This window comes from Canis lupus, chromosome 16, assembly GCF_003254725.2.
Source record: "Canis lupus dingo isolate Sandy chromosome 16, ASM325472v2, whole genome shotgun sequence".
NCBI classification, from domain to species: Eukaryota; Metazoa; Chordata; class Mammalia; order Carnivora; family Canidae; genus Canis; species Canis lupus.
This window is the reverse complement of record NC_064258.1, coordinates 60,420,886-60,672,154: the sequence shown is the minus strand read 5'-3', so window position 1 is coordinate 60,672,154 and position 251,269 is coordinate 60,420,886. Positions and strand designations below refer to the sequence as shown.

Here is a 251,269-nt window from a genome sequence, read left to right as displayed (position 1 = left end):
CACAGTCACCAGTTCCAGGTGAGGTCCAGGTGGGGACCAGAGTCACCAGGTCCCGGTGAGGCCAAGGTGGGGACCAGAGTCACCAGGTTCAGGTGAGGCCAAGGTGGGGACCAGACTCGCAGATCCACATGAGGCCCAGGTGGGGACCAGAGTCACCAGGCCCAGGTGAGGCCCTGTTGGGGACCAGAGTCACCAGGCCCGGGTGAGGCCCAGTTGGGGACTAGAGTCACCAGGTCTGGGTGAGGCCCAGGTGGGGACCACCGTCACCAGGTCCAGGTGAGGTCCAGGTGGGGACCAGTGTCACCGGTTCAAGGTGAGGCCCATGTGGGGACCACCGTCACCGGGTCCGGTTGAGGGCCAGGTAGGGATCAGAGTCACCAGGTCAGGTGAGACCCAGGTAGGGATCAGAGACACCAGGTCTGGGTGAGGCCCAGGTGGGGACCACAGTCACCAGGTCTGGGGGAGGCCCAGGTGGGGACCACAGTCACCAGGTCTGGGTGAGGCCCAGGTGGGGACCACAGTCACCAGGTCAGGTCAGGCCCAGGTGGGGATCGTCACTGATAGATAGAAGCAGGTGAGGCTGTCAGGCTGTGCCCACCGGGCAGACAGGCCCTTCCTCTGGTGCCCGGCCAATCTCAGAGGGTCGGCGCTCCCTCAGGATTCAGGGGAGGGAGGAGCCCTTCTGCTCCCTCCTGTCTGTCCCCATTTCCCTGCTCTGATCGGTCCCCACCACGGAGCCCCCTCTGTTGCAGGCGCACCAAGCAGGGTCTCCGCAGGACCTGTCACTGTGCAAGATCACCCATCACCAGGGCTTTCTGCAGTGAGTACCCTGGACACCCCTCATCCATCTCGGGGGGGGGTGGCATTTGCAGGAGCACCTCTCTGGAGGCTGACCGCCCCCCCCCCAGGTCGGGACCTCGTCCCCTGGAGCCCTCTGAGGGCCATGTCTGCGCTGGGCTGCAGCTGAGACACCCTGGAGGACGACCCGGGACGTGGGCAGGAAGGGAGCTGAGCCGGGGGGGGCCCCCTGGACACTCAGAGGAGGGGCCCCCATGCCTGCTTCGGGCAGGCCCAGGTGTCTGCCTCCTGCATCCGGGGGGGAGGTGTCCAGTCCCGTCAGCAGGGGATCCCGCCTGTGAGGGGCTCTGGGGCCGGGGCGTGCTCTCTGTAGGGGGATGGCCTGGTCTGGGGCGAGTCTGCAGGGGTGCTCTCACCCACACCCCTCAGCCAGGGCCCTCACAGTCCCGAAGGCTTCTGCGGGGCTGCAGGTAGATGCCGGGGACCAGGCCAGGGCAGGGAGTCAGGGGCCGCAGAGGGAGGGCCCGACCAGGCAGGAGGAGGGAAGAGGAGGATGGAGCTACCCTGGGCGGGAACAAGGGAGGGGACAGCCCAGTGGCCTAGGTCGCAGGGGACGAGGCTGATGGGTCAGCAGCCCCACGAAAACCTGACGGACGCTGGAGACCCCAGGTGGGGCCCCCTCAGCCCTGCTCACGGCCCAGTGGCTGCTGGGATGGCTCAGGGGTGGTCATGCTTGGGGGCTCCGACAGGACAGGAGGTGAAATGGGCCAGGGTGGCAGAGGGGACAGCAGGGGGACGGCCAGGGGGCAGGGGGAGGCCGGCTGGACGCTGGGCAGTCAGGCCCTGGGGAGGCGGGGGGACCTCAGCGGGAAGGTCACGGGGCACCCGGGCCATGCTGATAGCTCTCGGGCTGGTCCATCGAGGAGGGGGGCAGGTCACCCCCTGGGGGCACCGAGGGGTCCCCGCCCAGCCCACCACCAGCAAACACCCTTTTCAGACCCCCCAGACGCCGTCCCCGCCCGCCCTCAGGCCGCTGGCAGCCCCTGCCCTCCCTGGAGGAGCCCTGCCCTCCCCAGGCCCCTGGGTGCAGACGGGGTGGGGGATGTGTGGGTGGGGCCGGGGCCTCAGGGCTCTGTGTCTCTTGCCTTCCAGGGCAAGGAGCTGCCCGGCCCCAGCCCCCGCGAGGCCAAGGTGAGAGCCCATCCTGGGCCCCGGGCAGGACGTCGGTGGGGGCTGGGGCCAGCTGTCTGCACCCCGTCCCCCAGGACATCCCCGGGCGTCTCCCCAGTCCCCCATCCTAGCGCTGCACGGGCTGCCGGGAACGCACCCCAGACCCGGAGATGCGGTCCGCGGGGGGCCCTGTGCCTTCCTGGCTCCTCCGGGTCCTGCGGGGGACTGGACGCGGCCCGAGCGCCCACCTCCCGCGGCTGGAGCCTCACCTGCGGCCCCCGCTTGTCCTCTTCCAGAAACTCCGCCAGGAGACCCGGCGCACGGACAAATGGATAAAAATGCTCAAGCGATGGGACCGCTACCTCCCCAGCGAGAAGGTGGGGCGCTGGGTGCCCCTGAGGGCTCTCCGTTCTGACGGGGCTGGGGGGCCGCCCTCAGTGTCCTCCTGCCCCATCCTCGGGGGAGCCCCCTGCCTGGGGAGAGTCTGCTGGGAGCCCGAGCCTCCCCAGGCCCCGGGACGGCGGTGGGGGAGCGTCAGGTCGGGGCCACGGTCCCTGCTCCTTGTGGGGGACGGGGCCCAGCTCCAGGGAGACCCAGCCTCTCCGCAGACACCCTGGAGCCAAAGCCAGAACCTTCTAGATGCCTCGCGCCCCCTGGGCTCCAAGGGGCCGCCCTGGGCCCCTCTCACCAGCACTGCCTTCCTCCCCGCAGCTGTGAGGCCGGGTCTACAAGGGGGTCCCGCCCCAGGTGCGGGGACAGGTGTGGCTGCGATTGCTGAACGTCGACCAGGTTAAGGCCAGGAATGCCGGGAAATACCAGGTGGGACCCGTCCACTCCCCTTGGACCCTCGGTCCCCTCCCTGCCCAGGGCTGACCCTCCATGTCCTCTCCCCACCCGGGCTGAACCCCCGTGTCCCCTCCCCACCCGGGCTGACCCCCCATGTCTCCTCCCCACCCGGGTTGATCCTCCATGTCCCCTCCCTGTCCAGGGCTGACCCTCAGTCCCCTCCCCGCCCACAACAGCTGGGCACAGGCCCTCACGCAGGCCCCACGGGCACGGTGGACACTCCCGCCATCCCTGGCCTCCCAGGGGAAGGGTGGAGGTTCCTGCAGGACACACTCCCATGGTGGCCCCAGGGCTCCCTGCCCAGGACGGCAGCTGCTGACAGGTCGGGGTCTGTGTCCCTGACGCCGGCTCCTCCTCCTGGGGTCTCCCCGCAGGAAATGAAGGAGGCGGTCCTGGTCTCCTCCCGGGACATCATGCAGATCGACCTGGACGTCAACCGCATGTTCCGCAGTCACACCATGTTCTGGGACTGCTACGGGGTCGGGTGAGGCTGCTGGGCCAGCAGGGTTCGGGGGCCCAGGAGAGGCCCGGGGGCTTCTGTGCAGGGGACACGGGGTCTCCGAGGCCGGGGGGAGTGACGGCAGCAAACAACACACTGCCACATGGTAGGGTGCTGGGGATGACCCCCGTGCCCCCACCCCCAGGGTCTTGGGGATGGGGAGGCCCCAGGACGGGGCCTCCAGGGGTCACCATCTGAGCTGAACCCCAAGGGGGTGAGGGGCGGCCCCGTGAAGAGCAGGGGGCTGGGGTAGGGGCGTGGAGGGCAGTAAGGGGACCTGGGGGCCAGGGTGCATGGCCGTGGCTGGACCGGGACACATGGACCCGACGAGGGTCGGACAGGTCAGGGTGACACCCACCCTCGGTGCTTTATGTACTTCTGAATTCTGGGCATTTTATCTTAGACAATTTGCAGTTGGTGAGCACACATAGCATGACGACCCCCAGATGCCGCCCCGGTCCAGGCAGGCCCTGCGCTGAGCACACGGGGCCCCAGGGGCAGGGGCAGGGGTCACAGCAAACCCCAGACTGGGGTCGCCTTTATCTGTAGATGTCTCCGTGTGCACCTTAGCAAAGGGGGTGCCCTGTGTCCGCAGCCCCCCACCCCATCCCCTCAACCACGGCCCACACGCCATCCCCCTACATCACCCCCCACACCATCCCCCACACCCCCAGACCCCCACCCCTACACTATCGGTCCCGCCCCCCCCAACAAAAAGGACGCGGTGCAGCTGCCCCCTGTGGGACATGCTCAGCCTCCCCGGCCACCTTGGGGTTCTCTGGATGGCCTGCTCCCGTCAGAAGCCCGGGTGTCCCGTAGAGTCCCCAGGGGCTGCAGGGAGGTGGGGAAGGCAAGGAGACCCCGACAGGGGGTGCAGGTGGGTGGAGCAGAGGGTGCAACTACCTCTGCGTGCAGCCGGCGGGGTGTGTGGGAGCCCGGGACCCCAAGGGTGACCTGTAGGGGCGCCAGGGGCGGGGCTGGAGAGCCACCAGGCAAGGGTGGCTGGGCTTCCCGGGGGGCCGCTCGGACTGTCTCCCCACGAGAACTAGGTGCTCCTCCCTGCAGGGAACCTGCTGCCCCCTGGGGCCCCCACGGCCCTCAGAGCGCGGCCGGGTCAGGCTGACCTGTGACCCCCGCCCAGGGGGAGCAGGCCTCCAGCAGCCCGGCCCGGGGGCCGCAGAGCCAGGGTGCAGACTCAGGCCGCTGTGCGGGAGGGCAGCGGGCGGCTCCTGGCAGTGCTGAGGGGGCCACACCCCGTACCCCCCCGTGCTCAGATAGTGATCCCAGGGGTTCGCAGCCTGTATCGGGGTCACACCTGCACGACGTTCCCTGCTCTCCTCACGGCAGCTCAGACCTGGAGCCCCGAGATGCCCTGGGATGGGCGGGCCCGGGGTCCCCCCGACAGAGTCCAGCCCAGGGACACCTGGGAAGGCGTGAGGGTGCGCTTAGGGCCACGGACGCCCCGGCTGCATGGGCTCGGGGCAGGGGCCACGTGGGGCTGGTGGTGTTCCCGGGACACGGGGCCAGGCCAGGCCAGGGCAGGGGAGGAGAGGGGTCAGGGGCTGCGGGGACCGGGGCAGGGGGAGCGCTGGCTCCCAGGGGGCGTGCAGGGGGTGGGCCTTGGGCGCTGGCGGCACTGGGGCAGCCCGGAGCTGCACACCCCACGGCGGGAGCCGCTCGGAGGCGTCGGACACCCCAGGGTGCACTTAACCCCCGGCCGCTGCACGTGTGAGGTCGCTGCCTGTCCCCGTGTGCAGACCTGACCCCAGAGATCGGCCCCCGCGGAGGGGCCCTGCGGGCCGCGGGGCCTGCGGGGCGGGTGTCGGCACCTCGGCGGCCTCGCTGGGTGGGGGCTGACTGAGCAGAGCCCCCTGCTGTCCCCCCTCCTAGGCAGCGAGCCCTGTTCCACGTGCTGGCGGCCTGCTTGGTGTACGACACCGTGAGTGTCCCTGCCCCCGCCTCCTGCCCCGCGGGCGGCCTTGTCCTGAGGGCTGGTGACCAGCGGGACTCACAGTCAGGGAGGGCCCCAGCTCCACGGCCCCGAGATGCCGGGGAGGGTCTCTCTCCTCCGGGACGGGCAGGGGGCGGGGTGCAGACCTCCCAGGAGAGGCAGGGCCGGCCTGCCCGAGGGCCGGGGCTGCCCGGGGCCCCCGCATGCACCGCGGCCGTCCTAGAGCTCGGGTCTGGACCCTGACAGACAGCACTACTGACAAGAACCCGGGCAGGGAAGGCTCCCACTCCCCTGAAGGGCACAAGGCCGAGGTGCCCAGGAGGCCGCCCCCTTCCACGGCGCATTCCAGAAGGGTCCCCGAGGACCCCAGCTCACACGCTCCCCGGCCCCACGGGGTGTCCTGGCCCAGCTCCCCTCGTGGGACCTGCCAGGGGCCACAGTCAGGACCCCGACCTGCCCTCCGGGGGGTCTCCAGACCTGGCGGGTCCCCTGCAGCCTGGCACAGCTCACGGAGGCCCTTCCTGCTGGTCTGAGGTTGGGGGCCCTGGCACGGCGGCTGCAGGGCTCGGTAGTGGGGCCTGGGGTGCTGGCACCCGAGCTTGTCCGGGTGGCCCTCACCTGCCCCCCCCCGCCCTCTGGGAGCCCCCTCCGGGTGCCCGGGCTGTGAGGGAGCCGGGGGAGCCTGACGCCCGCGGGGAGGGCTCAGAGGGGGCCTCGGGGCACACGCCCTCCGTGGGGTTCTGGCTCTTGCAGGAGGTGGGCTACTGCCAGGGCATGAGCGAGATCGCGGCCATCCTCCTCATGTTCCTGCCCGAGGAGGGCGCCTTCTGGGCGCTGGCCCAGCTGATGACCGACGACAGGCACACCATGCACGGTAGGGGCCCGCCGGGCCGCCGGGCGGGAGGGGAGCTCAGGAGGGCCTCCCTGCAGACTGCTGCACCGGGGGGCAGGCGGGGACCCCCCAGCCCGCCCCCCCCACGGGCAAGGGCCCCGCCTCCCCGGTGGCCTCGGGGTCCCAGAGCCACGGCCACCCGCCCCACCATCTGCAGGCCGGGCTTGCACTCCCACTGCTCCCCCAGCCTCCCGCCCAGCTGCCTGCTTGCACCCCAGGCCCCCCTGCCAGCCCACGGCCACACAGGGCCCAGGGGGCAGCGTCTCCCCCTCCCGGGAGCCCCCAGCCTCACCCCCAAGCCCCACAGAGGGCCGTGCACGCCCATCACCCTCCCCGTGGCCTGCACCCACTGCTCCTCGGGGCTGGGGACCCTCCTGTCCCCGCGGCAGCCCCTACAGGAGAGAGGGTGCTGGGTCAGCCGGGCCTCAGCCCCCAGCCCACGCCCCGCGGGGTCTCTGTGAGGACGGGGGTCCCTGGGCCCTGCGCCCCCAGCCTGGGAGGCAGCCCTGCCCTCTGGGAAGAGCGGGTCCAGTCAGGGCTCCAAGGGCGGTGGGCACACGGGGGTCAGGGCGTGGGGGGAGGCCCCTGCCCAGACACCCCCCACCCCGCCTGGTGCAGGAGGAGGCCCTGACCGTGGGGGCCTGGGGCCTTCTCAGGTTTCTTCGTCCCGGGCTTCCCGAAGCTCCTCAGGTTCCAGGCTCATCACGAGCGCGTCCTCCAAAGAGCTCTCCCCGACCTGAGGAAGCACATGGTGAGTGGGAGCTCCTGAGGCTCTGTCCCTGGGACCTGGGGCAGGGGGTGGGGGGCAAGGCCCTCCCACCGAGCTGCCCAGAGTTGGGGTCACGTTCCTCCCCCTGGGGCCCAGGGGCGCCCTCGAGGCTGGGCTGGGCCGTGGGGAGCGTGTCCACCCGGCTCCAGGGGCCGCGGCGTGGGGCCTGAGCACCTCCTGCCCTCCCGCCAGGACGAGGAGCAGATGTCCACCAGCATCTACACCCCAAAATGGTTCCTGCAGTGCTTCCTCGGCCAGGTAAGGCCCCCCTGGGACCCCCACTCCCGGACCTGCCCCCTGCCCCCGGGAAGGGCCCAGCTCAGCCCCACCCTGGAGAAGCCCAGAGGGTCCCTGGACGAGGTTCCGGGGGGCGGGCTGTCTCTGCCTCAGCTCCCCCGGGGGAGGCCGGGTCAGCCTGGGGTGTGGACGGGCCCTTGGCCCGTCGGGCGGCCAGCCTGCGGTCCTCTCGAGGCGTGGTGTCGTCAAGTGTGGGCAGAGTCTGTGCCCCCAGGGGTGCGGGAGATGCTGGCCGGGGTGGGAGCCCGGAGCGGCTGGGAGTCCTGATCTCCCTGGGAGGAGGGCACGCACAGGGGGGCTGTGGGGCCCCGTCGGAGGCAGCCGGGGGGCAGATGGCAGGCCTAGCCTAGCCCCAGCCGAGCCCCCCAGGGGCCCTGCTCAGGCCGCTCCTCCCACCCCGCTGTCCCCTAGACCCCCTTCCCGCTCACCCTGAAGCTGTGGGATGCCTACGTACTCGATGGGGAGAGGGTGCTCACGGCCATGGCCTACACCATCCTCAAGGTACACAGGAGTAAGTGAGCCCCTGGGAGCCCAGGTGTGCCGGGGGTGGGGGGCAGGGGCGGTGACCCTGTGCTCTAAGCAGCACCCAGACCTGGGGCGGGGGGACGGCGGGGCAGGCGGGTGCAGCAGGGCTCCCTGAGAGGAGCAGCGGGCAGGGGCCACCCCGGCCAGCGCACTACCCACGGCGCTCCTGGGCACAGCAGGACCCCAGCCACTGACTCTCGCCGACCGCCCAGAGCGCCTCCTGAAGCTGCCCCTGGAAGGGCTCCGGGAGTTCCTCCAGGACTCTCTGGCCCAGCCCTGGGCCCTGGAGGACGAGTCGGTGCTCAGACACCTTCGGGCCTCCATGACCCAGCTCCGGAGGATGCGGTGCGACCTGCCCCCCCCCAGGTGGGCTCAGGGCCCCGGCCCCTCCCAACTCGGCCTGCTGGGGCCGCCCACAGGGGACAGAGCCCCCAGGGCCCCCGTCCTCATCTCTGGGGCTCTCCTCTTCTGCTCCAGCCTCAGGGAACCCAGGCCAGGGCTGGGCGGGCGGGCACCCACTGCAGCCTGCAGGGTCAGGCTGGGGGGCCACGCAGGAGCCATGAGGACCCCCAGGACCCCCAGCGGGGGACACACAGCCTGCTGGAGACGCTGACCCCGTTGGCCTCTTTCCAGCGGGACCTGAGGAGTTCCCCACGAGGCCCCTGGGCCTGGAGCGAGTGTCCCCGGTGCCCGGGCCTCTCCTCCCTTCTCCGGCCTCTGAGACACCGACCAGGGTGGAGGAGCAGGCCTCCCCGGGCCCAGCCACCCAGCCTGAGCCGCCCGGACCCCGTCCCGGCCAGGCCATGGTCCAACTTTCCCCCCAGCGCTGGAGCTCCCTCCCCACCCTCCCAGTGCAACAAGACGGTGCAGGCAGGCAGCCCCCGGACATTGTGGGCTTCAAGACAAAAAACGGGGTCCCCTTCCCTTCGGCACCTGCCTGGGCCACCCCAGAGGCCCCGCGACGGACCAGGCCCTGGAGCACCCCTGGGACTCCCATCACGGGGTTCCCCCAGACCCCTAGGGACGACACTGTCGGGCCCAGGACACCCTTCCTGCCCCGCGGCCACTGCAGCTCGTGCCCCTCGCTAGGCAGTGACGGGCACAGCCAGGGCAGAGCCAGGGAGGCGCTGAGCCCACTGCCCTGCACAGGCCCGGGACCCTCTGCCCTCCGCGTCCACGGGGCAGCTCGATGCTCGTGGGCCTCGGGGGCAGAGCGTGGCGGTGAGGGCGGGGGCCCGGAGGCCCGGAGGCTCTGGCCCGCCGTCACCGTGCCCTGCCTCATTTTGCTGTCCCTCCTGGAGGGCGGCTCCCCCCGCACAGGGCACCAGCCCCTGACCCAGAGGGACCTGGGCTGGCCTGGCCCCGGGCTCTGTGGAGGCAGGGGCGACTCGAGCCCCCCCGTAGGCCCAGCACTAATGGGATCCAGCGCCCTGGGGCCCTGGCCAGGCCTGCGTTCTGGCCCCAGGCTGAGCGAGCCCTCTCACAGCCGGATGTGGCCGGTCCTGGGCCCTGGGCGTGCCCCACAGATCCAGGTCGCTGACCTAGGGCAGCCCTGGGGATCCTGGGACACCCCAGGGCAGGGCAGCAGGGGCAGGCCCGTGGGCCCCACCCGCACCCACACCAGGAGGCAGGCTCCTCCACGTGCTGGGGCTCCAGCAGTCAGTCACCCGGCCCCAGGGGGCTCGAGGCCGGGGTCCAGCTGCCCTGCGGGGACCCAGCACAGGAGCCCATGGGCCGCAGGTCCACGTCAGCCCTGCTGTCCCCAGAATCGCCTCTCAATGTCCCAACCTCAGGACACGCGCCCCCACCTGGAGTCGAGTCCACACAGGCTCCCAGGTGGGGGACTCCAGCACCTGCACCCCTGTGGGATTCCCGCTTTCCTCTAAGGACAGGAAGGTCTCCCAGGGGAAGGCGCGCACCCTCGGCTCTGAGCCCCTGTTTGCTGTTGCAAGTTCAATAAAGTGTTGTTGTGTGAAAATGCACGGCCGGCTCGTTTCTGCGTCTCCCGGAGCTCTGTGCATAGGGTGCGGAGACACCCCCAGAGAGGAGGAGGGGCACCGCCCAGGCCCCGACCAGCCCCTGCAGGGGCGCCGCCAGGCACACACAGCTGACATCCCCACGTGCCTTCCAGGGGCAGCCAGATGCCAGGGTCAGGACCCCACAGACTCTACTGCAACTCAGCCTGTGCCCGCGGCCAGGACGGGCCTGGGACAGAGTGACAGCCGGAGAGCCTCAGGTCACCAGGGTCTGTGCTAAGCGCCCTGGGAGGTCTGTGCTCCCTCTGTCCAGGGGGCCTGGGCTGCCCGGGCTCTGGGGCGCTTCCTCCCCTCCCTGGGGCACAGAGGGCCCACGGGGCGGTCAGCGTGGCCCCGGAGGGGATGTCAGGACAGCAGGCCCTTGCAGCTCTCACACCTGGGCCACCCTCACCGGGCGGGCTCAGCGTGCACACCTGGTGCTGCTGGATCTCTCGCGCCAGAGTGTGGAGGGCACCCTGCACGCCCTAGAGAGTAGGGGCTGGGTGAGCGTGGGGCTCGGCCTGGGGGCAGGCAGCGCAGGGGACCGAGGGACCCCAACCCCATCCCCACCCTGACTCCCACACACAGGCAGCCCCAGGGCTCCCCCCATGGGCAGCCGGCTCCTCAGGAGCTCCCCCCAGGGCGGCCCCGAGGTCTGGATCCCCGCTGGAGAGGCATCAGGGAGAAGAGAAGCAGCCGGCGCTCGGCAGGGACCCACTGCCACCCACGGGAATGTGGCCGAGCCGGACCTTCCAGCTCAGCTGACCCTCCGGCAGGACAGCACGGCACGAGGGAGCCCGGGTCGGCCAGGAGAACCCAGCTAGCCGCCCAGCGCCAGCACCAGAAATGATGGTGTTTCAACCGTTTCGGCGTCAGGACGACACGGCCCGAGGATCAGATCGCGGCACGGCGACAGACACACACACACCCCAAACCCAACAAACGTCGGAATCCCCCGATTGTTGTCAGACAGCAGCCAGACGGTTACAGACACGACGCTGGGGTCCCTGGTAGGACACAGGGAGGACGCTCCAGACCACGGCTGCAGAGGCGCTGGAGGCCCGGGGATGTGCCTGTGGGTGCCGACGGGGAGTGCGGGGCGGCGGGAAGCACCCTACAGAGGGGGGCCCCTCCTGGGAAAGGACGCCGGGTCCCCGCGAAGTCTCCGGATGCTGACATCTGTCCTCCTCTCCTTTCAGCTTCTGGTTTCTCCACTATTTTGTTCTTCCTGATTCTCCTTCGGCCTCCACCCTGCATCCAAGCCACTGACCACATGGGCTTCTTTACGACGTCGGGTCCCAAAAGGAGGCCGAGCTCTGGTTCCCGGGATCGGGAAGGACCATTGCCAAGGTTTATGCTGATCCCCCGAGCTCGTGCCTTCCCGGCTCTTCTCTCCTGCAGAACGAGGGGAGGCACGGGCCTTACAGGGAAGGAAGCCCACTCCCACTCAGGCGGGACCGTCCCTCGTGGAGGACGTCATCTGGGCCAAGGAGTGCAAGCGGGGCGATCAAGGACAGGTCGCAGGTTAGACATAGTCCGCTTTGAGGTTTGTCCTGAAGTGAGCACTCACCTTCAATGTCATGCTTTGTTAGTTCATCCATTTATTATTTGTTAAAGATTTTATTTTTATGTCCTCTCTACACCCAACATGGAGTTCAAACTCACAGTCCTGAGATCAAGGTCCCCCGACCAGGCCGGCAGGCACCCCAGGGCCATGTTTCTCATCTCTTTGCTGGCTCGCCTATCTCTGCACCCAACTGGGACATCAAGTCCATGACGGGGGAGCTTTAGCTACCTCCGAACCCGGAACATTCTCGCTGTATCCCCATCCTAGAACGACCTTCGCCATTGAATAGCAATTTAAATAAATCGGCAGGCAAATGACTCCTGGTCAAGGAAATGGCCAACTTGTCACGTGTGTGGGCCCCACTCCCTGGGCTCCCGGGGAGGCTCTGCTTTCTTTAACATCGATCAAGGTCCCAATGACTCCACCGCACCTCGACGCGGGGGCTCAGTTTCTGCCCTGACACTGGCAGCACGTCGGCTTCAATTACTACCTATCAATCAATCAAAGGGAGCCTGGCCACTCGCTGTGGTTCGTAAGAACACGCAACTCTTGTTCTTGGGGTGGAGTTCAAGCCCCATGTGGGTGTAGAGATGACAGAAAAATAAAATCTTAAAAAGAAAATCAATCGGTCGGTCTGGGGGAGACACAGCCCCGGATCCCACAGGGGCAGGGAGCCAGCTGACGGGTCTACGCACAGTATTAGAAGCAGCAGAGCACAAAGTCAGAGCTTCCAGAAGTCTGCTACAGTGGGGGACACGCCGGCCTTGACGGTGCTCAGGAGGCGAAGTGGGGGGCGGCCCCTGGAGCGACAGGGTGGGCTCAGGGTCCCCGGGGTCCCAAGGACGGTGGCACCAACGGTTCCCAGGCCCAGGAGTGGGGACCCCGGCCGAGAGCCGCGGGACTAGGGCCAGCTGTCTGCCCTGTGTGACCACAAACTGCAAACCCCTGTGCAGTCACGGGGCCGTGTCCCTGGGCCGGGCCAGCAAAGGCCAGAAGTGGGAGGAGACCCTCTCGGGCGGGAGGAGCACGGGTCTCCCCCAGGGCAGTCCCTAAAACTTGGAGGTTTGAAACTCAGTCACTTGTTCGAGATCAAAAAACAAAGAAGCTGGACCGCAGGCAGGGTGAACGCAGGGTCTGTAGAAGCGGCGGAGGCCCGGGGCCGGGGCCCGGGGGCTCCTCTGCGGAGGCCCCTCCAGACCGGGGGGCGGGATGCTCAGCTCCCGGCCCAGGGGACCCGGCGCCCCCGCCCGCATCCGCATCCCGCCCTCAGCGCCGAGGCTCGAGGCTCGGGGGCAGCACAGCGCCGCCTGCAGGATGCCAGACCCCGCCTCTGACCCGCAGATGCATCTCCTCCGAAACCAACAAAGACTAGAAAGACTAGAAAGACTAGAAAGGACCAGAGAACATCGCCAGAAACACCAACTCTACCGGTAACACAAAGGTACTAAATTCATCTCTTTCGATAATCACTCTGAATGCAGATGGAACAAATGCTCCAAACAAAAGATATAGGACATCAGAGTGGATTAAAAAAACAAGATCCGGATTCCTGGGTGGCTCAGGGTGTGATCCTGGAGTCAGGGATCAAGTCCCACATCGGGCTCCTGGTGGGGAGCCTGCTTTTCTCTCTGCCTAGGTTTCTGCCTCTCTCTCTCTCTCTTTCATGAATAAATACAATCTTTAAAAAAAAAAAAACAAGATCCATGTATATGCTGCCTACAGACGCTCACCTTAGACCTATAGACACCAGCAGATTGAAAGTCAGGGGATGGAAAATCATCTATCACGCTAATGGACATAAAAAGAAAGCTGGAGGACCCATACTTCTATCAGACAAACTAGATTTGAAACCAAACACTGGGGACACCTAGTGGCTCAGTGGTTGAGCATCTGCCTTCAGCTCAGGGTGTGATTCCCGGGTCCCAGGATAGAGTCCCACATTGGCCTTCCCTTGGGGAGCCCGCCTCTCCCTCTGCCTATGTTTCTGCCTCTGCTTCTCTCTGTATATCTCTCATGAATAAATAAATAAAATCTTTAAGTTAAAAAAAGAAAGAACAAATACTGTAAGAAGAGATGAAGAAGGGCATTATTTCATAATTAAGAAGACTATCAATCTCTATCTGATTATCAGATCAAACAACTGTAAATATTTATGCCACCGACATGGGAGTACCTAAATATAGAAACCAATTAACAACAAACATACAGAAACTCACTGATAATAATACAATGACAGGGGATTTTAACACCCACTTACGATCATCCACGCAAAAATCAACAGAGGAACAATGGCCTTGACTCTCTGGGCCAGAGGGACTCAACAGATAGAGTCAGAACATTTCATCCTAAAGCAGCAGAATACACATTCGTTTCAAGTGCACATGGGACACTCTCCAGAACAGAGAGTTCTGATGTTCTCCAGAACATCATGGGCCACAAATCAGCCCTCAACAGGTACAAGAAGATTGAGATCATACCATGCACATTTTCAGACCACAACACTATGAAACTCAAATTCAAGAGCAAGAAAAAGTTTGGACAGACCAAAAATACGTGGAGATTATGAACATCCTACTAGAGAACGAATGGAGCAACCAGGAAATTAAAGAGGAAATTTAGAAAATATATAGAAACAAATGAAAATGAAAACATATTTCTCCAAACCTCTGGGATGCAGCAAAGGCAGTCCTAAGAGGGAAGTACATAGCGATACAGGCCTACCTCAAGAAACAAGAAGTCTCCAATACGCGACCTAACCCTACACCTAAGGGAGCTGGAAAAGGACAGCAACAAAGCCTAAAGCCTGCAGCAGAAGGGAAATAATAAAGATGAGAGCAGAAATAGACAATACAGAAACAACAAAACAGTAGAATGGAATAGCGAAACTAAGAGCCGGCTCTTCAAAATACGTAATAAAATGGATCAAGCCCTAGGCAGCCTCATCAACAAGTAAAGAGAAGGGACCTTCTCTAAATTAAATCACAAATGAGAGAGGAGAGATCACAATCAACACCAGAAAAATAAGACAATTATAAGGGAATACTATGAAAGATTATACGCTAACAAACTGGGAGACCTGGAAGAAATGGACAAATCCCTAGAAATGTGCAAACGAGCAAAACTGAAATAGAAAGAAATAGAAAATGTGAACAGACCCATAACTAGCAAAGGAATTGAATCAGCAAGGCCCCTGGGTGCCTCGGTGCACACCTCGCCCGCCTTCCTCACGGGACTTGGTCAAGAAGGTGAGGATTTTCGCTGGTCACTGGGTTGCCATAACCCACCCGGGGGGGGGCGGGGGGGGCGGCCTCCCTGAGGGCATCGTCCCCCTCGTGCCCCTCGGCCTCCCTGGCCCTGCCGGCGCCTCAGGGGCCATCCCTCCCCGGTGCTGAGCGCTCTCCGCCCGGCCTGGGGCCTTGCTCCCTGTGCTGCGGCCCGGCCCGGGGACCTCCCTGCGCACCTCCCTGACCCCCGCCGCCCCCGCATTCCCTCCCGTCTCCGTCCTCAGGCTTCACGGCCCGCCCGGTAGACAGACTCTGGGCTCCGGGAGGCAAAGAAGCTTCCCCGGGGCAACTCAGGAAAGGGACGGACGGGTAAGTCGAGGCCCGCGGAAGGTGCGGAGGAGCTGGGTGGGGTGCGGGGGCGGGAGAGCAGCCTCGGGGAGGCGGCCGGGGAGGGGAGCAGGGTGGTCGGCAGCTCCCGGTCCCCCGGATCGGCGCCTTGGGCCACGGGGTGCACGGCGGGCGCTGCACCTGCGGTGGGGCCACGGGGCTCCAGGTGGTGCCGGGGCGGTCACCCAGCCGCACACCTGGGCAGCGCCCCCGCGCCCCCGCCCCCCGACCCCTCCCCCTCCCCCTCCCCGCCCCCGCCCCGCGACCCCTCCCCCTCCCCGCGACCCCCCGCCCCGCGCGGCTCCCCGCCCCTCCCCCCGCCCTGGGGCCGCCTCCTCAGACCCGGTCCCGGAGGACGCAGTCCCTGATTGGCAGCAGCCAGAGCGCGCCTGGCCCGGATTGGGCGCGCCGGCCCGGGGGGCGGGCCTCGGAAGGCGGAACCGGAAGTGCCGCCGCGGGCCGCGGGGGCGTCGGGGGTCGTGGCCGGGGCCGGGTCGCGCTCTCCTCCGCCGGGAGGACTCGGGAGCCGCGACCGCCGCCCGCGGGCTTCAGCTGGGGGCGCTGCTCGTCGCTCGCCCCGCCCCTGGGAGGGAGGGGGGACGGGGGACGGGGACGGGGGACGGGGAGGGCACCTGGGTGGGCACGAGCGGCCGCGGCGGGGCAGGCTCCTGGACGCGAGGCCCCGCCCGCTTCCCGCCCCGCGCCGCGGAGCCGAGGAGGGAGGGACGGACGCGGGACCCTGGGCCTGAGGGCGACGTCGCTTCAGATCGAGGCTGACGGGACGCCCCCGGGTGCCGCTGCGGAGGGGAGCCGCGGTCAGGGCCCCGAGGCTGTGCCCGCCGGGCGGGGGGACGCGGGAATCCATTCCCGAGAGCCCAGGGCAGGCCCCCGCCTCCGCGCCACGGAAAACTCAAGGGTCCTGGGGCCCAACACCCGGGCCACGACCTGCCACGACCTTGGCGTGCCCTCTGCTGCTGCGGCCTGCGCCCTGCGCCTGCACCTGCACCAGCTCCCACGGCCCACAGCACCCCAGTCCCGGCCCGCGGCTTCCCTGCCTTCCCCGCGCCGCCCCAGGGCCGCCCCAGGGGCCCCCAGCTCCCTAGGTCACCGGGGTCACCGCCCCAGGGGCCCCCAGCTCCCGCGGTCACCGGGGGTCACCGCCCCAGGGGCCCACCAGCTCCCCCGGTCACCGGGGTCACCGCCCCAGGGGCCCCCAGCTCCCGCAGTCACCGGGGGTCACCGCCCCAGGGGCCCCCAGCTCCCGCGGTCACCGGGGGTCACCGCCCCAGGGGCCCACCAGCTCCCCCAGTCACCGGGGTCACCGCCCCAGGGGCCCACCAGCTCCCCCGGTCACCGGGGTCACTGCCCCAGGGGCCCACCAGCTCCCTAGGTCACCGGGGTCACCGCCCCAGGGGCCCCCAGCTCCCGCGGTCACCGGGGGTCACCGCCCCAGGGGCCCACCAGCTCCCCCGGTCACCGGGGTCACCGCCCCAGGGGCCCCCAGCTCCCGCGGTCACCGGGGGTCACCGCCCCAGGGGCCCCCAGCTCCCGCGGTCACCGGGGGTCACCGCCCCAGGGGCCCACCAGCTCCCCCGGTCACCGGGGTCACCGCCCCAGGGGCCCCCAGCTCCCGCAGTCACCGGGGGTCACCGCCCCAGGGGCCCCCAGCTCCCGCGGTCACCGGGGGTCACCGCCCCAGGGGCCCACCAGCTCCCCCAGTCACCGGGGTCACCGCCCCAGGGGCCCACCAGCTCCCCCGGTCACCGGGGTCACTGCCCCAGGGGCCCACCAGCTCCCTAGGTCACCGGGGTCACCGCCCCAGGGGCCCACCAGCTCCCCCGGTCACCGGGGTCACCGCCCCAGGGGCCCACCAGCTCCCCCAGTCACCGGGGTCACCGCCCCAGGGGCCCACCAGCTCCCCCGGTCACCGGGGTCACCGCCCCAGGGGCCCACCAGCTCCCTAGGTCACCGGGGTCACCGGTCACCGGGATCACCACCAGGCACTGCTTCTGGGTCACGACCCCTGTCACTAGGAACGCACATTCCCGTGTGTCTGACCCCTTTCACTTGGCATAACGTTTGCAGATTTATCAGTGTTTTCCATTTCTATTACTGAGTAGCGGCCCGTTGTATGAATAGAACAGGATTCATGTGTCCACAGGCGGCTGTGTTGTCTCCAGCTGCGGCTCCTCCAAAGAAAGCGGCCAAGCTAATTCTCCTACAAGACTTCAGTGGACACACATTTTTATTTAGTTGGGGTGAACGCCTGGGACTGGAAACCCTGAGCCAGATGCTCAGTGTCAGCTCAAGGTACGAGACACTGCAGACTGTTCCAGATAAGACCCCCGTAGGTGCTTATCTGCTGGGGGCTCAGTAGTGAGCCTCTGCCTCCGGCTCAGGTCGTGATCCCGGATCGAGTCCCACATCAGGCTCCCTGCGGCTTCTCCCTCTGCCTGTGTCTCTGCCTCTCTCTGGGTCTCTCATGAGTAAATAAAATCTTTAAGAAAAAACCAAACTCATAGGCGCTCCCATAACCAAGGCATGAAGATTCTACTTTCTCCACAGACTTGTCAACTCCCGGTATTGCAGGCTTCAGTACATCCTCATTCTAGTGAGTAAACACCTCATCCTACGGTATTTTTTAATGATTTATTTATTTAAAGAATCTCTACACCTCATGTTTGGGGCTTGAACTCACAACCCGAGATCAACAGTTGCCTGCTTTACCGACTGAGCCGGGCAGGCGCCCCCACCTCATTTAATTAAGTTAACAGTAGGGCTGGAGGGGCCCAAACAGAAGGAAGAGAGCCATACAGGGACATACGGAGTCCTGGAAGTCGCTGGGGGAAAGGAGGGCGAGTGCTCCTTGGGTGCAGAGGTCCCTCTGGTGGACACAGAAGTCCTGGGCATCCGTAGGGCCTGCTGCGCCGCAGGTGGAGGACGGGTCCAGGAGCTGGAGCTCTCTGGAGCAGGTGGGATGAGGGGCACCAGGGGTGAGAGAACACCCTTTGGATGGCAGCTCAGGTGCAACATCTGTTGGGACTGTTTGGCCTCATCTCATCAACTGCTGGCCTTTCTGCTCTGTAATGATCCGCATCCTAGAAGGCTTCTACAGGCAAGCTCTAGGATTGCTCCATACTTAAACTGTAGTGTGATCAGCTGCCACAGCCAAGTTTGCCTTGGTCTCCACAGCCTGCAGATAAAAGCTGGAGACAGAGTAGCAGCCACAGGCTCTGCCCTGCTCCTCCCGTGACCTCGAATGCCCACGGGCAGAGCCCGGGCCTAGATTCCACGGCAGGCCGGCGGGAGACGCGCAGGGTTCTGAGGGTCGGGCCGGCCCACCCCCGCTCCACACACGGCCTCACTGCTGGCTACACCGGCCTGGAGCACACGTTTAGGAAGGAAACCGCCCCGTGAGCCAGGGGGCTGGCACTCGAGGAAGCGTCGCACGATGCAGGAGAGGGCCTGGGTAGTGGAGGGCAGATCCCAGGAAGCGTTCAGCAGAGCAGCACTCGGCCAAGGCCAAGGGGGAAGCAGTTTCAAGCAGAAAGGAGGAGACCAGTCCCACCCAGGCCCGTGGGCCAGAGCCCCGGACTCCATGGGTCCTCCGCGGGATGCTGCCTCGGAGAGACGTACCAGGAGCAAACGCTTCCTGCTCCCAGCACCTCTGACACCAACTGTGCAGATTCCCTGCACTGGCCAATCTCTGGGGGCAGCTGGGAGTCCCACTGTGTGGGGGGCAAATGCCACAGCCCCACAGGTGCCGCCCACACGCCAGCTGCACGTCCAGCCCCTGTGCTGCTGACCTGGTGGCTGTAAGTTGGGGCTCCCACTACCCCCTCCTAGGGTTCAGTGACTTGCTCTAGAGGCTCACGGGAAACCCTCACACATACCAGTTCATGCCATGATGCAGGTTATGAGACAGGATACGGATGAACAGCTGGATGAAGATGCACATGGGGTGAGGTCTGGGGGGACCCCGTGGAGTTGGGGTGCCCCCACCTGGGAGCTCCCTGAGCCCCGACTGCTGGGAACTCTATAGGGGCTTCCTCACATAGGCACGATGCATCACTAACTCCATCTCCAGCCCCTCCCGCCTCCGGAGGATGTGGGGTAGGGCTGGAGGTTCCAAGCTTCTGCTGACCACCCCGCAGCCTGAAGCAATGCCCAGTCATCTTATTCCAACCAACATGCTCTTACCACCTAGAGATTTCAAGGGATTTCGGGGTCCCGTGTTGGGAATTGGGAGCAGACGAATGAATGTTTTTTATTATATCACAAATGTGTGACAAAAACCATGCTTCAGTAGGTGGAGGAGTGGACAGGGCAGTTGGGAATTAGAAAACGTGAGCGCACAGCATTCCCTGGAAGGGTCCCCGGGACAGAGGAGAAGCCCCACCTGCCCTCTCTGTGTGAGTGTCTGCCAGTTTGATGGGGGACTGTGGGGGGTCAGCAGGATTGGCCTGTTTGATGCACCGAGATAAAGGTGTGTAAGAAGCCTGAATTCTGGGGAAGAAAGTTGCCAAGATGGGGTTGAGCAGCAGCAGGGGCGCCCTGTCCCGGATAAGAGCCGAGGACTGCTGGTCCTTCTGCTTGTGGATAGGAAGGGGCCAGGGTTAGGTCACCCCCAGCCTCAGGATTTCTAGATAAGAAATCCGTTCCTGTGTGTGGAGGTTGGAATCACCGTGGAGAGAGGGGTGGGGGGAGGTTGTGTGGTCCCTGCGGGAGCGTGCAGGCCTCCCAGGGGCCCTCAGGAGCCAGGCCCACCCCGCCCCTCCCCCTGCACTCATGCTGCCGCTGTTTGGTCGTGGAGCGGCTGGCTCCCCTGACAGCTCTCCCCCTCAGCGTCTCCTTCCACTGGACACGCAGAGAGCAAGAAAACAGCTTAGTCCTTGTTGCGAGGGCTCTGGGAACAAAAAAGCCCCTGTTGCCCGCCTGGAACAATGCTTCCTTCTCCCCAGCAGATTCTGGTGATCTGTCTGAAACAGAGGGGCAGTGTGAGCCCCTGATCGTCATCAGGCCCCCCCTCCACTGGGCTCCGGGCTTTCATCTCCCCCACCCTCGCTGCAGTGCTCATCCACTCGGCCTGCCAATCCGCCGAGGGGACGTGGGCGGGCGGGGTGGGGGGACGCAGTGACCAGGGCATGAGGGCACGTGGAGAGAGTGGCCTCTGCACTTAAGGTGCCCACGTGCTGGTTCCCCTCTCCCTGCCCTCCTGCATCGCCTCTGGGTCCAACACGCCTTTCCAGTTCAGCGGGCAGGATCCTGGGCCGGGGTTGCGCCTCCATGGACACACTGCCCTGGTCAGTTATGTCCTGTTGTCCGTCGGGGGCAGTTAGCAGGTCAGGGCCAGGGATGCTTGATGTTCTGCGGCTCATGGGGTGGCTGCACCATCCTGGAGGCCAGTTTCGTCCACACCCCACACTGCCGACCAGAGCTCTGCTGGGCTGTCATAAATTTATATCTGACTCTGAAACCCAACTCTGCCCAACATGTGGGCACTGGAGTTCCCCGGAGTACAGCCCCGAGAATCAAGGCCGGATGGGCAGCCTCCGGTGAAGCCCAGGCAGCCGCGGCGCGGGACTGTCAGGAACTCTAGCAGCATCACAGCCCAGGCCGCTCCCGCTTTCCCCAATTCATTTCTCTCCCTTTTCTTTTTCTTTTCTTTTTTTTTTTTTTTTTTTTAAGATTTTATTAATTTATTCATGAGACACACACACACACACACAGAGGCAGAGACCCAGGCAGAGGGAGAAGCAGGCTCCATGCAGGGAGCCCGATGTGGGACTCGATCCCAGGACCCCAGGGTCGCACCCTGGGCCGAAGGCAGACGCTCAACCACTGAGCTGCCCAGGCGTCCCTCCCTGAATCAGTTCTAACAGCTCTGTGGCTGTATACCTGCCCTACGACACACGGGGTGTGATCAAAGTCGTGACTCAGTGGGGTTGGACGTCTGCGCACACGTGTGAAGCCATCACCCAAGTCATCTCCACCCAGGACCCCCTGCCCAACCAGAGCCAGGCCTGATTGATTCTGGAATGGTGTCCGTGGTAACGCAGTTGCTTTTGTTTTACTGTAGAACTTTATAGAGACACAAGCTGATGAGTTGATAGGACATGAGATCACAGCAGGAAATGAACCGTGCCCCACCTCAATGCGTGTCTTTGGCTCTGCCCTCAGGGAGCGGGACACACTTCCCCAGGAGTGGCGGCCCCAAGGCCATCTGCAGCCTCTTCTTATCAGCCGGCCTGTCCCCTGGTGGCCCACGGCAACTGGCCCGTCCCCTAGTAGGTCCTCTGTACCCACCGTGTGCCAGGCACATCAGCAAGGGTCTGAGGACATGTGGGGGACTGGCACAGAAACACAGTGGGGACTGTCCCTGGATCAGGGCTTCCAGGGTCAAGGCTGGCACAGGAGGAGCCGGGGTTATGGCGAACTTGCTGGAGGAGATGGGAGGAGGTGGGGCTGTGGTTGGGGCAGAACGTGAGACAGGCCATTGTTGTGGTAGTTCCACCGCCTGAACTCGAGATGTGTGTCTGGCCCTGTATTTGGTGTTGGGAGGCCCAGATGAAGCTTGAGGACCCTTGGCTCAGAGCCTGCTATGGAAGAGCCAGGCACACAAGAGCCCCGGTGGGCCAAGACCTCAGAGCGGTCTAAGCACAGCTGGAGGCATCGGAGGGACTTTCCTTGAGCCAACAGTGTGGCGTCCACATCCGCTGTCCATCTGAGACCCTGGCACTGCCCCAGTGACCGCCCTCACTTCACTGGGATGCTTGAGATGAGAGGCACCGGCTGTGATCCTCCCTGTTTGACTCCTCTCCCATCACACCATGTACGCTGTCACTTGACCACTGACATCACCTTTAGCACACACTCAAATTTTCAGCTCTGGGCAGAGTGCCAGGCAGGTGCGTGCCCACGGCCACATTTAATCTCCTCCCCAAGGGCATTCTGAGCTGAGGGTTGTAGCTAAGCCTGTCTACATAGAAGAATAATGGGGCCTAGTAAAGGGTCATGGCGTGTCCAAGGTCACCCAGCGGGGAGGTAGCAGAGACCTGGCCCTGGGGAGTTTGGCTCAAAAGCCCGCTCTGTCCTCTTACCCAGAACAGTACTCGCCAACCTCAGTTAAGTTCCCACCCCCAGGAGCCAGTGCTCTATCCCTGTAGGCCGCTCACCTCTCTTCTAGTGACAAGTTTCTGTGAGTAGGTCTATTGGCAGGGTCAGCTGGTGAAACGGGGCCACTAGGGGAGATGTTAAGAGGCCCATTGCAGGTGGGATTTCAGGGACAGCTGGGGGTCAGAAATCCCCAGGGTGGGCTGTGAGGCAGCTGACTGGGGCTCAGGCGTGAGCTGAGCCTCTGCTTCTGCAGAGGTGTCTCTTGAGTTCTCTGTCTCCGGAGAACCTTGGCTGTACAATCGTTCCTGCTGCTCAACATCCTCATTAACGCTTCCTATGGTCAGTCTAATTTTAGCCATTCTTGTATGAGTGTGATGATATCTCCTTGTGGTTTTCATTTCAATATTCCTGAAAATTATACTGCTGAACACCATTTCCTGTACTTATTGGCCATCAGTAAATCTTTTGTGAAGTATTTTTTTAAATACACTATCTTTTCTCATTGATCTGTAGTAATTCTTTGTTAGCAAGTCCTTTGTCAGTATGTGTATTGCAGATCTTTACTCTCAGTGTGTGCCTTGCTTTTCATTTTCTTAATCATCACAAGATAAGCAGGAATGTCACATTTCATTGAAGTCCAATTCAATCCTTTTAAATTCTTAGTGCATTTTGTGTCCTACCCCAAAACTGGTATTTTCTACATTTTTTTCCAGAAACTTTATAGTTTAAGGCTATGATCTATCTCAAATTTCTAAATTCCATTTTTAATTCTAATTATTTGTAGATTATTTTCGATTTCTTATGTACACAATCCTAGTATCTGTGATTAGTCACATTTCCCCCCCTCACTCCTCATGCTTTTTGTTTTTCTTATAACATTGGTTATATTTTCTAATATAATTTGAATAGAATAGTGATGTTTGAAGATTTTTAACACAGCCCTCTCAGTATCCGTTAGAAAAAGTAGACAAAACTGGTAATAAGTACGACTGAATTGACATATATAGAACATGACATAGTAAGTGCAAATTCATTCTTTTCAAGTGCTCATAGAACATTTACCAAAATAGACTATATGTTGGGCCACGAAGCAAGTCTACAAATTTGCAAAGCCTGAAATTATATAGATTATATTCTTAGAGCAAAGGAGAATTGAGCCAGTCATAATGGAAAGAAGCCCAAAAAGTCTTTCAATGTTTAAAAATTAAACCTAACTTTTCTAAATATTTTAAGGGTCAAAGGAGGAATCACAATGGAAATTCTCAACCTTTCCCATATCAGGGCTCACAGAAAACAGCACTGTATCTGTGAAAAGCACTGTCATGAGTTGAGCCTTAAATCATATTTCCACCTGCCCTGGCTGCACGGGGCAGCCTTGGTCTGTGCCCCGCCCCCCGCCCCTCCGCCAGCTACCCTGTCTGGTGGCCTTCAGTTATGGGGGTCAACATTGCCAGATGGGAACGGAAATCTCCAATCTGTACTTCTAGTTCTGATGGTGCTCCTATATTGTCCTCATAAGTCTAAAACCACAATTTCTGAGTGAAACATGACATTATTTTTATGTCCTATTTCACTTTGTGATTGTCCTTAAGTTTTTGAAAACAAGCTTGTGAGCCATCTATTAGAAGTGTTGATTCAACCTGTGTTCACACTTCTGGGAAAACAAATAGAGCCAAATATTTATTAGGATTTACTACTGAGCACCTGCTTTTGCTGGACATCACATTGGCTCTTTGTGGAGTTCTCCGTTCTGTGATACGGATATTATTAGCCACATTTTTATATGGTTGGAGACTGTAAGTTACATGGAATTAGATCAGTGTCAGAAACCAAAGTGGGATCCCCTAATGGATTCCACATCCCTTGTTTATACACAGTACTACTCCCTTCTGAACTCTGGTCTACTTGATCTGGAAACGTAACAAGTATCAGGATTTTCTTGTTATGTTGCAAACTAAAGGATATCAGCTGGCCTTTTTACCTTTGTGCACCATGACCATTTATTATCTGGGTAGAAGACCGTTGAGGAAGGTACTCAGAACCCTAGGAATAGAGACATAATATTTTTTCTTTTTAAAAAAGATTTATTTATTTACTTATTTATTTATGAGAGACAGAGAGAGAGAGAGAGAAGAGAGAGAGGCAGAGACACAGGCAGAGGGAGAAGCTGACTCCCTACAGGGAGCCTGATGTGGGACTAGATCTCAGAACTCTGGGATCGTGCCCTGAGCCACCCAGGTGCCCCTGTTTTTCTGATATTGAAGTCACGAAAGGAAATATGCTTTGTCATTGATTCAGGCGCCAGTATCTTCACAGCCAGCAGCAACACAGGTATGATAGAGTACGCTCAGCCTGTTCCACACAATGAGCAAATGCTAAAAATAAAAATTGCTAAAATATTCCCTTCCCTACTATTACTTGCTTCCCAACCATGGTAGTGTTTGTGCGTTATGACTGTGGTTTACATCAGTCACAACTGGCAGGACTTAAATAGAGCATTGGAGCTTCAGGGACAGGTAATGTTTAATTAATTGTGACAATCAGCTACTTGGTTTTATTCTAGAAGCCGAGTGAGTGGGGCCAGAGATCTCTAAGATGTCTGGCAGCTAGTTCGACAATTCTGACTTTAAATTACTTCTGTGATTCAGAGCTTGGGCGGGAGAATGGGAGGCTGGCTCTGGGAGCACCTCTGTTCCTGTAACCAGGTAACATTCTGTAGGTGTCATTGTGGTTTCTTTGTATTCCTGTTATTAAAGCTTTTGTGCCACGTTCCTCCCTTCAGAAGTCATTATAACAAAAATCCGTCTTTTTAAATTATAAATGCTGCCTGTTAACCCCACCAACAGCACAGAGGGGCGTTGTCCCCTGGACGTGGGTGGGGATCTGAGCCTGTGCTGCGTCCTCGCCACAAACAGACCCGGAGGCCACGGTGCTTGGGAGCCCGGCGGCACCAGCCACTCGGGGTGAGCCCGCAGGTGAGGCTCTCGGCCCCAGAGCACTACTCTTTGGATCCCCAAATTGCCTGGGAAATGTGTGAAATCACTGCATCTCCTAGAGGCCAAGCCTGGGCGCGTCTGAGAGCAGCTGACCAGCGGAGCCAGGACCGCCCTGCTGGCAGGACCGGTTCACCAGGGAGGGGCGGTGCTCTGGGGGTGGCCTGCAGCCCGCGAAGTCCTGACCCCGACCCCACCCGCCAGCGTGTCGAGGGTCCTGCCCACGACCCCCCACGCGTGCACAGCCCCAAGGTCGGGAGAAGATCCCCCTGTCTGGGCGGGGGGGTGGGGTCCTGCCCACGACCCGCACGTGTGCACAGCCCCAAGGTCGCGAGAAGGTCCCCCTGTCTGGGGGCGGGGGGGGGGGGGGGGCGGTCCTGCCCACGACCCGCACGTGTGCACAGCTCCAAGGTCGCGAGAAGGTCCCCCTGTCTGGGCAGGGCGGGGGGGGGGGGTCCTGCCCACGACCCCCCACGTGTGCACAGCTCCAAGGTCGCGAGAAGGTCCCCCTGTCTGGGCGGGGGGGGTCCTGCCCACGACCCCCCACGTGTGCACAGCCCCAAGGTCGCGAGAAGGTCCCCCTGTCTGGGTGGGGCGGGGGAGGCGTCCTGCCCACGACCCCCCACGCGTGCAAGCCCGAGGGTCCGCGGGGACCGGCCTCGGGTCGGGGGGAGGGTCCTGCTCACTGCGCAGCCCACGCGGGCAAGCCCGAGGATCCGCGGGAGGCCCGCGCGTGGGGAGGACTCTGCCCCGGGCCCCCCCACGCCTGCGCAGCCAGGCGGGGCGTTGGGCTCCGGAGGGGCCGCGGGCGGCCACGTGGCCCCGCAGGAATGCGCGGGCGTGGGGGCGGAGCGCGGCCGGGGACGGGCAGGCGCGCGGTCCAATGGGCTCGTGGCGGCGTCGGGCCCGGCCAATCAGCGCGCGGGGGCGGGGCGGCCGCCGTGTGGGCGGGGCCGGGGCGCATCCCTGGACGGCGGCGGCGGCGGGGCAGGGCGCGGGGCGCTCGGAGGGACGGCGGGCGGGTCCCGGCGGGTGAGTGCGGGCTGCGGGCGGGGCGCGCAGGGGCTCCGGGGGGCTCGGGCGGGAGCCGGGAGCCGGGAGCCGGGAGCCGGGTGGGGCGGGGGCGGGGCGGGGCGGGCGTACGCGGGGCCCCCGACGAGTGCAGCTGCTCCTCCCAAAGCCCCTTCGCCGTGGCTCCCGAACTCGCCGGAGCCCAGGGACCGGTGGCTTCTGGGCTGCGCGCCCCGACGAGCGCGGGATGGGGCGCAGACCGCCCGGTGTCCCTGGTGCCCCAGGAGGAGCGCAGGGCACGGCCCCGGGCAGCGCCCCAGCGGCAGGGGGGGCCGTCCTCACCGCGGCAGACAGGGCAGGCAGCAGGCCCGAGCGGCGCCCAGGACCGTGCAGGTGAGGCCCGAGCGGCGCCCCCCCCCGGGGTGATGAGCAGGGGCTGTCGGCTGTGCGGGAGGCCCGCCAGGTCGGGGTCTGGGCGCAGCCACACGGCCGGTCGCGAGCTGAGCTGTTGATAGGAAGCCCGACTTCTCTCCTGTGAAGACAGTCTCGGGTCTGCTTTAGGAGGAAGGCAGTTACCGCTTCCAAGCAAGTGTTTGCCCTTCTCCCAGAGCATCACTGCTCCAGAAACCGAAGCGGGTGTGCAGGCCACAGGTCAGGAGGTGGGTCACTCCCACCCGAGGACGCTCCCCTCTGGACCCTAAATTCTCAACATAAACACCCGATTCCGCTCGTCACAGGGAATCAACAATCAGAAAAAACAGAGGTATTTGGCTCAGTGTGCTATTCATGTCCGTGACTCACTTTTGCTGGAGGTAAAACTTCTCATTAACCCAAAACCTCATGGGCTTTTGTCTTTTCTCTAGTTGAGCCAAAGAGTAAAAAGTAGCTGCCGGTGTTCTGGGTTTGGTGCAAGGGTTACATAGTTTCCCTGCAGGTGGAACATGGCAGGGGATAACTTTTTCACTGTTCATTTATTGCTTACAAAGTACACTTTGGACATTGTTACATAGGAAATAAGTATCAGAAAGCAAAGATGAGATTTACTGTTTCTGTTTTTAAAATCTAATTGGCAGCATTTCTTTGGCCCTCAGATAGGATTTGGTGGCCAACATCTGGGGTCAGGTGTACAGTAACTTTCTGTCATCAGATACAGACTTTGGTGATGCCGTTTGAGATGCTTTTTCCTAATTCATTGGTCTTTCCATTAAACAAGTGACAACTAGGGAAGAGGGAAAATTCAAAATTATTCAAGATGGCTTCCTACCTTTTAAAAGTTGAGCTTGGCTTTCTAGTTGGACTAAATGCATGCTCTTGATATTTTGAGGTGCCCTGTTTTCTCGGTAGTTTCTTTTGTGTTGAAGTCAGAAGGAGAGTCTTTGGGAATTCTGGATAGAGGCGTGCTGGTGGATCAAAGGGCTTGGGGTCAGGAGCCCTGGTTGAGTTCAGGAACTGCTTGCCTGACCCTGGGTGAGTCAGGGTATCCTACAGAGCTTCTGTTTACTCTTTATGAAATTGCTGGAAGGGAATGTCTGTGGAAAGGCTTTTTTTTTTTTTTTTTTTTTAAGATTTGCTGTATTTATCCTTGAGAGACACAGAGAGAGAGGCAGAGACCCAGGCAGAGGGAGAAGCAGGCTCCATGCAGGGAGCCTGACGTGGGACTCGATCCCGGGACCCTGGGGTTACACCCGGGGCGGAAAGCAGTGCTAAACCACTGAGCCACTCAGGGATCCCTTCCTGGTTGTCTTACAATCACCCAAGTGAATCGTACCTGCTGGTGGGAGGGGCTATCTCTGGGTTTTAATTTCCTATTTTAATTAAGTGATGGGAAAACGAGTTTTTGAGATATTGTAAAAATCTTTTTGAGTGTTAATATTTTTCTCTCCCAGGGACCACCTTGTGATATTAGAAATTACTTTTTAAAGTAGAATACAGCCTCCGAGCTGCCATGGGGTGCGGTGGGTGTGTGTTGGAGCTCGAGGAGTAGCGCATCGTGGTCGCCAAGGAAATCAGCCCCTTTAGCTTTCCTGAGAGGCTGCTGCCCTGCTGGCCCCTCCTAGGCTCTGGAAGCTTCACCCGGTGAGTCCCTTGCCGCTTGACTGGGCAAGTGATGAAAGGAAGAGAAGAAATGGTGAAGGGTGTCTGCGTCCCTGTACTCTGACAGCTGCACGTGGGAGGGGAACTCTGCCGCCGTGAGGCGAGTGGGGATCCCTGGGCTTTGCTTCGGGGGCTGAGGTCATGTCTTCATTCTCCGTGGCCGGAGCCCGACCCTTACCCGAGGGTGTTACTATTTTTAAGGAAGAACTAGGACACTTGCTCTGAGATGGGAATACCAAGTGGAAGGCTGCAGAGTCCGATGGAGGCATGATGATTGACCTTCGGCCTCGCTGGCGTGGCTCCTGTAGCTGCCCGCGTGGGGAGGCCCCGGAGCCAGCGTGGATCACAGCTTGCTGTGCGTAGGGAGCCTTTGCTTCTCTTCTTTCGCCCTGTTTCTCGGAAGGGGAAGTGGCGGGGTGCTGTGAGCTTGCTTTCGCGCGCGGAGAGCATGGTGGTCACGCTGACGCCAAGGTTCGTGGCAGGTGTCGGGGACCACCTGGCCCGAGGCTCTGGCACGTCAGTCCCTCGCTGCTCTGCCATCGAGCCGGGTTCTGCCTTTCTGAACAGCCGCTGGAGGGGCGAGGGGCGCGGAGGCTTAGGGCGTTGGCTGAGCCGTCGGTCCCGAAGGGGTATGTGTGGAGCCGGTGGGACGAGCCCAGGGGATTCCAAGGCTACGAGGACAGCATTTTTGAGGCCGTGAGAACATGCACGGGCGGAAAGAACTCGCTGGCTCTTTTCCCTCCCTGGGTGAGCGGGTCTGGGCCTGGCGGGGCCAGTTGATCGGAGGCCGGAGCTTGAGGGCTGTTGCTTGCTGCCTCCCACGGACGGGGACCCCCCCCCCCCTCCTCGCTGCACAAGTGATAAGAAGGTTGCTTCGTGTTTGGTTCTGGAGAGCTCGGCTCGGCAGGGTGGTGGGGAGCGGCCTCCTCCTCAGAGGCACACACGCGGTGTGCTCTGCGTGGGCCTGTGAGTTCCGCCAGCACGCTGGCCGCTGCAGTTCCCTTTGCGTGGAGCAGGCCACGTTTCCCTTGGAGCTGAAATCTCCGCTCCTGCCCGTGGGTTCTGAGGATCACACGGGGCCGGGTCTCCAGGGTCTAGTTCAGGTCTCATTCCGCGTGGGCCTGCCGTGGGAGGGTGGGTGAGCGGCCCGCTGGCACTGCTGCACGCTCCTTCCTGAATTATCTGCGGACAGAGCCTGACTTGCGATGACTTAGCGGAAAAGGGGGACAGGTGCACCTCTCCGCACGCCCCCAGGAGGATGCGGGGCAGCAATCCCCGTAGCTGGAGCCGGCGGGAGAGGAGTGCACTTCCCAGGACCTTGGCCGGACGGAGATCTGGATGCTGGGATGCCTCTCTGTTCAGCTTTCTCGGGTGTGGATGGCAGGCAAGGAGAGGAAGTGTAATCGAGGCAGGTGTCTGGTTTCATGTGTAGGTGGATTCCTTGTATGGCTCATTTTCCTGGGGGGGGTCAGGATACAGAGGGCTGACCTGCTTGGCCCTGGGCAAGCCTGCTCTCAGGCATCCTGGCTGGGGCACCTTTCCCCCAGGGCTCAAGTCCGTGCTTAAGCCATGCGTTTAGGCCTCAGTGTCTCCTCTGCCAAGATGGCATGGAGACCGATAACTGCTGTACAAATATCAAGAGACAGGGCTGCTGAAGGTGAGGGGGTTGTAGTGCTTGTTCTTCACACGGGTCAGGTAGGACTTCACTGGGAAGGTGATTCTTGAGTCGAGATCTAAAGAAGTTGAGTGATAGTGCAACAGGAGCATCCTAAACAGCAGGACAAGCATGTGCAAAGGCCCTGGGGCTGGAGCATACCAGATATGTCCAGGAGCAGCAAGAAGGAGACAGTGGTAGGACATGAGCTCAGGGAGGTGACAGAGGATGATAGCCATTGCAGGGCTGTGACCACGTGGGCCGTGTTTAACTGGGCCATCTTGGCTGTAGTGTTGAGAAGAAATGACAGAGGGTTGAGGATGGGCGAGGGGGGTTGCTAATGGAGCTTTTACAGAAACTCAGGTAAGAGATGGGATGCAGCGCGGACCAGACGGGTGGTGGTAGGGCTCACGAGAGGAGAGAGGAGGGATCGGGGCCCCCCAGCTGTGGTTGCTTTGTCCTGAGCGAGGGGAAGGGGTTTCTGGTGGCAGGAGGTAGTGAGTGTGGGACATGCCAAGTAAAGTGGCTTTCACGCTGGCTCTGCTGATGTTCTGTTTGGGAGAACATCGAACATCTGCTCCCGTAGCGGCTTTCACGTACCCGTACCCCCGCTGTCGGAAAGTCCATGGCGAGCCCCGTGGCTCCTGTGAAAGATCTACGCTGTCCCCTGGTTTCCCTAACCGGAAGGAATCCGAACAGGACTGCCCTCCTCAGAAACAGCAGCCAAGTGGAAATCGCGTCGGGGTGTTCTGCAGTGCGCCAGTCCCGGGGGGCGGGTGGCACCCTCCGACTCCTCTCTGGGAGCCACGCTCGGCCTCCGGCGCGGAGCTTTGCCGCGTGTCCCCAGCCTCCGCTGTGTTTTAGCTCCATTCGTTTCGGGCTCCTCTTAGCAAGTTGCATCCTGAGGCCTGAGGGAGGCCAAAGAGAAGTGATCTTGGGGTCGCTGATTCTCCCGCATGAATGAATGGGAATTCCTGTTCGGCTTACACCATTTCTGCTATGAAAGGTTTCCGAGGAACACGGCACTTTCGGATATTAGGGGAACCTGCTATCATCCCGCAGGGTTAGCTTGAGTCTCGTGCTGCACAGAACATTCCATGACTTGTGTCTCATACCCGTGGAATTTCCGCTCTCTCACACCCTTCCCTCCTTTGCCCGGCCGCCACCCCGGCCCCTGGCACCGCCAATCTGTTCTTTATACGTATGAGCCCGTTTTCATTCCACGTAAGATGAGATCGTATGGTACTTGCCTTTCTCTGTTTGTCGGTCACATTCAGGTCGCTGTCAGGTCTCTCCTGTTGCTGCAAATACCAGAATTGCTCTTTTTACAGCAGAATAATATTCCACTGCGCTTGTATTATACTGTATTGTCTTTTTCCATGGATCCATCAGTGGCCCCTTAGGTTGTTCGCCGCCGTTGGCTATCGTGGATAATGCTGCAGCGACCATGGGGGTGCAGATTGTCTTTTTAAGGTAGTGTTTTCATGTTTTAGGATAAATACCAAAAAGGGGGATTGTTGAATCATGGTAGTTTTGTTTTTTGTTTTTTGAGGAACCTCCGTGGTGTTTTCCCCCAGTGGCTGCAGCAGTCTGCATTCCCCCCAACAGAGCAAGAGGGGCTCCTCTTTCTCCGCATCCTTGCCGACACCTGTTACCCGTATTGTTGTGACACCCGCCATTTCAATAGGTGGGAGGTGATTTCTCACTGTGGTTTAGATTTGCCTTTCCCTGATGGCCAGTGATGCTGATCACCTTTTCATGTACCTGTTGGCCACCTGTATGTTTTCTTCAGAAAGATATCTATTCAGATCCTCTGCCCATTTTTAAATTTGTTTTTTGGTTGCTGTGGTATGAATTCTCTATGTATTTTGCATATTAACCCTTTATGAGATACATGATTTGCAAATACTTTCTTCAATTTGGTACGTTGCCTTTTTGTTGATAGTTTCTTTAGCTCTGAGGAAGCTTTTTAGTTTGAAATAGTCCTACTTGTTTTTTTTTGTTTTTGTTTTTTTTTTTTTTTGCTGTTGTTGCCTTTGCTTTTGGCGTCAGATTCAAAAAGTCATCACCAAGACTGACGTCAGGGAGCTTACTGTTTTCTTCTAGGTGTTTATAGTTTTAGAGCTTATGTTAAAGTCTTTAATCCATTTCAGGTTAATTTTTGTGTATGTTGTGATGTAATGGTTCACTTTGATTCTTCTGCACGTAACTGTTTAGTGTTCCCAGCACCATTCGTTGAGAACACTGTCCTGTCTGCATCCTTTGTTGTAAGTGAAGTGAACGTGTGTGAGTTTATTTCTGAGCTCTTCGTTCTGTCCTGTGTCTGTCTTTGTGCTACCACCAAACCATCTTACTGATTTCCATAGCTTTGCAATGTAGTTTGATGTCAGGAAGTGTGAGCCTCTAGCTTTGTTCTTCTTTCTCAAGGTTGCTTCAGCTATTTGGGGTCTTTGTGGATCTCTACAAATTTTAGGATTGTTCTATTGTGAAAACGCCATTGGAATTTTGATGGGGATTGCGTTGAATCTGTACATTGCTCTGAAGTCAGTGGACATTTTAACAATGTTCTTTCAATCCATGAACATAGAATATCTTTTTCTTTATTCATATCTTTTTCAAGTTCTTTCATCTGTATAGGTTTTTCTTTCATTGTATAGGTTTTTAGTTACATTGGTTAAATGATTCCTAGACTTTTTTTTGGATGTGGTTGTAAATGAGAATATTTTCTTAATTTTTCTGATAATTTATATAGAAATGCAACAGATTTTTGCACATTGATTTTGTGTCCTATAACTTTACTGAATTAGTTTTAACCTTTATTTATTTATTTATTTATTTTGCTGGAGTCTTTAGGGTTTTCTTTTCTTTTCTTTTTTTTTTTTTAAGATTTTATTTATTTATTCATAGAGACGCAGCTAGAGAGAGAGAGGCAGAGACACAGGCAGAGGGAGAAGCAGGCTCCATGCAGGCAGCCCGACGTGGGACTCGATCCCGGGTCTCCAGGATCACGCCCTGGGCTGCAGGCGGTGCTAAACCGCTGTGCCACCGGGGCTGCCCTCTTTAGGGTTTTCTATATATATAGTGTCATATTGTCTGCATATAATGACGGTTTTGCTTCTTTCTTACCAATTAGATGCCTTTTATATCTTTTTTTGCCTAATTGCTGAGGCTAGGGCTTCCAGTACTATGTTGAGTAGACGTGGCCAGAGGACATTTTTGTCTTGTTCCTCATCTTAGGGGAGAAGCTTTCAGCCTTTCATTGTGGACTTATCATGTAGGGCCTTTATTATGTTGAAGTAAGTTTCCTCTAGATCCACTTGTTGAGAGCTTTTTTAAAAATCATAAATGGATATTGAATTTTGTCAAATGGTTTTCCTGCATTGATCATAATCCTATGATTTTTATCCTCTTTTTTTAGTGTGGTGCATCTCATTGGCTGGTTTGCAGATGTTGAGCCATCCTTGCATCCCTGGAATAAATTTCATTTGCTCATGGTGTTTGATCCTTTTAATGTGCTCATTTTGGTTTGCTACTGTTTGGTTGAGGATTTTTAAATCTTTGATTATCAGGGCTGTTGGCCTGTGATTTTCCTTAATTGTATTGTCTTTGTCTTATTTTAGTATCAGGGTAATGCTGGTCTCCTAAAATGCATTTGGAAGTGTTTCCTGTTCTTCTGTTTTTCTTGAAGAGTTTGAGGAGAATTGGTATTCTGATTTTAGTGTTTGGTAGACCTCATCAATGAAGCCATCTGACCTTGGCTATTTGTTTGTTGGGAGATTTTTGATTATCAATTCAGTCTTCTTACTAGTAATTGGTCTGTTTAGACTTTCTGTTTCTTCATGATTCAGTCTTTGAAGGTTGTTTATAAGAATTCTCCATTTCTCCTAGTTTGTACAATTTATTGGCTTATGATTGTTCATGTTAGTTTCTTGTGATCCTTGGTATTTCTGTGGTGTCCGTTGTAATGGCTCATCTTTTACTTCTCGTTTTATTTGAGTCCTCTCTCTTTTTTTCTTAGTAGGTCTAGTGAAAGGCTTTTCAGTTTCATCTTTTCAAAAAACTGGCTCTTCATTTTATTGATGTTTTCTATTGTCTTTTTGTCTTTATTTGTCCTACCCCATCTTTGTTAATTCTGTGCTTCTGCTAACTTTGGGCTTAGTTTGTTCTTTATTTTCTAGTTCTTCAAGTATAGAGTTGGATTGTTCATTTGATATTTTTCTTGTTTCTTAACATTTTTAGCATTTATTGCTACAAATTTCCTTTTCAGAGCTGATTTGCCTGCATCCCATAGGTTTTGGAGTGTTGTGTTTCCATTTTCCTTTGTCTCAAAGTATTCTTTAAAATTTTCTTTTGATTTCTTCTTTGACTAATTGCTTAATCAGTAGGATATTGTTTAATCTCCACATATTTATGTTTTTCCTCATTTTTTGGGGGATTGATTTCTAGTTTCATACCATTGTGGTTGGAAGAGGTGCTTGACAGGATTTCAGTCTTCTTAAATTTATTGAAACTTGTTTTGTCACCTAACATGCACTCTCCTGGAGAATGTCCCATGTGTACTTGAGAAGAAGGTATATTCTGCTTTTGAAATGAATGTCCTATGTATGTTGAGCCCATCTTGTCTAATGTGCCACTTCAGGCCAATGTTTCCTTATTGATTTTCTGTCTGGACCATCTGTCACACCTACTCTACCTTAAGATTTGGTGGGGTTCAAGGAGAAGATGCCCACCACTTTGGAGGGCTGCAGGTTAAGGAGTCTTTAGTCTTCTAATCATCATCATCTTCATGGTCATGAGCCTCTGCTCTTGCCTTGTGGCCTCCCAAGTCTTGCCCTTCATCCCCTTGGCCCTCTGCCCCAGTGCCCCATGCACCCTGATTCCAGAATAACCTTTTCAAAAGGCAGCTTTGATCTCATCAGTCACCTGACTGAACCCCGCTGTGGATCCCCTCTGAGCCAAGGATGAAGCCCTGTCCTGAATGGGGGTCCTTTTTTTTTTTTTTTTTTTTTTTTTTGGGTTTCAGAAAATATTTATTGGAACTGAAAGTAAATGCTCATATACTTAAAACATCATGATGACATATCAGTAATTCCCAAGTGAAATAACTTGGATGCTTTCACTTTTCAGGATTTGACTCCATCAGGACTTAACGTGAAATTTCCTATAGCCTAGGACAGATGGACTCCAGAGGCTACATAAGGATGCCCTAATGATGTCTAATCCAGATTTCAAAGTCATTCCAGTACCCACATTTGTTTGCCAAAAAGATAAACATTAAGTTGTTAGGGTACCAATTGTGTGACTAATCCCTCACCGGTCCCATGGCAGGTGAGCTGTCTCTCCTTCTGTAATGGGGCCTTCCTCGCTTCCTGCTCCCCTGCTTTCAGTCTTCCTCTGGGAAGTACTCTCTTCTCCCCAGCTCTGGGCTCCTTCTGTCCTAGCAGAGTCTTAGCCAGCTCTATTTCTGCCTCCCTGCTACAGGACTGCTGTGTGGGCAAAGTGACAGTGCCATCTGGATACCCTCTTCTTCCTCTTCCCGGGGTCCACAGTGTGGCTTCAGCCAGTGTTGGGCAGGTGGGCAGCCCTGACATCACGGGATGGGGGGGGGGGTCGTGTCTTGGAGGGAGGGAGCAGGTGGGACTGGGCCACCCCCCAGCAGGCTCCCCTGCTGCCCTTGGTGTGTGAGGAGAGAGGCTCACTGTGCTCTGGGGTGACGGTACTTATTCTGGATCTGACTCATGTAATAACACATTTGCACGGCGCCCATTCTTCTCTTTGGGAGCCTCATCAGGACAACGCTTCCTGTGGTAACACCCTCCCTGCAGGACTGGGAGTCTGGGGCCAGCCCCTCAGTGTTAGGAGGCTCGCCCCCGAGCTCAGTGGTTGCCCTGTGGGGAGAGCGGGCACAGACTCAGGCCCCGGGGGCTTCCCAGGGGACTGCCATTGGAGGCCCGACGTCCCTGTCAGAGAGGATGATTTTTAAAGTTGGAGTTTACTTTCTGCAGGAAATCTCTAGGCATGTGGGTCTTAGTGGAGGGACTTGGGGTTTCCGTCTGGGTCACGTCCTGAGCTGACCCTTTCCTGGGATGCTCTGTAGCTGTGCTTGGAGCAGGCACACAGGGTGATGTGGGGGATCACAGGGAGCCTGACGAGCTGAGGAGGGGGATCAGCCCCAGAATTAGAGAAAGGGACGCTTGTCGGACTGTGGGGGTTGGGGGGCACAGAATGTTTTCAGTAGAAGCAGAGACAAGTGTAGCGTTTCTTTCCTTCCAGGAGTAACTTTCTGTTCTTTTGTTTTATGAACGTAATATTAATGAAAACATTTCTCAAATACATTGTCTGTTAAAGACAAAATTACTCCTCCATGCATTTGTCCAGGTGACTTTGAGGTTTAGAGAAAACTGGATTGTTCCAACTCAGATGACCCACGTTTGTGCGTTCACCGTGGGCAGGCCTCTAGGAGCTTTCCGGGGGATGTGCTCTCTGGTGGTGAAGCATTTGCCCTCTGTCAGTCTCCTCTTGGTAAATTGATCCTTGGAGGGTAGGAGGATCGCAGCCTCGCTGCTCCTGGCAGAGCCGTGTGGACCCCACGCAGGGCAGGCCCCCATCCATCCTGCATCCCAGACTCCGCCAGTCAGCAAGCAGCCCATCCAGTTCTGTGGTTTGGGTATTTAAGAGACAGAAGAAGAGGCCAGTGGGAGTGAGCGGCAGGGGGGGAGGCATTGTGCACCCTGGAGAGGTGAGGGCAGGAGGGGCAGCAGAGCAGGGTACAGGTCCTTAGTGTTCACAGTCCTGCGACCTCCCCACCTGCGTCTCTGGCTGCCCACACTGACCAGCCAGGAGCTCCTGCTGCACCCAGCTGCTGACCACTGCCACTTCCTCCCCTTCCCTCCTTCCTCCCCCCCACCCCTTCCCTGCTTCTTCCTTCCTCTCTCCTCCGTCCTCATAGTTTTGTTGAAAGTGAACTACATTCTGGGTTTTGTTCCGGTAGTAGGCCCTAAATAATAACTAGGTGTATGTTTTTCCAGCTCCACAAGTGTGCAGGGTATGACTCGGGCATTAGCTAGAGGTTACGGGCTTTCCTTCTTTAGAAGCCAGCGTGTAGCGGCTGGCAGCTTTTATAGTGAGCCCCTGTGGACAGGCTCCGTGGTGGTGTCTGTCCTGAGCCGTATTCCCCTGGGGTGGGCTCAGTGGGGGAGGGCTCCTTCACTTGCCTTTCTTTCTCTCTCTAGAAAAAAGTGATGGTGCTCTTGTCCTGACTGGGTTAGGAGGAATGTAGAGACTAGAGCAATAAACAAGAAGGTGGACATACAGAAGAATTCATCTCAGCAGATGTGGAGGGGGAGGAGGGAGGCAGGGGTGCGGAGGCCCCTGGAGGCGGGGAGAGGAGGCAGGGGTGCTGAGGCCCCTGGGGGTGGGGGGAGGAGGCAGGGGTGCAGAGGTCCTGGGGGTGGGGGGGAGGAGGCAGGGGTGCGGAGGCCCTGGGGGGTCGGGGGGAGAAGGCAGGGGTGTGACGCCCCCAGGAGCAGGGGGAGGAGGCAGGGGTGCGGAGGCCCTGCAGGGGGACATGTGTGCTGAGCTACAGGGGCCAGGCAGCGGGGCGGGAGGGCCTGGAGGATGGGCAGGGCCTGAGAGCGCAGGTGTGGGAAGCGCCTGGGCCCAGCGGTACCCGTGGCTTCCCTGTCCTGTGAGCTGGGCTCCATTTCTGAGGCTTTGAGGTAGGCCTGTCCCTGCTGGATGGCCTCTGCTCTACCCTGGCAGCCTAGGGGCCTCACCAGGTCATTGCCTGACGCCCCAGGACTCTGTTCGGCGTGGTATTTTGTTTCCTGGAGGCTGGATATCGTCATGCTCCACAGCCACTTGCTTGCTGGGAAGAGATGTGTCCTTTCCCTGTGGCTGGGAGGAAGCAGGGCACGTGGGAGAGTGGGTTTATGCAGATCTGCAGCCAGCGTGGCGATGGCAGGACCACGAGCTGGGGATAGCCCATGGGATGCCCTGTCCCAGCCTCTGGCTGGACGAGCACACCCTCTGGGTTGAGGGGCGGTGGGGGCAGGGGTGGGGGGTTCTCACATGGATTCCCTGGACCCTGGCTGTTTGGGAAAGAGCTGGTTGACAGCTGGTGGCCGGAGGTTTCCTAATGGCCCTTGACACAGAGTGAATATGCTTCTCTTTTAATTTTTTTTTTTCTTCTCGGGCCTGGGTGAAGGAGGGGAGGAGATCTGGGCATCGGCGTTGGTCTGACATGAGCACGTTGCTTATAGTCAGACGCGGACACCAGACGCCCCCGTGTAGCCCTAGTGACATGATGCCTCGCCACGGCACCGGCAGTAAAATACGGTGACCACAGGGGAGACGTCCCAGATGGCTAAGTCCCCTGCATGCATCCAGGAAGGTTCTCTTTCCTTCCTTCCTTGCTTTTGTGAGCACTGCCTAAGTCTCTGAAAATGTTCAGTGCAGGGGGTCCGCCGTGGAACTGGATTAAACTTAGACAGTGCCGTCCCAGCAAGGTGTGAGCCCTGAGGCCTGGTGTGCTTTCCCTTTTGTGGTCTCTGTGGATGGTGAGCCTTGCTGATGTGGTGTTGATCTAGAGGCTCTTGCTTTTAGGTAGGCCCAGACTCGTGCACCTGCTGTGGGTCCTCGGGAGCTCCTGGCTCACACTGACTGCTCAGCATCCAGCTCCCTGCCCCCTTGACCCCAGGCTCTGTCCTTGGCATCATCTCCCCTTAGGCATGAGGACTGGGGCCCTGAGGCTCCTTGCTCTAGCAAGTGTCTGCGCTAATGCTCCAAGCCAGCCCCTTGGTCTAGGCCACAGGGTGCCGTGTGCCTCTGACATGTCTTTGCAGGTGCTCTGGTTCTGGTGCGATCCATGGTGGTGGGCTTGGGTGGATCTGGGCCGCGCACAGGCCCAGCCACCTGCCACCCAGATTGTGGGGAGTCTGGAGGGTGGATGTTAGGGAGCCATCCGGTGCATGACATGTTGTGTGCTCTGCAGAACTGAGCCTGATGTGCGTGAGCATGTCCCCTCGGGGTGGTGGCCTGGCCTCAGGGACCTGGGGTCCTCTCCGGCCCAGCAGCCCTGCAGGAGGGTTGCCAGCTGAGGACACAGAGACACGGACTGCAGGCAGAGGTTGGGAGAACAGGGTGTCCCCAGCATCCAGGCCCCCGGCCCTTGTCAGTGGAAGGGACCTTGGTGGCGAGTGTCCTCCCTCCCTCAGAAGCCAGGACTCAGAGTGCAGCTGTGGTCCCAGAGAACGGGCTGTGAGAAGCACCAGTCCTCCTACGCCTCAGCAGCCGGCTGCACGCCTGCCCTGGATGTTCACCTTGCACATCTCCATGCGTGGTGCAAGAGGCAAGAAAAAAATGCCATGGGAGTAAAGGTCAGGTCTCTCTCTGTGGTGGTGTGAAAAGCACAAAACGTGATCTGGGGTGTTCAGTGGCTGCCCTGGCCTTGGGAACCGTCTTATACCAACCGGAGCCTCACAGCCTCCAGACGTGTCCCACGAAAGCGTCCTGCAGTCCTCAGCCTCTCGGCTGCTGCTCTGACCGTGTGCGTCATCTTTTTGTTTAAAACCACAATCTGGGTGCATAACGCAATCTTTCATTAGGATGCCTAAATTGGAAAGTGACAGCAGTGACACAGCACAGACTGGAATTATGTCATGCAGCCTTGGTCGGAGGACAGTGTTGTGTAAGCGAGTCTCGTCCTTTGTCCCCGGGTCGTTCTTGGGCAGAGTGGGCTGCAGCCGCACGGCTCCCAGAACCCTGTGCGCTGACGCAGAGGGTACCCGGGGACGGAGTCAGGCACCACCCGAAGATGGTGCAGAGCAGTGCGTTCTTGGCTGCGGGAAAGCGGGGTTTTCGAGAGGCCTGAAGGGGCCAGGGGTGCAGAACACATCTGTGGTGCCCAGCGGGCTGTTGGGGCGAGTCACGCCGGCCTCTGAAATGCAGGAGCGGAGTCGTGTGTGCGTGTCGGCTGCCCGGACAGGTCCCTTCTCAGGAGCACAGCTTCCCGCAGACGCCGATTTGGGGAGAAAAATGTTCACCGGGCACGCGGTCATCTGCTGGCCGCTCCTCAGGGATCCAGAGCACAGATGGTGGCGCCGGGGCTGGGTTCCCCGCTCGGCCACGTGGCGAAGCGGGCCCTGGCTGGCTCAGAACCGGCCTGGCACACGCACCTGCCCTGCGGGGTCGGCCAGCGGAGTCGCAAAACCCTACGTGGCTCCTTCCGTGTTGGGCCGGAGTCATCCGTGGGAAAGGGAGGCTCTGCTGGGCTGTGTTCTTATGTGTTTTAAGTCCAGACAATCAGCATTAATGAAATTTGTACCCCGTGGTCTTTAGAAAAAAGCGTTGAAGGCGAGTAAACAGTGTGAGGAGAGAGGAGAAAATCGCGTCAAGGCAGGAAGAGCTGTGTGGCGGCCGGAGTCAGGCTGGTGCGCGCCGGGCTGGTCCCGGAGGAGCCCAGGCAGAAGCGCCCCGCCTGGTCCTGACGGGAGGGACAGCGCTTCGTGGCTGTGCCCCCAGCGGGCCTCACGCCCCAGCAGAAGCCGCGCTGAGACCGTACTGAGTAGAAAGCTCTGCTCTGCTCCAGAGCTGGGGACCCCGCTGGCCCTGGGCTCTGCTCTTGGGGGTGTCATGCACGCAGCTGAGAAAATGTAGGGTGTCTGTTCCCCTGGCCCGCGGCAGGAATGTTAAGTGGCTGCAAACACTGGTCCTCACCTGTCCGATTGCTAAAAATACCAGTTTCCCTTCTTTCCTCACTTCCTCTCGTGACTGTGGTGTCCATTGTCCCGTCTTCCTGCGGATGTGTCGTGTCTTTCCTGTTCCCTGCGGTGCCTGCAGGGTCGTGACAGGCGCACCGGGAGGGGCCAGATCCGGCGTGGGGACCGGCCAGGCGTTTCCCTGTGACACTGGCATCCGAGAGCAAACCCAGCATCCTCGATGTGCTCGTGTGCGTGCGCCATGCCGTTGCCGGCCTGGCTCCGTGTCATGTCTGCAAGCTCATGGCCTAGGCGCGTTCATGTTGGAGCCTCTTGGACTCCTGCCTTGGGAGATGACTCGGTGGCAGGAGGTGTCCCCTCCACTCGCCTCTGAGGCCCCCGTGATGCCCGCGGGCCTGGCGGGCGCCCTGGCCCTGGTGTCGGGCTCTGTCCCAGAAGAGGCGGACCGTCCTGCATCCGTCCATGCGGAGCACAGTGTGTTCCTGCAGACCACACGCTCGCTGCCTCCAACACGGTGGACGTGGCTGGACGTTAGCTGAACGTGTGGAGCGGTGGGCACAGTGTCGGGTGCTGAGGTCCGTGCCCTGTGGCCCGGAGACGCCACGGCTGCGTCATTTCCTCCCACAGCTGCCGTTGTCCGTGCGTGTCCAGCTGTGTGCTTTGGGAACGGAACAGCAGTGTCTGGCCGTGCTCGCTGTTGACCCCACCGGGTACCGTCCTGTCAAGTCTGGTGAGGGCAGGGGTGGCCCTGGTAGCGCGGAGGACGGGGCGTGCGCCTGGACCAGTGCCCCCACCTTCAGGTGCGGCGCCGCTGCCGTCCCCGTGCTCCCGGTGAGGGGCTTGTGCTCGGCGGCTCCCGGCGGCCTGCGGAGGGCGGGGATCCGAGACGCAGCCCCAGCGTGGGCGCCCCTGTCTGCCCTGCGACCCTCCAGGGTGGGCTCCCGTAAGCCCTCCACACCTCGGTCTCTATGCTGTGAAGCTATAGGGGAACCCGTGTCACGGAGGCGTGAGGTGACGGAGCCGGCAGGGGGGCGGCCGGGGCAGGGCTGCAGGGCAGCGCCTGTCTCCGTAGGTGGAGAGAGCTGGCAGGGCGGGTCGGCGTGACGGGCTGCTGCCGGGGGACCTGGAGCGGCACCCCACCGGCTCCTGCCCGCCGTCCTGTGCACCGTGGGCGGGTGGGGGCCGGGGTGTCACCCCTGCCGCGCTGACCCTCATGGTGCCCTTGCTGCCTCAGAGCCTGGGCGTTTGAAGCCCGGCAGGGGGGCAGTGCTGCTGGCCTGGTGGACGGGGATCCTCCCCCTCGGAGCCGGAGACCAACGTCCTTGTGACTGGGCCGATTTCACACCCATTCGCAGACCTTTCCTCTGAAAGCACATAGGGAAACAGAAAGTGCAAAAAAGAGACGAAAAGAAAAGAAAGTCAGGGGTGCAGAGACCTGGCGTGGACCCTGCAGTTCAGCACAGGAGGCGTCCGGGCCCGGGCAGGGGGTTCTCCGGCTGAAGCTGTGGCTGAGGGACGAGGCGGGGGCCGTCCTGACAGGCGGGAGGAGTCGGCCCACGGGGACCCTGCTCCCTGTGCTCGCGGGTGTGATTTCAGGGGAGATGTAGAGGTCTTGGGGGTGGACCTCAGCCTTGCAGAGCGCCCCGTGGAGCTGAGGGCGCTGGCCTGCCCACGGTGACCGCGGTGTCTTTCCTTCCAGGGGTCCCGAGGACTGAGGCTCCCACCGCCGCGCCATGGACCAGCCAGAGCCACCTGGCCCCGCTCCCGCAGGTAACGGGCGTCCTCGGGGAGGGCCGGGAGGGTCTGGGCGGCGCACGAGGGGTGGGGTCTGGGCCCTTCGCCCGCCCGGCGCCCCCCTCGCTCTGGGGTGACCTGGCTGGGCTGCCTGCCGGCCCCGGGCGCCCTGCGAGCACTGCCCCCGCCCTCCGACCGTCGGAGGCCCGCCTGGTGACGGGCGGTGGACTTGCTCGGGACGGGCTGCGCAGGGCCCTCGGCTGCTCCCGACACCTGCGGGGGCAGGAGGCAGTTTTCAGGTCTGCCTCCCGGCACCCTGGGCTTGTGCGCGGCAAGTGTGGACCCAGCGTCTGTCTGCCCCGTCCCCTCACCAGAGCGAAGCTGCTGCTGGGGCGACTGAGGTGGGGCGTCGGGGGGCTTGGTGGGGTCACCCCCTGCTCGCAGGGCAGGGCCTTCCCAGGGCCCCAGCCCAGGCTTCCTGGACAGACCGCCTGTGCCCCGTACACCTCGAGGCATGGGGAAGCCACAGTCTGGAAGGAGCCCGTGTGGGTCAGAGACCGTCCTGTCCCTCTCTGCAGGCGCATGCCCGGGAGACGTGGCCCCTGGCTCTGCCCTGCCCGTTCCGCCCTGCGCCGGTGGTGGTGCTCGGGGCTGCAGCCTTACCTGGGGACGGAGGAGGGCAGCCTGTGGGTAGGGCTGATCTAGGGCTGATCCCAAAAGGAATCTGGGCTCGGGCCAGGGGACGCGTGTCCCGCCTGTGCTGGTTGCCAGGAGAGATGAGCTCCAGCGCAGAGCCGCGCGGTGACAGGGCTATTCCCGAAAGCCGGCGAGCTGGCTCCGTGGTCACAGGCTCCTGCGTGCCTTCCCAGACGTGGCCCGAGCTGTGAGCCCCGGGTAGGGGCGGTGTGCCGGAGGGCGGCCTGGCTTCTGCGGGCACCTTGGTGTAGGCTGGCTCCCCTGCTCGGCCATGGCCACGGCCGGGGGGCTGCTCGGGGGGCCTCGGCGGCGCCTTGCCGCTGGCTTGGTCCGCGTGTAAGCCGGCGTTTGGGCTCTTCCAGGGCAGGCCTGACTCTGATCGTGTTGATTGAGGAGGCACTGCTGTCCCTGTTGTGCCTGCGCGCCCGGCGGGTCTGGCTCCGCGGCCTTCCCGTGGGCGGAGGCCGGTGGGGTGTGGGGCTGCCGCCGTGGTGATGGCCCGGCTCCTGCCCCGGCCCCTGCTCTCTGTCCGGCCGTGCCGACGGCCTCTGTGGGGGGCGGGGCCCAGCGGTGTTCCAGGTGTGGGCGCCTGGCAGCTGTCAGAGAAAATCGGAAGCACACAGCCCCAGGGCCCTTTCTGCACCTCTGTTTGTAGGAACAAGGGTGACGCACAACCTACTCAAACCCTGCAGGCGACACCTGCTTTCTGCAGCCCAGGGAACCCAAACCTGTTCTTCCCCTGTTCCGTGGGTCCCGGCATGTGGGCAGCGGGTGTCCAGAGCTGGCTGGGGCCTGTCTGGGCATGACCCGGCCTTGACAGTGACACCCTGTGGATCTGCACGCCCGCCGGATGCACCTCTGCACTTGGTCGGGGACGGGGAGGGGCCCGGGCAAGCGGCTGGGGGTTGGGCAGGAGAGCTGGTGACCCTGGGGGAAGGCCTCGGACCCGGGAGCCACAGCCTGAAGCCCAGGGCACCAGGGGCCGCCAGCCGGCCCAGCGAGCGTCCAGTCAGGAGGCCGTCCAGACGTGGTGAGCAGGATGTGACGGGAAGGGGGTGGCTGTCCCCGTGGAGCCTGCTGCGAGGGGAGGCCGGACGTGGCCCCAGCACAGCAGTAGAAGGGGAGGGGGATGGTGCTTCGGTGCGGGCTGCTCGGCAGCTGGCCCACCGGGGGCAGCCACGTCTCAGGTCCCCCGGTGCAGTCCTCAAGGGGACACAGGACCAGGCCCGGAGCACAGAGGCCCCAGGCAGGGCCGCGGGCACAAGCATCACGCCTTCCCCGCACGCCGACGCCGTCCCCTCCGCCCGCCTGTCCCCCTTGGCGCCCCACGCGGCCCCGTTCAAAGCCGTGAGCAGGCCGACTGGCAGGCCTGGCAGTGTTGGGGCCCAGCTGTCCCCCCGGGGCGTCGTCCACGGCCGGGCCCTCGCAGCTGGGAGCTGGCTCGGGGGCAGGGGCTGGACGGACCCTCCGTGGGTTCCCGGTTCCCCTGGGGGTGCGGCCTGTGCCTGCAGTGTGGACGGGGGTCCCCATTTCCGTGGGCTGATGTGTGGTGTGGCCTGTGACCGGGTGTGGATTCAGGCCAGCGTAGAGAGGAGAGCGGCGCGGTTCTTGCTGACACGGGCACCGGGTCTAGGCAGTGTGCTCTTGGGTCGGGTTGGGCACAGCGGCGGCAGCGCTTTCGGATGAGTCTGTGGTGGGTCACCTCTAACCCCCGCGACGGAAGCGTCTGCTCCCAGATGCCCTGGGGCACAGGGGCGGCAAGAAGGACCAGGTCCGACCTTCCCGGCCCCACGGGGACGCGGATCCCGTCTCTCCTCTTGGCTTGTCTTGTCTGCGGGACCACATACCCCAGATGGACGTTCCCTGTCGGGGCAGAGGCAGGCCGGTGCCGCGGGGCGAGGGGCTGACCCGCAGGGCTTGTGCAGGTGCGCACCCCCGTCCTCGGAGCAGTTCGTGCGCAGCCTGGACCCGGCAGGTGGTGGCCGTCGCGGGCACTCGGTGGACCCGGCGAGGGGCTGACGCTCCCGGGGGGCGGAGCACGGAGCCCCCAGTCCCACGCTGTCTGCGCGGCCGCCACCCCGACGTCCAGAGCCGGGATCAGGCCGGGAAGGCCGGTGGCCGTGATGGCCCCTCGGTGCCTGCTGCTTTGCAGAGCACGTTTGTTCTTCTCTAATAATGGCACAAATTACAGCAGGAGTACTCTTGTGCTCTGACACGTGTGGTCGTAACCGCCCCACGGACGGAATTGCAGCCTCCATCTCTGAGCTTAAAAATGAGTATTCCCTGATTTCCTTTTCCTCAACGCCTTCGTTTGTCCGCGGGGTGTCTGCCAACCCGGCGGTGGGTTTTCAGCAGCCTCCCCCACCCCCGACCATGCTCCTGAGCTCCGGAGCCCCGTCCCCCGTCCCCTGAGGTGTGAGGGGCCCAGCCTGAGCCCAGGCCGTGCGGCAGTGGTGTAGACCGACGTGTGCGGGGAGGGGGGGTGGGGGGGCCTGTGGTGTCTCCCTCCCTCCTTCCCTCCCTCTGCTTTCCCAGCCGGGACCCCGTAGCCTGTACTGACCTAGGGTTTGTTGCAGTTCAGGGGAAACTCAGATCTTTTTCCCGAGATCCGTGGTGTGGATTCTCTTTCCTTGGAAGCGTGTCGGCCACACGGTGTGACGCAGCCGTGGCAGACGTGGCCCGCAGCTCTGCCTGCACCCCTGGGTTGTCGGGGGTGTAGACCACAGGGCCAGCCTGGCTCCTCTGCCTGGAGCGCCGGGGGGAGCCTGTGTGGTGCCAGGGGACGCGCCGATGCACAAGGGATGTTGTGTCCTCCCTCGTGGGAGACAGACCATGAGCAGGGCGCTCGGGGTCCCAGGGTCACCCAGGGCAGGCTCGGGGCTCCCCAGGGGAGTCGGAGGTGCGGCCCGAGGTCTGGAGGCACCTGCAAAGACTGAGAGCAGGGGTACCTGGTGTGGTGTCCGTCCGTGGACGCTGCAGGAGTCGGGGAGGGGAGGTCCCGGGTGCTTGAAGCAGAAGGACTTCACTGCGGGTTGGTTGGTGGCTCTGCAGCAGGTGGGGGCCCGGGTGATCGTTGGGTTCCTGCCGTGAGGACCTGGGCAGACCGAGTGTGCAGGGATGGGGAGGGATGGAGGCAGGGCCGAGTCGGAGGGGCCTCGTGGGAATCCACGCAGGGCTCCTCGGATGCGAGTCCAAAGCTCTGGCAGGGGGTCTGGTGTAGACGGTGGGTTTTGTGCCGATGAAGGCCCAGGCCCCGGGCAGGCCTCTCGTGTGGGGGCCGAGGCAGGGGATCCGGCAGGGGAAGAGGAGTCGGCTCGGGCAGCCAGCCCAGTGCCAGGGACGGGGCCAGGCCTGCATGTGTCGCAGCTGGAGGGCAGGGAGCGGGGGTCCGGGTGTGGGCAGTGTGGGCTCCTCAAGGCCTCCCTCCTTGCCGTGTAGACGCCGGCTGTCCCTGCACAGACAAGCCCTCCTGGGGTCGCCCCTCTGCGTGCGTGTCCTGACATCCTCTCCTCACAAGGACACCGGTCACGCTGCATTAGGAGCTGCCCTGGTGACCGCCTAACGTGGCTGCATTCTGAGGTTCTGGGGCTTCGGCCTTCAGCTAGGATTTGGGGGGCACACAGTTCTGTCCCCGAGAGGGACTAGGAGCAGCAGCCAGTGAGGTAGGAGGAAGCCAGGATCGCGCAGTGTTGTTGATGCCAAGGAAGGTCGCGCTGAACAGGGTAAACAGGGCAGTGGACGACAGCCTGGTCACTGGGGGACAGCCGGCAGTGACCCCTGGGCATTGGCTTTGGGGACGTCACCCAGCATCCCGTGAAGCCATTTGGCCGGCAGGTGGGGAGGCCCCTGCACTCCTGGGGTGCTGGGGGAGGGGCGCAAGCAGGCGGGGCTCAGAGGGTCCCCAGGGCCATGAAGCTTCTCTGCGACCCCGTCACGGTGGACACGTGTCATCGTACGTCCGTGCAAGCCCACAAAGTGCACGTACCTGTCGGCGCGGGTTGGTCAGGGGTCCAGAGCGTGAGCACCTCCTCCTGTGGGGCCCCCGTGCGTGGGTCCCGCGGGGCCGGGCGTCATCAGGCCTTTTTTAAAAGCGGCGTCTGTGCCGTCACTTCCAGGGGCATCTTCCCTAATGTCAGCATTCCGCAGCGATAACGCGTCACCTCCGGGAGAGGCCGGGGTCCCGGGTGCCCGCCGTGCCAAGGAGACGCATGCCGGCGCGGTCTCCTCTGTGCCTGAGTCCGGACGGGAGCCTCCCCCCATCGTTCTGCGTCGTGTGTCTCATTGGAGGGGGTTTCCCATTGTCCGACTCGGGCCATCAGGAACCTGAAGCGCCGGCGACAGTTGCATCTGGACAGCCGTGTGCCCGGGTTGGGTTTCCTGCCGGAGACCTTGCTGCCCTCGCCCACGTGAGCGCGTGGCTCCCGTGAGGAAGCTGCTGCCTCCACCGGTTTCCTGGCGCTCAGCGGTGAGCGGCCGCCTGGTGCCTGGGGCTGGGGTTCTGTGCGCCCCAAGCCCGGCCCGTATCTACGGGCTTGTCCCGTGAATTCTGCTCACTTGCGGGAAACGGGAGTTGCACGTGCGTCTTTATCCAACACGAACCTTGGGAGTCGTACGCCCCACAAACATGTGCCTACAGCAGAATGGCCGTGAAGCCGACAGGAGCGTCTGCAGACGGAGGACGGGCCGTCCCTCGGGGCAGCCCCGAGTGCCACGCGGCACGTCCGTCTCTGTGCGACGTTACTGCTCCGACCGTCTCTCAGTGTCCGGTTCGGCAGCGTGACGTTCGTTCACAACCTTGCTGTGCGCCCACCACACCACCCGTCTCCAGAACTTTCCATATCCCCCTGTGAGGCTCCGTCCTCCCTGAACACTCACTCCACGTGATGGGGCCACACCGGGCCTGCCCCTTGGTGCCTGGCTCGTTGCACCGGGTGCAGTGTCCTCAGGGTCGGGCCTGGCGTAGCAGGTGCCAGGGTTTGTCCTTTTCCAGACTGGATACGTCCCGTCGTCTGTACAGAACACATCTGATGTGTCCGTCGTCTCTCCGTGGACTCGTGGGCTGTGTTGTGAATAATGCTGCTTGTAGGGTTGCACACATGTCCACTCACACGCTTGTAGGGTTGCACACGTGCAGTTGCACACTGGTAGGACTTCACACGTGTCCACTTGCACACTTGTAGGGTTGCACACATGTCCACTCACATGCTTGTAGGGTTGCACATGTGCAGTTGCACACTAATGGGACTTCACACGTGTCCACTTGCACGCTTTTAGGGTTGCACACATGTGCGGCTGTACACTTGTAGGGTTGCACACGTGCGGTTGCAGACTTGTGGGGTTGCATATGTACACTTGCATACTTCTACGGTTGCACACGTGCACGGGTGTGCAGGTGTCTGCTGGAGTGCCTTGGATGGCCGGGAGCTGTCTGACATCTGGGAGCCTCCACAGCTTCCACGCTGGCTGCTCCGTGGGATGTTCCAGCAGCAGCGTGCCAGGGTTCCAGTCCCTCCCATCCTCGCCAGTATGTGTTAGTTTTTTATTTAATGAGTGTGAAAAGACCAATTAAAAACACTATTACTATGTCAGGAACCTCTTTCCAAATTATTGAATAAGCTTCAACAAAATAATGGTTTTTTTAGTATCTCATTGTATAAAACTATTATAATTTGGAAAACCTATATTCTAAAACATTTATTCTAATCTCAGATTATTTCTGTAAGATAGATAATTTATAATACAGACTCTGAGACCGAGGACTTACCAAATGATAAGGCCTTGATAAATATCGGCAGCTCACCCTCCAGAAGGTCCCCAGTGCACGCTCTTATCAGAACTAATGGTTTTAGAAATAGATCTTTCTGAAGCCTTTTCTTGATCCCGTTTCGGTATTTGGCAGTGTCCTACTGTGAGCAGACGTGAACTGGGGCAGAGCTGCCCAGAGTGCTGCTGGGGTCCCGTGGGCGCCGTGCACACGGGTGTGCCGGGGGCAGGGGTGTCCCGGCTGCCCCGGCAGGAGGCTCCAGCCTGACCTGTCACTCATCACCGCTAAGAACGTGCTTCCTTTGGAGGACCCGTTACGTATTCTAATTCCAAAGAATCAGGGAAAAAAGAAACACCTTGGTGTTTGGAACCCATTTGTGTTTTGGACCTTCAGAGGTTCGTGTGGACAGCGAGGCCCCAGCTGGACAGACGGTTTCCAGACTAACTCAGGCTGACACGTGTCTGTCCACTTCCCCCCCTAGAAGCGACCCCACCTCTAAACCCCTAACTCTGACCGTCCCGACACCCCCCCCCAGCCGCCCGCCACCACCCCGGCTCAAGAGCTGCCAGGTGCCCGCGTCCTTCGGCTGCCCTCTGCCCCAGAAGCTGGTTTGTGCTCCTTGGCTGTTGCTGACCTAACCCTTGACCCTGGATTGAGAGGCGTGGAGGGCTCTGAGCAGGGCTGGAGGGGCAGAGGTGCCCGCCTGGCCTCCCCTTGCGCCCACCCCCACCCAGGGGTAACTGCGGGCCATCCCAGGAACTCACCTGGACGCCAGCCTCCACAGCCTCAGCAGAGTGGGTGGGGAGGGCGGGGTCCCTGCTGGCTCCGTCACCCCAGGGCGGGCCTCTCGCTTGGTGGGTGCATCGGGTGGGGCCCCGGGAAGGGAGACAGCCCGGGGCTACATAGCCTGTGTCAGCACATCCCTCCCCGGCCTCCCTAGACGGCAGTGCCAGGCCTCCCCAGAGCTGATGCCCCGAGCCCGGGAAGAGCTGCCCTCCGGGGAGGGGGCACGCTGTTTGCTTGCAAAGTGAGTGATTTTGGCTCGTGGGAACCTTCTGTTCATGCCTCTCAGGAGATCATGTTCTCCCTTCCTCACTGCTCATTTTTTCATAGTGAACCACCCTGGGGCCTGGGGCCCCTGTGTCCTGACGGAGGGTCCCCTGGAGTGTGGGGCACATTCCGTTCGCCGACCAGAGCTGCTCCCTGGAAGGTGGCTGGGTTTTTGTCATTTTTCTGAGCCCTGGACACCGGCTGACCTGGTGCCACTGGACAAACGTGGGGAGAGTTCCATGTCCTGACTTGAGCCCCAGTGTTGGGCGCAGTGAGCAGAGGAGGCTCCTCCCTCTGGGCTGTCGCTGCACGTCCTACCCTGTCCCCTGCTCCACTCTGTAGCCTGGGCCTTGTGACCTGGGTGCTGTGACCTGTCACGGGATGACCGATGGCATCTGTTCTCTGCCCCCCAGCATGTGGCGTCAGGCCTCGTCCCTGTGGACAAGTCCCAGACGGCCCTGCAGGTGTCACCCCAGGGCCTCCCCGGGGGTATCCGTGAGTCCAGGCCCCCTCTGCCCCGCCCCGCCACACATCCTCGCCCAGCGACATGTGGCGGGGCGGGCCTGGAGGGTGGGCCAGGTGTGCGCAGGGGCCGCGAGGTCCTGTACCCTGGTGGTGATGTCCCTGCAGGTGACGGCGTGGGCAGAGCCCAGTGGTGACTGGGGACCCATGGGGCTTGAGCCACATCCATTCGTGCTGAGGTTGAACTTCTCTGGTTTCCAGATCTTTCCTCTCCTCTCCGCCCTGTGACTCTGGCCACCCGGACGTCCGAGGCCCTGACCGTGAGCGCCTCTGGGTGTTGGTCCCGTGGCGTAACTTACGTTTTCTTAACCTCTAGACGCGGAGGTGAAATGCGACCCCAACAACAACGAGGACGACGAGGGCGAACAGTTCGACTTTGACAGCGGAGATGAGATCCCGGAAGCGGATCGAGCTGCCACGGACGCCCCCGGGGACAGCCGGCCGGGCACAGACGCCGCCCCTGGCGCAGGTGGGTCCCCAGGCGCCCGACAGCCACAGCCACCTTGCTCTGCTGGGTGGGAGGAGTCGGCGTCCACGAGCAGGACGCTGGCAACCTCCGTGCCGGGAACCCAGGTGGCGACTTGGAGTTTGGCGGAGTTTCCTTGACTTGACCTTCCCTCCGTATCCTGGAGGGAGTGGCCATCGGCGCCTGGTGGCGTGGGTGACTTAAATCCGGGTTGGACCTTGGAGGGAGTCGTCTGCTTCCCCGACCCTGAGGACCGGTCGGGACCAACCCTCCATTTCTTCATCCCCAACGACCACCCCTCCCCATAGCTGCCGACCCCCCGCTTCTGGCAGCTTCTGTTGCTCGCCTCGGGGGGAGGCGGCCCGGGAGCTGCGCGTGTCTCGGGTGCCCGGCGTCGCGCGGGCCCTGGGGGCACCCGGTTCCCTCTTGCCTGCAGCTGGAGGGGGGCAGGTCCGTGGGTTCCCCACCCATGCCCTGCGTGTTTGCCTCTAGGGGGTGACGTCGGGATGGGGACAGCCCCGGACGCCCTGCTGGAACCCACGCCACCGCCCCCCAGAGTCAACCCCTACTCGGTCATCGACATCACGCCCTTCCAGGAGGAGCAGCCCCCGCCCGCAGACGCCGAGGCCGAGGCCGAGAGCGCGAGCCCGCCCGTGCCCAGCGGGTACTCGGTGCCTGTGCCCTGCGGCTACGCCGTGCCCTGCAACCTGCCGCTGCTCCTGCCGGCCTACAGCAACCCCGTGGTCATCCGCGCCCCGTCCCTGGACGAGGAAGGTAGGGGTCCTCCCTGCTGTGCACCCCCGGGTGGTAAGGGCCAGCAGCTCTGTGGTCCTTGCTGCTGTCAGGGCCAGAGGACAGCGACGCGGGCGCCCGGTCACCGTCCCCGGCCGAGGCCCGCGGGCACCTGCGCCCACCACTGCAGACCAGCAGCCGGGGGCCCCGAGAGCAGTGCTCTCTTCGGGGTGGGCCCTGTAAAGGCTGTCCAGCTGAGTTCTCCCCCGGAAGTCGCTCGCGTTCTGGACCCAGGACATGCCGGGGTCTGCCTCCCGGCCCCAGGCGCAGAGGTTCTGAGGGACGGAGGCCCCTGAGGACGATGCTCTTTCAGATGCAGATTTGTGATTTAGAGGAGATTTCAGTAAACAAGTTATTTCCTTCCCAGTTAACAAGTGAGGAAAAAAACCTTTAAAGAAAATCTTGAATTTATGTTTGGAAACCATATCCGGTTTTCAGGGTTGGGGTTTCCCCATTTGTTTTCTTGGAATTGGCAATAATCTTGGAAATTCACCACAATCAACAATGCAGTTCATACTGTGTCGCCTAAAGAGTAAGAATTATCTAAAAATAAGGGAGTAGATTATACAGTTAAAAGATTCAGAAACACATTCTTATATTAATTTGCTTATTTTCAGATAATTTGGTGATCTTTAATAATTGAACATTTACTTTTAGGTTCTGTAGCATACTTGCACACCATTGGCTGATTTTTGTCACCCTAGAGCCATTAATAAAACACTATGATAAACGTAAGTCCCCAAATCTGGGAACGCGTGTGGATGTTTGTCTCTTGAGTGTTTAAAGGCAAACAGGTGCACCTCCCTGTTTCCTGGGGTCACGAGGAAAGCCTGGATTTTGGTGTGAGGCCGGGCCCGGGGCCTGGACCCGCAGGGAGTGCCGGCTGCTTAACCGTTTGCAGAGTCTGGTTCTCCCGGAGTCGCGGGGTGGCCTCCTGGTCTGCGGGGCCCACGGTCAGGGTGCGGGCCCAGCACGGGCTCCCGGCTCAGAGGCCGCCCCGCCTGGAACACGACTCTCAGAAATAGGGACAGCCGGGACCCACGCGCCCTCCCACCGCCCAAAGCCAGTTCTGAGGTTCCCCTTCTGTTCATTCGTGCTCCTCCACGGGCCAGAAGCTCCTGGTGCTCTGTTTCTGGCTCAAGCTTCCAGATCTTTCCAGAACAGTAAGAGACGAGAAGATGCTCATCATCCCCTGACCTCTCCTTAGCAAAGGTCTCACGGGGGCACCTCTTTTCTTGAAACGGGGAGAGAAAGAAGTCGTTTCGGGTGGGCGGTGGAGACCGGGCCTGTGAGGCGTGCGTTCAGGGACGGGACGTGCTGCCCTTGACGCAGACGCAGGGGGCTCATCACGGTGTGAAGTGTGTTTGCCGTCAGTCAGCGTCTTTGTTCACTGACTTTGCTGAATGGCTTTGCCTTGTAAGAGGTCGTGTGGGTCGCCCTTTGGGGCCGTGTGGTGTGGCGGGAGGAGCAGTCTGGAAGGCCTGCGGTTCAGTGGCCTTGAGCACACGGTGAGCGACTGCGGCTCTGGTCCCCGGCTGACGAGTGCCCTCCACTGCGTGGGGCTGTGGTTGGTGTTTAGCGGGGTCGGGGCCGTGTTTGAGGGTACGACATTGGGCGCGGCTGAGCTGGACCAACTGTTGAGCAGCGTGAGCGTGTCAGGCTGGTTGTGTAGCACACAGTCCGTTCCTTCTGGAAGGGTTTTGTGGACAGTTTGCCAGCGTAGCAGTTACCAGCCGGTCCTTGGTTGAGCACGTGGCCTTTTGTCCTGAGCTCAACACCCTCTTGGTAAAGCAAACCCCAGAGGTGGAATAGCAGTCAGCTGGGACATGTGCGACGGACTCTGTGTGTGAGGGTGTGCATGCGTGTGTGCATATGTGTGAGCGTGTTTGTGTGCACACGTGCATGAGCAAATGAAAGTCTCGTCAAATACCATGAACGTGACTCTTTCTCCTTTGAGAGTCTTTGGAGGCTGCTGTTAAGACACATTTTCAAATAAATCACAATTGTAAATTCCCATGACAAACTTGAGAAATGAGAGAAAACAGGTTTGCTACTCTAGCTTGATTTCTTTGGCTACCATTTTAATTCTGGCTATTTCAGAGGACCTTTGGATATTGCTTTTTACTGTAATCCCATGTCAAAAACATTTTATTTAAAACTCGAAGACACTATCAGTTTACCGATGTTTATGTTAAGATAAGCTTATCATTAAAAAACTGAAATCATCTTAAAGCTAAAAATGCATCTCCTAAACGTTTTCTACTAAGCCTAAAACTGTGAATTTTTTTCTTTCCTCACAGAAACACAGGAAGTAGCACAAGACAGCCAGTTTAATTCTTTAAGTTCTGAGGATCCAGCCAACAGGTATCTTTATTAATCTTGCACACGTGCTCTGAGTTCAGGACCGTCTCCTGAGAAGTGGAGTGCAGTGCAGTGATCCGAGGTGCTGCCCTGGCGGCCCCCGGTGCTTGGGCCCTCTGCGCTCTCACCCAGGGCTCCTGACGGGGGTTCTGCAGAACACAGGGAGGCCGCAAGGTGTTCTTGCTCTGCGGACAGACGGCAGGTAGACCAGGAGCACGCGGCCCTTCTCCGTTTCTGTGTAGATGAGGCTCCCTGTGCTCCAGCCTCATACAGGATCTCAGAAACCTGTTGGGGTCCAGGCAAACTTTTCATTGTGTTCCACCCACCTTTCCTCCAGAATCCTCCAAACTGAGCTGACTGGAGTTCTTTCTTTCGTGCCACTTGCCTTCAAAAATGCTGTGTCGTCTGTTTGAGAGCCCAGGGAATTCCATCCCCCGGGCAAACTCCTTCCACCTCAGAACCCTGTGCAAATGTCTCATTTTATAAACTCCCTCTTTCATTCTTCCAGAGCTGTGTGGGCACACCTGCTTTAAAACTGAGCGCTTTGTGCCCTCGCTGTTACTTCCTGTGTCCCCTTCTGCTGCTGGTCTAAGAATTCTCTAAAGACCAGGTTTTTCCAAGGCTCAGGATGGCAGTGTGCGGGGAGCACGCTGGGTGTGCCTGTGTTTTGTTACCAGGCAGTCGTGCTGATGCATCATGCACATACCTTGCCTGTTTAGAGCGTACTGTCCTGCGGGTTTCGGCACATGCACCATCCATTTAAAAATTGTGTTAGAATCTATACAACATAAATGCTGCCATTTTAACCACTTTAAGTGTAAGATGTAGTGGCATCTCGTGCATTTACTGTGTTGTGCAACCATCACTGCCATCTCCTTTCAGAATTTTTCATCATCTCAGACAGAAACCCTCCCCGTTCCATGTAATCTATCTTTCCCTACCCCAGCCCTTGAGAACCTCTGTCCTGCGTTCCGTGTCTACGGCCTTGCCTACTCTAGGTAACTCATACAGTCGGAATCACGGTAGTTCACTTTGCGTCATGTTTGCGAGATTCCTGTGTGTTGTACGATGTATCGGGGCTGCCTTCCTTTCCGAGCCTGAACAATATTCCTTTGTGAGCACGCAGCACATTTTGTTTACCTGTTGACCTCTTGATGGACGCTTGGGTGGTTTCCTACCTCTGGCCTGTTGTGAATAGTGCTGCCGTGAGCACCCGTGAACGAGCGTCGGAGTCCTTGTGCTCGCACTCACTTGACTTTTCCTTTCGGGCAGTGGTCGGTCCTCTGAAAGTACAAAAGTACGCTCCTCCCGGAATGCCTGGGATCTCTGGAGAAAGGTACACGCTCGTGAGGCCTTTCTACCTGGTTTTCGTTACATACGTTGCCAGGTAGATTCACCCAAGACCCTTCATTGCAATCACGATCCGCGTAGAGTGGAAGATGGTGGGTAGTGCATTATCGCTGGTAACCTGCACTTCACGATGGGAAATTCATCTGCTGAAAGGATGATTTGTTAGAACAAAAAGAATGTGAAATGACATGAGAGGTAGCCTGAGACCGTTTCCCAAAGTGTGGCCTTGTTTAAACATATGGAAACACTCAGGAATAGTTAAAATATCATCTATACTTGCTTCAGATTTTCTCTTTTTTGCTTAACTTTTTTGTGATGTAATTTTAGACTTAAGTGTAAGAATATTTTTTAATGTGAGAGGTCCTTGAACTAAGTGCAGGACTGATTCTGCTTATTTCCTCACGTTCATCCACGACACGGCACGTTGCATGTCCTCAGGGAGCTGATGTGTCTGTGATCTGGGTGCTTTCAAGACCTTGACCACCTGCCCTGGCCTCTAAATCTTGCAAATATTTAACTGTGCATTACAGCTTATGGCAAACAAACAAAAATGTTAATAAAAGAGACCATCTTGCAGCGACCCGTGCCATCTGTCACTTACTGTGAAGTGTGGCATTAACTCTGTACTAATGATTCTTTTTTCCATGCATATGGTTTCCAGAGCTTCCCATGTTGGTCTCTGGGTGCTCACGTCCTCCCGGTCTCTCTCCCTTCCAGCGAGGTGCTTGGCACCGCGCTCACTTCCTTGCAGAGCGCTCCCGTAGACTGCATGCCCCTGAGATCCTAATCAGGGCTGTCCTTCTCCCTGAGGAGGCACTCCAGGTGTTGAAGGAATCTGATCTTGTTCTTCCAGATGAAGCATTCCAGTGGCTTGCCATTGCCTGCAAAATAACATCCCCGTCCCTCTGTGTGAGACCCCGTGGCTTGGCCCCCGGGACCATCGCACTGTGAGCGTACCAGCAGTTGTGTCATGAGCATTTTTAAAAAAATTTCTGGTGGTGCAATGTCCCTTTCTTCCATTAACCTGTTCCTAGAGGCCATGAAGGCCTGTTTGTCACTCCGGTGATGTGAGACACAGTAACAGACTCTCAAGAAGTTCTGGTGAAAAACCAGAGGATGATTCAGGTCTTCTGGAGCAGACACTTTACTTCCTCTTATTTCTGTGGTGCCAGATCCTGTGCATGTGGTGGGCGTTCAAGAGCACTTCTAAATAGCTAGGAATGAAAGTTTGAACTTGGGCTCTATGTTGAGAAGCTGCAGCTGGTGTATTGGATTGTGAACGGGCAGAGTCTGACCTGCTGAGTACGGGGCTCCCTCCGCATCCCAGCGATGGGTCCAGGGAAGTGAAAACCCCAGGGTCGTTTTGATGGAAGGCACAGCCTGAGTATACCCACACGAAGGAAGCATGGTCACCGGCTTATTCCTTCTGCATCCCAGGCCCAGGGTGTGTGTGTAGAGAGAAGGGGAAGGGCGTCCCCGCACCAGTAGATACACAGCAAGGTCACCAGCACCCATGACTTACTTGATGATGGGAACAGAGGTCACTGACTTTGTGAGGGCTTCACTCGAAACGTTTCTTTTATAAGTAAAAAGAGCAAAGTGGGAAGGTATGGGGCGGGGGAGGGAAGTCCTAAGCTTGAGTCCTCATATGTACGTACAGACTGTGGGTGTGAGCAGGGTTGTCATAGTGTAAATAAAATGCGCAGATACTGTACAATTCATACTGTAAAATGTAAAAGCTCAGAGCACATTATTCTCAGCACAGAACAGCTGTAATAATATCTGGGGAAACAGAACTTACACACATGTACCCTCTGCGGACATCCGGCCGTCTCTTGAAGGACTCACTGTTGTGTCTTGTGGCTCCTTCCCTCTTAGTGAGGACCGCGTGCACAAGGAGGACAGCGCGCTCGCCCGGTGGGTCGCAGACCCGGCCAACACCGCGTGGATGGAGAGTAAGTACCACTGGCCACGGGGTCCTCGCCGGGCTCACGGAGGACGCCTCCCAGGGGGATGATGGGTTTTCATCACGTTCTGCTGATCATTCTCATGTCCTGGTCAGACCCAAAACTTCAGAAACGTATTCACTTGTCTAACGTACTAACCGGGGCTGTGGCCACTGTCCCTGGCCCTCTCTGAAGCCCTTCCTTTAAACCCTATCAGAACATCTCTGCTTACCCCATCCCAGCACATATTTCCTCCTGACTGTTTCTTCCTGGGACGGTTTTTGGGTTTTGTCATGACAGTCATATACTTAGGGAACTGGTGCTTTGACCTGGGCCCACGGTCAGCAAATCCCCACTGAGACCTCAATCAGGTTATTTTTCTCGTGATTCTCACTAAGATGCTTTTTCATGCTACCATGTTGAAAAGGGGGTGGGTGGCTGGTTAAGCCAGCCCACCATCCAGATGGCACGCCAGATCTTCTGTTCCACGTGTGGCTTAGAAAGCTGAGCTATTTTTAACCAGATTTGATTTTTAATTTTCAAAGAAAAGTAAAGATGGCTTTTCTAATTATCCCTTTATTATCCACACTGGCTCGCTAATTTCTGTATAATTATGTTATATGATTAACTTCCAAGAAAAAACCATCTTAATGGTTAGCTAATTATTAAATTACCTCCTGGAATGTGTCATTCTGATTTTAATTATGACATTGTCAAACAAGGAACTTAGCATAAATAGATGATTCTGCTAGGGGGGCTGTTAAATCGAGATCATTACAGGATGGAATCGTTATCTTATTTTCTAGCAAATTCCTTTCCAAAGTAAAATTTGTCTGACTTTCTCCTATTCCTTGTTTTATTACACAAGTGGCAGTTAATTAGAGTAACACAGAAGTTAAGGGTGATGACCCCTACCACGATAAAAGATTTGGGTGTAACTTTTTTTAAGATTTATTTATTAGTGCACAAGCAGTGGGAAGGGGCAGAGGGAGAAGCAGACTCCCCACTGAGCAGGGAGCCTGATGCAGGGCTCAGTCCTGGGACCCGAGATCGTGACCTGAGCCAAAGGCAGCTGCTTCACTGATGGGGCCACCCAGCCTCCCTTGGGTATAACTTTTGACTCCCCCCAAGACGTAACTACTTAATAGCCTCCTGTTGACTGGAAGCATTACTGGTGACATATACAGTCAACTAACTCCTATTTTATGCACCTGTTATATACTGCATCCCTGTAATAAAGTAATCTAAAGAGAAGAAAATGTAATTAGAAAAATCATAAATCCATGAAAACACAGTTGTGGTATGTACTGCAGACATCAAAAACAAATCTGCATGTCAGTGGACTCAAGCAGCTCCCAGCTGTGTTTTTCAAAGGTCCACATATGAGCGTCCATCACGTTATCTAACAAGAGTAGAAGTGCTTATCGTGAATGCAGTTAATTTTCTTGCAAGGAAGCAAATGTGTCCCGTATGGGGACTTGACAGCAGCAAGAGAACGAGGAGCATTCCTGAATTTGCTTCCCCCCCCCCCCCGCCCCCACGTAACAGTAACTTGATATCAGAGGAGGAGTTCAGAGTATTTACCTCATTTTCTTGTTGTTGCTTAGTCACCAGTGACCTCTATGGCTTTCATTATGTAAGACTTTGTAGTGTGGTTGATTTCCACGTAAGGCCCAAACTCTTACAAATATTTAAATGCGTCTCTAGTTTCACTGCTGCTCTCGTACGTCACCCGCTCATACAGGATGCACTGAGTAGTTTGCCTGTGGGAGATCCCCACTTTTTCTTAGGAAAACTTGTTACAGCTTCAGAGGACACGAATATAGTTGGAGAGATTTTATCCTAACAGGTGTACCTTCTCACCCTCGCCTATGCCTACTCCCCTATCCAGTGGTTCAGAATATCACAGAATGATGGGTTTATTTTAGCAGCGTCCTGTTAATATAGCCCCAGTTGAGCTGTCTCTTTACTTCTGAAACTTTGTACTCCACCTTTGTGTTTCTTTGCATACCAGAACACGTTAACTTCATAGACTTAAAAATATTTATAAAGAGCCACATAGAGATGTATGGATGAACACAAAATAATGGACTAAGTTGGCCTAGAAGCCACAAAACTCTCTGTTGGAGAGATTTCACAGCTGGTTCAGGTAGAGTGTCATCCTTCAATCCCAAGAAAACATCCTGTCCTAAAAGTAACGCTTATGCTTCAGTAAGGTGTAATGAATTAGCCCTTACAAACTAACTTTTAGAATAATTTTAGCATCATAGGAGACTGTGGCCCTAAACAGTGTAAATTATACTTGGTTGGTCTTGGTCGGTTTTTAAACATTTCCCTCTTTTTATTCCAGATCCAGAAGAAGCCATTTATGATGATGTGCCAAGAGAAAATTCAGACTCTGAACCAGGTTTGAATTGCCTGTAATTGAGTTTTAGAGGATTCAGTTTTTCAGTGTCTCCATTTGTGTGTAAAAAAAATAGCTGGTTTGTACACAGTCCCTAGATACACAGCTTAATATGTGTTTTATGTTTTGTATGTTTATAATATCAATGATATTATGGGTTAGAATATGGGTCCGTGCACATAGGTGTGTGCGGTTATAGCACGTTACATAGAGTGATTGGTTAATGTAGAGAAGCAGAAAGAGTTAAAGATGTGAAAAATAGGAATGGGAAGGTAAGAAACATGAAAGCTGTAAGTGCCAGCATATACTTAGTAAGTTATTTAAGTGAGAAAATTGAAGAAGGAAGTACTAATACTTTTGTACAATTGAAGACTGATATAAGTTCTCAGATTGTAGAAATACAAAATCAGAGTCAAGCACGAATCCATACCTAGGCACATGCACTTAAAACTGCTGAGCACAAGTCGATGCTCTAATACCAAAGCACGAGGGTTTAAAAAGAAGGAAACAAAGGCAGTATCAGGTAAAGATTGGGGAGATTTACCACTCAGGCTCTAAAATCTATTTCACCTTGCATTTCAAGGAAAGGTGTACTGAACCCAATGAAAAAAGAATAGCATGCAAATAATGACTTTGTGAATGAATCGAAACAAGTATCGACTAAGACAGTACTAATAGTATTGTTTCATTTCACGAGTGTAGCTGCAGGGTGGGGTACAAGCCCCTAGCAGTGGTACCTGTCACCTGATGGTGGCAGATCCTCAGCATCTAATATCTGCATTTTTCACAAATTGGGTATAGATAATGCTTGTGGGTTTTTTGCTGTGATAGATTGGGTCTGCATTTAGGGGCAACTACTAAAAGAACAGAAATAGATTATTTAACTTCCAAACCAGTAGAGAAAAACCCAATCTAGTAGAAAGCAAGAAAATGTAAAATAAGGAAGAATGGCAAATAATATGAAAAAAGATGGCAAAATTAGCCCAAATATATTGCTATTTATAGTAAATATAAATGGAGTCCAGTTGCCCATAAAAAAAATTCTCAGGTTGGATAAAATAACAGAGCTAGTTATGAATTCTTAGGAGAGCTATATAAGGATACAAAACATTTGTAAGTAAGGGGATGGAAAAAGAAATATAAGTCCAATTCCAACCAAAATATAGCTAGTATTACTCTAATATATTGAATGTTAGGCTATAGAGTCCTTCACAGGAGAGAACTATAACAGTTCTGAACTTATGTGCACCTAACAAGACCTCTCCAAATTTATATAAAGCAAAATATGACTGAGATATAATCAGCAATAGTTAAGTACATAATTGGAGTGGGAGATATTTACAAAGCTCCTTCCACTGTCATGGATATTGGATGTAAGATTAGTAGATTGCAGAAGAACGCAGCATACAATCAACCTGAAGAAGCTAATAGTTTCAGAATACACATTTTTTCGCCAGACACATGGAATAATTATAAAAATTATATAGCATTTATCAAAGCAAATCTTAATAAATGCCAAGGAATTGTTACTCAGGCCTCATTCCCTGATTTTAAAAAATCAATGAAAAGAAACATTTGAATATTAAGAATAAGACTAGTTCTTAGCTCACAGAAAAGGCTGAAAACAAAGAAAATTAGAAACATTTTGACTTATATAATAGTGAAAACATTACATAAGTTCTTATGGGATGGATTTAAAATAATGAATTATAGTCACAATGGCATCTGTTAATAAAAGAAGATAGAAAAATAATGAGCTCAGCATCCATCTCAGTCATTTAAAAGAATAGCAAAGGTGAGGACAGAGAAAATAGAAGGAAATGAAAATGGTGGCAGCGAAAGTGATAAACAGAAAACAAATAATAGAAAGTATCGACAGAACCAAGGAGTAGTTCTCTAAAAATAATGCAAAAATAGATGAGCCTTGGGTAGTGTTGAGAAGAAAGGATCTGATTGGGAGGAGAGAGAAGGAAGGAAAGATGGATCAGGAGCAACAAACTACAGTAGAAACTCACACCATAAAGGGATTCTAGAAACAACTTGATAGCATTCAGTTGAAACACTCGGACTGCTTTTGAAGTAGAAAACGTTAATGTACGATGATTCACGATATAGAATTAATTGCTTAATAATCTACCAGACGGCCCACTAGGATCAGAGTCCTCATCTCAGAGTGGCTAACCCATCAGGGGACAGGCAGTTCCTCTGCTCTACACACAGTTCCAGTGGGCAGTAGAAGACAGGAGCAGGTAACTCACTCTAGGGTGTTAGTATAAGCATAAACCCCCTTCACCCAAAGGGGTGATGCTGAACATCCTAATGAAAATGTAAAGAAATAAAATCCAGCAGTATCCCAACAAGCAAAAGCCACCCTTAACCCTTTAGATTTGTCTCAGGGGCTTATGGATCCCTTAACATTAGCGGGTTCTTTACCATCTTTTCCACAGGAACAGACTAATGGACGTAAGCCTTAGGCTCATCTCAATATATGCCTAAAATGCACTTGATAAGATTCAACGGCCATTCAGTGTTGAAAACTTATAATAGAAGGAAACGTCCTCAGTCTAATAAAGGACGTGTTCCTGTGATCTACATCCAGCGCACCAAATGATGAAGAATTAGAAGCAAGTGGTAATTTATTCATTCCACATGGATTCCATTTATCCATCCAGTGCTTGTGGATGCTGTTACCTACTGAGCGCTGATCTAGGTTCAGCTCATGGAGTCCTCTCTGCTCTGGATTCCTACATTGAGGGAGACAAATTTAACATTTGGGTCCCTTTATAAATAAAACTGACGTGCTTATGAGTAAATGTTCTCCCAGGTAGTTATTCAAATACATGCTGCAAATAAAGTGGGAATTAAAGACTGTTTTCTCTAAAAGCAAGCTTGAAATTTAGTTTTGGGTAATTTACGCGCCCAGGTAGGCCTTTCCCAACACAAAAGGGGTGATCTGGGGCCTCCAACACTTAAACACCAACAGAAGCCTGCCAGTAGTCTCCCTACCAAAGGTGACAGCCGTTGTGGGTAGAGCCAGCTGTGTCCCTGTGAGGACGGTGCCCAGCAGGGCCCTGGTGTGTGTGGTGCGTGTGCTTTCACGCACACGTCAGCCAGGATGCTCCCTTGTTAGGATCACAGAAGGTCCTGGTCCCCTCTGTGGCCCTTTGCTCTTTGCTTGTTAAACACCTTGGTGGCACAGTCATTTTGAGAAAATGCCTTAGTAAGACCTAGCAAATGTGTAGATGGTGGTACAAACCAGTGGTCCCCTGGCAGGTGTGTTTCCCAGAGAAATTCATGCCCGCTTTCAAGGAGAGACGTGCAGGGATGCTTATCTGCAGCGCTATTTGTGAAGAGCAAAAGATGAGGGAAAAGGATCCACATAGGGCAGTGAATTTATACAACAGACCATTATACTGCAGTTAAAAATGAATAATGTGCACACGTGTGTGCACACACACTCAAAAGCAATGTTGAGCAAAAAGCAAGATACATAGGGGTAGGGTGCATATGGCCTTTAGATAGACACACACCTCAGGTAGATGGACAGCTACAAGCCAGGCCTGATTCTTCCCAACCTGGGGGAGAGGACAGGGCTCTGGCTGTGTGCATGTTGCTTCGTGCTGCGGCCTTTATAGGGGCAGACGTTGCATCAGTTCAAACGAACATGCCTGTTTGGTGCTTTTTGATGCATTTAAAGTATCTGATAATTAAATATGGTCAGTGAAGTAGGTGCAACTAGATTTTTGAGGTTCCTTGTGAGTCTGATTGTAGAATTCGAGCTGTCTAGGATATCAGCTGTCTGGTAAACGATGGAGACACAGACGCATCCGAGGGAGAGCAGAGGCCTGTGTGCTTTGTGCAAAATACAGTCATTTAAGGTGAAGTTCTATCACAGTACTGGGTGGATACTGAAGAATTTCTCATGAGACATGATGGTGACCATCTATGTATTTTTAAAATTGTGGTAAAGTGCACACTGCATCAAACTGATGATTTTAACCAGTTTAGAGCGCACAGTTTAGTGGGACAAAGCACACTTGCGGGGTGATGTAGCCATCGCCACAGTAGCACTTCTTAGGCGCGTCCTGGCCTGGGGCAGGTAGCACGGTTACTGCCCAGAAGAATCTCAGCCAGGTAGACCAGCTTTCCTTCGCTGGCTTGTGGGAGAAACACCTGCCCTGTGCGTGGGTTTACTTTCCAGTGTCGGAAGGCATCAATCTGTGCATCCAGGAGCTCTAGAGGGCCTCATAATTCACAAACCGTCAATCATCTGTAGTTCACGAGACACTGTAGAGAGGCCTTGAAAGTTTCAGGATGCAGGGGGGGCCCAAAGAGCCCTTTCCAGAGCACGGAGGAGCATTATTCTCCCACATTCTGACCACTGAGTGGTAATGTACCTAAGTTAAAGGTCTGTTGGGCTTGTGCTTGTGATGGCTCTTACTTCCCCAAGATGGACGAGCCATCCAGCCCACCCTAGAGCAGGGCTCACCCGAGAGCAGGACCCTCCACTGTCTCCCCGGAGCTGGGACCAGCTGGTGCACCTGCAGCTGGCTCCCGCAGTCTGGAGGTCTTGCTGTAGGCGTGAGCGACACCTGCCGTGCTGTGTGTGCAGACTGTTTCCTGCAGACACACTAGCCCGACGTCCAGAGGGTGAAGGGAGGAGGCCGTGCTAATCTGGCAGCTTCAAGGTTTATGAACCACACTGGGGGGACAGCGCACAGGCACATTTCTGCATGTTTGGGCACCTCATTGCTGACCGGTCTGTGGAAGGTCAGCGGGTGCCTCCACTCGTGGCCAAATGTCGTCGGCATGGCTCTTGGCCCTGCCTCACACGTAGCCGCTAAGCCGGAGTCCGGCCGCACCCCCACCTGCCCTGTTGCCCCAGTTGTCCAGCAGGTGGTCAGTTGTAGGTGTCCTTCAGGCACACTGAACCACACCACTGCGGCTTCTGGAAAGTGAACTCATTTTCAAATATTGGGCGGTTTTATCCAGATGACATTTACTCCATAGAGCTTTTAACCAGAAATTTGGATTTCTGTTTTATGTTGTGGAATTAATCTGAATCCAGTGGAGACGAAATGTGAGGCCAGGGCAATCTGAAATATTATAGGAATTTTCAAAGTGACAAATTCGTATCTACTTTTCATTTCCAGTGAAAACAGATGTTTTCCTTTAAATGTCCTTATATATACAAAGCTGGCTCTCGGCCCTAAAGAATCTATCCATCAGGGCTTAATTACTGAAGATTTTTAAGGCCAAGTTTTATTACAGAGGACAGTTGAGGATGCCTATGGGAAACATCTAATCAAGAAACGTGAATGTATTCTCGGGTGTGGAAATGCCGTCTTTTATCTAACTTTGTACTGTCCTGCAGTGATAATTTAAGCAGGAAGTTACTCTTAACAAGACACTTGTACCTGAGAAACTCCAGCTGAAATAACCATTTATGCTCCTGTGTTTAATAAGTAATAGAAATCAAGACACTGATACCCTAGAAGTTTGTAGACATTGTCCTTCCTGGAAAGTCGGCCACCAGCCGCACGGCACTGCAAATAGCAGATCCATCTGTATTTTTTGTTCCACTGGGTTTTTTTTTTGCATTGGTCAAGGCATATCACAGTTACTTGCTGTGGATCTGTGGCCTTTGTAACTATTAGAAAGATTAATTAATTGGTGGTGAATGTCCTTGCCGTGGGAGTGCCTGTAAGGCGGCTCGGCTCGGCGAATTCACTTTTGCAGAATACAGATTACGAAGTAAACGATGGGGGAATCAAAGCCTTTGCAACTTTTCAACCCAAGCTCCCTTGTTCTTGTATTTGGTGGCATAGACATGTGTTCTTCACTGATTCTGGAATGACTGATGTGATTACGACATTTTAAAAGCAGTAATAGGTTATAAGACTTATTAGACCATTATTAGCACAAAGGCAAAATTCAGTTGTTTCCCGTGAGCTTCACATGTGTTCATATTTGAGTATTTCTATCATTGATACGCCTGTCGCCTCCCTGTCTACTCTGCCTGTATTCCGTACATTTATCTTCTTATGGCTGATAAGTTGTTTGGCATAATTCTGGTAGATTCTTATAGACCAGCGGCCCTCAGGAGATGCCTGGGCTGGGGGCTCCCGAGCGCCCTTTCCAACCCTGCACGTCGCCGCCCCCAACCCCCAAACCGGAGATATTTCATTTTGGCATTTTTGCCCTCAGATGAAATGATTTATGACGACGTGGAGAATGGAGAGGAAGGTGGAAACAGCTCCTTGGAATACGGATGGAGCTCGAGTGAATTCGAAAGTTACGAGGAGCAGAGTGACTCGGAGTGCAAGAATGGGGTCCCCAGGTCCTTCCTGCGCAGCAACCACAAAAAGCAAGTATGTGTTCAGTGTGTGTGAGAGACAGAGCATCTCACGTTAACACGCAAACAGGACAATAAAATTTGTGTTCCGTAATATCTAAGTGTTTTTAGGATGTCGCTGTGTGGTGTGAGGAAGGCTAAGCGGTAGGGAAGGGTCCCTGATTTTACATTGTGTGTGTAATCATCGCGGGGAGTTTTTATAAACAGACCCACCGAGAAGGCCCTAAGTAGTCGTCCTCTGTGTTGTGCTGCGTACACGTCCTGCTGTCTGTGCACCGTCACGGGGTCCGTGCGCCCTGAGCGGTCGGAGTCGGGTCTCTGAGACACGGATGATGGTGAAGGACAGAGACCTGGGGGTGTGTGTGCACGCGTGTGCGGGCCTCGTGAGATGGAGGTCTAGGAGGAACTTCAGACATCAGGAGTGTGACTCCTGGAGTTGGGCGGATGCGGGCCCGGGAGCACTTGCGTTGAGGCAGATCCTCTGGCGGAGACTCGTGGTTTTCAGTGGTGAGTGGCTGTGCCCTTGCTCTCGGCTGCTGGGCTCTGGCTGTCGGTGAAAGGGGTGATCCGCACTCGCGTTCACAGACATGCTTTCTGTGTGGGGCTGAGTGGCAGGCCACAGGCAGACGGAGGCTGCTGTGTGACCCTGTGGGTGCAGACCGTGACGGCATCGATGCCCGGCCACCGTGACTGTGTGGGTGACGCCTGCGCCCAGGAGGCAGCGCGGTGGATGGGGCGGGGCCCCCGTGCACCCGGCTTGCATGTGGTTACAGGTCACCTAGTGTTCTCCTAGTCTGTGAATGGGCTTCACGAGACTCAGGAAGAACCTACGGCTTCGTGCGGGTCGCCCGAGCCCCTCACGTCATTGCACGCCCTCTGGCAGCGGGCAGCACAGCCCAGGCTCCTGAGGGAAGCCGCCCTGGGATTCACTCCCCGCCCCCTCCCGCCCCCCAGGAGAGCTGTGCACAGGCCCCTCGGAAGAGTGGGGAAAACACTCTTCAGTTTCCTTCCGGCGGTGGGTTGGGTGTTGGGTGTTGGGTGCCCCCTGACGAGCCAGTCACACGCTTACTGGACAGACACTGCCCTCCTCACCCTCCGAAGGGACCCCCTTTCCTGGACAGGCACCCCTGAAATTCCGGGTGAGAGGCCACCCCCCAGCGGGGAATGGCCCACAGGGTGGCTTGGGAGCCGGTGATCACACGGGCATCCTCGTTGCTCCCTCGCCCCGGCCCGGCCGCCCCTGGGGCAGCTGAGAGCAGGGCCAGCAAGCCGGAAGGGCCGTGGAGGGACCGGGCATGCTGGTGCAAGTCACGGTGTTGAGCCGGCCTACTGGTCGCCTGTTGACAGGTCGGAGAGTCCTTTTTTTTTAACCGAAATTTGCTTAGAGTGTCTTTGCCCAGGTTGACGTGGGAAACACACTAGAGAAGCACGAGGCCTGGGTTCTCAGGTCCGAGCCGTGTGTCACGTGGAAGGTGTTGGACCTGCATCTCTCCTCCCGTCAGTGTGGAGACTTGAGCCCCTGTTCCCATGGCTGTTCCCAGGCAGACACCCTGTCTGGAGGGCGGCCTTGACCTCGGGTGTCTCCTGCCTTGGTGCCGCCCCAAGAGGATACTTTCATACACATTTTATTTACCCGTTTGGTCCTTTTAACGTCCTCAGAACACGTGTGAATGACATCCCGGGTCGTCTCGTTTCTGCATTTGCCCGTCTGGCACGGAAAAGTCCCCCGTCTGGCTCATCCGAAGCAGCCTCCTTGCTCCACGTGTTTGACTTCCTCATTTTTATCTCTCAGGAGTTGGGCCAGAACTGGGGGCTCCCCGTGATGCGCGGGGCCCCCGCCGCTGCGCCCTCTCAACGTCAGATTGTCGCAAAGTACTGAAAGGAGCGTCTTTGTGAAAAGATTGTGTCTCTTTATGCTGTAGCTTTCCCATGACCTAACCCGTTTCAAGGAGCACTATGAGAAAAAGATGAGAGCTTTGGTGGCAGACGCGGTGGGAGCCTCAGAGACTCAGCAGCTAAAGCAGAGGCATGAACCGAAGGTAGTGTGGTCCCTTTTTTGACCAGCTGCACTGAAAACGCTCATTCAGACGTGGGCCGTGCTTTGGAGCGAAGCTCCAGGGCGACCAAGGCGGCCTTTACATCTGAACGGTGGTTCTCGGTGTGCTCTTGGGCGTCCCGGTGGCACCACGGCCCACGTCGCGGGTTCCTGTGAAATCTGAGACACTGCTTCCCTGTCTCCTCCTCTTACCCGCGGACGGGGCTGCTCCGGGGCCCGCGGCGTGTGTGACGCCACAGCCCCCGGGGCGGGATCCGCCGTGTCTCGGCCCGAAGCACGTTCCACGCGTGCACGACGGCAGCACCCCTCTTGCTGTTTGGGAAACGCAGGAACTTTCCATGAGTGCGCTACTTGGATAACGTGGAATAGCTTCGTTATTATTTTTAAATGAACATTCATAAAAGCTTGATTGCCGTTTTCAATTTTAACTCTTCATCCAGTAAATGTGGGCCAGCGAGAGCCAGATAAACGGAGCTCGTGGGGCCCTTGGTATTTTTAGGAGCGTAAAGGGCTCCCGAGACCAGCACGTTCGAGAGCCGCTAGGTGTGCAGTGGAGGCGGCCAGGCCTTGGGGGTGTGTTTTAAAAGGGCACTGTCAAGTAGTGTTCACGTCCACGAGGTCGTCTGTCCTTCCCACATTTTGTGATTCTGTGCGTATGTGTTAAGTGGCGTCTAGCTGAAATAGATGTTCACTTAGAAAGGTCTTCGTCGTAGTCACCTGCTCAAGTCCCGAGTGTTTGTGCCCCGGGCTCCCCCGGCAGGAGCGAAGCCCTGGGGTCCCGTCACTCAGGTCAGCCTCCGGCTGGTTCCCATGCAGCGTCTAAGGCACAGGCCACACGGTCTGGGGCCTGGCGCGGTTCTCTCGAGAAGCATGAGCTCGGTCGTAGGTCATGGGGGACGCGTGATGGAGGCCAGCTCGGGGGAGGAGTCTGCAGGCAGCAGGGAGAGGCAGGGCGAGCCGCCCGCGTTGGGCCGCAGGGAGCAGCAAGACAGGGCAAGTAGCCAGGGCCAGGCCAAGCAGGCCCCTCCATCCAGTAAGAAGCGGACGTTAGGAGGGGGCAGGGGCCTGGCTGTCTCCTGGCTGCCTGTGACCCGGGGCAGCACCACAGCTCCCCACACCCTGTACCTCTGCCGCTGCTCGAGGACAGGGCGCGCCGCCACCTTGCAGGCTGCCTTCTGTTCACGGTCCTCTACGTCTCACTCGAGGGACCCTGGCCGGGGCCTGGCTCAGCGGGCCGGCACGGGGTAAGGAAGGGTGGGATCTGGGAGGCCGTGTGGGTCAGGAGACGAAGCGGAGGCGCCTTGCAGACGGACGAGCCCTGGGCGAGGGGACAGGGTGCAGGCCCAGCGCGGCCGGGGAGACGGCGCGTCCTCGAGGTGGGGAGGGAGGACACGGGGCTCGGGAGTGGGGCACGTGCAGCTGGCAGGGTCCTGGCTAGTGAGAGGGCACGGGGTTGGGGGGCAGCTGGTCGAGCCTCGGGGGAATAGAGGACGTGCAGGAGCAGCCGGGGCCACAGTGCGTGTGACGTGCGCGCTCCCTTCCTCTGCCTCTGACGTCTGCAGAGCTCTCTGTGTCTGAGCCGCCACTGCAAGATGGACACTGACGTTCACACGCAGCGGGGGACCGTCCCCCCAGGTCAAGGAAGGGATCTCGTTAAAGTTCGCTCTTCTTTCTGTCTTTCTTTATTCAACAAACAGAACGTGGCCCGAGCCACACACGTGTACACACAACGAGCGAGCAAGCTCCCCCAGAACACAGAGCCAATTTCCGGGGACGTTAAGACCAAGCTACTTGACAGTATTCTTTTAAAATAAAATAAATGCGGCAAGTGGGTTTTTATCAACGGCGCGACTTCTCACGTTTCCCTGTCTTTGTGCAGATGCAGAAGCTCATGAAGGCCGCCAAGGAGGGCACCAAGGACGGGCTCGAGAAGACCAAGGCTGCCGTCAAGAGAGGCCGCTCTCTCATTCGGACCAGGTCCTTCATGGCTGCAGGTGTGTGGCCCGGCTTGCACCCAAGCTCCCCTCGCCTCGCAGCGTGTGGGCGGCGCCAAGCGTGGCCGCGGGCACCTCGCACGCCCCCAGCACCGTGCTTGTCGCCGGGCCGCCTGGGTCTCCCCTGCCTCTCAGCTGAGGGCGCGCACGGGTCTGTGCAGGGGCTCAGGGCACACGCACACCTGGGGCACTGGAAAGTGACGGGTTCTTGTGGGTGGGAGACGTCACTCCTCTTCTGATGTCTCCCCTCGGCACATGGGCCCTGGCGGCTGCGCTCTCTGCGCTCCCTCCCGAAATCCCCTCGCGTATCCCGGGACCCCAGTCACTCTGGATTCTCAGCAAGTCTAGTCCTTTAAAAAAAAAAAATTATTTATTCATTTGAGAAAGAAAGAGCACGAGCAAGGGGGGCAGGGAGACAGAGACTCCCTGACACGGGGCTCGCTCCCGTGACCCCGGGATCCAGACCTGAGCTGAAGGCAGACGTGTACCCGACTGAGCCACCCAGGCGCCCTGCAAATTTATTCTTAATGATGCATAACTGGTGATGCGTTCAGAGTGTCCGTCCTCGTGTGAGTATTTTCCACAAGGACACGAGCTCAGGAGGTCTTGTTCTAAGCAGGGGGTTTAGGAACCCTTGTGCTGGTGAGGAAGGATCTGGGATGATTCCGGAAGTTTCAGGCTCTCCGAGACCCTGGCCGGGGCGCCGGGGCCCGCGCCTTCTGTCTGTCTGAGAGAGCGGTGGAGTCTGGTGTGCTCCACGTGGACAGCACGCTGCGGGCCAAGGACTGGCCGGCGTCTGAGAGAATGCTGGTTACTCACAGGGTGGTTGAGCCCCCTCTCCCGGGGTGGCACCCAGATGCCGCCGGATCCCCTTAAACACGACTTCATTGTTTGCACGCGTGTTATAAGGGGCACACCCATGCTGGCGTGAGCCGAGCCCCGCTGGCGACCGTGCCTGGAAAGCACCGTGAAACGTGCCTCCCTGAGGAGCAGCCTCGCGAGACAGTGCCATTGGCATTAAAATGAACTAGATGCTGGTATGAATTCCCGTCCCAGTGAAGTCTTAGCGTCTCAAAACAGGACGCAGGAAGGGTGGGCGCAGCCCCAGCAGGTCACTTGGAGAGGAGACGGCTGGGTCGGGGGTTCTGATGGGGTGTGTCCCCGACGAGGTGCAGAGCGTCTGCCGGGTGCCCCCAGGATCAACACCTGCAGAGCACGGGCAGGGCCCGAGAGGTGCTGAGCTTGGGATTTGGGCCGTGGTGGTCCGGGTGGTCCCGGTGGTCTGAAGGGCTGGCTGAGGCCCCGCCCCAGACCCTGAACCAGGATCGGTGGGTCCGTGCCGGGCAGGATGGGCTGACTTAGTGGTTCTGCATCTTGGCTGTCCTCCTGCATCAAGTGGGAGCTTTTAAGAAATCCCAAGTGCCGAGGTCCCGCAGCCCTGGGACCAGTGAAGCCCGAGGCAGCTCTGCTTACTAGAAGGGTCTGTTTCTATTTCTTTTTAAGACTTTATTATTTGAGATCAATTTTACATTCACAGCAAAACTGCAAAAACAGCGCAGAGGTTTTCCATATATACCCCGCCCCCTGCCGTCACAGCCTCCCCCCAATGCCAGCTCCCCCGCTGCAGCTCCCCTACCAGCCCCTGCACCATCCTCCACCAGCCTCCCCCCCCCCCCCCCCCCCCCCCCCGCCCAACCAGTTGGCACCTTTGTTAGAACTGATGAAGCGGCATAGACGTGTCCTCATCACCCAGAGTCCTGGTGTACGCAGACCCCTTGGGTGTCAGGGTGGTGCGGGCTGCAGGCTTGGGGACAAGCCCAGGGACAGGCTGCCCCCAGCGTGGCTTCATGCCCTGCGCCCCCGCCGCCGCCTGCACGGCCCACCCTCCGCCATAGCCCAGCGGCCTCTCATCTCTGTGCCGTCTCTGCGGCGTCACCGGCCTGGACTGGTCGGGGTGGGCATCATCAGGAGCGCACACTCGTCACTCTGGTCTCTTCCCCTAGGGACCTGTGGTCCCGGCTCCCCCGTCCGTTCATGGCTTGAAGGCTCTTTGTCCCGCGTCTGTCCCGTGTGTGCGCGACTGTGGCTTGTGCCCATCGCCTACCGAGGGGCGTGCTGGTCACCTCAGGCTTTGGCCGCCGTGGATGAACTGTGGTTGCGTCCGTTCAGCTTTCACGGGGCAGAAGGCAGCAGCTGCTTTGGGTAAACACGAAGGAGCGTGGTTGCTGGGTCTTAGGGCAAGAGGACGTCTAGCTCTGTGCGAAAGCAGGGACCGTCCTCCACGGGGCCGCCCCTTCCGCCTCGTGGGTGCCGAGCGGGGCTCCCATGGTCCCGGCCCCCGGCAGGAGGTGTGCTGGGCGCTCGGGGCCTGGGCCCGTCTCGGGGCCGTGTAGACCCTGGTCGGGTTTTCAATGCTCCTCAGAGACTTTTTTGTGCAGCCGGGTTCTGGGTATTTGGATTTGGTCATCTCTGGCTCTTACTACCTAAGAATTCCTCTGCTTTCCAGTTTTCCAGCCGTTTTGTGGATTCTGTATTTAGCTACAGCCCAGTTTTTTAAAGTGATTTTAGTTTGGGTCTAAATGTTTTGATTCGACGGAAGCTGTGCTTTCCCAGTGAGAAACGCCGATGGAAAGTCAGGAAATCCACCGAGTATTTGGCGGATTACTGAGGGTGGGTCTTAGCCTCCCTTCTTTGCTTCTGAACACAGTATTTTGGAGATTTATTTCTCTGTTCTTCTAGGTTAAAAACTTAACCTTGTTTGATAGCAATCTATTTTTTTTTTAAAGTAACTTAGACTTACTTGTTGTAATAGAAGAGTTCAAGCCAATAGTGAAAACCCAACGGTAAGAAACCCACGTGACCCCACGCTCGCAAGTATCGAGCTGTTTGACGTTAAGCATTGAAGTGTCTATTTCTGAACACCAGCCAGCTCTTCAGGCGGCACCTCCGCCGTACGAAATTCGACTTCAAAGTATTGAAAATTCCAAATCTAGGTGGGCCCCGTGTTCCCCTAGTGGAAAGGATATTTTCTTGGGTTTGCTAAAATGCAGTTTCATCACTGCCAGGTGGAAAGCACACGCGGAAGATTGGAGTGTCTGCCCAGAGCATTGATTTGACTGCTTTTTTTTTTTTTTTTAATCACACTGTACCATTAGGAATATATTGCGTCAATGTGGAATTCATGCCTTCTGACTCTTTTTAAGACCACAGATCCTGTCTTGAAGAGGAGCAGAATTTGTTCATTGACGTTGAGTGCAAGCATCCGGAAGCCATCCTGACGCCGATGCCTGAGGGCCTGTCTCAGCAGCAGGTAGGAGGCAGCTTCTCCGGGCTCAGCCCCTGCCCCTCGGCCCAGCAGCCGCCTGAGCGTCACCCCCAGAGAGAGTGTGGGCGCGACTCACACCGGCTCTCACCCTGTGGGTAAACGGCGTGTGCGTCGTGCCCCCGAGGCAGAGGAAGACAGAGGCTTCCAGCAACTGATGGGATTGTCGGCACGTGACCGAGGGTCTCAACCTCGGGAGACAGGTGGTCGAGGGGACGGAGTTCGGGGTGCCCGTTTGATGATCTTTGGGTAAAAGGAAGAGAAAGCTCAGGACAGCGTGGAGCAGAGTCTGGGGTGTCGGGGGCTCGGGGTCGGCTCGGCCTCGTGGGCTGTGTCCCTGCAGGCATGCTGTGCCTTCACCGGCCTGCGTACGACCCCAGAGGCGTTGACGTTTGCCTGGACCCTGGGGCCCCGAACAGTCCTTGCGGAGAGGACGGTTTGTAACCGTGCCGGCCCTTAGCTGCGGGCCCTCCGCATGGGGTGCCGTCTTCCCCGCAGGGTGGCGCGGCTGTCCCTGGCTTAGGGCGGGGTGGCGGCCTGCGAGGAGGGGGTCCTAGAGGCGGCCTGGCCTGACTGAGATCCTGCGCTCGTGTCCACGTCCTGGCGGCCGTCACAGCCCAGACTCTGCAGGCCCGACGGCGGTGCCCAGCACCATGCCTGGCGCGTCCCAGGGATGCGCATGCGTGTCTGTGGCCCGAGCGGCCTCACTTTGCCCACTGGCCTCCGCCTCCTGCCTGGGTCTTTGGCCAAAAGCTCTGGGCCAAAAAAAATAATCGACTCTTCCACCTTTCAAAGGTGTTTTCTTGTGTGATGTCAGAATCCTGTCCTCGTCATACACGTCGCTGCTAGCGCGGAGTCGGCTGGAGCCGCGTCCTCACCCTTCACCCAAACGCGAGCCGCCCCGCACCTCTGCGCGCTGCTGTCCTCACGGCTTACCCTGTGAGGTTTACAGTGTCCGTCGCTGCGGCAGCAGGCGCGTATGTCTTGCGTCTGTCACCTTAGCTAATAGGCCACTCGAAGTACCTTGGAGGCCTGCGGAGTTTCCCCCGCCTGTGGTTTCAGAGACAAAGCACCAAATGAGCCAGTTTATCAGCAGCGAGCACCGTCCCCCCGTCCCCTGCCCAGTGGCCGCAGTGTGTTTTCCGATCAACAGGTCGTGAGAAGATACATCCTGGGCTCAGTGGTCGACAGCGAGAAGAACTACGTGGATGCTCTTAAGCGGATTCTGGAGGTACGCGTGTCGCGGGGCGGACCTGGGTCGCCCTGGCCCTTCGCCTACGCACGTGGTCACGCACAGACCGACCGCGGGCAGCCTCCCCGGAGACGCTGAGCGCCGGGTCTGTGCGTTTCCACGCGTGTCTTTATCAGCAATACGAGAAGCCGCTGTCGGAGATGGAGCCAAAGATCCTGAGCGAGAGGAAGCTAAAGATGGTGTTCTTCCGAGTGAAGGAGCTGCTGCAGTGCCACGGCATGTTCCAGATCGCGCTGGCCAGCCGCGTGGCCGAGTGGGACTCGGTGGAGACCATCGGGGACGTCTTCGTGGCTTCGGTGATTGCCGGCGCGCCCCCGCCCCGCGGAGCTCGCCCGTGCCCTGCGCCGTTTGCTGTCCTTGCGGGTGGGCGGAGGAGGTCTCCCGCCGGGCGTCCCGGTCAGCGGGCCGGGTCTGTCCGGGGCCCTTGGAGGCCACGGCGCTCTGCTCAGGGGCATGTGCTCTAGAGCACCGGGGGCACCGCCCGAGGCCGGCGGCAAGGCTGCCAGTGGCCCCGGAGCATCCCCAGGCAGTGGAGCGGCCTTCTGTGGCCGAGCTGGGGCCCTGCAAGCAGTGTGCCGCCCTGGCCCGTGTGCCCCCGGGGTCAGGTCTCTGCCCACGCGCGTGGGAGGGAAGCACGACTGCGTTAACCTTTCCTGGAGGGGGAGCCTCCGGCGTGCGTGGACGTGACAGGCCGCCCCGCACGGGAACGGGAACGGGAAGGGAACGGGAGTTCTTACTAAAGTACTTGCGTGATCCCGTTCAGGGCCCTTATGAAAAACAGAGGAGGCAGCCGCGGATGTTTCCTGTGCTGTGACATTTCCTGGCTATTTTATGCATTTGGTGTCTACATTTACTTTGTCTTGAAATATTTCTTGAAATATTTACCCTGGGGACGTTTTTTTTAAAGGAAAAAACTTTAAAAACATCCAGTTTAGGTAAAAGCATTTTTTTCCGTGACAGTCACATGAGGCACCTGCTTACAGATAGGACTGTTTATCTGGAGAACGTGTGGGGTTAGGAGAGTGTCAGAGGGAGGCCCTTGGTGTTAGGAACCCGGGGCAGCAGGCCAATGTGGTGGGAGAGGATCGGTCTCTGGCTGCCCTGGGGAGTCCCCAGGGGAGGCTCCGCGCCCGCGGGTCAGGGTCCTGGGGCCTGCGAGGCATTCTCTCCTGGGACACCCTCCTCTCTGGTCGTCTGTGGTCAGGGCCACTGCTTAGCTGAGGGCCAGACCGCCAGCGGCCTGAACGGCAACGCCAGCAGCGCGTCGAGGCCGCAGAGTTAGGTCGTGCAGCTGCGTAAACAGCGCCTAACCCGTGTGCTGAAAAAAGAAAAAAAAAATCACACCCGTTCGTGATGAAGTGGGTCCTGTGGAAACCTCCCAGGGCCCGAGGGGTGGTCTTTGGGGCAGTTTTCAGATCTTCTGTCGCACCCGGGTGCAGGGAGTCCCGGGGCTCACGTGCTGCTGATAGTTCTCCATTTGCTCCGACGTCCCAGTTTTCCAAATCCATGGTGCTGGACGCCTACAGCGAGTACGTGAATAACTTCAGCACCGCCGTGGCCATCCTCAAGAAGACGTGTGCTACCAAGCCTGCTTTTCTTGAGTTCTTAAAGGTAAGCACTTGTGTTTTCCTTCTGGGTTCCCACACCTTCCGGTGATAGGTTCCACGTCAAAATGCTTCTCAGTGAAATTCTCACCACACTCTGTCTCTAGACATGTAACGTTATTTATCGTAAAGATTTTGACCAAATGTTGGGTCAGTGCTAGAAATAGAGATGAGTCTGTAGCGGTGGCGTCATTTTTTGGAAATAAGCTATGTTTTGCGCATCCTTGGAAGAGTGTAGGTGGATGGACAGATGGAAAGGTAAGGTCTGGCCCCAAAGGAAGCTGCTTTGGCTTCCTGTCAGCATGACGTTAGGGGCAGCAGACGGAGTTTGGGATTGGGGTGGAGTCTTCGCCCCCTACGAGTCAGAGCAGTAAATGGGCCCCTCCCTGGGCTGGGGGCTTGGTCCCTGGGCTGGTGTCAGGTGCACAGCGAGGGGAGGCGCGTCGGACTTGGGCGATGGGGAGTGTCTGCTGAGGGCTGTTGCTGAGCTGGGGTCTTCAGCCCACGGCCCCTCACCGTGACCAGCCACCCACCCGGACCTCGTTTGCACGAGACCCCAACTCCGATCGTGAACCTCGAGCCAAGGTTCGTGCATGTTACCTGAGCTGAATTCCCAAAGCTCCTGCTCCCTGCAGCGAGCGGACTTGGGCGGGAGTCTCGCCGGCCGTCCCTCCCCGTCAGTCGGACCCCGGCGGTGGGGGCCTCGGTGCTCCATGGCCTTTCCGTGCCGCAGCAGCACGGCTCCTGGACAAAGGCAGTGCAGGCGACTCGCACGTTCACCTCCGTGGAGGAGGCCGTAACGGTCCTGTGGACGCTGACCGAACCCAAGATGTCAGCCAGGGAGCCGGCCACAGCCCCCACTGGCAGGCGACCTCCTTCCTACCAGGAGGCCTGGGGACGGGCACGTGTGTCGTCGGGGCCCAGCCCGGGATCGTGTCGGGAGGCTGGGCTGCCCTCGAGGTGCTGGGGCCGGTCCCTCGCTCTGCCATCCGACCACACAGCTCCCTTGGCTGGAGAGACCCCACCCTGGGTATGCAGGTGGTCCAGCCGGGTGGGGGTCCCCGGCTCAGGGACGCGGGCCAGGGGATGAGGCCGCCCCTGGCACATGAGGGAGGGGCCCTCGGGCCGAATGTCCTTGGCCGCAGCCGCTCCTGGGCCAGCTCAGACAGGCTCGGACCCAGGGACACCCCACTGCTCACCCCGAGACCGCACAGCAGAGCCGGGTGAGGCCGGCAGCGGCCGCCGCAGAGAACGTGGCGCGGGGCGTGGGGCGTGGGGCGTGGGGCGGGCTTCCTCTAGGGGCCCTGGCTGCTCTTGTTTGGGAGTCCGTGATCCTCTTCCTGTTTTAGTAAGTGCACTTTTCAGTCCCTAGAGGATTGCAATGGCCTCATAAAGGGCCGAACCCTGCCCGGCAGTCGGAGGTGGCTCCGAAAGCCTCCAGCGAAAAACCCGGAAGATTCCGGTGCAGAGCCTGCCGCGACGGGCTGCACACCTGGCGACTTGGGCGGGCATGTCCCGCGGTGCGGGGTGCAGGATGGGGTGGGGCTGCGGGCGGGGGTGACCCTGGCCCCGGCGGCGGAGCTGGGGCCAGCACGGGCCGAGCGTGAGTAAGCGAGCTTCTCCCCACAGCAGTGCCAGGAGTCCAGCCCCGACCGCGTCACGCTCTACAGCCTGATGATGAAGCCCATCCAGAGGTTCCCGCAGTTCATTCTGCTGCTGCAGGTAAGGACACGCCCCTGCCCGCGACTGTGGACGGTGGTGTCCCTTCTGCTTCTGTCTCTGACCTCCTGTCCTCCCCCAGCAGTTCCGGGAGGGCAGGGGGAGGGCGCTGGACCCCCACTAGCCTGTCTCCCACTACCCAGGACCCCCCCCACTAGCTCAGACCCCCACTGGCCTGGACCCCCACTGGCTGGGACGCACCCCGTAGCCGGGACCCCCCACTAGCCAGGACCCCCTCTAGCCAGCTCATGAGCAGCCAGGTGGGGCGGGGCTTGGCTCCCCGGGGCCAGAGCCATGTCCACCCCCTTCTGCCGTGGTCAGGGCCTGGGTCTAGGGTCAGGTGGAAAATGACCCACGCCCTGTGCTGCACGGGTCGGTGGGTCGGTGGGCTCGGGAGCCCAAGTTAGGACTCAGACGAAGTGTGCCCATCGTGAGGGGGCTGCACAGACAGTGCAGGGGGCGGGGACGCTGCGGCAGGAGGCTCAGTGGCCGCCCCAGCATCGTCAGAAACTAAAGATGCACAGAGTGGTGGGTGTGTGGCTCCCAGCGACAGCGGCTCTGAGTGCGGATGACGCGCTGTCTGCGCCCACCTGGTCCCCCCGGAGCCTGGGTCCCGCCCGTGCCCGGGACAGGTCTCCTGCGATGCCCAGCCTGCTGCTCCCGCGGCCCCAGTGTGGAGTCGCAGCGCGGATCGCGGTGCCCTCCCTGCAGACGAGGGGCGTCTCCCTCGGCATCGAGCCCGCTGCTGCCGGCAGCCGAGTCTGTGGGGAACGTACCTCGTGACCCACGAAGCCCTGAGACCCTGAGAGGAGGGCGCCCACGGTTACGCGTTGGTCTCGGCTGTTTCCGAGCCGAGGCGCACAGGCCGTTTCTGGTGCCGGTTGCCTGTGTACGTGTCCCATCGGGTCCTGGTTCCCAGCGTAGGCATTAGAGTCTTAGTAACAGAAGCTGGGTTTGTTCTGCTTTGTTTTTTTACCCCTAGAATCAAAATATCCAGAAAATGTGTTTTGCTCTAGTTGTTGGGGATTTACTGAACTCTGAATGTAGGAGGCTCCAGGCAGGCGGCTTGGTGAGGAAGACGGTGGGGGAGGCGATTAGACACTCTTCTTCGGCTACGTGGGGACGCAGGGACCAGGGGCAGAGGCCTAACCGCCTCCCGGTCCGTGCGCTGCATGTGCAGACCCTCGCGCAGACCGTGCTTGGCGACGTGCCCGTAGGTGCCTGGCAACCCCTGGCCGCCCACGTCGCACCTAGACGCCTCCTCCTGGTGGTTTTCTGTTCTCACTTAGCTGTAGTTGGGTGTGATTTCCAGTGTAGCTCGTCAGCTTTCAGTTAACCGTCCGTAAGTCGCAGCAAACCCTTGACCCAGGTGTTCACCGAGGTGTATTCCTTAGGGCGGGAGGGCCGTGGGCAGCGGAAGGAGCCATCAGAGGTCGGGCTCCGAGCCTCGTGCCGGTTGACCGCAGGGGCCTGGACCTGGCAGCGTTTCTCAGATTTAGGCCCGAGGACGTTCTGTGAGGTTGTGGTCGCCGCCCCGCCTAGTTCCCTCGGGGTCCGTGAGGCCAGTCCCTCCGTGGGTCTCCCTCCTCCTCCCGCCCTGTCCGTCTGGGCCCAGCAGACTCACCTGAGAACTCCAGGATTTGGGGGAGTGGTTCCCTGGCCGGTGAGGGGGCGGCGGAGGGTCGGGCACGTGGGGAAACACGCGGTTGGGCCAGGGAGTCCGCGGTGTGTGCATCTGAGAGGAGGGTGAGGGCCCCCCAGGGCCCTGGGCTCCCCGGAGAGGTGCTCCGAGGAGAGGTGCTCCCGGGAGCTGTCCCTGAGGGGGGGCGGGGCCCGGGGCTCGGCTGGCCCAGGACGGGCGTCCTGCTCCGTGCACGCGGGTCGGGTGGCCGGGCACCGCCTGCTGCCTCCTGCTGTCCCGGGCCCGTTGGGCGTCCCGCTGCCCTTCTCCGCCCTGATGTCCAGCTCTCCGGGCCCCGCTGGGGCTCAGAACCCCGCAGCCCTCCCTGAGCCCCGGCGAAGCTGAACCCCGGCTCTTCTGCTGCTGCTTTCGGACACGTGGTCCTCCGGAATCTTTGTCTCGCTTCCCGTGACCGTTTCCTGTCCCGTGTCGGACGCACGTGGGTCGGGGCCTGGACGCAGCAGCAGACTTCCCGTCTTGCTCCCGGGGTGCTCTCCCGGCATGCGGTGGCCCCAGCCCGCGGACCCGCAGCTGCGGTGCGTGTCCTGATGGTGCCGACGGCGGCAGCCACCAGCTGTGACCTCGGAGCCAGAATGTGCTGTCGGGTGCTTTACTCGCCTCGATAGGACTTAAAGGGACTCAGAGGGAACGCGCGTGTAGCACGGTGCACGCAGCTCGCTCAGACCGGAAACGCTGCCTCGTTTCGCAGGGTTTTGTTTTCTCAGATAAGAAGCAGGTTACAAGACGAGGGTGCTGTTGGACTGCAGGCTGGTGGGGCCGGCGTAGCTGCAGGGGGACGGCGGCGGGCTGGGCTAGGTCTGAGCGGGCGTGCCCCCGACCGTGTGCCCCTTGAGCAGACGAGCGGCCGAAGGCCAGCGAGCGTCCTCTGTACGAGCGAGGGGACAGCGCTGTGACTGTCACTTCACTGTTGCTCTTTTTTTTTTTCTAAACATTTTATTAGAAATGGGAGGGGGAGCGGCAGAGAGAGAGGGAGAAGCTGAGCAGGGAGCCCGATGCGGGACTCGGTCCCAGGACCCCGGCATCGTGACCTGAGCTCCCCGCCGAGCCACCAGGTGCCCCTGGATGTTGCTCTGGGAAGCCTGTGCCCGAGTGACGCCCATGGCTCCGTTGTCTGGGTGACCGTGTTGCCGCTGCCTGCCGGGCGTCCTCCCTGCAGCCTCCTCGTGCCTTTGCGCCCCTCGGACGTGGGCAGGAGGGGGAGGGGCGCCCCCGGGAGCGTGGCGAAGCCGGGGTGCGGGCTCTGTGTCGGTGGGAGCAACAGGCTAGTCGTTAGGCTGGACGGAGTGCGGAGGGCAGGGCCCTTCTGGGACCTGGGGTGCAGCTCGTTCCCATTCACGGAGCCTTTATGGGGAAGTGCTAGTTTTTTCCATTAGCAAAGCCACTTAGTGAGTTCACTTTGTTTTTGCAAAAGGAGCTGCTCCGTGTTTAGCCGAATCCTGAGTCACTTGGCTTCTTCTCTCCCCGGGGCTGGTCCATCCTCCCCCAGAAGTGGGGGCGCAGCGGCCAGCTGGGAGCGCGTGTGTGCCGCCGCCTGCACCCCCGCACCGGCGGTCACGCGTCCCCTCCTACCGTGTTTCTCCCAAGGACATGCTGAAGAACACCTCCAAAGGCCATCCTGACCGGCTGCCGCTTCAGATGGCGCTGACGGAGCTAGAAACGTTAGCGGAGAAGCTGAACGAGAGGAAGAGAGACGCCGACCAGCGCTGCGAAATCAAGCACGTCGCCAAAGCCATCAACGAGAGATACCTGAACAAGGTTGACCGAGGTTTCTCTGTGCTGCGGTTCCGCTTGCTTCGCACTAATAAGCCGCCATTCTTTCCACCGCTTGCTACTAATCTTCTGGAAGCTGCAGCGAGGCCGCGGCTCAGGGCCCTGCCTCGGAAGCCGATGGAGACGTCGGGCGGGTCGGGGCGCGCGTCCCTGGGGAAGGGGCCGGGTTCATGAGACCCTCGCCTGGGCCGGGACCCCCACGGAGGTTCAGACCAGCTCCTGTCGCGGAGTCTTTCGGCCACCACGCGGTGTCTCGTGTTAGATGGTCAGAATGGCACCAGAGGAGGTCACGTGCAGTGTAAGTGGTGGTTGTCACGGAAACTGAGGGAATCCCCGCAGGAAAGCAGCTCCTAGGCAGAGCCGTGTTTCCACTTCCTATCACAAGTCTTTCCCGCGACAGCGAGTGGATTTTATGTAGACCTCCCCGTATTTACTTACGGCCCTGGTCCACAGGAGGAAGGTAATCGATAGGAGTGGTTTTAAATAATCACAAATCCTATTTATCGTCGCTAAAACCATTTTCTGTCTGTAGGGTAGTCTCCTATCAGATGGTGACCCTCAGTGACCTCGCCACAAGAACTTTACCATTATACAGGCTCTCCCTGATTTCCTGAGCGATTGACGTGGGGTTTCTATGAGCTGCAAATCGCAGCCAGTGATGGTCATGCTGTTTAGAATCGTGCTTGCCTGTGGTCGCGGTGTTTGCACGCCCGTGAGGCACAGAGCGACGTAGGCCGACGGGGAAGTGGTGTGCGTCGCTCACTCCCGGTTCCGAGCCCGTGCGCGCAGCCTCGTCACCCCTGTGAGCACGTCAGGAGTAGGTTGGCTGGGGGCTCGGCCGCTGCAGATTTAGAGTCAGAACGCCCCCTGAGCTTCGGGTTCCCCCATGTTCTTTTGGGCCGAATAGTCACAATCAGTCTAGCTTCTACATGACTGGTCTCGTCTTATTAACACCAAGCATCTCTGCAAAGGTTTATAAACCAAGTGTTGTGTTCAGCCCCGTGAGACGAATTTTGACGTACCCCAAAACACTAAGACGTTTTCTTAATTGGGAAAACAAACCCCCCCGAGTCGCTATCGTGCTCACGAACGTTCTCGGCTGACATAGCGTCGCACGTAAGAGAACGACTACAGCCGGGCGAGGCAGTGTAAGGATGGAGCCTGTGCTCGGGCAGGTCATCCGAGGGGAGGAGGGAGAGTGACAGGTGCAGACAGAGGAGCCCCCCTTTGCTGGATCAGCGTCTCAGCTGGAGAAGGCGAGTTTACAAACAGAGGGTTAGTCTCCCTTCACTGTTGAGGAGGATTCCAAACACCGTCTGTACAGCGACTTACTTAAAAAAAGCCACTTTCGGGATTCTTCGTAGTGTGCACGTGAAGTGTGATGGGAAGTATGCAAATCCTCCGTAAAGGGAAAAGTCTGCCGAACCCTGACGCGTTCTGCTCCTGTGTTGTGCAAGACTTTGGCTCACGCTTTCTCTTCTTTCGGGGAACTCGGTTGCGGGAACCATGTCAAGTGTGACTTTGAATGTTCAGCTTCTCAGCAGCGGGAACCGGTACCTCGTGCGGTCCGACGATATGATAGAAACTGTTTACAACGACAGAGGAGAAATCATTAAGACCAAGGAGCGCCGGGTCTTCATGCTCAGTGATGTGTTGATGTGCGCCACGGTCAGTGCACGGTGAGCGTGCGTGCCGCACCCCACAGGAGCGGTGGTCCCCTTAGTACCCCCCGTTCAGGGTGCACCGATCTGTGCGCGGAGCTTGGTCGCCTCGTCCTGTGACCAAGGGAACAGACAGTCTGGTCCCCCCTGACGCGCTCTCAGCGACGCTCCCGGAAGGTGGTGAAGGGAGGACCCGCTTTGGTCGGGCTGAGATGTGAAAAGAGCCCCTTGGTAGCCTCAGAACATCAGGAGTGGAGATTTGAGATTCAAGCAGGTTCAGTAGAAATTTGGGGCCAAGTTCCCGGGTTCTCCGTTGCTAGGTGTAAAGCCCGCCCCATGCATCGAATACGCAGTCTTGCACTTGTTACTGGGCATCTGAGTGCCTCCTGCGCCTCCCCACGCGGGCTGGAAGTTGAAGCGTGAGGCCCTCTAACATTTGGGGGACGTCAGGTAGCTTGGGTACCAGCTGGCTCCCAACACGTCAAGTATTTCAGTTTCTTTTTTCTTTTTTTTTAAGTATTTCAGTTTCAAGTACAGTGCCCAGCATTTTGGCTATTGTTTTCTACATTTTGATTGAGGGAAAAAAAAAAAAAGTATATGTCTTAAAGAAAGCAAACTGTGATGATCACTTGTAGTAAGGAGGGGTGAGGTCCCTGGGCACGCCGAGGCCTCGGGGCGCTGGGAGCCCTGACGCACTGGCTTGGTGGTGGTTGCACACGTGTCTGCTCTAGCATTTCCACGTAACCAGTTAGGTACATGCGTGTTTGCTCCATTTTATGGGGAAAGGAAAAAATACCTGGGATTTTTTTTTCATTGTTCCATAATAAGTATTTTGATCATGGAGCATAATGGCATGATTTAATTTTTTTTAAAGATTTTATTTATTTATCCATGAGAGACACCGAGAGAGGCAGAGACCCAGGCAGAGGGAGAAGCAGGCTCCATGCAGGGAGTCTGACGTGGGACTTGATCCCGGGACTCCAGGATCACGCCCTGGGCTGAAGGTGGCGCTAAACCGCTGCGCCACCCAGGCTGCCCACATGATTTAATTTTATTGAAATAGTTGTACTATATCCAAGAGTAAAGAAGGAACTTTGGTAAGAAATGGTCAGAGACTGCACAGGAGGTTGTCCCTGCTAACAGTATTTGCCAGGACGCAGGAGCAGCTTTGCCCAGGGAGCCATCCGGGAGCATCCGGCCTGTTCCCTTCCGCCTCTGTGGGACCCTGAGCGCTTTCTGGGACCTAGCAGTCCACGCTCTCCCGTCGCCCTGGGTCGGGCAGTGAAGGGCCTGCCCTCACCTAGTGGGAGGCCTCTTTATGGGACCAAACGGCAACTTTGCAAGCAAGTCCGAAGCATCCCGAAGCTTCCTCACTTGAATTATCTAAGGGATAGACAGTACCGCGAGTCACGCGGGTGATGAATCCTAAGGAACGGTTTCTCCCTGTTTCAGCACCTCCGACAGCAGCACCATAATGTCATCGAGCCAGAGGTATTTGTTGAAGTGGAGTGTTCCTCTTGGACACGTAGAAGTGATCGAGTACGGCAGTAATGACGGTGCTGGAGAAAGCAGGTGTCCCCCCGTGCACCCGCCCGAGAGCCTGGCAGTGGTCGCCAACGCTAAGCCGAGTAAGTGACATTGTTCTGAGGTGCCCGCGTGGCTCGGGGCCGGCTCCTTGGCTGCAGCGGTGCCCGAGGGCCAGGGAGGTGGCCGGGCCGTGGGAGGCCACCCTCTTGGGAGCCTGTGTTGTGTCGGCTGTGAGCCCGCTCACCCTCCTCTTGCGGCTTGCCCCTGCTGCTGCGCGTCCTCTGGGTTTAGGGGGAAGCCCTGCCGTGTGGGATGCCTCAGTCTCCGGCGGTGGTTTCTGGTTCAGCACTTGGGGCTCTGGCCCCTGTGTCCCGACCCCGCAGTGATCGACGCCCAGGGGTCTCGGGCCTGTGGACCTGCTGTAGGCTTGGCTCTGCTGCGCGGCCCCCTTGTCTCTCCCCCAGGCTCCCTGCGCAGGGGGGGACTGGGCCGTGCTCCTGTCCGGGGAGATGAGCCGGGGCTGCCCTGATACTTTGCCAGCGCCTCAACAGCTGTGTGGCACTTAGGGTTTCTGTTACCAGCGGGGCCTCTGCACTGCAGATTTTGAACTTGGCTGGTATTCAGGACTTCCTTCTTCCCTCTGCCTTTTTTAATGCAAATAAAGCCCCGCTGAGCTTCACTCACTCGCTGGCCACACAAAACACAGTGAATGGGGACTTTCAGGGAGGGAACCTTTTCATACATGAAACGAGCCTTTGTGTTAAATATATAAATGCTATAAACATATCGGACAACCTTCCAGATTATTTTGTCTCTGACGTGCTCAGAAAAAGGTGCCTTTAAACCCTGAAACTTTTCTGGCTGCGTAGGCACATCACAGGAACGTGGCCTGAGGAGCATCAGGTCTGATTTGCTGTGGGGTCTCCCGTTGATCCCGTTTGTGTAACGTTAACAGTCGGTCATTCCGTTGGGTAAGTGGCCTGGTAAGCTACGTCCCCGGGCGTGTGGTGTCACAGTTCCCACGCCCCCGGATCACTGAGCACTAAGTCCTTCTTGCAGGAACTGCACGGTGTCAGCTAATAAGGAAAATAGACCGTGTCACGGGTTTTCCACGGCCGGGAGCGTCCTGAGGGGTGGTGCGGGGAGGGGAGGAGGCGCGGGTGCTCTCCGGGCGGACGTAGGTTGGCGAGATTTCACTCAGGTTCAACTTGTGCATCTCATTTGTTAAAAGTTCTTAAAAACCGAGCTAAATCGCTAATCTTGATTGCAAATCCTGCCTGGGACTCGGTTTTGTGAACGATATGACGCCTTTGCGTGTTTGCAGTGGTAGCCGTGCTAAAAGGTGCCTTCCTGTGCTCAGGTCACCAGGGCCGGCTTCGACCCACAGAACGGACGCTGTATTAAGGCCCCAGTACGTTTTCTTACTCATCTTTATATTTTATAACTTGTATTGAGCTGACGTAGAGGGAGATGTGAATGAATCAGTAATATTTAAGAGGCACATAGCAGGAAGAGTTAATTTTTAAAACACGACTGACCCTTAAAGAACGTGGGGGTCGGGGCGCCGACCCTCATATGTCAAAAATCCACATATATCCTTCGACTCCAAAAATGTTAACTGCCAGAAGCTTGCCGTTGCCCCGAAGCCCTACCGGGAACGTAAATGGCCGGCTAGCACGCGTTTTGTAGCCGAATCCCGTGCTGTGTTCTTAGCTAAAGACGCGGAACAGGAAGCCTCGGTGAGGAGGTCCCGGGGCCGCGTCTGTGGCACTGCCGTGTGTTTACCAAGGGAACGTGTGTGGAAGCGGGGCCCGCGCAGTTCAAAGCCCTGTCGCTCAGGGGTTGGCCGTGCACGGAAGCAAGGACGTTGGGGCCGCGACTGAGCCCACGAGCTCCCATCCGTGGCGCAGGGGGGCACGGTTCTCATTGGCGGCGAACAGAAGACGTGTCACTTGGGAGAGCAGCTGGTTTTTCTTCATTTTTCAATTTCAGGGGAAGTCTGTCGTTGTACCTTCAGTTCGAGAGCCTGGAAAATACTTGGAAACGGGGGCGTGGCTGTGTTTTGCCGACTTGCCGTGACCTTTCCGCTCTCGCTGGCAAAGCCCACCCGTAACCTCGTAACCTCAGGGAGAGCACTTGTTCAGGGAGCGCGTTTTCTGCATTGAGGTGACGCTTCCTCCGCCTCCCCAGACGCCCGCTGCCCGTCGTGGGGGGAACGCCCGCCCCGGGGTGACTGCGTCATCTTCACGTGCCGTGTGGTACCTTTCAGGGTGGTCTCTGGGGACGGTGCCTCAGTCTGAGGAACCAGGGTGCTGCTAGCTGACGAGCGCGAGGGACCTTACGTGAGGGCAACCACTCATCGTTTCCCTCCCGGCGTCGTGACCGGGCACGCAGCAGGCGCTCAACAAGTATCTGTGGAGCGAGCGGAAAGAAAGATGGAACCGCCGACCACTGTCAGATTTTTAGCTAAACTGTGTCCTTCCACCGACCTTTTTATCGAAGGCCTTTTCTAACCGAGCGCCACGTTCTGGTAACCCCCAGACGGCTGCGGTGTAGACGCCGCCTCCCGAAGCCCTGGGGCTGGGATCTGAGAACACACGTGGCACCATATCACACAGTCCTCAGCACAAACAAGGGCAAGACCCTGAGAGATCAAGGGGGATGGTTTTCCCAGGGAAGATGCTTCCTAAGCCAGGTTTCAACGAGGGAGCAGGATTTTAGCAGAGAGCGAGCGAGCAGTCCTCGACCAATTGGTTCATTCATTCGTTCAGCTGGTGTTTGTCCGACATGTCGCCGGGGCACACAGAGGGAGGAGCGCGTGTGCACGGGGAGTGGCGAGTGCTCTTGTGACGAGAACCTTCCCAGCCTGTGGCGGTTGGGAAGCGTGTGTCCCTCCAGGTGCCGGGGACCCACGGCGGTCTGCTCTGGGGTCCAGCTGCGTCCGGAGGAATATGAACGTTCTGCAAGAGGCTTCCAGGTTATGGTGGAGACCTGGTGCTGGTCAGCTGGCCGGACTGCTGCGTCTGAGGGCAGGGCCGTCCCACCGTCACGTGGTGCCAGTGAGAGCCCGGGAGCTGCTCCAGCCTGGGGACCCTTGTTCCACCTGTGTCTGACGGTCCCCGTACCCTCGTGGCTCCAGTCATATGCGTGGTGACACGCGAGGAGAGCAAAGCGTAGCGTCAGGGCAGGGAAGCAAGAGCCGCTACTCAGCTGTTTCTTGGGTAGCAGAGCAGGATGGAGGTGCCTGGTCACGTGTAGGTCATGCTCGCCCCTCCAGGAGAGAGAACCGACGTGCTGTCCATCCAGGGAGGGACCCTCCATCCTCGACAGCTTGTGGCCGAGAAGTGCACCAATTCTCTGTGTGTGTTGGAGACCGAACTCAAGCCAGACCCCAGGGGCATGTCAGGCTTCGGGTCGGGGAGTCGGGGGCTGCCTGGCGTCCCCCGGGGTGCTGCCAGGGAACAACGCATTCGCCACCCAGGCCAGACGCCTCAGGAGCGAGGGTCCCGCTGCTGTCGGGGCCGGACAACGAGCTGCTCTCTGCGTCAAATCCACGCTGTGCATCCTCCCAGCAGCCAGCGGCCATCGTCGCCGTCGCTGCCACCTGTGTCTCAGAGCTTTTAGGGAAGCGCTTCTCATTCACCCACAGCGGTTTTGTTCCTTCCGATTCTCCTGCACTTGTCATCCCTCAATTGTTTTGAGAAGCCGCGTAGAGACTCCTGTGCTCCACCCGCCGTGGCCTGTGACTTTCCTGCCGTTGGAACGACTGAGCTCTGGAATCCAGCACTGGAGCCTCGGTCTGTTGTTCAGCCTGAGGACAGCGTGGGCGGTGGCGGCACTGCCTGGCAACCGAGGCCTGCGGAGCTGCCTGTGCAGGGAGGAGGGGAAGGAGGAGGCGGCTGTGCAGGGGAGGGGGCTGCCCACTGAGGGAGTGCAGGGGGAGGGGCTGCGCCCGAGGCCAGGAAGGACCCTGGACGCACCCCCCAGCAGGGCCCCTGAGGAGGGCACCGCTCCCAGCGCCTCCTTGAGCTGTGACATTTCTCTGGCATTAAAGCTCGCTCTCCGGGGCCTGCAGGCTGGCGTCTGTGGGTTTGCTCAGGGGTCCCGGGTCCCGCAGGCTGGTGTCCGCTCCCAGATCTTCTAAAGTTACTTTGCCAAATTCTCTGCCTTTTTTGGGGGGTGACGGAAGGTTTTCACCAATTTTGCACGCTGGGGACAAGGAATCCCCAGAGCCCCGGGGCCGTCGCTGCCCTGCCCCTGCCGTGGCTGCACCCCATGCACCCCCAGGGCCGTCGCTGCCCCCACCTTCACTGTGCCTCCCCCTCTGTGGGGAGTGGGTTTACTGGAAACTAAACTCGCCTGTGGCCAGAGATGAGCAGACTCGAGCGGGTCTGCACAGCCTCAACTCCGTCCCGCAGTGGACTCGAGCACCCCCTGCGCTCAGGGAACTGTGCTGCACCGAGCTGGGGAGGGGACGGGGGTCTCAGTGGGCAGGAGCCTTCCCTGGGAGAGGCCCGTCCCCGCCCCTCTTCACCACGTCCCGAGGAGGTCGTCTTTGGGCGTCTGGAGGACGGGGTGTGCGGGCCAGTGTGTCCGAGGGGGGCGCACGGTGTGCACGCAGGTGCCGATACCTGAGGTCACCTAGGGTTTTCGTTCCGGGGTCCTTGCGGATGACAGCGGGGCCAGCCTGGCCGTACTTCTCTGTGGTGGGTGCGCCGCGAGTTAGGAGTGCAGGGCAGGCCTCGGCCTGTGGGACCAGCGTCTGTGTGGGAGCTTCCCGCCGGGCACCAGCAGGCCCTGCACCCGGAAACCTCGCTGCTGCCCCGGGGAGCAAAGCCGGCGCCCCTGCTTGCCGCCAGCAGCCTGAACAGAGGCGGAGGGCCAGCGTCCCCCGCATCCCCAGAGCGTCCGCAGAGCGCGCAGAGTGCCCAGACCAGTGCTCTGCAGCGAGGTGCCCAGCGCGGCTCGAGGAGCAGCGCCCGAGGCTCTGATGTTGGAGCCGCACATTTGCTGGCAGCACCGATGTGCGCGGTCGTGGGTGGGGTGCAGAGCCGTCCCGTAATGGGCCGCGCCCCATGCCCGCCGGGAACGCAGGGCGCCTTGGTCCTGCTTGTGACGCCGGCAGCACAGCCTGAGACCCGCCGGGGGACGTGCTTCCTTCTGGCGGCCCTGCGGAGCCGAGCGGTCCCAGCCGCCACGCTTGCCAGCTGCACTTTTTATTTTTCCCTTAACCATACGTTTGTCCTTTAAGAGTCGTAGCCAGTGACACACACGTGTGCTCCTGCTCTGCACGCTGTTGGTAAGGCGCCCGGCGGGGCCTTGGCTGCGTCCTGCGGGCAGCGTCGGCCTTACCCCCAGCTGGATGATGCCCGTGGGGCCGACCCCAGGACACTCGCCGCACACAACCCAGGTTTGCTGGCCGCTGGCCGGGGGACCTGGGGCAGCCCGTGTGCACAGACGCGGGAGAGGAGTCGGCTGTCACCGCGTGTCCCTAACGCCGGGCTCCGGCGGGATCGTGCGTCGGGATCCGGCCTGTGCGTCAGCGGCGTCCTTGCCGGGAGGTGGGGGATGGGGCACCTCGTGTGGCAGGCGGGCGGCCCTGAGTGGGGGCTCCTCCCTGCCCGTGACCGTCCTCCTCTGTCCCCGTCCTTCGGCATTGGAGGAAAGGTGCTGTGGGTGACCCCGGTTGTCGGGTACTTGCTTTACGTTAGTGGCGTTTCCAGCTACCTCTTAGCAACCGCAGTTACGTCGTTGAGGCTTAGAGATCGCCCCAGCAGTGGAAAGCGCGGGAGGCTCTAGGGGAGGACTCGCGGGCCGTGGTCCACGCGCTCAGCTCACAGGCGACAGGCCCTCCGGGAGGGGACGGCAGCCAAGGGCGTGCGGGGCGGCGGGGCCCAGGGCAGCGACGAGCTCGGTGGGCGAGCTGGCGACACCTGTAGGGCGTGCGCGTGAGCCGGCAGCATCGTGTCCACGAGACTCCGCGGCTCTGACGAGGGGGCCACGGGGCCGTGAGACGTCAACGTCCCGGGCGCTGCGCGAGGGCCCCACGCCGGGGGCTCTTGGTCTTTTCTCTAAGTCTGACATCATCCTGGATTTAAAGGTCAGAAGAGGAAAGAGACCCCTAAATGCTTCAAAGGATCCACTTCCTAAGTCAGCCAGGATTTTAACGCTGGTGTTTTCGGCCTCTGGCACCAGCACACGCGTGGCTTCAGGTTTCCGCTCTCGCTTCTTCCGCAGACCAGGTGTACGTGGGGCCGGGGCAGCTGTACCAGGACCTGCAGAACCTGCTGCATGACTTGAACGTCGTCGGTCAGATCTCGCAGCTGATCGGGAACCTCCGAGGAAACTACCAGGTAACCTCGGAGCCTCGGCTCCCAACTCTGTTTCTGGTCCCGCGTCGCCGCCGGCATGTCCCACGGGGCGTGACCACGAGGCTGGTCCTGGTGTGTTTCCTCCCGTTTCCTGTGGGGTGAGACTGTGCGGGGGTCACTTCGTTTGGGGCGGACTTGAGGAGCCGTCTGGTCCTAGGCTGTCCCGCCCCGTGCAACCCGGGCCGCGGGGGCCTCTCGTCTGCAGCCCGCTCCCCGAGGGCCCGGGGGCAGGGCCCAGGCTGCAGCACCGCCTGCTTGGGCCCCCCCGACGCCGACACGGGCGTGCGTTCCCCCCAGAACCTGAACCAGGCTGTGGCCCACGATTGGACAGCAGGCCTGCAGAGGCTCATCCTGAAGAAGGAGGAGGAAATCCGGGCGGCCGACTGCTGCCGCATCCAGCTGCAGCTCCCGGGGAAGCAGGACAAGTGAGTGGTGACCCGACAGGGCTGCCGGGCCGGGCCCGAGGGGGCGGCGTGGTTCGGTGACCTGTGGGACCCGGCGGAGCGGTGGAGTCCCGGGGTGCAGCTGTCCCCGTGCCCCCGGCAGGTCCGGGCGGCCCACGTTCTTCACGGCTGTGTTCAACACCTTCACCCCAGCCATCAAGGAGTCGTGGATCAGCAACCTGCAGATGGCCAAGCTCGCCCTGGGTAAGAGCGGGTGCTGTGGGCCGCGCGGGGCTCAGCTGCCGGGCCCTGGTCCCCGGCTTCCCTGCCTGGCGGCGGGGCCCGTGCCTGAGCCGAGAGCGCCCTGAGAACGCCCTTGACCGTAGACTCGTCCTTTAATGCAAAAGAACGTGTTCATTTTATTTATTTGAGAATGAGCAAGCGAGAGAGAGACTCGCTGTTGAGTGGGGAGCCCGACGTGGAGCTCAGGCCCACGGCCCTGAGACTGTGACCCGAGCCCAAATCGTGTGGGACGCTTCCCCCACCGAGCCACCCACCTGCCGCCCCCGCTCCCGCACGAGTGATTTTTAAGACGTCACTGTGATGATTTAGGGTCACACATGAGAACAGGCCCTTGCTCTTACTGTGAGAACACGTTGACGCCAGCTGAGCCCGCGAACAGCAACGGAGAAGCCCCGAGAGCTGCGGCCTGGGGGCTGGGGGCCCGTGACCCAGGGCGGGTCTGTGTCCGGCTGCGGCTCCGGCGCCACAGGCGGGAGGAAGTCCTGCTTCCCCTCCGTCACCCGCGGGAGGTCCAGGGCGGCTCCGAGTTGTCAGCGGAGGCCCTGCCAGCGTGGAAGGAGGTCCTGTGGTTCAGCCAGGGACCGGGGGACCGGGCGAGGTCTCCTCGCTCCTGTGTCGGCCCCTGAATCAAGCCCCTCTGCAGTGTAGACGTGTGCCCGTAGCTCATTCCCAGGCGGATCTGCTACTCAGAAGGTGCAGGGTGTCGTGCGTGCGGGTGCTCTGGTCCCCGAGCTGCACGGGGTCCGAGGCCTGCGATGCTCCCAGCCCGCAGGACGCCGTGGCCCCCTGCTTGCCGAGCGCAGCGCCCTCCTGCCTCTGCCCCTGCCCCTTTCTCTGTCCTGAGGGGCTCCTTGGGTTGTGACGAGCACGACAGGAACGGCCCAGCCCGTCTCCGACCACAGCGGACTAACCTGGAAGGCAGCACCTTCGCTGTCACAGGCCGGACACCTGCGGAGCCGGGGCGCACAGCTCGCTCGGTGCACGTTTTTCTCCTGTAGTGACGACACCTGTCACTGAACGGCCCTAGGTGTCTACGTGCGACTCTCGGTGGTTACGCAGGGGCCCCGGGGGGGGGGGGGCACGCGGGCAATCAGGTGCTCTTCCAGAACACAGCGCTCAGCGGGCGGCCTTTCCATGAGGGACAGACGGTCGCGTTTTCCAGAAACGGTATTTGGCCCTGAGCCTCGTGCAGGAGGTCCTGTCTGAGGCTGCGGCCCGCACGGTCCCGTCCAAGCAGGAGGCGGCTCAGGTGCCCTTCCCCTTTCTCTTTGACGTGACCGCAGAGGAGGAGAACCACATGGGCTGGTTCTGCGTGGAGGATGACGGGAACCAGATTAAGAAGGAAAGACACCCTCTCCTCGTGGGACACATGCCGGTGACGGTGGCCAAGCAGCAGGAGTTCAAGGTGGGCCTGGGGGTGGGGGCACCGTTCACGGGCACGGTGCTGCCTGAGGGGGAGCAGAGTCCCACATCGCCCCAAGGCACCCGCTGTGACACTTCTCTGGGAAAAACGTTAAGGACTTAGATTGTTAGAACGTGAAACAGAAAGCCTGATGTTCTGCCCAGTGGTCGCCCCACTGATAGGGGTCCTCACCGCCCCTGGTGCATTGCACCCAGGGGTCATCCGGGTGCTGGGGGGTCCTCACTGCCCCTGCTGCATTCTGCCCTGTGGTCATTAAGGCCTGGGGGTCCTCGCTGTACCCGGTGCACTCCAGGAATTGTTAGTTCAGAGGACACAGGTCTCCTGTCTGTCCGCCGGGCCGCCCTGCGCTGGGCATATTCCGTCTCCTTTGTGGGTCCCAGTTAGAGGCCCGTGTTTACCTGGAATGCCTCGCCCTCTTTTGCTAACGCTTGTGCCGATGTGGCCATTTATTCATGCCCGTGCTCTCTGTTTGGGGACCACAGCAGGTGCCTTCAGGTGCGGATGTGTCTTGTGTAAGAAGCAAGTAAAGACTTTTGTAGCTCTGCTTTCTGGCCTCTGGTGACACTCAGACCTGGAGCCAGGCTCCCTGGAGCTTCCGGGAGAGGAGGGCGGGCGGGCGGGAGGGACAGAAGGGCGTCCATCCCCCTCCCGCCGCTCCCGGGGCCTGCGTGCTGCGCTCCGTGACGCAGGTTTGCAGCAGGAGCTGGGATCTGGATACGGGAGTAAAGACCGATGTCGCTCATTAGCATTCGCCTCTCAGGAGCAGATTTCTGAGGCTCGTACCTCCTGTCCTGCTTTAATCTGCAGCAAGTAACAACCTGCGGCTTCTGTGATCCGCTCAAGGGACTGTGTCATTCAGACGCCTCCGGGTCCTGTTCTAAACGAGGGCGTCCGATTTTCTTCCCCGATAGATCGAATGTGCCGCCTACAACCCTGAACCTTGCGTGACCAGTGAGGCCCAGCCAGACTCGCTGTCCACGGTGCACGGCTTCCTGTGGGTAAGACAGGGCGGCGCCTGCGGGTCCGTGTCCACGGCCAGCGTGGGTTTGACAGGTTCCAACGTGCAGTCCGCTATCGGTGTCCTGGGCGTCCTGGGCTGTTTATAAGCATGCGAGTCACGAGCCGTGACGGGACTGAGCACTTTTGGGAAAGTTGTGCAATTCTCAGGAATTGAAAGGTTTATGTCTTGTGTTTTGCTTTTTTTTTTTTTTTTTTCTTTTAAAGCTTTACCGGATTAGATTCAGCACAGGGACAACCCAGTTAAGTAATAGAATAATTTAAATATTTCTGCAGTTTGGGTGGTTAAGTTGCATAAGATTTTTTTTTTTTTCCCCCTCCAAGACATTGCTGGCTTTTTACCCTGGAAACTTGGCAATCCAAATTAATTTGCTCCAAATCAAGTATTGCATTTCGCATGCTGCAGTTGCAATGGGCACTTCCGGTCCTTGCAGACGGGGAGAGGGTCCCACGCACCGTGAGGGCTCCTGTGTGCCTCCTGGGCCCGCAGCCCTGCTCCGCGGGGGCACCCTGCTGTCTGTCCTCCAGCGCCGTGCCCCGACCACCCGACCACCTCTCCAGGCTCCCTGCTCTCGGGTGACCCCTCCACGTCCCACAGCGGAGCCTCTCCCTGGCCGGCGCTCCTCCCCACGTGCACCCGGCAGGAAGGACGGGATGGGCTCACTTCCCTGAGCAGAGAATTGGGGCAGAGAAGGTTTTCTGTCATGCGCACCATGTCGGTGCCTCCTCACTCCCCTGGTCGCCGGCGGCTGGCGTGGGCCTGGCGATCCCGCAGCCTTTACCGCACGGCCGTCCGAGCAGGACGCTTCTCTGTAGCGCGAGCGGCCGGGGCCTGATGACGCTCCCGAAGCTGGCGCGGCGGCGATGGCACCTGGGGCCCCACACCTGGGGCTCCACGACAGCGCCGACGCCCCGGCTGGCTTTGCAGACCTCGCAGGCTCTGCCCCGGGCATTCTTCCCGTTGGCGGCATCTGACCCTTTCCCGCGTGAGACGGCTGCACTGCGCATTGGGACGGAGCTTGCGGGGTGTCCATGGGTGTCCCAGTGGCTCGCCGGCGGCCCAGGGCGACCCCAGCACCTCGTGCTTATGCGCTGCCAGCCGTGCTGGGGGGCGAGGCGCCCGGTGCTCAGGTTCCTTGGGCCTTGCTTTCCTAGCTGAGCCCGTCGCACGTCAGCGTTTACTTGTTGGGAACCGATGCTCACCCGGTTGTTAGCCTCTCAGTCATGCCCGAGTGGGCCACCACCGCGGCGGAGTGCCGGGCAGCTGGTTCCTCAGGGATAGCAACGGGAGCTAGGAAGAAAACCTCGAAACTGTACTCTCGTTATGAAAATTAAAAGGGGGGATCCCTGGGTGGCGCAGCGGTTTGGCGCCTGCCTTTGGCCCAGGGCGCGATCCTGGAGACCCGGGATCGAATCCCACATCAGGCTCCCGGTGCATGGAGCCTGCTTCTCCCTCTGCCTATGTCTCTGCCTCTGTCTCTTTCTCTCTCTGTGACTATCATAAATAAATAAAAAAAAAATTAAAAAAAAAAAAATTAAAAGGGAAAGTCACCCCGTAAGTTGAAAAGGAAGCGCGGGCTCCGGTAGCAGATGGTTTAAACCCTGTGGATTCTGTGAAGTGTTGGTTTCTGTGGCAACCGTGGTTCCCGTCCCGCCCTCCCGCCCCGTCCTCTCGTCTTGTCCTTCCGTCGTCCTCCCATCTGTGGCCTCGGAGGTCGGGGTCGGTGTGCCATGGAAGCTGCAGGTGCTCCTCTAACCCCCCCACCCCCCATTCAGATCGGCAGCTGCACCAGCCAAATGGGCCAGGTTGCCATCGTCTCGTTTCAAAACTGCAACCCCAAAGTCATCGAGTGCTTCAACGTGGAGTCTCGCATCCTGTGCATGGTGTTCATCCCCGCAGAGGAGCGGCCCGCGGAGCCCGAGGCCACTGCCGGGAGGGCGTCGGGCGTGCCCACCGTCTGCCTGGGCACCGAGGAGGGGAGGTGAGCCCACTGCCAGGGGCGGCCACCGCCCCACCTGCTAGGCTGCGCCCCAAGGCTGGGTCACCGCCCTTAGAACCAGTCCCCTTGGGGTAGCTGCAGCCCCCCGCCCCCCGGAGGCACGGCAGCTACGCGACGTGGCTGTTCACTTGTGTCCCTCACCTGCCCCGACTCCACACGTCTCGGAGTATAGCAGGACCGCGTTCTGTGCCCGGCCTCCTGGACACTGCACCTCGTAAAGGAACCACGGTGGTTCTGTGATGTGAAGCTGCTTACGGAGGGAGAAGTCCTGTTTCTCCTTTACCGTGCGAGGAAGAGATGCGGTGGGGGTGGCAGGGAGGGGCGGAGGTGGCCGGGGCAGGTCGGAGCTGGGGTGGGGGGTGTGCTGGCGAGGCCCCGTCACCGAGCAGGGGCGCTCACTGGCCCGCGTCCTTCTCCCGCAGCATTTCCATCTATAAGAGCAGTCAGGGCTGCAAGAAGGTGCGCCTGCAGCAGTTCTTCGCCCCCGACAAGTCCACGGTCCTGAGCCTGGCCTGCACGCCCCAGAGCCTGTACGCCGGCCTGGTCAATGGGGCCGTGGCCGTCTACAGGAAGGCAGAAGGTAGTGGTGTCTGCACGTCCCCTCTCCCGGGGGCTTCCGGGGACTCTCTCAGCCTCGGGAGGAGGAGGGCGGTGAGGGAGGGCGGGAGGATGGGGCAGGAGGATGGTGGGAGGATGGTGGGAGGACAGGAGGACAGGACAGGAGGATGGGGCAGGACAAGGTGGGGGGATGGGGCGGGAGGACGGTGCCCAGCGTGAACATGCAGCCGCACAGGCAGGAAGTGGTTTCAGGCCGTCGCTGTCCCACTGACGCCTCCCTGTCCACGAGGTGGGAAGTCCATGCACATCCGTCCCCCACAGCACGGTCCCGTCCCCCGCGGCCCCTGCGCTCCCTCAGGGCTGGAGGCTCCCTCAGGGCTGGCGGCTCCCTTGGGTGGTGGGGATGCAGGCCGCCCGTGGGAGTGGCTGGACTCCGTCTGCCCGGACGCTCCACGGGCTCCACCAGGACCTCGGCGGGTTCTGGGGACCCAGAGGGCGCAGCGGGGCTCCGCAGCCTCTTGGGGTCGGGGCGTCCCAGCTCTGTCCACCTGCTCAGCCCCCGTCCCGCCCCTGCGGTGTAGCTCCACTAGGGCGAGCTGTCCCGCCGCTGCCGGGGGTCACCCTCGCTCGCAGGGCCCACTGCCCGCGTTCCGGGGTCGACAGGGTCGGGGGCTTCCTCACCCGCTCCCCGCGGCCAGCCTTCCTTCCTCTGAGCCCCTCTCATGGGGCGGCTTCTGTCTTCAGCTGTAGGACCGAGCGTCTCCTTGGCTCGGGCACCACGGTGGACGCCCCAAACCGGCCCGGCCAGCCGTGTGCACCCTTCCCGGGGCCCGGGGGCCACAGCTGAGGTGGGGTCAGCAGGGCCAGTCCCCGGTGCTCCCCTCCCCTGCCTCCCCGGGGGCACCGCCTCGCATCCCTCACGGTTGTGGGGTTTCGGCGGCCCCACCAAGATGGGGTGCATGGAAGTCAGGGGCCGAATCCCCTTGGGGCAGACGGTCCCCTTGGAGGGGGGGAGCCTGTCCGCCCCTGATGCCTGCCCGCCTGCAGCACCCCCGCCACCTCCCAGGCACTGTGCCGCCGTCACTCACTGTCTTGGGGACAAGCTGAGCGTTGGCTCGGTGCAGGGGACCCGGGGCTAGTGCCAGGGGCAGCCGATGGGGGCAAGTCCTAGCTCTCCCACGGGGCTGGGGGTGGGAAGGGGGGGCGGGGGGACGAACACGTCACGGGGTAAACGTGCTCACGATGCCCAGAGGGCGCTGGGGGTGCCGGGTCAGAGCCCTCTGGGGGGCCATCGTCACTGGGGGGACGTCAGGGCAGCTGCAGGTCCCTGTGGGGGGGCGGCCAGGGCAGGAAGCAGGACCTGTGGGCGGCCCGGACGGTGGGGTAGGGCCGGGGCAGCGGGTGTGCCCCGTGGGGTGAGTCGGGCTCAGAGGCGTGGCTTCCGCGTGAGCTCGCCGTATGTGGAACGAGGTCCGCGTGTACTTAGACCCACGGGGTCGCTCCATTTCCTTCTCCTGCGTCTGCGTGGCCGGGGTCGGCTTGCCTGGGGTCGAGCTGTGCTGCTGCGGCAGGGGCTGAGGTCAGGGGCATCGTGCACAGCGTGCGGGTCTGAAGGTTCCGTGATTCCGTCCCGTCTGCGAGCTTCCCGCACGGAGTCGGGGTGTTGACGTCCGTTTCTCCCAGTGCTGTGGACTTATTCAGGGCTTATTTATATTCGTCTAACTTGGGGCTGGTGACTCCTCCTTTCCCGGCTTTACTGGCACATCACTGACCTGGCCCGAGGGCGGCGGGGTGTCCTTCGCACCCCTGGTGCTTTGCAGAGCCGCCACCTGCGTCCCCGTCACGTACAAACCGTCGCTGTGTTGGTGCTGAGGACGCTCGGGATCTGCTCTTAGAGCTTGGGCGCTCACGTGCGGGACGTGGACTGTCCTCATGGCGGGCGTCAGGCCCCAGGCCTTCCTCTCTCTGGTTGCGAGGCTCCCCCCCTCCCCCCTGGGCCCCCCATCAGTTCTGTTCCCGTGACATAGAGGTCTTAGCCTCCACACGTGCGTGAGGACACATCTCGCTTAGCATGACGCCCTCGAGGTTCACCCCGTCCTGACGGCGGTGGGACGTCCTCATCTCTGTGGCACACGGGGCTCCCTTGTGCGTGCGTGCACACCACATCTCTCCCTCCGGCCGTCGACGGACTGGCGGCTGCGATGCTGCTGCAGGGCTGCATGGAGGTTCTCGAATTGACGTTTCCGTGTCCTTCGGATCAGTATCCAGAAGTGGGCGTCCTGGACGGTACGGTCGCTCTATTTTAATGTCTCGAGGGACCTCCACGCTGTTTCCGGGGCGGCCTTCCCACCGGCAGCACACACGGCCCCCTTTCTCCTGCACCTCACGTGGACCTCGCGTCTTGGCGATGACGGCCATCCTCACGGCTGTGAAGTGATCTCTCGCCGTGGTTTCCGTTTCTCCGACGCCGACGGATGCAGAGCACGTGGTCGCGTACCCGTTGGCGTCTGAATGTCTTCCCCGGAGGGAGGTCCCTTCGCCGCTGTTGTGTTCTCTGAGGTGGGAGGACTGGCCTGGCTGGATGGAGGCCGCTGCCCTTCCGCCACGGCTCAGGACGCATCATCATTGCAAGTCTTTGACCTTTTAGGGAGCTTGAAATCAGGAAGTCTGGGAGAAATTTCCAGATTTCCTGGTGTTGGCTCAGAATGTAGGGAGCATGTGCTGGGGCCCAGCCGCGGGGGGCAGCCTGGGAGGGAACTCAGGCCTGGATGAAGCCTCCAGGGAGAGGCTGTCTGCAGTCAGCTGGAGCTGAGGCCCACATCCTGGTTGGACCCCCGCCCCCACGGAGGACTCGGGGCACTGAGCGCAGACTCTGCAGGAGTAACTAGGTGCTCAGAACAAAGTTCAGTCACTAGAAGTTGATCCTTCCAAACAAAACGTGTGCAGCAGTTTCTTGCTCCAGAGGGACGAGCACTGTCAGGGTGGTGGCTGTGCTGGGGCGCAGACGCCGGGGGCGTAGGTGCTGCGGGCATCCTCAGCCCTGTGCTCTCAGCCCCTGCGCGTGTGGGGAAGAATCGGATCTCCACTCCGAACCCCTGTGATCCCGTCGGATGTGGAGGTGCAGAGCCTCTAGGACTGTGAGTCCCTGATGCAGAGGCCTGTGTGCTTGTGTGTGCACCTGTGACTGCACCTGTGACTGCGTGCATGCATGCACCTGTGACGGCTTGTGCACGTGACTGCTTGTGCATGTGTGCACGTGACTGTGCATGTGTGACTGTGCGTGTGCACATGACTGCTTGTGCACGTGTGACTGCATGCGTGCACCTGTGACTGTGTATGTGACTGTATGTGCACGTGTGACTGCACGCGTGTGCACCTGTGATTGCACGTGTGACTGCATGTGTGTGTGCACGTGACTGCTTATGCACATGTGACTGCGTGCATGCATGCACCTGTGACTGTGCACGTGTGACTGTGCATGTACCTGTGACCACTTGTGCACCTGTTACTGTGTGTGTGTGCACATGTGACCGCTTGTATGTGTTCACGTGACTGCACACATGTGTGGCTGCTTGTCCTTCTACATTGTGCGCATGTGACTACATGTATGTACACATCTGTGTGCACATGTGCCTGTGCCACCGCATGTGTGCCTGCATATATATGCATGTGTGGCTGTGCATGCGTGCACGTGTGACTGTATGTGGCCGCCTGTGAGCGTGTGCACGTGTGACCACACCTCGATACCAGGTCCAGTGCAGGTCTACAAGTGGATGGCAGGTCGGTGTCCGTGGGAACCGGTGATTGTCCTGCAGCTGCAGCTAGAAACCCTCCACCTGCAGCTGAGCCCTAACTTCAACGCGCCTCGAACCCCAGACCTTACCTGGTTGCCTCTTGGCATCCGCGCGCCTCAGCCTAAGACGGTTCGTCATAAACAGGGTTTGGATGAAAAGGTCCAGATACGGAGCGTGGAAGCGGCACTGGGTTCTCAGCCGAGGCGTTCCCGTCTCCTCGAGCAGAGCGCTTCAGTGGACTCGGTCGGAGGCATCGGCCGACTCCGAGTTCGCTGTTTTTAGGTGTGGTGGCTTAATTAACGGTCACCTTGAAAATCGAAGAATGTGTTTTAGTGTTTCGCAGGGTAATTACACAGTCACCTTGAAAACGTACGTTAAGTCTTCCTGTAAGTATCGTTCATTGCCATCCCGGCACTGGTTGACTCACATGTCCTTTAAAGCGCGACGACCCTCGTCCGTAGGTCTCTGAAGATAGTTTCAACCGAAGTGTTTCCTCACCGCATGAGCTTCAGGAACGGAGCGAGCTCCTGAGATGGGAGGAAAGCCTCCTGCCTCAGTTCTGACTTTAATCCAGGGGTGACGTGGTCGGTCCCGACGGGACAGTAGCTAGAAGGCGTCTCGGAGGTGGACGCAGGCGCAGGGTCGGACGCAGACCCCTGGCTACGGCCGTCATGTCGTGTGGGGTGGCGGTAGATGGTGGGACTTCTGCTGTGCTGAGCGGCCCGACCGCCTCGTCACTCCTCGCGCTCCCACGGCAGCCTCGGGGGCACGGGGCGGCATCACCCCCAGGTCACGGAGGAGAGAGCTGAGGCTTGGGCTGGGCCGCGTGGGCCACCCACGCGCTGGGTGGGACGGGAACGCGGCTCCGTCTCCCTCACTGGGCTAGATCCTTCGTGGAGATGGCGCCCGGGACCAGGCGTGCGCGTCGGACTTGCCGGTGGCAGCGTGCTTGTCAGAATGGTCGTGGGGCGCCTGGTTGGTTTGTGAGTCTTGACCCCGGGCAGGAGTTCCAGCCCACGTTGGGTGTAGACCTACCCCCCCCCCCCAAAGGACCTGGATGAAATGATGTCTGGTCCTTTCCCCCGATCCGTGTGCGTGGATAACTGAAACTAAAATATATATTTTTTTAAGATGGATCCTGGAATTCCGAACCTCAGAAAGTGATAAAATTAGGCGTCTTGCCGGTTCGCAGCCTGGTGATGGCGGAGGACATGTTATGGGCGGCTTCCGGAGGCCAGGTGTTCACCGTCAGCACCGAGACCCACGCGATAGAGGTGAGTCGCCTTAATGAGCGCGGTGCTGCCCCACTTGCCCCCCGAGGCTGGCGGTCGGGAACGCCCGGCCTGTAGGGGATGCCCCCGCCTGCCCCGAGGAGGCTGCCCCGGCTTGTCTGCGGATGACAAGACGCCCTAGATGAGTCCGCTGACTGTGCGGCCACGTCCCTCGGGGAATTGCTGGTGCTTTCCTGCCAGTCCCACAGACGCGCTCCAATGAACACGTGCCCAGTGTGAACGAGGGCGTCTTCGGGGCCCGGGGTCCAGCGGCCCTCGGTCAGTGCAGGAAGGGTCGGGAGACGGCCGGCCGTGGGGGCCGCAGGGCTGCCTCGGGCTCCGCGTCCTCACCCTTCCAGACCTCCCGGGTGGAGGTGATTCTTAAAGCTTACACAGAATCCCAAATTCGAAAGCCGGAGGACGTTCTCTTTACTTTGCGGGGGCGGATCTCCTGTCGGGACACAGGCTTAGAAGTTGCCGTAACAAAGGGAACAATGAATTTCGTAAAGTCTTAGAACTTTCCTGTTCGTGTTCGGTGAGCGTGCGTGTGCTTGTAGAGAAAGGTTTGTAAGTGACAGGTGGAGGCGTTTCGCCCGCCTGCGACCCAGAGTCGTGTCCTCGCGGAGCCCCGCCGCCCGCGACCCTCTGTCCCCTGCCCTCTGAGCAAGCTCAGGCGATAGAGCTGTTTCCTGAGCTGGGGCGGTGAGTTGGAGCCCGGGTTGCCTCGACCTCCACCCGCGCAGTAAAGTGGTCTCTGTGGGCTCTGAGGCTCCGTCCTGGGGACTCCACGGAGGAGCAGCAGCGGGTCAGCGGGTAGGGCCTGGGGCCGTTGGCAGCACACGCAGGGACACGCGCGTGAAAGCTGTTGGGACGCACTTGGCCTGGTCTGTGCTCGCAGAAGGTGGGACGTCAGCCTTGCGCCCGGGAGCACCGTCACGGGGTCGCGGGCGGCTGACCGCGGGGGAGGCCGAGGGGCGTCACCAGGTGCCTCCCCTGCACGCGCGGGGTCTGCACTTCCTGTCGGACTGACAAGCGTGTCCGCACCTGGCCCTGGAAGTGCCTCTCTGCGTCCGGCCTAGCCCTGCCTCCTAAAGCCGGCGAGAGCCAGCCGCGGCCGTGCCTTGGGGCAGGTGGCAGGACGAGGAGAGTCGCGGCCTCGATGCCATGAGCACGGAGGGCAGAGCCGCAGGAGGCCGGCCGGGCAGAGCGGGCATCCCGAGAAGGCAGGCGTGGTGCCTCGTGGGGGGAGGGTGTGTGCGCCAGGACCACGGCGAGGCGGGAGGTGAGGTTGGTGCAGGTGCACCCAGAGGGCACCTCACGCTCGGTACCGAGGAGCTTGGAGTAATGTCCCCGGGTCACCCACTCGCAGCGGCCTGCTGGAGGCGTCCGTGGAGGGCCGCGCGTGTCCTTTCCAGCCGGGACCCCCTCTTCGCCAAGTGCGATGCTGAGCCCCTGAGGGATCTTACCGTGCAGCGGGTGTCACAGGGCCGCGTTCCCCAGGGTCACGACCAGCCGCCCAGGGGGAGCTGCCAGAGACCACCCACGAGGAGGAGGAGGAGGAGTGAGGTGGCCGCGCAGACACGCACCACCCACCGTGAGGTGCAGAAGGCGCAGCCCCCGCGGTCCCGGGCAGTGACCCCGCGCAGAGCGCTCCTGCGGCCTTCGGGGCGCTTGTCACGGAGGCACATGATGGGACTGGAGGACCAACAGGGAAATAAGAAGCAGTGGAAGGTGGACGCGCCCAGCTGCAGCTCCTGGGAACGTTCTAGAAAGCCGGCTCTGGGCCCCACCCCCGCCTGCTGGATTCATCAAGGGCCAGAAACCTGTTGGGGAGGAGACACCGCGGCTGTGCTGCCTGACACTCGGGGAGCACTGGGAGGTCCTTCCCGTGCTCCCCATGGCACTGCCCTGCCTCCCCGAGGCCGTTTTCCAGGGAGCGGTGACCGCGTGGCCCGTGGGGAGCGGCTGTGGCACGGGCGGCAGTCTTGGCGGGCAGTGGTCATGGCAGGCAGTGCCGGCCTGTCCTCGCGGGGCAAGGGGGCGCATGCAGGGCTGTGCATCGGGCGCCCCGTCCTCCCCCGGCCCCATCTGTCAGCCCCATGGGTGGACATGCGGCGTGGGGGTTGCCCATCCGCTTCCTGCAGGCCTCGTCCTGGGAAGCCTGTGCCTGGAAGAGAAAAACAGAACTTCTTCCCTGAGAAGCCCAACCGGAGGGTAGAGCCTCGCGTGTCCCGGTGGCAGCTGTGGGGGGCGGTCTGGGCCGCCCGCCGCTGATGGACGTGCTCACCGTCGGCTCAGCTCGTGGTGTGTCACGCGGGCTGCGGGTGCGGGGTTTAGCCCGGCGCCCCCCTCTGTGGGCGTAGGCACGGCATGTCCTCAGCTCTGCACAGCCCCGAGCTCAGAGGAGGAAGCCCTCCGCGTAGAGGAGGCATCCGTGGATGCCCATCTTGCAGCTGATCCTCCGGGCGTCCCCCCGTGCCCCTTCTCCACAGCTGTCAGGCGGGGCCAGCCCCTGCCCAGGGCTGGCCCACCCCCTGTCCGGGGCTGGCCCCTCTCATGGGGCCTCAGAGCCGCTCGCCAGGGTGAGCGGGGCACACGGGGCAGAGTCGGCCGGAAGCTCTGGAAGGAAAGGCCTGGTCCCACGGGAGTAGCAGGAGCCTTTGGGGACTCGGCCGGGGTGGGCGGGGACCCAGAGACCTGCGGGCGGCCCAGGAGCGCTCAGGGCGGTGGGGACAGGCAGAGCGGGCTTTGGGGAACCCGAGTCCCAGGGCCCTGCTGGCCTCCCGCCTGTGGAGCTTTGCGTTCCCGGACCTTCCCCCACGTGCCCCGGAGGCCCTCCCTCGCCTTCCTGCTCTGGGCAGCCTGCCAGGCCCAGGGACCCCGCCTCCACGGTGGGCAGGCCTTCCAGCGGGCTCTTGGGGGCTGCGTGTGCGCCCACGTGGGTCCCACAGATGCCGTCAGGCTCCAGGAAGCACTTGCACCTGCTGGGGAACCGTAACGGGTGGGCTGACTGCTCGGGTGTCTGGTTTCCGTGTGCAGCGCCCTCGCTGTGGGTCCCTGGGTCACAGCGAGCTGCTCTGGGGTGCCCGCTGGACGCCCGTGGCCGGTTCAGCCGTGTGACCCGGCGTCTGAGTCGCGGCTTGGGGCTGGGGGCAGCTGCTCCGACGCCGGGTCCAGGCTCCGGTGCCCCCAGACCCCGTTGACCGCGTCCCTTGACCTCCGCAGAGCCAGCTGGAGGCCCACCAGGAGGAAGGCATGGTCGTGTCTCACATGGTCATCGCTGGCGTGGGGATCTGGCTCGCCTTCACCTCCGGGTCCACGCTTCGCCTCTTCCACACCGAGACGCTCAAGCATCTTCAGGACATCAACGTAGCCACCCCCGTCCACCACATGCTCCCAGGTGATCAGACCCGGACGGGGCGGGTCCCGGGGAGGAGAGGGCGTCAGGGGGGCACGGAGCGCAGGCACGGCCCCCTCGGGGCGAGGGCACAGAAGTGCATCCTGCGTTAGCTCAGGCCCGGGTAAGGCCCCGTTCTTAGAGTCGGAAACCCTTGACCGTGGACGTTTCTCGTACTTAAAGCTGATGAGACCGGGCCCTGGGAGCGGGGGCTCGAGCTGAAGAGCAGAGAGAAGGAAGAGCAGCGGGGCAGAGCGGGCTCCCGGGAGCCAGAGGGGCAGCCTCATGGCCGAGCCCGCCAGGCCCAGAGCAGGAAGGAGGCCCTGGCGGGGGAGAAGACGAGCAGAGAAGCGGGACTGCGGGAGCGGCAGGTGGCTGCTGCGTGTGCGGGTAGCTCGTGTGCGTGCACGGAGCTGCCGTGTTGCTTGTAGCTGGTGGGTGCGTAGCTGGCGTGTGTGCGTGAGCTAGTGCGGGTGGACGCATGGATCTAGCGTGTGAATGTGCGTGGCTGTCGCGTGTGAGCACGTAGCTGGTGTGCACCTACGCACGCGTGTGGCACGTCTGCCGCGTATGCATAAGCACGTGGTTACCTTGTGCGTAAGCGGGCAGGCAGTGGGTATCAGCAAGCGCCCGGTATTTATAAGCGTGTTGATGACGTGTATATGTGCGTAGGTAGCGTGTGGTCCCGCGGCCGGTACCTCGTGTAGCTGGTGCGTGTGACCTTGTAGCTCGAATGTACTCATGTGTCCGGTGTGCATAAGCGTGTAGTTAGCGCACGTACATCACGTGTAAGCGTGTGGCTGCTGCATGTGTGTGGCACGTGGCTGGTGTGTGCGTGCACGGAGGGGTACGTGTGAGCATGTCACCGATGCGTGTGGGCACACGGCTGGACGCGTGTAAGCAGGTGGCTGCTATGCAGGAGCTGAGGGGCAGAGGGGAAGAGGCCAGCGGGGTTGTGGCCGAGAGTGTGCAAGGAGCAGCCCGCAGGGGACGGAGGGAGGGTCCGTGGGGACCCGCTCTGGCCCAGAGAAGCAGTGGCCTGGGGCACAACCGATTAGGGGGAAGGAGGGCCGGGAAGTCTGAGCCTCAGGGCCTGGGTTGTGGGGCCACAAAAGCCCTGTAACGTTGCACGTGGTGCTGCGGAGCAGAGCGGCCCCGTAGGAAGTTGGGAGGAGCATGTGGCACGTGGCCGAGGAGTCAGGAAAGGGGTGTAGTTGGGGAGATCATCACCCGGTGGGCGGTGAGGGACAGGGACGGGGCAGAGGGTGACAGGTCAGAATCAGGCCCCACCCTGAGGAGGTGAGAGGAGGCTGCAGAGTCAGAGGGAGCCCTGCAGTGCGCAGATATCCAGGGGGCTGGGATGAGGTGGGGGGGAGTAGGCGGGGGGGGGGCCAGGTGGGGGATGGCCAGGGGAGGAAGGGCCAGGTGGGGGGGCTAGGCAGGGGGGCCCAGGGGAGGAAGGGCCAGGCACGGGGGGCAGGTGGGGGGGGCCAGGCAGTGGAGGCAGGTAGGGGAAGGGTGGCCAGGTGGTGGGGGGCTAGGCGGGGGGCCCAGGGGAGGAGGGGCAGGTGGGGGACGGCCAAGCACGTGGCCTGAGAGCAGGTGTGTGCCTGTGTGCACACGTGTGCATGCACCTGCGGGGTGCAGCTGTGTGCATGGGGGTGTGTGGGCGTGTGAGAGCGTGTGGACACCCGTGTGGGCGTGTGCATGTGTGAGGTGTGACTGTGCAGATGAGAGCCGTGGGTTTAGTGTGGGGCGTGTGTGGGCGTGTGAGGGAGGAGCTTCGCGGCAGAGATTGAGTCTGGACTTCGGCTTGGCGGAGCCCGTAGCCAACGGCGCCAGGCGCCCCGGTCAGGTTGCCTCGTGATCGACCGCACGTGTTCGGCAGCGTCTGCGTCCTGTAAGCGCATGAGCATGGAGAAAACCTCTTAGAACGGTCGGGGCCCCTGCCCCGCGGGCCGTGGAGCGAGTGGTCAGTCTCACACGTGCGACGCGAGTTCTGTTCCGACCGGGTAGCCTGTGTGTACGCGTGTGCGTTTAAAAGTGGCGAGACTGGTGGTGTCAGCGGGAGGTCTCGCGCTGGTGTTGGTGTCGATCGGTTGGTGCTTGTTGGGCAGCTGGTGGCTGGTTGCTGGCAGGTCGGTGGCTGGTGGCTGGAACGTGGTGAAGGTGCCGTGGCTTAGGCAGAAGGCGCTAGAGGAATAGTCACCGTGGATGCGGGGGAAGCAGGGTGGTTTGGGGTCGGGTCTAGAGAGCCTGGATCAGGGGAGGACCGTGGAGTTGGGGACGGGGGCGGGGGGACCAGGCAGCGGGAAACAGGCCAACGTCGGGGCTGGGTGAGGCCGAGAGCTGTTCCTCTGCTGTTTGACACACAAACCGCTGCAGGCGTGCGGCCCACGTGAAGGCGCACACTCTCCACCTCGTGGCCGTGTGTGCCCGCGTGTGCGTGTGGCGAGGAGACAGCGCAGGCGTGACTCTGACAAGTGTCTCCTTGGAGAACGCAGGCGCTTCTGTGCTGTGAGGAGACCCGGTTGCGTAAGGTCCGGGTTGGCAGCCAAGTGGCCCGCGGCCGCCCTGGGCCTGTGAGCACACGGGAGCTGCGCTGGGGCTGCGACGGCCTCTCTCTTGCACACGTGCTGGTAGGGCAGGTGCTGGCGCCGGGCTCTGCGTCACGGAGGGCATGACACTGGGCCCGTCCCGGGGGCGGTGCTGGGAGCCCCGACCCGCTGTCACCTCACGCTCGCTCCCCGAGGTCGCGGCGGGTCGTGGCGGGTCCGGACCCCCAGAGGCCAGCACCCCCAGGGCCGCCGTCCGCCCGGCCCTGCCCCCTCGTCCACACCGCCCTCCTTCCATTCTCACGCCCTCTTCGTGGTGGTTTCAGCCTCCAGCCCACGGCTCCCGTGTTTGTGCAGCTGCATGGCTCTGCGAGTGCCGGTCACGGCCACATGGGCCCTGGCGGGGCCTAGCGGGGGTGCAGCGAGTCCCCGAGCGCGGCCTCCCGGTCACAGCACCGCCCCCGCTGCCGGGTTCCCCTGCCCGGTCTTCACGCCAGTCTCTCTCCAAGGCCGACACACCTGTCGCTGACCCCGTCCCCCCGAATCCCTTGCCTCTGTGCTCCAGCGCGTGGGGGTGTTTTACACCAGACCTGTGTCTCCCGCTCCCCTCGGAGGTCATCGCCCCTGCAGCTGAACAGCCTAGGGGGAGGGTGGGCGTGCGAGTGGGATTTAGCTCCGCTCAGGGCCAGGTGGCATCTGTCACGCCTCCCCTTCCGTCGTAGCAGCCGTCTCAGCCTCGGGCCGGGTCCCCAGCGACGGGCCCTGGTGCACCCCACTTTCCCCCAGAAGTCGTGGCGCGTGTCTCTCGCATGCAGAGGCGCCTGGGCGGGGGGTGCTGGGCTGTCGCTCACGGGCACTGCTGGGGACGGCCCGGCGGCTCATGTGGACACCGCGTCCTGCACGTGTCGCGGCGCCAGCCTCCCGAGGGCCGTGTCCTGCGTGTAGTGGGCACGGGAGGCAGCCTCTGGCGCTGTCGCTGGCCGGCGAGATTCCGGGGCCTTCTGAAGGTGAAGCCTCCCCAGGCAGGAGGAGCAGACGTCAGGGGTGAAATCGAGGCTGTGACTCAGGCCCTTCCCCGAAGTCGCTCCGTGGAGTCGGTGCTGCTGCCGGGGCTTGAGCCGTGCTCCAGGACGTCGGTGCAGCGCCCGCAGGGCGGCGCCTCCTGCTCACAGTTCAGTGCTGCGGACCCTCGCGCCCACGCTCCTCGGCACAGACCGCGTCCCACTTCACACCATCTGGCAGGCGACGGGGAGCCGCTGGTCAGGAGCACGCGGACCCCGTGGAGCAGACTCCGGGTTAGAAGGCGCAGGGTTCCCTGCAAAGACGTCGCACGGACCTGCTGCCTGTGGGTCGTGAGCAGTGCAGCTGCTTCCCCTGTGACGTGGGCTTTCCTGCTTTGTCCGGAAGGTCCAAGGGAGAATATTTTGGCAGAAAAGTTGTGAAAGGTCGTGGTAAGCCAGCCCCTCCGTGTCCCCACCGCGTGGGCACCTTGCCTCCCAGGAGAGACCTCGCCGCATAGAAAGGCCAAATGAGGTTTTTTAAAAAAAATCAGTGTAACTTTAGAAAGGACGTGCGTGGACCACATCAAGAGGAAGTTGAGCAGATGGGAGCGGAGTCGGGACCAGCTGTGAATCAGCAAAGCCGAGGGAGGGGCCTGGCGTCGTCAGGGCTCGGGGCTGGCCGGGGCCCACCAGCAGCAGCCCCACCGGGTGCCGACCACGCTCTGAGGCTCGGGGCCGCGTCCGTCGCCCGTCGAGGTGTCCAGCACGAGCACAGAGGCGAGCCTCCCGGCAGCTCCCATCCCACTTGGTAGTCGGGGTGGGAGTTGGTTTCATCCACTTCAGAAACTGCCTGCGCACGTGTCCCTATAGCTTTACACGTATTTGACCCCAAACAGAGTCGCACGCAGCGCCCGCCCAGCTCCAAACCCAGTCCCCCGAACAGGCTTCTGGGGAACAGAAACCCCGTTAGCTTTCAACCAGCACGTGAGTCTACACTGACAGACAAAACTGAATCTTTTTGTTTATGTAGGTTTAGTTTGAGGTTTTGGAGGGTTTCTGGGTGTTTTTTTGTTTGTTTGTTTTTTGCCATCGCAAGGGAAGTCGTAAGAGCGGCCGTGTCGCTCTCCCTGTGGCCTCGGTGTTGGCCCGTCTGCATGTGTTTTCAGCAAGGTGAGCTGCAGGTGGGCCGCAGACGTGCAGAGTAGCCGTCAGGCCTGCGGGGAGGAGAGCACACCGACCCTCGGGGCCGCGGGCAGGCTGGACCGTTCTCATGTATGCCTGGCCTGACAGCCCACAGGGAAGGCTGGGAGCCCCTGAACATCCTGGAGGCCGGGATCCCGCCCGGGAGCCCCCCGTGGGGCGGCACCGCAGGGCCTTCGCCGTCAGACCAAGCGCAGGAGCAGCCAGAGCTGGGAAGGCCTTTCCGGCTGCGCTGTGTCCTGTGAGCGTTGCCCAGGCCGCTGCCCGCACCGAGCCCGGGGCCGCGGGAAGCCACCTGCTGGGGCGCGGGGTGCAGGGGCCGCTCTCCCGGAGGGCGTGGCCACCACCTGGGTGCCCAGGATGGAAGCGGCGCCCGGCCCTCCTCTCTCCCTGCCGCGGTCGTGGGCACAGCGCATGGTTGAGGCCTGGGGGCCCGGCGAGCGCCCCACCTGCAGGCCGTGGCATTTCCAGGCCGGGCGCCCGGTGCCTGCCCCCGCGCGGTGCCGCTGCCGAGACCAGAGCCCGCTCCCCTCCCCTCTCTCTCCAGGGCACCAGCGCCTGTCCGTGACCAGCCTGCTCGTCTGCCACGGCTTGCTGATGGTGGGCACCAGCGTGGGCATCGTGGTGGCCTTGCCCGTGCCCCGGCTGCAGGGCATCCCCAAAGTGACTGGTGAGTGGTCGCGGCTGCGTGCCTGTGCCTCCCGGCCCCGTCCCGCCCTCCGGCCTCCAGAAGCCCCGCGGTCTCCGTCGCGCTTTCGTGTCCCGGGAGCTGCTTAAACGGCGTCAGTTATTTGGGCTTTTTTCCCTTTTCGCATACTCTGTAGTCTGAGTCTGTTCATTTGCATCCTCAGTTCTTTCTTTTATTTTTCTGCTTCTTGGGGCCCAGGGAGAATTTTACCCCAGGAATGTGTTTTCATGTCACCTCAGTCGCTACCTATTACTCTCCGTCATTTACATACGGTCTTGCTCAATGGCGTGGATGCTTTTTATGCTTCACACCGCAAAGAAGGAAGCTCAGCATCCAAACAAGCTGCGGTGCCCTTTTTCTGCAATGTTGGTAGGAGTTCAAACGGGCGCAGTCTCTTCGGGACACAGCTTGGCATTTTGGATCCTAAGCCTGAAAACGCTCTTGTGTCTGGATTCAGGATTTTTCAGTTGAGAAATCTGCCTGGCGAAGCAGCCAAGTCCATGAACAAAGCAAGATGCAAATAGAGATACTTGACACGGCATTCGGTTTTCCGTAGCACAAAATAGGACACGACTTCAAAATCAGGGGTGAAGAGATGTGTAAGAAAAGGCTGTAGTGGGTTTTAGAACATAATGAGCTGGTGCAGGTGATGTTTGAGTGATCACAGAGCAGTGTCAAGTCTATAAGGAAAACCAGGATCTCAAATTTTATTTTTTTAAAATATTTTATTTATTTATTTATTCATGAGAGATCCACAGAGAGGGGCAGAGACACAGGCAGAGGGAGAAGCAGGCTCCCCGTGGGGAGCCCGATGTGGGACTCGATCCCAGGACCCCGGGGTCATGCCCTGGGCCGAAGGCAGGTGCTCAACTGCCAAGCCACTCGGGCTGCCCAGGGTCTTAAATTTAATGTTGATTACATGGTATCAGCCACGTGGGAAAAAAAATCTCGGAGAAAAAGATTTATGGGAAACTCACCAGGATGTTTATGAGGTTCTGTTTCCGCAGTTTCTTCCTAATGACAACTCTAGGACGTTTCATGGGACTCCTGTCATGAACAGGTCTGTGCTTCACAGAAATGACCCACCTGTAGGGCTAAGGATCCCAGTTTTGTTCATTCGTCTCCTGTTTTCTGTTTTTCTTATGATCTATATTTTGCACACACACAACATTGCGTGGAATGGATGTGCGCAGGCTCCGTGGTGGTGAAGGGGTCACGCCCACCTGCAACTGGTGCGGGACTGGGGTGTCACCCTGACCCAAGGTGCCCCTTCCCCCCACGATCGTGCTTAACTCTCCTCCGCGGCTCACGCGTGCCCTCATCATCATGTGTCTTACCTGCATGTTTACGAGCTGTTTGCAGCTCTTCATGTTGCATGAAATGTCCCTGCTCGAACCGGCCTGATGGCGTCTGAGGTGCACGTCAGGCGTGGAGCCGGGTGTGTAGGTACGCACGTGCTCTCCTTCCCTAGGTGGCAGGGAGAGGTGTCCTCAGGTTGTCAGGTCGGTGACACCTCCTGCACTGGTGTCTGAGCCTTCCCACCCCCGGGGTTCCCACCAGCACCTGCTGTTTTCAGCCCTGCCCGGGGGAACGGGGGAACAGCAGCTCGCCTTGCGCCCGGCTAAAGAATCCTGTAATTTGATCTGCTTTGGCCAAGGTGGGATGAAGGGAGGGCTCAGGCCCGTGTCAGCCCTAAAGCATCTGGTTAGAAGGGCACACACTTCCCATGTCCCTGTTGCCTCACCTGTGAAGCAGTTGAAAGCCTGGACACTGTGGTCCCCCGACAACATGGGGCCAGGGCACTCGGGGAGGGGGAGTAATGGATGTTTCAGAAGAGACCTCTGGGTGGTTTCTGACATGTGCTCTTGGGTTAGGTAAGGATTTTAAGATTAAATTCACATCGCTCTTAAATCCCCCCTAGATAGCTGGAGGGATGGATGGATGGATGGATGGATGGATGGATGGATAGATGGATAGATGGGTGGGTGGATGGATGGATAGATGGATGGATGGATGGGTGGATGGGTGGATGGACGGATGGGTGGACAGATGGATGGACGGATGGGTGGATGGATGGACGGATGGATGGATGGATGGGTGGACGGATGGATGGATGGGTAGAGGGATGGATGGGTAGAGGGATGGATGGGTGGATGGATGGGTGGATGGACGGATGGATGGACGGATGGGTGGACGGATGGATGGATGGGTAGAGGGATGGATGGGTGGATGGATGGGTGGATGGACGGATGGATGGACGGATGGGTGGATGGGTAGAGGGATGGATGGGTGGATGGATGGGTGGATGGACGGATGGATGGACGGATGGGTGGATGGATGGATAGATGGATGGGTGGATGGATGGATAGATGGATGGATAGATGGATGGACGGATGGGTGGATGGGTAGAGGGATGGATGGGTGGATGGATGGGTGGATGGACGGATGGATGGACGGATGGGTGGACGGATGGATGGATGGGTAGAGGGATGGATGGGTGGATGGATGGGTGGATGGACGGATGGATGGACGGATGGGTGGATGGGTAGAGGGATGGATGGGTGGATGGATGGGTGGATGGACGGATGGATGGACGGATGGGTGGATGGATGGATAGATGGATGGGTGGATGGATGGATAGATGGATGGATAGATGGATGGACGGATGGGTGGACGGATGGATGGACGGGTGGACGGATGGGTGGATGGATGGATGGGTGGGTGGAGGGATAGATGGATGGACGGATGGGTGGATGATGGACGGAGGGATGGATGGGTGGATGGAGGGATGGATGGGTGGATGGATAGATGGATGGACAGATGGGTGGATAGATGGACGGATGGATGGACGGATGGACGGACGGGTGGACGGATGGACGGATGGATGGACGGGTGGACAGATGGACGGGTGGATGGACGGACGGATGGATGGATGGATGGATGGTAGGTAGATAGATGATAGTCAATGATCAATGACAGATGATAGATGATAAAAGGTAGATGCATGGATGGATGGATGAGTGATTGATCAATCCTCAGGTTAATTAAAACCATGGAGGGAGCTCATTCTAAGCCATGGAACCCTCTGGTACTGAGACATGGCAAGAAGCTACTGGCCCTTTAAACCTCTTGTGCCTAAAACCAACCCATTTCCAGCATTTAATTTTTCAGTCAAGACTTAGGTCCCTGTCTGCAGGGAGTGGGCAGGGAGGCCCCTTACGGGGCGCAGGGCGGCGGTGCTCTGCGGGGCCCATGTGGGCATCAGGATCTCAGACCCTCGCTGCGGATGTTTCCGTGGATCCGCTGCAAGTCCTTGAGAGTGCGCGGCCGGGCAGCTCTCCTCACTTGACGCTGTGCCTGGTATCGGAGTTCCACGGGGGTTGGGGTGGCTCGGACGAGAGAGGGGGGTGCCTGTTGATTTCTCTGTGATTCCGTCTGTTGCATGCGGCCGTTGCCGACTGATCCCTGCTCAGGAAGAGGCATGGTCTCCTACCACGCGCACAACGGGCCCGTCAAGTTCCTGGTCATGGCCACCGCTGCCCTCAAGACGGACAAGGACAAGCCCACGGACAGCCCGCCAGCCTGTGCGGACCCCCAGGAGGAAGAGCAGAAGGACGTGCCCCCCAGCGAGGGCCCGAGTCAGGGCAGCCCGGACGCCGTCTGGCTGGGCGCCTCGCTGGGGGCCGGGACACACAGGAGTGAGGTCTCGTCGTCGTCCGGGTCCCTGACGCCGTCGCAGGGCTCGGGCTCCCTGGAGCCCAGGTCGGAGGAGAGCGTCGTCTACGATCTCCTGCGGCTGCCCAGCGTCCTGCCGGGCAGAGGGCGACGGGCCAGGAGGGCGAAGGCCAGCTCGGTGCTGGTGGTGTGCGGGGGCCAGGGCCACCGCAGGGTGAGCCGGAGGGCCCGGCAGCAGCGGCCCGAGGAGCTGGCCGCCTCCGTCATGGTGTGGCAGGTGCCGCTGCTGACCGCGTGAGCCCAGGCAAAGCCGTCGGGCCGCCTGGCGTCCTGGTACCTGCGGGCTTGCGGGGAGTCCGGCGCACTCGGTAGCACGGAGATGCCTTGACCGTTCTTAGGACGTCTCCCTCGGCTCAGAGCCGCCGCCTTTACTTCTCCCGCGTGTCTTCAGATTCCCGAGTAGAGCTCGTGGTGGCAAAGGGGGCCGGTCCGCACATGACAGGCTCCGCTTTCTGCAGTGAGCTGGGATGTCCAACGTGCGGGGTGTGCTGTGTGTATATTTTAACAAAGTAGTGTTTTTATATATTTTTTTTCTATTAAAAATTAACAGTTAATGTTTTAGGGAACCAAACGATCTGTAACGTTTCACAAATAACGTTTGCTTCGAACCAAAATGCTCACCCCTTCACCTGTGCGTAGACTCCAGCGTCCACGCCAAAATCCTTCCTCCTCACGTCAAGTGGTATGGGTGCCCGTGCTGGAAAGCCCACGTCTCCCAGGTGTGCTGGGCGGCCCCTTCATGGTGCTCGCCGGGGCTGCGGGCGGCCAGCCGTGGGACTCAGGCCGCACAGCTGCCTGCGTGCTGGGTGTCCCGCAGGTGCCCCGGGGCCCGCGGGCGTCTCGGGGTGTGCGGGTGAGCGTGAGTCCCCGACGCTCCACGTGGGTTTATGTATCGTGTTGTACTTACCGAGTGGTTTACAAACGTTAATGCGGGCGTCACCGGAAGTAAGCTCCTCAGCACTTTACAGATAAGAATGCTAACTTTATGACTTGGCCAAATATTCTCCAAGGTGCACATGTACCCCCACGTGAAAGTAATATCTCCTGAAGCTTTCTCAAATTGTTAGCTGCTACCTTAAGTCATAAATAAAGTTTTTATTTAAAAATACAGTACCCGGATTGCCTTTTTTTTTTTGTCCACAAAACACGAAGGAGGGCCTTAGGTTCTGGTGAGTTCAGGGCTGGTCCGCTGCCCCCCCCCCCCCCCCCCACCTGCTGGCTTGAGAGGTGTGAATCCCGGAGACTGTCCGAGTGCGTGGAAAAGCACGCGTGATTGGAGGTAGGTGCTGAGAAACTGAGACTCACGTACTTGGCAGTTTGAGCTTTGAGTGACGTCCTGAGTTGAATGAATTTAATGTCAGTTATGAAGAGAAGTGCCTGTTGTAGACCAAACATCCTGATATTTGTGCCCAGTAAACAGTGGCGTTTCTTGGCCTTTTCGTGGGCCAAATAAAACAGAAGTGCCCTGATGTGTGTTCTATTTAAACCTTGATACTCAGAGATTTTTGGTCTTGATCGATATCTCCAAAAACTCAAAAATAGCAAGTTTTCCTGTGTCAATAAAAAAAAAGTAACGGTTGAGGTTTGCATGTGTAATACTGATGTATTTAGGAAAACCTCCCACGATGCCACGTATCATACTCACGTGCCCGAAGCCTTGCAGGGCCTGTTGGGCTCCACGCAGCAAGGGCCTTCCCTTTGGGGCCGTAATTGTCTCCCGTCCCCACCGCCCGGGAGCCCCGTGCGCCGCCTCCTGCGCCCTGAGAGCTGGTGAGCGCATAGTGCCTGGGACTCGCCGGCCTGCCTTGGGGGACGCTGCGGCCCCTCCGGCCCCTCCGGCTCCTCACACGCCCTGGGGCAGCAGCCATCACCGCTCCGGGGCCCAGGAGGCCTGAGCTGGGGTCCATGTGCCTCCGCGTGGGGTTGGCCCCTGGCACCCCAGTGGCATCCTGGGACCTGCGGTGTCGACCCACAGGTGCAGGTGAGTGTGGACCAGAGCTGTGCACGGGAAGTGTGCCCCAGGGGAGGCCACAGATGCCAGCCCAAGTGATGCCAGGGGTGCTGTCCCGACTCCTGGGGACTCCAGCCACTTGCTCTGATCAGCCACCCCCGCCCCCTGCCCCCCTCAGCCCCCCACTCCTTAGAGCCCCCAGCCTCCCTCGAGCCCTCCCGGCCCCTTGGGGTCCTGCTCCCCACGTGCTCCCAGCCCCCCTCGGGCCCCCGCCTCCCTCGTGCCCACTGCTCCCCTCGGCCACCCTGTCCCTTCGGGTCCCGCTCCCCACATGCTGTCAGGCCCCCTTGGGCCCCCTGCTCCCCTCGGGCCCCTGCCCCCCTGGCCTAGGGCCCAAGCTGATGGACCCGCTCCAGCAGCTGTCCAGAGGTGCTGGCCCAGCTCTGAAGCTCGGCAGATAAGGGGCTGCTGAGGAAAGTTGGGGCGAGAAGCCGGGTGGGCAGACAAACTGCCTGGCCCGTACCCCCTGGGAGCCCGCAAGGCCTCCCCGCCCCAGGCCTGCGCTGCCCTCCATCGCACCTACCTGTGAACCTGTGAACAAGACATCGGCCCAGCAGGAGCCTCCCCAACCTATCTATGGGGAGTGGGGCCCCCCTGGGCCGACTTGGCACAGAGAGGGGTGACCGGAAGCGAGAGGAGCCCTGGCGGAGTCGGGGAGCAGGTGGGCCACACGCACACTGGCAGGACCGCGAGCCTGGAGAACTGGGGGGTCCTGGGGAGTCTGCAGACCGTCCTGACGGTCCTCAGCGGGACCCCTCCAGGAGCTTGCCCTGGGCCCTGATACCAGGTCCCCAGTGAGTGGGGGGCTGCCCTGGAGGCCTGCAGGCACGGGGGGGGGGGGGGGCCCTGACAGGGCTCTGCTCTGCTGGGGCGCTCGCTGCACCACCTCCCACTCCGTCCTGGATGGGGACACCCCACCTCCTCCTGTCTCTGCCCCCTGACCCCCTGACCTCCAGGTCAGGGCTGGCTGGACCAGGTCCCCCTCCCTCTCTGAGCTGACAGGTGTTGCAGAGCCCCCCACCCCCACCCCCGGACCCAGTTCTGACTTGATGCACTCGGACTCCTGCAGGGCCTCCTGGGTCCGGGCACAGTCCTTTCTGCAGTCTCAGACTCTGGGAGGCATTTTCCTGAGCTCATGGTTTCCTCTGCAGCCCTGCTTCGGGCGGGGCGGGGCGGGGGGTCGGGGTTCCCGCAGGGAGGCAACGTCCGGAAGCCCGGGCGAGGCCCCCAGGCCCCTCCGCCGGCAGAGGGTCCTTTCAGGCCCTTTGGGGACTCGGGGCCTCTTCTGGTTCAGGGCACCCAGGCCTGTGGGTTTGCTGGGCCGGGGGGTGTCCTCCTTAGTGGTTGGCCGCAGCACAGCCTGTGGTCAGCGGTCAGGTCGGCCGAGCCTTCCCTGAGTCAGGGGCGGTCACATGCTGGGCTGTTTCTGACAAGCGGCAGAAAAGTGGGATTCCGGCAAATGGAGTCCTCTTTTATTATTATTATTATTATATTATTTCATTTATTATTTTATATTATTTATTATATTATCATTATATTTAGTATTTTTTTTTATCGGAGTTCCATTTGCCAACATACAGCATAACACCCAGTGCCCATCCCAAGTGCCCCCCTCAGTGCCTCTTATTTGATTTTCTGAATCGTGCCCTCAAGCATCCCGTGTCCATCAGTATTTTCTAAATTCAATCGGATAAGCGTGTCCTAGATCCTGAGGGAAGTGGGATGATTTCTAGCCAGTTTTCTGAACCGTAAAAGGGACATGGAAGAACTTGCAGATTTTTGGCAACTTTTGGATTTTATGTGCAGGAAAGTGCTTCATAAAATTGGATATTTTTATGGATAAAGGACTCGGGAGTACGGGCATCGCTAGTGACCTACGACTCCGTTACCCGGGACACCCGGCTGTCCGAGGGAGGACAGTGCAGGCTGCCGTCCTGGCCCCGAGCCGCGATGGCCCAGCGGGTGTCTGGACCCTCCGGCCTCCTCCCTGCGCTGACAGTGGAACGTCACCGCCCTCCCCGCCCGTGTGGGCTGACTCGGGGCAGAGGCGCTCCCGCACGGCACCCCGCACCCCGCACCCCGCACCCCGCACCCCGCACCCCGCACCCCGCACCGCGCCTGCACTGCCTCCTCCGTGCTGGCTGCGCTCACCGGCGAGGGGCCGAGTGGACAATGTTCGCTCAGGCGGAAAACAAGAGCGAGAGACCGAGAGCGAGCGACAGCCGGCGGGGCCGCCCCTCTGCTGGGCCCTGGCTTCAGCTCCCGCGGCCTCGAGCTCGGGATTAACCCTTGCAGGGCGCCTCGCAGAACCCTTGGCCTCCCACCGCCCTGGCTGAGCACAGCCCCGGGGCCTTGCGGGGTTCCCCGTGAGTCCCTTGCCCCGGGGACCTGCAGTGGGGCCACGTCCCCTGTTCCTCCTCTGAAGGCGGCCAGCCCTGGGTCCCCGTGAGAAGGTGCAGGCAGGGGCAGGAGGCAGCGGCCTGGGGAGCTCAGCTGACCTCACCTGTCACCTGCCACCTGTCGAGTGAGGGCTGTGACCTTGGCTTGCTCCACACGGGGACCCATCGTCCGGTTGTGCGTCTCGGAGCTGTCTTGCTGTCGGCAGACGCCCTGCGGACACAGCTCCGGGAGGACGTCCAGGCCCCCCTGTGTGGTGAGGCCACCGTGGCGGCCCGAGGGGACCTGATGGGAAGTGGGGGACAGGGTGGGGGGGGTACGGGGTAGGGCAGGGGGGCTGGCTGGGGCTCCTGGGCGGCTGGGGTCGGCGGGTCTGGGGCCTGGCTGCATGGTGGGGCCAACACACGAAGGGCCAGAGCTGGAGCTTCTCTGCGACGGGGCAGCTTTCCCCGCGGTGCCGCCGCCTGCCCGAGACCGCAACATCCTGGGGGCCTCGCGGAGCGCGTGGGCTGTGGGCCGTGGGCGATCTGGAGCGGCCTCGTGCCAGGCGGTGCTCGGGGCAAGGGCACGTGTGCTGGTCCCCGCGGTCCTGCTTCCCTCGGGTCGCTCACGGGGCTGGGGACACAGGAGCGTGATGAGCAGCGGCGAGGTGTGTGGGTCGCGCTGCTGGCAGGTGACCCCTCGACCCCTCGAGCTCCTGTGGGGCGTGGTGTGGGGTGCGGTGCCCGACGTGGAGGGACAGCTCCGGGCACCCTGTTCTGGGTACATAATGGAGGAGTTACTTTTATTTTTTTCTGCTTATCAAAAAAAAAAGATCATTGCGGACTTACTTTTTCCTCGTGGCTGACTGTGGGATTCTTGTCCACGTGGGGCCTGGGTTCTCAGGCGGGGGCGCTGTGCCCTCCCCCGGGGGCAGTGGCAGGGGAGGGGGGGCAGGTGGGCGGGGAGGGAGGAGCTGCGGGCAGGGGTGAGGCCTTGCTGGCCGAGGAGAGGAGACCGCTGGAGAGCAGGGGGCGAGAGCCGGTCTTAGGGCCGCGGGCTTGAGCGCAGCCCCGGGAACTCGTCCCCTCACAGACTCATCCAATGTCATCGCATGTATTTTCTCTTTTCGGTTTTAAGAGCAAACGATACACATTCCAGGGGGAATAAATGGCACCGCTGAGCCCGCTGTGCCCTGTCCCCTCCTCTGTGGGGCCTGCTCTGCACTGAAGGTCTGGCCCCAAATCCTCTGGGTGAAGCCCTAACCCCAGACAGGTGGCACTTGGAGAGGGGACTTTGCGGGGCGAATAGGGGCAGATGAGGTCAGGAAGGTGGGGCTGGGCTGGGATTCGTGGCCTTATCGAGGAGGGGACCCCCGGGCTCACTCTCTGCCGCGTGAGGACACAGCCAGGACCCCCCCCCCAGCACCCACCTGCTGCCTCCCTTCCAGCCCCAGAGGGAGAAGGAGCAGGGGTTGCACCCCGTGCCTGCTGCGGGGCTGACTGAGGTGGCCGCCGAGGGGCCAGGCCTGCTGGGAGCTGGTCCCTGCGGGAGACCCTGTGGGCAGGTGAGGGGGGGTGGTGGCTCCCCCAGCAGAGTCTGGCAGGGGTGCTGGGGGTAGAGCCGGCTCCAGAGGGGCGCCACACACGGGTGGGAGAGCTCTCGGGACCTGGGGGGGTAGAAGGACTGGCGACTCAGGTGTGGGGAGGCCCCCGGTCATGCTGCCTCCTGGGTGAAGGGACATTTCACCCCGAGACCCAGCGTGGCGGCTGCAGGAGGCTCCGGGGTGGGGGGTCACTGGCACCCACGGGTGGTCTCCAGGAAGGACTGGCCCAATAGGGTGGCGCTGCGGGGAAAGGGGGGAGCGCTGCCCCGGGGTCCCCGCCCAGTGACTCCAGAGGTGTCCCCCCAGGATGCCCGGGGTGGGGAGACGCCGCAGGAAGCAGAGACCCCTCGGGCGCGGCGGGGACGGGTGGAGGCCAGTCCCAGCTCCCGCCCTTCCCCTGCCCCCGGCTGCCTGCACCTGCCGCGTGGAACAGAGCGAGGGGCGTGGAGGGTGGGGGCCAAGAGGAAGGGGTGGGCGGCCTCCCCCCTGGGGGTTCACAGCGGCCGGCCAGGTTTGAGGCTCGTGGTTTTCAGGAGAGGTTTCCCGGCACCCGCGGGACCCCGGAGAGCCGTGGGAGGGCCCTGTCCCGTGCGAGCTGGGGTGCCTGCCTGGTGGGCTGTTTATTGGAAATACTTTAGAGCCCATTTTCAAGCATTCCGCCCCCAAACTAATAATTGCCTAATTCCACAGTAAGACATTGTCTGGAAGAGGGCCGGGGGGTCGTCGCCGTGCCCTCCTGGTGCTGGGGTCCTGGGCTCACGCGTTGGCAGACGGGGACCTGGAGCCGCGGGCTCGGCGCCCGGGGGCGGGGGGTGGGTCCAGCTGGGGCCGTGGCCGCCCCCCCAGACCCGCCAGACCCGGAGCGCGGGGCTTGGTGCACAAACGGGGGGCGTTTTGACAGCATGGATGTTGGCACATTTAACTCCCTACTGAGGAAATGGCTTTGTATTTTGCATGTCGTTTCTAAATTCACTTTTTTTTTTCCAATTCATTTTTATTGTATTTTTTTTAAAAGGCCAGTCCCTAAGCAATGAAAAATAAGAAAACACAACAGCCCTGATTCATCACAGCAGACAGTCTGAAAGCCTCCGTTTTCACAGAGAAGACACAAAACCCTTGTGTTAGCTCCCCGGGGCCGCCAGATTGAGGCACCACGTGGGGCTGCGGACCACAGGGACTCGGCCCCCCGCGGCCTGGAGACCAGCCTGAGGTCCCTGTGTCACGGGGCTTCGCCACCTGAGGCCCGCAAAGCCTCCGGCCTCCGCCCGCGTCCCTGGCACCCTCGCTGGCACGTCCACCATCCTAACCTGGGCCTGCCCACTGCTTCCCTCAGCCTGGCCGTACCCGTGACGAGCCTCCGTGGGGACACGGCACGCTGCCCCGGGGCCCGCATGGCCTCGTTGCAAGTGGGCCACCTTCAGAAATGCCCTGTCTCCGCGTCAGGTCCCGTCCTTGGGGGCCGGGGGCTTAGGACTCCAACATATCTCGGGTGGGGGCGGGGGCACAATTTAGCCTTTAAGTTGCAGATAACTGGGTAAAGTGCCCTTTTTTTTTTTCAAGATTTTTTTTTACAAGATTTATTTATTCATGAGAGACACAGAGAGAGAGGCAGAGACACAGGCAGAGGGAGAAGCAGGCTCCATACAGGGAGCCCGAGGTGGGACTCGATCCCGGGACCGGGAATCACGCCCTGAGCAGAGGGCAGATGCTTAACCTCTGAGCCACCAGGTGCCCCAAGTGGCCTTTTTTTAAATAAAACAGTTTTATTTGACAGAGAGAGAGAGAGAGAGAGAGAGCATGAGCACGGGGAGGAGCAGAAGGAGCAGCAGACGCAGGGAGAGGACGCGGGACTCGATCCCAGGACCCGAGATCATGACCTGAGCCGAAGGCAGATGCTTCACCGACCGAGCCGCCCAGATGCTCTGGATGAAGTGTCCTTGGTTTACACTTTTGAGGATTTACTAATTAGACCTTTGCTATGTTAAAAAAAAACAACTTGAAAACCTGCTATTTTTGCCGCCGGTGGTGAGGGCAGTAAGTGGTGCATTTGGATTGGAGTTCGGTTTTACGTGGCACTTCGTGTACGCCGTTGCTGGTGTGCTTGTGCGGTGACAGCAGCGTGACGGAGAAGGACGAGGCCCGGCTCCCCTTGCCGTCCCCGGAGCTGCGGGTGTGGGGCCTGGGGGCGAGGCTCGGCCAGGCTGACACAGGACGTGCCAGGAGGCGCAGGGCCGGCAGGTGAAGCTCCGAGGGCGGACCTTTGTCTCCCAGCACAGAGCATTTGGGGGGTTGGGGTGGAAACTAGGGGGGAGGATGAGGGGAGGATGAGGGGGGAGGATGAGGCCAGCTGGACACGGTGACTCCTGTTCTGCGGAGTGCGGTTCTCGCGCTCACAAAGCCCCTTGAGGTTTACTGTGCAGATCGGGCTCGTTCATTTGAAACGACAGAGCTGTGGTCTGGGGCCTCACGTGAAATGAGAGCGTCACGTTCAGCTGAGAGCTGAGATTCCTCGAGTGCAGAGGAGCATTCCCTGCCCCTGCGGTGCCTGCGTGCATCCGCCCCGAGGCGTTCTGCACAAGCCTACGTCCATATGCATGGGGGGCATGGATTTCCGTGAAATCATATTTAATTGCAAGCAGCTTGCTCTGACGTGACGGACACATACCTTGAAAATATCTAAAAATGACTATTAAACTTGTCTATCTTTTCTGAAAGAAGGGTTACGGGAACCAGCACGAATGACCTCGAATGCCATGTTTATTGCCTCCCGGTGGCCTGTGGCCTCGTGAGGGCCGGGCCACCAGCCCCGGCAGACCGGGGTGGAGGACGGCGGGAGGTTCCCGACCACGAGGCCTCATCGTCCCGTGGGCCCAACAATCACTGGCCCTAACTGGGTCTGGGAGACTCGAAAGACGGGTCCCCGTCGTCCATTCACACCTGGGACTGGCCGTGACATCACGAGCACACGGTCAGTGTCCGTGCATGGCCCACACTCCACCATCCACGCTGTTTCAGGGTACGTGGGAACCTACTCTGAGTGGAAAACTCTCAGGCACTGGCGAGCCAGATACTTGAGAAAACTCGGGAATGAGGGGAAAGAGCCTCACCCTAGTAAGAAGCAGCAAAAGTGGACCCAGAGTCCATCCGAGCCGGGGCGGGGGCGAGTTGGGGAAAGGCGGATCTCAGGGAGCCGGCCCTACGGGGACGGTGGCTTCGCGCTCGTACCATGTGGGCAGAACTTTTAAACGAAGCAGGGAATATTGTTTCCACACCAGCACGCAGATATTCTAATTAATTTTTCATGCCAAGAGACTCAAAGTACTTTGTAGCACTTGGATCAATTCCTGACAGCTACTGGAGCTTAATTGCTGTTTTTTTGGAAGGTGGGAGCGTGTAAACTCTTTGGGGCTATTAAAAGCTTTGGGGAAAAGATACAAACCCAGTGACCCGAAGGGGCACCTGCACCCCAGTGTCCACAGCAGCAACGTCCACAACGGCCACACTGTGGAGGGGCCTCGGAGTCTGTCGGCAGATGATGGACAAGGACGATGCAATCATCATATGGTCCTACTCCTACGGGGAAGATAAGAAATAGTGAAAGGGATTAAAGGGGAAACGAGAGAAAATGAGTGGGAAATACCAGAGAGGGAGACACAACATGAGAGAGTCTAACTCTGGGAAATGAACAAGGGGCCGTGGAAGGGGCGGTGGGTGAGGGGACGGGGTCACTGGGTGATGGGCATTAAGGAGGGCGCGGGATGGGAGGGGCGCTGGGAGTTACACGCACTGAATTACTGAACTCTCCATCGGAAACTAGGTGTGTATAGGTGTTGGCTAATTGAATTAAATTTAAAAAAAAGTTTTGGGGAAAGATCTGCTTTCTGGTAACAGCACCCCAAACAGTATCTCGCAATCTCACATCCGAACAGGGCGCAGCGCTAGTGTCTGGCTGGCAGCCGCGTGTCCTGCATGCCTACGACGCACGACCCGGGACAGCACAGAACTGGAGACTGGAGACGGTCCACAGTCACCCCAGGGGCCGGAGTGATGGGTGGAGCCAGCCAGGGCACGCAGGCATCACCCGGCCATCCCGTGGGAGGGTGCCGGTACCCCCCCAACTCACCGAAGAGGACAGCGGAGCACGAGCGGCCAACGGTCCTGTTCAAAATTGTCGCTTGCAGACAGCGGAAGTGCTGTTTGACACCCCAGCTGCTCAACCCCGGAGCTGGGCGCTCTCCGTTTCCTCGTGCAGCTTCCAAGTGGGGTTCCCGGTGCCTCAAGCGCGGAGCCCAGGCCCCTTGCCCCGGCGTTCCCCGCGCCGTAGACCGTCCTCCCCAGCACAGTTCGGAGGCTCAGTCATGCTTTCCACAGCCCTGCGCTGTGATGTTGGCCGGCTTCTTCGGGGTTGCCGAAAATCCAAATACTAAATGACGTTATTGTTGAAGTTTTCTTGAAATAGACGTTATTTAATGTTTAAAACAAGTCCTTCTTCTCGGTATCATCACGTCCCACGTTCTATTTCAGGAACCCTGGAGGTCCCCGTAGTTTGAATGAATGAACTAATTAAATGCGTGGACTGTTCCTCTGCAATTTCCATTCACTATATTGGGACCATAGTACATGCTTTTTGAATAAAACATGTAAAGTCTGAAAATGGATGGGGTCCCCCACACACCTTATCTACCAGATGGTGTAGGGGTTGGATGAGTATTTCAAGTTAATTCATTTGTTTTACGGCAAGCAGTGTATAGTGGAAAGAAAAGTTAAGTATGACACCACCTGACCTCTGGAAGTCTGCAGAATGATAGAAAAGATGGGCCAGTATTTCGTTGGCAGTAGCACACGTGGTTGGGGGAAGCTTCGTGGCCACTGGACACTAATCCACGGAGGTGGGAGGGGAGCCAGAGGAAGCCGCGAATCCGTGGCTCAGCCTAAAGTTCCTCTTGAGAAGAATGGGAGTGAGGCCTGGAGGCCCCGCTGGCGAAATAAACTTAAACTCTACTCCAAGCGACGTTGAGTCAGTGGTGGTGAGCTACTGACCCGGTTTCCATGTAAAGGAAACAGACATCCACTAATAGGATCCCAGTAGATTTTGGAATATTTTTGGAGTAAATAGAACATAATGAAAGTGGAGCATGACGGGAATGCTTCAGCCTCCAGAAGATCTGTTTCTGTGAGAGTTAACTGATAATTTAAGAATATATCTCCCAATAGTTTGTTTGGTTTCTGCTTCCTCTGAGGCAAACCCCGATGTAAAGTATTCTACTTGGCAAGTGAATGAAATAAGATTTTTTATTTTTTATTTATTCATGAGAGACACACACACAGAGAGAGAGAGAGAGGCAGAGACACAGGCAGAGGGAGAAGCAGGCTCCATGCAGGGAGCCGGATACGGGACTCGATCCTGGGAATCCAGGATTGGGCCCTGGGCCAAGGGCAGGTGCTAAACCGCCGAGCCACCGGGGATCCCTGAAAACCATTCTTTAAGGATGTTCTCAGAGCCTGAGCTACGGTCCTGAAATCCGAAAGGCCCAGGGCACAGTAGCCGGGCAAAGACTGTCAAGTGCAAAATTTGAGCCAAGTCAAGTCTGAGGCTCTCTGTGCCTATGGAAATCGAATCAACCTTATTTTGCACAAAATCTTTAAAAATAGCACGTACCGTGGGGGGTCCAGTGTTAATCAGCGCTGAAGGGGGCAGGAGGCAGCTGGAGGTAGGGAGAGCATCTTCCCTTCCTTCCCGGGAGCCCAGGGGTCCCTGCAGGGCCTGCGCCCCCACCCCGGGCCACCCCGCGGTCGGAGGACGAGGTGCCGCAGGAACCTCTTGCTTTTTCACTGGGGAATCTGTAAGGAGGAGAGCAGGGCTGCCCCCCCAACGTGTCAGCAGGGCACCGTGTCCAAGCGCAGAATCGCCCGCGGGGCCCCGGAGGACAAGGGGGCGGGGAAGTTGGACACAAAGAGTGTGGCCTTCGGCAGAGGCCCGAGGGGGGGTCCCCGCAATGTTCGCGGGCGCAGCGGGGCCTCCGCGGGGGCCGTCCGGGTGCGGGTGGCCCCTGGCGCCCGAGCTCCGAGCTCCGAGCCTGCGAGCCTCGCGCGGTCCCGGCGACGGTGGGCGAGCGGCGGGGGGGCCGGGCCGGGGCCCCGCGGGGCCGAGCCTGGCGGCGGCGCGCGCTCCCTCACCCGAGCTGCGCGCCCCAGTGCACGCGCGCCCGGCGGAGGCGGAGGCCGCTCCCGCCCCCGCGGCGCGCTCCTCTGAGCGGCTGGGCCTCCGCGGACCGGGTGAGTGCCGGGCCCCGCGCCCGCTGCGCCGCTTCCCGGGGCAGGGCGCGGCGGGGGGACTCGCCGGCCCGGGCCTGGCGGCGCCGGAGGGACCCTGGGCGCTCGCGGGGGCGCGGGGAGGGGGACCCCTGGGCGCTCGCGGGGGCGCGGGGAGCGGCGGAGGACCCCCCAGGCGCTCCAGGGCGCGCGGGGAGCAGCGGGGGACCCCTGGGCGCTCGCGGGGGCGCGCGGAGCAGCGGAGGACCCCCCAGGCGCTCGCCGCCCCCAGGCCCCCCGCCCCCGCGCGCGGGAAGACGCCTGCGAACCCGCCGGGCGCTCGCACAGGTGCGCGGGAGGCGGCCGCCCCGCCCCGGGCGCTCCCACAGGTGCGCGGGAAGAGGCCCACGCGCATGCGCGGCGGAGACCACCGGCCGGGGCGCGGCGTCCGGGCGCGGGTGGGCGCCGGGTGGGGCGAGTCGCCGGCGGCGAGGTAGGGGCGCCGCGGACCGAGGGCAGCGGCCGGTGGGCCCCGGAGGCGCAGGCCGCGGGAGCTGGGGCGGGGAGGGGGCGGCTGCCGGGTGGCCCTGCCCGCGGGGGCGGCGTGGGCAGCGCGGTGGGCGGACCTCTGCTTGGTCCCCGGGCGCCCGCGTGGAGGGGGAGCCGCTGGGCTGCGGGGCCTCGGCCGCTCCCCCGGGCCCGGGCCTCCCCGCGTGTGCGCGCCCGCCGGGCCCCCGCCTCCGCCTCCGCGCAGGGCCGTGGGGAGGCGCCCTGGCCACGTCTGCGGCTGGCGCGCCCGGGGTCCCCGCGCTCCGAGGGCCCGGCCTGCGCGCGCCTCCGAAGCGGGGAGCGGACCCCCGGGGCGGGGGGCGCTCCTGGGGCATCGGGCGGCGAACGTGCCCCGCATCCTGATGGGCCCGGCGCCTGGAGCGCGCGGAGGGGACTCCATGGCTTCCCGGCTGCGACCCCCCCGGGCTGGGGACCTCGGCTCCTGCGGCGCTGGGCGGCCCTTGGGGAGGGCCCCCCCTCCCCTGTGCGCCCCCCTCCCGTGTGCGCCCCCCTCCCCTGTGCGCCCCCCGCCCCTGTGCGTCCCCCGCCCCGCCGGTGTGCGCCCCCATCCCCGCCCCCTGTGCGCCCCCCGCCCCTGTGCGCCCCCCTCCCGTGTGCGCCCCCCGCCCCTGTGCGCCCCCCTCCCCTGTGCGCCCCCCGCCCCTGTGCGCCCCCCGCCCCGCCGGTGTGCGCCCCCTCCCCGCCCCCTGTGCGCCCCCGCCTCCTCCCCTGTGCGCCCCCGCCCCGCCGGTGTGCGCTCCGGGGGAACAGAGAACCAGCCAGTGGGAGAAGCTGCCGCAGGTCTTCTCCCAGCACTAGCGGCACGTGACCAGCAGGTCTCGGGTGGATTCGCCTGTCCCGTGGGCCCCGAGGGAACGGAGAGGTCACCGTGTCCGGCCTGGCCCCCGGCCACCTCCCTCCATCTCGTTAGCAGCCCTTCCTCCCGCTAACTAGAGCGCCTAATGGATGCCAGCCCTGCCCTGGGGCCTGCTACCCCCAGCTAATGGCGTCCTATTACTGGAACACCCCTCCACACCCCAAAACCCCCGAGGACCGCCGCCCCGCCGGCAGATTCGCCCGGGGCGCCACTGTCTGCTGGTGTGAGGTGATTGGCATCCGGCCCTCTCTCCTGGGGATAAGTAAGCAAAAATTTTAATGGGATAAAAAGTCTTTTGAGTTTCTCGTGTCAACTGCACAGGCGTTGTGGATAATGTAATTAGAACACAATGGAAATCTTAGAAGATTTTGCCCGTTTTTAAGGCAATCTCAGTTTGGGGTTAAACAGTAAAAAACGTTAGCTGGGTGGCTCTTAGCCGGAGGCTAAATGCAAGCAGGGTGACTTTCCCAACTTTCTGGAATCGGCGTTGGTTCAGGGAAGGCCCTGCCTTGATCCTTGGAGCACGTTGCCAGGTACTGGGAGGGTGGAAGGATCTGGAACACAGGGATCACCTCTGAACATCCTCCCGGCGGCCCCTGGCTTCTGACCTCAGGTGGGAGGTCTCAGGCCGGCGGCAGCTCTGGCAGCGGGAAGGCCGCGGTCTCCGCGGGTTAAGGACGCCTCTGCAGCCTGTGCTCCTGTACCGGAGCCCGGCTCTCCGCGCCTCCATCTGGAATCATCTTCCTGTTGTTCTCTAAATGCCAACGGGCACAGTGCGCGGCGACACTGGCTTTGTGGGGAGCCTGCGGTCACGTAGGCACCGTGATCCCCTCAGCCTCCCTGCCCCCGAGTGGGGACCACAGGGGGCAGCTGCTCCGTGGGCCTCCGAGGGCCTGGGGGGGGGGTCTGCTGGCGGATGGGAACCCCGACCTGCCATCCTGTGCAGCCTTCCTGGTGCTCGGGGAAACGTCTGCCCTGCTCTGGAGTTGGAGGGGTTGCCGCCTCCACTGCGGCCCGAGTGGGGTTTTTCTCTTGCAATTATTGTAATTATGCTCAGATCGCAGCGTTGGTATTCAGCGCATATTTGCAAAATAGTTCAAACAGAGCAGCAATAACTTTTGGAGTAAAATGAAAACTTCTAGGAGTTTATCTTTTGCCAAGAACCCGGCGCCGGCTTGAAAGGATATTAAAACAAACAGTGCCTTGGAAGCTGCAGCCAGTCAACGTCTTGTGCAACGTTTCACCAATTAAAAATTAATTTCCTTCTTTCACAAATATTTATTGAGTGCCTTCCGTGGGTCAGGCGCGCTTCTAGGTGCTGGCGTGGCGGAAGTCGACCCACTCTCCCTCCTCTCGCGGCCTGGACTCCGTAGGGCGGAAGGCAGCAAACGTGCAGCCACAACCCCCATGAGCGTCTGGAGGAGGCGGACAGCCGGCGGAAGCCTGTGACACACGTTGAGCTGAGATCTGAAGGCTGAGGTTCCGGGAGGTTCCGGAGAAATCATGTGCAAAGGGCCTGTGGTGAGGAGCAGGGCCCCTGCAAGCGCCGAGGAAGGCCGGGAGGAGCACATAGGGCAGAGAGCGGAACATGATGTCACCGCAAGTTCCCTGGGGTCTTTCCTTTAGGGCAGTTCATGGGCTTCCTACCTTAGGGCTCCACAGAGTAGGATGTGGATTCATCTTCAGAGCTGAGAGCTCCCGAGTCCTGAAGGGAAATCACTAAAGAAGACGGTGTGGACGGCGCTCCCCCAGCTGGCCGCAGCGGCCGCGTCAACAGTCCTTACTGCTCTGTGATCTGTGTGAGGCGGTCCCGTGGGGTGACAATCCGACCTGCCGCCTTTGGGCCACCGCCGGCCGCTGCTTCCTGTGGCGCCGGGGTCCCCGGTGTGGGCCCCGCAGGCCTGGGCCCCTGGTCACTGTCCCCTGGGCGGCAGGTGGCCATGTGCGACACAGGCCTGCTCGCGGCACCCAGACGTCCTCACCGGGGCTCACTTGGCGCCCGCCGCACAGACGTCCCCCCAAACCGGGGCTGCCGGGGAGACCCGCCCACGGCGTGACGCTGGTGTGGGTGCAGCCTGGTGCCGTGGTGGCGTCCTCGGAAGAGGCGGCTGTGTGCGGGCGGCCTTGCTGCCCCCACCAGGGGAGGACCCCTCCCCTGCACCGCACTGGCCCTGACCCTGGGCTCCCCGACCTGCCCCCTGTACTGTGCTGGCCCTGACCCTGCACTCCCCGGCCTCCCTCCCCCCTGCACCGTGCTGGCCCTGACCTTGCACTCCCCGGCCTCCCCCCCTGCACTGTGCTGGCCCTGACCCTGCACTCCCCAGCCTCTCCCCTGCACTGTGCTGGCCCCCGACCCTGGACTCCCGGCCCCCAGAGCTGTGAGAAGCAGGTGTGTGTCGCGTACAGGCCGCCGGGTCCAGGTGTTGGTGACGGTGACTTGAGCTAAGCTCGTGGCTGCGCACAGACGCGTGTCCCACCTGCAGCTCTGTGGTCTGCGTCGGGCTCGGTGGGGCTGGCTCAGCTGTGCCCTGTGTGACATGGGGGGACCTCTGCTGTCGGGCTGGGCGGCCCCAGGCAGGGCCTGTCTCTCCGTGGCCCCTGGGGCCCCCGCCGTGGGCAGCTTCTGCGTCGCTGGGCTTCTTCCTTGTGGCCCAATGGCCCCAAACTGTGTCCCAAGGGGAGAGAGCCGGGAGGGTGCTCGCCAGCCTTCCTGCCTGCGCGGGTCACTCCGGGTCGCCTGGCCTGCCCAGACCAGCGTCAGCGCACATAAGGGGACCATGCTGGGCGGGACCCGTCCATGGGGCTGTCTTCGGAGAGGCGACACCTGCCACAGCCCGCCCTCTGGCCACTAGGTTCATATTGCCCCGTGTGCAGCGACAGGATCCCACGTCCCCTCCCAGCTGTCGTACTGCGGGGCTATCGCTCAGCTGTGAAACCCGGTCCAGGAACGAAGAGGCCGCGGAGGTCTGGTTCCCGCGAGGACCCTCGCAGTGGGGAGAGCCCCGTGTGCGCGGGGCCTCGGCTCGGAGGCAGGGGGTGGGTGCCTGAGCCGCTCCTGGCGCCACCTTGGCTGGTGCGACGTGGCCGTGGGGCTGGCAGGTGTGATGCCCGCAGGCCCTGTGGGCCCAAGCCCTGGAGCCCCGGGGCCGTGGGAGGCGGATCCTCTGTTTGCCCCCCCCCCCCCGTGCCTGCCTCAGGGCACGGGCTTGGCTTTGGGTGACTGCCCGGAGCCAGCAGCCCCCCGCAGCGCGGCCCGGTGCTTGTGGGGTGCCCAGCGCTGAGCAGGGATGAGCCACGACCCCACTGGGCCCGAGGCAGGAGTCGCCACTGCCCCGAGGAATCCAGCCCCCCCCACAGCCGTCCTTCCTTGTTCCTGAGAGATGCCCGGTGCCTGCGCCCGTGGGCTCGTCTTGGCCGCGTCTGTCCCGCAGCGACCTCGCAGGACCGGCTCCTCCTGCACGACGGTCCTGTGGGCGCCCTGGGGTCCCCGGGCCATTGGCTTGGGCTGGCGACAGACGCTGTGGACGCGGGCCTCTGCCCGCCTCGGACTGGGCGCGGCCGCGGGAAGAGCCGGTTTTATTTTGGACCCTGCTTTGTGCCTCCGGCCCGTTCCTGCCCTGTACCCCCGCAGGCTGTTCCCGCTGGCGATGGGGGTGTCTGTGCATCCCCTCCCTGCGGGCACCCCGGGGGCTTGGCTGCTGACTGGGCGGGGCTCCCCGCCAGGTGGCCGGGCCCTGGGGTCCCGTTCGCCGCGTGCGCCTGGCGTTCGGTGGGCGTTGACCGTCTGTGTTTGCGCAGTGACGGCGTGAGGTGACGACGGCAGGTCTGCTCCGTGAGCCCTGGGCAGCTCAGCGGTGGGACCGTCTGCAGGGGGTGCGGGCACGGCCCGGGGCGCGGAGGTCGAGGTGCAGCCCACAGCTGAGCTCCCGCGGCCCTGGCCCGGCAGGCGGACGCCGGTGTGTGGCCTTCCTCGGGCGGGACGGCAGGTGTGCAGTGTGGCTGCGGCCCCGAGCGTGTGCCTCGGGTCACGTCACGGGGGAGCCCGCCGTGGCGTCCTGGGGCTTGTGGGCATCTTTACAAATAGTCGGGTCTTGGCGTTCCTGTTCCAGCGCCGTGGAGTTGAGCCCACCTCACGGGGAGAGCCGGGCGCCAGGGTCCTGGGTCCCACACCCCACTCCTTGGCTGTGTGGCCCGAGCACTCCCTCCCGCCCACTGGCCTCGGTTTCTCCTATTTCTGCAAAAGGCAGGGACGGTGCTCCGGGGCCCCTGAGGCCCTGGGTTTGGGGCAGTTTCTGGCGCTGGGATTCAGGCACTCGGGCCTCCGTCCACAAGTTTCCCCTGCAAATCTACAGCCTAAGTCAGGCCCAGGATTTAGCAAAATTTTACCTTGAAAAGTGATGCCTCACCTCGGACTCCGTGCAGGGAGCCTGGGGCTCACGGGATCCTTCACCGAGCGCCCTTCCTCCGGGGGGCCCCACGGGAGCTGGCGTCGTTTCATTTCGTACACAGACGCGCTCACGTGAACGCTCGCGCACGAGGCTGCTGTGTGTATGGTTCTTCCGATACGTGCTGAGGACGGACGGTTTGAAGACACCAAAAATATGAAAATTCACCCAAGAGCTCACCATCACCAGCCTTTTAGCCTTTGTGGCAGTTTCTCGATGCCTTTCTGTGTCCCCGGTGTTCTCGCTCGCTCTCTGTCACGTGCTACCCTTTGATCCTGGCCTTTAAGTCAGCATCGTGATGGAGGCCCTTTTCACGAATGCCTGGAAACCTTGAGAACGTAGTTTTCAGCGATGGCATGTAAATATAATGCGATTTATCGATCATTTATCGATAAAACTTGTTTATTATTTCCATGCTTTGCAAACGGGAATGCTTTGGAAACTCAGTGTCCTCAAATATCTGGTTTTCCAGGGTGGAGTTTGCATCCCAGGCTCTGAGCACCCCAGATGTGCTGGACGAGGGCTCGGTGGGGTGATCGCCGTCACCCGGGGCCCCTCACCCCAGGACCCGTTACCCAGAGCCCGTCACCCGAGCCCATCTGAACAAAGTGCAGCCCGTAGGTGCTCACAGCCTGACCCTCTCCTACCAGGTGGTACGCACTGGATCAAGGAGGACTTGTACTGTGGTTTGGTAAGGCCGCGCATTCCCCTGCCCAGGAAGGTATCAGGACTATGTCCCGGTGTCTACGGAAACTCCTAAAAAACCTGAAGCCTTTTCCGGGAGCTCCTGTTGCAGGGGGCTGGGCTGTGTGCACCCACTGGGAGAAGGAGTGGCTGCCAGAAGCAGGCTCTGTGGCAAGAGACGAGGCTGAGTGCCCTGCGTGGGGCCCTGGCCCTCGGCAAGGATGTGCTGTGACCCGGGGCAAGGACAGGCCGGGCCGGCCGGGCAGACGCTCCTCGCCCCGTGGTTTCATGGCCTCCAAAGCGCCTTTTCCACTCAGCAGCTCTCCACGGCTCCGTGGAGCTTCAGATGCCGGGCAGACCGTGGGGACGCGGTCAGATGCCTCAGGCCCCCAGGAACTGAGGTCTCACTGTGTCTGGCAGTTGCAGAGCGGGGCTGATTTCTCCCCCCAAATCATCATGTTTGTAAGCCTGAAGATTCCTCTCTCACCCTGAGGTGAGCTTCAAGCTCATCGGGAAAATATGCAGGACAGATGGAGATGTTGGGGACTTTCGCCCATGAGCCGCGTTCAGTCTGTTGTTCAAAGAGTTCGCAGAGGCAGCGAATCATCAACACAGAGGACCCTCGGGGTCGGCTCCAGGTAGAGCTACGACACCTAGTCTGAGCCTCCGCCCTCGTGCGCGGCCTGGACCACCCTGGCAGGACGGGCCTGTCGTCCACTCGCACACGTGGACTTGGACCTGTCAGGCCACCCGGCCTTGGGCCTCCCCCAGGCACAGGGGCCGGGACACCCAGGAGTGTCCCTTAGTGATGCATCGCCCTCCCCTCCACCCACGCCTCTTAGGTCGGGAAGCAGGCCATCGCGAGAGGACCCTGGACGTGCAGAGCCCAGGTGATGGGCCCTGGGTGACAGGGTCCAGGTGACGGGCTCTGGGTGATAGGCCCTGGGTGACAGGCTCTGGGTGACGAGCTCCAGGTGACAGGCTCCAGGTGACAGGCCCCGGGTGACAGAGTCCAGGTGACAGGGTCCGGGTGACGGGCTCCAGGTGACAGGCTCCGGGTGACGTGGTCCGGGTGACGGGCCCTGGGTGAGAGGGTCCGGGTAATGTGGTCTGGGTGACAGGCCCCGGGTGACAGGGTCCAGGTGATGGGCTCCAGGTAACATGGTCTAGGTGATGGGCTCTGGGTGAAAGGTTCCAGGTGATGTCCGGGTGACAGGCTCTGGGGTGAGGGGCCTCGCGAGGCTGTCGGTGCCACACCCCCAGCCCGTCCCTGGGCCCCATGGGGTCCGCGCTCCTTGTGGGCAGCCGCTCGGCCCAAGGAGGAAGCGCAGGCTCGGTGGCATCCCCCGCGGAGGGCAGTGTGGCCGTGCAGGGGTGCTGGGGGGGGGAGGCGGGCTCTGTGGCATCTGGGCCTGAGCGGGTCGGGGCAGCGGGGACAGAAGGGCCTGTACCCTCCCTTCCGTGTGCACCACCGGCAGCTAATAAGGGAGCGGAGAAGGTGGGGGGGCTTCCAGAGCTGTTTCCTCTCAAGATCTTGTCTGAGGGGGGAGAGCGCGACTGAGCGGGGTGGGGCAGAGGGAGATGCAGACCGCGCTGGGCGGGGAGCCCGGCCTGGGCCTCGACCCCGGCACCCCGAGATCATGACCTGAGCTGAACGCAGGCCGTCGCCGACACCGCACCTGGGCGGCCCGGGACTTTCATGGGTTTTAATCAAACCACGTAAGCGGCGCAGATCTTGGACGAGGCTCTGCTGGGAAGCCAAGAGCTTAAGACGTTGAGAATGACACGACGGGAGTTTTTGTGTGACTTTGCCATGTCCCAAAGCCCCTGGAACTTTGAGCGTCCTGAATCAGGTGTCGAAGGCTCCAGCAGCAGGAGCGAGGACCTCAGGGGCCCCGAGGTGTGCGCGGCGACCTTGGCGGACCCAAATCCGTCCGAAGCAGCTGAGAGAGTCCCTGGTGTGCAGGAGGACGAAGCCGTTGTTCTTGCGCTCAAGACGGATCACGTGCCTGCCAGGTCGCCTTCCCCTCGCTTCTCTACCGGCGTCCAGGGATTTGCACTGCACGCGAGACGGAGCGGCTCCGGGGCCCGGCCAGGCCCTGACCCGCTGACCCAGGGACCTGGGGACCTGGGCTCCCGCGTCCAGGACTGGCCTCGCCGGTTCGCTCTGAGGATGTGCCCCTGGCTGGCTGCCCTGGCGATCCCTGCCTAACCGCCCTCTCTGCGGGGCTCGGCGTGCACCCCCCGTTCTCAGAGGAGACTTCCCTGCCCTCTGGTCCACGTGTCACCAGCCGAGCCGTGGGGGCTCCCCGGGTGGCACTCCGCGGGTTGCTGTTCCCTCAGAACCCGTAGAGCGACGGCTGTTGGCCTTCCTCAGCAGGCCGTGAACTCAGGGGCTGAGACCGCGCCTGCCGGGTCCGAGGAGCTTTCTGGCACCCGCGATGTCGTGGGTGTTCGGGGCGTATCTGCCCAATAGACGAGCACGTGGAGGCGGCGTCCGTGGGAGTTTGGCCGATGGAACGGTCGAGAAAAAATGCGGTTTACTTGGCTCGGGTGGTCTCTCAACTCTGATCGTAGCCGCATTTCCGTGGATGTGCAAACGCACATCCCGACTTTGGTGGAGGCACCCGAGGGCTGGAAACGGCAGCATGGCCTGGAGTCACGGGCCTCGGTGCTCCTGTCTGTGACCTTCGTGTCCACACCGAGCGTTAGCTAAGCCTGTAAGTCTTGAATCATGACCCCCAGGGAGGGACAAATGTGTCCCCATATTCTAAGTTTGCATCCGAAGGCCATTCTGGAGCGCCCCCCACCCCCCAGGCTGGGGCGGGTCCTCAGGACGAGGGCCCAGGCGTGTGCCTTCTGTGTGCGCCGCTCTTAGGGCCGTGACTCGAGCGCGGGCCCATGGGGGGCAGCGAGCGGGCGCCGTGGCCATGGGATCCCACGGCAGGTGCGGCGGCGGATGCAGGCCTGAGCACGCCCGCCACGGCTCCTGTGTCCCCCGTCCACTCCCCGGTGTGGTGTTTCCATCCCCCAGAAGAGGCTGACGCGTGGCACACGAGGGGTGGTCGTCTGTGGAGCCGAGCCCCGTCTCCTCTGTGTGGACACGGGGCCGTGAGGCGGGCGGCACCTGCCAGACGAGGCCAGGCCACCGGAGCTCAGGGCGGGCGCAGCAGGACCCCGGGGGCACGGAGGCTGGGACGCGCGCACGACAGGCGGGCACAGGCAGCTTGCTGCCCCCGCCGCCCCCGGGCCTGGACTCCAAGGGAAGCTGTCGTGTAAGGTCTGACTCGTCCTCGGCGACTCCACGTGGCACCTCCTTCAGCTGCCGCGACAGCGCACGTACCCGGGTGGCATCTCGAGACGAAGAGGCCTTTGGTGAGGGAGGCTCCCATGGCTGGCTCTGGCCTCCTCCGAGGCTGGCTCCGCACCGCCAGGGTGCTTGGGGCCGAGGGGCACGGGTGTGGGCATCGGCCAGCCTAGCCGGGCGGCCTCCCCGGAGCCACCAGCCCGCCCTGACCGGGGCCCAGGGGCGAAACCACCTTGAAATGCGACGTCTGTGTGAACAGCCGGGGCAGGCCATCGCTCTGTGGCCGTGGGGGCCGGGGCGCCCCGGCACGCTTCGAGGGCGCGGCTCTCGGTTCACGGCCTTAACAAATGTTTTTTTTTAATATATATTTATTTGAAATAGGTTTTTCAAAAGGCATGATTATGTAAAAGGAAGATTCTTTAAAGCAGTATTCCAGAGCCACATTTAACTATAAATAAACCAGTGTCCACATCAGATACATAAATAATGTCCACGTTAGGAGACCATACAGTCATTTTAAAGAGTCGGTATTAATAGTGAAGCAGTTGATGGGAAGAACCTGAAAGTTCTGTTGAGGTATTTATCAGGCCAAGCAGAGACTCCTGTCCTTCAGAGGGACATGCTGCGCGAGTCATCTTCAGATAATGGATCCTCCGTGGGACATTCTCTGACTGCAGCCGGGAAGCCCGCCGGCCTCTGTCACCCACGTCTGCGGGACGCCGTCCGCGGAGATGCCGCGGCCCCCAGAGCTGTACTCAGGGCAACCCTCGGGGAAGCCAGCCTGCCCGACGCCACGACCGGCGACCTGCAGGGACCGGCCCGGGCGCCCTCCAGGAACCCCCCAGGAGCCTCCCCGTGGAATTCTGGTTCTAGAGCCACCCACAAAATGGGGGGAAGCCCTGACTGCCCGTCCAGAGACACTTGGCACGGAGCATCTTTTTTTTTTTTTTTTTTTTGGCACAAAGTGTCTTAGCAGACGAGCCGAGGTCTCCCGTTGGTGCAGAATACGCCCCCCCCCCCCCCCCCCCGTCAAGGGGGCACCACAGCACTGGCCGCTCAGGGTGGGGAGGGGGCAGGGCTGCCTCGAGCTGCTTTGACACCGCCTGGGAAGGGAAACAGTTCCTCCGCCTAATGCCTTCATCTGTCTGCTCCGAGAGGTGGCAGGCAACATGTGCAAGAGGCCAGACGCTCACAGCGCTGGGGACCGTCCTCCAGACACGCTGCGCGGTGGCCTCCCCGCCCCGGGGAGCATCTCCGAGCCTGGCGGCAGGGTGGCAGGGGCCTCCTGGGGCACCTGACGGCGGCGTGGTCACCCCGGGGGGGCTGGCTGGGTCGCTGGGGGCAGGGCTGGGGCGGGGCGGGGCAGGGAGCCTGCTGAGGGTGTCCGTGGACGTGCAGGCCGTTTCCAGCAGCGGGACACAACCTCCGACGCTCGCGTGCACTGGCAAGCGCAGTGGTTTCACTGCGGGAACCCGAGAGGCGTGATAGTGGGGTTCCTCTTTGTCCGGCTGGACGGGAACCAGCCGTGTCCTCAGGCCACCAGGTGGCTCCACCCTCTGCCTCGGACCCTGGGGGTTTCCTCGTGGAGCTGTGGCTGCTGCTGGGTTGTAGGGACAGCGGGGTCCGTACGCACCAGCCTGGGGCTCTGGGGCTCACCCTGGTGCCACGGGGATTGAAAACACGGTTTCTTTCTTTCTTTTTTTTTTTTTTTTTATTTATGATAGTCACAGAGAGAGAGAGAGAGAGAGAGGCAGAGACACAGGCAGAGGGAGAAGCAGGCTCCATGCACTGGGAGCCCGACGTGGGATTCGATCCCGGGTCTCCAGGATCGCGCCCTGGGCCAAAGGCAGGCGCCAAACCGCTGCGCCACCCAGGGATCCCCGGAAACACGGTTTCAAACTTAGGCTTCAACACCGTGTCCTGCTCTAGGCCTTTTCTTCCAGTCCGTGACGATTTATGAGGACAACCCTTTGGGCTTAGGGTTTTGCTCATTCTCAGGGGTCAGGCCGGAGACAGAAGCAGGAAGTCCTAGGAGGACTCCTCAGGCCACAGCGACAGGAGCTCAGTGTTCTGAGGCCTGCGGTCCCGTGGGGTAGAGAAGTGCTAGTGCCGAGCCACGTGCCGGGCTCTGTTTGGCGTTAAGGTTCACGTGTGTGGATTTGCCCTTCAAGGCTCTTCACCCTTTCCTCCCACCCCAACCCTTCAGCTTCTGTTCTCTGTATTGATGACTTTTTTTTTTTTAAAGATTTTATTTATTCATGAGAGAGACAGAGAGAGGCAGAGACACAGGCAGAGGGAGAAGCAGGCTCCACGCAGGGAGCGGGATGTGGGACTCAATCCCGGGACCCTGGGGTCACACCCTGGGCTGAAGGCGGCTGCTCAACCGCTGTCCTGTGTCCATGATATTTTGCGTAAGATATGTTAGTGCATCTCAGTTTCATCAGAGTTTCCCCTAACGGCCTCGATGGCTGAGAAGGCACCGCCGCGTCCTTGGGAAGACGCCGTGAGCCTTGCCTTGCACACGCACTGCTTCCAGCTCTCCGGTGCGTTGCCACTCCCTCGCCGGGGGGGGGGGGGGGGGGGGCGGATGCTCACGGCCACCTCGCTGGGGACAGGATGCACAGCCCTGAGACCGCACTGCAGCGGGGCTGGGCGCCAGCTGAGTAAACACCGGGGCCGTGTGTCCTGCTGCCTCCTCCCCGACCGCACGCCCCGGCAGCCCAGGGTTCCAGCTCACTCAGCGTTTCATAGCCCGGCATTTCCATGCGTCCCGGGACGCGCCCTCGTACACAGCGAGTGTGCCGTGGGCGTTGCTGTTAAAGATTTCTGGAAAACAGACGGGGGGGGGGTGGGGGGGACGGAGAGAGAATCGAATGTTTTGAGTTTCCAACCTGAGGACGCTTACTGCTAAAATAGCGGGAAAGCTCTTTAGTGACTCCAGGGAGGGAGGGCAGGGAAGCAGGGGTACGTGCTCGACCCCGAGCAGGGCGGTCGGGGAACTGTCTCAGGCAGCAGAGGCAGAAAGCAGGGGTGCTGGGGGGCTGCTTAGGTCTCCACTCACCGGAGAGGCTCGCACATCCTACCCAATAATCAAACTAAGCTGTATTTGGCGTCTTTCTTGCCCGTACGCTCTGCTTTAGAAGCTAGAACACACCTGAACCCCCTCCCCTCACGGTCGTGGTGAGACTGCTAAGGCCCCTCTCAGGCTGGGGCGTCTTGGAAGGTTTCGCCAATTTAGGAAAGGTCGTACTTTATCCTTCATCCGCAGGTGCTCACGTCTGCTCCCATCTCACGTGTATCCGTGTGTGGTGTTTTGTGTTTGTTTGGCTCCGGCTTCTCTTCGGCCGCACGCAGGCCATGTGGAGAGTCGCTTCCCTGAGGTTTCTCGGAGACACAGTTCCAAGAACGAGCGGCTCACACAGATTTCAGGGTTGAGCCTCCGAGGCCAACCCCACAGAAGAGTCCTCAGCTCCTTCCTCCTAATATTTGTTGTAACTTAATTTGAAATCGACTGGAAAAGACTGTAGGAAAACTGTCACATGTTAATACAGTGAATGATGTTAATTATGCTTTCTCACCGGACGTTCTTCACACACACATCGCATTCTGTTGAAAAAAGGAATTTGTTGGTATTTGACTGCTTTTTTTTTTTTACCCGCAGAATGAGCTGTTTTGTTTGGAGGAACCCAATGTTTCTAAAGCCCTTGGTTGGGGGCACCTGGGGGCTCAGCGGTTGAGCGTCTGCCTTCGGCTCAGAGCGTGACCCCGGGGTCCTGGGATCGAGTCCTGCGTCGGGCTCCCTGGAGGGAGCCTGCTCCTCCCTCTGCCTGTGTCTCTGCCCCCACCCCCCCCCATGTCTCTCATGAATAAATAAAATCTTTAAAACCAATAATAAAGCCCTGGGCTGAACTGGGGTCTCTGTCATGGGCCCACAAACAGGGCAGGAACAGGGAGAGGGCATTTCTAAGACCCCTGAGTTGTTCTGTTTGTCTCACTCATCCAACTCTCCGGCAGGGAATAGTCATGATCCCCTTTCCTGCCCATGTGAGTCCCTAACCTGGAAGTGGGGGGCGGGGGGGGCAGACCCCTGTGAGCGACACAGAATGACCCCACTGAAAAATGCACATTCAAACACCCTGTCTCTCTCCCACAAACAGGAACAAGAAGAGTGTGGTGACACCATATGGAAACACCTGATGTTCCAACAAAGGAAGAGGCCCCTTCCCCTAAGTGAGGAAGGCCAGTTCTCCGGCCGTCATGGTGTTTTCCTAGCACCCAGCCCCCCTCCACAAGTGAATCAGACAGCCCCTCCCGCGGGGGTGAAGAGTGTGGATGCCTGGACACAGACTACCGTACACCCGAGTCGCCCATGGGAGTCTTACAAATAAAAGGGAGCTCTGTGGGGTGCGCTGCACGGGCACGGGGTTAAAATCCCAGTGCTGAGGTTTAGAGGCAGCCTGCCCTGGACCTAACTGAAGGGTGCGCCCTGGCTCCTCTTAGCCCTGCTGGTAGCTCAGCACCGGAGACCGACCTGCGGGGGGGCCCCCCCCAGAGGCCAAGGCTCGGCCGGAGGGAGCATCGGGGGAGCATCGGGGAGCATCGCGGCCTGGAGGGAGCATCCGGGGAGCATCGCGGCCTGGAGGGAGCATCGGGGGAGCATCGCGGCCTGGAGGGAGCATCGGGGGAGCATCGCGGCCTGGAGGGAGCATCGGGGGAGCATCGGGGAGCCCTGGGGTGCGGCCTGGAGGCGAAGCCCACGGACCCCGCGTCCGAGGCTGGCGGGGCTGCGCGCCGGGCGCACAGGCCCCACCTCGCGGGAGCCTCGGGACTGTGCACCCAGAAGCGGAGCCCGGGAGCCGGGCCCAGGGGCCGCGGGGCCTTGAGGCGCGCGGGGCAGGGCCGGTGATGCCGGGCTGCTGAGCGGGCGGGGCGGCGGCGGCCAGAGCGCGGCGCCCATGGAGCCCCCCCTCCCGGAGCGCGGGCCCGAGGCCGGGGGCGCGGGGGCGCAGGGGGCGCGCGGCCAGCCCGGGGTCCCGCCGCCGCCGGCCGCGCAGACACCCTGCAGCCTCGGCGCGTCGCTGTGCTTCAGCTCCGGGGACGGCTCCCCGCCGCAGGGTCGCGCCTCCGCCGCGGAGGGCGCAGCGTCCTCCCCGCCCTCGCGTCGTAGCGGCCCGCGGGTGGTGGAGCGGCAGGGGGAGGTCGGCAGCGCGGGCGCCGCGGCTCCCGGGGAGCCCGGGGACCCCGAGGAGTGCGTGTCCCCGGCGGAGCGCGCGTCCCCGGAGGAGCCCATGACCCCGGAGGAGCGCGCATCCCCGGCGGAGCCCGGGACCCTGGAGGAGCGCGCGTCCCCGGCGGAGCGCGCGACCCCGGAGGAGCCCGGGACCCCGGAGGTGCGCGCATCCCCGGCGGAGCCCGGGACCCCGGAGGAGCTCCTGTCGCCCGGGGAGCCCGTGACCCCAGAGGAGCGCGCGTCCACCGAGGAGCGCGCATCCCCGGAGGAGCTCCTGTCGCCCGCGTGCACCGAGGAGCTGCTGTCGCCCGCGGAGCCCGCGTCCCTGGAGGAGCCCGCGTCCCCGGAGGAGGCGGAGGAGCCCGGGGACCTGGCGCCCGTGGCCCCCGGCGTCGAGCCCGTGCACGGGGAGCCCGACCTGGTCATCGAGGTGTCGGGCCGCCGGCTGCGGGCGCACAAGGCGGTGCTGGCGGCGCGCAGCGACTACTTCCGCGCGCGGGCGTCGCGGGACGTGCTGCGGGTGCAGGGCGTGGGCTGGGCGGCGCTGCGGCTGCTGCTGGCCTACGCGTACAGCGGGCGCCTGGCGGGGGTGCGGCCCGACAACGTGGCCGAGGTGGCGGCGGGCGCGCGGCGCCTGCAGCTGCCGTGCGCCGCGCAGCGCGCCGCCGAGGCCGTGGCGCCGCAGCTGAGCCTGGCCAACTGCTACGAGGTGCTGAGCGCGGCCAAGCGGCAGCGGCTGACCGAGCTGCGCGACGCCGCCTACCGCTTCATGAGCGACCACTACCTGGACGTGCTGCGCGAGCCCGGCGTGTTCGGGCGCCTGTCGGGGGCCGAGCGCGACCTGCTGCTGCGCCGCCGCCTGCGCGCGGGCCGGGCCCACCTGCTGGCCGCGGCGCTGGAGCTCGGGCCGGCGGGGGCCGCGGGGGGCGCGGGGGCCGGGGGCGCGCGCGCCGTGTTCTGGCTGCACGAGGCGGCGGGCGAGTGGCGCGAGCTGACGCGGCTGCCCGAGGGCGCGGCGGCGCGGGGCTGCGGGCTGTGCGTGCTGCACAACTACCTCTTCGTGGCGGGCGGCGTGGGCGCGGCGGGGCCGGACGGGCGCGCGCGGGCCTCGGACCGCGTCTTCTGCTACAACCCGGCCACGGGGCTCTGGAGCGCCGTGCGCCCGCTGCGCCAGGCGCGCTCGCAGCTGCAGCTGCTGGCCCTGGACGGACACCTGTACGCCGTGGGCGGCGAGTGCCTGCGCAGCGTGGAGCGCTACGACCCGCGCGCCGACCGCTGGGCCGCCGTGGCCCCCCTGCCGCGCGGAGCCTTCGCCGTGGCGCACGAGGCGGCCGCGTGCAACGGCGACATCTACGTGTCCGGGGGCTCGCTGTCCGGCCGCCTGCTCAAGTACGACCCGCGGCGCGACGAGTGGCAGGAGTGCCCGAGCAGCAGCAGCCGCGAGCGCGCGCTGGGCATGGTGGCCCTGGGCGGCTCCGTCTACCGCTTCGACCAGGGCGCGGCGCGCGGAGACCCGCAGGCGGCCGGGGCGGTGACCGTGCTGCGCTACCACTGCCTGGCCAAGCGCTGGAGCCGCTGCGCCGCGCACCCGCCGGGCCTGCCGCCCTTCCGCTGCGCCGCGCTCGGCCGCGCCATCTACTGCGTGGGCCGCGGGGGCACCTGGCGCTTCGTGCCCCCGCAGGACGGCGAGGGCGCGGGCGAGGGCGCGGGCGAGGGCCGGGGCGCGGGCCGGGGCGCCACCTTCGAGCCCGCGCCGCTCCGCGCCCCGCTGGACGCCCGGGGCGCGCTCGTCCCCTTCGTGCTGCACCTGCCGGAGGAGAAGCCAGACAGGGGCGAGGACGGCGCGGCCTAGGGGGGCGGCGGGGGAGCCCTGCGGTGCGCGCTGTCCACCGGGCCGTCTGGAGCTGGAAGCTCGTGCGCGCGCGGGGATTGTTGCAACGCCCTCGTGCCGAAGGTCAGCTGCCCTAACCTGCCCTCCCTGCAGCCCCGCTTTGCTTAGCGCGGTCCGCGGCGTCCAGTGTCAACGTCTGTGCAAATAGGTGAGCTGCAAAGAGGACACGAGGCGGGCATCTGGCGGAGCAGGAGAAGCAATTGGAGCGTCAAGCCTCAGGACACAGGGAAGGGGTGGGGTCCAGAGTGTGCCCGCGGGGAGTCCGCAGCCCGCCCCACGTGTCAGTAGTTGTCCGGAGTGTGTCCCCGCCCGGACAGGGCCCCTTGCACCCAGCTCACAGCCACCAGCACCAGGAGACCCCGAAGCAGGCCACGCACTGTGCACTGGGGGTTTAGACTCATAACCTGTAACCAGAGCTCCTCAGATGTTCCTAACATAGTCATTTTGCACTCAAATGTGGGTTGGGTGAGTCCCAGATGGCACAGCAGGGAAGGTGGGGCCCTGGGTACCGTGGGTCTCTGTCCGGCAAGCAGTGGACGTACCTTCCCTGCCGCACGGAAGCTGCAGAGTGGGTCTCCCGGCCTCAGGAGCGGAGCCACCTCACCTGTCAACCGGCTCGGTCACACGTCGTTAGGGAAGGGTGTTACTGATTATGTCGGACGTCCTGGGGATGATTTACTCCGGGGAGCCAAGCTTGAGTAGGAAAAGCTGCCCCACAAGGATGCTTGTCTGTTTTCAAAAGAACCTTGGCCAGGTACCCATAGGTGCTCAGCCACCTTCGTGGTCTATAACGAGCTCGAAGACACGATTACCACCCCCCACCACCCCGCGGAAGAAGGTTAAAACCACTCCTGACGCTTCTAAAGACGAAGGCGTGGGCATGTTGGGAACCCACTGCGGACGACGTTTTTTTTTGGTTTGGTTTTGTTTTTTGTTTTTTTGTTTTTTTGCTTACAACGTTCTGAGTACATATTAGGTGACTCTGACCAGGGAAATGGATTTTTTACAAACCCAACTCCAAGAGGCTGTGGCGAAGGGACAAGGAGCATATTGACATAAGGGGAAGTAACTATATTTATAACACAATTGGCAAGGAAAGTACGTTTTTCTAATTGAATTCCAAAGCAGCCTGATAGAAATTAGCAGGAAACTCGCTACTTCGAGAGGACAAAGCACTAACAACAAATCAAATGATTCTTCCTCATTTGTTATTAACATTTTACTTTCCAAGTAGATGTAGGCAGAGCTTACTATTTACTACACATTTCTGGCTAAAACACATGCTCACAAATAGAGGCGAACTGATTTGGATTCTGAATCCAGTCGTTTTTTTATTAAATAGGAAAAGCCGCACTTAACGTCTGTGGTGCAGGGAGACGGAGTCCGGCACCCTTAGTGCTGTTCACTTCCTAACCCGGTGAGGGGGCGCTGACGTCCTGTAGCGTCGTGGGTTTTGGGAGATTCGTCGTGCTTTTTCGAGAGTCTGTGGTTATGAAAGTCACCGGTTGAGTGTGTTTAGAAACGGCCAGCTCGCATCTTCACGCGTGTGCCAGAGGAACAGAGTTCCTGATTCCCGTTGGAGCACATCCTGGCGTCCGGCGTGTCGGGACAGCTCACGAGCCACGAGGAGACCCCGGCAGCCTGGCTCACCTCATCGTCTTAGGAAAGAGGGGACACTCTTCCACCGCCTGCCGTGGTCGGCCTTCTGCGGGAGTAGAAAGCAGAAACGGCAGGAGAAAGAGGAATTTACAGCAAAAGGGGACAGACAATGTCGTTTTAAGGGAAACGTACGCCTTGTATTGCAGCACGCCTTCCTCTGGAATGTTGTTATATTTGTGGCAAAGCTTTTATATGAGATAGAACCAGGCTAATATTTTCATCCCGTAAGCCTCGAATTCATGAAATACTATCACTGTGATTTTGCTTGAGAAATCGTCCCTGTGATGTTTGCCGTTTGAAAACGAAGCGCGGTGCGGGTGGGCCTGCAGGGTAGAGCCGCGCCCGAGCTCAGGGAAGTGCCGGGGGGCAGGTGCGCACAGCCTCGCGGCCACTGCCCAGCTGCACTGCCGTGTGCGGCGCGGGATTTCATGGAACAGAGGCCTGTCCTGGACATGGCCTCACTGCCTGCGGGGCTCGCCTTGGGGTGCCGGGGGTCGCCCCAGCGGAACACCCAGGGAGGCCGGGGGAAGCCGAAGGGTGAGTGGAAGGACAGGGAACAGTGTCTTATTTCTAAATAGGGGCACCTCATGAAGACAAATGCCAGGGGGCCTGCCATGCCCTGGGGACCAACCCCTTTGGCGTTGGGGGCCGTTATTTGGAGTTGTAGGCACAAGGTTTGCACCAGTTCCACGAGCAGAAAAGCCACCCCTCTGGGGTCGTGATGTGGGGCACGGCTTGGTGGCGGGCGGGGGCTGGGGGGCAGGCCGTCCCGGCTGAGACTGGCCCCCGACGGCTGGCGTGCCAGGGGCGGGCCTCTTCCTGCACGGGGTTCCAGGGGTGCGCCCAGCACTGCGAGGGATGCCTTACTTTTGTTACTCACTTGTTGCGTGTTTGGTGTAGACGTGTTCCCGATGAGTGATCTGTCAGAGGCAAATGAGCCTACGGGGTGTAGGACGAGTGTCCGTAATTCTGGTGACATTAACCCCGGCACGCGGACGCTTGCACGGACCTGAAGAGCAGCGGTGCTGTCCGGAGACCGCCTCTGTCAGCGGGGGGCCCACTCCGCTCCGCCCCCCGGGATGCGCTGGAAACCCGGAGACGCTGCTCGGGGCACGTGTGTCTGAGGCTGTGCCCGAGCTCCGCGACTGTGTCCCAGAGCCAAGGCGAGTTCAGGCCGCAGCGCGCTGCACCCCTGCTTGGGCCGCGTGGACGCGCAAGTGCTGTGTCGTGTTCGCGCTCGTTTTACTTGCTTTCCTAGCTTCGAAGGCGTCGTTCTTGGGCATTAAAAACACTCGCTGTTCTCGGTTTCCCGCCCCTCCGAGATGGTGTCCGTGGGAAGGTGAGGGACCGCGAGCGGGGTGCCCGGGCTCCCACGGTGCCTGCTTTCCTGTGGCTGCTCCCTGCACCTGCCGGCGGGGCCCAGCCTCGCCCCCCCTGCACCCTGGGCTCGGGGCGGCCTCCACGGCTGCGGGCGGGTGCTCGCTCTCCGGAGACCACAGCCCGCCAGGCGCTTGCAAGCTGTCAGCGGGCCGCAGCGCCACGTCCAGGACAGACGTCGCCGCGCGTGCAGGGAGCGTGTTAGCGCTTCGGGTTTCACACCCAGGCCCGGTTGCTGTGAACCCCTGTCCGTGTCCGCTTATGCCGAGACGAAATAAACCATCGGAAATGCAGTGCTCCTGAGTGTGCGTGGTTGCTGGCTGCCCCCGGCCCCCGCGGGCGAGCAGCGGTGGGGCGCCCCTCCCCCGTCCCATGGGAAACGTGCTCCCGGCGGCGAGGCCCTCCAGCTGGCTCCCCTCTGTGAGCGAGGAGCGTGGGGACTCCCGAGGGTGCTCCGGGCTCCCACGTCTAAGCTCGGGGCTCTCCGTCTCCCGTCGCCGGTCCCCTGGGCCCGCAGGTTCCGTGCCAGCCGCACCTCCCGGGCCTTGGGGCTCCCTTGGCCCCGACCAGCGGGAAGTCCTAGAGCCAAACACTCCCCTTCACAGTCTGCTCTCCCCATGAGCACGGACCTGTGTCACTGTTAATTTGTAGGGTTCTTTAAGAAATTATTTCTTTTCCTCTCAAAAATATTGTTTCATAGGGCAGGGGGTGGGGAGGATGCTGCTCAGAGAATTTCCTTAGGCCGTGGGGTGGAGGCTCCAGGCCCCAGCCTGCATCTGCAGTTTCCTTAGGGCTTTTTCCTCTGCGAAAATAGAATTAAATCTTTAAAAAAATTTTTTTTAATAGAATTAAATCTGAACGTTTTCACAGCTGCAGCTTTCCCCTGGGTTTTGGGATTTTGATACTAGATCGGAATGATTTTCTTGGCCTTTCACGTCTTTTAAATTAGACCTAAGGCCGCAAAACACATGGGCTTTGCGGGCTGAGGCGATGAACTTCATAACGGAGCTTGGGGCCGGCGAGGTCACGAGAACAGTTTATGTCGCGAGCCGAAGATTCTCGGCCTGTGAGAAAGGAGGATGTCTTAGAGTCATTTCCGACGGGGACATGAGATGTATTTTTGCAAAGGGCAGTGTGCGGGGCTCAATCCCTCAGAGACCGCAGGGGCCCCGAGGACCGTCCTGGGGGACCCGGTGGCCATGGCCCCGCCCTCCGGCGCCAGCACGACGGGGAGCCGGGTGCTGCGGGCCCCGGGCTGGTCCGCTCGCTCCAAGCAGACGCTTCCAAGCAGCCCAGCGGCCGGGAGCCAGCGGCTGCCCCCCCACCCCCGGGAAGCCGCACGATGGTGCGGGGACGGCGTCAGAGGGTGGGAGGCCATCACCAACAAAACGTCCCCAACAGCTGTCATTAACCTCCATGGAGCTGTCCCCTGCACGGCTGGAACCCTGTCCCCGGCTGACGGGTCTTGTGGACCCAGGGCGCCAGGACATGTCACATTGCCTTGGTTGCAAACCCAGGATTGAAGCACCTTACGGGGCCCGGCGTGGGCAGCACCTGCGCAGGCCCCCGGGGCAGGGCGTCGCACTCCTCCGAGGTGGGACAGCCCCTTCGGGAGCTCCCGGACCTGTAGGAATTCCTGGGCCCCACGTGACATGCCCAGCCAGGATGTCCGGGGCGGGGCTGGAGTTTGGGGCAACAAGGGGCACAGCTCAGTCGGGTGCTCGTGGGGGGCGTGCACTGCGGCCCAGACGGCGGGATGGTCCCTGCAGAGCCCAGGTCCCCGGAGAGCGGGGCCCCTGCCAAGCGTCCCCCGCGGGTGCCCGTCCCGCACCTGTCCTGGCCTCACCTGTGCTGTTACATTTGGTCCTGGAGACTCTGCTCCTCACAAGCCCCAGGTGGGCCGGGCCGGGGGGGTGCCAAGGAGGTGCCCACTTGTGTCCTAGCGGGGAGTCCCCGGAGTTAGCGAGGCTCCAACCCGGGGGCACTGGGCAGAGGGGTCTGGGGGACCTCCTGCACCCGAGGACGCCGTGACCCTTCCTGGCACGTACGGTATGTCGGCTTCTGGCCCAGGGGGAGGGGGCAGGGAAGCAGGCAGCTCCTTATGCCTCCCCCCACCCGCTCCCCCCACCCACTCCCCCCACCAGCTGCCCCCCCACCAGCTCTGCCACCAGCTCCCCCCACTCCCCCCACCTGCTCCCCCCACCTGCTCCCCCCACAGCTCCCCCCACCAGCTCCCTCACCAGCTGCCCTCCACTCCCCTCCACCCCCACACTCCCCCATCAGCTCCCCTACATGCTCTCCCCACCAGCACCCCTCCCACCAGCACCCCCACCAGGTCACCCCACCACCTACCCCCCACAAGCACCCCCACTGGCTCCCCCTCACCCCTTCACCAGCTCCCCTACGAGCTCCCCGACCACGAGCTCCCACCAGATCCCCCCCAGCTCCCCCTACCACCAGCTCCCCCCTACTGGCTCCCAACACCGGGTCTCCCCCCACCAGCTCCCCCAGCAGCTCCCCCACCCGCTCCCCCCACCATGGACCCCCACGGACACGTCCTCATTGCCCAGAGCCCACAGCCTCCATCGGGTCACGGGTGTCACACGCTCTGTGGCCTGCACACGTGTGTGACCTGTACCCCCAGGACAGGGTCCCTCAGAGCCGTCTCACTGCCCCAAGTACCCTGTGTGCCCAGCTGCTCGGCCCCCGGCCCCGGCCCCGGCCCCTGGCAGCTCCTCATCTCGTTACCGTGCCTGTATCTGCCTTTTCCAGAAGGTCCCAGAGTGGGAGTCCCAGGGTCGGTGGCCCCAGCGCGGTGCTCCGCCCCGTGAGGTGCATCAGGTCGGGGAGCTCACTGCTGCGCGGCCCTAAAGCCTCCCCGTCCGGCATGAGGCACCTGCGCAAGGGCCCCTTGGCCGCTTCCAGGCTTCGGCAACGACGGATGAGGTGCAGGGGCCGCGTGGACGAGTTTGCGATTTGTTTTAACAGCTGTTTTATTAGGATACAGTTTACGACAACCAGATCCGCTCACTTCCAGCGCCCGGTCCCCGGCCTCTGAGGGAATGTGCACGGAGGGTCGCGGTGACGGTGACGGTCCTCCCGGCAGCCGCCCGGCCTCAGCTGCCGACCGCACCCCGCGGCCACATGCACCTCGTCCCTGCGGCTCAGGGTCGTCATGGAAACGCGCAGGTCTGCTCTTCGCCGTCCCGGCTGCACTCGGTGTCCGCAGGCCCGTCGACGTGGTGCCGAGCAGCCGCCTGGCTGTTTTGTTTGCCGGTGGGTTCCTTTAGGTCATGCTCGGAGCGGACGCAGACGTGCGGATGACAAGGGCACCCCGGTGACCTTCCCCGACCCTGGCGTCCCAGTGGCGACGGCAGATTTCATTGGCTGCCGCTGGCAGACGGGGCCGAGGCCAGTGCACCTGTGCAGAGGGGATGGCATTTCCCTGGGCGCTGAGCGGGGATCGCACAAGTGGGCCGGGCCGGGCACGCGCAGGGGGCCGCGAGGCTGCCAGCTGGCAGGGACCTGAGCTGGGACCCACCCTCCACGGGGACGGGGCACGCGTCCTTCCCGACGGTTCTATCTCAAAGCAACGGCCCTGGGGTCCTTGGGAAGACGCGCCCACTTGTGCGAGGTGCGCAGACGTCCCCGGGGGCAGGAAGCGTTCACGGTTCTGAGTCCTTTTCCGTCCAGGCTCCAAGCTGGGCCAGGTGTTGGCCGAGCGGAGAATTGTCCTGGCAGCTCCACGTTCTCAGGGGTCTCCGGGGCCTGGGGCTGTCCCGGGGCTCGTGGCTGAGGGGGCCTCCATCCGGGGTCCCGGGGCCCTGGGTTTGGGTGGAGTCCTCGCCTGCCCGGGGCTCCGCAGCGCTCTGGCTGACTGCGCCGTGAGACGCAAACCCAAACCCTCCCGGGTCCCTGCAGTGGGGCCGTAACCCGTGTGGTGCATCCTCCGGCCCCGCCCTCGAGCGTGCCAACACTCTAAAATCTGAGCGGTGATGAGGGAGCTGGGTTCACGCTCACAAACGACCCAAGAGAAAAATGCTTTGACGTATCAGAATACACGGCGTGCCCGTCGCCACCGTCCGGGGGTCCGACGATGCAATAGCATGACCCGGGGGGCTGCTTCCTCCCGGGCTCAGGCCGCGGGCGTCCGGGGGGCGCGGGAGGGTCGGGCCCAGGGCTGAGTGTCCGTTGTGTGTGTGCGTGTGCAAGTCCCGCAGACAGAGGCCCTTTCTCTCTGCCGACCTGGCCCTCGATCTCCTCCTGGTCCCCCCTCGGCGGGACGGCGTCCAGGAGGGGACGGGAAGACGCGGCGCTGCAGGAGGTCGAGCCTCGCACAGCAAGGCCTGTCGATCCTCCCGATTCTGCTCACAGGACTCGTCTCTGCTGCGAGCTTTGCAAGAGGTCAGGGCACAGCGGCTTGTGACTGGAGACACGGACGTCTTTGGTTCCCGGGCCCGGCCCTGTGTGTCTCCCTCTGTCTCGCTGCCTAGTGACTGCCCCGTGTTTGGCGCCGTTCAGGGGCCCCGTGCCTGGGTTCAGGCCTCAGAGACTCAGGCCGCAGAAGGAGGGACGGTCGGCCTGTGTCCGTGCACTCGAGCAGCCGAGGAGGTGAGTGTGTCCTGGAGGAGCCGATGGGGAGGAGACAGAGGCACAGTGAGGGGCGCAGAGGTGAGGACCCCCCACCCCGGGCAGCGGGAGCAGGGCCAGCACGGCGGGCCGGGGCCTGCGGGTCGGGGAGGCGCCCGGGAAACCCTCCGATTGTTCACCAGTTGGAAGGAACCAGCAGATACAAGTCAAAGTGGAGGAATTAAAACATTGCGGTGCTTAGTGCAACTGCGAGGGCGGATGATGCTGAGGCACGCACACGCACGCACACATGGCTGCACGGTGGGCGATCGTCATGCGCACACATGCTCGGTGGGCAGCTGTCACTCGTGTACACACACACGCACCCACGCGCACAGTGGATGGATCACAAGCACAGACACACGGCTGACAATCGTGCACACGCGCTCGGGCACATGCACCGTGGACGGGTGTCGCGCACACACGCGTGTGCTCACAGGGTGTGCCCGGCCTGCAGCACGCTGTGCGTTCGTTCCTTACCGCACGTGTGCACACAGACGAGAAGCCGCCGCTGGGAGTGCAGAGACCCCGCCGCGGCCCGAGTCCATCCATCATTCCGCAGCCCGTTCCCAGATCGCTCACTGCACAGCTCCGGGCGCCCCCAGTATCCGTTAGTTCTGCTCCGCGAGGGGGGGTCTGCCATGGGTTCCCCAGAGCAACAGACCCCTGCTGGCCTCCCCGCTACTTCCAGGTCTGTCTGGAACTGGAGGGACCTTGCCCAGAGGAGCGCCGCCGCCGCCCCCAATGCCACCCCCCGCTGGGGAGCACAGAGCATCACGCTTCGGGGACAAAGGAAACACTCAGGACATGGAATTAGGGAAATGTCAAAGTATGTAAAGGACACTGCAGCCTCTCTGAAAGCAGGGCACTGCCCGGATCTTCGAAACCCTTTTCCATGCATTTAATATCATTTTAAGTAGCGTCATGCAATACGTGCTTGTGAACTAAGGCACTGAAATGCATTTTATTTCCAAAGGTCATACATGCCATCGCCTGGATGCCCGGAGGCCTAGGGCGACGCGTGTTTGTGTTCAGAACCTAAGAGGCGACGGGCCCCCGCACACCGGCTCCAATGGGCTCAAGTCACTACCACGAACGAGCGGGTGAGCGCGGCTGGGCCGCGGGGACCCCCCTCCCCGGCCTGTGCGTGGAGCCCCGACCGCGTCCCGGGTCAGTTTGTCTGGCTGGTGTCCTGGGCACCTCTGGCAGGAAGACCTGGGGGTTTGGGAAATGCCGCTGCCCTGACTCGAGCGTGGATGTGGGGCCGACGTAGCACGCGGTGGCGCAGCGGCCTGAGTCAGCTCAGCGCCGGGTTCTGCTGCTGGAAAGATCTGGAGAAGGAGCCAGCTCTCCTGCAGGAAGGATCGAGCGCTGGGACCCGGCCGGGGCCTGGGGGCTGCCCCGGAGCCAATGCTGACTTAGCGCCGGGACGGTGGTGCCCCTGCATGGGTCACGAGTGCGCGTGCGTGTGTGTGTGTGTGTGTGTGTGACATCACGATGAGTGTTGACATATTGTGATTTTTTTTCTGACTTTGCATCATTTTATTTGTACGTCAGAAGCAGTTAATGGCTGATGCTTATATTTTTACTGTTTCTACTTTTAAAGCAGGTTCCCTTCCTGACTTGATCACGTCTCGACTCTGTGTCAAGGGGTCAGGGCCGCAGGAGCCGAGGTCGGGGTTCGGAGCCACAGGAGCCCAAGGTCAGTGTTTGGGGCCGCAGGAGCCTGAAGTCAAGGAGTCAGGGCTGCAGGAGCCCGGTGTCAGGGTTTGGGGGCAACAGGAGCCTGAGGTCGGGGGGTCAGGGGTAGCAGGAGCCTGAGTTTTGGGGGTCAGGGGCCACCTGAACTGAGATCAAGGGGTCAGGGCTGCAGGAGCCCAAATTCAAGGGGTCAGGGGCCACAGAGGCCTGAGGTCGGGGGGTCGGGGGCCACAGGAGCCTGAGGTTGGGTTCAGGGCCACATGAGCCTGAGGTCAAGGAGTCAGGGCCGCAGGAGCCTGAGGTCAAGGAGTCAGGGCCACAGGAGCCTGAGGTCGGGGGGTCGGGGCCATAGGAGCCCGAAGTCAAGAGGTTAGGGCTGCAGAAGCCCGAGGTCAGGGGTCGGGGGCCGCAGGAGCCAACATCAAGGGGTCGGGGCCACAGGAGCCCGAGGTTGGGGGGTCAGGGCCACAGGAGCCTGAAGTTGGGGTTCGGGGCCGCAGGAGCTTGAGGTCAAGGGGTCAGGGCCGTACCTTCACTGTCTAATGATGACGGGTGAGTCTTGACCTTCGTGTAACCCTGGGAAGAAACCTCCATCCCCCCACATCTTCGTGTGCCTGGAAGAGCCTTGGCCGTGTTGTGCCCCGAGACGGGACGGCTGTCAGCGGCGCTCGTAAGGTCTCCGCGGCAGCAGCGCCCCGGCTTCCCGGGACGGCCGGGGGACGCGGCAGGAACCCCCCGAGGGGTTCGCAGCCTTCCTCGTGCAGAGGCCCCGCCGTCACCACCCGACCCTCTGCCCCACGAGGGCGCGTGTCAGCGGCGAGGGCTCTCCGTGCAGCGAGGACGGGAACTGCCCGAGTGACCCCGTCAGGTCAGCGTGGCTCAGGCATTGACCCGTCGAGCTGGCGTCGCGGCTGACCCGGCCCATGTGCACACGGCCCGGACCTCCCCCGGGGGCTTGGCCGCCGGCCTGCACTGGCCTGGACCGTGGCCGCACCCCTGCTTGACCCCGAAGCCCCCGTCCCTCGAGGTGGCCGGTGAGGGCGAGCATCCCACGTCCTGTCTGCGCCCGTCCACTTGCAGCGTATTGGGGCTTGCACGGGGCTCCCGTCCCCAGACTCCCACTTCGTGGACGGGGAGGCCACGGCCCGGGGGGGCGAGCAGGTGCAGGCGGCTTTGAGGCCGGATTAGCGAGGTCGCCAGCCAGGCCCGCAGCCAGTGCCCTTGACGCTCGGCGGCCAGGCCCCAGCGCGGCCTCGCTGTGATGAGTTAATGGCATCGTGGAGATAACTTCCCTCGCGCCGGCCCGCGGCTGTAAATAGAAACCCGTAAATAGAGCCCACGGATAAAAAAAGGGACTCGTTGAGTTTCTAGGACGTGCCAGGCGCTATTTCAGGCAGACTCGGGCGTGGATGGGAACCCGCTTCTGTCTCCACCCCGGTCCTCGCTCCCGGGCTGCTGCCGGTGTAGAAGAGGGCACACGGGCGCGGCCCCCACATGTGCACAGGCAGGCACGTTGCACGAAGGGGCACGTCTAACGCCGCTTGTTTTCACTGAAGTACAGTCCGCACCGTGCTGTGTGCTGGGCTACGTGCCCCTGAGAGTTCAGGGGATCCAACAGCTCTCCCCGTGCTCAGTGCGCATCCCGACTCTCACCGGATGTGGGGTCCGCGGCTCCCCCACAGATCGTTGGAGCCGTCCACAGCGCGGGGGGTCGGGGCCCCGGGGTTTCCTGTCTGTCCGTCCTGACCCTGGCCCGGGAGGACCCGGTGAAGCAGGCAGGAGCTCGTGCCTGCACGTGGGGGCTCCCGACACCCATCTCGAGGACGAGCGCCACGGAGGTCACGCCAGGGAGAGCACCCGTGTGACCCGGCTAGGTGCATAGGGCCTCCCGCCAGGTTTCCTAGGATCATGTTTGGATTTACGGAATATGGAAAATCTTCGGGCTCCGTGACGGAGACGTTGAGTAATGCCCAGATGCCAGCCGTCCGGGTGCTGTGATGCGCCGACACGCTCCGCCTTGTCACACTCAGGGTCCTGTTGATGGAGAAGTGGACCCACCGCCGACCGGTCCCTCCCTTCAGCGAGTGGTACCTGTTCACCTGTGACTCGGTGGGGCCGTGCTTGGCACGACAGCCCGTGTCCACAGTCTCGTTGGGGAGGTGGGCCCTGGGCCGCCAACACGGGAATGTGGGGTCCAGACGGGAAGACAGGCGGCCCCCGGGAACATGGACAGAGAAGCCCACCTGGACTTGGGGGCGGAAAAGGCATCTGAGAAGTTGGTGGAGTCCGAATGGGGGCTGGGGGAGGGGCGCGGGCTGCGGGGCGAGGCTCTGGTGGGGGCGGCCCCAACACACTCTGCGGGGCCGGGGTCGCAGAAGGCCTCGCCGGAGCTAGAGCCCGCGGGAGGGACGGTGTCCAGGAGGGACGGGGCTCGGGGTGGGCGGGCGCAGGAAGGCGTGCAGCGGGGGCTGATGGGGAGCAGCAGGGAGACCCCAAATCTGGGCCTTGGCTCAGGGCGTTTGAGGGTCCACGTGATCACTGGGAGGGGCGGACAGGCAGCTTGGCATCAAGGCTGGCGCTGCTCGCTGGACGAGGCTGCCCGGGGGCGGACGGGGTGACAGGACAGCAGCACGACGGGTGCCCGGGGGGCGGAGGCGGGGGCACAGGGTGGTGAGAGGCCCCGCGGCCCCCAGCACGGAGCAAGTCCTCTGGGTGGGTGACACGAGGTCATGGGTGACTTGGAGCTATTTTGGGGCCTGATGTGGCAGGAACGGAAGGCAGGCCGGCGACACAAAGGGCTCGGGGGGTGAACACATGGAAAAAGGTGACGTACGCGCCTCGTTCCAAAGTCCTGCTGGAGGACAGGTGGGTGGCTGCAGGGAGGGTGTGGCTGAGGGCGGGGACGTGGGGCGTGGAGCGGGGAGCCGGGGCGAGGGAAGCCCGGGCAGGTGGGGGGGCCTCTAGTCCCCAGGCAGGTAGGGGGACTGCGGCTCATGGAGGAGCCCCGAGCAGGTGTGGGGGACCTCTAGGCCCCGGGCAGGTGTGGGGGCCGCGGCCCACGGAGGAACCCCGGGCAGGTGGGGGGGCCTCTAGTCCCCAGGCAGGTAAGGGGACTGCGGCTCATGGAGGAGCCCCGAGCAGGTGTGGGGGACCTCTAGGCCCCAGGCAGGTGTGGGGGCCGCGGCCCACAGAGGAGCCCCAGGCAGGTGTGGGGGCCTCTAGTCCCTGGGCAGGTGTGGGGACCTCTAGGCCCCGGGCAGGTGTGGGGGCCACGGCCCACAGAGGAGCCGCAGGCAGGTGTGGGGACATAATGGTGCAGACAGGAAGTGAGCCCTCATCTCCAGGAGCCGCTCTGTGTGCGCCCGAGCTTGACTGCGAGGGACATACAGGCAGGAGCATCTTTCGAATGTCGCGCCTTGTCTTGCTGGTCGGGATCAGCGGCCTGGAGGAAACGCAGTGGGGGTCTGGGTGCGGGGTCGCTCCCTCCTGCCCGGGGCGGGCAGCTGTGCAGCAACGGCGGCTCGCTCCCCTGGGCGGGGGCCGGCGCTCCTGAGGCTCAGGGGACAAGAAGGTGTGCGTCCCCCCCTGCCCGGCGGGGGACAGACTCGGCCGCGGAGCACGGGGTGGGCCAGCACCTCGGGGCTGCCTGCGTCGTCCTGAGCCGGGGGTGGTTTTGAGCGCTCAGGAGTCCTGGCGGGTGCCGGGAGCCTGCGAACGCGGACAGGAATCGGGCGCGTGGCCCGGGGTGGCCCGTGGGCTCGGCTGGCTGCGGCGGCTTGTGCTCCCACGCGGTGCCTGCGGCCTCGCCCCTCCACGTGCCCCCAGGGCTGCTGGCTCCTGGGTGGTGGTTGTTGCCGTTTGACACCAGCCATTGCGACGGTGTGAGGGGGCGTCTTGTGGCCGTGACTTGCGTGTCCCTGCTGCTGGGGGACGCTGAGCATCTCCGCGCGTGGCTGCTGGCCGTGTCTAGCTCTCTGGAGAAATGCCTAGTTGGGTCCCTGGTCCATTTTAAGAATCAGATTGTTTTTGGTGGAACGACTTTTATTTAAGACCCGACATGCAGAGGTCCGATATTTTAGGCCGATTGCAGGGAGGTTGAGCAGAGGTGGCCGCCGGGCCCTGCAGACTGCTGGGGCCTCTGCACAGGGGGTGCAAGGCTGTCTGCGGGGCCCGGGGGACGGTACTGACGCCCTCCCGGAGGCGATGGGGTGTCATGGCCCCGGAGGCTGTAGGGCGGCACCTCCCAGGGGAAAGCCGGGCAGGGCCGTCCCCGGTGCACAGGCTGGGGCTGGGGGCGGCTGGGCGTGAGCCCCTCACGGCAGCCGGACGCCAGGCCCCTGGGGTCTGGGGAGGAGTGGACATCGCGCAGGCCGGGGACCGTCCAGGAGGCCGGGGAGCCTCCACCACCACAGGGGCAGGTCCTGGCAAGCGCTGGCCACATGCATCCCTGGGGGGCGACATGGGGATGCCCACGTTAGAGTCGATGGAGCCCAAGCGACAACCCGCAGCCCAGGCCGTGGGGGCCGGGATGTCCACCCGCATCGCCCTGCGCGGCGCCCTGGGGCCCGGAGACCCGAGGCTCCTTTCTCGCGAGGCCCCCCTTGGTGACGCTACACGGCCAGGGACAGTCCGCCCACCGGATGGAACTTCCCGGCAACGTGTGAGGCCATTTCTGCTGCTTCTAAGACAGGATGGAAGCCAGCAGGGCACCCTAAGGACGGTTTTGATGTTTCTGAGATACAAATAGACCTTCCTTTTCCTTTTCCTTTTCCTTTTCCTTTTCCTTTTCCTTTTCCTTTTCAAAGATTTTATTTATTCACAAGAGACACAGAGAAAGGGAGGCAGAGACACAGGCAGAGGGAGACGCAGGCTCCATGCAGGGAGCCCGACGCGGGACTCGATCCCAGGACCCCGGGGTCATGCCCTGGGTCAAAGGCAGCCGCTCCACCGCTGAGCCCCCGGGTGCCCCCCACGTAGATCTTTCTGGACTGAGCTCCACCGCGGCCCAGCGCCACGACCTAATGAGGTACGAGGGCCCCTCTGTGCCCCACCGTCCTGGGGTCTCGGTGATGCTGTTTCTCCCGAGCACCTTGCAAACTCCAGCCGAGGATTTGGAAATAAAATCACTGGTTGTTCTTTCTTTGCATCAGTTGGGCTCTTCGGGTCACGGGTGTTAGAAACCCTGCACCAGGGGCTTCCGCAAGGAGCGGCCGTGCTGTCGTGCGATGGGGACGTGCCTGAGGCCACTGCACCGTGCGGCTCCGAGCAGACGGGATGGTTGTAGGGCCCCGTGTCCTATCAGGTGGCACGTCGGCCACCCGAGTCCCGCAAACCACCACCTCCTGACTAAGCAACCTGCCTCGGGGGGAGAGACCGTCTTCTGGAGGCCCCCCACAAACCTCAGGAGGGCTCGGCGCCCCAGGACACGGCCCCCGCGGCTCACCCCCAGAGCAGCCGTCCGGGGCGGGGGCACAGGCCTGACCGCGTGGGGGCCCCTGGTGGCGGCAGGCAAGCCCCTCCCCGTGAGGCCTCGCGGGTCTGCCGGAGGGGCGGCCGGTGGTCGTCGCGGGTGCCTGTGGCGTCCCTGGGGGGTGCCCACATCCAGGTGACATGCCGGCCGCCTGCTGTGCTCGGTGCCCGTGCAGCCGACGTTTATTAAAGCAAAAGCTGGGCCGGCGGCGTGCGAGCGTGGAGCAGGACTGGACCTCGAGTCCGTGGGCCCTGGTAAGTCAGCCACGCGGCGTCACGGGCACGGCAAGGCCAAGCAGCTGGCCGGCCGGGCCCTCTGGTCTGAGGCCCGGGCCCCCCCGCGGCCCCGGCTCTTAGCGCTACGTGCCCGGTTCCGGCCCTTGGCCGTGCCAGGCGGGTGTTATTTATATTTGGACACACGCCGTGCGGAACGACGGACGCGCTGTGGCGATCCGCTTGTTAGGTGCAGCATCTGTGCTAATGACTATAAATAAGATGTAACTTGCCGACCGGGCACGGCTCCCGTGGGAGGGCGGTCCCGCTGCACCAGCCTCGGGAGGAGGCCAGCCAGCACTTGGGCGGTTTCTGGAACCAGGACAAGACAAAAGCTCCCCCAGCGCAGACCCCGAGCCCCCAAGGCCCCCTCCTGCCCCCCGGGACTGGCCGCGCGTGGTGATAAAATGCACACGAGACTGGAGCAGTTCTTGGACTCCCTGGACGCACCCGCGTGGGCGCCTGGGGGCCTGCAGCTCCGCAGGCTTGGAGAGAGGTCTGGGAACTTGTGTGGCAACGTGCACACGGGTGGGAGGAGAGCCAGGCCCGGTGTGGGGGCCGCCCGGCTCCCCGGCACGGGGTGGCTCAGGACGGGCGCTTGGCACCTTCCGACTTTCATTTTTTCCAACCCGTAGACTTTTCCCTCCTCAGATGGGGCTGATGACTGACGATGCAGGTCGTGAGTTTGGGGCGAGGCCGCCCGTGCTATATATAGCGCCTTCCCAGGCCATAAATGGGAGGGAGGGCCGGGCGTCTGGACGGACAAATAGCCTCGCCGTCCTCAGCCGGAGCTGCGTCGGGGCTGAGCCGGGCGAGGCAGGGCTTCTCTCCTCTGGGCCTGTTCCCTTTCTCTCCGGGTAAGTTCTCTCCCCTCCTTGCCTCATCCAGTTTGGGGCCCTGCGAGGAGAGGCAGCGAGCGCCGGGGCCGGGCCACCCCGAGGCCCTGAGCCGGGGGGCTGCGTCGGCTGCAGACTCCAGGTGCCACGGGGAAGCCGCCGTCTGGGGTCGCGTCCCGGGGGCTGTCCTCACGTGCCGCCGAGGCCCGGGGTGTCTCCGCGGGGCCTAGAGCCCATTCACCGGGGTCAGTGGTTTCACAGGGTCTGAGGCAGGGCCGCCGGGCAGCGGGGTCGCTCCGGCTGGGGGGTTCGCATCCCCACCGCCGGGCTCCATGCTCCACGCCGAGCAAAAGCGACACGGGCATCAAAGAGCAGGGGCAGTGGACGTCATTGCAGTGGAGTTTTAAATAAACCAGGTCTGGGTCACCCTTGCAGCGAATTTGCGGGGCCTGGGGCTGGGAGCGGGGCCTCCCCGACCGGCCAGCTCCTTACAGAAGCGAGGGGTCCGCGGGGCAATGTGAGGGGGCAGGCTGCTTCCTCAGGGCTGGTCATGCAGCCGCGTGGGCCGCGCAGAGCTCTCCGGTCCAGGAAGCTGCACATGATCCAGGGGCTCGATCGAACTTGATCCTGCTGAGGTGTCAGCACAGAAGGACTCAGGCTCCTTGGAAGCCCGGGCGCTCCGGGGCGGCCAGGACAGCCCTGCCCCTGCTGCCACGGCCCGGAAAGGGTATGGGGAGAAGCCCTGCAGGAAGTCCGCTGCCAGCAGTGACGCGTTGCCCCGAACTGGGTCTGTCACTGATGATGATTTAAGGGGCATTTTGTGCTCAATGACCTTTTCTTTTGGGACGAAGCAGTTTGGGAAGAGCTTCGGGGCACGGAGCCTGGGCAGAGCGGGTCCTGGGCCAGGCCAGCTGTGGGGGCCGAGTGCTCCCTTCCTTCCTCTGGAGCAGCTTTCATCCGGCGCATTCATCGCCCGAGGTCTTTAGCTGCACAAAGTGCCGCGTCTCTCACCCAGTGGAAGGCGGTGCATCGTGGCTGAGACGTTCCCGTGAGTTACCGTCCTTGGTGGCTTGAAAGCTGGGCTCAGGTGCCTTCGCGGGAAGGGTAGGTGCCAGCCCGTCACGGACGCGCGGCCCCAGGGCTTGAGGACAGGCTGCGTTTCACGTCCGGGGCATCACTCGCCGACGTGCGGGAGCCTCCGTGCTGTGGGGGGGCCGGGGGCCACGGGGGGGCCGGGCCAGAGTCAGGAGGGCCGGGGCCACTGGGTCTGGGCCGGGCGGGGTGCCGCTGGGCCGCTACCAATTCTGGTTGTTTGATGCTCTGCGCCAAGCACAGCGCCGAGGGGCCCACAGGGTCGGCAGGAGATGCCGGCGTTCGGGGTGAGCGAGGTGCGCGGGCTCCCGACCCCATCCCAGGTCTGCTCTCGGCCTCAGCGGTCTTAGAGCCTGAAGGCTGATGGCTCAGGGTGGGGAACCCCTTCCCCCTCTCCAGCATCGTGTCCCGCCCCCAGGGCAGCAGGGTCGCAGTAATCCCCAGGGAGCTTTCCACGCTCCGTAATTCTGTGACTCTGGAAGGTCGCCGTCTGGGGACCGTGGCTGTGAGGAGTCCGCGTGGAGGACGTCATGTGTTTGGCAGGACTGTCTGGTCCGCGCGGGGCTCGGAAGGCTGGGGTGGTGGAGGGTGCAGGTGCGCTGTCCCGGGGCGGGCCTGTCGCCCTCCCACCGTCCCTGGGTCCCTGGCGCGGGGCCTTGCCTCAGGCTCCTTCTTGATGATTCTCGTGTAAATGCCAAGAGGAAAGCGGAGCTCCGCTGGGAATCTCTTTGCCCTGTACCTGGAGGTCGGTGATCACGGACATTTAGGAATCCCGTCCGTGCATGTGTCAGAGGGTCCCTTGGCCCCGTAAGCCGTGCCGCGTTCCCTGTGGGTGGACGTCGGCCCCACTGCCTCGCTGCCCGGCATTCTGACCCACCCTGCAGGACGGATCTCAGCCGTTCCTTGTTTCCAGACACTTTGGTCAAAATGTGCCTCCTGGCCAGCATCCCCCACTTCCTGTGGCCTCGGCCCTGCTCCCCGCCCTCCCCAGCCCTGCGAGTCTACTTGTAACCTGTGAGGTGCAACTTTAGAGGATTGGATCGGAGCAGTGTCCTGGGGATAGGTTCCCTGCCCAGCTCCCCCTTCCCAGCCGAGGCCGACCCCCAGAGCCCCGCCGTCGGGCCAGAGTGACCTCTGGTTAAGTGTTCGGGTCTCTGGAGACCCTGTGTTTTCCTGCCTCCCACCTGTGCCCCGGGGGTGCCTGCCCCCGCCCCTCTCCACCTGCCAGCCTGTCCGTCGTCAAGGCTGTTCTCCAGCGTCACCTGCTCCAGGCGACCCCACTTGGCTGCCCTCTCCTGTTACATGTGTCCCCTGCGCGCTTCCCTCTGCTCTTATCTTGTATTCTAAGTATTTGTTTACGTCTCTAATCTGTGTTTTTTTTTTTTTTTTTTTTTTTTTTTTTTTTTTTTTAATCTGTGTTTTATTTTTGTCCTTATCACTCACATTGCTTTCCGTTGAGCAAGCTGCATAGTCTATAAATATTTGTTGACGCAGAATGAAAAGAAACATATAGCCCAATCTTCTGATTCCCTAGAGGCAAACGGAAAATGGCAACCGGTCCAGGGAACTTACTAGGCCTCCAGACTCCTAGTCTCACATTATTTTCACTTATATAATCTTTCTTCCATCCCCTGCCCCGCTCATCCCTGACCCCAAATGAGTTTTACCAATCGAAGTTGATTTTCCCCTTTGGAACAAGTTGCAGTGGTGGCGTAGACATTGCGGGAGCAGGACGGCCTCTGGGAGGGAGCTCAGCACCGCCTGACACCCTCTTTGCTCGTAGGTGTGCACGAAGATGTCTCTTGTCACAGTGCCCTTCTACCAAAAGCGACACAAGCACTTCGACCAGTCGTACCGCAATGTTCAGACAAGGTACCTTCTGGACGAGTATGCTGCGAAAAAGTGAGTTCAAATTCAGCGGTTGGATCGGTAGAGCTTTGTGGGCCTCTGGCATTAAAGCAGCTTTTCCCAGTCCTCTGGAAGCCGGTTTGGGGAGGGTCAGGGACGGCATGCCCCTAGTGCCAGAGGGGAAATCTGGCTCTCCTGGCTGCACAGCAAACTCCGTGTGGAGCGTCTTAGGCAACCCTGGTAGATCCCGTGGATCCTGGTAGATCCTGGTAGATCCAGTGGATCCCAGTGAATCTTATTGGATCTTGGTGGATCCTGGTAGATGCTGGTGGATCCTGCTGGATCCTAGTGGATCCCAGCAAATCTTGGTGGATCCTGGTAGATCCCAGTGGATCCCTGGTGGATCCTGGTGGATCACAGTGGATCCTGGTAGATCCTGGTAGATCCCAGGGAATCCCAGTAGACTGGCTCTGAGCCTCTCATTTAGATGATAAAGTCAGAGACTTTTTATTTTATTTTATTTATGATAGTCACACACAGAGAGAGAGAGAGAGAGAGGCAGAGACACAGGCAGAGGGAGAAGCAGGCTCCATGCACCGGGAGCCCGACGTGGGATTCGATCCCGGGTCTCCAGGATGGCGCCCTGGGCCAAAGGCAGGCGCTAAACCGCTGCGCCACCCAGGGATCCCAGTCAGAGACTTTTTAACAAATGTTTCTTGACTTTGCTGCCCCTCATACATATTTTTTTTTAAAGATTTTATTTATTTATTCATGAGAGACACACAGAGAGAGAGAGAGAGAGGCAGAGACACAGCCAGAGGGAGAAGCAGGCTCCATGCAGGGAACCCGATGCAGGACTCGATCCCGGGTCTCCAGGATCAGGTCCTGGGCTGAAGGCAGGTGCTACCACTGAGCCACCCAGGGATCCCCCCCCCCATACATCTTTCAGAACTAGGACCTGAAACGCCACCAAAATAGAAGGGCACTGAGAAGGGGCAGTGAGAGAGGAGCTCGTGGGGGCAAAGGAAAGATCACTGGAGCAAATGTCAGTAGTTTTGCTGCGATCATAATAAATATAGCGATAAGGTAAACACATTCAGGCCTCAGGGCTGGTGTGAAGCCACAGGTCTTCGGCCAGCTTCTGAAGCACAGCGCCCTCGGGGACGTGCCCCACACGCCCGTGGTCTGTGCTGATGGACAGAAGATGCTGCTGGGCGTGCCGAGCTGCGGCCAGGGGAGCTTGTGCGTGTCACCAGCACCCTATATTTAGACCTGCCTATGGCCCTTGTGTTGCCTCCCCGTTGCAAACAGCCAACCCTGCACAGCCCTCCCAGCAGCCTCTAGGAGCCTCAAATCCCTGGAGATATATATAATCGTGGCATTAGGCCAGGAGGCACCCGAGGGCACGGACGGGGAGTGGCAAGGGGAGGAGAGGTGCTCCCGTGTGAAGGGGCCCCTCCGAGGATGCGTGTGTGCAGATGGGGGCAGCGCCTGCGCAGGGGCGTACACACGAGCTCGTGTGCTCCGGGAGGTGCGAACACTGTGTGTCTGCACCCACGCGTGCCGTGCTCACTCGTGGTCGTGTGCCTGCATGTTTCAAGGCGCAGGAGAAAGGTGGTGCGTGTGTTGGGATAAGTCCGCACACGTCTCTAACACGCGTGACTGTCTCCGTGATGGCCCAGGCGTACCTCCAGCCGGTCGTCTTCCCAGAAGTCTCTCTCTCAGAAGTCGTCTTCCCAGAGAGCGTCGGACCGGGGGTCGTTTGCAGCAACCACCTGCAGTATCTGCGCAAAGCGGGTGAGCACCGCGCAGGAGGAGGAGGAGGAGCACGAGAAGAAGAGGAGGTGAGGCTGTCCTCCTCCCGCTCGCCCAGCGCAGAGCCCGGGGCATCAGGGCACCGGGGCCGGGGGCGGGAAGGATCCGAGGCCACGGAAGGGCCGGGGCCATGCGGGGAGCCCGGGGCCTCTCGTGACGGACCCTGCAGGGGTCCCGGGGTCAGGGAGTGCTGCAGGCTGGCTGCTGGCTGCCCTCTGCTCCTTCCGGCTCCTTCCGGCAGCAGATCCCGGCACGCCGTGTCCGCCCCGTGCTGTCCCCGTGGAACAGGAGGGCCCCCGACAGCGTCAAGTTAACGTGGGGTTCCCACCGGCCGCCCGTCTCGGGGCGAGCACCCAGCTGGGAGGTCCGGGAGGGGGACAGCAGCGAAGGCCCCGCACGGGCTGAGGCTGGCGGGCAGCGCGCTCCGCACAGGGGACCGGCCACGAGGAGGACAGGGACTACTGAGGACGTGAGTCTTCCCGTTGCTTCCCGATCACGGAGAAGCAGGTGCGGGCTTACGGGACAGAACAGCTCAGCCCCGTGAAAGCCTCTGCTGTCCTACCTGCGCTCGGTTCCCCTACTCCCCACACTGTTTCTAGAAAGTTTTCTCTATCGTCTGACACACTTAAAGCCTGAGGGAGGAAGCTGAGGGTTTGGTGGACGGGCTTCATTTTGAACCCTGAGCTGTGACTGAAGGGATCTGAGTGACGGGAATGTGCAGCCGAAAGGACCAGCCTTGCTTTGGTCAACCTTGAACGACCTTTCGAACGCCTTCTGGGAATTTTGAGTGCAAATTTTATGGCAAAGTAAGGATTTCTTTTGTGAGAGAATCACTTCACAATGGGCACCTTACCCAAATCTGGGTTTTCTGGTGCTGGGGTATTTAAAAAAAAAATGGTTCTATATTTATTTAGGGTTTGGGCAGGAGGAGTGGGAAGACTGGACCTTTTTGTATAATTTTATCAGCTTTTCCTTCTTGTGACCTTGAACATGTCCCAGAAACTTCCTGTGCCTCCATTTGCACAGGAGGGAGTGGAGGGAAGTGGTGCTAACTGGGGAGGTCGGGGACAGGGTGCCGTGACTCCCGTGGTCTTGGCGCGGGACAGTCCTCGCGCGAAGCCTCCCTCATTCCCGCCAGGCTGGGCCCCGAGGCCGGCAGCTGAGCGGCAGGTAGGGCGCCCGCCTGCGTGTCGGGCTCGTCCGGTTCCTCACCTCCCGTGGCAGATGCTGGTTTAACGTAGGGGACGAATCGGTCCTTCTTGAAAGATGAATCGGTGGCTCCGTGGGTGGGTCCGTTTGAATTACTGCTACGTCTTCGTGTAAAATAAAGACCAAGGAGGCGTTGGCGAGTCCCAAGATCCCAGCACGGCCTCCTGGAGGCGGCGCGGACCCGAAACACCGCTTTGGGGCCTTTCCTCCGTCCCAGCGAGAGCCAGGCCTCTGTGAGGCCGTCCGTGGCCTTGTGCCCCCGGGTCCGTGTGTGAGGGGACAGTGGGCAGGAGGGGCCCGGGCGGGCGTGGCGGCGGGCCCGGCGGTGTTGGGGCACTAGAGGGCACTCCGGCCGGGTGGACGGCACCTCGTTGTCCACACTTACAGGTCGAAGAAGCCCGATTTTGTATCTAATCCTTTTTACTCTCCTGGAGCGCGGAGGGCAGCTCCCCCGGGGGCCCAGCGTGGGTCCCACTTGAGGAGCGCCTGGGGACTGCGTGTGCGGCGCCCGGGCCGTCTGTGCCCCCACGCCCCTCTGCGGCCCTGGGAACAGCGTGGCCTCTCCACCCCTGCAGGTACCAGTCCCTGGTGGCTTCTTACGGAGAAGCCAAGCGGGAGCGTTTCCTCCGGGAGCTGGCCGAGATGGAGGAAAACGTGCACCTGGCGCGCTCACAGGCCCAGGACAAGCTGGACAAATACGCCATTCAGGAGATGGTACGGGGATCTCCACGGCTCCCGGAGACGCGTGGCGCTGTCGTGGTGGTCTCACGGCGTGCGTGTGGCCTGCCGGCACAGAGCCTCGCTCACCCGTCACGCGGCCGCTTCCCACGGTGCACTGACCTCTGCTTGCTTCCCGGGACAGGTGGAGGACAAGCTGGCCGGGGACAGGCACTCGTACCTGGAGCGGATGCGCAGGGCCCCTGAGATCCTGGTGCGCCTGAGGTCCCACACCGTCTGGGAGAGGATGTCTGTGAAGCTGTGCTTCACCGTGCAAGGCTTTCCCACCCCCGTGGTGCAGTGGTGAGTGCGCGCTTCTCTGTCCCCGGGGTCCGAGGAGGGCCACACGGCACTTTCTCCCGAGGACCTGGTAACAGTTGGTGCAACGTGCGGGTGCAGAAGACCCAGGTGAAGGAAACGCACGGCACGCACCCCATTCCTCGTCCACCTCGTGTGCATCTCCATGGGGGGCAGGTTTGCGCTCCCGCGTGTGCACTCCCAGCACCCGCCGGCGCTTCTGCTTTAGCGAAATTAACTCAGCTGAGTTTTTAGAGGATTTTCATGTAAGAACAAGTTCCTCCAGATGCCCTGGGTTTACATGAGGGGCTCTTTCAAGTCTTGGGAGACCCGCGGGGGGAGGCCTGAGCAGCACGCTGTGGGACCGCGTGCGGTGCTGCGGCTGAGCCAACCTGGTGACGTCAAGAACCAGGAGCCCAGGCCCCGCAGACCCTTTGTGTTTGTCCGTGTGTTGCATACATGTTTGTTTCCCCACTTGCTAGGAGTGATATTAGCATTACCAAAGTCTGTAGCTTGCTGCCGAAACCCAACACGTTTTCCTCAAAACCCAATTGGGGCCCTCAGTCCGGATCAGAAGATTAGCACCGGGCCGTGTGGCTGTTTGCCCGGCAGGCTGGGGAGACAGAGGCCTGCGGATCCCAGACCCCAGGGAGACGAGGTCCTGCTGTCCTGGTGGGGCGGGGAGGCCAGCTTCCTGCAGTCGGAGTCGGGATCCAGCACGCTTTGATCCTCTGGACTCTCCAGAGAGGCTGGCCTGGGACCTGCTAACACCGGCAACATTTTTTTCTTGGGTCACGATTTATCCCCAATTCCTCACGGAGCCCAGGGCGGCGTCCTGCCCTCCCTGTCATAGGTTGGGAGCGGCCCAGTGAGGCCGAGGTCTGCGAGTGCTGCTCTCTCCCGCACATCGGGCAGATGAGCCCGCGGGCCCAGGTCCTGGAAGGGGCGCTTGCAGGCACAGAGCGAGCCTTACCGGGGAGCCGCAAGGAGGCCTGGGACAAGGCGCAGACTCCACTCTGCCCACGGCCTGAGAGGAGGGTTTCCCTCGTGCAGGTACAAGGACGGGAGTTTGATCTGCCAAGCAGGAGAGCCGGGGAAGTACAGGATCGAGAGCAAGTACGGCGTGCACACGCTGGAGATCAACAGGTACGGGCTGGGCGGGCCTGGCGGGCCGGGCCCGGAGCTCAGGGCGCCCCAGATCCACGGGTTCCCGGGACTCCGCTGGTGTTCCTGGGTTAGTCTGTGGGAAGAGCTCCCTTTGTCGTGCTCCGTGTGGGGCCCCCGGAGGCAAACCCAGGGGCTCTTCCAGCCTCCAGGCAGAGGGAGAAGCAGGCTCCATGCAGGGAGCCCGACGTGGGACTCGATCCCAGGACCCTGGGGTCACACCCTGGGCCGAAGGCGGCGCTAAACCGCTGAGCCCTGGGCTGCCCAGATTTGTCATTTTTAACCAAAGGAAGATTCTGCATGTCTTTCCCTGTTCCCTGTCTCTCAAGGAGACCGTGGCACCCTGCAGGGCGCCCCTTCCCCAGCGCACCCACCCTCCCGCGGCCCGGCTGTAGCCCTCGGGTCAGCGGGCCCCGCAGGGACCCGAGGAGGGACCGTTGGGCTCCTGCAGCCGCGGAGGCCTGGCCTCGGAGCCCGATCGGCCGCGTCCCTCGTGACTCTGCACGGGTCACTAACTCCTCCCGAATCGCGATATTTTCATCTGAGAATCACTATCAACAGGGAGATGATAAAAACGTCACCCCTGCCGGCGTCACGGGAAGCACCGTGAGGAGGCAACCAGGCCACGCAGATTTTGGCCTGTTCCATAAACGCGTGTGTGCGCGTGCAAGTGGCACGGGCTCCAGGAGGGGGGAGGGAAGCTGGCGCAGGCAAGTAACCGGTAAGATGTCGACGCACAACTTCACCGAGTGCTGCACCGCTGACGAGCAGAGCGGCCACATCCCCAGGGGCTCGATTCACTTAGAGGCGAAATAATCCGCAGTAAAATAATTCTCGGTGGAGATGCGCCCCCGGCCGCGGACAAGTCGCAGCTCGACCCGCAGAGCCCGCGGCTTCTCCCGATGCGCTTCCACCCACGGGAGTCTTTCCCTTTCTAGGAAGACCTTCCAGTCGGTTCTGTGAAGGAAAAGGTCAGGCCGACGAGCTTTATCCTGGGACCCCTGGGAGGCCCAGGCCCGGGTGCTGGGAGGGAAGTGGGGTGTGCATCCCAGGAGAGGGCGGGGCCGGGCGGGGAGGCGAGGAGGAGGCCAGACTTGCCGCACAGACGTGGTGGGGTGGGGGTGAGCCTGGCGACCCGGTTCCTGGGTGCTGAGGCGCCTGCTGGGCCTGGGGGGGGGTCCTGAGCTGACCTAGGAGGGTCCCTGCTGGGCCTTGGGGGGGGCCCTGAGCTGACCTAGGAGGGTCCCTGCTGGGCCTTGGGGGGGGCCCTGAGCTGACCTAGGAGGGTCCCTGCTGGGCCTTGGGGGGGGGCCCTGAGCTGACCTAGGAGGGTCCCTGCTGGGCCCTGGGGAAGGGAGGAGCCCTGAGCTGACCTAGGAGGGTCCCTGCTGGGCCTTGGGGAGGGGAAGACCCTGAGCTGACCTAGGAGGGTCCCTGCTGGGCCTTGGGGGGGGGGCCCTGAGCTGACCTAGGAGGGTCCCTGCTGGGCCTTGGCGGGGGGGGGCCCTGAGCTGACCTAGGAGGGTCCCTGCTGGGCCTTGGCGGGGGGGGCCCTGAGCTGACCTAGGAGGGTCCCTGCTGGGCCTTGGGGAGGGGAAGACCCTGAGCTGACCTAGGAGGGTCCCTGCTGGGCCTTGGGGGGGGGGGCCTGAGCTGACCTAGGAGGGTCCCTGCTGGGCCTTGGCGGGGGGGGCCCTGAGCTGACCTAGGAGGGTCCCTGCTGGGCCTTGGGGGGGGGGCCCTGAGCTGACCTAGGAGGGTCCCTGCTGGGCCCTGGGGAAGGGAGGAGCCCTGAGCTGACCTAGGAGGGTCCCTGCTGGGCCCTGGGGAGGGGAGGACCCTGAGCTGACCTAGGAGGGTCCCTGCTGGGCCTTGGGGGGGGGCCCTGGGGAAGGGAGGAGCCCTGAGCTGACCTAGGAGGGTCCCTACTGGGACCTGGGGAGTGGCCCTGAGCTGACCTAGGAGGGTCCCCGCTGGGACCTGGGGAGGGACCCTGAGCTGCCCTAGGAGGGTCCCTGCTGGGCCTTTGGGGGGGGAGCTGAGCTGACCTAGGAGGGTCCCTGCTGGGCCCTGGGGAAGGGAGGAGCCCTGAGCTGACCTAGGAGGGTCCCTGCTTGGACCTGAGGAGTGGCCCTGAGCTGACCTAGGAGGGTCCCTGTTGGGTCCTGGGGAGGGACCCTGAGCCGACATAGGAGGGTTCCTGTTCCAAGGTGGGGCTGGGGTGAGGTTCAGAGCCTGACCCCGTAGGCCCAGGGGAGGCGGCCAGCCCCCACCCCACCCACGGGAAGTCCCTCCGACCTCTCTGTGCTTTTCCTCCTCACACTCACTGGTTCCACCACTGCCTCCTGCAGGTTCCTCAGCTTGGGACTTGGGGCTGGTGCCGGGCCTGAGCCCCCCGTGCTGCCCCTGTGCCTCCCTCCAGGACGGCAGCTGCTCGGGAGTGGCCAGCCCCCTGCGCCGGGCTCAGGGCCTCCCCTCCTCACCTGGCCTGGCAGGTTCCCCATCACCAGAGCCGTCACCTCCCCTGCACGTTGCTCACGGCAGGTGTTACCACCTTATGATGTGGCTGAAACTTTGTGACAAGTTATTACCCTGCTTTTTCTGGGTAAATTGGAGGCTCTTTCAAAAAGCTGGAGGGCCTGGCGTCTGGGCCTCCTGGTGCTGTTTACTGAGAACCTACTGTGGGTCAGGAGCAGGTCCGGATGCTTGAGAACAGGCCCCAAACCCAGGTCTTTGAGGTCTTACCACCCGGCATAAGGAGCTGAGCCGGAAGCACAGGAATACAGTGAGCCCCGCGGTAAATCAGGAGGCCGTGGTCGCAGGCGTGGGGGCTGTGGGGGGATGAGCCCTGGGCCTCAGGGTGGGCTGGGGGGGGTGAGCCCCGGGTCAGGGCCTAGTGTGGACTGGGGGGGGGTGAGCCCCGGGTCAGGGCCTCAGGGTGGGCTGGGGGGATTAGCTCCGGGTCAGGACCTCAGGGTGGGCTCGGGGGATGAGCCCCGGGTCAGGGCCTCAGGGTGGCCTGGGGGGGTGAGCCCGGGTCAGGGCCTCAGGGTGGCCTGGGGGGGTGAGCCCGGGTCAGGGCCTAGTGACAGGACACCATCGGGGCGAGGCTGCGGGAGATGGGGGGGCCGGGCTGTCGGTGGCCACTGGGGCGGGAGGGCTCAGGGCCTGCAGGCTGTGCAGGGAGAGGCAGGGGGCAGGCCAGGCTGCCGGGCAGGGGCGCCCTGGACGCGGCCTGGTGGAGGCTGCGGGTCTGGGCCCACGCGTGTGCCGGGCCGGGGGTCCTCGCCGTGGGGTTGGGCCGCCCTGGCCCTGGCTGAGGCCTCTGAGAAGGAGGTTGTCTCCTCCGTTTCCCACGCCTGCGGGATCTGAGGGCCTGGAAGCCCCGTGTGGGAGAGCGTCGCCCTCGGCGTGGAGGCTGCGCCCGCGGCCAGAGCCGTGTGTCCCCCTAGTGCGGGGCTGTTGGGTCCCGCGGGTCAGCCTGGGGTCTCAGTGGGGCGTCCAGGGCGTCCAGGGACTCCGCTCCCCGGCGTCAAGTATGAAGCCTTTCCCTTAGTCGTGGGGTGGTCGCCGGCCCTGAACCCCACGGGCGTGGGCTGCACCCGGGCCGCAATGCCGTGGGGTGCGGCTCGGCCCGGCCTGGCGCTCGTGTGTCCCCGACCCGGCCGCGGCTGCCGGCGGGGCGGGGGGGCTCCCTGGGCTCAGCTGTTCATACCGCAGTGCTGAGTGGCCGTCATTCGATCCGGGCGGCCGGGCGGCGTGGAATGTGCTGGCCGCACCCGGGGCCGCGCGGGGGCGGGGGGGCCCTTCCTGCTGCCGCCGGGGGTGACGTGAGCACCGGGAATACTCCCCGGCCGCCGCCTGGATTCTTCAAGTGCTTGTGACCCCGAGCCACCCGCCCTATAGGCTCCCAGCATCGTCCCGGGTCCGCGGTGCGAGTCCTGCGTCTCCCCGGGCTGGACGTGCTCCTGCCGAGCGGCCTCTGGCCTGCTGCCCGTGCCCCTGCCCCGGCCGCAGCTGTCGGGCCCGCTCAACGCCCCGTCCAGGGGGACGCTGGGCCACACCAGGCCAGGCTCCGAGCCCTCGACATGTGTCCCCGCCTCTTTCATGGGGACCCCACGGCGTGTGTTTGTCCCATGTGGTTGTTCAGGCGGCGCGTGGGGACCCCGAGATGCGGAGGTGCCCGTGGGCTCTGCACGGACCGAGGTCCCTGTCCCCCGGGAACCCGTCCTAGGGAACACGAGGCCTCCCAGTCACCCGGGGCCATGTCTCTGGGCGTGGCCTGGGGGGCGGAGAGGGACCGTGTCCTGCCGGGTCGTGGGAGGCCCCTGGGTCCACAGGCTCCCCCGAGACGCAGTTCTGAGTGGGGTGCGGTCTCCTCACACCCCGCATGCCCGCCGGCCCCCGTGTGCTTCGTGTCTGCACCAGCGTCCCAGTCCCGTCACCTGCTCGGGGGGCACAGGGCCAGGCGGGTGCGCTCGCTCATGATCCGAGTGTGGCCTGGCGCGCGTCGGGGAGCAGAGAACATGCACAAGCCGTGAGACGGGGTGACTGTCCCGGAGCCCCGGTCAGGCCCCCCACTGGGTCAGGGCTCCCCACTGGGTCAGACCCCCCCAAGGGTCAGGCCCCCTCCCCCTGATCAGGCCCCCACCCGGTCAGGCCCCCCCATCCCGTCAGGCTCAGCCCTCGTCAGGCCTCCACCCCCGTCAGCCCCACCGCGGGCACCTGGGCGACTGCAGAAGTCAGTGGGTCTGAGCGGGGCCCATGCGCCCGACGCCCTGAGGACGCTGCCCTCCTCTCGTGGGTGATGGCACGGAGCGGGGCGCAGGCACCCCGAGCACGGGGCAGGGTCCAGCTCCCCGGTGAGCCCCGTCCGCCCGCTCAGTCCTAGGTGCTAAGAGGCCTGTGGCGCTCACGAGCGAGCCGGCTCTGCCCGGATCATTCTCCATCGGAGCAGCCGCTCAAGGTCTCAGGGGAGATGCTCCGGGTGGGGGCCGCCTCCGCCCGGACTCCCGCGCCCCTGGCTCCCCGGTCCCCGCCCCGCCCCTTCGGCCCGGCTCTGCAGACACCGCTGGGTGCACGCGGGCGAGGGAAGTGTTGGCGCAAGTGCAGGATCCCCCAGATGCCGCGGCCAGGCCCTGGGTCCTCGGGGCACCGTGAGCTTTGGTTCAACCCCAAGCCTCGAGTAAACCTCCTGTTTCCCGAGACTGGGATTTTCCGTGTTACTTCGTCCCGGATGGATGTGGTCCCGATGCCGCTTCCCGGGTGGCCAGGGGACGACAGACACCAGCTTCGTGCGCCTCGTGCACCACACGCCCCAGGGGTCACATCCCCCCCCAGGTGCTGGGCAGTGCTCCTCTCCTGGGGCGCTGGAGGCCCCAACCCACCTGCCAGAGAGCGCCCGGCATTTAGTGGAAGCTCCTGCTCCTCATCCGGGGTCCCCACCGCGGGGTCGGGGGGCCGTTGGTCGCGGCCAGGAAGTGAGCTCCCACGTCTGCAGGGTGGTTTGGGGCCAGGCTGCGCAGGGGCTCCACCCGGGGTCACGGGGTCAGCTGGCCGCGGGCGCCGGGTCTCTCCGGGGGGACACGCACCCTCCCCGTGGGTGCTGCCTGCGGTGGGCGCAGCTCGGACACCTCAGGGCACCGCCGGGTGACCGTGAGCTTTGGGGTTGGGCCGTAGCGTCCCGTGCACACGCGGAGTCCCCGTTGGGGGGGGAGGATTCCCTGGACGTGGAGGTGACAGGCGCCCCCTTGGCCCCTACAGCCGGGAAGGCGGCCCAGTTGGGGTGGCCCGCGGGAGCCCAGGCCGCCCGGACGGAGGCAGCTTTCAGGAGAGCCGCGAGCGTCCGCAGGGCAGAGGGAGGCCAGGCCGGGCTGCAGCAGACCCGCGTCTATATAACCCCCTTCCCAGGGTGGACCCCGCGTCCGTCCTACGTCACCCCCGGCAGAGCATCGAGGCCACATGAGGGCTTTGGAGGACCGTGCTCGGATCCGGGGGGCCCGGGCCCCTCCAGACGGCCGGGCCTGAGGACGCCGCCTCCCTTTCTCTCCCCCAGGGCAAACTTCGACGACACCGCGACCTACTCGGCCGTGGCCACCAACGGGTACGGGCAGGTGTCGACCAACGCCGCCGTGGTGGTGAGACGTGAGTGGTCCTCAGGGGGTGGGGGGCGGGGGGCGCCCCCCATGGCCCCCACGCCCGCCGCCTGCGCCGCTCACCCGCCTGTCCCGCAGGGTTCCACGGAGACGAGGAGCCGTTCCGCTCGGTGGGACTCCCCATCGGACGTAAGTCACCGTTCCCCCCTCGCGCCGAGAACCTGCAGGGGACGTTACTTCCTGGGGGTCCAGCCTTTCCTTAAGTCCCGTTTCCAAAGTCCCTGCGAGTCCTTCCTGGCCGGGCGAGCGCAGCGACGGTTCCGGGGCCAGGGGGACCTGGGGCCCATCACCCCTCTCCCCGCTGTGCGCCCCGAAGCACAGGTGACCCCGTGCAGCCGCCCCATCAGGAGGCGAGGCCAGTGCCCCCCCCCCACCCCGGGGCCGGGCGGGGAAGCCGGGTGACACGTCGCTGTGCTGTAGCCTCTCGGGACCAGGACTTGCCGCACGGCCCGGCGCCGGGGCTGTTGGATGGTCTGGGCACGCGGCTCAGGGCGGAGCTATGGTGGCCGTGATTCGGGGTCCGGGTGTCGCAGGTCCGGGTCGGTGACGGAAGCGCCGACCCCGGGCCTGCGGGGGAACTGGTGGTGCCCCTGGCACCGGCACCCTGTCAGCCGTCAGCCCGTCTGCACCTGTTGTTCGGGGTTGTCCCGGGTCCCACGCTTGCGGCTCCTGCAGGAGCTTGGATGGGCGCAAGGGCCGAGTCGGGTGACCCCTGCCTGCTGTTGGGAGCCGGGGCGTCGGGAGGTGAGGGCAGTGCTGGCGGAGGGGACACCAGCCCCGGAGGTTCCTGCTCCCGACAAAGAGCTCCCTGCGATGCACGTGTTTCCCAATTGTAGATTTTTTTTTTTTTCTGTTAAGACTTTCCTGCATTTTCTTCCGGGAGCTTCTCCTTCCCTGCTAAACATCATATTTTTGAGACTTATTTTCGGTGCTGGGGGCCTGTGGCTGATCGGGTGCCGGGCCTGCACCGGAATCGCGCACCGGTGTGTGCGGCCCTGACGCAGGATCCCGCCCCGCCCTGTGCCCCCGCACACCTGTGCCCCCGGGCAGGCCTCAGCGTCTCGCAGTGGGGGCGGCCGAGGTCACGTGTCGGCCCAGCGGGCAGCCGTCTTCCTGGGGCCGAGCCTCTTGTAGCCGCTGCCACCCCCACCCCCCGATGCATCCTCACTGGGCCCAGGGCTTGGACGTGACCGTGGGGACACGTCCGGGGATGCGGCTCCGCGGGGCGGGGGGCGCGGGGAGCTGCTCTGGCGCCGGCCCCTCCTGCTGTGACCGTGTCCCCTCCCCGTGCAGTGCCCCCCTCGTCGGTGCTTCCATACATGCACTTCGACGTGCAGTTCTTAGAGAAGTTCGGGGTCACCTTCCGGAGAGAGGGCGAGACGGTCACTCTCAAGTGCACGCTGCTGGTGACGCCGGAGCTGAAGCGGGTGCAGCCGCGCGCCGAGTGGTACAGAGACGGTGAGTGGGGCGGGGGGGCGGGGGTCACTGCCCGGGGCTCGGGGGGCTCTCCCGCGGGGGGTCGCTGCCCCGGGGCTCTCCAGCGCGGCTGTCCTCCCCCCCGGGGCGTGCGCACCTTCACCTTCTCTGGGTGGGGGCCCCGCAAGGAAACCGGGTCCCACTTGCGTTTACTCGGGACCTGACACGCTGCAAAATAGGACGAAGAACCGTCAGCCTGCCCGCCGGGTGCTGAGGGTGTCGGGGGGAAACAGAGTCACGGAGCAGGTGTCGTCAAGGCGCGGGAAGCGTCCCAGGACAGGGTGCAGGGTTTGCCCCCAACGTGGCGGCGACCACGCGTCCTGGAGCTGCAGACACTCTCCGTGGCCCGGGGGGCCGTGGCGCCTCGGTGGCCCTGGGTGTGTGGGGCGCGTGTTCCGAACCACGGTCCGGCCCCTCCCTGCACCGAGTGGGCTTCTCGGAGGTGAGGGGTCAGGGGTTAGGGGTGCAGGTGCCCAGGCCCCATCACCGTCAGGCCGCCGGGCTGGGGAATCCCCGTGGGGACAGCGGAGACCACCCTCTCTGGCCTCTCTGTAGATGTTAAAACGCAAGGGGATTGTTTTTTTCTTTTTACTTTTTTTAAAATCATGGAGCCCTGAGGCAGCAGGAGGCTGGTGCGCCCGAGGGGACGCTGGCCCAGGAATGCCGCCCCCGCCGGGCACCCGAGGTGCAAACGAGAGGCCAGGACGCGGGGGCGAGGCCAGGACCCGGGTCGAATCGGGAGAACCAGGGCCGCTTGTGTTAAATCCCGGGGCGCTTGGCTGTGGTTTGCGCTTGAGGCCGACGGGGCCGCAGACGGGTGACCCCGCTCAGGGACCGGCTTTGGGCTGGGCGCTCCCTCAGGGGACCCGCCTGCGGCCGATGGCCTGTGACCCCCGTGTGCCCCGGCTGCACGTTGCCTTGGGTGTGTGACCCGCTGCAGAGGGCGGCAGGTGCCCGGGCAGGGCCAGGGCCGCAGGCTGTGCGGGGACCCGCATCTCACTCCACCCCGGCTGGCGCCCCACCTCCCCCTGAACCCCCTGCCTCACCCTGACCCCCATCTCACCCTGACCCCCCATCTCGCCCTGACCCCCCGCCTCGCCCTGACCCCCCATCTCGCCCTGACCCCCCACCTCGCCTTGACCCGCCCCATCTTGCCCCAACCCCCCCGCCTTGCCATGACTCCCCGTCTCGCCCTGCCCCCCCCGCCTTGCCCTGATCCCCCAACTCGCCCCGACCCCCCGCCTCGCCCTGACCCCCCCTGCTCCCCACGCCCCAGGCTGGGGGTCGAGGTACAGGCGCCGCGGACCCCGTTCCCCGAGGCCTCGGGAGCCGTCGTCTGCACTCCGAGCCCGTGGCCTGTCGTCTGTCTGTCCTTCCTGGGCTGGGACGCGCTGGGACGGGACTTGGCTGCCCGGCGTGCCCCGATTTACGTCTGGCGTCCTTGGCTGCGCCGTGGGCCTGGGCTGATCCTCGGGAAGGCGAGAACCTGGTAAAGCACCTCCAGGGGTCTGCTTTCCCGACGCCTCTGCACCTTCTGCTTTGCCTCCGAGGTGCCGCGTGGGGAAAGTCACGGTCTGGGACCCGCGTGGCCCGAGCCTGGAGGTGCAGTGCCGGGCACGACAATCAAACACGACACTTTCCTTACATGGACGTGGTTTTTATGGCAAAAAGCTCCAAGTTATGATGTCGTTCACGGAGCAATCGGGGCCACCCCTTGGCTGTAGAGGGCGTGTCGGCGCCGAGCGTTCACGCTAACCCGGGAAGGCGCATCCACGTGTGCCCCGGTGCCAAGCCGTGTCTCGGCGACAGAGGCCGTGATGCTGCGAGCTGCAGGGCTCCGCACCGCGCTCGGCTGGGCGCTGCTCTATTCCTTCCCTGCTGGGCACGTTCTCGGGTGACATCGCCCTCAGGCACCTGCTCCCTCCCGCGTGGCCCCAGCGTGCTGGGCACCCAGACAGCGCACCCGCCCCAGGCCTCGGGCTGACGTCCGGTCTGCGCTCCTGCGGGAGGGACGCGGGGCATCTGTCCGCCCTCTCCGACCCTGGACGTAGCCCCGGAGGGCGCGGTGGTCGCCCCTCGTCCGTCGGCTGCCCCTGGCTCCTCGCCTTCCGGGCTGGCTCGTCTTCCGGGCGCCCGTGGGGCTGCTGGGAGCCTTGGGGGTCCTCCGCTGTCGGTGGCGACGGCACCTGGCGGGCTGTCGGCACAGGGCAGAGGCGGGGGCCCAGGGGGGTGGCCCCGGGCAGGCAGGTGGGCCCGGCCGGCCGCCGACCCCACGAGCAGAGACACGCTGTGCCTGTGGCTGCGGTCGCTGAGCGTGTGCTGGCCTGCGGACGCCTTCCCCACGGAGTGGCCCACGGCGCGCCTGCCCCTGTCGCGGAGCTGAAGCTTCCCTCGTCGGCGTCGGGCCCGCAGGTGCGGGGTGACCGTGCGGCGACCGCTCTTTCAGATGTGCTGGTGAAGGAGTCCAGGTGGGCCAAGATGTTCTTCGGGGAGGGCCAGGCGTCCCTGTCCTTCAGCCACCTGAACAAGGACGACGAGGGCCTCTACACCTTGAGGATTGTGTCCAGAGGGGGCGTCAGTGAGCACAGCGCCTTCCTGTTTGTCCGAGGTGCGAGGTGGGGGAGGGCGCGGGAGGGGGGGAGGGGGGAGGGGGTCACGCGTTGAACCAGAGCTAGAAGAGGGACTATTATAACTTAGAGGAAAAGATAAAGGAACAAATGCAAAACATACGCACTCGCCCTCCCCGCCCCCGCGAGACAGCACGAGCTTGCAGGCCCGGGTTCTAGAACCTCCCGCAAGTCTCTCCCCGTGTATCAGGTTGGCGTTGAGCGTCCCTTCCGTTCTCCGCCTACGCCCTCTGGCAAGATGTTTCGCCCCATAAAGATGCAACGGGTGCAACGTGGTGAAGCTGCCGGGGCTCGCTCAGCCGCAGGGGGGACGATAACGCACATGGGGCTCCGTGATGCTTGAGAAAGATCACCTGTGGCTCCATGTCAGGGAAGCCCTAGCTTTTAATACGTGGAGGAGAACGGAACGAGGCGTGCCGCGCTCATGGTCACGGGGCGACCGCAGGGTGCATTGGGGTCAAAGGTGCGGCCAGGCCGCCTTCTGAGGAGCCGGGCCGGCCTTCTGCGCCCTGTGACGCGCGGCGGAAAGCAGTGCTTCCTGCAGCCTGGTCTCGGACGGGCTCACGGGGTGCAGGGCCGTAGGGGCCCGGCCGGTGCAAAACCCTGAAGGACAGACAAGTCTAAGGTGATATTTCTCAGGCGTTAGAAAGGCCACGTCACCCTCATTTCTTCGGTCAGTTGACGTGACGTTACGTGACCTTCAATTTTGGGATCGATCATGAAAAATCGTAGACTTGAGTGTTTTATGGAGGATGGAACGTCTTGGCTTTCAGAGCTCAGACACGCGTTCGCTTCTCGTCGTCGAGTCACGGGGACGCGAGGGTTAAGCAGAGGGTCGCCCGGGGTCGAGGAGGTAGCCTGAGTTAGAGACGCAGGCAGCAGGCCTCTCGGCGCCGCCGCAGGCCTTGTCTGTGCTCCCACCACTGCAGACGCCGACCCGCTGGTCACCGGGGCCCCGGGCGCGCCCATGGACCTGCAGTGCCACGATGCAAACCGCGATTACGTCATCGTGACCTGGAAGCCGCCCAACACGACCACCGAGAGCCCCGTCATCGGCTACTTCATTGACCGGTGGGTGCCCGCTGCCCCCTTCCAGGGCCGGAGACGTCCCTGAAGTCAGGGTTGGCACGTGAACCCGCTCGCTTGGATATTTGTCTGAACTCAAGTTCGTGACTCTGTTGTTGACGAGATCAGGTTCCTCACTCCGGTTCTTTGGCGCTCCAGGGTGTTGGACCCGTCCCAAGTGGCGGAGCCGGGGAGGGTAGCTTTCTCGGTGTTGTCTTCGTTCGCTGGTTCGACACCCAGCGCTGGGTCCCCTCCAGCTTCTCCAGGCGCGTTGAACCCTGGTTCCGGGTTCTGGGGGGCATTCGGTCCCGCTTCTCCCTCTAGAGGAGGAGAAAATGGGCAATACAGACGCACCGCTGGGAAGATTGGCCCGTGCGTACCCAAGGTCCATTCTTCATTGAATTAGGTGTTGTTGCTTCCAAGCAAAAACAAAACAAAACAAAACAAAAAAACCAAAAAACCAAAACGCTGACATTTCAAAACATACAATACTGGAATTTACCTTTGAGTTACTTTACTGACGTCAGTGTGGGTCATCGTTAAACCCCTCACGTTCCACTCCTTGGCGCTCAGGGCCTGGGAGGAAACCACGCAGAGCCAATGAATTTACTGGACGTACCATTTATGCCCCAATTACGCAGTCCGACCACCGAGGGAAGTGGTCGTCAGAGAAAATGAGTTCAGACGTGAGAAACGGGGTCTAGGAGACTGGGGCACAGGACGGTGGCTCGGGGGAGGGGTTTAGGATGCCGTATGTATAAAGCACAGTAAAATAAGGTGTTTATTTCAGAAAAATCAACGGAGTCTGGCTGCCCTTTGGCATCACGCTGGTCTTGTTTGGGTACAATGTTTGCCATCAGGATGATATTTGGGGGATGCTAAGGTCAGATATGAGGGATGCATTGGTCAGGGTTTACCTTGGATTTAAAAAAAAACAACCATCAAAACAAGGCCATTTATTTTCTGTTTTCCTGGGGCTTTTGAAAAATTTTCCAGCCATTTGGCAAAAACGATTTCATGGCCCTTCTCAGTAGTGATCCGTTCCCCTCCCTCCTTCCTTGAACAAGAGGATCACCACAGGACGTTCGGGAGGGGGCGCCGGCTGCCCCTGCTGCCCCTGCTCGCCCTCCTGCCCTGCCGCAGCCCGGGTGGGGGGCGTCCCGCGGCCAGACTCGGCGCTGACCACGTCCTGCCGTAGCCGGTTGGCACAGGTCGGTCGCGAATGTGCACAAAAGTCCCGAATAATCCGGAGAGAGAGGGCGCGGGTTCTTTCTAAGGCGCATGCGCAGCCCTGGCTCAGAGCTGATTCCCCTGAGCTTGCCCTGTTCTCCTGGGGATCTGACATGACCTTCTGGTGCCGAAAGTTCTCAACCTGGGAATAGTGGAGCCTGATCTCGTCTGCGTCTCCAGGTGTCCGGTCAGGACTTAATGTTTTCAAAAGACCCCCAAGTTCCACGTGAGACGTGCTGGGAAGAACGGACCGAGCCGGCGTTGGGAGAGATTGGGATCCTCGGGCGCGGCCCAGGGGCGCCCGCAGGGGGCAGGCAGGGAGGCCGCCTGTGCCTGTGCGTCGGGCGCGCGGGGAGCTCAGGGCACCTGCCGATTTTGCCTGTAACTTGGAAAAAGGACCATCCCGGGTGCATCTCATGGGACCTTGGAGGATATTTTGGCTAAATATAGCTGAAGGCGGGGAGCGACCTTCAAGCTATGAATTATAAGGCTTTTAAATATACAAATAGATATATTTGACGTTTCCTAAATAGCGCTGTCTTTAGAGTTTATGCTGCTGCTTATAGAAACCTAGAGCTTCAACCGTGTCGATCTCCACCATCCCTCGGGGTCGTTTCCCGTTACGGTCGCTTTCCGTCCACGCGGTGTGTGTACGGTGCACGCAGAGGCCTGTGTGTCTCCATCAGGCTGACGTATTTGTCGCTCTTCCTCTTTTATCTGAAGATGTGAAGTGGGAACGGACAACTGGGTTCAGTGCAATGACGCGCCCGTGAAAATCTGCAAATACCCTGTGACTGGACTTTTCGAAGGCAGGTCTTACGTGTTCCGCGTGAGGGCGGTCAACAGCGCAGGCATCAGCCGGCCGTCCAGGGTGTCCGAGGCCGTGGCCGCCCTCGACCCCGTTGACCTCAGGAGGTTGCAAGGTAGGTGGCGCGGACTCCGGGCCTCGGATCACGCGGTGGGCTCTTTCTCTTCCGCACTCAGCCGTGTACGGGTCCGAAGAACGTCTTTGGAGGCTGAGGGTGGCTCGGCGCCCTTTCCCCGCGGCCGTCCGTGCTCGGAGCCGCGTTAGGAGTGGGCACGGCCAGGCCGGCTCACCACATTTCCTGGTGCTCTTGGCCGGACTCCAGCCAGATGGGTTCAGAATTAGAATTTTCCTGGTCCGTTGGTGATAGAATCTCAACACGTAATGAGACACAGAAAGCTTTGACACCGAGCCACTTGGGTCCCAAATGACGCTTTCACGTGACGCAGATTCCCGAGAGGGATCGGCCCCTTGGTTGTGGTGTGAAGCGAGCCGCGACGTTTTCCTTACCCGCGGGGCCTTTTGTGCCCGGACACAGCTCCGAGGAGCACCGCGTCAGGACATCCACCCTGGTGTCTTTGGAGTTGGGGTGTGGTGTGATCATCACCTACGGGGGGTTTGGATCACGCACACACTCAGGGAAACTGGGGCTTTCTTAGGGGACCTTTGGATGCCAAAGTCCGCATCAGCCTTTCTCTCCGCAGCGGTCCACTTGGAGGGGGATAAAGAAATCGTGATCTATCAGGACGACCTCGAGGGTGAGTGGCCCTGCTGCATGCCCCGGGGATGCGGGATGGTGGTCGGAGGCCAGAGCGGCAGACGCAAGACCCAGCGGGTGGGGACCGCCACGCGCGTACACACGGGGCCGTGGGTCACACCTGCAACAGGAGCGAGGCAGGTTGAGGGAGGGTCGGCCCCGGGGTCCTGCATGTGGCTTCATCGCCTCCACGAGGGATCTGCGTCCTCCAGGGGCCGCACAGGGACGTCCACGCTGCCCGGAGCCCTTGTCTCCAGCCGAGGCTGGGTCCTTTCTCTGAGGCTCCGTGAGCAGAGGACGGGTTCAGGTTTTCTTTTGAAGAGAACATCTCATCTCTAGCATTTTAGCAGAAGTGGACTGAGTTCCTCCTGCCAGTATCCCTGGCCCGAAAGTTCGCACTTCCCCCACTTAGGCTGAGTTTTATGAGCCCTTCTCTTTGCTGCTCCGTTCAGGGATGGCAGAGGGTCGGCTCGTTGAGGAGGGGAACCTAGCGCGATTACTCGGAAAGCCGAAGATTTTAAACAGACGTATGCAATGAGAGTTCACGGGGGACAACGAACTGGTTGGAAATTAAGAAACATGGATTTGGAGCTAGTGCCCCAGGAGGTGGACTTTGAAGCTTTCCTTTAAAACTGCTGTGGACCTCAAAAAATATACATAAAAAAAACCCTCCTGAGGTCCCAAGCGCTTTCCCCGGAGAGCTGAGGACTCAGGGGTTCAGTGGTTGATCTTCCTATTTGCCCCCAGATGGTCCCCAGACACCGGCTCTTCTGCACCTGTAGCGGCTCTTCTCTAACATCTCGAGAACACGTCCTTCTCCACCATATTTAGTCTTCCTTAGCTCCTCCACTTCCAGACATAGAAATTGGGGAGGATGCCCGGTTAATTAATAAGTAATAGAAATAATTCAGGAAAGGGTGACTCACTGTGACTTCTAGATAACGGGCTGAAATGTCGTTATTTGCGTAATATCTGGCTCTGCTCAGCGTGGACTCCGTGGTCTCATAGCAGACGGGCCTGAATGAATAGGCGTGTTTGACACGAGAAAGAAGGACGTTCCCTCTGTCACCTCCGGGGTGGATGGGGTCCGTGAGGAGGCGACTACCCGAGCTCTGCTGCGTGGGCCTCTGGACGTTCAAATAAAATCACCCCAACGAGGAGGCACACGTTGCACACTAGGGCCGCCGGCGGATGGGGCCGCGGGAGTGCGTGCCCTGCTGGGGAGGACAGGTCTTCATCCGTCGTATCCACGGCACATTGGAAAAGACCTAGCGTTCCAGTCGCTGCGACGGAAGCGTAGTTCACAGACACAACAGATCCCATTTCCAGCTGCAGGGAAGTCACGGACGCCCCGTGTCGCGTTTCTGCTTGCGTTTCCTCTGATAAGGAGGCAGGTTGTCTGGCTCCCTGGGGCCCGGGATGCATTCTCGGGTGGGGCTGCCTCACGGTCACGCTGCTGAGGCTCCGCTTGCGCAGAGGCCAGGACACCCAGAGGCCAGGCGGCTGGAGACGCACACTGGGGCGAGGCTGTGCACACGGCGTCCTGGCTGGTCCCGAGGCCTGGGCAGACCCCAGAAGAAGTGGGGCTCCGGGGACCTGCTCTGCTTTGCAGAGATCGAGGGTTTATTTTACTCAATTTGCACAACAAACACCTTTTCTAATTCAATGACAATCCGTAGAGACAGGGATTCCCTGCCCCGTTCAGCCCACTTCTGGGCCCCAACAGGTGCAGTTAGGAGGGTCTCCCGGTCGCCACCCTGACGTCCTTCCTTCCTGGAGACCCGTCTGTTTCCTGTTTGAGCTAGAAAAGAGCCGGCAAATGCCGTTTGTTTTAATGAAAAACAACGGTTAAAAAATCTGTTGGTTAAAAAATCTGCTCCTCTGCTATTTTACAGGGTTTTTTTAAAAATTTATTTTTATTTTTTTGCTCAGTTTTTCTAACCAGTTTAATTTTCAAGTCTTCCTCAAACGGTTTAATCTGCCAGTGCTCTCCTCTTTTTTTTTTTTTTATTTATTTATGATAGTCACAGAGAGAGAGAGAGAGAAAGAGAGAGAGAGAGAAAGAGGCAGAGACATAGGCAGAGGGAGAAGCAGGCTCCATGCACTGGGAGCCTGATGTGGGATTCGATCCCGGGTCTCCAGGATCGCGCCCTGGGCCAAAGGCAGGCGCCAAACTCCTGCGCCACCCAGGGATCCCATCTCCTCTTAATAGCATCCAACTTGTCCAGCCTTTCTTGAGTTGGTCCCTTGAGAAATGCACGCCCTGTCCCGGGCCTGGCCAGAGCCGGCGGGTGCAGATCCCTTCCGCTAAGTACAGGTCCGGGTGCTCAGGGGTCGAGGAATCACGCGCTCGTCTACACACCTGCATTCTCCTAAGCTCTGTCACCTCGAAGATTCTGAAAATCCCAAATAGAGTTCGTGTCTCATGGACTTAGAGGAAAACCTGCTGGCAGCCCGTGGAGGCTGCGGTGTCCTTGGGTGGGTGGAACAAAAGGCAGGACTTGCAAATGGGGGACCGAGGCCCAGGCCCCTGTTCCACAGCCCGGGGATCCTGGGAGAGCCCTGCAGCTCCCTGAGCTCCGTCCTCGTCCCATAGGGATGCGACTCACAGGGCTCCAGGGAGACTTCGTGCTCCTGAAGCAGAGCACCCCGCCCCTGTACCCATCACTTAGTGGCCCCCGGTACCCCAGGGTGATGCATTCGGACTGTCCTCTCATCTTGGCTTGCTTTCTTTGTTTCTTTCTTCCTTTTCCTTTTAAAAAAATACTTTATATATATATATATATATATATATTTAATATTTATTTGAGAGGAGCAGAGGGAGAGGGGGAGGATCTCAGAGACTGAATCCCTCGGAGAGCTGAGCACGGAGCCTGACGCAGGGCCGCATCCCATGACCCCGGGATCACGACCTGAGCTCCACCGCTGCACTGTGCAGGTGCTCCTTGGTTTGCTTTCAGTTGCGTCTCGGTCCCTGCTCTTGTCTCCGCTGCTAGGAGGGTTGGTAAGAGCTCCTGTCACCTCCCTGGCGTCCGCTCGGCCCCCGGGGCCCCCCGAACCCTCTCCTCTCTGTCCGAGGTTGAGGTCATCTGCACGTCTCCAGCGCTCCTGCTGCTGTGTGGCCCAGGGTGGTCTCCAGAGGCTCCAGGACTTGACCCCAGCCAGGGATTCCCTGCAGACAAAAACTGGGCTCTTCCTTCTTCCCCAGCGTCAAATGAAATATGCTTTTTGTTCCATTTTCTCTGGGCCTGGGAGCTACGTGCCGGGTCTGAAGGTGGCTCAGACCTGGAAGGGCGTGGAGGGCAGCTCTGTGTGCAGGTGCTTCCGGGTTCTCCCTGCCTTCGCCGCCTGCCTGGCCCCCCTCAGGTCCCTGGGTTTGCTTCCTGTGCCCTCCGGGGCCCCTGAAGGAAGCCAGGGTTCAGCGGTGCATCCCCCGGGGCCGACCTCCCTGCGGCTTCTCTCTGCGGGGCCTGTGTCGGGATCTCTGCAGGCGAATGTGCAGCTCTCGGGCCTGACCGAGCAGGCCTGTGGGGTGTCCCGAGGCCCCGCTCCACCTGGCCCTGGTGGCACTTTGCGGCACAGACACCCTGACTCCTTGTTTGAAACCCGACCCACTTGCCAGAATGCTCCTAGATAAGGCCGCCCGGGTCCCTGCGCCTGTAAAATGGGATGCCCTCTGTAACAGGACTCCGCGAAATGCAACCCCGGCGTGTTTGCGCTGGTCAGTTCCTTGCCGGCAGCACAGTCCTGAGGGAGCAATAGGATATTGAGAAGGGCTCAGAGAAGTCCCGGGGACGTTCAAACCATTTTAATCATGTGCTAATCTAATTGGAAGCTCGTAACATTTTGTATCACTGCCGCAGGGACTGCGGTCTGGAGAACCTCCACCTCTCCGGAAACACTCTTGTATCCAAACGTACCGCCCCTGACACCTTAAGTCCTTTTAAAACAAGATGTGCGTCTAGCGGACGCCTCTGAACGCGGATATCCCGGCCTCCTTATTTGCAGAAAGCTTGTTGACCTCACTCCAGAGTCTCCGACGTGAAGGTGTAGATTTCAGGGCTCGGGCACGTGGCACCGACCCACCCGTGGAGGGAAGAACCACGTGCCTTGGAAGTGGGCGTAGGGTTTCGGCGCTGTAGGGCACGGCGTGAGGAGCGTAACCCGAGAGGGCATTAGAGGAAGGATCATCAGGTTCCAGAAGGCTCCGTCCTGCAGAGCGCACCCAGGACCTTCTCTGCGCAGATTCCCAGCACAGCCAGAGCCCCATTTCTGGCTAAATCTCCTGTTTCTCTGTGTTAATTTTCCCACCTCCCCTTCCAGCTGAAACTCTGGAAGATTTTTGGATTGGACACCTCCTCCCCCCACTTTTTTTAATGAACTGGCTTATACTAGAAACAAAAGTAGTTAGGGGATCTTAGCCCGTGCGTTATCCGAGGCTGGGGAGATGGTTTGGTTGCTGTCCCAGAATAGAAACGCGGTGAAGGCCGGGGCTGGCGCGGCGGTTCCTTGCGGCCTGGGAGGAGCGCGGGGCTCGGTGCGGCCGGAGCTGGGAGCCACCTGGGCCCGCGCTGACTGAGTGCACGGCTCCTGCAGGCGACGTCCAGGTCCCGGGGCCTCCCACCAACGTGCACGTGTCGGAGATCAGCAGAACCTACGTGGTGCTCAGCTGGGACCCCCCCCGCCCCCCGGGGCAAGGAGCCGCTGATGTATTTCATCGAGAAGGTACCGTGCGCGCCCGTGGTCCGAAGCCGCGGGTCCCCCTGGGACTTGTCACTGGGCCACCCGTGTGCTCCAAACACGAGCGTCTGTTAGGGCGTCGCACAGACCGGGCCCCCGTTACTTGCCGTGGAGCTGGGGGGGTGCCCTGTCCTGTCCCGCACCTGGCCGTCAGGGCACAGCGTCCCGCTGCGGGGTTGCTGCCCTCGTGTGAGCAAGGGGCACCTCACGTCCCGGGCTCTGGCGAATGCACCACGACGGGGGATCTGAGGTTCGGGGCACAGGGAGCAGGGGGCTGGGGGGGAGGGCGGGGTCTGTAGTAAGCCGCGGCCACTTGGGGGCGGGTTCGTGCAGGGATTCACTCCGGGGGCACCGTGAACACAGGCACACGCACAGCCGCACACGCGTCCTTCCTGCTCGCTGGGACGCCCCCGCTGTGGTCCGCCCTGCGCTCTAGGCCCAGGAGCGACTGGCTGCCGGGTGGGGCTGCGCCCATCCGCACCTGCTGTTGTGACCCCAGGGTCACCTGCAGGGAGGTCACCCTCAGGGGGGTCACCCGCAGGGTCGTCACCTGCAGGGTTGTCACCTACAGCAGGGTCACCCGCAGGGTGTCACCCACAGGGTCGTCACCCACAGGGTCACGCTCAGGAGGTCATCCACAGGATCGTCGCCTTCAGGGGGGTCACCTGCAGGGTCATCACCCACAGGGTCATCACCTGCAGGGTCATCACCCACAGGGTCATCACCTGCAGGGTCATGCTCAGTGGGGTCATCCGCAGGGTCGTTACCTGCAAGGGGGTCACTTGCAGGCTCATCACCTGCAGGGGGGTCACCTTCAGTGGGGTCACCCGCAGGGTCGTCACCTTCAGGGGGTCACCTGTAGGGTCGTCACCTGCAGGGTCGTTACCCGAGGGTCATCACCCGCAGGGTCACGCTCAGGGGGGTCACCCGCACGGTTGTCACCTGCAGGGGGGTCACCTGCAGCGTCGTCACCCGCAGGGGGGTCACCTGTGTGTAGGGCGCAGGCGGGAACTCTGCAGCTGCGGGAGCGTGCAGGGCAGGCACGGAAACGTGAGGTGTGCCCAGCAGGCCCCAAGGCGCACTGCCCCCCTCACCCCCCTGGCCCACACCTGTGCCCGAGGATGCCCTTCCGGGGACGCCAGGCCACGCGCTGCGGGGTGCAGGGCTCACTCTAGTCTGGGTGGTCCCGTCGGTCCTCGGGTCCTGAGAGCACAAGGGGTGGTCCAGACGCGGGCGGTCGCCGTGGGCCGGGGTTTCCTGCGGCCTCTGCGGAGGCAGGTCCCTGTCCATCTGCCACCAGGGCCCAGGGACGCTTCTGAACAGACGACCGGGTCAGTCACCGGGGGCTCGTCTGCTTCACCAGCTGCTGCCCGCTGTGGGGAGCGGCCGTGGGGCCGGGGCACGGAACACGCTGGCGTGGACGAGGCCAGGCCACCGCGGGGGCAGCCTGAGCGGAGCCGCGGGTCCAGGGCTCCCAGGCCACGGGGGCAGTGACGCTGGGCAGGCCGGGCGGGCATCTCCCATGCCACTGACCCCCAGGCCGTCTGGGGCGCTCCTTCGGTGCCAGAAGTCCTGACAAGGCCCAGCAGGAGCCCCGGGAGGGAGCATGGCACGTCCTGCTAAGCCCGGGGAGGACTGGCGGGACCCGTGGCCCAGCGTGGATCCCGTTGAGATGGGGCGGTGGATCTCCTGCGGGTTATTTACATCGCTGTCATCCTATTAACACAGTAATAGCTGCAAAATGTGAGAGCTCTAATTAATTAATTCATTTTTCAAAGACTTATTTATTTATTTGGAAGAAAGAGAGAGAGTGGGCGGGGGAGGGGCTGAGGGAGCAGCAGACTCTTTGCTGAGCGCAGAGCCCCAGGCGGGACTCGCACCCAGGACCCTGAGGTCACGACCCGGCCGTAAGCCTTTCCAGCTTCCAGTAACCTCTTACCTGTGTTTCCAAACGGGCTTCCCTTTTCATACAATCCGGGAAAGATTTGTCGAGGGCCTGGGGTGTGCTTTGGTGCCCGGGCGTCCCTGGCGGCGGCGTGCTGGCGTGCGGGGGGTTCCGGGCCCCCGCCAGCGCCGCCTGCGTCCCTTTGCAGTCCGTGGTCGGGAGCGGGAGCTGGCAGCGGGTCAATGCGCAGACGGCCGTGCGCTCCCCGCGGTACGCCGTCTTCGACCTCGCCGAGGGCAAGCCCTACGTGTTCCGGGTCCTGTCGGCCAATAAGCACGGCCTGAGCGAGCCGTCGGAGATCACCGCCCCCATCCAGGCTCAGGACACCATTGGTGAGTGCCGGCGCCTCGGCGAGCGGCCGCGGGTGGGGCGGTGGCCAGGCCCGCGCACGGGGCCTCAGATGCCGTCCCTCGTGCCCAGAAAGACACCAGACGGATCAGAGTCAGACTTCAAGATGCCTTAAGAGTTCAGTTGACGAGAGACGGAGAAGTCGCCGCCGTGTCTCGGCCGCCGGGGTCCCTCCAAAGTTCCATCCAATTTTCATGAAACGAATGAATGCTGAAGTGCTGTTAGGCTTTGGTCGCTTTTTGAAAACCCCCGATCCCACTGGGGTTTCTTGCCCGCTGGGCTTCAAGGTCCTGCTCCGCAGACGCCACGCAGGAAGGACAGGAATTCTGAATCGCCCTGGGGCGAAGATCAGGGTCTAGTCATGATTGCATTTTGAGTCTCCTTACGGATTTCCGGCCAGTCTGATAGAAATGTGTCTTATTTCCTTGAAATCGCTCCTACCCTGTCAGCCAAAGCACGTGTGTCAGGAGAGGATGCTCTTGGGTGTTTCTGGGGGGCGGGGGCAGGAGATTGCGGGGTTGTAATTCCCTGTGTGTGGGTCAGGTGGGACTTGGGACGGCCCGGCAGCTCCCGCCCCAGCCCCGGGGCTGCTCCCGCCCCTTCCCCTGCTCTTCTCTCCCCGTCCAGATTTCGGGGTGCCATGCCCTGCGGACCAAGGGCTTCAGGGGCTCTGGTGCAGCTCCAGGGACTCTGACGCTGCGTCTCCCCTGCGCAGCGGTCCCCTCGGCGCCGGGCCGGGTGCTGGCGTCACGGAACACAAGGACGTCGGTCGTGGTGCAGTGGGACAGGCCCAAGCACGAGGAGGACCTGCTCGGCTACTACGTGGACTGCTGCGTGGCGGGGTCCAACGCGTGGGAGCCGTGCAATCACAAGCCCATCGGCTACAACAGGTGCGGAGGCCCCAGAGCCGCCGGGGGCGGGGGGATGCCCAGGCTGCAGACACACCTGCGAGTGTCCGTCTCTCACCCACACGCGAGGCCGGGGCCTGAAAGCTGCCGAGTGGCCGGGCCAGGCTGGAGGATTAGCGTGTAGACGAGGGACGTCTGGAACCTTGGCCCTCGGGCATCGTTAGCGGAGGTTCCCTCTAACAGGGAATTTTACACAGCAGCCGCCCCCTCGAGAGGCGTTCCCCGTGAAATTCAGAGGCAGAGAGAGGCATTTACCGCACAAATTGATTTTTCAAACATTTAAAATTATTCACATACCTGGCAGTTGTGCTCCAGCTGCCGACTGAGACGAAACTGGGGGTGCTCCACCCCGTAGCACCTTCGCCCCTGGTGGCCCCCGCAGGGATTTATGCCCGCCCCCGAGTGTGCAGTGTCTGACCTCGGGGTGCCCCAGGGTATCTGAGCAGCTAAACAGCAGCAGCACTCGGGTTCTCCACTGTGCACGAGTTACGGGGACGGCTCAGCCGTCTTTCCCTTTTCAATCTTCTTTAAAAAAAAAAAAAAAAAACATAAACAATCGATAACTTGGAAAAAGCCATGGCTAGGAAGGAAGCGATGTTGCTGCAGAGAACCCGTGAGATGTCGCTTCGGGCCCACGGGCAAAGCAGACTCAGGAAGGGATCTCAGGACACAAAGCTTAAAGTAGCACTCCCGCCCCTGAGCGTGGTGGGTGGTCCCTGGACGTTCTGGGGATGGGCGCTGGGCTGGGGGGCTCCCCGCGTGCTCCTGGGGGTGCTCAAGACGCCGGGAGGTGAGGACGGCTGTCGGGCTGTGGAGGTGGGAGGGTGTGCGCACCTGAGCCGCTCTGCCCCCCGTGTGGCCGGGCCACGGCTTTCCGTCCCGCCCCAGCACGTGGGTTCGCATCCCCGACCCCCGCGGAATCGGGAATCTAAGCAGAAGGCCCCAGGGAGTCAGGCTCCTCCCAGTCCCTGAGGGAGGCCCCCCCGCCCTGCGGCGCCCTGACCGCTGTCTCGCTCAGGTTTGTGGTGCACGGGCTGACGACCGGTGAGCAGTACGTGTTCCGGGTCAAGGCCGTCAACGCCATGGGCATGAGCGAGAACTCTCAGGAGTCGGACGTCATCAAGGTCCAGGCGGCCCTCAGTGAGTCCCCGCGGCTGTGCCGCTGCCGGGGGTGGGAGGCTGTGGCCTTGTGCGGGCGAGTGCTCCTGGGGTGACCCTGTTGCCCCGCGGGGAAGGTGGGGGGCCCTCTCACCCGCGGGCCCCTGGTCTTGGAAGTGCAGGGTGGAGGGAGGGTGCTGCCCGCTGACAAGGCTCCGGGGGAGGACGTGTGTGCCCGTCGGGAGGGGGTCCAGGCATCGGTTGTGCTTAGCTTGGGGGGCTTTGGTCCTCCCTGCGGAGCCCACGGGCCCGTGTGAACCTCGTGGCTGTGTCACCCGCCTCGTCTGTAAACATGCCTTACATCCAGCTGAACAGCTAGGGACCTAACTTCGGAGGCGGGCCCTGGGACCATGGCGTTGTCCTTGCTGCCTGCCGACTTCCCCCACACGGCCCCATGGCGAACACGTGAATGTTCCTCGTTTTGAGGACATTTTTGTCTCCAACTGATTTTTTTAAAAATATTTTATTTATTCATGAGAGACACAGAGCGAGAGAGAGGCAGAGACACAGGCAGAGGGAGAAGAAGGCTCCGTGCAGGAGCCCGATGGGGACTTGATCCCGGGGCCCTGGGGTCACGCCCTGGGCTGAAGGTGGTGCTAAACCGCTGGGCCACCCGGGCTGCCCTGATTTTTATTTTATTATTTTTAAAAATATCTTATTATTTGACACAGAGAGAGAGACAGAGAGGGAGAGAGAGGGACAGGGAGGGCAGAGGGAGCAGCAGCGGGGAGCCTGACGCGGAACTCGATCTCAGGACCCGGGGTCATGACCTGCCCCGAAGGCGACCCTCGCCCACCGAGCGCCCAGGTGCCCCACGTCCATCTACGTGTTAAGCGCGTGTTTGGAAGCTGCGCTCGGTGCCCTGACCACACTGGTGTCGCGGAGCATCCCGGGGGCGGGCCGTCCCTCGAGGGAATGCAGCGATGCCCTCGTCCTCGGCCGTCCCGTCCCCGGGGACTCCCTCACGTTCCCACGTGTACCTCATACAAAGCGGCTGTCCGAGGTTTCGTTCTCTGGCGAGAACAGGTGCTGCGGGCTCGTGTCCCTCAGGCCCGGAGGACGCGGTGACAGCACACCGTGACGGCCCGTGTGGGGCGGGAGCGGCCCTGGGGGTGGACATCCCGGGTGGGGCCCCGGGCCAGCTTCTTGCTCCGTGTCCCCGTAGCCGTGCCTTCTCACCCCTACGGGGTCACGCTTCTCAACTGCGACGGCCACTCCATGACCCTGGGCTGGAAGGTGCCCAGGTACAGCGGGGGCGCCCCCATCCTCGGCTACTACCTGGACCGGCGCGAGGCCCAGCACCGGAACTGGCACGAGGTCAACTCCTCGCCCATCAAGGAGAGGATCTTCACGGTGGGTCCTTCTGGGTGTCGCGGGCAGGGGGGTGCCCCCCTGTCAGGTGCACAGCCCTTCCCTCGGGGACTTGGGCTTCAGGGGAGTCTGACGACGCGACACAGACACACGCGTGGGCTCAGGAGAGTCTGTGGCCTGGGGGGAGAGGCCGTCGAGCTGGACCCGAGGAGCCCAGTCCCTCTGAGAGGCGGGGCGGGGGGGCAGAGGGGATGTGAGGACGTGGGTGTGCGGGGCAACCGTCCCCGCTGGGAGCAGCCCTGGCCCCAACCCTCTGTGGCCTTCATCTCCCTGAGCCTCTGATGTGCCAGCTGCCGTGGGGTCACGGTGCCGTCACCGCACCTGCCGCGGGGTCACGGTCCATCATTGCACCTGCTGCGGGGTCACGGTGCTGCCTCCTGCAGGCGCAGCGACAGGAGGGCGGAGACGATGTGGGGGGTTCCCGAGCGACTGCAGCGCGGCAGCCACGTTCCTAGCGCCCGGCCGCCCCGGCCCAGCCCCGGCCTCACGTTGGCTCGGACACGTCCGTCTTGCGATGTGTTCGCTGCCCACGGGCCGCACGGCGGCTGATCCTGCCCGTGCTCATCCCGCACAACCCACCTCGCAGGTGGAGGGCTTGACGGAGGGCTCCCTCTACGAGTTCAAGATCGCCGCCGCCAACCTGGCGGGCATTGGGCAGCCGTCGGACCCCAGCGAGCTCTTCAAGTGTGAGGCCTGGACCATGCCTGAGCCTGGTGAGAGGCCCCGTGGGACCCGAGCGCGCTCAGCGCCTGTCACCGACCCTCAGAGCTGGCGGGGCTCCGTCTTGGGCGCCGGGGGTCTCCCGGCTGTGCCAGGCCGTGGGGCGGAGCTGGATCGGGCTGCCGAGTGCCCGGCCCTGGGCCGTGTGCAGAGGCCGAGCGGGTGACGGGGGGCATTAGTGGGGCCGCGAGAGGGCTCAGGGTGTGAGCCGGGGCCGGTTCTCCCCGCGAGACGCACCTGCGGGTCCCGAGCACCGGGGTGACTCAGGGTCGAGGCCAGGGGGACGCCGCGGGGACGGGCTGCCGGGTCGGGGGCGGCCAGCGGGCGAGCGGGGCTGTGCACCTGCGGTGCTGGAGGTGGGGGCGTCCCCGCGGCGCGGGCTCAGACGACGTTTCACCTTCCAGGCCCCGCGTACGACCTGACGTTCTGCGAGGTCAGAGACTCGTCCCTGGTCGTGCTCTGGAAGGCCCCCGTGTACTCGGGCAGCAGCCCCGTCTCTGGCTACTTCGTGGACTACAAGGAAGAGGACTCTGGAGAATGGAGCACCGTGAACGAGGCGCCCACCGCCAGCCGCTACCTAAAGGTGAGGGTGTTCCCGCCTCCCGGGCCACAGGCCGACAGTCCCGCGGTCGGCTTCCCTGGGGGCGCCCGACCCTGTGTCTGTGGGTGGCCCGCGCCGGCCCTGTGTCGTCCACGCTTGCTCCTGGGATCACACGCACAGACACGCGTGCACGCACGGCTTCCACGTGTGGGCCGGGGCAGCGCGTCCATCCCTGGTCCTCCGGGGTCTCCGCGTGCGTGCGGCACCTGCGGCTGGCTCTCCTGGGGGGGTGACATGTCCCCACGCCCTCCCCAGCTGCCCTCACCCAGGCCTCGCCCCCGCGGGTGTGTGCTCTGAGCCGCGCCGCAGACATCGGGGTGCCCTGCACGTGCCCCGCACACGCCGCAGCCTCTGGGCCACGGACCCCACGACGCCAGAGCGGCTTCCTCTCGGCGAACGAAGCGCCGCTGGGATCCAGGTCAGCCTCCGGCAGCGAAGAGCACTGGTGTGCGGCCCGCGGCCCCCTGACCTGCGCGCCTGCGAGGTGGACGTGCTGTGGCGCGTCCAGGGGACAGGACGGCTCGCTTGCAGGCTGCGTGTAAAAACCTTGAGCCCCGTAGAGCCGGGGCCCGTGTGAGCAGCGGGTGCAGCCTGGACGCGGGGTCTTCACTCTGCTTAGAAACACACGGAGGAAGGAGCGGCGAGTACACGGGACCGAAGGGTGTGTCTACGCTGCAGTCGGGCCGCGTGGCTCCGAGGGGGCACCGTGCGGCTCCTCCAGCTGGAAGGGTGTCCCAGTCGGACGCGGAAACACGGCCCTCGTCGTTCACGCTTCCCGCCGCTCTGTCTCCCTCAGGTCTGTGACCTGCACCAGGGCAAGACCTACGTCTTCAGGGTCCGTGCGGTCAACGCCAGCGGGGTGGGCAGGCCGTCGGAGACGTCCGAGCCGGTGCTGGTGGAGGCCAGGCCAGGTGACACGCGGCCGCCGGGCTGCGGGGAGGGCACGTGCCCTGGGTGCGAGGCGGTGCGGGGCGGCGGGCTCCCGTCGGGCGGAGAGCGGGGCCGCGTGGCACTGTCCTGGGAGGGCGACGCCGGCCCCTGACGTCTCTGCTGACTGTGATGGGCGGCCATCGAGCCGTCGGTGCCGCTGTCGGTGGCGAGAGGCGAACGTCGGCGGGTGGCGCTTGTGGGGCCGAGGTCCTCGCAGGGCACGCAGGGAGGGGGCGGCGAACCTGGACACCCGCGCTGCCCCCGTCTCTCCGCCCCCTGGGGACTGGCGTCCGGGCGTCTCCTGTCCTCCCGGTGACCCGGCGTCTGTCAGTACCTGCCCGGGGCCCCATGTCCCCACGGCCCCCGAGTCCCAGGCACGGTTCTGACGGCCGGTGTGGGGCTGGCTGTGCACCTGCTCGGAGGGAGCTCGCGGCGCCTTTCCCAGCGCCCGGGGAGGGAGGGCGGCGAGGGGAGCCCGAGTCCTTGCCCCGGCGAGAGCCCGGATCCCAGACACCGGCAGGGGCTCCCCGGCCCACACGCTGCCCAGGGTGCACCCGCCCGCCCGCCGCGCCCTGTTCCTGCTCCGGCGTCCCCCCCCCCCGCCCCGGTGTGACTCAGCATCCCGAGCTGGGCCCGGAGGACGCGCCGTCCCTGAGCCGCCGCCGTCCCCTGGCTCGCAGGCACCAAGGAGATCAGCGCCGGCGTGGACGAGGAGGGCAACATCTACCTGGGCTTCGACTGCCAGGAAATGACGGACGCGTCCCAGTTCACCTGGTGCCGAGCGTACGAGGAGCTGGCCGAGGACGACCACAAGTTCAGGGTGGAGACGGCCGGAGACCAGTAAGTGCCGGGGAGCGGCCCGGGGCCTGGGCGGCTGCGCGGGCCGTGACAGCAACGCCACCCGCGCCCCTTCCCTTTCAGCTCGAAGCTGTACTTTAAGAACCCGGATAAAGGCGACCTGGGAACCTACTCTGTGTCCGTGAGCGACACGGACGGGGTGTCGTCCAGCTTCACCCTGGACGAGGAAGGTAACGCCCGGGGGACGCACGTGCCGAAACTGGGTGCGTTCGCGGGGGGCTGGGGCGCGGAGCGTTGGCAGAGGCAAAAGTCACAACTTTTTTTTGAGGATTTTATCTATTTATCCCCGAGAGACGCAGAGAGAGGCAGAGACGCAGGCAGGGGGAGAGGCAGGCTCCCTGCGGGGACCCCGACGCGGGACTCGATCCCATGACATGCCCTGGGCCAGACATCACCTGGTCCTTTAAACTTGGGTCTTGGCGATGTGTCGGCGCGTGAGGCCCTGAGGTCGATGAGCGACGCGGAGGGAAGACCCCCTCCTTCCCAGCACCGGATAATCAGGGTGACGCGGGAAAGCAGGATCGTCCTGGGTGTGAAATAGGACGTAGGAGGCTTGGCCCCGGTCCCCTGCTCCCCTCAAACAGGACACAACGGTCGTGAGGGGCCCGGGGAGCCGGGTGGGTGCCCGGGGTGGGCTCCGGCCGAGCCCCTGGCCCTGGTGGCCCGTGTCCTGCTGGGCGGCGCGGTCGGACGGACGTCGGGGCTCCGGGGTCGCTCAGCGCTCTCCAGACCTCGTGCCCCCAGGGCGGCTCCCCCAGGCTCCCCCCAGGGCGCAGGGGTGACCCTGGCATGTCCGGGCGTCCGTCCTCGGAGCTGCAGGTCCGCTCAGCAGACCCCCACCCCCCGGGCAGGCGAGCCAGTGCCGGTCGGTCAGGAGAGGCCGGGCCTCGTTTCTGGGCTCCAGCGAGCACGTCCCTACAAACCCTCCGACCCGATCTCCTCCGGGCTCTAATCAGGAGGAAGGACCAAGAGTGGCCCAGAACCCGGTTTTCCACGCTTGCTCTGGGGACTCCTTCAGGAGCGATGCGTTTTGTCCCTAAGCCCGTGGCAGGGACACCTGCCAGGTCCTGGGGGCAGAGCCGTGAGGACGGGCACCGTGGGGGGCCTCAGCGCCAGGCCGCGGGGCGAGGTCGTCCAGCATCCAGGCTCCTACGGCTCCTCCAGCACAGCCCGCCTGCCCGCTGCGGCCCGCCCCGCCCCTGCCCCGTCCCCTCCCCGTCCCATCCCGCCCCCTCCCCGTACCCCTCATACCCCTCCCTGCCCTGTTTCCTACCCCCATCCCGTCTACCTCCCCTCCCCAGCCCCTCCCTGTCCCATCCCCTCCCTTCCCATCCCCGTCCCTTGCCTGTCCCTCCCGTTCTCCATCTCATCCCCCTCCCCCTTCCCCATCCCCTCCCTGCCCCTCCCCCACCCCCTCCCACCCCCCATCCCCCTCCCCTTCTCCATCCCCCACCGTCCTCTCCCCTCCCCATCCTGCCCCCTCCCCTCCCCTTCTCCATCCCCCTCCCCCTCCCCGCCCATCCCCCTCCCCCTCCCCTTCTCCATCCCCCTCCCTCCCCCTACCCATCCCCCGCCCCCCGCCGTCCCCCTCCTCATCCTGTCCCCCTCCCTCTCCCCGTCCCATCCCCCTCAGCCCCCTCCCCATCCCCCATGTCCCCTGTCCCACCCTCCTCCCCCTCCCTGTCCCGCCCTGGCCTGGCCGCCCCTCCCCTGCCACAGGGTTATTTGTGGTGAGGGGAGCCCGAGGAGGAGCCTTAGCTCCCACCTGCCTTTCGGGTCTCGCCAGTCGCGCGTGGAGCCTCGGGGCACCGCTCTGCCCACTGGGCCTTGCCGCGTCCCGTCCGCAGCCCCTGAGCGTGCGGCTCAGACTCAACGTGTGTCCTTCATTTCAGAGCTGGAACGTTTGATGGCCCTGAGCAACGAAATCAAGAACCCCAGTGAGTGGCGGGGCCGTGGGGGACGGCGGCGGGGAGGGCGGCGGGGGAAGGCGCGGGGCCCCCCGGAGCGCCCTGGGGAGAGGGCGGCTTCGCCTCACGTAACCGGCTTGTCCCGGTTCATTTAAAACAAATACGAGTCGATCACGCACCGGGTGGACGTTCTTGCGCAGGGAGGGTTTGGGTGCGGGGCTTGGCGTAGCGCGGCCATCGGAGCGCAGGGGTCAGCCGGGCCCTGGGTGGGCGGGCGCCACGGGGTGGGGGAGGAGCGGGTGCGGGCCGCGGGATGGGGGCAGGTGCGCCGCGGGGCTCACACGCACTGGCCTTCGACTGCCCCGACGGGCCGACCGGGGTTTATTTTGTGTTTGGCTTTCCCGACCCAGTGCAACGGGCCGGGGCGTCCCCGCCTCAGAGCCCCGGATGGCTGGGGTGCCGGTCCCCTCAAGGACTGCGCGGCGCTCACCTCCGACCTCTCTTGTCCCCCCAGCGATTCCTCTGAAGTCAGAACTAGCTTATGAGATTTTTGACCAGGGCCAGGTCCGCTTCTGGCTGCAGGCCGAGCACCTGTCGCCCGACGCCAGCTACCGGTTCATCATCAACGACAGAGAAGTGTCTGACAGCGAGGTGAGCCCGCGAGCGGGGCCTCTGGCCGGCTCGCACCGCGGAGGGTCGGGGGCCTCGGGTCACTGTCCCGCGTGTTTTCTCCCCGAGGGCCGCGGCGCCGGGGCGTGGCCGGCTGCACGATGGCCGTGTGGCCGCTGGTCCTCGCCGTGCTCGGGGACCGGCCTGGAGGGTGGGGGCTGCGTGGGAACCGCGGAGCCTGGGCTTAGGACGCACGAGGTCCGGCTGACGCGGGGCGGGGACTGTCCTCGGTGCGCGGCTGACTTGGTGGCCATGGCGCCGGGGGCGGCGTTTTTGCCCTATTGTCCGTGGGCCCTCGCACCCAGAGCCTCCCGCGGGGGCGTCACGGGGAGACCCTCGCCCTGGGGGCTGCTCTGCTTTCTGGGGAATCGGGGCAAAGAGCAGCAGAACCGCCAGGGCCGTGCGTGCGGCGTGCTGGGAGGCAGACGCGTTGGCCCGTGGTCACCTTGCGAGTCCTGCGCGGGCCGGAGACGCTCCCGTCTGGGCTGCGGGACGGGGAGCGTGTTTCAGCGCCGCTTCTCGTCTGAGAATCACGGCTCGGCTGCCGAAGGACAACCCGCTCGAGGGCCTCTCCGCACCGTGGAGAATCAGGGTGCCCGACCCCTGCGGTCTCCCCCGGGTGCTCGGCGGGCGCTGCCATCGTTGCCTGTAGCGACTACTGACGCCAGGCGCCTCGGTCGGGGGTGGTTCGCGGGCAGGGATGGCCCAGGCCTCACAGGCGTCTGCTCAGGACCCCAGCCCCGGCCCGGGACCCCCGAGCCCTGGCCCAGGACCCTCAGCCCCGACCCAGGCCCCCCAACCCCCGCCCCGCCCCGGGCCCGCGTCCTGCGAGTGTCTGACCAGAGCAGCAGGTGTCAAGGACCACGACCCCGTGACTTTCTGGCCCTGAAGCCGGTGCCGTCCTCGCGGAGCCGTGGGGCGCTGGCCGCGGACATCAGGCACCTTCCTCCTGGCCCGGCAGAGCCCGCGGGCTGAGCCCCGTGGGGGGACGACTGAGCAGTGCTCCAGGGACAGACGCTGCGCTGAGCGGGGTGGCGTGTCCCCTGCCAGCGCGCCTCGTGTCCTGTGCTGTGGCGACCGCAGGAGCCGCGTGAGCTCCCCAACGGGCCCAGACGCCGCGGGGCGGGAGCCGAGACAGTCGGGGAAGCTACTGAGCGGCCAAGAGGCCGAGGGTCCTGCGCCCGCCGTGGGTCCCGGCCGTCGCTGGTGGCCGCTCGCTCGTGTTTCCTGGTCCGCGGGCGGCAGCCGTGGCCCCTTCTCGTGTTTCTGCGGCTCCGTAAGGGTCTCGCTCCAGACGCTCATTCCTGGGCGCGTGCGGGCCCTGCCGGGGCCTCCCTGGTGGAGGCGGCTCTGCGCGGGGCACCCCGGTGTCCCCCGGGTCATGAGCGCCTTCCCTGGCGCCGCGTGGGTTTGGTCCCGTGTGCGGCCGGAGTAGGTCGCGGTAGTGGGTGCAGGACGGGGGGCGACTTGGCGTGTCCCGTGAGTTCCCTCCTCCACCGTCGCTTCCAGAAACACAAGATCAAGTGCGACAAGGCGACGGGCGTCATCGAGATGGTCATGGACCGCTTCACCATAGACAACGAGGGCACCTACACCGTGCAGATCCGCGACGGGAAGGCCAAGAGCCAGTCGTCGCTGGTCCTCATCGGAGACGGTACGCGCTGCGCCTCGGCCGCGGGAGGGCCCACGCGTCGGCACCGCCGAGGGGCGCGTCTCACGTCTCTCTCCCTTGGCTGTGGCTGCAGCGTTCAAGGCTGTGCTGGACGAGGCTGAGCTGCAGAGGAGGGAGTTCCTCAGGAAGCAAGGTGGGTGCTGCGCCGCCCGCTCCGGGGTGCTGGGGGAACGCGGTGTCCTGCCTCTGCCCTCGCGTCTGCTCCACGCGCGTCCCCGTCTCGCCTCCACCTTTACCGGCCGCCGCCGCGGGCCCCGTCTCTGTGGCTGTGAGCCGAGCGCGGGGCAGGGCGGCCGGGCGGGACGGACCCTCGCTGCTCACTGCCCTGAGGCCCCGTCGTCCGTGCCGCGTCCCCCGCCCACCGCGTCTGCCCCGCGTCCGGCGTCCTGCGCAGCGTGGCTTCCCGGGTCACCCTCGGAGGGCCGCCTTGAGCCCGAGCTGCGTCCCAGGCCGCCTGCAGCCGCCGCGAGTGTGCGTCCCCGAGCCCCCCGGAGGCGCCTGCTCTGTCGTCCCGCGGGCACAGCTCGGGACTTGCCACGCGATGCGGGCTGGTGGCGCCGGGGGCCCCCGCGTGACCGTCACCACGCCCCGGTGCGCGGGCCTCGCCTGAGCCGAGGGCGCGCCCACAACCGCAGCCCCGCGTGCCTGTGCTTCTGCTTCTCCAAAAACCTTTCTGCCCCGTTTTCCCGTCAGGCCCTCATTTTGCGGAATATCTGCACTGGGACGTCACGGACGAGTGTGAAGTCCGGCTGCTTTGCAAGGTGCGGCCTGGGCCCGGGCGAGAGGGCAGTTAGCTCGGGTGGGGCGGGAGAGGCCCCTGGGCTGGCCTGAGGGATGAGGGGGGCGGCGGGCCGGACCGTCGTGAGGGACGAGCCCGAGCTGTGCAGACGATGACACCCACCGCGCTGTCGCTGCCGAACGCTCACTGACGCCCGCTCGCCCGGTCCACGTGAGGTGCCGGTGCAGAGCCGTCCGCGTCCGCGCCGCTCACCCATCAGATCGCCTGACTCAAGTGCTTACGGGTCCCGGGAGTTCCTCGAAGCTCCGTGCCGCCTCTGAGCTCACGTCGGGGGTTGGGGTGTGAGGGACCCTGGTAGCGGGGCGTCCCCATCCCCACTGGGCTTGTTCGGTCTGACGGTTTCATCCCCTCGTCCGGATACGTCCGAAATGTCACCCGGCCTGGGCAGCGGCCCCTGGACGGCGTTGTAGACCCTACAAAGATTTGGTTTTATTGCTGTTTTTATTTTATTGTTTTTATTGCGGAGGTCACCACTCCGCACCCTCCCTAAAGACTCTTTTTCCTTAAAAGCCAGAGGGGTTCGCCTCAACCGGGTCTGTGCCTCGCAGGTCGCAAACACCAAGAGGGAGACGGTGTTCAAGTGGCTGAAGGACGATGTCCTGTACGACGCGGAAGCGCCCGATCTGGAGAGGGCCGTGTGCCAGCTCCTCATACCGAAGGTGGGTCGTGCCGCTCGGGGCAGGGGTGCGGCCAGGCTCCCGGGGCTTCCCGGCGACTTGCAAGTCCCGCATCCGGCCCCGCTCTTACCCCATTCGCAGTTGTCGAAGAAGGACCTCGGTGAATACAAGGCAACCCTGAAGGACGACAGAGGTCAGGACGTGTCCGTCCTTGAGATAGCTGGCAAAGGTACAGCAGCGCCTCCGCGACCCCCGGCGGAAATCCGCGTTGCCGACGGGACGCCGCGTCCTTCCAAGGCGCGTCCACCTGGCCCCGGGTGGTGCACGCTGGTGGCTCGGCGGGAACGCGGCGCAAGAGAACCTCTGCCTCCAGACCTGCCTCCGCGTTCTGGGGAACTGCCCGGTGTCACGTTGTGTTCACAGGAAACGGCGTTTCGGTCCGTCGTCAGTCGGACGCCGAGTGTTCCCGTTACTGACGTAGTCACGGCGCTTGAAACGGGGGCGGGCGGGGATTCAAACGGGGCGTTGCACTTGTGTGGAGCGAGATTTTCTCGTTCCTTGGGAGAAAGTGAACGGGTTCGAGGGATTTCTGGCCCCCGTGAGCCTTTTATGGGTAAATGTCGCCATTTTACGTGGCAGTTTTCAAACGACCATCACGACTTCCCGTCCCAGTTGGATCACGCGGGAAGATGGGGCTTTCTGGCGAAAGCGCGCCTCGTAACGCACGTCCCCCTTCTCCTTGCAGTGTACGACGACATGGTCTTGGCGATGAGCAGAGTCTGTGGTAAGTCGGTGCCCGCCCATCGCCGGGAAGGTTGGTGCCGAACCCCCGTTTCCTGGGCGGGCACCGAGCGCTGCCAAGGGCGGCCCTGGCACGGCCCGGGGTCCTCGGTGCCGTACTTAGCGCGTGCACCCCACTGGGGCCCCAGCTTGCACTCGGGATGGGCCACGCCGTCCGTGGCCTCGTTTCCGTGAGGCCTTTGTGCGTCCGCGCTCTGAGCACCCGCGGCACCCGTGTTGGACGGCGGCGAGCACTCCTGAGCCCGGCTCTGGTCGGGGGCTCGAGGCCCGTTCTCAGCCTTGCGAACACATTCCTCCTCTTGCTTCCCCCCTGCAGAAACGTGAGAACCGAGACACGGGTCAGTAGCTGGGCCCCGATCGCCCCCAGGGTGGGGCCTCGTGCCGAGTGCGCCGCTTGACGGGGCGGCTTTCCCGAGGCCCCCGCGGCGTGTCCGGGCCGCGGCCCCAAGCAGCAGCGCGCTCGGCCTCCCGAGCTCACAGGCGGCTCACCCGGCTCCCTGCCGCCTCCTGAGCACCTCGCCCCGGTTCCCCTCGTCGCTTCCCCAGAACAGCGCTGCGGGTCCATGTCCCCCGTGGACTTCCACGCGGTCGGACAAACGCGGCCTTGGCCTCGATGGTCACTGAGGGGCCGTGGAGGCGCGGAGCTGAGGGCGCTGCCCCCCGGGGGGAAGGCCCGGGCCAGGGAGCCAGCAGGTGCCCAGCGGCGGTCCCCCTGCGCTCCTCCGTCCGGGGGCAGGAGACACCGCGCGGGGACCGTGCGCCTGCCCAGGCCAGAGGCCTGTGCCCGGGGCCGTGAGCCCAGCCTGACCTCTGGGGCCGCCTCCTGCCCGGCCGTCCTCGCGGCCCCCACAGGCCCCCCATGGGGACACTGGCCCGGGCGTCCTGGGGCCTGCGTGGTTGGGTCTGGCCTTGGTCTCGCTGCGACACGTGCAGGTGCCCACAGCGCCCGTGTGTTCCTCCCGGAGCGCCGTCCCCTCCGTCCCCGCCGTCCCCTCTGTCCCCGCCGTCCCCGCTGTCCCCGCTGGGGGACATCCCTTCGCTCTTGGGCCGGGCGGGCGGCTCCTCCTCCGTCATCCTTTGGCTCTGCACCTGCCTCCCCCCGCTGCTTGGGAGAGTGTCGGGACTGCGGGCGCACACGCGCGTGTACACTCACGCAGGGTCACGCAGGGTCAAGTGCTCACAGGCTCACACGCAGTCAACACAGTCACACGTGCAGACTCACACTCACACGTAGACACACTCAGACACAGGCTCAGACTCGTGCAGACACATGCGGACTCGCAGACTCACACGTGCACACAGACCCACGCGCACTCGCACACGTAGGCTCAACAAACTCACACTCAGACACAGACTCACACGTGCACAGACTCACACGTGCACAGACTCACATGTACAGACACGTGGCCTCACATGCACGTAGACTCACACTCGCAGCTTCACACCCAGCCTCTGCTCACACAGATACTCTCACACTCACTTGCACACACTCCCACACTCACCCAGAACACTCTCCGTTGAGCCCCCGCGGCCTGGACGTCTTGGGCACTGGTCCTCCCCGCCCCTTCGCGGCAGCCTGGAGGCCCCACCAGGCCGTGCTCTTAGGCCTCAGACATTGTGCTCGATCCCGTCGGGTTTCCCATGAGTCCTCATCCCGTGATCGGGGGCCTCACGGGGTAACGGGGCCTTGTTTCAGTGTGAGTTGTCGGGACACGGGAGCTGCCTGGGTCGGAGCTGGACGTCCTGTGCTGCGGGTTTACACGCCCCGTGCAGGGTGCCTGCCGACGGAGGCAGCGCCCGTGGTCGGGGTCTGGGGCGATCTGGAGCAGACGGAGGCAGCCCCGGCTGCAGAGAGGGTGCTCCCTGAATGCCTGCGGCCCCTGGCGTCCTCCCTCGGCCTGGGCCTGGCCTCCGTCCACCGCGTCCCCCCTCGGCCTCCCTCGGGCTCCCTCGGCCTGGCCCTGGCCTCCGTCCACCGCGTCCCCCCTCTGCTTCCCTCGGCCTCCCTTGGCCTGGCCCTGGCCTCCGTCCCCCATGCGGGCTCCTGCGTGGGCTCCTGCTCCTCTCCCTGTGCCGGCCTCCCTTCCACCCCGGGCCCGGGGCTGCCCCGCTCTGCTGCTCCTCCTGCCTGTCCTCCCTGGTCCTCCTCCCCGTGAGTGACCTCCACAGAGTCTCACACCCCTGGCGTCTAGGGGCCGAGCAGGGGAGGGGCTGGCAGAGCTGTGGGAGCCGCGCGGGGGGTCGGGTGCCCTTAGCTTCCTGGGGGGAGGACCAGCCATCCGGGTGCTGGGTGGGGGCGTCCCTGGGGGCCACGGACACTCGTCTGCCGCGTGGGCCCTCCCTGACCAAGCTGCCCTCCCCGCTGTCTGGAGGGCTGGGTCTCAGGTGGGCGGAGAGGCGGAGGTGATGGGGTGTCTGTGCCCGTGTGGGGCTTCCAGGGACCTCCCTGGGCCGCCCCTGCCCCCCGGGCCCCCACGCCAAGGACTCGCGCCACTTGGTCATCAGTCCAGCTCCCTCCACTGCCCCGACCCCTCACCCCTGCTCCCTGCCTTGGAGGGGGACCCGAGGTCGGTCACCATCGCTGGCGCCTGGGTTGCCGGTGCCGCGTGTGCGGGACCGAGGTCACGGGGCTGCCCTGCGTGAGCAGGTTCAGCCACGGCCGGGGATGCTTCCAGCCGCCCGGTCGGGGGCCGTGCTCACCGTGTGTCTGCGGGACACTCTTCCCTTACGCTCACGTGGGAATAAGCGGAAACTAAAGGACGCCACGGTCACCATCGCCCTTATGTTGGTTCCTGCGTCTTCACACAACGTCATAAACACAATTCGCTTCTCGCTGTTTGCCACCCGTTTTACGATCGTTATCCAGCTTCTGCATTGAGGCCGCATCCACAGTTTCTCATAATTACGTGGCGGTTTCCGCGGCCGTAGTTGGTGGTTCGGCGTCTCCCCATGTTCAGGGACGCGTCCTTTGGGGGTTCCCAGCGGTACCAGGACCGTGGGGACACGTGGACTCTGGAGGCTTCAGGACGCGGGTCTCCCAGTGGTTTTACCGCCGTTAGCGTGGGGCAGCCACGGTTCTTGTCCGCGACGCCCGCCAGTGGCTCCATCGATCATTTTATTTTGCTGGTTACGTGAATCGTACCTTCTAGGAGCCGGGGGGCGGGTGGACACGTCCAGCAGAGAGAGCTTCGGGGCTGCCGCAGGCGGATAGGCGCGGGGCAGACGGGGAGGCCGTGGGCGCGGGGCGGGGGGGCAGCCCCCTGCGGTCGTACCTGTGCCCTCGGGGCGGAGGCTCGGTGCTGCTCCTGGTCTGACTCGTTCTGTTCCCCGCAGGAGCCTCTGCTTCTCCGCTAAAGGTCCTCTGCACCGAGGAAGGGATACGGCTTCAGTGTTTCATGAAGTATTTCACTGAAGAAATGAAAGTGAACTGGTACCACAAGTGAGTAGGGGTGGGGCTGATGGGGCCGCAGGGGGGCACGCAGGCCGTGCAGGCTCCGTCCCTGGCTGCGTCCCTGGCTGCCTGGCCCTCGTGGCCTCGATGGCAGGGCCCGCCCGTCCTTACCCGGGCGTCCGAGCGCAGCGCTCTCCCCTTTGGGGACGATGTATTTGAACTCGTGGAAATAAAGGCCCGCGGAGCGGCTGGCGCAGGGGGACCCCACAGGGCCTGCCCTATGGGTGCTGGCTCTCGGGGAAGGGCTGAGCCGCCTGCAGGGGTACATGCTCCGGCGCCCTTTCCTTCCCCTGCGGCCTCCAACACAGGCCAGGGTGCAGAGCGCAAGTCCGCAGCGTGGTGGAGGGCGCCCCTTCTCAGCAGCAGTGTCCGGGCGCTGCAGGGAGGGAGCTGCTCCCTGCGTGGGGCCCGACCGTGGGCACCCTGCAAGGGGCTGGCGCTGGAATCCCCGCCCCGTCGGGGGTCACGGGCTCAGTGAGCTCAGACCGCGTGCACGTGCGGCTGGGGTATGCGGCGCGGGCCGGGCGGCTGGGTGCCCCTCCCCGTGGTTGGAAGGGGCTCCCCATCGGTGCTAGGGAGATGCTAGATGCATCTGTGGGTCCAGCAGTTCCCCACCCGCCTGCAGTGGGCGATGCACCCATGGGCCTGTGGAAATACCGTGGACGCAGGGGAGGCAGGGGAGGCTCCTCCCCGCAGCTGTGCTCTTTGTGCATCGCGGCCCCTTTTTGTCCAGGCGTCCGCACACCTGGGCGCCTCCTCATGTTTCAGGCTTGGGGGGGATCGGCCGACCCCCGGCACAGTGCGCTTTTCTCTGCGGCCCCGAGAATCTCTACGTGAAGTAGGATCTTGTACGTGTGCGTGGGAGCGAGGAGGCCTGAGCGCGGAGTCCCCCCCCCCCGCCCACCCCTGCCGCTGGCCACCACCATCCCCGTCTCCCCGTCACCTCCACTCCTCCCAGTCGAATCCCACCGTCTTCGTGTTTTGGGGCGCGACTCCTCCCGCTCGGCATAGTGTCCCATCCCCCGGGTCCGTCCACATCAGTAGGTGTCCAATCACGCCCTTTTTTGGGCCCTGACCCTTGTGTCCCTGCTCTCAGTTCCCCGGGGTCATATCCAGGAACTGCCAGTGCCGGGTCACGTGTTAATCAGAATGTTTTGAGGAAAGAAATGCCGTACCGTAAAGCATTCTCGAGTCTACTATCCTGCAGCATCTTTACATAAATAACGTTAATCACAGTCATTATTTTTACATAAACAACGCAAATTAATGATCGTGAAATAACGATGCATCTTTAAAAAGTAGGTATTAAAAAAATAAAAAATAAATAAAAAATAAATAAAAAGTAGGTATCAGGTCTGATTTTTGAAGGTTTGCAGATCTGAGCTACTAACGTAGCTGATAAACCTCTAACAGCCAGAAAAATCTGGGGCGTGAGCGTCTGCGGGCTGGGCAGGCGTCCCACCAGACGCGGCTCTGCTGCCCCGTGGCTCCCTTGCACGTGATACGAGGTTCTCCGTTGACATGAATTTCTCTCCCCTTTTTTTTTTTAAAGAGATGCCAAGATTTCGTCCAGTGACCATATGAGGATTGGAGGCAGCGAAGAGATGGCCTGGCTGCAGATCTGTGAGCCCACGGAGAAGGATAAAGGGAAATACACCTTTGAGATCTATGATGGCAAAGACAACCATCAGCGCTCGCTGGACCTGTCGGGCCAGGGTAAGACGGTCGTTCCCGGCGCCTCCCGACGGCGCGTTCCGTGATCCACCGACAACCCTAGAAGCCGAAACACTCTGGTTGCGTGGTTTTCGTTCAGAGAACATGGTTTCTCAGTAGCCGGCCCATTCCGTCGGCTGTTTCCGTTCCCACCGGGTCCGGCGCCCCGGGGAACCACCCGAGTGGGCGGACGGCGAGCCCAAACCATTAACCGGCACCACACGTTTCCTTACAGCGTTCGATGAGGCCTTCGCAGAGTTCCAGCAGCTCAAGTAAGACTTGCATGGAGTCGCGTGGATTTGCACGTCGCGTGGGGGCCTCCCCGGGGGCTGCTCGGCCGGGCGCAGCTTACTGGGTGCAGGGCGCAGAGGGCAGGCGCGCTCCTAAAGGACGCGTGCTCACGATGGACTTTCGGGGCCCGTCGTGACCCTGGGTTCATCCAAGTGGCGAAGGTCTGAGTGGGCGAAGTATTCACGGTCTCCGAGCAAGAGACTGTTTAAACGTTATACATTCAGGTTCTTTTTAAATACTTAATTCCCTTTCGAGTGATTCCATGGCAGCAAAATTGAGATGAAGGTACAGAGCTGCCCCGTGTGCCCCGGCTCGCGCCCCGCACGGCCTCCCCTGCCCCCCGCACCCCCAACGGACGGTGCCGTTGTCCGCAGCTGTGAGCCCGCATGGTCGCCGTCGCCGGGCGTCCGCGGTGTCCCCCGGGGTTCCCTCCAGCTGTGGTTGGTTCTGGGGCTTGGACGGGTGAGCGCGCCGTGCTCCGCCTGCCATGCCTCCCTCCGCCCGCCCTTTGTCGACCACTCATCAGGGCCCTGCTCCCGTCTCCCTGGTTCTGATTTTCCCCCGGAATGTCCTGGAGGCAGAGTCGCACGGCGCGTAGGCTCCTCAGCCGGGCGTCTTTCGCTTCGTCCTCCGCGTTTAGGCTCCTCCGTGTCTTTGCGGGGCCCGAAGGCTCCTTTATTTTTATTGCTGAATAATATCACCGTGTTCCCAGCAACCCTCTAAAGATCCCCTCGCGGCTTCTAAATGTGTATCTGGGCCCTGCAAGCGCCCAAACGGGAGAGCGGCCGCTGGCCTCGCTCGGTCAGTAGGTGTCTGTTGAGCGATGCCCAGACGCCCGAGGCCAAAGCAATCTGGGGAATTAGGGGAAAAAAGAAATCCCTCCAACCTATGCGCTTGAATCCTGAGCTGGTTTCCGTGGGTTTCACCTGCTGAAAGGCAGGGACCGGCCCCAGCGCCCGCGGGGAGACGTTGGTGGAAGCGCCCACCGGCCGTAGCTCCTCGGGTGCCGCCGCGAACCCGCTCCTCTAGGACGCAGCCAACCCTGGTCCTCCTTCCTTTCGCTTGCGCGTCCAGCAAAGCTCTGAAGTGTGTGGCGCTTGTTGTGGCAGCGTTTTCTCAGGACTGTCTTTTCATTCTCCTCCCCCCCGCTTTCATTTTTAGGGCAGCAGCGTTTGCAGAGAAGAGTAAGTACATGTTGCGTTATGGTCACCGAGGATTGTTCGGGGTGGGCAAGGGCCTCGGCTTTAGCGTCCCGGTGCGGGGCGTCCGACGTCCATCAGCACCCTGCGCGCCCCAGGGGAGAACCTTCCGTGACTCCCGGCACCCACAGCCCGTTCTTTTGCGAGGTGCTCGGGCAGGTGTGGCCATAGGTAGAGGACGCACAGCAGAGGCGCAGGAGACCAGTCGGCCACACTCGCAGGTCCCGGGGTGGCTCACCGCCCAGAGCCCCCGCAGAAGCCGCGGGTCATGAGGCAGAGGCAGCAGTGGGGGCGAGTCTAGACCATGGCCCTCGCGGGGCGTCCAGGGGACGAGCGATGCAGGGCTGGCTCGCTTGAATGACCTCAGGGAGCTTTGGTCTGTGGGGAAGGCCCGTGGATGGCCGGCCCGGCCCTGGGATGGTCCGGGCAGCGGAGTATTGCTTTGGGTGTGGAGACGAGAAGGGGGAGGCCGGGGCTGGTCGGGGCAGGTCGGGGAGGTAGGGCAGGTCAGCACTGGCTCTGGGGGGCCTCCTCGACCAGGTTAGATGTCACAGCGTCCTCATAGGCAGACAGCCTAGGCTCCCGGCAGCCCCCACCCGTGGGAAGCCCCGCGCCCAGGCCCAGGACCCCCCTCCCTGCAGAGCAGGTCGTAGCCACGTGTCGTTCCATGAGTGGAGCCCAGTGAGCTCATGCCCGGCCCTCGCTCCTCGTGGGCGCGCACGTCCGCCCCTGCACAGGGCCCGCGACCCCTGGCCCCCTGGCCCCTCCCCGTTACGGGTGCGGTCGTGGGCACCCCTCCCTGCATCTCGGTGCTGCCCTGCACGGGCCCCTCCCCAGGGACACCCCGCCCGCCCATCGTGTTCTGAACCGAGCCGCCTTCGTGTTACAGATCGCGGCAAGCTGATCGGTGGCCTGCCTGACGTGGTGACCATCATGGAGGGCAAGGTAAGGCCGGGCAGCAGGGCGCACAGTCAGGGCCCACGGGGTGTCGGCTGTGCAAGGCGGTCCCGCTCCTGGGCATGGGGAGCCTGCGGAGGGGACTGCGTGTTGCTCAGCGCCCAGGGGCAGTGACCGCACGGGGCACAGGCCAGCCCCCTGCACCCCGGAGGAAGGGGGCACCACCTGCGTCCAGGGAGACATGTCTGCTCAGCTTTCGAGGTCATTTTGGGATTTATAATGGGGACCCCTGGCTGGAGGGTCAGGTCGCTGGGGTCGGTGGAGATACTGACCCGTAGGTGGTGGCCTCCGTGGCCTCGGGACCTCGGTCAGTGTCCAGGGGACACGGCCAACATTCTGGGGTGTCCAGACCTAGAGAGCGGCCAAGACGGGGCGGCCGAGCCTCGGGGCCCAGCCCCCAGGGCACCTCAGCCTCCGCGGTGCGTTCGCGGCGTCCCATCTGCTGGCCATAAGGCGACGCCTCCTCTGGGTTCGCCGGAGGAACCGGGCAACGCGGATGCGTGAGTTGGAATAGGAGGGAAACTGAGCCACGGGCTCCACGTGTGTCCCGCAGGCCTGGCGTTCAGGCACCTGTACGTTGTTTCACGGGCTGAGCCGCAGATTAAAGCCGGGGATACCAGAATGACCCCCGGCCGTCCCTGGCAGCGCCCCAGCCCTGCCCGCCGCGTCCCAGTCTGACGTAGACGAGGCCCCTGTGGGCGGCGGAGGGTGACCGAGCCCCAGGGCGCGCCCCGCGACCTCTGCGCCCCTAACCCTAACCCTTCTCCCCCCACCTGCCTCCCGAAGACCCTGAACCTGACGTGCACGGTGTTCGGGAACCCCGACCCCGAGGTGGTGTGGTTCAAGAACGACAAGGACATCGAGCTCAGCGACCACTTCTCGGTGAAGGTGGAGCAGGCCAAGTACGTGAGCATGACCATCAAGGGCGTGAGCTCCGAGGATTCGGGCAAGTACAGCATCCACGTCAAGAACAAGTACGGGGGCGAGAAGATCGACGTCACCGTCAGCGTCTACAAGCACGGGGAGAAGATCCCGGAGGTGTCGCCGCCGCAGCAGGCGAAGCCCAAGCTCATCCCGGCGTCGGCGTCGGGCCCGTGAGGGGCACGGGGTGGGGGGGGCCGTGTGCTTGCTGCGAGGCCCCGCGGCCCGTGCCCGGCTCGCATGGCCCTTCTGACCGGGCACGGGCGCTGCTGCTGTAGGTCCCCGGGCGGAGTGTGGGCCGCTGGCCCCGTGGGCGCGGATCCCGTGGCCGGGCGGGCATGGGGGCCGCGGTGTCCCCGTCCTCGCGGCTCCGGGTCCGGGTTGTAGAGCCCTGCACACGCCTTCCTGGCTGCGCTCCGCTTTCCCACGCTGTACACCAATAAAATGTTGAACGGCACCTGTGTGGTTCCCGTCGGCCTCACATGCCTTGGCCCGGACGGTGCGGCCTGCGGTCCGGGGGGGGTCCACCCGCGGGCCCTCCAGCGGCCTCGTCCCCGAGGGCTGCGTCCCCGCCGGCTGCGGGGCCTTCCCAGCTCGTCGCAGCAGCTCTGCAGAGGAAGGCAGATGTGCCGGCGGCCGCGGTTGGTCCCCTGCGCCGATGGCCTGGTTGGGGGTCTCGACGGGGTCGGGCGTCCTCCGAGGTGACGAGCGCGGGGCCGGGTGGCCACCCTGGGCCTCCCGGGGAAGGTCAACACGTGCAGCTGCACAGAGCCTCTCTTCCAGCTCCTCCTCCCTTTCTTGGGAAGAGGCTGAGCTCCCTGGGGCGCCGCGTTCCTACGTCCATGGTCCAGTGTTAGACTAGACGTGTTGCTTGCACGAGACGCTTTGGTTTTCAGAACATCTCCTCTCCGTCATCGGGGCCAATCCAAACTCCGTGAGGTCGTGTCCTATTCTCCTAAGGTCGTAAAAGAAGCTCTGAAATTTAAGGGCGTCCCTGATAACGCCAGCCGGCCCAGCAGGGTTTCACTGCAGGTGAAGGGAGATTTGATTTTATTTTATTTGATTATTTATTTTATATTTTATTTATTTTATTTTATTTTATTTATTTTATATTTTATTTTATTTTATTAATTTAATTTTAATTTAATTTAATTTAATTTTAATTTAATTTAATTTAATTTTAAAGATTTTTGTTTATTCATAAGAGACACGGAGAGAGGCAGAGACACAGGCAGAGGGAGAAGCAGGCCCCATGCAGGGAGCCCAACACAGGACTTGATCCTGGGGCCCCGGGGTCACACCCTGGGCTGAAGGCGGCGCTAAACCGCTGAGAGATCCCTGTTTCTCAAATAAATAAATCAAAGCACGAAACGCACAGCTGAGGGCTGCTACGAGAGTCGGCCTCAGTTCTCACTGCAGAACGGACGTAATCGCGGGCGCGGGTTGCCCGCCGTGTGCAGGCGAGCTGGATCAGCGCGTGCACACCCCACACCTCGTGACGTGTCGGGAAGGCTCGGGCAGTGGCGCGGGAGCAAACGGTAGCCGGGTCAACTCAAAATAAAGATTTTACGTCTTCAAAAAGTAGGGTTCTAAGACTGCCGTCCCCTGTGTCTTGAGACTGGACTACTGGGCTCCCGCCTGCCCTCAGGCCCGGCCGGCATAAGCCGCGTGGGCTCAGATGAGGGGCAGCGTCTTGTTCTTGGTTTAAGCACCAGAGGGGCGTGTTGGCAAAGGAGAAACATCTGTGGGGCGAAGACCCGGGAACAGGGAGGTGCCCTTCACCACATCGTGCTCAGTGCGCTCACGGTGCATCGTGTGCATCCCGTCACCCAGACGCCCGGCCGGGTCACGTGTTTACCTGGACGCCCTTTGCAGGGAGCTCAGTGCCCCCAAGGGACACGCAGTGGGCTCCTTAGTCCACAGACGCGACGGCGAGGCCTGCGTCTCACACGGCGGCCTCGGACCCGTGTCGCTGCTCCTGGACGAGGAGGCCCATCCTGGGGATTTGCTTCGACGGCCGGGAGTGTGACAGACGCCCCGGGCAGAGCTCAGACGTGGCATGCGGGCCTCACTCTCTGGGCGACAAATGCGTGGCTTTCAGAAAACATGTATTTTTTTTGCTCCCTACGAGACGTTTTAACCCAGGAGCGCAGCAGGAACCCACATGTCAACAGTAATGGCTTAGAAAGTTAAAAACCACAAATAGATTTAGAAATCACGTTTTGTGGAGCACGTGCACCATGACCACGGCCCTAAGCAAACACACAGATGCGTATTCGTGGCAAAGGTACTGAGATTCTTTTACTGGAGGGTGGATATTTGTCATTAAGAGTTTTTTTTTGCAGGGGGGACCCCTGGGTGGCTCAGCTCAGGGCATGAACCCGGGGGTCCTGGGGTCGAGTCCCACGTCGGGCTCCCTGCAGGGAGCCTGCTTCTCCCTCTGCCTCAGTCTCTACCTCTCTCTGGGTCTCTCATGAATAAATAAATAAAATCTTTTTTAAAAAAGTGTTTTTTAAGAGTGTTTTGCACTATTTGTTAATAAAGGTGGGAGTGTGCGTATGTGGTTTGTGGAACGTCTGTCGCCCGAGAGCCCCCCAGGCTCGGGTGCCCTCGGCTGAGCGGCTGTGGCCCCATGATCCCCCCTGGAGGCGTCCCTTCCCCGCCGCACTGCCCTCGGCTCCATGCCCGCAGAGAGGTCCTCCCCTTCCCCGGGTCTCAGGCCCCGCGAAACCTCTAGATGGCACTCGGAGAACAGACACGGAACTTGCGCCCCCGCTGCGGCCCAGATCCATCTTTCTGATGCAAACACATCACTTAGCGGAGGGAGGGCTGGGGAAGGTATTACACTTACCCAGGGACAAAGACGGGTCTGGCAAATTACTGTTTCCAGGAAATAGCAGGTCATTTTGAAGGCAATAATGTAGGCTCTTAATCTTCACGGGATACACACGAGAAGGAGTAGGACACACCTGGTGAGATATTACAGGGCTCCCGTCGCATCAGTGAAGTCATCGGAATATGTGATCTATCTGTACGTTACGTTGGGGTATGAATTTTAAATATTCCATGTTTCAAAGAGGCATGTCAAGCGCAGCCGGCTCACTCATTTTTCAAAGCAGTAAATTATACAGCGTTGGAATTTTTCATATTAAGCATCTGATCCTGCAGAAGGAGCCGTCGGGGACGGAGGTGGTGAATCGGAGGAGTTTCTGGGTCTTCAGGGCGCGGTGCTCCGCCCCAGGTGACCTTGTGTGTCCTCGGGTATGTTCTCAGTGGTCGTTCTGCATCTTATTTTTATTTATTATTTATTTATTCATTTACTTACTTACTTACTTTTGCATCTTGATTTTTAAAGGCATCATCATCCTGGGTATTTGGGAAAAGCTTTTGGGAGGCATCAGGGGGCCCTGCCGCCCCATATTTCATATGAACAAATACGGTTAACTGTGTGGTCTCTGTTTTTTTTTTTTTTTTTCGAATTTTAATTGCCTCTTGGAGGGATGGTGAAGCAGTAGGAAGATGGATTACACGTAACAGTTGCGTTTTTCACTGGCTTAAAAATGTATCGGATGCAAACGTCATTTTATGCGTGGAACCGTGATGATGCTTTTTAAGCCAAGGGGGCATGTGGAGGTGCACGAACGAGCACGCTGTGGGTTACACTCCCCGGGGCTCCAGCTCTGCGGCGCCCGGGCCGCCTCCGGTCGCGCCTGCTGCGTCAGGTCTCCACCACCGCTCCAGCAGCCAGCCTGCCTTCACCTCGGTCACCATGCTGGCCTGTTTCCCGGGATCACAGGCGCTTCTCTCATTTCTTCTAATGTAGCCCCATCAAGAAAAGGTTGACACAGAGGAGGGGTGGAGGACAGAGAATGTGGCTCCCGTCCTGGCTCTGGACAGACTGGCACCTGCACAGCCCCGTCCGTGCTTCTGTGCCTCGGTCTCCTCTTGGCAGGGGGACCCTGAGCCCCAGCCAGGTGTAAGAGCACGGCCTGCACCTGTCTGGCAGAGGGGCCTTTCCTGGAAGGTTCCCGGCCAACGGGTTCTTAGCCTTGCTCGGTTGTTGTCGGGGTCAGCAGTCCGAGGGCTTCCGGAAACCCCTGTCAGAGCTGAAGTGTTAGGGCCTCAGCACTTATGCCTGGGGCTCTGATGCACAGTCCGTTTCAGGTCTCAGGGCTGAGCCTCAGGGCCGGGCCGGTGGGCAGAAGCCTCGTCCCCCCGGGCCAGGCCAGGCCAGGCCAGCCCAGCTGCATGCGAGGTGAGCCCTGCTCGGCCCTTCTCCTGGGTCAGCGCCGCCACGCGGGCCACCGTCAGCTCTGGCCCCTGTCCCTCCTGTTGGCTTCCTTCTCATACCCTAATCCAACTCTGGGGACGTTTGCAGAGCCCGGTCAACACATAGTAAAGGCCGGCTGCCCTCTCGCCCCCGCCGGGTGGGAGCCTAAGACCCGGGCCACATCCCAGGGCGTTTCCAGGACGCACCGCCACCTGCGGAAGCCACCCAGAAAGGCGGAGGGTCCGCAGAGGCTCCACAGGCACCTGCTGCTTGAGCACTCGCTCGTCTGGGCGGAGGGGACACTGCAGGGCAGCACAGGACAGCGAGGACCCTGCGCGTTCCCGCACAGCCCCACGCCCGCACGCGCACAGGTGGGCTGAGGCCCAGGCCTGCGGGAAATGCACGGCGTCCTGCTGGGCCCGGGCTCTCAGGAGGTGGGCGGGGCCTGCCCGTGTGGGCGGGGCCAGCGCTGGAAGTGGGCGGGCCAGCTCTGGCAGTAGGAGGGGCCTGTCCCAGCAGTGGGCGGGGCCAGCTTCAGCAGTGGGAGGGGCCAGCTCTGGCCATAGGAGGGGCCTGTCTCAGGGCGGGGCCAGCTTTGGCAGTGGGAGGAGCCTGTCCCAGCAGTGGGCGGGGCCAGCTCTGGAAGTGGGTGGGACCAGCTCCTGCAGTAGGAGGGGTCTGTCCCCATGGTGGGCGGAGCCAGCTCTGGCAGTGGGCGGGGCCTTCCCCCACGGTGGGCGGGGCCAGCTCTGGCAGAGGCGGGGCCTTCCCCATGATGGGCGGGGCCTTCTCCGTGGTGGGCGGGGCCAGCTCGGCAGCAGCCAGGGCCAAGGTGCCTGGGTAGCAGGTGGTCAGGGCTGGGGCGTCTCCTCCAGGGTGGGCACCGCCTTGGCGCCTTCAAGGCCCTCGAGACCACCTTCACTGGCATGGAGGGGTTTTGTTTTCTTGACACCCTGCGTCTCATTTGGTTTCCAGCAGTTAGCACACTATGTGACACTGGTTTCCCGCGTACAAGATAGGGATCCAACAGTTCTGTACGACAGCTGGTGCTCATCACGGCAGGTGCACTGCATCCCCACCACCTCTTTCCGCATCCCCACCTCCCCTCTGGTGACCACCAGCGTGCTCTCTGTAGTGAAGGGTCTATTCCTGGGTTTGTCTCTCTCTCTCTCTCTCCTTATTTTACTTTGTGCATTTGTTTTATTTCTTAAATCCCACATAGGAGTGAGATCAGATGTATTTGTCTTTCTCTGTCAGATTTATTTTATTTAGCACAGTACTCTCTAGCTCCATCCATGTCATTGAAAATGCCAGGATTTCATTCTTTCTTGTGGCTGAATAATTTTCCCTAATAGGAAAACACTACCTCGGAGCAGACTGGGTGGCTCAACGGTTTAGCACCGCCATTGGCCCAGGGTCTGATCCTGGGGACCCGGGATCAGGTCCCACGTCGGGCTCCCTGCGTGGGGCCTGCTTCTCCCTCTGCCTGTGTCTCTGCCTCTCTGTGTGTCTCTCTGTGTCTCTCATGAATAAATAAATAGAATCTTAAAAAAAAGAAAGAAAAACACTAACTCGAGGGGATAAATGAACCCCGCTGTCCACATAGCGGTAGCAACAGTAGCCAAATCATGGAGGCAGCCCAAGTGTCTGTCACCTGATGAATGGATAAACATGTGGTGTATGTGTGCAATGGAATATTACTCAGCCATCAAAAGAATGGTTTTGTTTTTTGCTCACTGGAAAAACGCTCATGGGCGTATATTTCCATGCTTCCCCTACTAAAGATTAAGAGAAGAAAAAGAAAAAAAACCCAGTGCTCCTATTTATCGACGAGAATACCTAAGTAAAAGGATGCTCTAAATGTTTTCCAGCCCCAGGCCATTGCTACCTGCCTTACAGTCTCATGGAAAAGAATGTCCTGTCTCTACCAAGTGGTCATGACACCATTCATCCACCCATTCATTCCATCACTCCGTCAGCAAACACCTGGGCCCATAATGCATCATGTTCCTTTACTGCTGAGCACAATCAGCACACAGCATAGCTGCTCACTGGACATTTGCAAAATAAATAAATAAATAAATAAATAAATTAATTAATTAATTAAATAAAGGGGGGTGAACATTGCATTTTTCACTTCATTGTCAAAAGTGAAATGAAGAAGTCACTTCATTGACTGATACAACAAAACTGGTAAAATTTGGGGAGCCCTTTAGTGAAATAGCCTCGTTTGGCACCAAAAGAGTTCCTATTCGGAGTTATCCACGAGCAGAGGCTCTACTATGCAAAGGAAGGAATGTGAACAAGAGAGTGGGAGAGATACCCGCGCTTGCTCGCTCATCTGCGTCCCAGTGACCTGAAGCCTGCTCTGTAGCTGTGCAAGCGCTGAACCCAGGAGGCCCCGCCGGCAGGGCGTTGCAGCTCCCTACGGGGAAAATACCCGGGTTCCCCGCTGCTGCATCCCGAGCCCCGAATGCCGGGCCCGGCACATGGCAGGTGCTCCATGGATGTCGCCCGCCGTGAGGATGAGCTGTGGCAAACCACATGGGCCTCTGCGAGACGCTTCCCACCCTTCTAGGCGGCGGCGTAAAGCCAGGCAAGGGAGCATCTACTTGGCCATTGTTACAATCCAGCCCTTGTGCACGTTAATAGGAACCTAGTTGTGGATTGTGGTTTATCAACAAGTGGGGCTGGTGTCTGTGTCACCAAATCAAGAATAATCGTGCTCTTTGTAAATGTTAAGGGATAATCATGGCTATTCCTGGATGGGTTAGTCTCCTCCCTTCTTGCCTCTCGTGTTTACTCTGCGTGGATCAATTTTCATTTTATAGTTTCATAATTAAAAGTCTAAGACACCCCCAACACTTCGGGTGCCCACGCGCTACCCGCCCTCTCCCCCTCCCCGCCCCCTCCAGCAAGAACCACTGTCCTGACGTCAGTGTAAATTCTCTTGACTATTTTTATTCTTTGTGGCGCGACATTTTCCTACTGAGGAATAACCGGGGCTTTCTGACTTTGATGCTGTGAACTGTGTTGAGAGGACAGTCATGCACCTCTGTGTTGGTGAGTTTTCTAGCGTACGTGCGTGCAAGCGGAAAGGCTGGGCCGCAGGAACCAAGCACCATCACCTTTATCAGCTGTTGTCACCCGGCCTCCGAGGCGCTTAGCAAACGTGCGACGCGAGCCGCAGCACGTGGGGCCGTGTGGCGCCCAGTTCCCCAGGACGTCCCGTAGGATGTGATGGGATGCGTGGCGGCAAAGTGCGATGCTGTTGTGACTGCCTCGCTCTGTGTTATCACTGGTCTGTAGATTTGCTGGGATTTTCTAGGTCGGAGCCGCAGGCTGCAGGTGACATCATTCTCCTTCCTGGCTCCTGGTGCGGTCACAGCGGAGCACCGCGGGGAGGGGAGGAGGGACAGGCTGGCGAGCGTTGCAGGGAGAGTGCGGAGCCACCGAGTCCCTCCTGTGGATGAGCTGCATCTGCTCTGGGCTGTCCGGTGGCGACAGGCCTGGGCCTGGCCGCGACCTCCTACCTGCCTACCTGACCGCCCGCCACCGGCTCCCCATCACCGTGCCTGGCACTGATAAAGAACATCATCCCGTGTCCCCGCTGCCTGCAGACTGTCGCTTTCTGAAGCTTGGCCTGAATGTGCGATGATGCATCAGGTCGCCCCACGTCAGGGGGCCCGCAGCGTCCTGCCGGGGCGGCCCGTCACCCTCGTGTCCCCACCTCTCTGCTCTGACAAAGACGGTTTGACCCTCAGTGGCCCCCGCCCCTTCCTCTGGGGGAACTTCCTCGAGCTTCTCTGTCCCCTGAAAGTCCCTCTCCTCCCTGCACCTGCTTCCCTTGGGAAGGACCCAGCACATACCGCGCCCCGTCCGTGCAGCCAGTTTTTGATTCTTTACGAAGTTGAAGCAACTTCACACTGACCCTTCCTCCGAGGACAGTTTTATGCACTTCATCTAATCCGGTGACGTGGCGCTGACCCCGGGCTTGGGTTCCAGGTAACAGTCCCTAAGCCGCTGCCGAGGGAGGGAGACTCAGCCTTCTGACCCAGCTCCTCACGATGGCATCTGCCTAATGTCGCCGGATTTCCCGCCTGAAGGGAGCCTTATTCCGAGCGCCACCCACAGCGCTTGAAACATCTCAGAATTCAGATCAGTGTCTGCGTCCCTTCCCCGCGCCGCTCCCGCCCCCGCTGCCGGCTGCTGGTGCCCACGCTGACCTGCCACACCTGCGGCTCCTTCCGTTCCCGGGTCTGTTCTCCTGAGATGACACTTCTCTTTCCCACTACATCATGTTGACCATATATATATATTTTTTTCTCTGACAATGTACTTTCTCCTACTTGTATATCGAAGTGGGCCAGCAGCGCTTCTACAACGGGGTGGTCTCAGTCTAACCCAGTCAAGGAAATGAGATTTCTTCCCAAATGCTGCCAGAGGTTCCATCAAGGCCTCCCAATGTGGTTACCCAGGGATCGATTTCTTTATGGATAAATAGCCACTTAGACCTTAAGAACTACTCACTAAATACATAAATAAATGAACAAGAGGAAGAAAAATGCAGGGGAGGGAGCTGCAGCTCTTCACGGGGCGATGGATGTGCTCACCAGCTCCACGTGTTGGTTTTTCCACAAAGCGCTCGCGCATCAAAACATGGAGTTGTATATACCTTTGATACATAGGATTTTTATCAGTTATTCCCGGGAAAAGGAAAAGAGTCAGGAACAATGACCCAGCATCAACGTCTGTGCTTCTATCCGGTGAAGCGCACGTGGTCGTTAAGACGGACATACTGACGACTCACTCTCCTCCTGAGAGCGCTTATTTTTCTTCCAGCCTGCTCACGCTTTGACTCAATGTCATGCTTTATTCTCACGTAGTATTTTTTGTCACGATGGCTTAATGCAACCTCTTAGGATGAAGATATATTTTAAGTCTGATGAAATCTTATTTCAGCTATGGAGGGTGGGAAATAAAAAGCAAATGACTGACAGTTCGCAAGGCAAACAGCTGGGGCCCGGCTCTCCCTGGACCCCTGTGCTCACCGGGTACCAAGCGTCCCCACCCACGCTTTCTCCCAATGCTAAGCTGCTAGGGTCGCATTCGTGTCACAGACGGACGCTGTGCCTCCGTGTAGCCCAGGGACCCTGCCAGGTACTGGAGGGTGGCAAGCCTGAGGTGCATCGGGGGCTGGTCCTGGGGGGTGGGGGGTGGGGAGGGTGCACAGTCCTGGGGGATGAGGGGAGGGGGAGGGAGTGCGGAGGGGGCGTGGTGCTCCGTGCACCTGCGTCCACCTGGCTTCTCCATCAGAGGCTGCCCTTGGAAGACGAAGGTCACTGCTCCCTGGGGTCGTGACCCCGTGGCATGAGCTCCACTCTCCCCCTTGGCTTTTGAGAAACGGACAGATCACTTGCCTTCCAGGGACTTGCGTGGGGAGGCGCCGTGTCAGGGGCCGGGGCGCCCCGGGGAGGCCCCCCCTTGCTCCCTGGAGCCCACCAGCCCGTGGAAATCAGGCCTGCAGCCTCCGTGCACGACTCCGGCCCTCTGTGCGTGGAAATGGATCATTGCAGTTGATTCTGACGTCCTTTGATTGAACTGAGTTGATTTTGCACAGATTTCTTAAACCGATGCAAATGAAACGGGTTATATGTGATTTTTGACATCTGTTTGCTTATAGAAGAGACATACTAAGTAACATTTCCCTCTTGCGATGCCGAGAAGCAGGTTCTCCATGGGACGCGGCTCCTAATTGGGCGCAAAGTAGACCCAGCGCTCAGGGACAGGTTTTCTTGCCCTTTTCACTGCGGAGGAAACACGGCAACACTCTTCCCTGTTGTAATTAGGTTGAAGATAAATTCTCGATTTTTTTCTCATCTGTCAGGAAAAAAAGCCGATGAGTCTTGCCTTTCCTTACATTCCAGAAATACTGCCGCCGAGGAAGGGTGAGGGTGCGAGGCGAGTCCAGGGACTTCGGCGTGTGTACGGGAGCCCGAGTCCTCTATCTTCCCAGAAAGAAAACAAGATCCCAACAAAACCCCCAAACCCACGTATACAGACCACAAAAAATCTGCTTAATCTTCCAGTCGGACGGATTGAAAAAATACAGCTGTTTTCATCTAGTTGCGGCAACCAAACCCCAGAACCCATGTATTTCCCGTTGGTCTAGACACTTTTTTACTAAACAAGGAAATTTGAAAACCCAGTGATTTTTTTTTTAATCCTCAGTGGAGGAGTTAGTAAGAAACAAAGGATCAAATCAGGAAACTATTTCAAAAAACCAGTTTTTCACACCAAAAGGAGAAGGTGCCCCGAAGTGTTTCGCCGGGAGTGGCGCGTGCGGTCATCTTGCATCTTCTCTTTTTGCTGTTGGGGCGCCAGCTGAGGTGGAGGTGAGGGCGACGGGCAAGGTGTGGGGTAGCGGGGTCGGGAGGCCTGCAGCTCCGATGGGCAGGGTCGTGGGGTCACTGGAGGACCTTGGCTTCCTCCGCGGGGCGGGTGGTGGTGGTGGGCCTGTCCCGTCTACACGGCCTGATGGCGTTGAATGATCCGAGTGAAATGAAGCTGCCCAAGGAGGAGATCTGAGAGGAAGCTCGCCTCACCTCCCCCCATTGCATCCGAGCACGGCTGCAAGCTCTGCACATGCCCTTTAACCCAGGGGGGCACCAAGTAGGACAGGTCTTCCTGGAGAGCGTTGTCAGTGGTGCAGCGCAACTCACCGTGGAAGGGCTGCCTGAGGCTCCCGGGTTTGGGAGATGAGACCTCATAGACATTTGCACATTATCTGAGAATAGTGGGTAGATTGCAAGATGGTGTCACTTGCTGGGTGCCCAGGCTGACGGGGAAACTGAGGTCATGTTGTCCCCTGGCCCCTGGGAATGCACCTCCCCCCGAGGAGTCTCCGAGGCTGCCCTGTCAGGATCCAGGACCACCATGGGGCCATCTGCACCCCCACCCCGGCCAGGGCAGGCTCTCCTCCGACCCGCATGTCCCCGTTGGGCGTCGTGCCTGGGCACCCTGCAGCGCACCACCCTTCACTCGGCCCCTGGGAACGTCTTCCAATTTCTGTTCCTGACTTTGAAGGGCCTGTGGAATCCTTCCTGGTGGGACGCCTTCGGGCCGTGGGTGTCATTACCGGCCCAGCAGTACCGGCAGGAGCAATTAGCCTCATCAGCCAACAGTTGAGACCTTACGGTTATCTCTCATGTTCAGAATGTTCTAAGAAGCTGATTTATCCTATTTCTTTGAGGAGCCTCTCCGTCCAGCAGCGGAGGGGGCCTGCCCGCAGGAACGCGGGAGGTGAGCTAGCGGACGTCCAGGGTTGGCGGCCTGGGGCACAGGCTGGTAGCCAGTGACCTCCGGGACAGCGAGCTACCGCCGGGAGCGGCCGTGAACCGCAGGGCGGCTCAGGAGTGCACGAGGGCCGCCGGGTTGCGGGGAGAAGAGACGTTTTGGCCCAGGCTGAAATACTGAGAACATGCTCTTGTTTTATGTATTTGCTTTTCTGGGATAAAGTTACATAATATCGTTTTAAGGTCAGGGACTTTTATTCTTTTATTTTATTTTATTTTTTAAGTTCAGGGACTTTTATTTTTTTATTTATTTAATTTTATTTTTTAAGTTCAGGGGTTTTTAGAGAAACAGAGCCCATGTCATTTTCTGCCCCTGTGGCTTCTGTACGGAGAATAGAACAGAAGCTTGACGGGTAAAGGACATGAACAGAAAACCAACCGGCACGTTCCCGGCCCGTGAGAAGTACAATGTAGGGTGCTCGCGCCGAGCGCTAGGCCGCTCCCCCCGTGCGAGCACGAGCTGCAGAGGCCCTGGCCAGACGGCGGCTGCATCCTCGATGTCTAGCAGGTGCTCGTAAACCTGTAAAAGGGATCCAGTTATTGGCGCCTCATAAAGTCTGGCATTTTCTGGGCATCACGAAAATGAGCAGTTGGTTGGTTTGTTATTGAAGTTGGCAGCGCAGCCGGCTCAGCGACCACGCCTCGGTCGGCCTCGGGCGGCCTCGCTGAGCACCTGACTCTCCGGGTCTGGTCCCGAACTGGGGGGCGGACAGCGTCCCGGGGCCCCGACGGTCGCAGGAGCACTCGCGTGTCCGGGTCTTGGTGGGACAGCAGGGCTTACACCGTGATGTGTGCTCCACGCGGGGAGTGGGATGTGTTTGTGTAGAGGTGGAGGGACGGTTTCTGGGACCTTCTGGAGCCTGGTCTGGCTTCAGCACCTTGTTGGCTGGTAGATGGGAAGTGATCCGAGTTTATAGACCGTGGCTGCCGTCTGCTGTTTTCTGTTTCAAGTTCCAAACGTCGGGAGCGGGTGGTAAAGCTGCTTGTGTTCAGCGCTGTGTGTGCTGCTAACGAGGTGCCCTGGGCTGGAACCACTCGTCTGGTCGTCAGGGGCTGGGGCTCGCGGTAAACATCTCTGTCCCCTCTGGCTTCAGGTCCCCATTCGCCGAAGTAAGACCGTAAGTCCTTGCACGGGTATTACGCACTGGGATGATTTTTTTTTTAAAGATTTTATTTATTTGTTCATGAGAGACCAAGAGGGAGAGGCAGAGTCACAGGCAGAGGGAGAAGCAGGTTCCAGCAGGGAGCCTGACCCGGGACTCGATCCCAGGACCTCGGGGTCACGCCCTGGGCCAAGGCAGATGCCCCACACCTGAGCCCCCGGGGTCCCTGAAACATGTTTGCAAGTGCCCTGGACTCTAGATCTTCCGTTGTTCCGTGAGGCACATCTGGGGGCGGCAGTGCCCGCAGCTGGAGCTGTTTCCACTGAGAGCAGACACTGGCCTTCTGAGAAGGAGCCTGACCTCTGACTTGTGGGAAGCGTGGGCCACTTACAGGGGCCGAGCTTGCTCCCTGGCGATGGGTGCGTGAGGGTGCGGGGTGCTGCCTTTGTGTGCAGGGCATCGGCGGTGGCCAGTGGGGGCCGGCTGAGGGATGCTGCAGCACACAGTCGGCGCCAACTCTCTGCGGGGGGGGGGAGCGGCTGGTGCGACCAGAGGAGCTTATGCAATATGGACAGATGACCCCACCCCCGCCAGGTGCCGGCCGGTTCCCATGGACAGACTGCGCGGTCAGCGCTCTCCCCTAATGACATTTCCATCTGCGCGTCTCACGTAACCCGATATTCCACAAACACCCCTCAGGCCCGGGGCCTGTGACAGCCGGCGTTCCCTGAGCCTCCAGGACGTCAGGACTCTGCCTTTGACTCCAGAACTTCAGGATAATCAGGTTTTAAAAAGCAAATGCAGGCAGCCTGGTGGCTCAGCGGCTTAGCACCACCTTCGGCCCAGGGCATGACCCCGGGGTCCCGGGATGGAGTCCAGCATTGGGCTCCCTGAGGGAGCCTGCTTCTCCCTCTGCTTGTGTCTCTGCCTCTCTCTGTGTCTCTCATGAATAAATAAATAAAATCTTTGAAAAAAAAAGTGACAAGTGTGTGTGCACCATATTCAGATTCTACATTTTGTTTATGCGCCTATTTGTTCTATTTATTGATTCTATGGACCACATTTTTCCTAGCGATATCATTATTTTTCATCATTCAAAAATAAATCAAGGCACCCACCCAATGCATAAACATATCTATTCCTAAATTATTAATGTATTTTATTTTAAAAATCTCATGGACTCCAAATCTGTCATAAGTCATCTATTCTAAAGAAAAGCCAAATAATTGAACAAAAATAGCTAATGATCACGCTATTGATATTCACCAGAACTTTACAGGCAACTACAAATCTCTAAACTCTTTTGTGGAAGGTGGGTTAGAAGCCATTGTGGTCCTCCTCCCGCTCTGCCTCTGTCTCAGATAATCCACTGATGTTTGTATCTTCCAAGTATGAAGTGAGCGTATAATGAAGGTATGTTTTGAGGCGTGTTGCAGGGGATCGGAGATTAGCTCATCAGCAGGTGCCGCTGGGGGTGCTGATAACGGGGAGCCTGCCCCGTTGGTGGGAACGCACGTCCGTGACTCCTTCACAGCATTTCATACCTGTAATTTAGGACCGTATTACGTGGCGGCCCTGTATTGACTTCATATTTATTTGCATCCCTAATGTTTCATTTATGTTTACTGAGTTTTTGTGTTTCCAATACTCTGCACTTCTTAAATATTGAAAATAACAAGTGCTCATTGCAAAAAAAAATCAAAGTGGGAGAAAAGAACCAATGTCCTGCTCACTTTTATTCCAGTTTCCTGTCTTCTTCAACCCTCAGACTGGCAATTGGTGTTAAGAAATTTGTTTATGGTCTTCCACATGGAAGATTGATAATATCTTAGGTTATCCTATCTATCCTATCCACCCATCCATCCACCCATCCATCCACCCGTCCATCCATCCATCCATCCATCCATCCATCCATCCATCCTTCCACCCATCCATCCATCCATCCATCCATCCATCCACCCATCCACCCATCCATCCAACCATCCATTCATCCTTCCATCCATCCATCCTTCCATCCATCCATCCTTCCATCTATCCAATCTGTTGCCACCAGACAACCAGCCAGCCAGTCTATCCTGTCCCTCATTTCAAAACTATTGAGACATAGTCTTTAACAACGTGCTCAGCACAATGGCAAGAGTAAAAGGAAGTTGGGTCACAGAAATAGGACGGGATATTAAGATTTCAAAAAGGGCACAGAAGCGAATGCCATGGCATAGGCTCAGTGGTGGGGAAATATGGAAATGAGTTTATCTCTGAGCTCAGGAGCGCCCAGAGACAACAAGGAAATTGGAACAAATCTTTTTTTTTAAAAGATTTTATTTATTTATTCTTGAAAGAGAGAGAGGGGAGGGGGGCAGAGACACAGGCAGAGGGAGAAGCAGGCTCCATGCAGGGAGCGGGATATGGGACTTGATCCCGGATCCTGGGATCATGCCCTAAGCTGAAGGTGGTGCTAAACCGCTGAGCCACCCGGGCTGCCTGAAATTGGAACAAATCTTAAGGAAATACTGAAGAGACTCTGGATGCTCAGTGTCTGATGTATTGGGAAAAGTAACAGAAGGGAAGGTAGCACCGGTCTCCACCAGTTTGGTGCCTAAATAAAACCCCTGGATGGCGATTCCCTTGAACCAGGGTCTCTGTGCCCAAAGACACAGGCTTAACCCTCAGCTACAGAAACACGAAATAAGGAGCAAAGGGACCCCTTTTCTCAACTCCCTGGATGTGCTTGCAGGTCTTTTTCCTCCTTATAAATACACGTTCATTTCCTCTGGGTCCCGCTAGTTGGTGTCGGGAGGCCTGAGCCGCAGTCTTAGAACATTGTCCGAAGCAGCACTCGGGACTTCTTGCAGAAATGCCCATCATGGAGCCACCTGACAGTCAAGTCCTGGCAGAGCTTCTAGAAGCTTCCTAACCCACCACACACCGTTAACGATGCTCCCAAGTGCTGGGTGCAGAGGACTTCCTGCCTGAGCTGCAAATGGTGAAGTATTAAGAGAAGGAAAAAAAAGGGAAGGAAAACCCCCCCAAAGCTCTCCAAGTGTGCAGCTCAGCAAAATCTACGCTCGGCACACGCACCCTCAAGGCCAGCTACAGCTTATCTGACTTTGAGAATATGACTTGAGGCCTCCGAATGCACCTACGTCCAAAGAACAGACGACGTGCATCTGTTTGCACAAACGGCTGCTTCCCTCCAAGCGCACGGCGGGTGCTGGCTGGATGTGGACGACCTCCAGGTGCGGCCCCCGCCCCCCGGGACTGCTCAGCGCCCCTGCGAGCCTGTGCCGGGCTCACGGGCCGCTCCGACTTCAGCAGCGGCGGGAACCAGAGCCCGAGCAGCCCACGACGGGTCGATTCACCACTCCCGGCTCTGGCGCAGCGAGGCTGCGGATGTGGGGCCAGTTGGGGTGGCCACGCGGACACGGGGGAGGCCACTGCTTCACTGCCGGGTGCAAAGATCCTTCCCCCGGGCTCCGCTGGTGGAGGACTCGGGGTGGCTCCCTGGGTCCCAGCTCGGGTGCCCCCAGCCGGCTGGGTCGGGGCAGGGGGACCGACCCACGGATGCCATTGTCCCCTCCTGGCCCCCAGACACATGGGGGCCCGTGAGGCTTTCCTTCCCCGGCTTGTTAGCTACTCTGGCCAGCCCCCAAATGGAAGTCACTGTTCGGTGACTCAGAGGTGACCGACTCCTGAGCAAGACTCCAGGTGGTCCAGGGGGCCTGGCCCTCCCCTCAGGAGAGTGGAGCAAGGAGCCACCACGATGGCCGCGGCATCTCTCCTGCCAGCACACAGCGCGGCTCCCGGGGCTGTGCTGCCCTTGGGTCCAGACAGGAGCTGCCTGGACCTCTGCCCTGACCTCCCGGGCTGCTCCTGACCCACAGAGTCAAACAGACGTTCCCACTGGGGCCCTCGGCTTCTCTGACGATTGGTCTTTGCTCTCGAGATTCTTGGGCCTCTTCCCTGGGTCCTTGTCTCTGTCCCAAAGGCCCCTGTTTATAGGGATGAGCAGGTGCATAGAACTCGGGTGATCGGGGTGTGTGTAAACATGGTCGTGTGATGCCCTTGCAGGGTAGGAGGACCCCGGGGTGCGGAGGCCAAGGAGTCAGGCGAGGCAGGGCCCTGGGGACCTCACAGCCTACCCTCGCCTTCTAGACACGCCTCTGCGGACAATGGGCCTCAGGAAGCACCAGACCTCCCCGGATATTATGAAAGTACATTTACAAAGGGTGGGGCTTCCTGCTGGGCAGCTTGACTTTAACTTTAAAATATTTAGTGGCACGGCCCGTGGATGTCCACTTCTGCTCTTGATCCGGCTTTGCAAGTTCTAGGAGAGGGCGCGTGCAACCGGGCAAAAACCCCTCATTTCCTGAAACAGATCTGTAGCGTAGCCGGAGCTCATGCCGGGCACGAAGGACTTAGTGGCCTGCAAGCTCTGAGCCAAGTGAGAAGAGCTAGGATTTAGTGTTCCTCCAACTACTGCAGGGAGCAGACCCGACTGCTGGCAAAGGAATAATGTCAAGCCAGGCGGGAGGGACTTCGTAACCCAGGAGGGGTGGCCACGCGGGGATTCCGGAGGCCCTTCGCACCTGCAGTGTCCGCAGGGTTCGTGGACGGGCCGTGGGGGGATCACAGCGGACAAACTGGCTGGGAGGTGTCGGGGCTGCAGCCCCAGATTTCCCAGGGCGGCGATGAGGGAAGTCGCAGGAGCGTTGGAGGATCCCGAAGGTGTTCGTGGGGGAGGCCAAGTGTGGACAACTGACGGTGGGACCGGCGGGCGGAACCTGGGCTGCAAGGCTGTGGCTCACGTCCGGTGTCTGGGGCCGCAAGGGCACGGGAGGTGACCGGGCAAGGAGACTCCCGAGTAGGGCTCCTGCTTTCCTGTCCCACCCGCGACTGGGCGTCCCAGACCCTGAGCACGTCCCTCGAAGTGAATCAGTCTTACCGTGGACAGAGGACACTTTTCGAGCAGGTGAACCGACGAATGAATGATTTCTAACAAGGCAACTACGCTAACGTCTGGGGACAATTTTACCCTCTGAAATGAAGGCAGTGACAGCTCAGCAATATGGGTGACATTCGGGGAGAGTGAGATGTGGAAATCCAAGAAATAAGTCATAAACGTGCTGCTGTGGGGACTGCACCGTTGTCTGTCCGGCCCTGCGCTAAGAGACCAGGCGATGGCCGGAAGGAGACGGCCGGAATATAACCACAGTTAATCCAAGGCCTCAATTTCCCAGCGAGTTTTGAAGCCACAGTTTGTGAGGAATAAAGAGGCACAATTTCCTGACAATGCTTTGTTGAGAGACGCCCATCGCGCAGGAACCAGGGAGAGGAGCCTCGCCGTCTCGTTGAATCCCCAACTCACAGCCGTGGTGTTTTTATAGGAATAGCAACGTGGGGATGGTGAGGAAGATGATGGAGGCGGTGAAGATGGTGAGGAGAATGAGGAGGAGGAAGGGGGGTGATGAGGGAGGATGAGGATGCTGAGGATGAGGATGCCGAGGGGGAGGGGAGGAGCGGAAGGGCGGACGGTGCATCTCCTGGGAGGATGACAAGGACGCGCCCTGCTGGGCCTGGGCCTGGGCCTGGGCCTGGGTCCCCCCCCACCTCCGGCCCCGCCCCGGCGATGCTGAGCGCAGAAGAGACGCGGCCCTGCAGGTGAGGACGCTGGTGGCTGCTTCCCTGAGCCTGGGAGGGTCCAGGGGACGCTCCGTCGTGTAGTGGTGGCAGCGGGACGCGTCCTGGGTCAGGATGGGGATGCGGGCGGTGTGTTGGGCGGAGCTACCCTCTCTGGACCTTGTCCCGCAGCTGATTTCCTGTTACTTTTATTGTCGGACCATCAGTATTTTATTTAAAAAAAAAAAAAGAAAAAGCTGGTGGTGTCTTCATAGCTTGACTCGGGAAAGGTAGCAGAAGGCCCCGGCCGGAGTGGTTAGCGGGGTGCGCGCCGGGCCGAGGGGTCTGCTCCGTGACCCTGGCCTCTCCTGGCTCCCTGTCGGCCAGCCTTCACCCTCGGGGCTGCGGCCTTGACCTTGCGGGGTCTGCGTGCGCCTCTTGCTGATAAGGGTTTCTTCCCCGGTAGCGTTCAGTTCCTCCTGTCATCCTGAGTCACTGCGCTTCCCTCGGCCAGCGGGCGTTTCCCTAGAGGACGTCGTGCCTGCACCCGGCGGCTGTCCTGTGGGCGGCGCGGCCCCTAGTGACCCCGTGGAGCTGGGGACGCAGCAGAGAGCAGGTGCGTTTGGGCTCCGTGTGGCCGGCGGGTGTTGGCTGCCGGGCCCTGGTGGGGCCGTGTCGGGCGGGGACCCGGGAGCTGCGGCCTGGGCTCCTGAGGCTTGGAGCGGCGTGACTGCAAGCCCCCCTGCTTGCAGCGCCCCAGCCCTGCGCAGATGCCCCTCGGCGGCCTTGGGGCTCTTCTGTCCTGTCCCCCCACCTATGCCCCAGGGCCGCCGGGCCGCACAGGGCCCACCTGCTGCTGCAGATGCACAGTGGTCCCGCTCCCTGCTGGGGCGACTGGGCCCCCGCAGGCCTCCCTGCTGCTCTTGCGTTGCCTGTGCCTGTGCCCTTCTCGGCGCTCGAGGCACCGTTTCTGCAAAACCCACGCACGCAGCGAGCACAGCCAGCCTGCACGGAGAGCGGACTGGGGGCCGTCAACGGAGATGGAATGCTTACTGGGCCTCCTCCTCCCTCCCCCTGCAGGCAAATCATAAAAACCAGGCCCTTCGCCCAGCAGGCTGCTTGGGGACCCCTCGGTGAATCACGGGCGCTTCCGTATCAGCCGCGTGTGCGACGCGCCACGTGGGCCCCGCTCTCCTGTGCAGACCGATGAATAATGGAAGCGCCTATTTTACATTTCACTGTAAGGTCATGCAGATTTTATTTTATTTTAATTAATTAATTAATTAATTTATTTATTTTTCGTGCAGATTTTAAATGCTGCCAGTAAGTCTCTGCAAATTAATACGCTGAATCAAAGAGTGGAATGATTAAAATGCCATTAAAATGAGCACTGGGTGTTATTCTGTATGTTGGCAAATTGAACACCAATAAAAAATAAATTTATTATTAAAAAATAAAATATAATAAAAATCTATAAAGCTTTCCTTCTAGGAAAGGGCAGCACGCACAGCACGTTATCTCCACAGTCTGAGTGGGATTGGTCAGCCTCCCTCCAACTACACCTTGGGTTACGGGCATGTGGGCACAAGCAGGCTGACGTCCCCGTAATTTTTTAGAAGACGGTGGAAGGCAAGGAGTCAGAGAAGAGACGCTTCGCCGCGGAACACGACGACTCCACCGAGAGCCTGGGGTCAGGGGGACGGAGCACCTGCGGGTGAGCTCCCGGGGCGCCTGCCCCCCGCGCCCGGCTGCCCGGGGAGGGTCTCGGTCCTGGTTCCTGGTTCCTGGCGTGGGGGCGGCCCGTGCACGGACACGGGACTTGCACGGCTGTTGGCGGCTCTCCACCTGCTGGCCACCTGAGGCGGGGTGACCTCGCGCAGTGTCTGCAGGCCTCGGGAAGCCCCGGGTCCCTAAGGGGCCAGAGGTCACCTTGGGCATCGCGGCCCGTGGAGCTGGTGCTGGGGCTAGAAAGCAGGTGCTGTGAGCGAGGCAGGCGGGGGGCCGGGGGGCTGGGATCCACAAGGTCATCCCACCCAGAGCAGGAAGCTGCCCTGCATGCACAGGGGTGCCTACGGTGCACGTCCCCGCGCAGACCCCATGCCAGCCCCGGAGCCCTCCCGGCCCCCCTCCCAGGTAGACCCACCTGGTCTAGGCGCTGTCCTCTGTCGGGAGCACAGCGGGCGGTCCCCGAGCGTGCCTGTCACACCGGCCTGCGGTAAGAGCCATCCGCTGGCTGTAGGGCCGGAGGGCTCGAGGACAGGGTGACCAGCAAGCGGATAAAGGGCTGTGGATGGGGAAGGGGAGTGTGAGGGGGCGAGGGGGGGTGTGCGGCTCTGGGACCCTGCAGGCCACCCCTTCCACCCCTCGTTCCACATCTCGGCTATTGTGAGAAGTGGAGCCATGAACACAATTGTGCAGATGACTCTTTGACACCCTGATTTTGATTATTTTTTAAAAGATTTTATGTATTTATTCATGAGAGACGCACACAGAGAGGCAGAGACCCAGGCAGAGGGAGAAGCAGGCTCCCTGCAGGGAGCCCGATGGGGACTGGATCCCGGGACCCCGGGGTCACGCCCTGGGCCGAAGGCAGGCGCTCAGCCGCTGAGCCACCCAGGGATCCCCGATTTCAATTCTTTTGAATAAACACCCAGAAGTGGAATTGCTGCATCACGGGTAGTTGTAAGTTCAACTTTGGGGGAGGCTCCATAGTGTGTCCACAGTGGCTGCATCCGGGAGACGCCCCGAGGCCGAGTGATGCCCACGGCCACGTGGCCGGCCCGGGGCTGCCTGGAGCGGCGTCCTTTGTCCCGCAGGGGAAGGTCCCTTCCTGAGTGTCACGGGGGTGCCCTGGACGCTCTAGGACGAGTCACTTCCGACAGGTAAGCAGTTTCCTCCGAGGGTGGGTCTGCTCCCCTAGAATCAGGCCATCTCCCTGCGGCCCCACGCAGCTGCAGTTAAATCAAGAGGCCATATATATTTTTTAACAACATGTATTTTTTTTGTGATCTTGCCCCCATAAAGTGCTCAGTGAAGGGGAATCTAAAAATAAAAACAACGGGAAGACACATAAAGGGCCATTTAATTTAATTAGTACCAAATTAAAATAGCGCTGAGGGGGTTTAGTGCAAGGCCTGGCATCCTGTGACGGCCGATGGCGCTCACGTTCGTGGAGAAATTACTGAAGTAATGACCTGTGGTCTGGTTTTGGGGGTGTGACGGCTCTCGGGCCTGAGCAGAGAACCCCAGGGAACACTTGGCCGCAGCCACAGGTCTCCGTGGGGCGCGCGTACGTGTCTCAGCTTTGTCACGTTTGTGTGTGTGGGCAGGATGCCTCTTCGCTGAAAATTCATACACTTTCTAACTGAGGCTTCGTTTTGGGTCCCAGGGCCGCTTTTTATTTTTATGGTGATGAAAGCCACGTAACAGGATGCTCTCCGCCATCACCATTTTTACGGGTTTAATTCGGTCGTGTCAGGTATATTCAGTGGTCGCGGGACAGACGTGTCGAAATTACTCATCGTGCAGAGCGGAAGCTCTGTTCCCCCAAACGCTGGGCGCTCTTCTCCCCCATCACACCCTGGGGTGCTGGATGAGTTCTAGTGATCTTGGGGTGGAGTCTTTTGGGTTTTCCATGCACAGTATCATGTCATATGTGAAGAGGGAGAGTTTGATTTCTTCTTGGCCAATTTGATCACCTTTTATTTCTTTTTGTTGCCCGGTTGCTGAGGCCAGGACTTGTAGGACTATGTTGAATAACAGGGTGAGAGTGGACATCCCTGTCTCGTTCCTGATCTTAGGGGAAAGTCTCCCAGTGCTTCCCCATCCTATGACTTTTTAAACAGGAAGACTTAGATCAGTTTTCCAAGCTCTAAAGTGATCTACAATCTGCTCAAGATCCCTAGTTCTTCAATTTCTTTTTTTTTTTTTGCAAAGAAATCACTTTCTGTTTTGAAATTTAATATATATTAAATATTTATTATTTAATTATATATTATTTAATATATATACTTTGAAATTCAATATATATATATTTATTTATTTAAGTGCAGTTTAGTTGACATATTCTCTATCATTAATTTCAGGGGTAGAGTTCAGTGATTCATCAGTTGCTTATAACCCCCAGTGCTCCTCACATCACATGCCCTCCTCCATGTCCATCCCACAGTGACCCCGTCCTCCAACCCCAACCCCTCCAGGGGCCCTCAGTTGTTTTCCTAGGGTTCGACATCTCTTATGCTTTGTCTCCCTCTCTGTTTCCATCTTATTTTTCCTTCCCTTCCTCTAGGTTCATCTGCTTTGTGTCTTACATTCCACATGAGTAAAATCATATGGTATTTGTCTTTTTCTCTGACTTACTTCGGAGAAATGGGGAAGCACTGGGAGCTTTTCCCCAAAGATGAGGAACACGACAGGGATGTCCACTCTCACCACTGCTATTCAACATAGTCCTACAAGTCCTGGCCTCAGCAATCAGGCAACAAAAAGAAATAAAAGGCATTCAAATTGGCAAAGAAGAAGTCAAACTCTCCCTCCTGGCAGATGACAATACTCTGTGCTGAAAACCCAAAAGAACAGTTTTCCCCTGTTGAGGAGGATATTCACGGTGGGCTTCTCATGGATAGCTTTTATCATATTGAGGTAAGTTCCCTGTGTCCCTACATGGCAGAGAGTTTTTATCAGGAAAGGATGCTTCAGATGTTCATGAGAATGCAAACAGGTGCAGCCTCTCTGGAGAACAGTGTGGACCTGCTTCCAAAAGTTAAAAATAGACCTGCCCTACGACCCAGCAATTGCACTGCTGGGGATTTACCCCAAAGGTACAGATGCAGGGAAACTCTGGGACACCTGCACCCCGATGTTTCTAGCAGCAATGTCCACAATAGCCACACTGTGGAAGGAGCCTCGGTGTCCATCGACAGATGATGGATAGAGAAGATGTGGTCTATGTATGCGATGGAAGATTCCTCAGCCATTAGAAACGACAAATACCCACCATTTGCTTCGACGTGGATGGAACTGGAGGGTATGATGCTGAGTGAAGTAAGTCAATCGGAGAAGCACAAGCATTATATGTTCTCATTCATCTGAGGAATATAGATAGTGAAAGGGAATAAAGGGCAAAGGAGAAAAAATGTGTGGGAAATATCAGAAAGGGAGACAGAGCATGAGAGACTCCTAACTCTGGGAAACAAACTAGGGGTGGTGGAAAGGGGAGGAGGGCAGGGGGTGGGGGTGACTGGGTGATGGGCACTGAGGGGGCACTTGACGGGATGAGTGGGTGTTATGCTATATGTTGGCAAATTGAACACCAATAAAAAATACAAAAAAAAATAAAATCAGCTTATTTTTACTTAAAAAAAAAGTCATAGGAGTTGGATGTTTTGCTAGTAATATGTAGCTAATTTTAAAGATAAAATAGATATAATGTTAATTAAATGAATCTATATCATGCAAAGGAATTCATGTTATAAATTCAGTGCAACTTTAATATTATGACTTGATAAAAGTCTAGATTGATTTATTTTAAGGTTAGAAAAGTGATCTTTTAGATAAAATTTTAATGAGTAGGATGGATTAACAGAATACTATGCTAAGGCCTGTCATGACCTACCTCCAGAGTCAAAATGAAGTTGGTCATCAGGATACCTGTTAACATCGTGCACTCAGAAATAAATTAAAAGAGAAAAATCAAATGACCATGTGATAGATTGGATGCTAGGAATGTGTTTAAAAGATGCAGCAGGCAGTCCTAAAAACCTTCATGTGAGTTAATAATACGGGATCGGATAGACATGAGGGCAAATGTCAAAAATAAGTAACAAATATCATCTATGGAGGGGGAAAGCCGGGCCGGCTCAGGGGTGGACGGGGCCAGCAAGGGGGGAAGCCGGGCCAATTCCCAGGTGGACGGGGCCAGCCAGTCCCGTCCAGCACCTGGACCAGCGCCGGAACCTCAGGGCGGGGCCGGGTCCTCCGAGCACCACGGAGAGGGAGCCCTTCTGACTGGGCAGCACCGCCGGGGGTCAGAAGGCTGCTCCAGCCCGTGACCCCATCCACCCCCACCCCCCACCCTTCCTCCACCCCCTCCTACCCCCACCCCTCCCCTCTCCCACCCCCCACCCCTCCTCCACCCCTCCCACCGAAGCAGGGGATGGGCCCGAGGGTCTGTGGTGCATCCCGGACTCTCAGCGGCGTGACCCTCTGTGGCAAAGGCCAGGCCCAAGTGGGCCGCTCCTGTGAGCTGGGTGCATGGTGCCTCAGGGTCCCTGGGAACGCGGGGACCCTCACCCCGGGCCACGCACTTCCCCGTGAGCGGGGAAGCTTCGGGCAAGGTCACCAGGCAGTGAGTACAGGTGGGCAAGTCGGGGCTCAGAGGCCCTCGCCATCCGCACAGTGTGACTTTCAGTCTGCTCCCCGCCGGTGATGGCTCGGCCCCCGGATGACGTGTCAGGGCTCGAGCCTTAATTACTTCCTTCTTAAAAAAAATATTTTATTTATTTATTCATGAGAGACACAGAGAGAGAGGCAGAGACACAGGCAGAGGGAGAAGCAGGCTCCCTGCGGAGAGCCTGATGCGGGACTCAATTCCGGGATCCCAGGGTCACGCCCTGAGCTCAATCATGGAGCCCCCAGGTGTCCCCCACTTTCTTTTTGCCTTTAAAAATGTGTGTTAGCATATTTTTCTTCTTTCATCAACTTGTCTGAGATATTTAACAACAGAAAGGACTTACACTAGACCCTGCGGAGGGCCCTGCTCTCCGCACTCTCTATGGCCTGGAGTCGTTGCCACGACAGCCCCTGGGGAGGCACGGGGAGCGTGGTCCCTCTGCAGGGGGGGAAACGGAGGCCAGGGAGGCCTGTGCTTCCCTTGGGGTGCCGGACACTGGCTCCCCCTGCTTGCCTGTCTCATCAGCACCACCCCGGGGTATTTGCATCATATTTCTTCTTTTTTTTTTTTGATAGTTATTTATTTATTTATTTATTTATTTATTTATTATTTTTTTAGACATTTATTTTTTATTGGTGTTCAAATTGCCAAGATAAAGAATAACACCCAGTTGCATCGTATTTCTATCTGGTGTCGCATCAGAGGGCAGAGAGGTGGTGTAGCCCTGGGGTGTAGCCCGTACCTGGGTGCTGTCGTGTGTCCCGCGGGAGTATGTGTGGACCGTTTCCCTCCCGTCTCCAGCTGCCCCGAGCAGGGACACCTACAGCTGATCGATGGCCTGGCACCACGCACCTGGGCCCCGCGGATCTGCCCCCGCAGCAGGTGGGACGGGCCGGCAGCTCCAGGTGCACAGCATCCTCCAGAGTCCAGCTGCGCCCACCAGCTAAGTGGGGCGGGGCCGAGGCCCACCTTGCGTCCTTCGGGTCAGGAGGTGGCAACCTATGCCCCCTGCGCCGGGTCCCGCCCGGGCCCCTGTTGGTCACTGATTTCTGCCTCAACACAGCCGCACGTCGTCCACCTGCCCTCGCACGCAGCTACACGGTGCACACCTGCCGCAGGGGCCCGCGGTCTGCAGAACCTAGGATGTGTACCGTGTGTGAGAAAAGCGCGCCGACTCCTGCTTTAGGTCATCAGTTATGGCCCTAAGCTCGGCTCTCTGCCCCCCGCCCTGAGGATGTGGCATCAGTTTTGATTTGACACCTTGGCCGGTGGCTGGGGGACAGCTTAGAAGTTTCCCGTTTGTCCGCTAGGGTCACCGTGACACCGTGACACCGGCGTCCTAGTCTGGGGTCTCCCCGGAACCCAACGCAGGAGGACGGGGATGGGGGCTGACCTAGACCACGGTCTGCCGTCTGCAGCGTGAGCCTGGAAGCCAGGGCCGGAATTCAGTGCACCTGTGATGGCACCAGGGATCCTGCGACCGAGGGCGGGAAGGGGCGGGCGTCCAGCCCCAGAACAGAGAATTCGCCCTTTCTCTGCGTTTTGCTGCGAGCGCGCCCTGCAGAGAGGGGCTCACGGAGCACCCACACCGCCCAGCGGGACCTTTACACTCAACTTGCTGATTGACAGGCTGGTCTCTGCCAGAAGCGTCCTCGCGGACGCCCCCAGGGAAGTGCTTCACCAGGCCCGGGGTTCCCCGCAGCCCCCAGGTTCACCCGTAAAACCCGCGTCACAGTCGGGGACCCAACGGGGAGGTCACTGCGGTGCAAGCGTTTCCGACCTGCCAGCTTGGAGCCCGTGCCCTGTTACTCCCCAAGATCCTGGAGCGTCAGGGGGCGAGGTGCGTGGGACGAAGCTCCATAGATACCAACATCCCTGGGACAACACGGGTCAACAAACACGGCTGGCCAGTGAGAGACGATTAGCGGCGCATTTTCTCCTTTGACGAAGGTGTGGGCAGGCGATCGGGACCCCCAGTCCCCCCTGCGGCCCGGCCCGAGTCCAACCTGAGCAAAGTCAGGTGTCCGGCGACCGCGATTCCTGCCTCTGGCGGGTGAGCACCTGCCGGCCGTCTCAGCAGGTGTGGCCTCCATTTCCAAGCAATCGTGTCTCTCGTGGAGGTGGGCACCGTTGCAAAGGGCTCGGGCGTGACCCTTCCGAGGGGTGGACGTCGCGGCCCGACGCCCCATCTCCTTGCCTCTCGGAAGCTCGGAAATCACCTTGCCAGTCAGGCTGCTTTTACCCTTTACAAATGGGACCATGACCCCATCCAGTTTCCCTTGAGAAGCAAGATGATCATCCTCCACCTTACGACATGTGCCCGAGTGCTCAGGACCACGTTACCAGCCCAATTTTTTTTTCCTTATTCCCATAAAGGTAGGAAGCATCTGTGGGGATGAAAGGTCAGCCGGACCCTGTACTAAGTCATTAAATACTCATTTTCGCTTCCCGCCCTCAGCATCTTCTGAGGCCACGCGTCTCCTATTTTAGATCTGTCAGTTCTGAGAACAAATTTGCGTCTCCCTAGGTTTAAACGGAAATAAGGTTGAGTGATAAAGTCGGCTGTTTGGGTGATTCTCCACCAAGAGCACGTCCCACCGCCCTGGCCCGTGGGTCTCCGGCTGCCGTGTCAGCCTCCCACGTGCACCTGCTGGACGGGCCGCGGCTGAGCACCGCCCAGGCTCGGGGTCGGGGTGCTCCCACGGTGAAGAGACCCATCCCCCAAACCGCGAAGGACTCAAGAGGTCATAATTCCCGTTAGGATTCAACTGAGGATGAATTTCGACGGGATGACTCGTGGCGGGCAGGGAAACCGTCGCTCATCCCGGGCACGCTGCACAACCGCGGTGTGGGAGGTGGTTGGAGGCGGTTGGAAGCCGTGGCCTGGGTGAGGACCCGCGCCCCGGGGGGCACCTCTGACCCCGGAGGAGGGAGCCCGGAGTGGAGCCTTCCCAGGCTGCCAGGCCTCCCTCAGGACGAGGACGCCGGCTACTGTCGTGGTTTTACTTGATGATTAAAACATGATTTTTTCCAACACATGCAGATATCACCTGGTTTTACATTCTGAATCTGTAAGGATGTCTGATTCCTCGTTCATTATGACGTAGATTCCAGATTCCAGAGACGCAGCACATTGTTTGGATATTTTCATTTTATTTTTAAAAGATGTTATTTATTTAAAATACAAGATGCATTTTATTTACAGAGAGAGGGGCAGAGACATGGGTAGAGGGAGAAGCAGGCTCCATGTGGGGAGCCCGATGTGGGACTCGATCCCAGGACCCCAGGGTCACGCCCTGGGCCGAAGGCAGACGCCCAGGTGCTCCAAGATTTTAGTCTTTAGGGCAGTTTAGGTTCTCAGGGTATCAAGGGGGAGACCCCTGCATGCCCAGTCCCCCGGCAGCGCTCTCCTACCGTCAGCATCCCTCCAGGTGGTGCCTTTCTCAGCGTCCACGAGCCTGCGCTGACACCTGCCGTCCCAGACCTGGGCCCTGCTCCTCCTTGCAGGCAGTGGCTGCTCAGGCTGACCCGGCGCATCGTGAGTGACCCCATCACGGAAGGGGAAGGGGTGCCCGTGGGCTCCGCTGCTGGCCCGTGTTCGTGGGGGAGAGTGCATGCGTCCTTCCCTCACTGAGCTGCAGGGTCCTGCCCTGGTGCACCTGCAGATGCAGGCGAGGGAAAGCACAATTGCGCTTACCCGCCACTCTCCGGGCGCAGCCAGCACTTCTCGGGGTCCCGGCGTCCTGGCTGCGTGTCCCGTCCTTCACCTGGCTGATTGCCCAGAGTCAGCACAGACCCACAAGGTGGGAGGGGGGGACTCAGCCCCCATTGCAGGGGCGGCTGGCAGGTCTGGGGCTGCACGTCCACGGATGATGTGCAGATCGGGGTCCCATGCGCCTCCAGGGGCTCGATGATTCGCTACAGCGGCTCGCAGAACTCAGGGGACACTTACTTACCGAGGGTGTTTGTAAAGGAAACCACTGGGGAGCCCCCAGGTGGCGGCCTCGCGGGCTGGGGATGGGGCGCACCAGCCTCCACGGCATCCAGCGCCCTGTGCCGGCAGGCGGGTGAAATCGGTCTCCCCTGCACCCCAGGCCCCGCTGTGGAATCTGGGGCCGCTCCCCTGGCCGTCTGGGCCCAGCGGGTCACCCCGTTCTCGTCAGCTCAGGCCTGGTTGATGTGGGCTCTTGTGAGTGGCAGCTCGAGGGACGCCGGGGGCTCGGGGGCTCTGCACCTGGGCCTGATGAAGACCTCACACCTGCCTGTGGCTCTAGCACACGGGGAGAGGCGGGGAGAGCTGGAAGTGCAAACACACCGACGTTAGGCAGAACCACCCTGGAGCCAGGAGTCGGCTGCCCTCCGTGGCTGGGCCTCGGGCGTGGGTTCCCTTCGTCCCCCGAGGAGGGAGAGCCGGGAGCCCGGCCGCCCGCCTGCCTGGGGCCCTTCTACCGACCATGCGGTGGGCGCTGCCGCGGGCAGGGCCAGACGGGACCTCGCGCAGGGGTCCTGCGGGACTCGGTGTCCTGTCCCTGCACAAGCTGAGCCACTTGCCTCAGGACACCTGGGGCTCTGGCCTCCGGGAGGCCCCGGCCGCGGCCTGTGGTTCAGAGTGTCCAGGAGCCGCCGTCCTGACGCCCTGCTGCAGTGCAGCGACCGGGAGGCCCCTCAGGCCGGGTGGCTCGAGGGCTAATACTCTACGTGTGGTCCGTGCGTTTCAGCTTTCCGAGCCGCGCACAGCCAGGTGCACGCCAGGGCCCCCCCGGCCACGGACGACCAGCAGGGCCATTTGTTGAAACGCAGCTGGGGGCTCGCGTCTGCGGACTCCGGGCTCCCTGCTCCCCTGACGGCAGCCCCTTGGCTTGCAGGTGGGGCGCACCGGGGACCATAGACATCGTCCCGTGCTTCCCTCGGGGTGGGGACGATTGGCTCCCTGGCATATTAAGTGTTGTTGGATGGGTTGTAAATGAATCTCGTACTTCACTTACGCTTTTAATGTGTCTTCAGTTAGAGTGTAAATGCATCTGCTTTCTCAGGGGTCCTCCCTGAGAACAGGAAAATTGCCTGCTTTGCAATTCTCTGATAGCTGAGTCCCCCCCCCCCACCCCCGTAACGGACTAACAAATATCTTCATTAGCGCTTCTCATTTCCGCTTCTAGTTTGCTCAGAATTACGCCATGCACGGCTTCCGAGGACGTTCTTTCCGAGAGTCTAAATAGAGATGCCAGGAACCAAATTCTCATTTCCCCGTAGATTGGCTGATTATATAGGAACGAACGCAGCCAACTCTCAATTATCCGTGCTGATGGGGGCAGGGGTGACTTGAGGAAATGAGATCAGAAGTTGTCCCCCCAACACTTGTTTCAACCTCCGCCCCCTGCCCCCCAGACGTTCAACAAGCAGTGAAACGCCCGGCTCCCACTCCATCCTCTCTCCATCCTCTCGAACCCGGGCTAATGAGCGCCCAAACCACACACGGGAGGAAGGGAGAAGGACAGGATGCCCGCCGGAGCGCCCCATCCCCGAGGAGCCCCTCACAGTGCCCACCCGAGGTGGATCGAAAAATCCGTTACAAGATTCACTCCACGAGGACCAGGATTGAAGCGGTGTTGGGATCGGGAGAGAACCTGCCGCGTGTCATTCCTCCTGCCAGAAAACCTGCCCCATTATAGACGCAGATGCAGACGCATCGCACAAGACTGGTCCCATCCCGGCGCCACCGAATCCTACGGCCGTGGAACGGTCCTTGCTTCTACGTGATGCTTCCCACGCCCGTGTTTCCATCATATTTCAGCCTATTGTTTTCCCTTTTAAGCGGAGATCCTGCAACGTGCTTTGCACATATCGCGGGTTCACCCTTGGCCTTGGTCCGTGAGAGCAGCGCCGCGTTGACACCTTTCTCTCCAGTTCAAGAGGGATTGTCTCTGCGTTGAGGTAGTAGCTGGTTCCCGGGTGGAATTCAGGTTTCCTCATTCCACGATTGTCACGGCGAGTGGGGGGCGAGAGGCGGAGAGACAGACGGCGAGAGCGGGAAGCGCAGTCAGGTCCGTCTCAGAAGCTGCCGAGAGGGAGAAGACGTTCTCCAAGGAAGAGCTCGGAGGCTCTTGCGCTTGTGCATGCAGAGGCCGGGAGCCTCGGTGTGGCCACGCCATGACCCGCTGGGGAGCACTTGACCCACCGGCGGGGAGCGCAGTGGAGCTACTCCTCGTGTCACCTCCTCTAGGGCCGGCGGCCGCGGCGTTCCAGTGAGCAGACACTGCTTCAATCCTCCTTTTGTTGACGAGGAGGCCGAGGCAATGAGAGCCTGACCTGCGGGCCTGAGACCCGTCCTCTGTCTCCCACGTGAGGGCTCTTGCCCACCACCAGTTGTCATGAGAAATATGGAAACCTTGATGATGAAACCAGATTTTTTAAAAAAAAATGACTAGAATTGCATCTTTCCACGTAGAGCAGACCTAGGCATGCAGACAGAGGACGAGTCAGTCCGGAGGATGCAGGTGAGGGCAGCAGGAGACGGAGCTTTCCTGAGAAGTGTCTGAGGACGGCAGACAGATGCTTCTTGGGGCCCACGAGGGCACGGCCCTGGGAGCCTCAGTCCCCGCCGCTGGGGAGGCAGCGAGGAGCGGCCGCTTGCAACACGGCGAAGCATCTTCTTGAAGAACCGAAATGCTCCTCTGTTGATCCAAGAGGGACGCTGCTCCGTATTTACCCAACGGAGCTAGAAACCCAGACTCCCTCAGGTTGTTGACAGCAGCTTTATTTGTAATTGCCCAAGCCTGGAAGCAACCAAGACGTGCTTCCGTAGGCGACGGAGGCATAAGCTGCGGCCCAGCCCGACAGCGGGCGAGCACTCAGGGCCAAAAGGAAATGGGCGATCGGCGCAGGAGGATGGGGTGGGGGGGGCACGCACACGCACGGCTGTAGGTGAGAGAAGCCAATCTGAGAAGCCCGCGTCGCGTACGATGGCAACCCTGCCATCTTCTGGAAGAGGCAAGCCTAGGAACAGGCAGAGCACGGATGGTTCCGGGGGCGGAGAAACACCGCGTGAGCCCACAGGGATGGACACATGTCTTCTGCTTTTACCCAAACCTACAGGATCCACGACACCAAGAGTGACCCCATGGAGACTGTGGGCTCTGGGAGGTGAGGACGTGTTCCCGGAGGGTCATCTGCGGTGACAACCGCACCGTCTGGCGGGGGCGCTGGGGGGGGGAGGCTGACCTCCGATCACACTCGTGAACTCACCTGTCTGTGCGCCGGGCACCACGAGACGCCCGCACCAAAGACATAATTTCCAGCCTAAGAAGCAAACGGCTCTTAAGAAGCAAGAGCTATGACTCACTCATAGGCTTTTACGGTCGACTTAAAGGACAAACAGTGTTTTCAAATGACCTGTGTGCTATGGATTTAGCGACGGGGACGTGGATCGTGTTGTAAAGGGTGAGCATGCAACCCCCTCTCCATCCCACTCCCGCCACGGACGGAGTCAGGCCCCGAAACTCATAGGGTCACATCCTAACCCCCCAGTGAGACTGGCTGGGATGGAGCCTTCGAGGAGGTTCATTAAAATCACACGAGGTCACGGAGTGGGGCTCTGGTCCAACAGGACTGGAGTCCCTGAAGGAGGAGAAGTCATTTCGATATTCCAGTGCTGTGCATGGTCCACACCCGGTGACGGACACGTGGGAGAGGTCTGAGGAAGGTCGGCAAGACCTGAGTGGCGGTGCCCCCTCTGGAGGAGGTCGGCGGGGGGGGTGTGCTCGGTGCTCCGAGCGCGGGCGCCAACCCACAGCCGCACACCGGGCCACCGTGAGCCGCCCTCGTGGGACCCAGGCCATCCTGCTCCCTCGTCCCTCCCACCTGCAACGGGCCGCGCTCTAAATAACGAGACCCCTCGGTAATCCCTTTTATATGCGTGTTCCCCGCGTGCACGTGGGCACCGAGCATGCCCGAGGCGGGCCTTCCTGTGCACCTGGGGACCCGGTGCCGGTCTCAGAGATGATGAGCTCCGCTGTGCTGCCTTGCGGGGGGGAAGGAATCTGCGTCCTTTGTCGTGTTTGATCCGTGTTCATCATTCTCTCCAAGTTGAAGTCATCTATGCAAGCAGCGCAAGCGCAGGGATGGGAGGAAGGCGGATTAAAATACGAAGGATGTTCCCTGCTTCAGAAATGCAGCACCGAGCGGGATGAAGCCAGGCCGCGTCGGCCCGGAGGAGGACGGATTAATTAAAACTCTCAGCTGGGATGGGGAGTTTATTTTTTTATTTTTATTTTTATTTTTATTTTTTTTATGTTTTATTTTTTTGGGGACGGGGAGTTTAAAGTGTGTAAACTATTAAGTTTTTTTCCCTTTTTATACAAAAAAGATATATATTATTAGCAGGCAATGAGGCCGAAGGGACAAAAGGACGGCTTCTCCACGTCTTTATGAAAATAATCTTTATTTAGATCTGAAAACAGGCCTATGCACTGGAGGCCCCACGGGAGAGGAGTTGGTTAAAGCATCAAAAGTGAATTTAGCCGTGTGTTTAGGATGGTGCCCTTGGTGACGGTGGAGATGGGTTGGCAAGAAGCATCTGCCCGGGACAAAGACAGGAGTCAGCACCTGCAGTTCCAAGCTCCTCTATCCCACATCACCGCTGCTGGCGCGTGTCGAGCCTGTGGGGTTCTTTTATCATTGACTAGTGCTTCCTCCACTTCTCCTGGCAAGCGGTGTTTGTTCCAATTTGCTGATAAGACGGCGATTTAGGGAGACAATATTGGTACAACAGTGGAGCGTGCCAGGAGCATGGTGGGCCTTGGCGCAGGACCCCCACTCCTGTCGGGGTTTATCCTTCTAGCCGTGTACCCGTAAAAATCTAATACTTTTTTTTTTTTTGGTTGTTGTTGTTTTCCCCTAAAGTCTACTGGAGGTGAGTCCCAAGAAGGCAAAGCCCAGATCTGTCCATTTCTGAAGTCCCTACATCTGACCCAAGGTAGACGATCGCTGTTGAATGACTTAGAATCAATTTCCAATCGATAGAAAAGAAGTCCAGATGTATATTTTTGACCGATTAAGAGTTCGCGTTGTAGGATTTGATGAACTTGGGGATTCAGTCCTGGGCCTGGATCCAGTTCCTTGAATCCCAGAGCCGTCCTATAGGATGTGCATGAAGGGCTGTGTCTTGTCCAGCTCACAACACGTGTCGTGCTGTACATTGTACGTATTTATTTGTGTGCTTCCCCTCCTGTGACCTACTAGCGTTTATGTCCCACAAACGAACCTACTGTTTCCGTCGCCTGCCCCTAGAGCAGAGTCAGGACAATTCCTTGGGTGAAAGACCCCGTAAAGCTGTAGCGAGGTGCTTCACAGAGGGGCTGGGGCAGAGAGAGTCCTCCCTCAGCAGATGTGCGACCACCACTTCCCATCGGCCTTAGCAGCCGTCGGGAGTCAGGACACTGAGGAGCACAACCATGAGACTGCTGCACCCAGACACTTGAAAGTAGGTTAAATGTGCTTAAGGTTTGAGTCAACAAGTGCATAGGATTTGTTTATGATAAACGTGTGAAGTGCTTGTATGCAAACCAGAACTCGGAAAGTGTTTGCTCTCCTGAATGGGAGTTTAGTCATTGTTTTTGTTTTATATACATTAACTGAAATGCTAGAATCTTTCTTTTCCCGTATAGAAAACCATCAGATATTTGAAGGAAAAGTCCACTGATGGGTTCAATGCCTCCACTGCATAGGCTCCTGATTCCAGTTTGAGCAGAAATCTAAATTAGAAAAAGAATTAGATTTTTCTTTTAGGTGACACTATTTCCACAAAGATGACTGACTCTCAGATTCTTTACCGCTTCTGGATCCTTAGTAGGAAAACCCTGTCACTCGGGCCACTTAAGCTACATTGTAAACTTGTAGTTTTTGGAGTTCAGGCACTAATTTTTGGTGGCGGAAGATGGTGACAACACTGTCCTTGAGGAGTGCCGGTCGTGACATCACCGAGCGTTACACTACATTTCAATGAGACTTTTGAATTTCTCTCAGGTAGTTAAGCATCGCCTACCTATTGGATGTCATCTGTCTTATAGGTCACTCAATCCCTTGAGTTTTAAAAGCAAGTTATTATTTTTACATTGTGCGCTCTGAAAAAAATCTCACTAGGTAACCATTGAAGGATAAATACTATATTAATTATCTGGCTACTTAAGAATGACTTGATTATAATAACAATTTGCTACATGATATATAAGGCATATTTCCTGCATTTATTAAAGAAGGAATTATTCCAATTATTCCAGCAGTGTATAATACAACTAACCTGTTTATATTGGAGCTGAACATATTTGAGTGTTTACTTTTATGTGCCCTCTTTAATTTTTAAGAATTCTTTTCCCTTTCTTAATCAGTCTTCTACAACCAGGTTTCCAGATTTTATACTAAGTGGTGATGACTGAGTCATTTGGTTGATAAAGTAGGAAACTTCTTTGATACATGGTGGGCACAAAAGAGATGACGGAAGTTTTATTGGGTTTCAATTAAAAAGTGTTCTACAATACAAACTCACCTCTGGGCATGAATAAGTTATTTTTGAAGACTCGCACCTGCCTGGTGAAGAGGCCCGTGTCTACCCAGGTGAGGCCCAAGAGGAGTTCTGGTGGTTTTCTAAAACAGCCATGAAGAAGACATAATTCCCACTTCCAACTTCACTATGACCAAATCCCTTTGTTTCTGTTATTGAGGAAAACCTGGAAACTCCTCAAGGAGACTCTAGCCATGGGGAGGGGTCTTACATGACTCTCACCTCATCCTCCCGTTGGTGGGGGAGGGGGAGTCATTTCCGAGGGACCAGGGCCTCAGGGGGCTACTCACCCCTTTGTGAGGTCTGGCCCAGGCAAGACAAAACCCCTTTGTGAGGTCTGGCCCAGGCAAGACAAAGCTATTACAGGGAGGAGCGGCCTGTGGGGCAGTCAGAGCTCCATGCTGGGTGGAGGGTGTCCTGCGTCTCCAGGGAGCCTCAGGGGTCTGCAGATGCTCTGTGGTCCTCTGTGTGCTGGACGGGCAGCCCCTGGGCCTCAGGGGTGACTAAGGGTCACAAAGGACAAGGCGGATTCCAGCCACTGCTGTGAACCAACACACCGGCGGTTCTCGGTGATGCGGTCCTAGTTTCTTCACCTGTACAGTTCCCGTCCTTTATTTAATCAGGACTTTTCAGAATCTGCTACAGTGAATCCTCATGTTTCTGAAGAGACCTCTGTGGGTCTCCCTGCATGGGCAGTGGCAGGAAGAATGGTTTGGCATCAAAGCCTCCTCCCTCATGGTTAAACTGGAGCAATCCCAGACTTAATCTCTTTAATGTTCAGGGTAAAATTTTATTTGAAAAGAGTAATCTGATGCTAGGAAGAGAGAGATCTAAAACTATGTTACAGCTTTACTCTATGGGTTAGATGTCCAGAGAGATAGTTTTTGGGCTTCCGCTCTGTCTGCCTTCCTCCATAAGAAGACAAGACGTGTCAGACGTGGGGCCCTTCTCCCCTGGGCCTTGCCTGCTCTGGCTCCAGAGAAGAAAAGCACAGGCTTTTATTTATTCATTTATTTATTTAGATATTTTATTTATTTATTCATGAGAGACACAGAGAGAGAGGCAGAGACACAGGCAGAGGGAGAAGCAGGCTCCATGCAGGGAGAAGGCAGCGCTAAACCGCTGAGCCACCCAGGCTGCCCAAGCACAGGCTTTTAATTATTGCATATCTCACTTATAAGCACTGCAAATCCAGTAGGACTTCTAGAAATAAAATCTAAAATATTTTTAGACATGTTTTCATATTTCGTAGCATGAAATTTCTTACTCGTATAAGACACACTAACACTTCCCAATTTGTGAAATATGAAGAAAATGGCCTTCTCATAAAAAAAGACTTTAGGATGCCGACCATGATGCCAATGATGCAAGAGGAAATCACTCAAATGTGATGAAACTCTCTCCTCTCCCTTTCAGACTTTCTTGAAGGCATTAAAAAGTAAACATTTTAATAAAGAAAACAAGATTAGATTCCAGCAGGAGAAGACCATTACTTTTAATGAGATTCTTTGAGATGAAGCACGGTAGCTTAATTGGTTAAAAAAGATTAATAGGTAATTATTTGCTTAGGAACAAAAATAATCAAAATAAAAAACACCTGTGGTTGCTCATCAAGAGCAGGAATCCAAAGGGATTTTCATATTAGACCTTGTCTTAAATGATGCTCATTTCATCAGTGGCCTAAAGACGAGGAAACCCAGCTTTGAGTCCTGGCTTTGTCACTACTTAGCTGTGAGTGTGGGAACAGACCTCCAACCGTGGGTCCTCAGGCGGCCTGCAGGACCATGGCTTGGACTGGGTGGCAGCTCCAGCACTTCAAGGACCTGCCACTCTGCACCTATAGTTATGCTGCTTCTTCTCCTTTCTGAGATTTTAATCAGAAACCTGCATCGAAGAGTCCCCAGGTCATGGCGCCCACATGTTTGTGTTGTAGGAGGGGACACAAATACATTAGTTTTTCTAATGTATTTTCCAGTCACTGTTTCAATGCTAATCACTGTGGGAAAGCACAGTACGGCTTGGACTGACAGCGTGTCCTTAGGTATGGCGCGAGGCAGCACCCGCACCGCGTACCATCATCCACCATCTGCGTATCCATCTATCGTGTATCTATCGTCATTAGCATCATCAATCTGTCTGATATGTCATCTGTCTCACCTGCCATCTACCTGTCACCAGGCTCATCTATTATCCTATTATGCACAGTGTGACGAGGAACATCCTTGTGCGTGGGTCCCGGTGCACACCAGAAACTACACGGAGGGGCTTGCCTGAAGGTGGAAGTCCGAATGGCCTGGCACTAGGGTGTGCGGTGGTCATCGCCTGGCACTCCTGCCCTGCTCCTGGGTCGACCCCTCTGGCAGCAGCAGAAGAGACATGGCACACTCCGGGATGCATGCTCTCTCTCTCTCATCAGGACAGCGAGCTGGAGATGCTGGTTCAGTGGCTCAGGGTCCAGCATCGGGCCTACTCGGCTACCAGTGTGGCTCTGAGGCTGCACATTGACTCATAAATTGGATCTTGCCTTCTTTTGGCAGCACCTTTCCCCCTGATTCCTGGAATGGTGCTCCTTTCCCAAGCCTCATGGGAAAGGTGTGGGTCCTCTCTTACAAATGCACAAGGTGCAAGGTCACACCATAAATTCCCATGAGAAGGACTTTGCTACTTGCTATTAGGCAATTCTTCTTCATCTTCATATTTCTTGGAAATCCCTAGGCTATTAGCCCTGTTCCTTGGGGCCTTATGTCTCTGACTCCTCGACCTCAGTGGAGGCCCATCTTATCACCAGCTGAGCCGGGATTCTTGCACAATCCAGTCTTGCTTTAATGGGGGAGAGCCTTAGGAGCTCCCAACCCTGTCATCTCTGTTCCCAGTCACCCAGGAAGCCTAGTGCTCCTGTATATTGATAGAGCATTGATGACCCTGATTACGGGGCTCGCTGAAGTGCATTAAAGCTTCGTAAAATCCAAAGGTATGCTTTATCAACTCAGTGGGGGGGGGGGGCAGAGAGGAAGGATTTCATGCCCTCCATGGGGATTGAGACGGGTGGTTCCCTCAGGGGTGGAATTTGATTTGATTCCTTTGTTTTCTAGACCATAAACCCACCTGACCGTAACCCTTGATTGCAATTCTCAGCTGGTGAGATGGTTTTTAATTCCATGACATCGACCTTCCTGCTGCACCTGTTCTCTGTCTCTGGGAATGGCAGCGCAGACGAATTTCCAAGGACAGCGGTCACCACCCTGGGCAGCCCCTGTGTGCCGCCTCAGTCACTGGGGGCAGTAGGCAGGAAGCAGAGGCTCATCCTCCCGACCCGGCATCAGAATGGTGCGGTCACCTGGCTGTTCCAGCATCACCCTTGAGAGCCAGAAAGAGACTGCCTCACTAACTTTTGTTACAGGAAATGGTTACAATTTGAATATTAGTTTTTGTTGTTAATCTCTTACGGTGCCTGGTTTGTCCATTGCGCCATATCCAGGGTGTGTGTAGACACAGGGTTCACTGCTAGGGTGCAGGGAGCCCCCGGGTTTCAGGCATGCCTAGGGGGTGCTGACAGGGGACTGTAATCCCGTGTCCAGGGCCCCAGGGCCAGAGCCCAGCTGCCTCGGGTGGCCACCTGCCAGCCCGGCAGAGACCCCTGGCCACTCAGGATGGCCCCTCTGGTTGGCAAACGAGATCACACGGATGCACAAGATGCACACGCCTTCCCCTCCCAATACAGAGAGACGAGGAAAAGGGAAAGGTGGAGGAAAGAAAGTGTCACCAAGTGTAAGGGGAGGAGTTTGGATTTAAGGAGGAAAGAGCTGAATACATAAACCAGATCCTGGTGCGTGATCCCCAGTCAGCAATACTCTGTATGATATGCCCAAAGCGACAGGCATTCAATGAGATGGCACATACGCTGGCATGGGCCTCTCGGGGGGCTGGGGACCCAGGCTCTGAATCAAGGAGCTCAGAGCCCCCGTGGGCGCTCCTCTGGAACATTCTGTGTGCAGGTGGGAACACACAACGGCTCCTCTGGACCTCCTTTCGGGGTTGTGTTCAGGACCAGACCTCCCACCTCCACAGGCCGGGCCCTGATTCTCTCGTATTGCAGGTTTTCTTCCGTGTTTCTACGTCTCCCTCTCAGAGGGGAAGCATGAGGAGGAGCACCCGCTGCACCTGTCGCGTGTTCCACCCCGTGACCTGAAGGGAAGCACATTCTGGATTTCACCTGGCACCGCTTTCCATTCCAAATGCCCAGAGACATCTTCCAGAGCAGACATTTGGGGCCACTTCTCCACCTCACCTGGGCAGGTGTTAAAACCAGGAGGCCTTCCATTTGCCAAAGAGGAAAAGGAGAGAGAGTAGAGGAAGCATAACCCTGTGGTCCTGCTGACCCTGCTCCCTGATCAGGAACAGAAAGGAAATGATCTCAAGAATAGACTAATGTGTTCTTCCCCAAGTTCTCATAATTGAATCATAATTTCCTTCCAGCAGCAAAATGTGATGAAATCACCAGGCCAGCTATTAATGACTTCAGAGACGCATGTGCACGTGTGTGTGCCTGCGTGTGTTTCATGCGTGGGCTGAAGCTGCGTGCATGTGAAGGAAGGCGGTGGGTGTGCTGGGAGGGTGCGAGCAGATCAAAGGGAGGGGCATGTTCCAGCCACATGTAACCTCAGGCAGCAGCTTTGGGTAGAAGTAGCCGACTTGTGCACTAGCTAAATGTGGCCTTAAAAGCACCCTTGCTTCATCCTGGGTTTTTTAAAAATGAAAATGCTCGCCACTTTTTAGATGTCAGTGCGAACAGTTTCATCAGGTGACTTGAGAAGACAATGTAGAGAGAACATTATAAAAAGTACTCATGAGGACGGCCTGCCCTGTTCTTGGTTTCTTTATGAGGTGTCTTCCCCTTCCCAATTGCCCCACAGCAATTGAAAAGTCGGGAAGTAAACCTTATAAATTACATAAATAAATGGGTGAAGGAGACGTAGGAGGACCAAGCAAAGCTGGAAACAGCCACGTGGCCTGCAGCTCCCGTTCCTCCGAGGACAGCCGGGCTCAGGTGCAATGACCTCTCGTCACACTGACTCAGTGACGGGAGGGCTCTTGGGAGGTAACAGCCCCAATCAGCACCAAGGAGGAAGTTCCCACGCATGTGGAGACAAGCAAAGCGGAGTTGATGGAAACACAGAATCCACTCGATACACTCAACAGCTCATACGTGCTGGTGCACGGAGGAAGCCTTCCACATTGTGCCAGCATCCTTTGTATAAACTCCAGGTGGAAACTTACAAGCTCTTTTCATTAGTGGGGAGCAAGTCCTACCCCTGGAAATCTGGGGCAGCACCCAGAATTGGGTGCACTGATATATGTGCAGCAAAACGAATGACCGTTACCCTCAGTAGGATAAAGAACGTAAACAGCTTCATGTCCCATAAGGCCAGGTTTGTCACCAGTTAATAAAAGGAGTCACGTTTGGTGGTCAGAACTTTTTGACTTCCAGAATTCTGAAAAAATAATCCTGAACTTATAAATATTTAACAGATAAAGAAATCACAGGAGTTCATGTACCCACCTGCACACACATCCACTACAAAAATCCCCATTTTTAATTGTGAATTAAAGTTTTAAAAAGCTTACCTCTAGGGACGCCTGGGGTGCTCAGTGGTTGACCATCTGCCTTGGCTCAGGGCGTGACCCCGGGGTCCTGGGATCGAGTC

General features: G+C 60.7%; 4 protein-coding genes and 2 long non-coding RNA genes across 14 annotated transcripts; all 6 read left to right on the top strand.

Annotated features, from left to right (window-relative positions):
- The first annotated feature begins 7,702 nt into the window (after window positions 1-7,702).
- On the top strand, window positions 7,703-16,904 carry LOC125752644 (basic proline-rich protein-like). The gene is made up of 7 exons (XM_049094894.1): window positions 7,703-7,733; window positions 8,381-9,147; window positions 9,635-9,771; window positions 10,639-10,772; window positions 11,164-11,286; window positions 15,316-15,507; window positions 16,066-16,904. Exons 1-7 carry the CDS (start codon window positions 7,703-7,705, stop codon window positions 16,902-16,904), a joined length of 2,223 nt encoding a protein of 740 aa, XP_048950851.1.
- Window positions 14,680-115,379, top strand: ARHGEF10 (Rho guanine nucleotide exchange factor 10). 5 transcript variants are annotated; one of them, XM_035700060.2, is made up of 29 exons: window positions 14,680-14,922; window positions 42,226-42,296; window positions 50,609-50,761; window positions 51,251-51,532; window positions 53,851-53,914; window positions 57,140-57,216; window positions 59,558-59,614; window positions 65,819-65,982; window positions 67,889-68,005; window positions 69,902-70,016; window positions 73,220-73,326; window positions 74,492-74,569; window positions 74,707-74,886; window positions 76,085-76,201; window positions 77,824-77,916; window positions 81,200-81,370; window positions 82,919-83,064; window positions 84,499-84,674; window positions 90,811-90,926; window positions 91,242-91,369; window positions 91,491-91,591; window positions 92,914-93,035; window positions 93,965-94,051; window positions 95,847-96,052; window positions 96,493-96,650; window positions 101,554-101,696; window positions 104,919-105,093; window positions 110,394-110,516; window positions 114,008-115,379. In XM_035700060.2, exons 2-29 carry the CDS (start codon window positions 42,260-42,262, stop codon window positions 114,505-114,507), a joined length of 3,993 nt encoding a protein of 1,330 aa, XP_035555953.1. In that variant the 5' UTR covers window positions 14,680-14,922; window positions 42,226-42,259; the 3' UTR covers window positions 114,508-115,379. The 5 variants fall into 5 exon arrangements, with proteins under 5 accessions (XP_035555953.1, XP_025301446.1, XP_025301444.1 ...); XM_025445661.3 differs by lacking the exon at window positions 14,680-14,922 and adding an exon at window positions 26,000-26,081 and having other exon boundaries at window positions 77,827-77,916; XM_025445659.3 differs by lacking the exon at window positions 14,680-14,922 and adding an exon at window positions 26,000-26,081.
- Window positions 85,705-89,260, top strand: LOC118351021 (uncharacterized). The gene is made up of 3 exons (XR_004805781.2): window positions 85,705-85,984; window positions 86,566-86,739; window positions 86,843-89,260. It is a non-coding gene; the product is annotated as an uncharacterized LOC118351021 (long non-coding RNA).
- Window positions 115,380-126,406: 11,027 nt separating the features above from the next.
- Window positions 126,407-146,826, top strand: KBTBD11 (kelch repeat and BTB domain containing 11). 5 transcript variants are annotated; one of them, XM_049094998.1, is made up of 3 exons: window positions 127,779-128,202; window positions 140,534-141,766; window positions 141,803-146,826. In XM_049094998.1, the coding sequence occupies exons 2-3, from the start codon at window positions 141,332-141,334 to the stop codon at window positions 143,456-143,458; spliced, it is 2,091 nt and encodes a 696-aa protein (XP_048950955.1). In that variant the 5' UTR covers window positions 127,779-128,202; window positions 140,534-141,331; the 3' UTR covers window positions 143,459-146,826. The 5 variants fall into 5 exon arrangements, with proteins under 5 accessions (XP_048950951.1, XP_048950954.1, XP_048950953.1 ...); XM_049094994.1 differs by lacking the exon at window positions 127,779-128,202 and adding an exon at window positions 126,407-126,538 and having other exon boundaries at window positions 140,534-146,826; XM_049094997.1 differs by lacking the exon at window positions 127,779-128,202 and adding an exon at window positions 126,699-126,903 and having other exon boundaries at window positions 140,534-146,826.
- A 2,284-nt stretch (window positions 146,827-149,110) lies between these two features.
- On the top strand, window positions 149,111-152,865 carry LOC125752666 (uncharacterized). Its single transcript, XR_007402722.1, has 4 exons — window positions 149,111-151,144; window positions 151,854-151,991; window positions 152,139-152,265; window positions 152,772-152,865. It is a non-coding gene; the product is annotated as an uncharacterized LOC125752666 (long non-coding RNA).
- A 6,458-nt stretch (window positions 152,866-159,323) lies between these two features.
- On the top strand, window positions 159,324-210,731 carry MYOM2 (myomesin 2). The gene is given in 38 exon segments (XM_049094895.1): window positions 159,324-159,462; window positions 162,317-162,435; window positions 164,064-164,225; window positions 165,981-166,119; window positions 166,268-166,425; window positions 167,473-167,565; window positions 173,639-173,727; window positions 173,817-173,867; window positions 175,032-175,196; window positions 177,661-177,822; window positions 178,771-178,912; window positions 180,860-181,059; window positions 181,646-181,699; window positions 186,295-186,374; window positions 186,376-186,423; window positions 188,532-188,715; window positions 189,447-189,621; window positions 190,658-190,779; window positions 191,963-192,150; window positions 192,755-192,881; window positions 193,293-193,471; window positions 194,286-194,400; window positions 195,100-195,259; window positions 195,341-195,447; window positions 197,170-197,214; window positions 197,699-197,835; window positions 199,363-199,507; window positions 199,599-199,658; window positions 200,219-200,286; window positions 200,873-200,983; window positions 201,083-201,170; window positions 201,687-201,725; window positions 205,076-205,181; window positions 206,746-206,909; window positions 207,142-207,178; window positions 208,359-208,381; window positions 209,286-209,341; window positions 210,140-210,731. Coding segments are annotated over 37 exon segments (4,398 nt in total). The 5' UTR covers window positions 159,324-159,462; window positions 162,317-162,328; the 3' UTR covers window positions 210,452-210,731.
- The last annotated feature ends 40,538 nt before the right edge of the window (window positions 210,732-251,269 follow it).

Excerpts from the sequence above, each read along its gene's own strand:
- LOC125752644 (XM_049094894.1), top strand. The coding sequence starts at position 7,703 with ATGGCCTACACCATCCTCAAGGTACACAGGA. Across the intron at positions 9,772-10,638 it reads CCCGGAGCTCTGTGCATAGG|GACGACACGGCCCGAGGATC; the intron begins GTGCGGAGACAC and ends TTTCGGCGTCAG. Across the intron at positions 10,773-11,163 it reads ACACGACGCTGGGGTCCCTG|AACGAGGGGAGGCACGGGCC; the intron begins GTAGGACACAGG and ends TCTCTCCTGCAG.
- ARHGEF10 (XM_035700060.2), top strand. The coding sequence starts at position 42,260 with ATGGACCAGCCAGAGCCACCTGGCCCCGCTCCCGCAG. Across the intron at positions 74,887-76,084 it reads GGGACGTCTTCGTGGCTTCG|TTTTCCAAATCCATGGTGCT; the intron begins GTGATTGCCGGC and ends CCGACGTCCCAG. Across the intron at positions 76,202-77,823 it reads CTTTTCTTGAGTTCTTAAAG|CAGTGCCAGGAGTCCAGCCC; the intron begins GTAAGCACTTGT and ends TTCTCCCCACAG.
- KBTBD11 (XM_049094994.1), top strand. The coding sequence starts at position 141,332 with ATGGAGCCCCCCCTCCCGGAGCGCGGGCCCGAGGCCGGGGGCGCGGGG.